Below are 288,358 nucleotides of genomic sequence, written 5' to 3'. Positions count from 1 at the left end.
GTGAATCTGATTGTGATTGGCTGTAGAGAAGTATAAACATATATCATTCCGACTCCCTATTGGTTTATACCCCCCCCCCACTTTAATATATTTACATTCTACTAAAATACATTCATTTACAATCAGCATATATGCAGCTAAAACAGGGAACTGCCTAGTACATCCCAAATTTATTAACATTAACATTTTAATATTTTAACATTATAGTCATTATGGCTTTTAGTAAAATGTGTTTTGGGGAGGGGGTGGGGGGTAGTCCACTATAGGACTCTGTTGCACTGCCTACGCTTTTGTTCTTATTGTCTTTATTTTTTTTCCCCTTACATTATTTTTACTTTAATACTTGAAGTAGTTTTGAATCCAGTACTTTTTAAAACAATTTTACTTAAAGAGTAAAAAGCTTGAGTTGATACTTCATCTTCTACAGAAGTATTTTAAATCCAAGTATCTATACTTCTACCTACAGAGTAATGAATGTGAAAAACTTAAAGGAGAACTCCGGTGTGAAATGGACTTTTGTTGTAGTAAAACATGATAAAAAGTACGTACCTTTTTAAGTTATTAATGCCTTGTTTTAAATGTTCTGGGCTCCCTGGATTCTAGAAAGGAGGTGTGGAGCTACTTTGAGCTGGATAACGGTGTAAAAAGTGACTTATCAGGGAAAAGTCCATTTTACATCAGAGTTCTCCTTTAAGACTGTTTCAAAATATGATTTTTCTCCAGTATCGTTCAGTCCTCCAGCCTACAGTTAATGCCTGTAAGTGCACACTCCACTTCCACCCAGCAGAAGGAAGGTCGCTGGCTCCTCTTTCCCTCCGTCTCGCTCTCCTTCCTCTCAGGCTTTTACACAGCAGCAGGCATGGCTGCACAGGCGCTGGAGTGGTGCTGGAACCCCTGCCAAGCTTTAAGCACCGGGGCCCAAACGAATTCCTCAAACCAAACAGCGCGGCGCTCTCCGGTTTCAGCTTCCAGACTGCCTCCCGACACGTGCAGGAGTGTAAGGGTCCTCAGAACAGTGTACCGCTCCATGTTCCAGACCAGGGCTTCTCAATACTGGTCCTGGAGGCACCCTACCCCGCACCCCTGAACATTTCAGTGATTTCCCTGCTTTAACATGCCCCCCTGCAGCTCTGTAAAGGGCCTATTAACCCTCTGGAGTGGATGGGGTGCACTTCCTCATCAAATGTAATGTTTTTTTTTTTTTTATCTTGTTGATTAGTCAAGACTTATTTGCTATCTGCTTCTTTACTTTATAGCAGAAGATGCTGGGCTAATGCAGCTAACAAACACTAGACACTATGAAACATTATGTCTGGGAATCTGGGAATGATGTCAGACTAGCGCTGTCAACGGTAACACGTGTGATTAATCAGTAAACTTATATAATAACTAAAATATATATTTTTACACAAATGAATAATTTTACCAGGTTTGGCACAAGTGTCCTCCCATAATTCACTCTTGGTGACATATTAGCGGTTTTATATATTATGGATAAAATCTCTTTAACTATGATAACTAACTCTCACTCACATCTCCCTTCTTTATGTCTCTCTCTCTCTCTCTCTCTCTTTCTCTCTCTTTCTCTCTCAAAGCATTACTGCCTCAGTCTGTCACCTAATATCCTGTTAAAATACCCATTTTTTTATAAAAAGGAGTCTATCTATCTATCTATCTATCTATCTATCTATCTATCTATCTATCTATCTATCTATCTATGCTTCGATCAATCAGTCCATTCATCATTCGCCTGTCATCCAAATCTATCTATCTATCTATCTATCTATCTATCTATCTATCTATCTATCTATCTATCTATGCTTTGATCAATCAGTCCATTTATCATTCGCCTGTCATCCACATCTATCTATCTATCTATCTATCTATCTATCTATCTATCTATCTATCTATCTATCTATCTATGCTTTGATCAATCAGTCCATTCATCATTTGCCTGTCATCCACATCTATCTATCTATCTATCTATCTATCTATCTATCTATCTATGCTTTGATCAATCAGTCCATTTATCATTCGCCTGTCATCCACATCTATCTATCTATCTATCTATCTATCTATCTATCTATCTATCTATCTATCTATCTATCTATCTATCTATGCTTTGATCAATCAGTCCATTTATCATTTGCCTGTCATCCACATCTATCTATCTATCTATCTATCTATCTATCTATCTATTTATCTATCTATCTATCTATCTATCTATCTATCTATCTATCTATCTATCTATCTATCTATCTATTTATCTATCTATCTATCTATCTATCTATCTATCTATCGGTCTCACTGTCTGTCTATGCTTTGATTGATCAGTACATTCATTATCTGCCTCTCACTCACGTCTATCTATCTACAGTATCTATTTATCTGTCTGTCTGTCTGTCTGTCTGTCTGTCTGTCTGTCCAAGATGACACTAAATGGACACGTTGGCCACAGTTTGGTAATTTTCACCTAGGGGTATTCTTAGTTTTTTTGGCAGTGGTTTAAACATTAATAGTTGTATGTTGGGTTATTTTGAGGGAACAGCAATAATTTAGTGTTATATAAGATGAACACTGACTACTTTACACTGTATCAAAGTGTCATATCATTAGTATTTACCAAAATGTATAAATATAAATATATACATATATATATATATATATGTATATATTTGCATCTATAACCAACTGCTGCTAAACCAGCTTGTCTGGATTTAACATGTCTGGCTGATGAAGTTAGGAAGATGAGATTAGTGACATTCTGTGCAAATTTATTGTTTATTCTCTTGTTATTAACTGAAGAAGAAAATGAACATATCGAGCATGTTTTGGCTGATCGACTACTTATAAAAAAAAAACTATTCCTTTAATTTGTTTTTTTGCTGCTGCCCCTCAGGAGGCCTTCAGTGGACGATAGCCTTCACCAGAACACATGTGAGCAAAGCCTTGGGAGGAACTCTGGCTTTCATCATCACATTTTTCTCTTCGTGTGAGCCTACCAGCACGTTCCTGCTGAAATGTCCCGTTTCATCGTGACCGAAGAACACGGCAGCAGTGCTTCCCTGGTGAAAAGAAGACATGGAACAGTAATGTTGGAATGCTGTAAACACTCCTCACACACCTGAGAACTCCACCTGGGGCCTGAAGTTCCCTCCACCCAGACCTCTCACCCCATACTGTACACACACTCGCCCTGCCTCCATCCTCCAGCAGGATAACAGCACGTTCAGACCACAGCATGAGGAGCTGCAGATGTGGAGTGGTGCAGCTGCCTGGAGCTCCTGATTACACCTCCTAACAGAATCTACGCCCCCCAGGCCCCTGAATCACATAGACTTACTGTATAACTATTAATCTGTCCATCCCATTATCTGTCTAACCATCCTTTAACTCATCAGTCTGTGTACCTGTTTATCTGTTCATCCATCCATCCCTCCATTGCCCGCCTGCCAATCCATTTATGTCTATCTGTCTGTCTGTCTTACCTGATACTGATCAATATATATGTCTACCCTTCCACCTATAAATCCGTTCATTAACATCCATCCTTTGATTAATCAGTCTGTAAACCTGTCTACCCATGCATCTGTTTATCCATCCATCCATCCATTCATCCATCCATTTATCCATCCATTCATCCATCACCTGCCCGGCATACTGTCTGTCTGTCTGTCTGTCCATTTATCTATCTGTGCCACCTTTCCATTCATGTTTTTTCCAAAAATATCTATCTATCTATCTATCTATCTATCTATCTATCTATCTATCTATCTATCTGTCTATCTATCTGTCTGTCTGTCTGTCTGTCTGTCTGTCTGTCTGTCTGTCTGTCTGTCTAACCTGTTACTGATACTGATCAGTCTATATGTCAACCTTCCCATCTATAAATCAGTTCATCCATATCTATTTTTTTAATTTATCAGTCTGTTTAGCTGTCTACACTTTCATCTTTTTTTTTTCAACCAGCCATACTTCCATCCATCCATCTGGCAATCTACACATGTCTTTCTGTCTGTCTATCTATCTATCTATCTATCTATCTATCTATCTATCTATCTATCTATCTGGGTCATCTGTTTATTTATAGTTTTTTTCCCCAAATATATATATAAAAGAGTTGATCCTGTCTCTGTTGTCCAGGGAAGGATTTTTACTACATTTTGGAGCATTGCTGTGAAGATTTCATTACAATCAGAGACAAGAATATTACTGAGGTCACCACCCCACCTCATCATCCCCAACTCATCCCAAAAGTATTGTATCTGTCCAGAGAACACCGTTCCACTGCTCCACAGCTGAATGCTGAGGGTCTTTAAACCCCTCTATCCCACGCCTTTTATTATAGACAGTCCTATTCTATTGGCAGTTCTTCTCTACATGGACTAGAAAAATTGTGAGTGTGCATTTGCACATCAGTGTTAGCAATGGGTGCAACATGAAATACATAGAGAAATAAATTTATCAATCAATCAATCTATATATCTATCTTTCTATCTGTCTGTCTGTCTGTCTGTCTGTCTGTCTGTCTGTCTGTCTGTCTGCCTGTCTGTGTGAATGTGTTTGGAGTTTCTATCACGACCAGAACGCTGCTCTCTGATTGGAGGGTTAAACTGAAGCACATGCAGAGAGCACCAACAGATGACTCTGATTCTGTCCAACACAGAGAGAGAGAGAGAGAGAGAGAGAGAGAGAGAGAGAGAGAGAGAGAGAGAAAGAGAAAGAGAGAGAGCATAATTGAAGGCCAGCAGGGACCGCATTAATACCGCTGGCCACTGACATGCTGGACATATTGAGATACTTAAGAAGTGGTTTAGAGGAGCAGAGACTGAGGAGCTGCCAAATGCCTTTCAGCCCTCCTCTCTACACTCCTCCTCCTCTTCTCTCTCTCCTTTCTCCTTCTACCTCTACTCTTGTTCTTCTTCCCTCTCTCCATCTGTCTCTCCTCCAGTGGAGATATGTAGGCCCACAATTCCAACACAGAAATAACAGATATTGCTTTGAAAAATGCTAAAATAAATATAATTTTATTTATTTTATTTTTTTTTTTACGTTTTTTTCAATTACTGACAGAATGAACTGTAGATAGTTCATGTTTTGTCTGCTTACCTTAATTTCATTTGTTAAAATACATCAATGCTTTTCCTGCTTTTCAGGCCTGCAACACATTCCCATAAATGTTAAATAGAAAACCTTTTTTTGGACATAAGAAATCGTTCAACATATAATTATATTCGTAGATAAATTGAGTCAATATAGAGTCTAAATTTCAGTTTCTGCAGTTCACGTTAGCATGTGTAGCATGACTGCGTTAGCTAGCATAGTCCAGATCACCTTAGCTAACCTTGCTAATGTAGCTAATGCTAGCTATCTCAAGTAACCTCTGCCTTGTTGTCTCAGCTGCACACAGACCACTGATATGCACGAGAACACTTAATTTGTTTTTAATGAATTAAAATGGCCATTCATATTAAGCTAGCCTTGTGGTTGTGATAATTTGCCTTTTTTAATAAATGACCCAACTAAAGTAGCTTAGCTGACTGTTCAGGAGAAAAGTAGCCAGCTCTGTGTCTGTCTTGTAGTCCTTCTGGACTCAAAGTCGTCAAGATCTGTCGAACTCACTGCCAAAGTTTACTCCAGTTTTATTCCGTCTTTGGTCATTGAGCTTTTTTAAAAGCTATGTAGGAGCTAATATTTGGGCTTAAGCTGCCTGCTCGCACTGCTGTTGTGTTTTTAAACCTGGCAACCTCAGGCGTGTCAGGAATGTGTGTTGGGGAATGAGCAGCAGGTGGAGTCAGAGGCTGGAGATTACACAAAGATTTCTGTGATGAACCACTCAGTTCTAATAATAAAATATTGGCCTTAGCTCTGCTGTCAAGAGATGACAGTGCTTGAACTTTCCATGTTTCCTTAATATCTAAAGACACACCCTGATCAATTTATTATTTAATACTGAACATATTATTCTTATTGGACCTTTAAATGAAGTTTTGGCACAGACGATGCCAATCAAATACAATTATTTTGTCATATTCTTACTGCAAACCAGTCTTAAGGTGTTCAGCAAGGTTAATGGTGGCTAGTCCTTTTTGTGTTTGGTCCTTGGTCTTTTCCAAAAAAAAAAAAATATTGAGTTATATGGCCAAAGTACTAGTTTTGCCTACTGCCTACAGCAGTTTAGACTCCCACTCATTCAGCCTACAGCAGTTTAGAGTCCCACCCATTCAGCCTTCAGCAGTTTAGAGCCCCATCCATTCATCCTACAGCAGTTTAGACTCCCACTCATTCAGCCTACAGCAGTTTAGAGTCCCACCCATTCAGCCTTCAGCAGTTTAGAGCCCCATCCATTCATCCTACAGCAGTTTAGACTCCCACCCATTCAGCCTACAACAGTTTAGAGCCCCACCCATTCATCCTACAGCAGTTTAGAGTGCCACCCATTCATCCTACAGCAGTTTAGACTCCCACCCATTCATCCTACAGCAGTTTAGACTCCCACCCATTCAGCCTACAGCAGTTTAGAGTCCCACCCATTCAGCCTACAGCTTCATTATTACTGATCAGGTTTCGAATAGAGTGCCATCTCTCAGTTTCCTCGTATGCTGAAGGCAGAGTGGTTGGAACCGAATGGCTGAGTGAAATCAGTCGGAGGAGAATGTGAAGTGGAGAACATGTGGGTGTTACCACAAGAGAAAAGCCCAGCGCTGGCTGAGTTTGCCCACGACGGCCACAAAGCTATCAGAAAGCCCTAGCAACACACACAAACACGGCGGCCAAGCTGAGCGGATGGAAGAAAAATACACACTCGTGCTGAGTTTGGCTGTACGGCTGGGGGGTGTTGGGGGGGATTAGGAACGCGGAGTACTGTATGTTTAAACATCCAGACACAGAGCCGAGCTAACTTCAGAAGAGTTGAAAGATGGACCACTGTGACATTCCTCCTGAAATCAGGGGTATTATCCTGGAGTTTATTCCTACTTGCTGGAGGATTTGATTGCATTCAGTCCCCGCAAGATTGGATGATTAAAACCCCAAATCAGAAAAAGTCTGGTCAACTCATGGACAAGAAATGACTAAAAAGTAAAAAAAACTACAATAACAATAATGATGTAATTACAAATGTCAACACGTGATACTGTAAAAAGCAATATCTATACAATGCTGAGCAACGATGGGCGGAGGATCTCCAGTTTATCAACAAATTTGGAACAAAATGATTGAAATGTTTAGAAATGATGATCCTCAAAGAAGGATTGGAGGGGATTTGCATAATTCTCCCTCTACAATGCATCATATTATTAAACCAATCAATAAATCAGGAGCAAAATCACTGTGTGTAGGGTAAGGGCACAAGCCTAAGCTGAACCCCATGATCTAAGACCTCTCAGAACAATTTAACTACCATTATTCAACAATACCTGATGGAACCACAGGAGATTACTTTTCAAACTTTATCATCAACAAGCTCTACTATACAGAGTTACAATATTCACCAATACAACTTACAACAAGCTAAAGTGCTAAAGGATAAACAGGCGGGGTTAACTGTCATAGAGTAAATGATTGTGGCTTAACTGCTGTAGGCTAAATGGGAGGAGCTAAGTTAACCTTTACCTGTGCAGCAGAATCTTCTCTCTATATTCACTTTCTTGCTCCCAAGCCAGACAGCTCTGACCAATCAGAGGAGACGAAGTGCTCGCGTGGTTTATCGGTGCACATTTTTGTGCGTTTAGGTGTTTTTATGCCTGTGTGAAAACAAACCAAACAGAAGGAGAAACGCTCCAAATAAACAAACTCGTCAACTGATCTGGATCATAGAAACTTTAGAACAACTACAGGTGTGAAAACACTCTTTTATATTCAGCAAATTAAGTTCTAAATCAGAAATCTTTATAACCAAGCTGAGATTTTTATGTATCATACATTCTTCATTCCAGTGCCCCACATTGGCTTTACTGTACATCCCCCGAAACATGCAAGTATTTACTAGTATTTTAATTGACACAACTAATATAAATATAATTGCATGGGACTTTGGGGAGCTTCAGGGGGCTCATTGACGTCATTAATGTTATGGTTGATTACCTCCTCCTATCTATGTTTTTTTTTTTCAAGAGGCATGAGTTCAGGTGATTTTCGGGTGATTTTTTTTTTGTTAAGACATTACCTGTTAAGGATTGCCTGATTTTCCAATATTTATTTCTGCTTTTTTATAGGGTCATCCATGGTACCTTTTTAATTAATTGTATGTGATGTTTCATGTTGTAAAATTAAAAAAAGGCTTCAAAACTTGTCGTACAGTGTAAAACCAACGTTAGTGATGGTGTTAGTAATTTTAACGTTCTAGTGTTCTAGGGTTTAGCCACATCCATTCAGTCTACTGTACAGTCTACTGTAGTTTCGCTGAGTCATTTAGATCTTATTTTACTGCCAAAATAGTTCTGAAATTAATTTAGTTAACCCTTGTGAGGTGTTCGTTTTTTTATTTTTCATCAAATGATACAAAAAAAAACATTTTTTTTTCTAACTCAAACTCATTGGCATTGGCTCATTTTTTGTGAAAAACATATATCAAAACACATTTTCCATAAACACACACTGTACACCCCCCCCCCCCCCCCCCCACCCTTTACACATTTATATTACATACAGTATGTTTGGCCAAGGGCTAATAAACACTGCTTCACTTGTAAATTTGAAACTAAACAAATTTTCTACTCATATCTTGAGTTTAATTCATTTTCTTTTACATTTTATTAAAAAACTAATAAAAAAAAGAGTAGCACTTTTTGAAAGAAATGTAACATAAGAAAGGTAAAGGGCAAATATTAACCATGTAAGCTGTTTATATTGCTTGCAATTTAGGTGAAGCAAGCATGTGTAAAGCATTTTAATGTAAAATTGCTTAATTTTGCTGAATTAAATACAAGTAACAAAGAAATCGAGTAACAGAAATATGAACACCACACAAGGGTTAATATCAGTTTCAGATGATTTTCAACATTAAAACATTCGGATCAGATCAGATCGTATCAGACTGCATCGGATCAGACAGTAATAAACCTGGAGCAGATTTTCAGCAGTACCTATTCTTAGTGGTCACACATCAGAGGGCAGTTATGCTGTGTTTGTTACTGAAGGGATTTGAGGCTCTGTGTTTTACTGGGAAGCCAGAATGTGGACACAAGGCCCAGCCAAGTGCCATTGTTCCAGTTTGCCTCATGATGTGTAAGTGTGTGTGTGTGTGTGTGTGTGTGTGTGTTAATGCTGGAAATCTCTAGCTGTTGACTTTTGCAGAGTGATAAGTGCAGTCTGTGTTTCAGTAACTCACTAGGAGATGTTCTCAGTCTTAAGGAAAACAGCAATCGATGTGTGTGTGTGTGTGTGTGTGTGTGCTTCTAAGGTGGTTATTACCACACACATGCACACACACATCAACACACACACACACACACACACAGTCCTCCACACTTCTTGGGTGCCGAGCTGCATTCCGAGCATTCCCTACCAAGACGACCTCCAGCGGATCCATTTGTATTTTCAAGAGCTGCACAAACACACACACACTCACACACACTCCAGAAACATGAACACACACACAAACACACACACAGTCCAGAAACACGCTTATACACACTCCACTCCACTCAGACCATTTTTTAAACCAGTGGTTTCCATGGCAAACTGAAAAACACAGCAGGGCAGGCTGGAGTGTGTAGGAAGCCAGAGTGTTATCTCCTGTACGTTTGTGTATGTGTGTGTGTGTGTGTACATGTGTGTGTGTGTGTGTGCATTAACCAGTGGGGTACATCAGTGCCGGGGGATTCTCCTCCGCCTTATCTCCTCCCCCGACCACACGGAGACCCTCACCGTTTATCCGTCTCCAGGCGACGGGAACACTCATAACTCCTCTTCTGCGAAAGCTGCCATTAATCATTGCGTGTTCGCGCTAAAGCGGCTGTGTAATTGTACGTTAGCCTTCCAGATCTTCAGGACGCGGAGGACTGGCGGGTCGGACCGCTATCACTCACAGCACGGACAGGCGGGCCAGAGAGATGATGATGATGAAAGGCCAGGCCTCAGTTCTGAGAACTCAGATAAACAGTATGCTGCAGTATGCTGTGTAATGTGCAGAGCACAGCGTATCACTGCTGCATACAGTGACTGTTATTCTACACTGACTTTCAGAATAACAATTACAAATATATTCTTTCAAATAACTGTCTTCTTATAAAAGATGCAAAATACAGAAAAAAAAACATATCTGGCTCTTGTTTAGAGAGAGTATGTAGACAAGATATACTGTACATAACAACTTGGAACCCTGTTTATTCAGAAAGAAACAAATACAAGCTCTCAAAACACCCAGCTGTACTTCCTTAGAGCTGCCAGCATGCTATCTACTCTATTTAGCCCACACTGAAAAAAAAATTGAGTAAAATTTACTTCAAAAAGAAAAGTTTACAACTTTCTGCATTTGCTTTTTTTTTTTAAGTAAATTTAATTTCAGGTAAATATAAGTAACTACAACTCGGCTTCAAGACTTCAATGTTACATAGAGTAAATAAGTGAACTGAACTTCAGCCAATCCTTTCTTTTAGTAAACTTTACTTAATTTCTGCATACAATATTACCTAATTACAATTACTTAATTTATACAATATTACTCATATGTTTTTTTTTTGTAAACAGACCAAGTCTTACTGTCTTAACACATGGATGGCATGTAATACATTCTTTTTTTCTTTTTAGTATACAAAAAAGAATGTATTATATGCCATCCATGTGTTGAGACAGTGTAATATGTGTGTTTTAGCTAAAATATTTAAATTTCAGGAAATATAATATTTTATGTATCATAAAAGATTTGAGTAGTATTGTAAAAATTAAGTAATTATAATTAGGTAATATTGTATGTAGAAATTAATTAAAGTTTACTAAAAGAAAGGATTGACTGAAGTTCAGTTCACTTATTTACTCTATGTAACATTTAAATCTTGAAACCGAGTTAAAGTTACTTAAATTTATCTGAAATTAAATTTACTTAAAAAAAGCAAATGCAGAAAGTTACTCAACTTTTTTTAAGTAAACACTGTGAGTGAGGGACGTCACAATAATCTGTTGGAGTCATGTTTCTGAATAGTTCTGGAAGCTGTTTTATTGGTGTCTCTTTATATGATGACAATACAGCTCTGGAAAAAAAATTAAGAGTTCACTTTAGTTTCTGAATCAGTTTCTCTGTTTTTGCTATTTATAGGTATATGTTTAAGAAAAATTTACTTATTTTATGTTATTTTATTCTTTAAACTACGGACAACTAAACCTTCTCCTAAATTCCAAATCAAAATATTGTCATTTAGAGCATTTGTTTGCAGAAAATGGGAAATGGCTGAAATAACAAAAAAAGATGCAGAACTTTTAGACTTTAAATAATGCAAAAGAAAACAAGTTCATAATTATAAGGTTTTAAGAGTTCAGAAATTAATATTTGGTGGAATAACCCTGGTTTTTAATCACAGTTTTCATGCATCTTAGCATGTTCTCCTCCACCAGTCTTACACACTGCTTTTGGATAACTTTATGCCTTTACTCCTGGTGAAAAAAATCAAGCAGTTCAGTTTGGTTTGATGGCTTTTGATCCATCTTCCTCTTGATTATATTCCAGAGGTTTTCAGTTTGGTAAAATCAAAGAAACTCATAATTTTTAAGTGGTCTCTTTTTTTTTTTTAGAGCTTTATGTCTGTATTAACTTGCTAATCTGAATGAGAGATGTAGTAAACCTTAATAAAAAACTTTGTGTGAATCTCTCTCTCTCTCTCTCTCTCTCTCTCTCTCTCTCTCTCTCTCTCTCTCTCTCTCTCTCTCTCTCTCTCTCACTGTGTCCTCTCCTTGTCCTCCAGAGAAAGCTGAAGAACTCTAATCGGTTTGGGTCAGTACTCCATGTCTCTCCAGGCTGAATGGTCTCCATAGAAACACAGGTTGCAGGTCTCCCAGCAAGGTGGAGAAATACCGTTACAGCGCCCGTTTCACTGGACGCAGTGTGATATGTGCTGGTCTTCCTAATTCCACTTCAGAACCAGCCCAGGATAAAGAGCGTGAATGTCGGAAAGCGGCGCTCCGGGTAAAGACCCATAGGCTTTGCGGTCTCTCACAGAGATCAAAGGCAAACTTAGCGATGAACAACAAACAGTTGTGTTTGGGAGAAAGAGGAGGAGGAGGAGAAGAAAGAGAGGAAAATCTTTTAGATATCTCTCCAGATTAATTCCTATGGCACTGAGGAGCGCCCTACTGTCAGGCTTAGGAACGCACTGCTGATGCTTTCTGGGAATTCAAAAGAGACGGTTAAGCAGGGTCACGGAGAGAGAGCCTGAGCCCACGCTTTCAATCATCCTCACACTCACATTCATTACACTCATATAACACTCTTATAACACTCTTATAACACTGTTTCTGGGGATGCGTGTAAAAACTGTAATGAACAGTGAAGAGTTGCATGAATAGAACTGGTCTATACATGAATTCCTATGTTGTGAAATTTGATACGTTGATTTTACTTATTAGAATCTGGGAAACATGTTAGGTCATCAGCAGCCAGAGCCCTGAGAGAGCACAATTGGGCCCAATCCCATTAGACCCCTTGGCCATACCCCTTACTCTGATTCTTGTTGGGCTGGAGTGGTAGGTTAGGGGAAGGGATAGGGCTTGTTTTTTTCAGAGGCACACTTCAAACCGAGGGTTACTAGAGAATCACTGATAAATTGGCAACACAAAGTGACGTTTAGCAATATTTTACCATATAGTTGAATGTGTAGTTTCAATATTTTATGGTCGAATTCTTTATAACAAGCATAAAAAAGATCACTAGTAGTTTGACTTAGTAGCTAGTTAGCTAGCCAACTGTACCCGTCCACCTTAAATGGTGCAACAGACGGCAGAAGCTGAAGCATTTAAGGCGGAAAAATAAAACAAAATAAAAGCTAATTAAAGCTAATTTCTCCACCACCTCCCCTCTTTCTGAAGACTATACAGTGCACTAAAGTTAACTAGTTAATCAGCAGCAGCAGCTAGGTTACTGAACTTTAGCACTCCTGATGACGTATCGGGTGCTTGAAGGGTTGCACCAATGCTTAGGGTGGAGGATGAGGCGTGTGCTAGTCTTCACTCTCCTTGAGTTGTGGCATTACCAGTGATGGTGATATACAGATGGGTAACAGCTGAATGTGTGGGACAGTTGGCCTAGCTAAATTGGGAGAAAATTGGGAGTCCAATTTCACTACTAACCACAACCAGACCTTAGCAGATAAAAGATCTCAAAAAGCAGCACATTATGCCATGATCCAAAGACATTAAAGATGAGAAAACATTATCACTGATTTCATCTATCAGTCTGGAAAAGGTTACAAAGTTATTTCTAAAGCTTTGGGACTCCAGAGAACCACAGTGATTCTATTATTCACTAATGGAGAAACATGAAACACTGATGAACTTTCCCAAGAGTAACCTCCCTAAAGAAATTACTCCAGAAGGGCATGAACAACTCATCCAGGAGGTCACAAAAGAACCCAGAACTACATTTAAAGAACTGCAGGTCTCACTTGCATCAGTTAGGGTCAGTGGTGTTAATGATTAAATAATAAGAAAGAGTGTGGGTAAAAATGATATCCATGTGAGAGTTCCAAGGCAAAAAACACTGCCTTGGTGTTTGATTCCTATTAATTTGGGAGAATATTTGGTGGACTGACAGGATAAAAGTAGAACTTTTCAGAAGATTTGTCTCCCATTACATCAGACATAAAACTTAATAAAACACATAACATGAATCCAAAAAAGGAAAGGCATTTTAACAAAAACTGCTCAGAACTCACCCAGAACAGAAACATGTTGTTTTGGAAGCTCTAAGAGTGACTCTACTGACTCTGAGGACCATAAGGCTCTCTGAGGTTTCTTCCTGACTCATGCCCTCACCTGCATCAACCAACCATAACTCATGCTGTACCACAAATCTGGGCTGATCTCTCTCACACACACATGAACACACACACACACACACACACACTAATTTCCAGTAAAACTCCAGTGGTTTGCCAGTAACTCAACATATCCTCGGTTGCTGTTCAGCATTTTCTGTTGTTTTAAAAAACGGCATCTTCTGGAAAGAGGTAACCTGAACTTTCTATAATAACATTTTTGCAGGAGAGTGAATTTCTAACACTGCCTCCGCCGCTTTACCTTACCGAGCTTTCTGCAGGGCGGCCCTACGTCACCCATCTTACTCAGTGCCTCTCTCGCGGTTTGTTTCCAATTGTATTATTTGGCCATATCGACCAAACCGATCTGTTAACACTGTATTACTATTTTTATTCTAATTCAGATAGTGGCATTAGCTCTTACCTATTCATGACATATTTCATTGTTTTGAATAAAAACACAACTCACACCTTCAAAACATTCATCCTGATGAATTTACAAAATGTACTGCTGTATTTAACTCAGCGTTCTTGTGCTCATACTGATGAAGGGGCTCAGAAACAAAAAGCACAGCACTGTGGAAACAAACTGGGCTACATGGCCCACCCAGATCCTGATTTTAGATACACTGTGGGCCCTATTTTATCACACAGCTGGATTGAGGGTGCGTCAGTGTGTCGTTGGTATCGCGAGGTTGCCAAAAAACATGCAAAAGGCATGTCCTAATTCTCTTAATTAATCATGGGTGTGGTTAGTTTTGGGTGTAACATGAAATAAACCAATCAGTGTGCCAGTTGTCATTCCCTTTAAGAGCCAGATGAGCTCTGACTTTGGCGCATTCGTATCTTAACAGCGTGGCACTTTGTGTTTTTTTCAGCAGAGGATACTGACCTGCGCATCCATGCTGTTAAGGTACAGCAGTAATTAATTTAAGGGAACAGCAATAATGTTTTTATCCTTTATTCTGTTTATTGTTAAGTTAAAAGTTAGGTTTGTGCTGGGCGCACCTATAGGAATAGACTCTGACTGTTGACTCTTGTCAGGGTTTTAATCAGTCAGTGGCGCACCTGTGTTTTTAGCAACCAAATTAGCAACACGACAGAAATGTACCTGAACACACCTCACTTCTAGACCACCACAGCAGACCATCAGAGTAGATTTATTCCTAAACTCTGACACTATTTTAACAGCGCGGATGCAAAGCATGTTGATAGGGTGTAAGATAGCAATGAGCATTATTATTATTCAACAATTCACTGTGTCACAAGTTTGGCCATTATGCAAATAAATGATGCCAGGAACCCATGGGGAATATGTATTGGTTAAGGCAGTGATGCTACTTGCGCTACACTGAAGGACCTGAAAGGGTGGAGTACAGTTTATTTAAATGTATTTACTTATAAAAAGGTTTCATACAAAATTACAACTTCACTAAAATTAAGTCAAATTATTATGGTATTACGAAATTAGTAAAACTAATGTTGTTTGAGTAAGGAGTGATGTTTCCTTGTCTTCCTACAACTTATCACACACTGTTTATATCCTCTACTGTGGTCCTCCGGTAATTTTAGTCCCGTCAGGATGCACATCTCTGAGTTTCGTCTCCTCGCGTTTAATAAAATAGCTATTTGTCCACTGCTGTGCACCGTAATTACACTTTGGGCACGCGTTTCCACGGAGATCCACATAAACACAACAGCGAGTGGAAATGGAGGAGCTACTGAACATGATGTCATGTGACAGAGAAACCCAAAACACTCACTGGTCCTCCTGTTTTTTTTTAATTGCAGTCTGGATGCAAGAGTTTTATCACTAAGTAGAAGTGTGAAACGAATCCCTTCCGTATAGGGCTTTACAACCCATTATGCAAATAAATTATTAACTTTTTTTAAATATACTAAGAAATGTTAGATATATATTTTTGGGTGTCTCAGCTGTTTAATTTAGGTACTATATACTTAAAATATGAGGTGCACAACAATAAGTAAAATATTTTACAGTATCCGGCAGCAACTTTTGCTTCTCGATGAAGCTCGCAAATAGAAAAAGCACAAAGAAGTAAGCTCTCATTTTTTTCTCCTTCTGTTTCTTCTCTGGTTTTGGGATGGAAGTAGGATAAAGGACAGTCTCCTCTTCGTCCGTCATCGCTTCATTTACAGGAATAGAGACAGATCCGTTATCTCTCAGCGGTTCTTTGCGAGAGATCCAAAGTAAACATGGCTCTGGCTCAGGTCACCGGTTTCTCTGAGGACGGAGCGCTGGAGGCACGTCCGCCCTGCAGACCCCGGCTTCCCCTTCATGCTGAACGCTGAACTAGTGTCACCTCCCTGCAAAATTTAACACTTCCCTTGTGTGCTCCTCAAAGCTACCCTCGCCTTTTCTCTACCCCTGCTTAAGTAGTTCCTCCTTAATCAGAGCCAAACACAAACTGGAAGACATCCCTAAAGGTGAGTCATGGAACCGCCTTCACCATCCCACTGTTAGAGCTATATTTATACATCAATAAACAAATATACACTCAAACATGTGTATCTTATACACTAAATACTATAATTTTAAATTTTGAAAGTTTATTTATTTATTAGAATTTGGGAAAATGATTGCCTTGATTGACAGTTCAGTCAATATAAGTACTATTTAATTGTACTTAAAATTGTTAAAACAGTTGTTTTTACTCAATCTATATAAGTTGTACTGACTTTGAATATCATAGTAACTCTAAATTTTGAGTTCTAAGTATTTGCAACTTATATTAATAACCTGCTTAACTCAACATCAGTGTGTACTAAATCCCACCCACAGATCTTCCTTTTTGGTTTAGTGAGCAAGGAACAAAGAAACACCAGTTACGATGTAAAGTCCATCTCAAGTACAAGGAGCAGAGGTGTTAAATAATGAAGTACAAATACTTCTTATGTTGGTTATTTATACTTTACAGGAGTAATTATTATTTTTAGGCAACTTTTTACTTGTATTCCTCACATTTTCACACAATTATCTGAATTTTCTACTTCCTAAATTTAAAAAATAGCCTCCTTATTCCTATTTCATTTTAGCTGTTTTAATTCCGGCTTCTCATCGTTCAATAAAACCCCTATCCAGATATAAATCTCTCCATCCAGATTGAGTGAATCTGATTGTGATAAACATGTACCATTCCGACTCCCTATTGGTTTATACTGTGATCCATCACATGTCCTGCACATGTCCCCCATCCACCCCCCCCCCCTCACACACACTCCAGCAAGAACATAGCAGACGTATGTAGCCTAGTATTAAGATGATCCGTGCAGAGACTCAAGAGAACTCCAGATAAACTCCATTAACATTTTAATATTTTAACATGGTACCACTTTAAAATAAGACTACATTTATAAAGGGGTTATTAATCAAAAAAATGTATTAAAAATCATTAATAATCAGTTATAACACATACATAGAAAAGGCAACATTATAGACGGCTGTGGGTTCACTATTTGACAAACAACAGGTCATTGTTGCCCTTTCTATGTATGTGTTATAACTTATTATTAATGATTTTTAAGGCATTTACAACCTAATAAGTAACCATCAACAAACTAATTGAAAACCATTTATAAACCCTTTATAAAGGTAGTCTTATTTTAAAGTGGTACCTTTAACATTATAGCCATTATGGCTTTTAGTAAAATTATTATAGTTTTTTTTTTTTTGGGAGGGGGGGGGGGGTGGGGGATGTAGTGCACTATAGGACTCTGTGTTTTGGCCTTAACTTTTGTCCGTAATGCCGTTTTTACCCTTAAATTACTTTTACTTTTATACTTTATGTAATTTTGAAACCAGTACTTTTTTGAAAACAATTTTACTTAAAGAGTAAAAAGCTTAAGTTGATGCTTCATCTTCTACAGAAGTATTTTAGACCCTAGTATCTATACTTCAACCTACAGAGTAATGAATGTGAAATACTTAATACTTACCATAAACACCAATCACTAAATACATTCACGCACAGTACTGCATACAGTATTGTATCTCCACTCTTCTTCAATGCAAAAGAACATTCAAGCAAAGCAGCCCAGCCAATCCTAACATTTTATGAGGAGTAAATGATATTATTTTGCATTCTTTCATTCCAAACAGCACAGTGATATTCCCCAAATATTGAGGAACTTGGCAGGTGTGTTTAGTTTTTACAGTTTTTCCTTTTAAACAAATTGTCATATTTGAATGTCCACAGTTAATAAAGGATATCCGATTAACCACAAGCTTTAGTAAGCGCCTGTAGTTTTGCTTTTAGGTGATAGTGCTGTTATTATAAAGCAAATTCATTCTGTAGCACAAACATTTTGCAGAAAATGGCAGAGGTTCTCAACTGGTCTCAGCCTCGGACCCACATTTACTTATGGTCGTTAAGTCATGACCCACTTTTATAGAATAAAAAACAAAGAAATTTATTTTTAAAAAATAGCCTTCAAAAACCTATTTAAACATCTACAGGGTTGGACAATAAAACACCTGGTTTTAGACCACAATAATTTATTGTCCTGACAAACAGTTCAGGTGGAAACAGGAGAGTTGAGGTGCACATTAAATTCTGCCGTGATTTGATCAGCCGTGGTTTTATGTTTTTAGGATACAATCCGGGTTAGCACCCGAACATCCCTTTCAGACAGCTTCCTCTTACAGCGTCCACAGTTAATCCTGTTGGATGTGGCTGGTCCTTCTTGGTGGTATGCTGACATTACCCTGGATACCGTGGCTCTTGATACGTCACAAAGACTTGCTGTCTCGGTCACAGATGCTCCAGCAAGACGTGCACCAACAATTTGTCCTCTTTTGAACTCTTATATGTCACCCATAATGTTGTGTGCATTGCAATATTTTGAGCAGAACTGTGCTATAACAATGGATGCACTGCACATTAACTAATGAAAGAAACGAAAAATCATGAAATATCTTGTGTTCATTCTGTCTGCAATGAAATAACCAAATTTTTTTCATTTTCTCTTTACTTTCCATTTGTCTCAACTTCTGTCTAATTTAGGGTTGTATATACTGTACGTGAAACCAATTTAATGAAGCCTTTTGAGTATTTGAATACTGCAATCTAAATTCATGAACAGCCTCTACAATCAAGGCCTTGCTGAGAAACTCATCACTTCGCTCAACAATTCTTGATTCACACTGGTGGAAGGAGGCTAATGAGACTCTAGACTTCCTTCCAGACCGGGCAATTGAAGTGGCCACAGGAATAAGCCTTAGAATTTGGACTTCAACCAGGCAGTGCTAGGATACAGCAGGCATCCCGAGCTCTTAGCGGATGTCCTTACGTTACCTTTTATGCTTATGCTACTTCATATGGTCCCAGCCAGAGATGGGGCTGGATGTTCCCTGTCCCAATTCTTTATTCCCCATTCCCCATTCCCCATTATTCTCTCTTCTCTCCACCCACTTCAATTGTTTATCACATTTTTCACTCACCAGCACTGATTGTACTCCATGGTTCTAATTAGCAAACAGAGGGGAGCAGGAGGTGGGAGGGGCTGCACTTCAAAGCAAATGAGAACCACGTTGTCCTCGAATTCTGATTCCCTCCACGAGGTCAGCGGAGCACCTGGAAGCGGGGAGCCGGAGCAAGACCGAAGAAACGGCGGCGGTTGCCAAAGGCGGGACGGTGGAGGAGATAGTTGAGAGGATGCGGATTTATTTTGGTCTGGTGCTGTTCCTGTGGAGCACCGGGAGAGCGGGGTTCGAGGGGTAAGATGAGGCGAGCGAGGGCGGGCTGTGCTCTGCCATGGTGGGAGATGGTGGGGGTTGAGGAAGGATAGTTCCTGAGAAGTGGGCGTCCACGGCTACTGTCCCACTGTGGATCGCTTCCTTTCCAGCTATTGATCCCGTCTCCCGTCAGGAAGGAACAGCAGGCAGACGAGCTGGATTCACTCTATACTCCGTTTGGGCCCACTTCAATATTCATTGGACAGTTTTGGCTACAAGTAGAGTAGAATTTGTTGGGGAGGTTCTGCATGCGAGAGGAGAATACCAACTCACAGTGAGAATAGACTATATTGTAGCTCTCTGTTAGCGCGGTTTTCCACTAAAAGAACTTCCTGGATCTTATACCAGTTCTACCAGTAACAGGCTTATAAGAATTGTGGTGCTTATAATATAAGCAAACCAGCACATTTCCACCAGTTTAGTGGAACCGCCAAAATGTCACATCATATGTCATCAACTGAGGGCGCTGCACAACGGCGGTTCTCCTGTACAAACAGACAGACATGCCCCCAGATGTTGTAACAGTTTGCTCAGAAAAACCTCGTGTTCTTTGATTCCCGCAAAAGTAGGTTCCAGAATCTACTTTTGTTGGTGGAAACACAACGAACCAGTTCAAAATGAGTTTTGCAAACCAGAACAGTGCTGGTTCAACGCCAGTGGAAAAGCGTTATGTCTTACAGTGAATCTAGCTCTCAGATATTTATGAATTATTATTAATACAGGTCTTTCAAGGAACCCAAAGACACTTTACAATCTATGCTCTATGCAGCCGAACTCACCTCACTCAAAACATACAGTATTCAACACTCAATTTATTGGGGTGCCAAGTGGTCCAGCGGTCTAAGGTGCTCCATAACACATTTTTGACACTTTTTGACAATTATCTTGTGGATCCACGTATGCAAAATTTTCTGATGCCGTCTGGCAGAAGATACAGGAGCATCCGAGCCTCCACTACTAGACTCTGCAATAGCTTCATTCACCGGGCAGTCAGACTTCTCAACACACAGAGACAGAACTGAACCCCACCCCACCCACCACATACCCAACACATTCACACAAAACTGAACTGAACATCCCAACCCCCCTTTACACACACAAAGACTGAACTTCACCACACACACACCCACTCAACATACAGAGACTGACATGACTTTATTCCTTTCAGCAATATTTGCTGCACTCTTAAAAGCTATAAACTATCTACCTCAGTAGTTGCTGTGATTATATATGTTCTATATGTTACAGTATGTTACACATCTCTGCACCTTATCCTCACTAAACACTCTATTATACTGTATCGGTACTGCACTGTCCTGTCTTTAAATTGTCTTGCTTTTGTATTTATTGTATTTATTGTTATTTAGTGTTACTCTCGTTACTCGTTACTCCTGCACTTTATGTTGTCTATTGCTTGTTGTTCTATGTTGCACCATGGTTCCGGAGGAACGTAATTTCATTACACTGTGTACCTGTACTCAGATGTAATGACAATAAAAGCCTCTTGACTCTAAATGAAATGTCTTATCCTCACTCAAAAGTAGTCAATAACACCATCTAAATTATACAGGTGTGGGCATTCTCACACCATCCCCTCATGGGACCCTTCATGATCAATTTACACGCCCCACGCCCTCATTAATTTCAGCCTTGATGATGTCACCAGTGTCGTAACTGTGTAATTAATCACTGCTGAACCTCAGAGAGCGGATCTCTCTGGTGCCAACTGGAACCCGAGCAGCAGATATCTGCTGTCCTGACACGACCCCCGCTAACGTCCTGAACGGCATGAAGAATCGGCGCAGCCTTTAACCCGCAGCCTTCCCTGCCCCGACATGCGTCCGCACCCGCTGCCAGGCACCTCCATCCAAAACATAAACACCGCTACATTATTTCTGTCAGACTAACCTGAAACATAAACAGCAATTTATCTCATCCAGGAGGGGGGATGAGAACATTCCTTTATCCCAAAAAATTCCCCCACTTTCTCTTTGCCCTGATGCTCTGCCATCAAAAGGCCATGACTTAAAAAGAAAATAGGATATTTCTGTCTTATATGTCGTCAGAGTGGGATCTTGTAGGGATTACTGACTCCATGCTTTTAGTGTACAAGATGAGGGTCATGAAAGGTCAATCAAGACTCTCTAAGGGCTCTATCCTACACCCTGCACAAGGTGTGACGTGATGCTCTTTGCCATCTTACACCCCGTCAACAGTCTAAAGTATTTTCACCCCTTGTGCCTGCGCTGTTAAAATAGCGTCAGAGTTTAGAAATGAATCTGCACTGATGGTCTGGCGTGGTGTGTTTCTATCTTGGTGGTGGAAAATACAGGAGCTCCACTGACTGATTAAAACCCTGACAACAGTCAACAGTCAATCATCAGAGTCCATTCCTATAGGTGCGGCCAGCACACGTACAACCCCGATCATTAAACAGACACACACGGACACACTGCACAGCACAAACCTGTGCTAAATTCTGTTTACCTCAACTATAAACAGAATATAGAATAAAATAACATTACTGTTCCCTTAAATGAGAAGCTGGTGTTCCTTCACAGCATAAACCTGCAGGTCAGTATCCTCTGCTGAAAGGCAAAAAAAAGCACCACACTGTTAAGATACGAAAGTGCCAAAGTCAGAGCACACCCGGCTCTTAAAGGGAATGACAACTAGCACACTGATTAATTAGTTCATGCCTTTTATGCATTTCGAGCAGTGCAAAGCGTATATTTTGCGTCCTCACGATACCAAAGACACACTGACACGCCCTAAATACAGCTCGATTGATACGCAATTGAATGGCACACTATAGGTTGTTAAAATGGGGCCTTCTATGTCTCTACAGTATGTTTGAGCTGCTCTGAGGGCAGCAGTTCAAGCATTAGATTAAGTCTAAAAATTGTGAGCACCATGTTTAAACTGCACTCAAAAAATAATTGGATTGGATTTACTTAATCCAGTTATGTCAACACTTTTTCCACTAACGGATTGAATGAAATCATATCATTAAGATAAAAATAACCATCTTTTATTAAAAACTAAACTGACCAACATAAGCTCAACAAAGTGCTTTTTCTTTTGCTTTACTTACATATGTTAATTCATGATAACAATCAATCTTGCATTACACTGACATATCTCACTGATGCAAACATTGCTAGCTTTTGTTGCAAGTTTTATCATGTCTTTAGATCCATTTATCATGGCATTAACAACTGCCAGATTCAAATTATGTAAAAATGAAAGACAATAAAAAATATTGTTGGAATGACCTACCAGTGAGCTACCTAATGCACTGCCATCAGTAGGACATTTTTATACCCTCTACCCCATGCTAGGGCCTGAGCACAATGACCTTAGGGTCATAAAATCACTGCTGCCCCATCTATTGGTCAGTGTTTTTTGGACCTATGGACATTATAGACAAAAAATTAATTTGAGTGGTATCAACAGTAATACAGTAATACGGCTTGCATACTGGGTGTCACCCCCACCTTTACTCACCATCTATGAGCTGTTATTCCCCCCAGGTTACCTTCTCCTTTGTGTTCCGCTTTAGTAGGAAAGGTTATATAGCTGCCTAGCTTCAGTGTTGAAGGCTGTAAGAGCAAGTTACGCTTTCTCTGCTGCAGAGAGTGACTTTTGTCTTATTGGCTGAATGCGACAGTGGTCAGTAGTGCAATATTACTCCATTAATACCTGTTACATGATAGATTTATATCTCATATCAATAAGCCTTGTTCACAATTCTGTTCAGATTTTACAATCAGAACCTTTAATTCCGGATCCAGTCCTGGATTTTGTTCTTGCTGTAAGTAATGTGTTTGATTGGACAGCTAACACTAAACCTACCAAATATTAATTCAGGACTGGATTCTGGATTCAGGGTCCAGATGTAAAGAATATTGTTTAATGTAAACACAAATTACTGAAATTACACATAAATTAAACCTACAGTTAACATAATTCACTTAACTGCTCTGCACTAAGTGTGGTGTGTTTAGGTATTTAAGATCAAATCATTTGAGTTATTCACATTTAAATTGTTTAAGTTGACTTGCTTTACATTTAGGTTCCATTAATGCAAACTGTTTATTTGAAAACAGTCAGATATTCAGATAAGTCAAGTCAAGTCAAGTAGTTTTATTGTCAATACTGCATATGTACACTACATAAAGAGAATTTAAATTATGCTATTCTCCTTCCCAAATTTTACAGCAAGTACAGATAATAGATATAATAAAAGAGAATGGGAGACACTATGTGTACAATACAGCAGGGACACAATAGACATACATGAGACAGAAACAAGGTGCAGTAGTGGTGAGGGAGAAATAGATATATAAATATAAATAAAAAGAAATAAGATATATAATATAAAAGAGTGGGAGACACTATATGTACAATACAACAAGACACAATAAACATACGGAAGACGGAAGACAATAGTGCAATATTGATGGTGATTGAGATGGAATGACAGTATAAATAGAACCCGTATAACAGTAGAGCATATATGGTATATAGCTTAAGGCTGGTAAAGTGAATGAGTGGGTAAGTTCTTAAAGTTCACAGTTCACAGTTCTTGGGGAATTAATTGAACTCTGTTCAATTAACTTGTTAACTTAATTTAGAAAAACCTAATTCAAGTACGTTTTACTGATTAAATTCATTTTTTGTTTTTTTTAATGTTTATCCAACAATACGTTTTTTTTACTGTAGCTGTGTGTGAATGCCTGTGTCAGCAACTGGGGCACCGTATAGTAGCTGTTCTCCCTAATAAGATAATGGGAACCGTACTGGGAAAACTGGTGACATTTGTGTTCCTCCCTCTTGTTTTTTGGTTTGCGTCATACGTCCCAAAGAAAAAATGTCTTCAAACGCCAGGAAGAGCCAAGCAGCAGGGGGTTCATGAGAAATATTCAACCAAACAATGTCGTGCTTTTGTTTGTTTGTGTGTACTGGTTGTACTGGCTTTGAATATTAAATGTGACGACATGTAAAAGAATGATAGCTGGCAGGCTTCCAACTGGAGCTGCCGTTTGATTGAGATTAATCAAAGTAAATCGTGTGAAGTTTGCTCTTTCCTTAAATTAGCGCAAGATACAAACCACGCCAAAGTCAGAGCACACCTGCCTCTTAAAGGGAATGACAACTGTCACACTGATTTTTTTTTACACCAAAAAAACCCCCATGATTAATTAATAGAATTAATACATTCATTTTGCACGTTTCGAGCTGCACAAATGACCGGTGCGCTATAGATTGCTAAAATAGGGCCAAATTATTCCAAAATGATTATTATTAATGTTACTATTATATAATAATAGTGTTAATCATTAACAGATTCTGTAGTGTAGTTTGGTCACAATAAAGTCCTTAAGACTGAAAGCATGACAGAGCAAATAGCTGTAGCTCTTTAATTAGCACTGTGCTGTTCAGTGGGATATTAGTTATGTGGATTAACAAAGCTAATTGGTTTAATCTGTACATTTCTTGAGTGCACTGGAAAGGCTGGCTGACCCTAATCCAGTCCACTCCGTCTCACAGCGGCAAAGCAAAAATAACACCAGAGCTGCCCTCTGAAAGTCCACAGGTCCAATCATCAGTTGAAGACCATTTTTTTAAGTAACGTTTCTTAAAATGTTTAGGTAATTAGACTTTAAATGTAAAACTGTTATTATGCCTGAACTATAAATTCATTTAACTAAACTAGTTTTTTTTAATAAGTCTTATTTTTGCTTTCTAGTAAAACATAGATTGGAAATACTTTTAGAAGGTACAAAATGTTCCTTAAAAAGTGCTGTAGAGTAAACATAAAATGATAATCTATAAGTTTACCTTGTGGCACATCCATATACAGTCCTGACACTCAAGACTCAGGAAGTGATCAAGTGTAAACAGGGTTTTACGCACCTGCTGTCATAATGAGAAATGGTGGCCAACATGGGCACCATGATAGTTTCACCAAATATATAATGATCTTTAGGGCCACATTCATAAAAACTAGTAACTGTAAAACTGATGTAGGTTGAATATGGGGGCTTAACTGCTGTAGGCTGAATGGGTGGGAGTCTAAACTGCTGTAAGCTGAATGGATGCGAGTCAAACTGCTGTAGACTGAATGGGTGGGACTCTAAACTGCTGTAGACTGAATGAGTTGAGGACTCTAAACTGCTGTAAGCTGAATGGGTGGAGCTAAACTATCAAAGGTTTAACTGTTTTTGAAACATTGAACAGATAAACAGTTTCCTAGCTGTCTCTTTTCACAGGACTATAGTACTATCTGGCAACCCTTCGAGTTCCCCTGCTGGAGATATGCAGTTATACAGAAGAGCAGTAAGGCTGGAGTGTTTATGGTTCAGACCGTTTGGCTGCTGTCGTAAATCTTTGTTATAACAACAAAAAAGATGATGATATTGAGGCGAAGTAAAGCCTCCAAATACCTCCTGCACGCTCGAACAAGAATCCAGTAAAGTGGGTAAAGTAGGGGAAGGGCGGGGGGGTTCAGTATTAAGCACGGGCTGAAGCCAGAGGGATAATTTGCATTGTTCTTCATGTGATACACATGCAGCGTGTGCTTTCTCACAGGAGAGCGAGGGCTGCCTGCACATTTAACACTTTACAGGCAGTCGGAGAGGAAACACAGAGCCAAACTAGAACCACAATCTCTACGGTGTAATTTTATATGGTGACCAGTTGCTAATATTTAGGACTGTCACTTATAGGAGAACTGCCCTGAATTCTTTGCATGATTAATTAAACACCTAATGCCTGGTTCACATCATATGACTTTTTGAGTCGTTGGTCGTTGTGTTGTTCACACTACAGGTGCATTTCAAAAAATAGAAAATCATTGAAAAGGTTACTTTATTTCAGTAATTCAGTTCAAAATGTGAAACTCATATATTATATAGATCACACAGAGTGATATATGTAAAGTGTTTATTTCTTTTATTGTCAATGATTATGGCTTTATGCTCCACTTGGTAGGATTGAGATTTTGTGCTCGTGGGCTCCCCCTACAGTTGTAGAGTGTAATAAATGTTTCAGGTGGATTAGTTTCTCTTTCTCGTTTTCTTTCTTTCACAGACATATTCGATCTCTTTCCAGCTTCTGCCAGAGTGTCTGTATGTTAGTTTGTAAAGAATGAACCAGTAGTCCTTGTAGAACTGTTAGAACTAAAGGTCGGAAAGCAGGTCGCAGTTCTCGCGAGCGTTGGTCGCGGCCGCCTCGGAAAACTTACAGAGTCTGGTTTGTACGTTTCATTTGGAACTCAAGGACACATAGGTATGTGTTATCATTGGCTGTAGGTAGTTCAGAAGTCTTTAATCACAGTGGCAAACCTGCTAGATATTTGCCATAATGACTATAGTCATAATGACTATAATATTACATGGGGATCACAGACAATGTGCTGTCATGGTTCAGATCGTACCTCACTGGGCGCTCGTTCAAGGTGTCGTGGCAAGGACAGCTGTCCTCAGCCCGCTCCTTATCCACTGGGGTTCCCCAAGGTTCGGTACTGGGACCCCTTCTCTTCTCCATATACACCACCTCTCTTGGTCAGGTTGTCCGCTCACACGGATTTTCCTACCATTGCTTTGCTGATGACACCCAGCTATACCTGTCGTTCTCACCTGAAGATCACTCAATCTCTGCACGGATATCGCAGTGTCTCTCTGACATATCCTCATGGATGAAGGAGCATCACCTTCAATTAAATCTCTCAAAGACTGAACTTCTGGTTATACCAGCAAAACCATCTTTTCAACACAACTTCTCTATAAGTATCGACTCTCTCTCTCTCTCTCTCTCTCTCACCGACAAAGGTTGCTAGGAACCTGGGTGTTCTGGTTGATGACCAACTCTCCTTCACGCACCATGTGGCCTCAGTTGCTCGGTCCTGCCACTTTGCGCTCTATAAAATCCGAAAAATTAGACCGTTCTTGACGCGACAGGCCACCCAACTCCTGGTGCAAGTGTGACAGGCAGAGCTGTTACTGGGCTCTGGGTTAACCATTTTGGGCTTGGATGGCCACCGTAGTGGAGGAGCAGCGGCTCCCCCTCCCCTCTGTGTTGTGCTAGAAATGCTAGTTAGCTCAGTATAAAAGCATGGATAGCATGCTGCTGTGTTGAGCTTGTGGTTTCCTTTGTTGCTGGGTCGTGTTACTGCAGGACTTGCTGCTGGGTGGTTTCCTAAGGGGTGGTCTGCCGGAAAACGGGTGTGAATGCGGTTAGCGGTTAGCCGTTAGCATCAGCTAACTCTGGGCATCGTCGCATAAAACTGCAGCTTGGTGTGGATGTGGAGCTGTATTGGATGCAAGGTGTATGCTCTGGCGTGCCGGAAAACGGGTGTGAACGCGGTTAGCGGTTAGCCGTTAGCATCAGCTAACTCTGGGCATCGTCGCATAAAACTGCAGCTTGGTGTGGATGTGGAGCTGTATTGGATGCAAGGTGTATGCTCTGGCGTGCCGGAAAACAGGTGTGTTTTGACCGTAACAATGTAAGGTAGGAGTTTTTTTTTAGTATTTTCCGGTTGGAGGGAATTTTAGGCTTTGTTTAAATATATTTGGGATTTCATTTGTAGATTGGAGCAGGAACCCTGGGTGTATTCTAGCCCAAGCAAGTGATAATTCAAGCCTACAGGTATTGTTTGCTTGATAGTTATAGAGCTAACTCTCCCAAGCTATCTGTCTAGTGCAATTATTTTAATTAATGTGTTTTTATCAGGTGTTCAGCTGAAGTGTCGCCATCGGAGAAGGCTGAGGTGGCACCAAGCCGAGCAGTCCCTAGTCTTCTGCTGTTTTGCCTATGCTGTTTTGTTGGGGTTGAATTAATTTAAGATTTATTCATTTATTTTGTTCTTTTTATTTCTGGGTGTTTATTATTTGTATTAAAAAGACTGTTTTGTTTTCTTTTCTTTTTTTCCTTTTTTTTTGTTTCTGTTGGAAATTGATTTTGTTATTTGTATTTTTGTTAACTTGACCCCACCTTGTGTCAATGGTGGCAGACCTCTTTGGGCCCTCCTATAGGAAGCTGGCTGTTTATTTGTTAGTGATACTGGCCGTAAACTAAATGGAAAATTAATAAGTATAACATTTATTGTTACTAATCTGTTTCTCTTTCTTGTAGAACAACTTGGTGCACGTGGTGTCCCCCTTGGGCCGACTGGTTACCTCCTCCTTGGGAAATCTTTCCTTTTGCACTTGGTTTGCTGTGTTGGACTCACCCTTGGTTTGAGGTGTTGCGACGTGTGTGGGTGTGTGTGAGTACTCTGTGTGTGCTTGCAGAGGTTGTATTTCTCCTTGGGAGAGAGGGCCCGGGCACAAGAATTGTCCAGCACCAGTTAGCTACAGAAAGATGATAATGCTATGTTAAGACTCTAAACAGCCAGTATCTCTAATATCCTTTTTTTTAAGCGCATTTTGTCCCAAGGCTCAGTGTATACTTTTAAAGTTGTTTTTTAAAAAAAAACTTTAATTGCTTAATAAAGTGTTCTTCTGTATTTCATGTATCTACTATTTCAAACTTGAATAAGTAAAGATTTTATGCTGAACCTCATCTCACGTCTCCTGAGTATCTCTGAATGCACCTGTGTGCTTTGGGTATTATTTATATTTATTTCCTGGGGTGAAACTCCCCAGGTGGCGTAGTCTACCTTCATTGAATCATAAGGGTCACACAAGCGGTCGTCATCTCATGCCTCGACTACTGCAATGCCCTGCTAACTGGCCTCCCGGCCTGTGTAGTAAAACCACTCCAGATGATCCAGAACGCAGCAGCACGTCTGGTCTTCAACCAGCCAAAACGGGCACATGTCACCCCGCTGCTCATTGAGCTCCATTGGCTACCAGTTGATGCTCGCATCAAATTCAAAGCTCTTACTATCGCCTACAAGGTGATGACAGAACAGGCTCCTTCCTACCTGCACTCGCTCCTGAAGGCTTACGCTACCTCCCGGCCGCTGCGCTCCTCCAATGAACGTCGCCTTGCTTTGCCAAACATTCACACAAAGCAATCCAGACTGTTCTCATACAGAGTTCCCCAATGGTGGAACAAACTACCTTCCACTACCAGATCAGGAGAATCTCTCGCGATCTTTAAGAAACTCCTGAAGACAGAGCTCTTCAAAGAGCACTTACTCTCTTAACACCTCTAACACACTAACTATTTCTAACCTCATTTCCTTCTTCCCCTCCTTCACTCCTCTATCCTATTATTCCCCTTTGACCTCCTTTTATCCCTATCCAAAGATGTTTTACCTTTAAACTTATTTTACATTGTACTTGACTATTGTAAGTCGCTTTGGACAAAAGCGTCTGCCAAATGTAATGTAATGTAATGTAATTATATTAAAATGTTAATGTTGATAAATGTGGATGCACAGTGACACCATCTGCAGCAAGATGATGCTGCAGCTCTTTGGAGGTGGTCTGTGGATTGTCCTTGACTGTTCTCACCATTCTTCTTCTCTGCCTTTCTGATATTTTTCTTGGCCTGCCACTTCTGGGCTTAACAAGAACTGTCCCTGTGGTCTTCCATTACCTTACTATGTTCCTCACAGTGGAAACTGACAGGAACAACTTGCAATTGACCACCTTAAATACCTTTTCTCATGATTGGATACACCTGGCTATGAAGTTTAAAGCTCAATGAGGTTACCAAACCAATTTTGTGCTTCAGTAAGTCAGTAAAAAGTAGTTAGGAGTATTCAAATAAATAAAATGATAAGGGTGCCCATACTTTTGCACCGGACAAATTCTGGTTTAATGCATGTTGCACATTTTCTGTTAGTACAATAAACCTCATTTCAATCCTGAAATATTACTGTGTCCATCAGTTCTTAGATATATCAAACTGAAATGGCTGTTGCAAACACCCAAATATTTAGAAATAAAAATGATTAAGATTAATAGGGGTGCCCAAACTTTTGTACATGACTGTAAACCAATAGGGTGTTGGAATGGTATATGTTTATACTTCTCTACATCCAACCACAATCAGATTCACTCTATCTGGATCTGGATGGAGAGATTTATGCTGAAATGAAATAGAAGAAACAAGGCTATTTTTAAAATGTAAGGAGTAGAAAGTTTAAACCTAACTAGGCATGAACACGTAAAAAGAGGTAAAGTGGTAGAGGCAATGGATGAAATGCGATTGGGCCTCACTTAATTACAAAGAAAACTTACATTTAGGTTCCCAAGAGCTTTAATTTTCCCCCAGACTGCTCATTTACACTCATTGTTTGAACGCTCCGGAGCCAAAAGTATATAACCAGCTCGGCTCTGTTTTCTTAACGATCGCACCAACATTTCTGCAGTGGAGGAAAAAAAAACTTGAGTGCTCCAATTAGCGGGTGTTTTGTTGAAGGCCGTGTTGTGAAGGGGGGTGGAGGGGTGATGGTGGGGAGATGGTGGGGGTGGCGGTCCCCGGGAGAAGCAGTCGTCATGGGCACTCGCGTGTCGCTGCGAGCCGCCTCTCTTTTTTCCTCTGTGATCTGTTCTCTCTTTCTGCCACCATGACGATTAGCCTCGAGTTGCAGAAGTGGAAAGAAAATTTCTGTTTCTTTTTATTGTTTGTTTTTCTAACACTCCTCACACCCTCACTCCACTCCATAACCCCCCCCAAACCCCACCCACCCCCATCTCGATTGATGCTTTTGGTCTTGGGTTACATAATGAGACGCTGATCCATCCCAATTAGGAGGTGTTGCTTCCTCGCCGGGGTGCCGGGGGTTCTCTTTCAGACGTGCCAACATTAAATCAGTTTCGGGTTCGGGGATCACTCTCGCTTTTATTTGTTCTTGATGAAGCTGAATAAAAGAATAACGCTTGTTATGAGCTTTACTCACAGCACTTGTGTGAGTTTATAAACTAAAAACAGGCATAATTCATCATTTTTACACCAACATCTTTTTTTTTATTTTACTTGTTAAACACACACTGTACCTCCAGAGTAGAGCTTAGATCGGGCCTAAAAAAATCCGACCCGACCCAGTCCGAGCCCGTGCATGTTCTGCCCGAGCCCGACCCAACCCGAACCATAAACTGTCAGTATGAGCCCGAGCCCAAACCGACCCACCCCATAAACTGGCTGTTTCGGGTTGTTTGAATGAGCGAAATATGATCAGAATTATGTTAATTAACACTGTAACATAGAAGCATAGAACTATTATTTAATCAAAATGATTTTAAGAGAGAGAGAGAGAGAGATGAGCTACTCACAGGTAAAGGTTCTCACATACTGTATCTCCTGTTTCTCTTTTATCTCCTCGTGCTCATATTGTAGTCCCATACATAATTCTGCAGCTCCCTCAGTGTTTTCTGTCGTATTTTGCGGCTAGCGTGAGTGCTTACAACTAACACCGCGGACCGCGAGGTGCCGCCGCTCTGCCGTTGTTGTGCCGAATCCAACTCCCTGCTGAATCCGACTCCCGCTTCGCGGACAGAATCGGCACAACACCCCCCGCTGTACAACTGCGGGAGTGAAAACAGCGCTTATAAATAAATTCGTTTTTTCACTTTCAGTTTTCGTTATTTGGTTCGTTTTCGTTACCAATAATAATTGGTTACTTAGCAACATTGTGATTATTACACCAGAGCTTTATTTAAAAATATAGATGCCTACATCTCAGACTATTTTCTGGAGCCCGACCCGACCCGGCCCGAGGAATGTGGTGGGAAATCTCGGCCCGAACCGACCCAATTTTGGGTCAGAACTCGGGTCAGGTCGGTTTCAGGCAGAAAATCTAAGCTTTACTCCAGAGATCCCACCTGTCACGGAAGTTCCGGCAGTCTCCCACATTTTACTATCGGCTCCCTAATAACCGGAGATTATATACAGTATCATATAATTTTTTTTAGACAGTTTGCCAAATAAAGCATCCTGATTGGCCTCTCTACTTTCTTTAGTTGACCAATGAGGTTTCTGTGTGGGTGGGAGAGTGCAGGAGGGAAAGGGTCAGACACATGGTGTGTCCATTCAACAGAAGTGTTACCCACCATTTGTGTGTAGTTTGACTCCCACAGTGTTCCCAGATCCAGAATCCAGTGATTAATAAATATTATTTATTTAGTATACTATTTAAAACTTGGAAATAAATAATCTAAAAAAAAAAACATAGTTGACATCCTTCTCTCCACCCTGAATTAGGGGTTGGACAAAATATTGATATTGCGATACATCGCATTGTTTCAGTCATATCGTAACATATTGATTTGTGGCGTCTAATATCAGTATTTTATTGTAACAGAGGTGCTCTATACTCCTTAAGACTCACCCCCCATCTGATTTACAAAAGTTACTCCTTTATTACTCCACGTGGTGGCTCTATAATCAAATGATTATGCTAAACCTGCGATGAAGAATATTGGTCGTAAAAATCTGTGAAACTGACACCAATATTTTGTTTTTTATTTGTTTATTTATTTATTTCTATCATTTTTATCCCATTTTCTCCCCAATTTACGTGGCAAATTATCTAAACCACTCATTAGGACTCCCCCTATCACTAGTGATGCCCCAACATCAGAAGGGTGAAGACTAGCACACGCCTCCTCCGACACATGTGAAGTCAGACTCCGCCTCTTTTCAAATTGCTGTTGATGTAGCATTGCCATAGAGTAGCATCACAGCGCTAACGCTCGGAGGAAAGTGCAGCGACTCAGTTCTAATACATCAGCTCACAGACGCCTTGTCCTGATTTAAATCAATCTAGGAATGATGAGGGGAAAGAGCGCCATCTGCTGTACCCCACCCAGAGAGAGCAAGGCCAGTCGTGCTCTCTCAGGGCTCTGGCAGCTGATGGCAAGCTGCATAAACGGGATTTGAACCGATTATAATCTCCTGATTACAGTAGCAGCTTTTTAGACTGCTGGATCACTTGGATCACCCTTGAATTTAGCAGTATTTTATCTTTTTAGGAACACAGATGCTGTGAAGTATATAGTAGAGAATTGTCTTGTGATATATTGAATATCACAGAATTGCAGTATTGTGACATTACTGTTATTGCAACCCTACCCTGAACACTGTGCCTGTTCTGATCAGTCTCCTGCTTCATGGCTAAGCCACACCACCGGCCATGTTTGAGTTAAGCCTACATTTAAAAAAAAAAAACCCGTTTACAGTTTAAGGCTCCAGGCCTTCAGCGACAGTGAGCATGCTCCTCTCCTGCTTCAGCCTTGGTGGTCCAAAGCTCACCTGGTAATCTGGAGGCAGCAGCGCTCCTGGCAGCCCTCCTGTCTGAATTTTAATCCTATTAAAGCTGGAGGGGCCATTACGGAGATTTAATACTGACCTGCCCTGTACAGCAAACAGAGAAGAAAGGATCGAAATCCCCAGCCACATGTAGAAGCATTCAGAGAACCATGAAGAACACACCGCAACTCTAAACAGCGTAGATCTGCCCAGAAGCACAGCAGAACTCTTACTCAGTTAGTCTAAGCATTATTCAGCCACAAGACCCACTTTAATCCAGGTCTCAGGACCCGCACTGGTGTCTCCATTTACACAGTTAAACACCAACACACCATACCCATACAGTGAACTCCTACATCATATGATCAATATTTCAACTGACACAAATTTTAAGGACAAAACATTGAGCTCATTTTTTTTTTTTTTTTTTGTACCGATAAATATAAAAAAAAATACCTAGCTATGGTTAACAAACCTTACTGAAGCACAGTGATTACCTGTTCAGGAGAAGAAGAAAAAAAAAACGAGCTTGCCCGTATCCATAGCTGTGGCACACCTCTTTACCTGGCAACCTGGGGTGTGGAATTGGGATTGGGGGAATCACAATAAGTTCTGCTTTAACCCTTGTGTGGTGTTCGGGTCTGTGGGACCCGTTTTCATTTTTCATCCAATGATACTAAAAAAATATTTTTTCTATCTCAAACTCATTGGCATTGGCTCATTTTTATGAAAAACATATATCAAAACACATTTTCGATAAACACACACTGTACACCCCCCCCCCCCCCACACACACACACACACATTTATATTACATACAGTATGCTTGGCCAAGGGCTAATAAACATTGCTTCATTTGTAAATTTGAAGCTAAACAAATTTTCTACTCATATTTTGAGTTAAATTCATTTTCTTTTACATTTCATTAAAAAAAAAAAAAAAGAGTTGCACTTTTTGAAAGAAATGTAACATAAGAAAGGTAAAGGGCAAATATTAACCATGTAAGCTGTTTATATTGTTTGCAATTTAGGTGAAGCAAGCATGTGTAAAGCATTTTAATGTAAAATTGCTTAATTTTGCTGAATTAAATACAAGTAACAAAGTAAACGAGTAACAAAAATATGAACACCACACAAGGGTTAAACTACACCCGCATTTCTAATTTAATTCAGAAATTAAATCAGATATTAACTAGCTAATTAACTCCCTACTTTTTTTTGTTTTGGAGTTCAGTATCAGAATAAAGACAAGCATTGTCATAAAATCCCCATTAATGTCAAAGTATCAGTATCAGTCAATAAATAATAAACGATATTCTGCTGAATGATAGATGTGGTTAAAGTTTATCTAAGGCAGCCCTGAGATAACTGTACCTCAGTGTCGGGATCAGGCAGGTTTTCCCTGTATGTATTCCAACCACCAAAGGCAAGAGAGGCATTGTTGACTTGTATCAACAGAGAACCCAAACAGCCTGCATTCATTCAGGAAACCCTGATCCGAGTGATTTACAGCTGGAACACATTTCCTGAACATCGTCCATGCCCTGCAACGCCTTCATTAAATGTCAGGTGTTGAATTAATAATGCTTTTATATATATTATACACAACACTGCACTATATAAACAACCCCATCTGTTCCAACACACACTGTAAACTACATACTGTACCACATGCTACCTGCTTAACGTACAGATTTACAGTTTTTTAGTGGTGGTGAATCGATCCCAGACACCTGAAGCTCTAAAAGCTCACTTACATAAAGTTATCAAATCAAAATCAAATAAAAATTATTTGTATAGTGCTTTTTACAACTAACTAATGGTTGTTGCAGTTGGTCAGACAAAAAAATTGCCTTAATTCTATTAATTAATCATGGGTGTGGTTAATTTTGCAGAGACGTTTCAGACGATATGCTGATCTCACCGATACGATTTACGGTTTTCGTAAAATTATCGTACGAACTTTCCCCATAGGAATGAATGGGCGGAATGTTGGCCATCTCACACACACCAGCCGATCCTGCGCACGGCCCCCCTCTCTGCCCTGCTCCTCAGTACTGTATCTGTATGGAGAAGATACTGCTGAACACAACCCACACCATTACCAATACCACACTACACACACACCACACACCACACAAACTCCACATACCACACACTCTACACACCCCACACACTCCACCACATACCCCACACCACACATACCCCACACCACACACCCCACACCACACATACCCCACACCACACACACCAAACCCCACACACACACACCACACACTCTACACACCCCACACAACACACAGTCCACTTCCCACACTACATACACTCCACACCACACACAATCCACATCACACACACCAGCCGATCCTGCGCACGGCCCCCCTCTCTGCCCTGCTCCTCAGTACTGTATCTGTATGGAGAAGATACTGCTGAACACAACCCACACCAGAACCAATACCACACTACACACAAACCACACACCACACACCACACATACCCCACACCCCACACAAACTCCACACACCACACACTCTACACACCCCACACACTCCACACCACACATACCCCACACCACACACACCAAACCCCACACACACACCACACACTCTACACACCCCACACAACACACAGTCCACTCCCCACACTACATACACTCCACACCACACACAATCCACATCACACACACTCCACATCACACACACTCCACACCACACACTCCACACTTCACACCCCACTCCACAGCCCACACCACACACACTCTACACACCACACACACCCCACACCACACACAGTCCACAGCCCACACTACACACACTCCACACCACACACTACACACACTCTACACACCACACACAGTCCACAGCCCACACTACACACACTCCACACCACACACTACACACATTCCACACCACACACACTCCACACCCCACCCCACACACAACCAACACCACACACTCTACACACCCCACACACTCCACACCCCACGCACTCCACACCACAAACACTTCAAACCACACATACCCCACACCACACACGCTTCAAACCACACATAACCCACACCACACACACACCCCACACCACACAAACCCCACACCACACACACTTTAAACCACACACACTCCACAGCTCACATAGCCCACACCACACACACTCCACCCCACACACACTTCATACCCCACACCACACACAATTTAAACCACACACAAACTCCACAGCTCACATACCCCACACCACACACACTCCACCCCACACATACCACACACACTTCACACCCCACACCACACACACTCCACAGCACACATACCCCACACCACACACACTTCAAACCACACATACCCACACCACACACACTCCACACCACACAAACCCCACACCACACACACTTCAAACCACACATACCCCACACCACACACACTTCAAACCACACATACCCCACACCACACACACTTCAAACCACACATACCCCACACCACACACACTTCAAACCACACATACCCCACACCACACACACTCCACACCACACAAACCCCACACCACACACACTTCAAACCACACATACCCCACACCACACACACTCCACACCACACAAACCCCACACCACACACACTTTAAACCACACACACTCCACAGCTCACATAGCCCACACCACACACACTCCACCTCACACACACTTCATACCCCACACCACACACACTTTAAATCACACACACACTCCACAGCTCACATACCCCACACCACACACACTCCACCACACACATACCACACACACTTCACACCCCACACCACACACACTCCACACCACACATACCCCACACCACACACACTTCAAACCACACATACCCCACACCACACACACTCCACACCACACAAACCTCACACCACACACACTTCAAACCACACATACCCCACACCACACACACTTCAAACCACACATACCCCACACCACACACACTTCAAACCACACATACCCCACACCACACACACTCCACACCACACAAACCCCACACCACACACACTTCAAACCACACAAACCCCACCACACACAATTCAAACCACACATACCCCACACCACACACACTTCAAACCACACATACCCCACACCGCACACACTCCACACCAAACAAACCCCACACCACACACACTTTAAACCACACACACACTCCACAGCTCATATACCCCACACCACACACACTCCACCACACACATACCACACACACTTCACACCCCATGCACTCCACACACACTTCACACACACACCACACTCTACACACCACACCACACACACTCCACACCACACCACACTCTCTACACACCACACCACACACACTCCACAACACACACACTCCACACCTAATACACACAACTCACCCCACACATACACCACACTCCACCCCACATTCCAAACACACCACACCAAACACACTCCACAACCCACTCCACACCCCACACACTCCACACCACACTACACAACTTAGTAACTATTTGACAAGCCAACTTAAAGTTCGTTCACGAACTTTGCCTTTTCTAGTTTTTGTATAATTTTTCCTAAGAACAATTCTATTTGAAAAAAGAAACAAAGAAAGAAAGGATTACAAAAGATGTCTAAAGAGGGGAGAAATTTTATTTTATTTTAGTATAGTGGCTGCTCCTTTTCTACCTTAAAAAATATAAATTTTCCTAATGTTAAGGCAAACTTTGTTTTGTTACTGTTCCATTGTATTTAAACAAAAATGTTGATTGTGATAAAGTATTTTGTTGTCACGTACAATGTTTGGCAAAATTTGATCCTTTTTGGTTCCTTTGGATCTATGAAGCTTAATTTTTTTAAATATTAAAAAGTATCAAGCACCGAGTGGTCCAGCGGTCTAAAGCGCTGCCACTATGAGTGGGAGGTTGCAGGTTTGAACCCCCCCCTCATGCAGCTTTGCCATCAAGCCACCGGCGCTCAGAGGGAGCAAAATTGACCCTGCTCCCTCCGGGTGGGTAGATGGCGCTCTCTCCCCACATCAGTCCTAGGGTGATGTCTGCAGCACAGGGCGTCTGTGAGCTGATGTATCTGAGCCGAGTCGCTGTGCTTTCCTCCGAGCGTTAGCGCTGTGATGCTGCTCAGCAATGCTGCATCAGCAGCAGTCGAAAAGAAGCGGTGGCTAGCTTCACATGTATCAGAGAAAGCATGTCTTCACCCTCCTGGTGTGTTGGGGCATTACTAGTGATAGGGGGAGTCCTAATGAGTGGGTTGGGTAATTGGCAGTGTAAATTGGGGAGAAAATGGCAAAAAAAAAAAAAAAATAGAAATAAAAAGTATCGGTATCGATATCGGCCATATTGGATCGATACCAATATTCCCAGTATCGCCCACCTCTAGTGTACGATAGAGCCCCAAATCTTAGAGGTTCATATATTTTGCCACTCACAAATATGTAATATCGGATCATTTTCCACAATAAATAAATAAATACCATTTTTGTCCCATTTTTTAAACTCTTTGTTTTCTCGAGTCAGACCCGAATCCAAATCATGTGACTTGAGTTCACACATGTGGGTCACAGATCAGATGAGGTGATCTGGTGAGGAGAGTGTGAGGTGTTGATGAAGAGGTTTAAGGTTGTGCTCCTCTGGGTGCTGAATGTTCTGTAGTGTGAGTGAAGCTCTTCCAGAGAGTTTCAGCATTAGTGCAGACCTGATGTGGCAGAACGTGTTCCTGCTGTGGATTATTACACAGCGAGAACTAGTTCTGTGTGTGTGTGTGTGTGTGTGTGTGTGTGTGTGTTAGAGATGGCTTTCATTAAAACATCAGCAGGACTGGGTGGGGTTTAATAATGCCTTAATCTTATTCTATTCTGATAAAATTACAAAACTTCACTACTAAACGTAAATCCAGAAAACACTCTAACACTGTTTTACTATTAAACACTGACACGTCAAAAGTTATGGCGGAAAAGTACATCTTTTGTGGCTCAAAATGCTCAGATTTAAACATTTTCTTAATTACCCTGGTTAAAATATATATATATATATATATATATATATATATATATATATATATATATATATATATATATATATATATATATATATATATACTTAATTGTACTTAAAACATATTGAGAAATATCTAAATATGCTATAAAATAGTACACTTTTAGTTTAACTTAATTCAACATACTTCTAAAATACTTATTTACAAATATACTTTTGTACATTTTTAGCAAAGTGTGTTAAAAAAAAAAAAAAACTTTTTTACAGTAGTTCACTTAAACTGCTCCTGTATAACATCTGAAGAATTTGATCGTTTCTCTCTCAGGAAGCCACTCAGGTGTTTGTGCAGTCTCTCTTTTCATCTCAAGACTGCAACACTCTACTGGCTGCTCTTCCACTGTGAGCCACCAGAACCCTGCAACTAGTTTAGAATCAGCAGCAGCTCGACTCTTTAGTCTTCAATCTTCCGAATTTTAGTCATGTGACTCCTTTGCTGAGTTCCCTCCACTGGCTGCCTGTTGCCACCTGCATAAAATTCAAAACCTTGACTCTGGCATACAAATCCAAAAACTGACCAACTCCTTCCAGGTTGATGGCAATCTGTACCAAGAACACTTAGAGCTTTCAGTACGGCTCAGCTCGAACCACCATCCCTCAAAACCCACAGAAAACAGACATCCCAACTCTCCTCTGTTTCAGAGGACCACGGTGGTGGAACAACTTCCACTGAGTGTCAGAACAGCTCTGAGAGTCACTTGTGGTCTTCAAACTCTGACTGAAGACTCATCTTTAACAAAAAAACATAATCAAGCTCTGTGTATCTTGATTCTAGTCTCTACAAACTAGCTATGGATATTTTAAAAAGTAAAAAATGAAGCACTGTTGTAAGTCTCTGGATAAGGGTGTCTGCTAAATGCCTTAAATGTACAGGGTTTGGACAATGAAAGTGAAACACCTGACATTTTAGTGTGGGAGGTTTCATGGCTAAATTGGAGCAGCCTGATGGCCAGTCTTCATTAATTGCACATTGCACCAGTAAGAGCAGAGTGTGAAGATTCAATTAGCAGGGTAAGAGCACAGTTCTACTCAAAATATTGCAATGCACACAACATTATGTGTGACATACCAGAGTTCAAAAGAGGACAAATTGTTGGTGCACGTCATGCTGGCGCATCTGTGACCTTTGTATCCATGGTAATGTCAGCAAACCACCAAGAAGGACCAACCACATCCAACAGGATTAACTGTGGACGCAGTAAGAGGAAGCTGTCTGAAAGGGATGTTCGGGTGCTAACCCGGATTGTATCCAATAAAAACATAAAACCACGGCTGATCAAATCACGGCAGAATTCAATGTGCACCTCAACTCTCCTGTTTCCACCAGAACTGTCCGTCACCACAATAAATTATTGTGGTCTAAAACCAGGTGTTTCAGTTTTATTGTCCAACCCCTTTTTTTAAGTCCAGTAAAATATAGATAACCAAAAGTTCTACTTAAGTAAGATAACAAAGTAGTTGTTCTTTGTTCTACGCTTCAGGTTATAGTGTAAACCATTATAATGTGCAGAACAGGGGTCCTCCAGGACCACGGTTGGAAACCACCGATCTAGATGATTTATTTATATCTACTGCACTTCTGCCCATAGAACTGCACAATTAACTAAAGCTGCTGGTAGAATCCCAGTAAAAACTCTTATTTTACCAGTAGAACACTTCTACCATCTCCTGGACATCATAGGGTACTGCTGTTTCAGAAAGCTACAGTTTAAACAGGCGTATTAACACAGGGGGATTCTACATATATTTGTATATATAGTAACACAGTTAGAGTCAGGCTTTGGGAATATATAATGTGAGAAATAATACATTATAATATGTAAATACTCAACATGCACTCAGAAATACTTTAAAAAACAAAACTGTAACCCTTAGGTACCTGCATTTAATACATGTTTAATCATAAACAAAAGGTTATATCAGACAAATATAGCTTGAGAAAAAATGATTCCATTTATTAGGGGAAAAAAAACTACCCAAACCAATCCAGCCCTTTGTGAAAAAGTGTTTGTTCTCTCTAAATTAAATTAAATGTAATTAATCCCACTTGTTGGAAAGAGCTCAATTTCACAACTATGCACTGCTATCCAATTTTATTACTGCCAGACCTGTAGAATCAAGAAATCACTTAAATAGAACCTGTCTGACAACATGAAGCAGATTAAAGATCTCAGAAATCAACATTGATCAAAAGTCATTGATCATCTATCAGCCTGGAAAAGGTTACAAAGTCATTTCTTTAGCTTTGGGACTCCATAGAACCACAGTAATTCACTATTATTCACTAACGAAGAAAACTTAGAACACTGGTGAACTATCCCAGGAGTGGCTGGTCAACTAAAACTATTCCAAAAGGGTATGAAAAACTCATCCAGGAGGTCACAAAAGAACCCAGAACACAATTTAAAGAACTGCAGGTCTTACTTGCCTCAGTTAAGGTCAGTGTTAATAATTCAATAATAAGAAGGAGACTGCATGAAAAGGGTCTCCATGGGAGAATTTCAAGCCAAAAAACACTGCTGACCAAAAACAACATGACCGCCCGTCTCACATTTACCAACAAACATCTTGATGATTCCCAAGGCTTTGGGTAAATATTCTTTGAAAGCTGTGTGTCCTGTTACATCTGATGTAAAACTAACACATAATTTCAGAAAAAGAACATCATACTGAATGTAAAATGTGGTGGTGGTAGTGTGATGGTCTGGGGCTGCTTTGATCATTTGTTCATGACCTCAAGCTCAGGCGTACTTGGATTCTGCAGCAGGACAATGACCCAAACCACACAAACAAGTTCACCTCAGAATGGATATAAAAAAAACTAAATGAAGATTTTGAAGTGGCCTAATCAAAGTCTGATTGAGCTGTGGATGATCTTGAACAGATCTTTCATGTTGGAAAATCCTCCAATGTGGCTGAATTACAAAAATTCTGTAAAGAAGAGTGGAACAAAATTCCTCCATAGAGATGTGAAAGACTCAATTCCAGTTATCACAAACACTGGATTGAAGTTTTTGCCTCCAAGGATGGCAACCAAGTTATTTTGGAGTTATTTTGACCGTTTCCCAAAACCGTGGGAGCCTGAACGATGTTGATTGGAACCACAGTAGCCTGAACTAAGATGTTTCCAGACGTGTTCAGTCAGACTTTGACAGCGGGAAACGAGCACAAATTCACAAATATTTGCAGCAATATGCCAAAAAACACAAGTTTTGTAAGTGTTGTGACCGAAACCATGCTATTATTGTGTTATTTAGGCTATTCGTAATATCAACACCAGCAGCCACAGTAATATAGCAGACAAAATTATTGACAACATTCTTAAAAAAACACATAAAAATTGAATAATAATAAAAAAACAATATTAGGAAAAGCTCTTTGACCTTGCAAAAATAGATCTGATACATGCATTCATCAAATAGTCCAGATATATTAAAAATGCATTTAAAAAATGGCCCAGTAGAGGACAGCAAAGCACACAACACAGCAGCCTTTAGAGGGGCAGAGCTGCAGTACCACAACTTACCGTTCCTATTCATTACTATGTAGATAGAAATACAGATACTAGGTTTTAAAATACTTTTGTAGAAGTTTAAGTATCAACTCAAGCTTTTTACTCTTTAAGTAAAAGTGTAAAAGTACTGCATTTGAAACTTAATACATACTTAAAGTATACCCTAGTGAAAAAAAAGATTAAAGTATACTAAGCATTATTATACTATACTGCACTAAAGTGTACTTGTAGCCACATTATGAGCAAAGTACTTGAACGAATTGTTTTTAACCAACTTCAGGAACATCTTTTATCGTGTAATCTTCTAGACCCTTTCCAATCCGGTTTTAAGAAGAACCACAGTACAGAAACGGCACTTGTCAGAGTCACCAATGACCTGCTTCTAAACGCTGACTCTGGATGCCTGAGCATTCTAATTTTGCTTGACCTAACAGCTGCATTTGATACTGTGCATCACCAAATTTTGCTGGAGCACTTGCACAGCCTCATTGGTGTAACTGGTCCAGCACGGTCATGGTTTCAGTCCTATCTGTGTAATAGACAACAGTATGTAAGAGTTAACGAGACACAGTCCACCTGTACCAGTCCTGTCTGGGGTGTTCCGCAAGGTTCTGTACTTGGACCACTTCTGTTTAGTACCTATTTGCTTCCACTTGGTTACATTATCTGCCAGCATGGTCTGAACTATCACCCAGACGACACCCAGATTTATATTTGCGCTAGTTCTGATATTCCATCCACTCTGATCTCCTTAAATCACTGTTTACAAGACATAAAAAATTGGATGCACAGCAATTTCCTGAAGCTTAACTCAGATAAAACAGAGGTACTGCTGGCAATATTACAGTTACGATTGATAGTTCAAATGTCTCTCCATCTGCACATGTAAAAAACCTTGGTGTTATCCTGGACACAACATTATCTTTTGAATCATATGTCAGTAAAATCAGGCAGTCTGCATTTTTTCACCTCAGAAACATTGCACGTATTCGGTCATATCTCTCATTCACTGATGCTGAGCGCCTTATACATACATTTATCACGTCACGTCTTGATTACTGTAACGCTCTTCTAAATGGTCTACCATCACGTACCCTAAACAAACTACAGACTGTGCAGAATGCAGCTGCCCGCTTACTAACATCAACTCGTCTGCACCAACGTATCACACCCGTCCTCAAAAACCTACACTGGCTGCCTGTGTCATATCGAATCACATATAAGGTACTACTACTCACATACAAAGCTCTACATAACACTGCAGCGGTTTACCTTTCTGAACTTTTAACCCCATACTGCCCGTCCCGCTGTCTGCGCTCAGCGAGCTCTGGTTTACTTACTGTACCAAAACCCAGCCTGCGGACTCTGGGTGATCGAGCTTTCTCCTCTGCTGCCCCACGATTGTGGAATCAGCTCCCCAGTAATATTCGTGCTGCAGACAGCCTAAACTCTTTTAAATCTTTACACAAAACGTATGTCTTCTGCTATTACTTTCACCTCTGGTTTCATTAGGTACTTCACGTGCCATCCCTTCTGTCCAATGAATCTTCTGACCAGAGACTTATAAATCTAAGTAAATTATAGGATACAGTGTTAAATAACACATTTAAATATTAAAAAAGTAAATTTGTAACACGCTAAAAATTGTATTTTATATTAGAAGTGTGCTACTTACAAAAGACAGGAACAAGAAACATATTTGTACTATAATGTAATTATATTTACCATCAATTCTTAGTACATTTCTAATATTCTCGGCACATAACAGTGATACAGTTGTGATACTCATTAATTGTAATATAATTTTACTGTAAGCATATTTAAATATGGGGTTGCATACATGAAGTAGTATGTTTAAATGTTTCTCAAGTATGTTTAAAATAGTTCCATTTTAGTACAGTTAAGTACACTTAGCACAATTAAATTACTATTTTCAAGGGCGTAGGAGCGGGTTTGATATTGGGGGGGACACATTTGCCAATATGAACCCAAGCCCACCCTGTAGTTTCCTAGAACAACATTTGTGGAAATTACTTTTAATTAAAAGTAAATTATTATTAAAAGGTGACTTTACAACCTAAACATGTTACTCCACGTTACAGTTACTGTTGTTAGAAAAGAATATGAATGCAATGTCTGAATTGTATGCATATAACAAAAATGATCAGTTATCACCTGATATTTAAAGTAATATAACACATTTGGTTATTATTATTATTATTATTATTATTATTATTATGTATTGGCATGTCAATTCTGTCATATCTTTACGTTTTCTCCTGCGCTTTATTTTTTCTACTGAGAGCTCTTCTTAAGATGGTGTCCTTTTATGTAAAAGAATGTAACTTTGCGTTTCATAGACATGTGGTCACTTTGAGCTACAAATGAACAGAAGTCAGGTTAGATCAGTGTTTCTCAACCCTGTTCTTACATGTTATACTGCATATTAACACTGTTCTCCATATTCTAGAGCTTCCTCTGCTTTAAAGGCATTTAATAGGGTAAGTGGTGGTATGATGTGTTTAATACACTGCTGGATATACATGATTAATTTAGGCTCCATAGGGGGCTAAAAGATTTTAACAGGTAAACTCGGTAAAGGACTGTTTATTAGCCGATCAGCTGGATCAGGTGGAAAACACAATTTTGGGGCAGTGATCAGGGTTAAGAAACTGCTTTAAACTAAAACATAAAGTACTGTACTATATTCTGGCTAACCACTACATCTGGCTTCTAGCTAACTAGTTAACTAAATGAATTTTCGTTCATTATAGCTCACAGTAAGTCCTGTATTCCTAAATTAATAAACACAGTTTGACAAAATGAAATAGCGATTAGCTAATCAGGTACAGGGCAAGTTGAACATTACATTTATTGTTTTTTTTCTTTAACCTTGACTCCCAATATAACTAATTCCAAAGTTAAGCTAACTCACTAACACAGCTGCATTTTATTAATCACAGTGGGATTAAACTTTTTGCTGATTCAGAGACGTGTATTTTTAACCAGCTATCAGAAACATATCATCACTGTTGACGTGGTTAGCCTATCGTTACCTTTTTTTTTTTTTTTAAATCTCCGTATATCCAGATCTGTTTTTAAATCAGCTGCTGCTGCAGCCCGATCCCGCTGCTAAATCTCACAGCGAGGGGGCGGGGCTTCCACCACCAGCACAACTGCCTCTCCTCCCCGCGTCGCAAAACCAGCTAATTGGCTGTTTCTACTGAGAGGCGGGAATTAATACATGAACTGGCTCCGTGATTGGTCCGGTCTGTCTCCTCATTAATAGTACAGCTGATCTGAGCGAAACGATATCATTTTTTTTATGGGGGGGGGGGGGGGGGGGGGGGTTCCTACGCCAATGATTTTATACATCAGCAGTGCAATTTTTGTCATCAGTTTTGCTCAGAAAGGCTCATCTTATTATAAATTCCTTTCAGCTCTGCCATTCTAATCATCACTACAGAACCAGATGAAACCCTCCTCCCAGTTGACTGATTTAATCAGCTAATTTGATGGAAATGGTAATAATGTACTAAGATACTGTGTGTGCTGTGCGTCAATATGCACAAACCATGACAATTCAGTTCCACCCTTATGAAACAATAATGTATGGCAATATATTGGAAATTTTTATTTAATTAATAATAAGAAATATTAATAAATAAATTAATAAATAATACATTAATTAATAATTATTAAATAATACAGTTAAAGAAAAACATACATATAAAGAAAAAAGTACAGATATTGTTTAATATAGGGCAATATATGCACAGACCAGGTATGTCTATATATTGTTAAATATAAAAATATATATTGCAATAAAATGCTTTTTTTTGTATTTATCAACATCTTTCTTAGTAAATAATTTCACAAAATAGACAAAAGAGTACCATGACTTAAAATATATCCTGAATGTGCCAATAAAGGTCCACAGTTACAGACCCAAGAAAAAAAAATACATTTACATGAAAGGACATTGTTTTCCACAACCACGTTTTAACATTTGTCATATTCATGTTTGCATATTAAAAATGTGAATGTGTATATTATCAATAATGTATTCAATTCTTTAATTCTAATTTTATTTTAATATAATTACAAGAAAAAGCATTTGCTATGGTCAGTGTCAGTGAATCACCACATACAATAGTTCATGTAAATGTGTTCTCTTTCAGTTGTAACCTGCTGAAAATACCCTGCCTCTCTTTAGATATTAAGTACAGTTTCATATTAAAAGAGTAAGCAAAAATATACCCGCGATTTTTCAGACAATACAAATTTGGCAGGATAGCCGCGAACCTGGCAACTCTGTGGAAAAGAGATCTGTGATTGGACTTCAAGTGCAGAAGATTTAGATAAACAAGTATCAGCCAGTCACAGCGCGGACAGGGCGGGACTATCTTTTGGATGATGTTGGGGGGAAAAGACGCTAAAAATTGTCTCTCAGTTTGAATGAACCAGTCTATGGAATTAACTGAATAAAATGTCCAGGTTTTGGCATGACCTCGTTTCTTGGACGGAGGAACCAGACTAAAAAGTGCAGTTAGCATTGTGCAAAACCTGCTGGATAACTGACTTTCAACCAACACAAATCTCCACGCAGCCATTCTACAGTTATCAGGTAAGTTGGGTCCTTAATTCAAACAGTAGTGATAATAAGGCTATTTTTAGCAATTAAAATGTTTAGTGAGGTGTAGGTTCTTGCTGAACAGCCTAGGCTACACACTTAAGTCAAGAGTTATAAGTTTTATATTATAACCAGCTAACCTACATTTAATTTAACAAGCTAACCTAGCTTTAATTTTACAAGCTAACTTCGCTTTAATTTAACTAACGTTACCTAAACTAGCTTTAATTTAATTAAGTTAGCTAACCTAGCTTTAATTTAACTAGCTTACCTAGCTTTAATTTAACAAGCTAACCTAGCTTTAATTTAACTAAGTTACCTAACCTAGCTTTAATTTAACTACAGTTAGCTAACTTAGCTTTAATTTAACTACGGTTAGCTAACCTAGCTTTAATTTAACTAAGGTTAGCTAACTTAGCTTTAATTTAACTAAAGTTACCTAACCTAGCTTTAATTTAACTAAGGTTAGCTAACCTAGCTTTTATTTAACTACTTAACCTAGCTTTAATTTAACTACTTAACCTGACTTCAATTTAATAAGCTAACTTAGCTTTAATTTAACTACTTAACCTGACTTTAATTTAATAAGCTAACCTAGCTTTAATTTAACTACTTAACCTGACTTTAATTTAATAAGCTAATCTAGCTTTAATTTAACGACTTAACCTGACTTTAATTTAAAAAGCTAACCTAGCTTTAATTTAACTGTTACTTAACCTAGCTTTAATTTAACTAAGGTTAGCTAACCTAGCTTTCTTTTAACAAGCTAATCTAGCTTTAATTTAACTGTTACTTAACCTAGCTTTAATTTAACTAAGGTTAGCTAACCTAGCTTTCTTTTAACAAGCTAATCTAGCTTTAATTTAACTGTTACTTAACCTAGCTTTAATTTAACTAGCTAACCTAGCTTTAATTTAACAAGCTAATCTATCTTTAATTTAACTGTTACTTAACCTAGCTTTAATTTAACTAGCTAACCTAGCTTTAATTTAACAAAGTTAGCTAGCCTAACATTAATTTAACTAGCTAACCTAGCTTTAATTTAACAAGCTAATCTAGCTTTAATTTAACAAGCTAATCTAGCTTTAATTTAACTGTTACTTAACCTAGCTTTAATTTAACTAGCTAACCTAGCTTTAATTTAACAAAGTTAGCTAGCCTAACATTAATTTAACTAGCTAACCTAGCTTTAATTTAACAAGCTAATCTAGCTTTAATTTAACTGTTACTTAACCTAGCTTTAATTTAACTAGCTAACCTAGCTTTAATTTAACAAAGTTAGCTAGCCTAACATTAATTTAACTAGCTAACCTAGCTTTAATTTAACAAGCTAATCTAGCTTTAATTTAACTGTTACTTAACCTAGCTTTAATTAAACTAGCTAACCTAGCTTTAATTTAACAAAGTTAGCTAGCCTAACATTAATTTAACTAGCTAATCTAGCTTTAATTTAACTGTTACTTAACCTAGCTTTAATTTAACTAGCTAACCTAGCTTTAATTTAACAAAGTTAGCTAGCCTAACATTAATTTAACTAGCTAACCTAGTTTTAATTTAGCTAGCTAACCTAGCTTTAATTTAACAAAGTTAGCTAGCCTAACATTGATTTAACTTGCTAATCTAGCTTTAATTTAACTGTTACTTAACCTAGCTTTAATTTAACTAGCTAACCTAGCTTTAATTTAACAAAGTTAGCTAGCCTAACATTGATTTAACTTGCTAATCTAGCTTTAATTTAACTGTTACTTAACCTAGCTTTAATTTAACAAGCTAATCTAGCTTTAATTTAACTGTTACTTAACCTAGCTTTAATTTAACTAGCTAACCTAGCTTTAATTTAACAAAGTTAGCTAGCCTAACATTAATTTAACTAGCTTACCTAGCTTTAATTTAACAAGCTAATCTAGCTTTAATTTAACTGTTACTTAACCTAGCTTTAATTAAACTAGCTAACCTAGCTTTAATTTAACGAAGTTAGCTAGCCTAACATTAATTTAACTAGCTAACCTAGTTTTAATTTAGCTAGCTAACCTAGCTTTAATTTAACAAAGTTAGCTAGCCTACCATTGATTTAACTAGCTAACCTACTTTTAATTTAACTAGGTAACCTTAACATAGCTTTAATTTAACAAAGTTAGCTTACCTAGCTTTAAGTTAACTAGCTAACCTAGCTGTAAGTTATGTTATAACTAGCTAACCTAGCTTTAAGTTAACTAGCAAACCTAGCTTTAAGTTATAACTAGCTAACCTAGCTTTAAGTTTTATGTTATGACTAACTAACCTAGCTTTAAGATATATTATGCTTAGCTAACCTAAATTTAAGTTATGTTATTATTAGCTAACCTAGCTTTAAGTTATATAAGATATATTGTAACTAGCTAACTTAGCTTTAAGTTGTAAGTTATAACAACCTAGCCTAGCACTAGCTTAGCTTTAAGTTAGCTTTAAGTTAGCTGACCTAGCTTCGAGATATGTTATAACTAGCTAACTTAGCTATCTAGCGTTATCCCATGAAATAGCTATGCTAATTTATTTTCAATTAATGACTATGCTGTAAATTGTTTAAATATCACAGTTTAACTTTAATAAAGCGTGTTACGAATGGTTTCCGAATACCTAAACTCTTTTTTTCAACTGAGAGTATTTAGACCTACTTGTAAGTAAGTAGCATTTTGTTGCTGGTGGTCATTGTTTGTTTTTTTCTTTTTTATAAGATGAAACTGGGGAAGGAAGGCACCACCACTGTCTCAGCCCATTGTTGGGAAACTGCAGAAGCAGAAGCTACAGCCAGTGGGATGGCACCAGTGTTACTGATGGAACTCTTTGAAGGTCTCATTCCATCAAAATCCATGAAACTGTTTATCAGCCTCCTTTGTCTGCAGTAGCCAAAGTAAACCCTCAAAAATATGAGCTGATCAGAGAGACCTTAAGGGTGCCTTTTTGCTCAAACAGCAAAAGTAAACAACCAAACGTGAGTAAAAAAACAAATCCCTACTAAATAGTATGTTCATATTCTCCACGTAAGCATTTTAGCATACAAGATACATTTATTTTTTGTTTACATTACTGTTTCACTTGATTACTTGCTGTTTACTTAATGTTTTGTGTGTCTTCCAGAGTTCACTCTTGAGCTAACTCTATTAAACGTAATGGGAACCTATGCTTAGCTAACACCTTTAAATGTAAATGGAGCAGAGGCTAAGATAACGCCATTGAATGTAATGGGAAACTAAGTAAACAAACACCATTGCGTTTTAAGGGAAATTATGCTAAGCTAACGGCATGTAATTTAACGGTACCGGAGGCTAAGCTAACTCTATTAAATGTAATTGGAACTTATGCTAACCTGCCCGCCCGGCCGCCCTTCCTACCTACCTATCAATCAATCAATCAATCAATCAATCAATCAATCAATCAATCAATCAATCAATCAATCAATCAATCAATCTCTCTAGTCGAGTCTAAGCTAACGCCATTGGATGGAATAGGAGCCGGCTCGGAACAGGCGTTCATAAAGTTTCTTGGCCACGGGGAGGGAGCGCCGAGAGGGTTAACTTCACTCAGTGCTATATCTTTAACTAAGGCTGTATCTCTGAAAAATTTTGTCCTTTTGAATTTTAGAGTTGTAAAATTGACTGTGGGGGGAGGCAGCAGGTCGTGTTCTCTGCTGCAGTGCTGTTAGCCAATCAGAGGCGATATATTTGCATGTATGAATATTCATCAAAACCTCTCTTTCTCCAGAGACAGGTAATTCAGTGATCTAAAGCAGGGCTAAATAAAATCTTTTTTCATTCATTCATATTAGAGACCACAACTAGACTGTTTAAAATAATTTTAAAAATAATTTAATGTTGATGTTCTCCTGGACTTTAAGCACACCTTTATCCGTTTTTGTATTATACATATAGTAGTATATGGTAGTATATATTATTGAATATATAGTGAAGCGTATTGTTAAATACATAATAAAATACATTGTGATACATGTGGTAATATATGGTATGTGTATTATAGATCACTCTTTCAGCACACAGAGACTGAAATGTCTATCCCTACCAGCAATATTTGCTGCTTCTCCCAATTAATCATAAACTCTCTACCTAAGTAAATGCTGTGATCATGTATGTTCTGTATGTTACAGTATCTTACATATCTCTGCACTTTATCCTCACTATGCACATTTCATTGTACTGTATCGGTACTGCACTGTCCTTGCTGTTAAATTGTCTTGTCTTTTGTATTTATTGTATTCCTTGTAGTGTTATAGTTAAACTTTTGCACTTTGTCCATATTGCACCATCACAATTTTTTTGTCTAGTATCTAATATTTTTTCAGTCACATATTAATCAGTAGCACACACTGTATCCAGTGATGTCAGTACTTAGTACTTAGTAACGCGTTACTCTAATCTGACGCTTTTTTTCAGTAACGAGTAATCTAACGCATTACTATTTCCAATCCAGTAATCAGATTAAAGTTACTTACCGTATTTTTCGGACTATAAGGCGCACCGTATTATAAGACGCACTATCAAAGAACGCCTATTTTCTGCTATTTTTCCATACATAGGGCGCATCGCATTATAAGGCGCGTTAAGTGACACTAGAAAGGGTGCCTATATCAAAGTGAACAGGGGTGGCGCCATGTTTCCCTTCCCCCACCGGGGGTGGTCGCTTGCCGGTGGAGCGTATCAGTATACAAATCTAGCTCTTTCAAAGTCAAACGAGTGCTGGATATTAATCTACACAGATTCCTCTCCTGAAAACTGTTTATTTGGGTGAGTAACGTGCTTCAGTTTATTTACAGTAAGCTTAGATTTCCAGATGTCCACTAAGGCTTGCTGCACCAGCGTTAGCATAGCTATCCGCTAGCACGCTAGCTAGTCACCTAAACTAGTAAAGTTAACCCAAACTTAAACGACAGCGTTACACTGAGTAATCCTGCGTGTTCTGGTAAGACAGTGAGATATTAGCTAGCGATTCGTCCCCCGTAGCTTGTTTTAACACGGTAAACAAGCAGATTACAGGCTGATAAAACTCACCTCTGAGAGAGTTAGCGCTTAGCATCTAGCTAATGCTAGCCAGGCAAAGCAGCACAGACTTACAGGCCGATAACTCACCTCTGAACGGTGAACGCTTAGCGATTACCATCTAACTCTAATAATACTGCTCCAGCAGTATTAAAAGTGCTAAATTTAGAAAATACTGATCTCTGAACAGTGAAAAAGCTAGCTAGCTAAGCGGTTAGCATCTAGCTAATGCTATTGCTGCTCCAGCCTCGGAGCGGCACGGCTCTGCACGGAGTGTGTGTTTACTGCTCCTTACACCTGACGGGTAAAATTTAGATAATACTGATCTCTGAACAGTGAATAAGCTAGCTAATGCTATTTGCTGCTCCAGCCTCGGAGCTGCACGGCTCTGGACTCTGTATAGCACTGAAACTCTGTATAACGCTGCACGGAGTGTGTGTTTACTGCTCCTTACAACCTGACGAGTAAAATCCATACAAAAGGCGCACCGTATTATAAGACGCACTGTCAATTTTTGTGAAAATTAAAAGTTTTTAAGTGCGCCTTATAGTCCGAAAAATACGGTATTTAAATCACTGTGCGTTACTGTCTCTCTCTCTCTCTCTCTCCACCTCATCTCCTCCACACACACACACACACACACACACACCGCTCCCTTACCCATTCCCCCTCCGCTCTTCCCCAATCAAACGCGTCTCCCTTTCTCCCTGTCTCTCTCTCGCGCGCTCGGCGTGTCTTTAGTTTCCGCCCGTTTTCGTTTTTCGGCCAGTTCTCGGGCTCCCTATCTCTTTATAAAGGCGTTTTTTGCGGCCGCGTCCCAATTCACTAGAGAGGGCAGAGCGCACATACCGTAAAGATAAGAAAAGTTCCGGTGCTTTAAATGAACACTGTCAGAATTAAATCCTTCTCAGTAGTTTACTGGTTTGGGTCCGTATTGGACAACGTCTGGGTCCGGACCCGGACCGCAGTCTGCATATATGTGATCCCTGGTCTAGACCATATACACGGTTCTGTTTTATAAAACCACTCCCTGCTGCCCTGCAGAGAACAAGAAGTTCAATGTTCAGTTTTACTGTGTTAAATATGTCAGGTCAAGAAAGACTTTCTTTATTTTATATATTTTTTATAAAAACAAGTATTTATGTTTAAAATCAAGAAAGACCATATTTTATTTTTTATAAAAAAAATATTTAAGTTAATTTTTTTATTTTTATAAAAAAAGAAATATTTTTTTAGGAAATAGTTCAACTTAGAGATAAATTGTTGCTGTTAAAAATGAATTTTCCAGTAAAGGGAGTATTGGCAAAACTGGTTATAATGTTTATGTTAAGGCGGCGGGAGGTGGTGTCTGCAGCTGCTGAAAGTAACTAATAAAGTTACTTGTAAAGTAACTTAGTTACTTTTAAAATCAAGTAATCCATAAAGTAACTAAGTTACTTTTTAAAGGAGTAATCAGTAATCGGATTACTTTTTCAAAGTAACTATACCATCACTGCTTAATTATAGGTCAGGTTTTTTGATCAGATGACCAATTTGGACCAATCCATTTGATGACGAGCCTCCCAGACCCTCACCTATAGGGTTTTCTACATTCTGTGGATGCCCTTTGAACTGAAACAGTGGTCGAATTGAGCTCTAGATATCAACCGGAACCGGTAAGAGGAACACTTACCTTTGCAAACTCTATAAACTAAAAATAGTTCTACACCTGTGAGACTAAAAGAGAAGGACACTAATACACACACACATTGTTATTTAACTGTGAGTTTGTTGTCTAATAGAGTAATTTATTTTGTACTAATCACATTGAAGAAGTTAAATATTAACTTAAATACTAGTTTTATTTATTTTTCTACCTGGGTTAGTAGTAGTTATATTCTAGTTTTTGTTTTGTTTACTTACCTGTTTTGTAGGTAAGTTGTCAGTGCACTTTTCGAATGTCCAACAGTGCCAAGTCTTTTCCTTGAGTAGCTGTTTTGATCCTGGTACCTAACTTGTCTTAATTTAAAGTATAAACACCCTGTCCACATATCCAAACACTAATCCGTTACATACTAAACTGTTACTATATTTCTACCACAGCCTTTATATATATATTTGTTTCGGATGTATGTTACACTGAGTGAACATAGAAGGAAAGAGAGGGTGGGTAACCTGTCAGAGACAAGTGGCAGTAGTTGATGGATAGTGTGTGAGTAAGACCCTGATGGTCAAACTTCAGGTGGGCAGTCTTTACCCAATAAAATGTGAAGAGATGGAATTAGATCAGATTGAATGTTAGGGCTGCAATGATAACATAATCGACAACATTGACTATAAAAATGTTATTGTCGGGGAAAAAAGGGGGAGAGAAAAAGACACATGCAGTGAATAGGTGCCAAATCCTGAGCATCCTGATTGGCCTCTCCTCATGCTTAGTTGGCCATGAGGTTTCAGTGTGGGTGGGAGAGAGAGCGGTAGACACGCATGTACAGTGTAATAGCAGCTCTGTCCATTAAACACAAACCAACACATACTCTACAATAGTTACGGTCTTTTTTTTTCAGCTCTGTACAGTTTAAACACTAACTTTTCTATAGTAGCCGTGGCAAATTACTAACATTAGAAAGACTAATGTTAGCTGGTTAAGTGTTAGGAAGTGCTAGCTGGCTAAGTGTTAAAATTAACTTATGTTATAACTACAGACGTGAATAAAATAAAAAAAAAAATCTTAGACAAACAATAATTAAAAAAAAAAGTACAAAATGCATACTAATATTTTAGTATCTCCTGAAAATAACATCCAGTCTGTGTGAATCTTTAAAATAGGTATATCAAACTATCAAAATGAACTGCAAAATTGGTCTTGGGGCCTAATGATTTAGTTTTTTAAGGGGAAAAAACATGCAAACCAATCTAGGACCAATCTAGCCCCAATTTCACTACTAACCACAACAGCAGCAGTAGGAGCAAAAACTGTCCCTGTCCTGTTGCTACTGTCACGCGACACTCACCTACTGTCACGCGACACTCACCTACTGTCACGCGACACTCACCTACTGTCACGCGACACTCACCTACTGTCACGCGACACTCACCTACTGTCACGCGACACTCACCTACTGTCACGCGACACTCACCTACTGTCACGCGACACTCACCTACTGTCACGCGACACTCACCTACTGTCACGCGACACTCACCTACTGTCACGCGACACTCACCTACTGTCACGCGACACTCACCTACTGTCACGCGACACTCACCTACTGTCACGCGACACTCACCTACTGTCACGCGACACTCACCTACTGTCACGCGACACTCACCTACTGTCACGCGACACTCACCTACTGTCACGCGACACTCACCTACTGTCACGCGACACTCACCTACTGTCACGCGACACTCACCTACTGTCACGCGACACTCACCTACTGTCACGCGACACTCACCTACTGTCACGCGACACTCACCTACTGTCACGCGACACTCACCTACTGTCACGCGACACTCACCTACTGTCACGCGACACTCACCTACTGTCACGCGACACTCACCTACTGTCACGCGACACTCACCTACTGTCACGCGACACTCACCTACTGTCACGCGACACTCACCTACTGTCACGCGACACTCACCTACTGTCACGCGACACTCACCTACTGTCACGCGACACTCACCTACTGTCACGCGACACTCACCTACTGTCACGCGACACTCACCTACTGTCACGCGACACTCACCTACTGTCACGCGACACTCACCTACTGTCACGCGACACTCACCTACTGTCACGCGACACTCACCTACTGTCACGCGACACTCACCTACTGTCACGCGACACTCACCTACTGTCACGCGACACTCACCTACTGTCACGCGACACTCACCTACTGTCACGCGACACTCACCTACTGTCACGCGACACTCACCTACTGTCACGCGACACTCACCTACTGTCACGCGACACTCACCTACTGTCACGCGACACTCACCTACTGTCACGCGACACTCACCTACTGTCACGCGACACTCACCTACTGTCACGCGACACTCACCTACTGTCACGCGACACTCACCTACTGTCACGCGACACTCACCTACTGTCACGCGACACTCACCTACTGTCACGCGACACTCACCTACTGTCACGCGACACTCACCTACTGTCACGCGACACTCACCTACTGTCACGCGACACTCACCTACTGTCACGCGACACTCACCTACTGTCACGCGACACTCACCTACTGTCACGCGACACTCACCTACTGTCACGCGACACTCACCTACTGTCACGCGACACTCACCTACTGTCACGCGACACTCACCTACTGTCACGCGACACTCACCTACTGTCACGCGACACTCACCTACTGTCACGCGACACTCACCTACTGTCACGCGACACTCACCTACTGTCACGCGACACTCACCTACTGTCACGCGACACTCACCTACTGTCACGCGACACTCACCTACTGTCACGCGACACTCACCTACTGTCACGCGACACTCACCTACTGTCACGCGACACTCACCTACTGTCACGCGACACTCACCTACTGTCACGCGACACTCACCTACTGTCACGCGACACTCACCTACTGTCACGCGACACTCACCTACTGTCACGCGACACTCACCTACTGTCACGCGACACTCACCTACTGTCACGCGACACTCACCTACTGTCACGCGACACTCACCTACTGTCACGCGACACTCACCTACTGTCACGCGACACTCACCTACTGTCACGCGACACTCACCTACTGTCACGCGACACTCACCTACTGTCACGCGACACTCACCTACTGTCACGCGACACTCACCTACTGTCACGCGACACTCACCTACTGTCACGCGACACTCACCTACTGTCACGCGACACTCACCTACTGTCACGCGACACTCACCTACTGTCACGCGACACTCACCTACTGTCACGCGACACTCACCTACTGTCACGCGACACTCACCTACTGTCACGCGACACTCACCTACTGTCACGCGACACTCACCTACTGTCACGCGACACTCACCTACTGTCACGCGACACTCACCTACTGTCACGCGACACTCACCTACTGTCACGCGACACTCACCTACTGTCACGCGACACTCACCTACTGTCACGCGACACTCACCTACTGTCACGCGACACTCACCTACTGTCACGCGACACTCACCTACTGTCACGCGACACTCACCTACTGTCACGCGACACTCACCTACTGTCACGCGACACTCACCTACTGTCACGCGACACTCACCTACTGTCACGCGACACTCACCTACTGTCACGCGACACTCACCTACTGTCACGCGACACTCACCTACTGTCACGCGACACTCACCTACTGTCACGCGACACTCACCTACTGTCACGCGACACTCACCTACTGTCACGCGACACTCACCTACTGTCACGCGACACTCACCTACTGTCACGCGACACTCACCTACTGTCACGCGACACTCACCTACTGTCACGCGACACTCACCTACTGTCACGCGACACTCACCTACTGTCACGCGACACTCACCTACTGTCACGCGACACTCACCTACTGTCACGCGACACTCACCTACTGTCACGCGACACTCACCTACTGTCACGCGACACTCACCTACTGTCACGCGACACTCACCTACTGTCACGCGACACTCACCTACTGTCACGCGACACTCACCTACTGTCACGCGACACTCACCTACTGTCACGCGACACTCACCTACTGTCACGCGACACTCACCTACTGTCACGCGACACTCACCTACTGTCACGCGACACTCACCTACTGTCACGCGACACTCACCTACTGTCACGCGACACTCACCTACTGTCACGCGACACTCACCTACTGTCACGCGACACTCACCTACTGTCACGCGACACTCACCTACTGTCACGCGACACTCACCTACTGTCACGCGACACTCACCTACTGTCACGCGACACTCACCTACTGTCACGCGACACTCACCTACTGTCACGCGACACTCACCTACTGTCACGCGACACTCACCTACTGTCACGCGACACTCACCTACTGTCACGCGACACTCACCTACTGTCACGCGACACTCACCTACTGTCACGCGACACTCACCTACTGTCACGCGACACTCACCTACTGTCACGCGACACTCACCTACTGTCACGCGACACTCACCTACTGTCACGCGACACTCACCTACTGTCACGCGACACTCACCTACTGTCACGCGACACTCACCTACTGTCACGCGACACTCACCTACTGTCACGCGACACTCACCTACTGTCACGCGACACTCACCTACTGTCACGCGACACTCACCTACTGTCACGCGACACTCACCTACTGTCACGCGACACTCACCTACTGTCACGCGACACTCACCTACTGTCACGCGACACTCACCTACTGTCACGCGACACTCACCTACTGTCCCGCGACACTCACCTACTGTCCCGCGACACTCTCCTACTGTCTCGCGACACTCTCCTACTGTCACGCGACACTCTCCTACTGTCACGCGACACTCTCCTACTGTCACGCGACACTCACCTACTGTCCTGCGGAGCTTTTTTCAGCTGTCTTGCGAAGCTCTTTAATTGTCCTGCGGAGCTTACCTATTCTGACTGTCTGCATGTACTTATGTGTGTCTGTATATAAGTTTCTGGAACAGTCTAATTAATAAATTATTTTTTTTTATGCCATATTCTCGTTTATTATTGTTTTAACTACATTCTATTTAAGTCTAAATTAAACTTGGAGTGTTTCTGTGTTTCTCTTTTTAGAGAAATTTTCTTAAAAATAATCAATAAAATCTATGTGTTTGCGTTACACTTAAATTCATAAATCAAGTGAACAGCCTTGATTTAAATTATTACATGTAGACAAAAGCATCATGGAAAAACGTATGTGCTTGTTTTGGGGTCTGAATTAGTTAAATCATTTAAAATATAATTTCACTTGATGATATTTTGCAGTGTAAGTATGAAACGATCTCAGTGACATCGTTTAATTTGTGGTCTTTTGGTAGAGCTTATTCTATTGCTTTCTCAATCCTGGTCTTTAAAGGCCACAGCCCTGCACATTTTATTATTTGTAATACTTTGACAGCCCCACATTAACACGATAATTGAGCTGATTAGCTGTCTGGTGTATTGGAAGCAGGGACAACTCCAAATAGTGCAGGACAGTGGGCCTCCTGCACTATATATATATATATATATATATATATATATATATATATATATATATATATATATATATATATATATATATATATATATATATTATATATTTGCTTTCCTTACTCTTTTTCACCTGACCCAGTGCTTCAGAAGTTTGTTAATTAGTTAATGAATTGAGTAAAGTGTGCTAGGTTCATATAGTTTGGTCCACAATTGGGATTGGGAAATTATTTAATGCAACATTCTTTAATCAAGCATAAGAATAAACAGGAAGGCAATTACAAATAAATTAGACTGTAGCAAATATTTTCTGGAAAATGTATATAAAGGTAAACACAAATCAAACTTTTTTTGTCTATAACAACGTTGGCTGGTCACCTGAGCAACTACTGTACTGCTAACGGCACTGATACAACAGCTACTGTGGTCTTCTTTTTAGCATGCTCTGTAAATGAAACAAACAATAAACTAAAATATTTTAATCCATTGATTATTAATAAAAAATGAAAAAAAAAAAAAAAGTACAAAAAACACAAAAACAAAGTACATTATCAACTTAACACAACCCCCTTACCAATAATCAGTCCAGTATTGGTCCTGAGGCAAGAAACATCTCAGCCATATACCTTGAGACCTGGTCATTTTTTTGAAGGATGTTTATAATGATCTAAAAAAATAATAATGAAACTGTTACTCAAAAATAACATGATTTCACATACAGTTGTATTTTAATGCCCGGGCACCCTTGACTAATTCAATGTTTAAATTTACTTTTTACATGTCTAAAGACATGCTGCTACTGTCTACTTAAAAATGATGGCATGTGCAAAGTCAGAGGCACTTTTTATGTACATGTTATATAGAGTCATGTAAAACCAAAAAAAGGAATTGAGATTTCTGAAATGGCCAACTCAAAACCAAATCAGATCTTTATTCTATTGGGATGCTGTTGAGTGATCTAAAACAGACTGTGCTCAGACATCACACAGCTGAAATAATTGCACATGAAGTGGAAAAAATGTTCTCCCAGACAATATCAGAGACTGATAGACTGCATAAACTCCATCTAATTGAGAATATTTCAAAGAGGAAGTATCAGCTTTTATGGTATACATTGTCCTAAACTTTCCTAGAAACTGGCATGAAATATGTTTTATGCAATGTGTGCAATCACATCACTTTTATCAATAGATATTGTTTGAAATATCTGTATTATTATTGTAAGTCGCTTTGAACAAAAGCGTCTGCCAAATGTAATGTAATAAAACAATACGTATAACTGGGATATTTCCTTACCTCTGGCATCATAACATCAAACATTAAATTCAGGTCCTGAATCTCACTTCCCAAGTTCAGAGCAGCTTTGATTTTTGCCGTCATTTTGATTGTCTATTAGTAAGCAAGGAAGAAAAACTGATTATAGAACAAATTATTTTCATATTTACTTCCACATATAAATGCTTGACACAGACAATGAACTAAAGTAATTCAATTCAATACAATTGTAAAGTGGAAAGAAAATGATGCATAATTCAAAACATTTTTTACAAATAAACAACTGAAAAGTGTTCAGGCCACCCTTAGTCAATACTTTGTGGTACCACCTTTTTATGCAATTACAGCTGCAAGTCTTTTGGGGTTTGTCTAAACCAGCTTTGTACATCTAGTGCCTGAAATCTTTGACCATTCTTCTTTGCAAAACAGCTCAAGCTCAGTCAGATTTGATGTAGAGTGTTTGGGAACAGCAGTTTTCAGATCTTGCCACAAGTTCTCGATTAGGTGTAGGTCTGGACTTTGACTGGACCATTCGAACACATGTAGCCCTGGTCTCATCTGACCAAAGCACCTTGTTCCACATGTTAGCTGTGTCCCCAACATGGCTTCTAGAAAACTGCAAATAGGACTTTTTATGGTTTTCTTTTAATAATGTTTTTTTTCTTGCCACTCTTCCAAAAAGACCACATTTGTCGGGTGCACAACTAATAGTTGTCCAGTGGACAGATTCCCCCACCCAAGCTGTGGATCTCTGCATTTTGTCCAGTTACCATGGGCCTCTTTGCTACATCTCTGATCAGTGCTTTCCTTGTTCGGCCTGTAAGTTTAGGTGGACGGCCTTGTCTTGATAGGTTTACAGTTCTGTCATACTGTTCCTCTCTCTGGATATTGGATTGAACATTGCTCTGTGAGGTGTTCTAGGCTTGGGAAATCTTTTTTATAGCCTTTAAACTCTTTAAACTTCTCCACATCCTTATTCCTGACCTGTCTGGTGTGCTCTTTGGACTTCATGATGCTTTTTACTCCCCAATATTCTCCTAACCAACCTCTGAGGCCCTTACGGAGCATCTGTATTTGTACTGAGATTAGATTACACACAGGTGGACTCTTTTTAGTCATTAGCAGTCATCAGGCAACTTCTGAATGCAGTTGGTTGCACTTCTGAACACTTTTGCACATCACACTTTTCAGTTTTTTATTTGTAAAAAAAAATTGCATAGTTTTCTTTCCACTTCACAATTGTTTACCACTTTGTGACATTAAATTCCAATTAAATGTATTTATGTTTGTGGCTGTAATGTAACAAAATATGGAAAAGTTAATAAAGTATAAATACTTTTGATAGCCACTGTACATATACACATGCTCTACCTCGAATGTACTTACATTCTCATCACTGAAATGGCAGAACTTCGGCTTTAACCGCTGCTTCAATCTCAGCGATGTAGCAGGATGCTTCCAGAGATACATTCGACTTGACTTCTGTTCATCAGCATGGAGGGCTTCGTAGATTTTCTAAGAGCAGATTATATATAGAGACAATTACACATGCAAACTTTGCCAGTATAGTGTATTTTTATGTGGCCCACACTTGCCTTTATTTCGTTGTTATCAATGAGACCGTCAATTCCCTCTTGATGCAGAATGTGCAAAGTTCTACCAAGATTGAGAAATTGTAAATCAGTAATCCAACAGAGTCTAAAATGAATATTGTGTACAGAGACACATAAACCTAAAAATTAAGAAATACCTGTCAACATTCAATGGCAATTTTCTTCGGCAACCACATGTGAAATGGCCTCTGGTGGCCTTGTCACTAACACCAGCACAGTCTGTGTGCAGCCATCCTTTGCAGGATTCACATTGTACCCAATGAAGGTTTTTAACCTCAGGATACAATGACCTATATATGGAGAAGACAGGTAATATCTAAAATCTACAATTTCCATATAAGGGTATATGCTTAATGAAATACTAACCCTCTTGTCCCCAGCTTTTGGAAGACACAGACATTTATATCAGCTGCCATACACTCTTGACGACTTTTCAGAACTTCCTACGAACACATGTTCACATGATATACCTTGATTAATTTTATTTACAGTGTTTACAACAGGGTTACTCTCTTCTGCATTGTGGCTCTTATTTTGATATGTGTCTGTTCCAGTAAATTATTAACTTACCTCCACCATAACATCACAAATTATGGAAGTTGCATGATAACGCCGGAGAAATTGTAGTTGAGGTCCACTTAAAGTGTCTTGGCCAAGTTTTATCCCACGGACTTCCATTTCAGCCATCTGTGGAAATGATTGAATGAAAATGAGTGACAAATTGGAGAACCAGGTTGAAAAAAAATGTTGCTCATTACTTACTGTGCACACAAAAACACCACAATTTTGTGAGTCCTTTTGATGCCACTGCTGTGGGTATTGAACATCCCATGCTGCTAGGTCCCATGTCTCCTGAAAGGCCTGTCTACATATGAAAAGAATCAGTGGAATTTTACAGATCATAAAATGTAAAACAAAATTAAAAATTGCAGAACATCCATTTGGAGAATAGTAACAATAAATTCATTTTTCCATTAATTAAAATAATAAAAAACAATCAACTGTGTCTGTAACTAATTTTGCAACAAAGCTGCAATTTCTTAAGGTTTAAATACCTTAGTATGTCCATCTCCCAGTCATTGGGTGAAGGATACAGTTGGAGAGAGTCATAAACTCTGATTTGTTTCAGGACTCCATCAATCACCTGAAATTTTGATTAAAACAGTAACACAATTAATACAACACAACAGCAGCATAAGAATACTAAGAAAATGACTAGCTATTTTGCCATTATTAACATAGTCTTGAAGTTGCTATTGCCTTGCTATATGGTAAGAACTTTTACCCAAAGAATGAAATGGTTTCCACTTTCAGGTGTTTTACCACCAACAATCCTGGGAAACAAAATGACTGTGTCTGGGTGCAGGTCCTGTGAATAAAATTTGAATTGCATATGTAAATGCACCTCTTTAAGCATTATGCTGTAAAACTTTATTTATGAATGCTTTACGTGCTACACAGCCTTGACTGACTTACTAAAGGTTCATAATCACTGAATTATCAATTCCCACAATGGAAAGCACTGCTTGCTCCTGTTAAAATGAAAAAGGAAATAAAAAATTACATGTAATAAAGGCATAATACCTGAAGAATCTTCTTGTTGCGAGAGGTAATTGATCCTGTGGTTTTAATGTCACGCCACCAGCAAACAAACTCAAATGTAGGGAGGACCTTGAACTAAAAACAGAGTAATGGGTAAAACAGTAATGTAAAACAATGTTTGAAAATGTAAAAAGAGTAAATATTATTTACACCTACCTTCTGTCCATCTACTAACTGAGAAATCCTGCAGTTCACAATCTGAGAAAATATAATGACATTGTATTACAGGTATTTTCCAACAACAATTAGGTTCCCCACTAAATGTACTTACATCATCAGTTAGCCATGGTAAAGCTGGCAGATCTTCCTTTTTTTGGTGTTCCAAATATTCAAGAGGTAGAAGAGTCTGAAGATCCGGTAATTTTGCGTGACAAAGCTCAAATTCTAACAGTGTCTGTTTTGTGTTTTTCACTCCCTTGTGTAACCTAAGAAGCTTCTCCTTTTAAAGAATACACATAATTAATGTTATAAAGTCATACAACAAAGTTTCATTGATCATTTACATAATTCTATTCCAAGTTCAGACTCTATTTCATGAAAAAAAAAAAATTGCACTTTCACTATTTCTATTTACTTGTTGAGACACACACAAACACACGAAGAACAAACCTAATTTTCAGCCACAATTGGGAAGAGAGTCACAGAGAACTGCTGGCCTGCCTGTGTTTTTGCACTGTGCTCATTGCCATCTTTTGCTTTTGCTACCTTGTCAGGGAATGGGTGGTCAGAATCACTCCCAGCATCATCAGACACTTCTGCTTGTATTTCTTCAGGCTTTTCTGAATTTGTAGGAAAATAATAAAATATATATTTAATTGTAATTCTGTACTGCATCAATTTAGCAGTTGCAAAGAAATTACAGACTTACCGTCACCAAACAGACATATTCTGCCATTTATTCCGATCGATGCTTTTCCCTTAGCTAACCGGCACATTTTCTCGAAAAAACTGTTGTTCACCCTCTGATTATGCAGATGAAACACCAGGCGCAGCATAAACATGTAGTGCATGTCTTTCAGCTGGCAGAGGAAATATCTTGAATTGGCAAGTTCTCTGTTTAGCTGCTCTGCCACAGAAGAATTGAGGATGCCTGTCATCTCAGGGAGAAGATCTAAACTTCTCAGTTTTTCCTCTGGTCTCTTCTGGTTTCCTTGGTGGAACCTGTCATACAGTGAAAATCTATGGGAAGTTCCTGTAACAGGATGTGGATACTTAAATCCAACATTCTCTGGTGCACTTTGAACTGGTCCACCAAGTTTCTGTATTTGCCTAATCCATGGAAAAGACAGATGGAGCTGCTTCTGCTCAGCCATCCTAATATTTTCCAAAGTGGCATCACACAGTCTGCCATCAGAGGGCTGAAAGAACTGTTGCTTTGTTCTGTTGTTTGTGTGCCGTGCCACACGCCCAGCAACATCGGAAATGTAAATAGTTGGGGGTATTTTCAGGCTCAGCAAAGCATCTGCATGATCTCGTGCTGACTCCTGCCACCACAATGGAGAGCAGTAGTACACGACTGAATGCATACAGCCGGCATGCAAGACTCCACCTAATGGAGATAAAGTATGAAACTAACTTATGAAAAGTTACTTAATGAAGTGTAGAATTTTATAAGTAATGAACAAACTGACAGTATTTTGTAAATATAAATACATTCTGAATTGGATGCCTACAGCACATTTAAATTTAATTTGTGACAAAGGAAAAATATATTTTTATAACGCAACAATGGGAAAAGTTTACTGCAAGGTGATGTTAAAAAAGTGGTATAAATGCCCCTTACAAACTATTGCTGCAATTAGGCGAAAGCATCAAGCTCTAAATTAGTTTCTCTTCACAAAATACAATTAAATTGGTCAGTAGAAAATAATTTATTTGTACTTTACCGTTATTAAAGATATATAAATTTCAATTTAGAAAAACTCATATAATATTATTACTGAGTAATATGATTTTTTTTTTGTATTTTCCACACTCATATCCTCACCGCCTGTCTTTTGGAGCTTCGTAAACATTTTGGGATAAATATCCTTATAAAGGAGCAACTCCTCCAGTCTGTTTAGGATGTCAGATTGTGATCCCTCTGCTGACACTCCCAATTCAGTACAGGCTGCAACCAGTTCAGCCTTTTGTGGCTATTAAAAACAAAGATAAATAATTACATAAATACAGCACATACATTTTGATCTTAGAATTGCCAGTTATCTGAAATACCTTTTTTGAATCCAGCACTCTGAAAAGGACATCCTCTAGCGGCAAAGATGGTGTAATCTTTCCTGGATTGTTAAAATGCTTAGACAGTCCTTTTAGTACCTCTGTCTTTGGCAGGACAGGACCAGCTCTGCAAGCTTCCCCGACCCATGCAGCAAATGCTGAATAGCCTAGTTCTTTGCAGAATGGGTTTTTTGATCTTGTGCCTATAAATATGGAAAAACATCACAGTACACCTTGAAATTAAATAAACACAAGGAAAAATATTTCCTTTGTTTCAATTTTACATTTTGAAAAAATTACAGTAGTGTACCATCACAGAACCCGGCAGCAATGAGCTGTTTTTCGAGTTGTTCCCATTGGTCTGTAATGTTCACTGAAAGATCGCTTGCTTGAATGTTTTCTGCAGATGGTCTTTTCAGGAGATTTACTACACAGTTAGAATAAAAAAAGTATTTTAATAAATATGCATTTAAATGTATTGTTAACACTGGAAATAAATAAGTAATACTACCAACCAGGTAAATCAAAGGCCACTTTCCAGTTTGCATCTGCGATCAGCACGGGAGGATTGTGGCCACATCGGTTACAGGAAAAGTTGTAACTGTAATTAGTCATTGCTGAGAAGTGAAAGAATGCTTTTCTAATGGTGTTGTGGTGGATGTTTGTTTCCATGTGGTCCTCCATCATTGATAAGAACCGTCCTATTGCTGTATTGTTCTAATTTAAGAAAGATGGCAATGATTATGCTTGATATTTAAAACGTAACATATTCTTTTGAACAACAATTTACGGAAATCACAACTTACACAGTAATATACAATAACTTTAAATGTTTAACTTGCCTTTATTGCTGTAGTAAGCATTGAACATAGCGGTATGCTTAGCAGGACTCTGTTGTTGAAATTGTGGTAACCCAAACTATATTCCTGGAACCTGACCTGACCTTGACAGACTGGACAATGTTTCACAGCTACCGTAACTCCTGATTAAAAAACCAAATCAGTTACATGTCTGAAAATAGCATAGATTTTAACTTAATATATTTACCTTTAACTACTGATATTTAACACAAAATGTACCTCTTTTGACACTGTACAATCCATACACAGTAGCATTTGTGGTTATGACAGTGGAACTTGACAAGTCAGGAGGTGTTGGACCTGGGCAGTATGGGCAAACTTTCTCCACTGGCTCAAACTTCTCTGGTATCTGTTTGAATTCTTGCTTCAGCTCTGGTGGCAAAACTTCGGGAATTCTTTTATGTTCCCAGAGATAATTTGTCATTGCCACAATCTGTTCTTTGGTGAAGTCTGAGCCCAGCCTATCCAAACTTTCAGTGATCACACTGTCACTCTCACTATCACTAGTGCTTCTTTCCTCAATTAGAAGCTCCTTTTTTGACTGGAAAAGCCACCACATAGCCAAATATATATGTGTGCAGCGGTGATCCTTTTTAGAGCAGCTACACTGACATGACCATTTTCCCATTATTTTGTCAAATGTAACTCTTGTTCTGCCAAAAAGACTCCAGGCATTCTTTTGTCCAGTAAAAACAGAAAAATAAACATGCCGGCCTGAATAACCATATTCCTCGTAGAAGACAGGGAACACTGTGCATGCTCCTTCTTTTGTGGCTTGTGCGTGTATGTCCATGCATTCTTTTTCTCTTTCCAAAGAAATAAGGCCTTTGTCCACCATAGACTTAACTGAATGGATTTGTAATGTAGCAGGTTCTTTGTAAGGAGAGGCAAATGCAACTCTGCTCAAGTGTTCACATTCAACACCTGGCTTTCCACTGATATTTGCCAATGCCATGAAATCTCTGCAGTCATCCACTTCACAGCCTATTACTTCCGATGTTGTGGATTTGCATAAGTGTATCGGAACTCTCTGTCCTCTTGTGTTTTTTGCAGTGAGAAAAATGCCTTTCTCTACATCCACACAAAAAATAGGCTCTGGGTTTACATTATGCCGCTGACGTTCATGCCTTCTCAGATTTGCACTACTTGCAAATGTACCTTTACAGTACTGGCAAATAAATTTTCCAGCAGTATCTTTGGATTCTGAAGCTTCTGGAATTACTTCAACTACAAAAGGGGTGACAAAGCATAATCCTGTTATTGCTAGCAAAGTACTATTTGCATTAACAATGCAAATAATTTCAATAGTATGTTTGATGTGAATTGCACATGTTCCACAACAATTTGTTTGGGTACGTTAAACAATAATTTAAAAGACAAAAAGGTAAAGCATATATATACCTTGATTAGCACCTTTTTCACCAACAACACACCCTGTAAATAAAAGCAACATTGGTACATTTTTACAAGCTAATATATAATAGAAATTTGTCAAGCTGAAATAATTTAGTGGGCCAATTACCATGCTTTTCCAGGTGGACTTTAAAGTTAGGTTGTCTGGCAATCAGTTTTCCACATTTTGGACAGTGCCAGTGACTTCGATTTCCATCTTTCCCTTCCTTACACAGACACGGTATTGTAAATTTCTCTGTTAAAAAAATACAATTTCAAGTAGTTAGGAGATAAATTAAACTGTTTTCTAAAAGATAATTTGCTTTTACTCGTGTTGGTTTTAATGTTAATCTGTATTTCATTATTTTGTTTGCAATGGACTGTTGTATTTTGAATGCTAATTATGCTTTAAGGCAAGACCAATTTATGTCATCTTGAGTATTTTAAACTATAAATTTAAATGAACCAGATATTTTTTTAAAAAGTGGTCTGCTTCTGTATATTACGGTATAATAAGCATTATGCTCATAATACTGGCCTAAAATAAACCTCACATGACTGCACAAGGTTACTTATTTAATAACCCATCAAAATGCAACCAAAAAAGTAAAAGAAAGCAAATTAATTGCTTACCTTTTCCATCTTCTTTGAAATAAATAGCATATCTAATATGCCGCTGTTTCAAATGTTTCAGTGAACCACTCGTAGTTGTGCGGCAATACCTGCACTCATCTCCAATCGGTATTTCGTCCACCGAGGTAAACTCGTACCCCTGAACTCCTAAAGTAAACGTCAAGCAACATGATACATCTACAACAATATTGTAATAACATAACTTTGTTTAATAAGTGTTGAATAACTAATTGCCACGTCTGCATTGTATAATTTGATACAATCTGCTTCATTAGGTCTACATAACTGGGCTAATCCGTACGCACTTAAAAAATTACATATTTTTAAACACGATACATGATTACAAATGTTTGCTCACCTGACATTTGTTACCGTGATACACTTAAAAAGCTCCGCAGGCCAACTAAAGAGCTCTGCATGCCAGTAGGTTAGTTCCACAGGCCACTGAAAAAGCTCTGCAGGCCAGTAGGTGGTTGTCGCGAGACAGTAGGTGTGTGTCGCGAGACAGTAGGTGGGTGTCGCGAGACAGTAGGTGGGTGTCGCGAGACAGTAGGGGAGTGTCGCGGAACAGTAGCAACAGGACAGGGACAGTTTTTGCTCCTACTGCCTCTCAACCACAACCAGGCCTGATTACTGTCAGACCTGTAGAATCAAGAAATGTAGCTCACTGTTGTCCTCTAGTGTCCAAAAAAGAGAATAACAAATAAAATAATAGCATAATAATGCAATGAAACCTTTTTAAAATAATGGACTGCTATATAGGAATTGACACTGGAATTAGAATAATTAGCAGAGTAATTAGCCAATGGGAGCCTCTCACCTAACTGTTTAGTTAAATCCAGATGGTAGTGCACATTGTACAATAGGGTGATAATGTAAATATAATAATAGGCACTAGAATTGCACACAGATTATGTTAAACCTAGAAAAAGACTGCAAATCCACTGTTTAGGAAGATTTGGTTTATTTTCTTAGATTAAACTGCAGAGTTAACCTGCAGTTTAAACACAATAATACATTCATACAGTAATTTTATTCAAGCAACACACACACACACACACACACACACACACACACACACTCAACCTATTGACCAACCTGCAGTTTACCCTCATAAACCCTAGCCCTGTTACTTTGGTAGTGTGAACTAGTTACCTTTTAATATTCGTTTAAATGTTACAAAGTGTTTTTGTAAAGAGACAGTCACACGTCAGATGTGGAGATCCTACACTACTCAAATATGTCTTCATTTGAGATGTAAATAACAACAGTATTGAAATATCTGTGTGAATCTACCTAACCATGGTTTGACGAAAAAAATTGCAGACCGACCAAGTGCCAGAAAACAGTTAAAAACTTAAAAAATGAAAAGAAAAATATATATTATCTAAAATGTCTTTGAGCTGTAAATAAAATATTTTAGATGACCTCTTTTTGTAAATTAATAGAATAGAAATTTTGATTCTTAAGTGGATAAATTAAGTCAGTCAGTCAGTAAACAGTGAGTAGTGGTTGATGGTGAGAATCATTTACAGCATACAAAATGCAGATAGACTCAGACTCAGTTTGTGCTTGTGACGGATGAAAGCAGTAACAGCCCTCTAATTGATACAGAATATAGTGTGTAATGTAGCATCAGGCTACATACAGTACACAGGCACTTCCTAACATAATTGTGTAAAAAGGAAATGTAATGTGTTGTGTGAGGGCACCTACATCTACACCTACACCTACTTATCATACCATCAATTATCTATTATTTGTTGCTCTGCTTAGTTTCAGTAAAACTAGTTTAATTTAGATTAAAGGAGAAATCCGGGCGGAAACCTGTATGTGACAATAGTACCTCAAAGAGAGATCCCAACATTAAAACATCACAAAAAGGTAGAAGAAGGTTTAGAAGGTTTAACAGTACAGTGTGTGTTTATCGAAAATGTGTTTTGATATATGTTTTTCACAAAAAATGAGCCAATGCCAATGAGTTTGAGTTAGAAAAAATATTTTTTTTGTATCATTTGATGAAAAATGAAAACGGGTCCCACAGACCCGAACACCACACAAGGGTTAAGTGGAGGAAATGAAAGAGAGCAGAAAGTCCAATGAACAAAGAAACCGAAAGAATGGACCTTTATTAGCTCCATTTAAAAAAAAAAATGTGTCCCAATCAATCAGAAGGTTTTTATCAATTTTTTTTACGCATGAAAAATATATAATCGGTGTGAAAGGGCCTTAAGAAGGAAAAAAAGGTTTTAAAAATACACAAAAATGTGGGACGGGGCATTGAAGTACATGGTACTTTATCCAGTTCAAATAGAATGGGAGTTACTGTCTTTATAACAAATCTGAGGGATATTATGTAAACTCTGAACTGTCAATAACACACACACACACTCACTCACACACTGATTATCCTCATTATAAAGTGTTAACTTCAAGTATTTGGTCATTCTTTAATAACTAATCACTCATTTTCTTGCTTGAAAAAAAAAACTATTAATAATTTCTAAATAAAAATATCAGTAAAAAAAACAGTCTTCTCCACTTCATCACCCTGATTTCTGAAAGTACAGTTATTTTGGTCCCGTTTACAGAGCTGCCAGTGCACAGGACATTCACAGAGGTCATTCAGAGCTCCAGCGGACGGACAGCTTCACCCCAGGCCAACGTCCAGTGACATCATCACAATGAAACCCATGATGGAGGTCCAGGATGCCAGCTTCCCGTTTCCACTAGAGAAGAAAACACATGTTAAATCAATATCTATGCTAAAGTAAACGTAAAAAGCTCTGACCAATAGAAGGCTCAGTACTGCAATACTACTGCTGTTGGGGTAGTATACAAAAAGTATCAAGTGTCAAGTAATGAAGTACAAGTACTTCAGATTAAAACTCTCCATCCAGATAGAGTGAGTCTGATTGTGATTGGATGTAAAGTATAAACATATACCATTCCGACTTCCTATTGGTTTATACCAGAGACTGTAAAAAAGATGGACGCCGTGTCGCCGTTCCCATTCATTCAATGAAAATGAAGCCAAAATATTTCTCCATGTTTGAGATCCTGATACCTGAGTCTGCGCAGTAGAGACCAGAGTAGGGAGAAAGACTGTGGAGAAACAGCCTACTCATTTAAATAACCCCGCCCCTGAGGGCAGCCTCGAGGTCACAGGCTGCAAAGCGGAGCTGACATCTGTTATTGTTCCCGCCCATAACCAGCCCTTTTACTATAACCACACCTGTTTTGAATAGAGCTGAATAACGTTTTAAAAAACAAATTTTGTGGGGATATAAAAATTTGACAATATTAGCAGAGGTTACACTAGCTGTTGCATTTAAATAATGGAGGTAGAATTACAGTATTTTAGAAAAAAACGTGATTGAAAGTTGTCTGTTTTGCCATTGAAACCTATAGGGATGGGTGGGGTTACACAGCTTTCTGCAACCTAACAGCAGGGGGTGGTGAGTATTTTTGACACCAATGCATCTACAGTAGTAATTTCAGAAGGACTTGCTCACCTGACTTGGGCTTCAGGTATGATGTCGTCAACCACTACATATACCATGGCCCCTGCTGCAAAGGCCAAAGCATAGGGTAGCAACGGCTCGGCCAGCACCACGGCAACGGCGCCTAGCAACCCCGCCAGCGGCTCCACCATCCCGCTGAGCTGCCCATACCTGTGAGAAACAAGGCTTTGTTAAATTACAAGGCAGAACACACACACACTGTTAAAATGACGTTACATAAGTATCTGTTTAGTTAGCATATGCTGATATGCCATATGTCATGGGACAGGACCTGTTTATAGTCTTGCGTGGCCAATGGAGGCTAAATAATGCTGCACTGGCCAGTGGGACGTGTGTGTTGGGTCTCCTTCATTAAATGTGGACATGATTAGTGCCAGAGTTGAATACAGCCAATTCTAGCCAGATGTTTCCAGTCATAATCATTACCACCCACTGTACTGTCCACTAGTGTTGGCAACTCCTCAGTAAGGAAAGTAGCTATTGGCTGTCCTAGAAGTCGCTAAATGACGTCATCGCCTAATTTGCATAATATCTGTTTTGGAAGCTGTAAAGGATTAACCTTGTGGGAGAGAAAAAAGTGAGTAAAAACATCCTATATATGGTAGAAATGTTACAAATTAGCTCTTAACAAATTAACAACTTCTGTTGCTTTTTAAATAGGCAGTCACGTCTCAAAATAACTTGAATCAGTTTTTTGCCCTTTTGTTAAATGTTATTATAAGAGCAGCAGTTAGCCGGAACTGTTATTCTACGTTTTTTTTTTTTTCAGGTTTTTTTTTTTTCGTTTTATTATTATTTTTTTTTTTAAGTTTTCTTTATTTTTAAACCTATTATATACAAATTGTTCAATGATGAGGTAGCTATCTAGATGTTTCACAAAGAGGCAGACACTGTGGATGAGGTGAGTGACAGGCTATGTTGTGAATGAGGTGAGTGACAGAGACTGTGTGAGTTAAATTCAGTGATTTCTTTTCGCGTCACACTAAAGACACAGTTATATTTATATTTTTGCTCTGTAAATTGGGGGCGGGATCAGTCAGCAGCCGTTTGGGCATGCGCAGTTGATTTACAGGGTGTTCGTGGAGCGGTGTGGGTGTGGTCTGACTGTGAGAGACTGCACTGTGAGTGTTGTGGGCGGGGCTCACGGCAGCACCCACTGCTCGCTGAGGACAGTGACTGAAGAGCGCGTATGTTTATCTCAGAGTCGCCAAAAGTCTCCAATAACTTTACAAAAACTCGCTAGATTTGTCGCTAGTCGCTTTTTTCCAAAAAAAGTCGCTAAAGGGTCTGAGTCGCTAAGTTGGCAACACTGCTGTCCACTGTGGGTGGTAAAATTAGCCTTTTATGAAATATTCCCACTACACACTGTTACACTGTGGATTGAGTAGTCCACACAACTTTAAAAATGGAATATCCCATTCATACGGTACCCACCTTAACTCACAAGATAACTCCTCACATTGTATATAATTGAGGCAGTTTCCACGCTTATATATATATACACACACACTTACACAAACCCTGCCTATAATTCGCACACTTTATTTTGCTATATAATATATAGCAAAATAAAGTGTGCGAATTATAGGCAGGGTTTGTGTAAGTGTGTGTGTGTGTGTGTGCTCCTATCCGGTGTACACTCACCAGAAGGATCGCCATGTGGACACTCCAGAGCCTCGCAACGGCAAACTCACCGCAAGGCCTTCTGGGAAGTTCTGGATGCCAATGCCTATAGCCAAATTCCTGAAACACACAAACACACTGATGTGAGATGTGTTTAACAGCTCAGTCAGATCATATCATGCAAGGCTCTCCTGCCACTTTATTAAAAACACCTTCCTTGAATAGCCACTTTATTAAAAAACACCTACTTATTGATTTTACACACCTTTGTAACATACATAAGAAATAAATAGGTCTACATCTATAATATATACTCAAAGACTATAGTAAAAATAGAGTAACAGGTAAGTAAATATTTAGTTTTTAGATATGCGGACAGGGTGTTCATACTATAAATTAGGTATACGCATGGGCCAATTGGAAGAATACCAGGGTCGCTATGGAACTCGGACAACCAGTATCTCAAGGAAACAACTTGGCACTGTTGGACATTTGAAAAGTTCATTTTTTTTATACAAAACAGGTAAGTAAACAAACAAAAAAAACATACAACCATAAACTAGAATGTTACTAGTTCTAACTCTGATTAAAAAAATAAAACATAAATCAGAGTAGTTGGTGACGTGCAGTGAATAACACCACCACAAGTCGCTCTGGATAAGAGCATCAGCTAAATGCTGTAAATGTAAAAATCAACTTCAATTACTCTTCCAAAAATATTTAAAAACTTCAATGTAGTTTAGAAGTATAATTAAACCAATAAACAGGTGATCTATTTTCAGTCAATGGAGTTTGTAAAGGTAAGTATTCCTCCCACCAGTTCAATCAAAGCTCAAGTCAAGGATTAGTTTCAGTCTAAAGGATGTCCACAGAACATTAAAAACCCTATAGGTTAGAATAGGGTTAACTCCCCTAACTCCTGTCAGAACTCTTACAAACTTTACGAAAATTATATATTCCGCAAAACTCATTCTTAATTCACAGAAACAGTATTAAATATATAAACTGACCATATAACACTGATATTGTCGCTATATCTAACTAATATCTAAGAATTACTAACTATGTAACTAATTAAACTATTTCTTAGTTTAATTAGTTATATATATATATATATATATATATATATATATATATATATATATATATATATATATATAAATTTAAATAACAGTTCTGAATTATGTTACTCTGGTTTAGAACCTGGGTTACACCTACCTAGTGCTTCAACTCACCTTCCACTTTATTAGAAACACCTACCTTGTATTGGCCACTTTATTAGAAACACCTACTTTGTATTGGCCACTTTATTAGAAACACCAACCTTATGCTGGCCACTTTATTAGAAACACCTACCTTGTGCTTTTACTCACCTTCCACTTTATTAGAAACACCTACCTTGTGCTGGACACTTTATTAGAAACACCTGCCTAGTGCTTCTACTCACTTTCTACACACACTGTACACAGTTTACCACCAGAGGGCAACATCACACAGCAGATGGGAACACAGCCAGGGTCAGATGATGCTGCACTGATTTATTATGTTCCTTTGAATTAAATCCTGATGATAAGACCATCTTTCTCAGGCACACATGAATACTTAAAAGAAGAATAATAATTTTTTTAAGACTTAAAATTCAGAGTGGGGGTGTGGTGTAAAATTTAAAACTGCTTAAAACTGCAATTTTTTTTTATTAAGGGATCTTTGCCTCGGTAGGTTTACTTTTGTAGCTGTTTTTAAAGAATTAATATAGTTTTGAGCTAAACAGTCTTTATTTTAGTACTAAATCAATCTTGCTCAATGCAGCTCCTCTTATTTAGAGGGGTGGTGGATATAAGTTTTATGGATCTCCACTTAAAAGTGTTTAAGAGCTAGTCACTTCTGCTCTAAATAACTTTAAAACGCCTTTTGGATTGTTGCGCTAGCATAGCTAAAAACTTTATAAATAGAGTCCACAGCAGTAGCTACTTCAGACTGCATTTACTTTAAATATATGATATGATAATGACCATTTGTAATTTGTAAAAATCATATATTCTAGCACAAAGGCAGAAGAAACTATGAGCCCTACATTACACCCTGCAAACAGTCTATTTTAATGTCTTTTAAATAGCAACGGTGCTAGGGAATATATCTATGCTTATGGGCCTGGTGGTCTGAAAGTGTGGTGTGTTCAAGTAAAAGAGTATTGCTATCTTGGCAACAGAAAACACTGGTATACGACCTAGACAGACATCAAGAGTCAGACGTGCACTGTGTAACCCGCTGCCGGTTACACACAGACGTAGATCAACAATAAACAGAATACAAAATAAAATAACATTGCTGTTCCTGTGTAATCAAGCAGCTCAGTTTCCTCTGCTGAGAAGCTCAGAAGCACTGCACTGTTAAAATACCAATCTGCCAAATCAGTCAGAGAGCACCTGGCTCTTAAAGGGAATAAAAAGTGATACTCTTTTTAAGAAAGAAAAAAAAAAAGATTAATTAAGACAATTAGTACATGCCTTTTGCATGTTTTGAACAGCGCAAGGTGTACTTTTCCTGTGGTTATGATAACAAAGACACACTGAAACGCCCTAAATCAATCTGCACGGTTGATGGCTTGTCTATAGATTGATAAAACATGGCTCAAACTCTTTAAAGTGGGAATGGTGGAATTTGGTAGATTTTTTTCAGTTAGGGTTAGGGCTGCATTAGTGTTCAGAGTTGTGTGTGTGTGAGGCAGACAGGTGTAAATGGGAACACGACTGTTGAGGACTTACCTGGCGCTCTCAAACGTGGCTGAGGACGTCTTCCCTGCAGCTCCGAATCCCACCCCCACTGCCAGACCCTCTGAAAGAGAACATACAGGGGTATAAATTTAGATAAAGGGGGTTATTTTATTTTATTTATTTTTTTTAATAGCTATATGAATAATAGTAATAATTTGTCCACAGTTTCAAACTTCAGTTTTAGAAGCTACTTCTCAAAATCGAACTTTCAGTGATGCTAAGGTCTGGACTCTCGGGGGTCACTCTATCAGTCTATCATTCTGAGAGCAGCAGAAGCGTGTTTTTTTTTTTTTTTTTTAATATGTCTGTTTGTTTTTCTCAGTAAGAGCTTCTCGATCATCTCTACACCCCTGTAGACCCAAAGTTTAGAGTGAGGGGGTGGTGTTGGTGGTCTACCAGGTCATAGATTATAAGAGTCATAGATTGAAACCTGTTTTCTCTTTATCTTTGAATAATTTATAGAATTTTCATTTCCTACCTAATTTCCGCAGAAGAATGAAAAAAAAATGTCAGCGACTGTTTTGTTGCTTAGCAACAGAGAGAATTTCCAGTCCTCCCCCTATATATGACCCCATCACATGATAGTACAAGTGCTGGGAACTAGCATGACCTTTTTCAGAGACACGTGAAGCCTCAACACACCTCCACACTGTTAATTAACAACACCACAGGCTCAACACGCTTGGAGGAGAACACTAACTGCACATCCTTTACAGTGAATATGTTGAGAAATGGGGTAGAAGGAGAAACATCCTGCCCACTCAGAGAATTAGAGAATAGAGAGAACACAGTTACGCTCTTTGGGACTCCTGGTCACTGACGGATGGCTGTGGCATCATCAGGGATTGGACCAATGCCAGAGCCAGTACTAAGAAAGATGCTTCAGTGAAAAAAAGTGAGAATTAAGCATTAATTGCTAAATCAAACCCTCAATAAACCCTGTTTCAACTTTGGAAAGTCAACCACAGTTCACCTGGTCCCTCCTCTCGCTCCGACTTCCATTGTAAATGTGTGTCAAATTTGATTCCACAGAATGTTTTCTCTTTTATCTCCAGAATGTTGACAGTTCCACTGTTTCACCGCACCTTTTAAACCCACCCTCACACAGGGGGAGCTCTGCTGTCCGACTGTCTGGCTCTGAGACTGCAGCCTCAGTAAACTGAATTATAATACCTCCACCGTCCCGCATCCGCTCATAAACCCGTACGCATGTTTGTTTCTGTTAGCGGGTTTTTTCTCTTTAATTAAAACTCATTATCCGGATTAACGAAGCACAGCTGAAAAGGGAAGAAACTCAGAGCTGGAGGAAATGAAAGCTGCATGAATTAATTTCAAATCAATTAAACGTAATGAAAAGAAAGTCTCGGCTCAACAGGAGGCTAAACAGGATTCCCTGTTTAAAAAAAAATATCTGCAGACCTAGGACTTTCAACCTATGACAGTTTTAGTATTTAAATTTGAGAAACAAAAGGAGTCTTAAGTAGAGAATAAACCTCTGAGAAGAACTTAACAAGATCATACCAAAAAAAAACAAACAAAAAAAAAAACACTGATAGCGCTTTTCCACTAAAAGAACTCTGGTTCTTGAACCAGTTCCATTCAGGCTTATAAGAACTACTTTTAGTGGAACCCTGTTGCACAGCAGCGCAACAGACACTCCCACAGGTGTTGACACAGTTCGCGCTAAAGAACCTAGTATTCTTCGTTTCCCGCTGCAAACAAACATTCCTCGTTCAGGAAGCTACTTTTGTTGGTGGCAATGCGGCAAACGGTTCCAAATTGGTTCGCAAACCAAAATGGTGCTGGTTCCATATTGGTGGAAAAACACTTATAAGAGGAACCAAGACTCAAAACTAAAGAAAAATCATCAACAATAGAGAGGAAACACTCAAGAGAAGAACGGACACAGTTAGCGAACCTAATTTTGAACCATTTGCTGCTTTTCCATCAAGAAAAATAGGTTCCTACACTACATAATTGCACAACTTATTATAATAACTATAATTAATGCCACAAAAGTGGGCACAAAAGTGCTTCCACTGCTGCCCTATAAAAATATGTAGGCTCTCTTTTTGCAACCTTTTGGTAGTGTACCTCTTGGTGAGAGACCAGTGACTACTAAACATGCCTTTATAATGCACTTAAAGAAAGTTTGCCCAGTTAACAGACTTTGAGATGGTGCGCATCATTGGTCGCCTGCCATCTATGCCATCCGTCAGCCAATGTATTTGTGTTTACCAATGTATCCAACCAATGTTGATCAGGTTCTTAATCAGGGTCTTGGTCAGGTTTGAATATGGACGCCTCATAATGTTCCAATCCTGCTGTGGAGTTCCCAGCATGCATCACAGTGCGTTCTGCTGACAATTCGATCCGATTCATTATTCTGGATTCACAGTTTGATTTTCTTCTTTTTCGTTCTCTTTCTCTTTTCAAACCTAATTTTGAACCATTTGCTGCTTTTCCATCAAGAAAAATAGGTTCCAAAATGAGGAACATTTGTTCACATTGGGAACCGAGGAATACTAGGTTCTTGTGGGTGAACCGTGACAACATCTGTGGGCGTGTCTGTTTGTACAGAAGCACCACCGCTGTTTAACACACTCTGTTGGTGACGTATAATGTGCTATTTTGACGATTTCACTAAATCTGTTGGAAATAAGGACAGGCTTGCTGAAAAGCACCACGTTTCTTATAAGTCTGAAAGGAACTGGTTCAAGATTCAGAGTTCTTTTGGTGATAAAGCGCTATGAGAGAGGACCCGAATCTCTAATAAAGAACCTTTCCATAAGTGTGAGGATCTCTGGAGATTGCAGACCTCAATTAAGATCACAGATTAAACATCTAGAGAGCAGGGTTGAAGTAGAAACAGCTCCTATAAGAGAGATGTGGTGATAGTGGGAAGAACGTGGCTGTCTTCTCACAGAAGATAAGATAATCTCCTGGAAGAATGACATTAATTACTTTCATTGAAGTGGAAAATGTAAAGGAGTGGGAAGTGTCCTCAGGGTGGGCTGTGTGAGATAAGCAGTGTTTCACTGGCTGACAAATACAACTCAATTTATTGACTGTCTCGTACTGTTTCAGACCATTTCTAACATTGCTGTGATAAAGGCACTTTTGTTCTCAGGTGAAGAGGTGCAGTGTTTTAATTAGGAGGGGAAGAGACCTCTTCTCTCGTCTCTGAGACAAAATACAGAAGAGGAAATTACTGCACTTCTCTCAGTCCATCAGAAATACTCTTCCGTTTGATGGCGTTTCAAACTATCTAATGGAGAAATGTCACAGTTCAATCATCACATCATATCTCCAATAGAACAAAGCAGCCCTTTCCACTACAGTCTACAATCTGAAACCCTTTATTTTCTAATAAGTGTCACCCACAATAATAAAGATCGACTGGAAACCACTGCCAGATGAATTGAAGAACACTGAAGATCTGATTTAAGTGGCACGTGTCAAAAGATTGATAGGAACTCACTAAAAATAAGAAATAACCCACACTTCATTATTCCAGAACTTATTATAATAATTACAATAAATGCCACAAAAGTGGGCACAAACGTGCTTCCACTGCTGCCCTATAAAAATATATAGGCTCTCTTTTTGCATCTTTTTGGTAGTGTACCTTTATGACGCACTTAAAGACAGTTTGCCCAGTTGACAGACTTTGAGGTGGGGCGCGTTGTTGGTCGCCTGCCATCTACGCCATCCGCCAGCCAGCTACGGTTGCCTTCATTTGCAGTAGTGTTGAAAACAATAACCTGGACTGCAATGGACTGGAACTGTGCAGTATTTACCAATGTATCCAGGTTCTTGATTAGGTTCTTAATCAGGTTCTTGGTCAGGTTTGAATATGGACGCCTCATAATGTTCCAATCCTGCTGTGGAGTTCCCAGCATGCATTACAGTGCACTCTGCTGATGATTCGTTTCGATTAATGATTCTGGATTCACAATTTGATTTTCTCTTCTTTTCTTTTTCTTTCTCTTGTATAAAAATATAAAAAATGCTCCCTGTATAAATATTAGTAAAAGTACTACTTGTTACATTAAATACAATACCGCCTTGAGCTTAAACAAATGACAAATGTGCTGTTTAATGTCACAATTAATTATTTGTTTTTTAAGTGATCTAGAGTGAGAGTATCATTGCCTGAGATGCAAAGGTGTGAAAATATTTCATATTCATTAGTCTATAAGTAGAAGTATAAATACTAGGGTTTAAAATATTTCTGTATTGAGTATTTTGTAAAGTATCAACTCAAGCTTTTTACTCTTTAAGTAAAAGTGTAAAAGTACTGGATTTAAAACTACTTAAAGCAGGGGTGTCAAACTCATTTTGGCCGAGGGCCACATTGGCATATTGGCTGTCCTCTGAGGGCCAGATGTAACTTATAAATGTAATAAAATGTAACCAAATGTAATATAAAATGAATGTAATTACTCCTTAATGTTAAATAACTCTCAATATATTATTTTTTTAATCAAACATTACAGTTGCATGGAAAAAATGTTTGCTTGTTGCTCTATTAACATAAATCCTTTTAATTTGTCTTGTTATGAAATCAAAAAACTCCATCAATCAAGAACCAAACTATTCAAGTGAATAGAAATGACATCAAATACAAGTTATATTAACTTTGATAAAAAAGTTTGATACTGAAAAGAGGCTTAATAAATATAAAATCAAAAATTGTGAGCTGCTAAGAACATGTGACAGATTTAGCATTTTGCAAAAAAAAAAAAAAAACTGACAGCAACCGCCTTGCATCAAACTAGATGCTTAATTACAAAAATCTGGACATTATGGGATAAACATTTGTATGTCTCAATTCCACCCACGAAGTTACGCCTTCCCTCCGGCAGGGTTTCCACATCAGTGACAACACTGCTGTGTAGTGGCAGTAAGCCGTAACTTCGTGGGTAATACAATCGACAAGCATTGTGGGAAATGTAGTTTTTGGTCAAAGAACGCTTCTGACCTATTTATTATAGACACTAAGATCTTACAAGCTCTCGGGCCTTGTGTTTGACACATGTGACTTAAAGTATAAAAGTAAAAGTAATGTAAGGGGAAAAAAAATTACTCCATTAAAAACAAAAGCTTAAACCGCACCACAGGATACTGTAGTTACTCCAATAATTACTTCAGTAAAGTATAGACAACCAACATTTCTACTTTAGTAAGGTAAGATAAGTATTTATACTTCATTACCTGACACCTCGGATAAGATGTCGGCTAAGGTAAACAGTGGTGGACAGTAATGTGAGGCATTGGTTTAACTACAGTTTTGTTGTGTATCTTTACTGAAATATTTAATTTTTGGTGACTTTCTACGTTGATTCGGCTGTGTTTCAAATTTAAATATCTTAATTTTCACACCACTACATTATTAGAAATCTGTTGTACCTTTTGGCTAGTGAAGACTGGGTAGCTGGTGTTTGAGACCTGAGTGGACGATGTGTTGTTTCTTTTTAGGCCACGAAAGCTAAACCCAAACCTGCAGAGCTAGAACATGCACCACATCTGCCCTACGTCTTATCACAATGCTTTATTACACCCTTAATATTGTACCTAGCAAAAGTTCTATAAAGAAGGACAACAGGTGAACCGGCGACAACATGGTCATGGGATTTTTTCCTCACAACTAAGTCCAGGACTTAAAAGATCTGCTGCTAATGTCTGCTAAGGAGCCCGATGACACAGAACATCACCTTCAGAGGTCCTGGGTAGTCCATGCACTGACGGATCAGAGCTCTTTTGAGGGCATGAGGGAGATTTTTTCTTTTTTTTTTTGTAATGACTGATTGGGGTACATGCAGTTCTTGATAGGAACATGTCTGGACTTTTCTCAGTGATTCTTTCACAAGCTCTCAGGGAGGATTCCACTTTCAGTCTGAGTTCATTTCAGACGTCCTCCTCCTCATGCTCTGGACAGACACCTTAGGAGAAATTCTGACAAAAAGAGCTTCAGACATCAAATTGAGCTGACCTCCTCGGGTCCTCCAGAGAAAAAGCTTTCTTCTGCAGATACTGTAATGAGTTTGGACGAGCCGTGAGGAAAATATATTTATTGATCAGTGTGTTTATTTATGTAAGTGTGTGTGTGTGTGTGTGTGTGCTATTATGCTCATACCCACCTGCACCTGCTTTGTAGAATCCCTCCACTAAATCCTTCACATACACTCAATCAATGAAGAACAATCAATCAAGCTAATTAACAAATAGATTTACAGAGAAAGGCATGAGCAGACCTGCAGACTGACAACCATCCAGACGCAGTCAATTACCCAAGAAGCTCTGAAGCAAGACGAGTACTACAATGGGTGGCTTGAACAGAGGCAATGTGCGACAGCGTGCCCTCACAATGAGTCTTAAATCAATGTGCAATTTGCTAATCACCCAAACTGCTCACGTGCAGGGTTTAAAACAAGACTGACATGCAGGAGAAGCTGAAGGTTCATTGGAGGAGAGACAGAGATGTTCATAAAAGTACTATATGTACATACTCCAGTGAGAAGCGCTCTACAAGAACTTTAAATTGCCTCTTTTACTTGTAACAGTAAGTGAGCTACTAGCAACTAGAAGCATTTCCCATGGCTGGAGTCAGCATGAACAATTCTAGCCAGAAGCCGCTAGTCACTTAATACCACCAACTGCACTATCCACTGTGGGTGATATTAGCTTTCTATGATTTATTTCATTTACACATGCAACACTTTGGAATCGAGGAATGTTGAATGTTTGAAATGGAACGCATCATCCATCTGGCACTCTCAGGCCTCAATCGTACTCCAAAATTTTAAATGGCCTTCCCAAGAGCACACTGCCCAGCTGGTAGTAACATTCCCCAAAAGACTTGCAGCTGCAATTGCAGCGAAAGGTGTTTGCACTGAGTACTGATATGGATTTAATAAGTACATGATGTGGGGTTGGTTGATGCTGCAATTGGTCTGCAGGTTTAGGTTCAGCAACAGTATGTGCTGAAAGAATGAGGTCAGCTGACCTCAATACCTGAATATACTGAATATAGAGCAGGTTATTCCATCAATGGATTTCTTCTTCTCTGATGAACACGGCCATATTCCAAGATGACAATGTCAGGATTCATGGTGCTGGAATTGTGAAAGAGTTCAGGGTTCAGGGAGCATGAGATGATCTTTTTCACACATGGATTGAGTCCAGATCTTAACCTCATTGAGAATCTTTGGGATGTGCTGGATGGAGAAGAGCTGCTTTGTGCAGTGGTCAGACTCTACCATCATCAATGCTGCTGCAAGATCTTGGTGAAAAATTAATCCAGCAACACTGGATTGAAATAAATCTTGACATTGCAGAAGCTTATAGAAACAATGACACAGTGAATGTGTGCTGCAATCAAAGCTATAGATGGTCCAACAAAATATTGCAGTGTATATGATGCTTTGTGTTGGTCTGTCACACATTCTTTTAAGACCCTGTACTTGATCCGCACATGTCTCATCCATTTCTAGACCTGACGCTACGTATCAAGAATTCTGAAAGGTCAGAATTGATGCTGCATTTGCTGCATCTCCAAAATTAGAGCACTTTACCAACCCAGTGTGTTTTCCCAATCGGCAGGCACTTCTGAAGACACTGACACTCATTTCCACACGTCAGCTCTTCAGCGGTTATAAATGTGCTCATTTCCAGCCATGCAGAGGGAAAGGAAAACCCAGAGGTAAAATCTGCTGTGATATCCCACTGACAGACTGTTCACAGAGTTCACTAATGAGTCCAGAAAAGTGCCTCCCGCCCATCTTTGCACACCCAAATCAGTCCAGCACAGCCCCTATCCTGACACAACCCACCAAGCTCAGGACAGTTATGGAGACGGAGCAGCAGGCAGCGGCTGTGGAGGAGAGGGTCCAAATTTACAGATGAGATAAACTGAGCAGCCAGTCAACCACATGATGCACAATCCCATTTCTCCCCTTGCCCCCAACACTTACCCCTACACATACATTTTTGAGGAATCTAGAGGAAGGGTCAAGGGTTAAAGGGTTCCATATAGGGTGCAGCACTTTTTATTTTTAAAATTATTGCAATTATTTTCCCATTTTCTTCAGGCCAAGTACCCAACCCACTCATTAGAGCTCCCCCTATCACTAGTGAGGAGGGCGAAGACTAGCACATGCCTCCTCTGATAGATGTGAAGTTAGAGACCGTCTCTTTTCCAACTGTTGCTGATGCATCATTGCCGAGTAGCATCACAACGCACTCGGAGGAAAGCGCAGCGACTCGGTTCTGATACATCAGCTCACAGACGCAGCCTTGTGCTGAGCCACATCACCCTTAGGAGTGATGAGGGGAAAGAGCGTCATCTACTGTACCCACCCAGAGAGAGCAAGGCCAAATGTGCACTCTCAGGGCTCTGGCAGCTGATGGCAAGCTGCATGAACAGGATTCGAATCAGTGATCTTTAGTTTCTAGTGGCAGTGTCTTAGTCAGCTAGACCACTCGGTGCTTGGTATTTCAAAACCTGCATGCATTCTGTTTATCTCCTCCAAGAGCACTAATTTCACAATTTTAAAGGAAGATACAATAGGAGGTCTGTAGATAATTGGTCATTCCAATGGCAAAACAATAATAATAATAATACTAATAATAATAATAATAGTAATAATGGTCCTAAATTCCCAACCTGGAGAACCACACACTTTAAAAACTGATGTGGAAGAGAACTGGTTGGCTATATTAATGTTAAAAAAAAAAAAAATAAAAATCAAATACTAAAATAAAACACAAACCAGTTCAATTTCACACCCTATATACCTGCACTTTATTCCAGCTGCTCAATTAAAATAGTGTGATCAACCATATCAAAAGCAGAGGATTAATCCAGCAAAACCAGTACACAGCATCTGTCATAGATCATTCATCAGTTGCATAAGTAACACAGTTTTTTATTTAATTGTCTCCAAAATATTCCAAGTACTTATGTCGGGTAGGTGTTGGATGCTGGAAGTCTACGAGGTATTGCGTGGTGGTTGCTATGGTGGTTCTCCGTTTTTCTGGGATTTTTTTTTATGACCGAAGAACAACATGGACAGTGTAATATCTCTTATACCATAGCAAACACCTAGCAACACCTTAGCAACACCATAGAAACCACTTAGAAACAACATAACAACTGCCATGTATACCATAGCAACACCTTAGCAAACAAGGAGAAACCACTTAGAAACAATATGGCAACCACCACGTATACACAGCAACGCCAACCACTAAGGATACCATAGCAAACACCTAGGAACCATTAGCAATATCTTAGCAACCACCACAGACACCATAGCAACCCCATAGCGAACAGTGGGACTGAATTAGCTGCGCAACGATCCTGCGTTTCCTTCAAGAAATGCCATTTTCTAGTTTTTACTCTTGTATTATTCACCTTGATTCTCTTGGATTATCTTAAATATCTGATCTCCTCAGAAAAAACATATGAACAAACATTTTGACTGAATATAAAAAGAATCAAGCATTCTTTCTGATGTTTTCTCATGTGCGAAAGCTGAGGCATCTTAGATAAGACCTGTTGGAGAAACCAGCTCCTGAAGACAGAACCTCCCTAAAAATCTGAATCTCCAGGAATATTTATTTATAATATTCAACATACACAGCTTTCAAATGCAGCAGAGCTCAGCATGAGAAGCTCAGGAGAGACCGCTCTCAAAACCACAAACCCTCACCTGCCCGTGAACTACAACTACTGAACCTTTCTTTCAGAACCCCGCCGCATGTCCTGCTCTCCTCCTCCCCGCGGAGCGTCCCGATATCGCTGGAGTTCTATTTTTAAACAGTGCGGGAGGATAAAAGGCTTATTTAATCAGGAGGACGGCTTGGTTTCTGTTATTCGCCGCACACGTTCTGCGTTCTGTAACCTTCAGAAAAAAAAAGAGCTGCTGGAATCCGGTTCAGTAAATGAGCCACTCTGAATTATTCATTCTGGGACAGTCGAGAAAAAGTCACACCTAGTTCGAGAAGAAAAAACAGTGGACGCCTTGTGAAGGTTTTTTTTTGTGAAGGTTTTTTTTTTGTGTGAAGTTGTAGATGCTTTGTGACCTTGCACTGGGAAGTTGCAAGGAAAAAATATTGCTTTGCACATACTCAGAATCTGGAACATTACCATCACCATTTCTCCCGTATTTTATTTTAACAAAACATTCACGTCCACTTTTCCCATTAAAGTGCTAGGATGGGATGTTCTGAGTTCCTTCTCTGCAATAAATTACCTTCACATTAATATATATATTAAAATATGTTAATTTATCTATACATCAACCACTTTATTATTATTAAAACGTCTTTTTTTATTATGTCTACACTTTTTTTTTTTTTTACACATTTTCCATCTTATCAGCTCCACTGAGCATATAGGAATGCTGTGTATAGTTCTATAATAATTATTACTGACTGTAGTCCTGTGTCTCTGTGTTTCTCTTCTATTTTTTTTATTACATTTTTACACAATTATCTGAACTTTCTAATCCATACATTATAGACATACACAGTAGACTTGTTACATCTATTTTATTTCAGCTTGATATTATTCTGGATTCTCACCAAGCACAAGTACAAGTATACTGTAACTTTTTGTAGTGTGGGCAGTTGACCAAGTCCTGCTGAAAAATGAAATCTGCATCTGCTTTAAAGTTGGACTTGATATAACACAGTGGATCAACACCAGCAGATGACATGTCTCTCCAAACCATCACTGATCATCAGTAAATTTTACATTTCATTTGTAAATCGAGGGATCAGAGTCTGGAGGAAGAGTGGAGAGACACACAGTCCAAACTGCTCGAGGTCTAGTGTGAAGTTTCCACCAATCAGTGATGGTTTGGAGAGACATGTCATCTGCTGGTGTTGATCCACTGTGTTTTATTATCAAGTCTAAAGTCAGTGCAGTTTTGTTTTCCCACAAAATCTTACAGCACTTCATGCTTCCCTCTGCTACTGACAACTTTTAAGATAAGGATTTCATTTTCCAGCAGGACTTGGCACACTGCCCACACTGACAAAAGAACAATTGGTCTTATATAATATTCACATTTTCTGAAACACTGATTTTTGGGTTTTGTTCATTGTCTGTAAGCCATAATCATCAACAATAAAAGAAATAAACACTTAAAATAGATACATCTATATACATAAGACATCTATATAATATATGATGTTTCTCATTTTGACTGAATTACTGAAATATAGTAACTTATTTTAATTCATTCTAATTTTCTGAGCTGCACTACTACAGCTCCAGAAAACAATAAGAGACCACTTCAGTTTTTAAATCAGTTTCTCTAATTTTGCTAATTATAGGTATATATTTAAATATATGTTAAAATGAACATTGTTGTTTTATTCTATAAACTATGGACACATTTTCTTTGAAATTCTAAATAATAATATTGTTATTTAGAGCATTTATTTGCAGAAATGAGAAATGGATGACATTGTTTTGTTCTCCTCCGCTAGTCTTACACATTGCTTTTGGATAACTTTATGCTGCTCACTCCTGGTGTAAAAATTCAAGCAGTTCAGCTTGGTTTGATGGCTTGTGATCATCCATCCGTATTTTATTTTTATTTCAGTGCTGTATATAGCACCAAAAAGAGTTCCTCTATCAATACAGATAAAAGAACCCCTTTTTTCAAAATGATCCAGTCTGCAATACAGAGAAAATATTAGTACAGATTAACAGCTCCTTCGGCAGAGCAGGCCCACGTATCAGCGAGCTCTAGGTGATTGTGGTGCTGCAGAGGCGGAGAGGCGAGGTGTGAAGTGGAGTTGAGTGGAGTGGAGTGTAGAGCGTCTTGGTGCTGGGCAGCTTCTCCAGCAGCCAGCAGTGTAGGAAGATCCTCAGCACTTTCTCACAGCAGCTTAATTTCAGATCTGCCTACTCTCCACACGACTCTCAGACCAGCTCTCACCACAACCTCCACAAGTTTAGCCTAGTAAAGGATTCTACTCCAATATACCCTTAAGAAGTGGTTCCTTAGTAAAGGATATGGTACTACATATAATCATAACTGAACAAATGTTGATTCAGATGATTTAAAGTAGAGATGGGACTGATTTGAATACTCCAATATCAGAACTGTAATTAATAAACAGTAATTAATGCATCTGATAAGGTCAATCCACTTACCGATATAGATTCCAGTCCGCAGCTTACATTGGACCATAAACTCACTTCATCAGATTCCAGTTCCACATCTTACACACCCACAGCAGCCCTATTCTCAAATAAGCTTCTGGTTTTTTTTTTTACTAAAAAGTTAGTAAAAGCATCTTCTTACAGCAGTTTTAAACAGTTTAGTATATTTTAGTACAGTTACATGGCTTGTCTTAACTACACTCTTTCACATTTTCACACCTGTATTTTTTTTTTGGTCCGGATCAGTTGATGAATTTGTTTACTTGGAGCGGTTCTCCCTCTGTTTGGTTTGGTTTCACACAGGCATAAACCTAAACGCACCAACATGTGCACCAATAAACCACACTGCACATATCACGCGTGTAAAGAGCATTGTGTTTACATAGATCTACATGGAAACGCACACCCAAAGTGTGCACGGCAGTTGACAAATGGCTATTTGGTTACACTTTACTTGGATGGTCCATTTGATGATGCTCAACTGACATTCAACTAACATTCAACTGCATGTCTAATAAATTCAATTAAACTGAAAGGTGAAAGTAAATGATTCTCTATTGAATGTAACCCTACATCCAACTCTTACCCAAACTCTAATCTTAACATTTTAGCATTGGGTTTTGAGTTTAGAGATTTAAAGTTTAGGTTAAGGTTAGGGTAAGGATTAAGTGTAGGGTTAGATTTTAAGGTTTATTAAGGGTTAAGGTTAGGGTTAGGTTTAGGGTTATGTTCTATTTTTAATCATTTACATTCAACATAGGGTTAAGTTGCAGTTAATAGACATTTAGTTGAATGTGAGTTGAGCATCAATGAGGCCAACAAATGGACCATCCAAGTAAAGTGCTACCGGTTATTTTATTAAACGTGAGGAGACAAAACTCAGAGATGTGGACCCGGATGGGACTAAAATTACCGGAGGACCACGAAAAAGAGTTCAGAGAAAAACAGTAGATACTTCAGCCTGTAATTTTTTTTTTTCAGAGGATGTCTGAGAAAAACACGTACATGGTCGTTCTGGACGGGCATAAAATCACAGAGGACCCCCAATGAAAGAGAAAATTACCCCAGGACCCCCTGAAAAACTTAGGCTTAGGAGTACAAACGAACCAGTCTGATTTAACCGCATCAAATCGTGCAGGGGTGAAAACGCTCTTTAATAAAGGTAATAGTTCTACACAGAAGCATGTTTAAAAGGTTTCTGATAGTGTTAAACTCCACTACTCCAGGGTTTAACTCTTTACAGAACCATGACTCAGACTTGGCATGTCCCAGTCTTGGTCTTGGTCTTAGTTTTGGTCTTGACTCGGCTCTAGTCAGCAGACTGTGTTCTGTAAGACACGGTCATTCTCCACTCTGAAACTAATCCGCTCACATTAGCACATAATTACACTCTCAGACACAAGACCATTAAAATGCATAGAAATTAGAGGGACTTCAATACGGAATCAATTACAGATGCAAAAAAAAAAAAAAAAAAAGACTGTTTTTCCCCAGTTGTCTCACGTTCTCATGAGGAGTTTCAGCTGAGAGAGTCACTCAACTGATCATTTCAGCAGATTTAATTTAATATAACCAGCTAGAGAACAAATCTGGTTCTGATCTGACACTTAAATGAAAAAAATGCACTTTAGGCATCACCCCTAAAACTCTAAAACAAAGATAATCCGAACTGTGATCCCCAGAGACCCCCAGACTGTCAAGATTTATACTCCAAGCAACAAGAATGGAGAAGCGATGTGGACTGTTAGAGGTCCTTGAGGATTCCAGTGGCAACCTGTGAAGCTCCAGTGAACTCCATGACTAAGAGGGTTTAGGCCGTGCTGGACTATAACTGTGGGCATAGAAAATATTGACACTTTGGGTATTTTAGGGCACAATTGGGGCATTTACTCACCCTTTTGCCAGCAGTTTAGACATTAATGGCTGTGTGTTGAGTTATTTTGAGGGCACATCACATTTACACTGTTATACTGTAAGCTGCACACTGAATACTTTACACTGTATCAAAGTGGCATAACTATAGTGTTGTTTCATGAAAAGATATAATAAAATACAGTATTTTTTTCAAAAATGTGAGGGGTGTTCTTACTGTGGTTGTACATGTACTAGTGCATCTCAAAACATTAGAATATCATTCAAAAGTTACTTCAATTCAGTAATTCAGTTTAAAATGTGAAAATCATATATTGTATCATGGATTACACACAGAGTGATATATTTTAAGAGTTTTTTTTTTCTTTTATTGTTGGTGATTATGGCTTACAGCCAATGAAAGCCCAAAAAATAGTATCTCAGAAAATCAGATTAAGTATTATATAAGAACAATTGGTACTTTTGGCAGTGTGGGCAGTGTGCCAAGTCCTGCTGGAAAATGAAATCCGCATCTCCATAAAAGTTGTCAGTGGCAGAGGGAAGCATGAAGTGCTGTAAGATTTTGTGGGAAAACAAAACTGCACTGACTTTAGACTAGATAATAAAACACAGTGGATCAACACCAGCAGATGACAGACATGTCTCTCCAAACCATCACTGATCATCAGTAAATTAAATACATTTCATTGGTAAATCTAGGGAGCAGAGTCTGGAGGAAGAGTGGAGAGACACACAGTCCAAACTGCTTGAGGTCTAGTGTGAAGTTTCCACCAATCAGTGATGGTTTGGAGAGACATGTCATCTGCTGGTGTCTGCTAGTAAATCTAAAATTCTTGTTTGAAATGTTTATGTTTAAGTGTGAGTGTTTTTAGGACCCTTCCTGAAGAAATGCAGCAGCTGCTAAGGTTCTGCTACGCTTCCGTCTCCAGGTGGAAAAGGCTGCAACTGGAATAATTGAAAATTTATGGAATGCGTTGATCTGCGGCTGCAGCGTGAAGCGGGGGGTAATGGTCCGGTCTGGAGTGAGACGACACACTCCTCAATTAGTGACCTTTTCCACACCCAAACTGTCAACTGCACTCAGATCATCAGAGAGGGACGGAGGACCCCACACTGCCCAGAGAAAAGGTCAACCAGAAACTTTAAACTCAACTTCTTTAAACACACACACACACACACAAACCACTGTCAGTCATCACACAGTGTGTAAACTTCACCTCGCAGCGGAAACCAGCGCTGACGTACGAACACCATCCGCCTTACTGACCCGCTGACCTCTCCCGGGGTCTTCTGACCAGTGAGACGTCAATTATCCACCCCTCATCCAGAGCAAAGTTGATGGTTAAGCAATTCAGATCATCCTTTCTTCAAATAAAATCTCTCCAAATATGATTTGATTACAACGCTTATCTATAGCCGCGTGAAATCAAATAAATCTGGCAGTTACTGTGAAATTACCTGACCTTAAACCCAATCTCCAGCCTTCAGCAGCCCACAGACCAGAGACCACTCTACATCCAGAGCAGTGGGAGTGAAAAGCTGACGTCCAAAACAAAACAAAATACTAGATCTGACTGGAAACAAACCCATAAACAAAGAATGTGGATGGAGTTCAAGGGTGGTGCTCTATTAAAGCTCTATAATGCTCTATAATTTACTTATGAGTCATATATGAGCATATTCTGAAAGACTTTTTAATACACTACAGGTAACATAGGTGGCACAATTTATTATTTATCTTCATACAGTTATATGATCCATACACTCATTCTGACAGACTGTAATACATTATAGAAAGCATAGGGGGTGCTGTATAATGCTCTATAATGTTCATCTGCTCCACACGCTTTTTCGGACAGACTGTAATACACCTCCGGAAGCATAGGGGGTACTGTATAATGCTCTATAATGTTGATCTGATCCACATTCTCATTCTGACAGAAAGTAATATACTATAGGAAGTTTAGAGTCTGCTCTATAATGCCCTATAATGTTCATATGATCTATACACTCATTATGACAGACTATAATGCACTATAGGAAGTTTAGGTGCACTCTACAACACGTATATTTGATCTATACACTTATTAGGACAGAATGTAACACACTATGGGAATGTAGAGGGTGCTCTATAATGCTCTATAATGCTCATATGATCTATACACTCATTACGACAAACTGTAATACACTATAGGAAGTTTAGGGAGCTGTCTATAAGGCTCTTTAATGTTCATATAATCTATACACTCATTATAACAGACTGTAATATACTACAGGAAGTTTAGGGGCACTCTATAATGCTCTATAACACTCATATGATCTATGCACTTATTAGGACAGACTGTAATACACTATAAGAAGTTTAGAGGCACTCTATAATGATCTATAATGCTCATATGATCTATACACTCATTATGACAAACTGTAATACACTATAGGAAGTTTAGGGGGCACTATATAATGCTCCATAATGTTCATATAATCTATACACTCATTATAACAGACTGTAATATACAGAACGTTTAGGGGCACTCTATAATGCTATATAACACTCATATGATCTACGCACTTATTAGGACAGACTGTAATACACTATACAAAGTTTAGAGGCACTCTATAATGCTCTATAAAGCTCATATGATCTATACACTCATTATGACAAACTTCTATACACTATAGAAAGTTAAGGGAGTGCTCTATAAACTGTAATACACTATAGGAAGTTTAGAGGGCGCTCAATAATGCCCTATAATGCTCACATAATCTTCACACTCATTATGACAGATTGTAATACACTTCAGGAAGCATAGAGGGTGCTCTTTAATGCTCTATAATGTTTATATAATCCATACATTGATTCTCACAGAATGTAATAAACTAAAGGAAGTTTAGAGGAGCTCTATAATGCTCTATAACGCTCATATGATCTGTACAATCATTATGACAACCTGTAATACACTATAGGAAGTTTAGAGGGTGCTCAATAATGCTCTATAATGCTCATATAGTCTTCACACTCATTATGACAGATTGTAATACACTTCAGGAAGCATAGATGGTGCTCTATAATGCTCTATAATGTTTATATAATCCATACATTGATTCTCACAGAATGAAATAAACTAAAGGAAGTTTAGAGGAGCTCTATAATGCTCTATAATGCTCATATGATCTATACACTCATTATGGCAAACTGTAATACACTATAAGAAATTTAGGGGCGCCTTATAACATGTATATATGATCTATACACTTATTAGGACAGAATGTAATACACTATAGGAAGTGTAGGGGGTACTCTGTAACTCTCTATAATGCTCATATGATCCACACACTCATTCTGACAGATTGTAATACACTACATGAAGCATAGAGGGTGCTCTTTAATGCTCTATAATGTTAATAAAATCCGCATTCTGATTCGGACAGACTGTAATGCACAACGTGAAGTGTAGGGGGTGCTCTATAATGCTCTATAATGTTTATGAAAAAGAGTTCTTACCGGGGATATTATGGATGGTGATGGCAAGAATCAGCAATACGATGCGTCTCCAGCTGCTTCCCGATGCTGCGCTGACTTCTGGCGGTCTGGTACCGACTTCCTGTTCTTCTGAATGGCCAGAGGGGGCGCCCTTTCTTCTCTGGTACGCTTCTCCATTCTCTGCTTTATCTGCAAGACCATCAGAAACCCAAAACTGAGACTGCTGGGAGGGGGAGCCCATTAATGACACGCATTTAAGACCTCCTGGTAGAGGTCAGTCACACACAAATGTCCTCTTTTGTGAGCAGTGAAGACCTTCACGCTTAAGACAAGATAATAACGCCTCTTCTTTTAACACATTCACTCTGACAGACATATGAACAAAGGGCTGAACAAGGGTCTTCCTGGAAGTCAAGTGTAATTACTGTAAAAGACAAACACAACAACCATTTGCTGCAGAGAACACAGAGATCAAATTCAGCGAATATGAACGTTTTAAAGTTGTTAAAAAGAACAGACAAGTTCAGATTAACACATATAGGTGCATCTAAAAAAAAAAAAAATACTATCGAATACTTAATTTACTTCAGTAATGCTGTTCAAAAGTAAAAATAATATCTATAGTATCAGTCAAAAGTTTGGACACACCTCATTTAGGTGCTCTTAGCTGGGGAACTGTTAACTTGTGGTTTGTGAGGCTGGTAACTCTAATGAACTTATCCTGTACAACAGAGGAAACTCTTGTTCTTCCAATCCTAGGGCGTTCCTGATGAGAGCCAGTTTTATCATAATGTTTTTAATGGTTTTGAGACTGCACTTACGGAGACAAACATCTTGATATTTTTTTCAGATGAAATGACTGACCTTCATTTCTTAAAATCATTTTTTTTTCCTTTTCTTGACTGATGCTCTCAAACACATTAAGAGGCAAGAAATTTAAGTAATTAACTCTTGATGAGTTCAGCACAGCTGTTAACTGAAAGTCTGAATTTCAAGTGATTCCAATGAAATATTTAGTAGATTAACAGAAATTTTAATAGATTATCAGTTTATTAGAAGTTGAAACCTCCTGTTTTTTAAACACTAGAAATCCTGAGATTTTACTCAGTACAGGAATGGCCATAGAGGCTCATTCTGACAGTCTGGAATCTGCACATCCTGTACAGCAGGAAGTGAGTGTAAATCACTCGCAGCTCAGTCTCAGTCGAGAGCTTCGCCTTCTTAAAATACTCCACAGATGGGTTTTTCATGCTTTGCTGGAGTTCTGATATGGGGTTCAGTGAACTTCTAAGAGCGAGTGTTATTATCTCGACAGCGTGAACTCTGAGATCTGACGGATGATGGATTAATGACAGTAATAATGGATGGCTTAACTCACTACAGAAAAAATGTCAGATCTTCTGACTTAATTTGAGCAGTTGTTACATGACTGGGGGAGTGGTGGTACAAGTGGTGAAAGTCGGTGCTGCTGGTTCATAAATTGAAGACATTTACCTTTAAAACACATTTAGGATCAGATATTTAATGTAGTCCTATCTGGACAAGATAAGTATCTCAGGGGGACGTCTGTGAAAAATATTTCACACTTCTGCTCAGTGATAAAACTCTTGCGTCTGGACTGCAATAAAAAAGAAAAAAAAACATAGTTCAGTAGCTCCTCCATTTCCACTCGCTGTTGTGTTTTTACGTGGATCTCCGTGGAAACGTCTAATTATGGAGCGGCAGTGGACAAATAGCTATTTTATTAAAGGCGAGGTGACGAAACTCAGAGATGTGCGTCCGGACGGGACTAAAATTACCGGAGGACGACAAAAAAAGTTCAGCAAAAAACAGTAGATGATTCAGAAGACGTCTGAGAAAAATACGCACATGGTCGTTCCGGATGATAATAAAATCAGAGGACCCCCATAAAAGAGAAAATTACCCCAGAACACCCTGATAAATAATCCTGTCTGGACAGGGCTTATTACCACTTTTCTTTTTTTTTATTATTATTTTTTTATCCCATTTTCTCCTCAATTTACAAGGCCAATTAACCAACTCACTCATTAGGATTCCCCTTAATTATAGTCCATGATTTGGTCACTTGTAGCATAAAATATAAACACTGTCTAAAAACGTGAAAAAAGTGAATGGTTGCTATGGTGTTCCAGACATTTGCTAGGATGTTTCAATGTGGTTGCTGTGGTGTTCCAGTTGGTTTCTAGAGCATTGCTCTATGATTGTTAGGATTTGTTAAACAGCTTCTATTGTATCTCTGTAGTATAGTGGTTGCTTGGGTGTTGTTAGGTGGCTGATATGGTGACCCACAACTTCTTGTATCTTCTTATCTCAGTGGATGTCATGAGAACATCGACAAACATATAAGTTGTGAGGTGTTATCTTATGCGTGAGGTTGAACGCACTGGCCAGTATGTTAATGGCAATAGCGATGTGAATTATCAGCATTTGAACGTTCGTGGGTGCCATTTTCCAAGTTGCGTGGACATTAAACTTTCCCTAATCCTCCTTAAATTCAGTATTTATTTATTATGTAAAAATATCTGCATTGTGGAAAAATAATAAAGTAAAAAAAAGTGGCATCTCTCGCTTAGTTAGCATCTCTCGCTCTGGAATGGCTTTCAGTTAACAGCTGTGCTGAACTCGTCAAGAGTTAATTACTTGAATTTCTTGTCTCTTAATGTGTTTGAGAGCATCAGTCGTTGAGTAAAGTAGTGAAGAGGTAGAGTTACAGGTATACAGTGACTAGTTCTATTTGAGTAATGTTCTAATCCAGATTATGAGAAGCAAGAAATCCTCAAATAAGTATAGAAAAAATACGTTAAGAACTGAAGGTCAGTCAGTTTGAAATTTTTCAAGAACCTTTAATGTATCCTCAAGTACAGTCACAGCAAAGATGATGAAACTGGCTCTCATCAGGACCACCCCATGAAAGGAAGTGCAATAGGGTGCCAGGTAGTACAGTGTTTGTGTAGTTTTTATGTTATCCAAGATGATTGCAAGGGTATCGCTTATGTTTGACAGTTAATGGTGTTGTTTGGTGCTTGGCAAGGTACTGAAGATGCAATGTGGTTGCTGTGGTGTCTCAACGTGGTTGATGAGATGTTGTTAGGTTGTTGCTTTAGGAATAAGGCACAGTTGCAGCAGATTTGCTGGTGTACTAGCATTATAAAAACATGTGCGAGGACATAAATCTTTGCCCAGCATTTATTCCTATGGGGAAAACATAAAAAAAAATCCCCTAAAAAATAAGAGTCGCTGTGTGGAAACTGTACGTCAAATCAAACAGCTGTACACAATCAGACTGAACTTTCTGGAGACAGTTCAGTGTTGATCTTGCCACAACTAAAAAAAAATAATAATAATAATAATAAAAAAACTGGCTTACAGTTGCTAATGAAGTGACTCTGTGACTGTGAAAGGTTCTCGATAAATAATAAACAGTGCGCTGCTCTTAACCCTCCTAAACGCTCCTTAATCGTCATCATGCGTGAACTTCGCTCCAGAGCTCCACTCATCCTGTGTGTCGTTCACTCTCGGCTTCAGATTGGGTCAAAAGGGTCAGCAATAGGGTTCACTGTCCCTGATCTCAGATCAGCACGCCCTCATCACACAGTCAAATAAACATAATACATGCCAAAGATTGATTTAGAAGGTCAGCGTTTACTGAACACAGCCAAGAAATACTGACTTATAGAGATACTGGAGTGAGTGATGAACTAACAACTGACAGTTCAAGTAGTGTATCAATCAATCACTCACTCACTAAAAGCAACAGTTGACTGAGAATCAAACATATCACAATATTCCGTCAATCAGTCCAAGGTAGCGCTTAGTGTTTCAGTTTAACACTGAATCTTTGAGACGCCTCTGTAAATAAAGCCTTGTGCAAATGTTTTCAGCACTTGCTGGAATTTCAGTAAAGAAAAAGCTTCTTATCTGTGCAGCAAGTGTTTATTAGCTCAGTAAAACACTAACACTACAATAAATACAAACAGAATTTTTTTTACAGCCCTGTTTTCCTTAAAACAGCTCCTAATCTTTCCTTATCTGAGTTTAATAGAGTTTAATTTCTAGTTCTCATCATATTAATCAACACCTGGTTTGGTAAATTACTGGTAAACGTGGTAAATCAGGTGAGCTGCTGACGGAACTGAACATAATAATATACACATGCTGGCTGAGGAGCATCCAGCAGAAATCTGGAACTAGACCTTGTTCTTTAGCTTGTCTCACAGGAAATAACATAGTTTTCTTAGTTAACAATTAGAATCCCTTATTGCGTTTTACTGTATTTATGTTTATTTGCATCTGCTTAAATCATATGTGGTGCTTTGTTCAGGTAAAAACATACAAAATATCTCATATTGCTGAGATAAATTGATTAGTGCCATTTGCTTTGGGGCCTAAAACTTTTGTACAGTACTTTTGTACTGTATGTTAGCATCTGAGCTTCAGTGTTAGTCATATTGGATAATGTACAATTATTTTTATTTTTTTAAAGCTGATGGTTGCTGTGGTGACCCAAGTACGAATATGCAAGGGCATTGTGAAGTGGTTGCTAGGTGTTGTTAACCAGTTGATGTGAGCTCTATGGTGGTTACTATGGTGTTTCTTGGTGGTTGCAGTAGAGCTAAGTAACAATATGTTGGATGAAACTGTCTTTTTCTCAAGTCTGTCCCTAGTGGTTGCTTGGGTGTTGCTATGTTGTTGTTACGGGCACTAAGGTGGTTGCTGGTCCTTTGCTAAGTGGTTGCTAGTTGTTAAACAGCCGTTGTGTGCTCTATGGTGGTTACTATGGTGTTGTTTGCTGGTTGCAATAGTATTCCAGGTGGTAGTGTGTTGCTATGTGGTTGCTATGCTTTCTCAGACATTGACATCTCAGGCCAATGAACCAATGACTTATTCACATGGCTGAAAATCATACGTAGCACAACATTCTGTCAATCAATCAGCCAAGACTAGAGCTTAGTTCTTCTCTAGTTCTGTTTTGTTGCGTTGACACATTTTATCTATGTTAGCCTCAGAAAACAAAACATCTGGAATGTAATCAAGAGGAATATGGATAGTGAATCAATTAAACAATCAAGCCATCAAACCAAGCTGAACTGCTTGAATTTTTGCACCAGGAGTAAAGGCCTAAAGTTATCCAAAAGCAGTGTGTAAGACTGGTGGAGGAGAACATGATGCCAAGATGCGTGAAAACTGTGATTTAAGAATTTGGGTTTTTCCACCAAATACTGATTTCTGAACTCTTAAAACAGTAGTATTGTTGTTTCTTAATGAATATGAACTTTATTTGTCTTTTATGTATTTTTAACCATTTTTCATTTTCTGCAATTCATTTCTCTAAATAACTATTTTTTTTATTTGGGAGAAATTATGTCAGTAGTTTATAGAATAAAGCAAAAATGTACATTTTACTCAAACAGAAACATGTTAAAAGAAAAATCATAGAAAGAAGTGGTCCCAAATGATTAGTTTCTGTACATTATTTTATCTCAACATGTTTTAAAGATGCAGAATAATGCACAAAAGAAAATCCACATCCATTCAGTCCACATAATGTCCAGTAAGCTGTGGTATTTTTCTCTTCTTTTGATATCCTGCTGCACTTTAGAAATGAAAAGAAGCTTGAGGACGCTGAAGCATCGAATCAAAGACTGCTCCTTTCCAGCAGGTAAAGTCCTTAGAGGAAATGGACACAACCTTAATGACATCACTTTAAACAGCCCTGGTTGTTGCTATAGCAACAGCAAAGAAAGGAAACTCATCCAGATGCTTGGATCTTTGAAGACTCTTGCAGAGAATGGTTCGCTTTAAACATCTAGGAAACTAAAGATAAACAGGTTCACGTCTCGCTGCTTGAGAAGCACTTGGCTTGCTGTGCTTATGAAGGACGTCCAACCAGAACGTCCCAGAGACTCTGAGCTGAGCAGGAGTGCGGAGCAGACTCCAGGCCAGGGTTCAATGATCTGGTTATGTTTGGTTTCACACTTTAGTTCAGTGAGCACATCAAGAACTTTGCTCCCTAAAGTCTCCCTAACTTTTACCATGACACTGATTGGTTTGTTGCATAGACTGTGTATAGCTGGAGAGAGCATCGTCTCTCAAAAGTGAAGCCACCACAGGTCGGGCGCCCCCTGCTGTTCGGTTTCAGAAAGCTGTGTAACCCCACCCATCCCCATAGGTTTCAATGGCAAAACAGACAACTTTCAATCACGTTTTCGTTTTTTAAAACGTTATTCAGCTCTATTCAAAAAAAGGTGTGGTTATTGTAAAAGGGCTGGTTATGGGCGGGACCAATAACAGAACGTCAGCTCCTCTCCGCTCCGCTCTGCAGCCTGTGACCTCGAGGCAGCCCTCAGGGGCGGGGTTATTTAAATGAGTAGGCTGTCTCTCCACAGTCTTTCTCTCTCCTCTGGTCTCTACTGCGCTCTACAGACTCGGGTTCCAGGATCGGCAACATGGCGGAAGATTTTGGCTTCATTTTCATTGAATGAAAGGGAACGGCGACGCGGCGTCCATCTTTTTTTACAGTCTCTGGTTTGTTGCATGTTGTCGGCATGCATCACCATCATGCAGCAGAATTAGTGCAACAGCCCTCTACCCTGGATTCCTTTTATTTCTGTATATAAATAAGGATTAATCTAGAGTTACAGTAGATACAGCAGTAGACACCTATGTATATGCAAAAAAGAGTCAGATTTTGGTACAAAACTGGCAGTTTTTCTCTTTTTTTGTTTTTGCTGATCATTTCTAGTTATCCAAGAAGAACATTTTTCAAATCATGTGCAACACACAATCGTTTACACAATCAAAACCAAGACATACCAGCACTCGCCCAACACACAATGAGAAATGGCAGCCAATCACACATAGGGTACTCTTAACCGGAAACAACTGTCCACTTGACTGAAGACTGAATCAGGCACTAAGACATTAACCCAGGACCAAAAGTGCCAATCCATATCTAGATATACAGCCATACACACATTCACACAAACACATGGATTCCTGGGCAGTTTATAGTATCAAATTTATAAATTAGAGCTTCATAAACTGTTTATCAAATATGTTCCGTGATAGTGACTGTTCCAGGACCCCAGAGACAGGAAGTGAACATGCTGGAAAAGTGCTTTCACACTGCAAATGCTTTCATGGACCATGGTTCAGCAGATCCAGACCAAGACCACCTCTTATGGACCAACCAAATTTGGATTTTTTTGCTCGAAGTATGGTTTTCAGCACCATTTTAGACCAAACTGACAAGTCCAGTAGTAAAATCCAAACAACATAGGTGTGAAAGCACCTTAACATAAAGTTTAAAGAGCCTTTAAAGGTCTCCTTGCAATAAAATCCACTTTTTCTTGTTCTTTATGAAATACTATAAGTCTCTCTGAGTTGTTAATGATGCTGCACAAGAAACTCTTCCTCAATATTCATTGTCCGCAGTAGCTAGTAAAAGAAAAAAATCAGAAAAACGAGTAGATTAGAAAAAAGCACCGTGTCTACATCAACTTGTGAATTAGTATTCAGGGCCCCGCCCACCTCGGCTCAAAAGCGCCCACAGGCAGAGCTGAAGCTGGGCAGCGATGCCGTCTCAGAGCTAAAAGCGCTAGGAACAGCACGGCAGTTTGTTCCTGTGTTATATGTGCGAATAACACATCAGTGTTATATACTTTACCCAGTAATTCAGAGCTAAAGAATAAATGGTTAGAATTTGTCTATGGAGAAGCACCACCAGCCAAGTACAATTGAGATGCCTTGGCAGCTCTGCTGCAGCTCAGCCACCAAACCCTGGTGGATTTTTACTTTTTTACTTTGACCTGGACTACCTATCTCCGTGTAAGTAACAACGTTTACATAGGATCTCCAGTGGATTTTGAGTTTTACAGAGACTCTAAGACTGGGTCAGTGACTGAACTGCACTTAGCAGGGCATTTCACATGTTGTAAAGTAACATATGACATTGGAAAGACATTGTTATTAGTGCGAGAAAGTCTTTTTTTTTACGTTTGTAACTGTCTAAACGTCTCGCTGCCTCACAGTGCTGTTAGCTAATCAGAGGCGATATGTTTGCATGTATAAATATTCATGAGCAAGAGCCGAAATCCTATCGTTTCTCATCGCCCACTCCTCCACTGGACTAAAGCAGTGTTATACCGGATCACCGTAACACTTTTTTTTTTTCACAAGAACCAGCTCACATGGCATTTATTCATACTAGAGACCACAACTAGACATTTTAAAATGAATAATAATAATAAAAAAACAATGGAATGGACTTTTGAGGACAAATCCCTTCAGGATTGGAGGAGATTATGTTCCCTTTGAGCAGCAGCATCCAAATCATCACAAGATCTCACCCAAACTTCTACTTAACTCAGTGTCAAAGCAAAGGAAACATAAATATCAGCTTCCGCTACATTAGCTTCTCTTTTAAAATGCCAACAACGGTGTCTCTTGAAGTGAAACAGAAGTTCATTATGACCGTCGCCACAGTCGCTATGCTGAATGTCAGCGTCTCGCCAAATCATTATTTGAAGGTCGCAATAACACCCTGCGGAATACCGAGGTAGTGTTTGTGTGGCTGAACATGCAGCTTAATTTACACCTTCTAGAGTAAAATACGGCAAAAAATTACAGGTTTCTATGAGTAAGGTTATAATTAAGACCGTGATTAGGATCACTGTCAAGGGGAGGAGTCTCAGAACAAAGACGGTCATGATTAGGGCCAATCATAGTCAGTTGGGGGGAGTCTCAGAGTGATATCACAAATGAAGTGCTAATTAGAACCAATCAGAGTCAAAAGGACTTAGAACAAATTAAGTGGCAATTAGAACAAAGCACAGCCAATGGGAGGAGTCTCAAAACACATCAGGTGATGATTAGGGCAATTTAAATTCAAGGAGGAGGAGTTTCAAAACAAATCAAGTGGTTATTAGGGCCAACTGCAGTTAGGGGAGGAGTCTCAGAACAAATGTAGACAAGCAGAGCTGCACTGGAACTAGAGTTGAAACGATTACTTGAGTAATTCGAGTTACTCGATTTAAAAAATGTACCAATTAATTTTCTGTGCTTCGAGGAATCATGTAATTTATAAAAAAAAAAACAAAAAAAAAAACAGAAAAACGGAATTTAGCCCAGACTTTTAATGTGAAACAGTGCGCTTAGCATTACGTCACCCACGCACAGGAAGCAGGAAGTGGAGGAGGCTTTTTGAAGCCGTGAGCAGGTAAATTTAACTTACAATAAATTATTTAGATTAACATTGATGTAGCTTAATTACATAACGACAGCGCTGTGCAGTGCTTATAACTAGGAATACTGTCTAATGTGTGTGATTAGTTTATTACAACGGAGACAAGTTCTAGACTTAATACAGGTTTTATGTAAACAGTAAACACAGCACTGTGGAGTTAAATATAAATAAATACATGATAAAGTTAGCTGGCCATGAACTTACTGTATTGTCATTTATGTTTATGCCTTTATTATTGATTAATGCCCTATATTTAATACTTACAAGAAATCCTAAGTTGAAATAATTTAACTTAATTTATTAAATTATTTATTATTAAATTATTACTTTTGGTATTCATGTCTATTTTGTGTTTTATTTATTTCTATTTGTGTTTGCAATGTGGAAATGTATGTTGTGAATAAAAAAAAAACAATTGGTCATTCATTATAAAGCAAAATTTTTTATTTTATTAAAATTTCTTATTTTATGTTTTATCTGATTACTCAATTAATCAAATTGTTTTTTTCAGCAGAGTCTCAGTAGAGACTCGATTAACTAAAATAATCGATAGTTGCAGCCCTAATTGGAACTATTTTAACTCGCGGAGTGTTTGTAACCAAACAGATCACATTTTCTCTTTAATTCAAAATCTTTTAATTAATAGAGATAATGGAACTGTGGTATAATCGCAATAATAAACTTGGGGTTTGATTCACAACACTGATCTACGACACTCTTGCCTACGACCACAGCACAGCAGTGCCAATATTTCATGTTATAGCACAAACCTCTCGTGTATTATTGCTTAATTCATTGCCTAGGAAAGAAATTAAAATTTTGCTTATTAAATTTATGCAAACCCATCAATAACACACAAACACAAACACACACACACACACACGCACACACACACGCACACACACACGCACTCCACAAAAACGGAGTTTAAATACAGTCTGTCACACTGTGTCAGGCAGGCAAAGGTCAAACGTCAGTCATTTTAACATCAGTCCATTGAACAGTGACCCATCGACATCCAATCTACTGACCATGAAATCTCTCTTTCATCCAGCCGTCCTCTCCTCACATACTGAACACACACATACATCACACTGCTCAATAAACTCACTGCATCAAGCATTTCTTCATCACCATCATCATCATCACACACCAGCCACACACTGACCACACTCTCAAACACGACCAGCAGAACAATGCAGAATCAATGCTCATTCTCTTAATAATATAATTACAATAAATCAGGCTACAGTATTTACTTAATCACTACTAATGACATTATTTTGTGTAGTTGATCATGATTAGTTATTATTATGTGATTATTTTAGCAATTAACTGATGATGATTTATTGTGTTATTTAATCAAATCAAATCAAATCAAATCAAATGTTATCACATTTAGCGGTGAAATGCTTTGACTTGTGTAGTAAATCACTTAATTATGATCATCTCAAAAGGTTTTTGGGAAGTTATTTCAAATAATTGGTTTGATTTAATGCTCATAACTGCTATCAGATGTGTTCAATTAACCTAAATTATTTTGTGCAGTAAATCACTGTGCATTGTTCTTTTACTTATTTATTTAATTCATTATTTAATAATGTCATAATTTTCTTGCTGTTATGCACGATTAATTGTGTTCTTTTTTGTGCAGTTTTAAACACAATTACCATAGTGTTTTTTTTGTGCTTTTACATAGTTTCCCTTAAACATATGTATTTTTATGCAGTTAATCAAGCTTTTACACAGATAATCATGATTAATCCTGTTTTTGTGTAATTAATCACAATTCATTTACATGGGTATGTGCCATTCATCACAGTTAATTATAGTTTTGTACGTTTAGACATGATAAATAATGCTTTTTGTGTAGTTAATAATGACAAATCTTCATGAGTACATGTGTAGTTAACCACAGTTACCACAGTGTTTTTTGCAAACAAACACACCTGATCATGGTTTTACACAATTAATTACAATTTTGTGCAGTTAATCCAACTTGATTGTGCTTTTACACAGATAACCATGATTAATCATGTTTTTGTGTAGTTAATAATAATGGATCAACATGGGTACATGAAGTCAAACACAATTAATCACAGTTTTGCACATTTGAAAATGTTTAAAAATGTTATAAACATTTCCTAACATTTAAAAAAGGCTTTTATTGTGGTAATTTCTGTCTCTGCAGTGCCCTCACAGATTAAACTGTGCTATAGGTGAGGACCTTGGGATGCAGACACATCACAATATGCAGATCAGACAATCAATAATAACACCCCCTCCCCCCACCCCCCCCCCCCTCCTGACGTCCAACTATTTGTGTCTCACCGCTATTAGAGGCACACTGCTGCTGCTGCAGCTTAGCCAATTAGCTCTACTTCCTGGCCTGCCTCTAAACCCATACATCACCCAGTACCCCTCACAAATTTCGCTAAGGTAACAAAGTATTTGTTCATCCTTACTTGACATTTCTGGAATCTGATATCAGTATATGTATTGTGATACAATTTTATCGTAGACAACGTATTGTGATAATATTGTATCGTGAGATGCCCTGTGATCCCAACCCATGGTGTAATGTGGCCGAGCTCAAAAAACGGATTTGTTCAGGACTGCCACTATTTTAACATCAACAGCATTTCATATATATGTTGGATTCTGATAAATAAATAAATTAAGTGGGTATATTTGTGTTTGAGTCCTCATGCAATTCATTCACCATTACTGTAAAGAAATTGAAGCATCTGAGAACACACTCACTCTCACACACACACACACACACTCACTCTCACACACACTCACACACACACTTACACACACACACACTCACTCTCAGAACATAAAGCAAGCAGATTAAATGCTCCTTCAATATAGACCGTCACGCTTTTTCAAATCAGCTGTCAATCACATACTTTCACAATTTCCTAACCAATATTCCTCTCTCCATGTTACCATGGAAACTACAAAAGCCCATATATCCTCAATATCCACTGACTTAAATAAATGTATAGTGAAGGGCATTGTGTCATCCGTCCTCCAGCACTTCCTCTTACACCAGAGAGTGGAAGCATGAGGAAGGTGTTTCTAATAAAGTGGCCAATAAGTGTAATCACAAGGTACCTAGGTGTTTCTAATAAAGTGGCCAGCGAATGGAAGCACAAGGTTCACAGGTGTTTCTGATCAAGTGGCCGGGGTGAAGTACAATAGGGTTTTTTCTCATAAAGTGAGTGAGGCCAGTGAGTGGAAGTACAAGTTACAAAAGGTGTTTTTTCTAATAAAGTGGCCAGTGAGTGAAAGCACAGAATACAATAGGTGTTTCTAATAAAGAGGCCAGTAAATAGAAGCACAAGATCCACAGGTGTTTCTAATAAAGTGTCCAGTGAATGAAAGTACAAGATACACTGGTGTTTCTAATACAGTAAGTGTTTCAAATAAAGTGGCCAGTGAGTGGAAGCACAAGGTACCTAGGTGCTTCTAATGAAGTGGCCAATTAGTGAAAGCACATAAACGTATGGTGTTTCTAATAAAGTGGTCAGCGAGTGGAAGCACAAGATACACAGACATTTCTAATAAAGTGGCCAGTGTAAGCACAGTGTAAGCACAAGATACAGTAGGTAGTTATAATAAATTGGCCAGTGAGTGAAATCACAATATACACAGGTGTTTCTAATAAAGTGGCCAGTGAGTGGAAACACAAGGTACCTAGGTGTTTCTAATTAAAAGTCAGTGGAAGCACATGGTAGACAAGTGTTTCTAATAAAGTGTCAAATGAGTTGAAGCACATGAGGGTAGGGTGTTTTTTTTAATAAAGTGGCCAGGTACTGGAAGCAAGATTGTGTTTCCAATAAAATGGCCAGTGAATGCACATCACACTCTCTCTCACTCACACACACACACTCTGATGCAACTGTGTGTGTATGGTAGTGTGTGTGCTGAATAATGGATCAGCATCACCCAGGCCTTCTGCTAGTGTTAACACTTGTTCCACGGCTGATAAAAAGCTAAAGCTGAGCCGTGTAAAAACAGAACAACCCCTGCAGGAGAGAAAGTGTAGCTGTGTAGCTCATGCTTTTACTGTGTTTACTCAGTCTGATCAAGCAAGAGATACAGTGCTGCTTAAAGGATTGCGATCCCTTTAGAACGGTGTATATTTCTGCATAAATATGATCTAAAATTGCAACAGATTTTCCAAATAATAGTGCTAAAAGTAGCTTAACCAGTAGTCATGTACCCAGTTAAAGGAATGAGACTAAAGTACTATACTTGGCCATTTATTTATAATAAAGTTCACAAAAGGACCCCAGTGTAACTTCTAAGCAACTGAAGGCCTCTCTCACATTGATTAATGTTAATGTTCATGAGTCCACCCACCATCAGGAAGACACTGAAAAACAATGGTGTGCATGTGCATCAGCAAGAGCGTGGAGGATGTCACTACCATCAAGACTGTGACTTGCTACCTGAACCAGAAGCCCTGGCTGGACGCAGAAGGGCTCAGGAGGGCTAGAAGACTACAAGGAGGGCATCACGGACTACAAATCCAACATTGCACATACGTAGCTGATGTTCCATGCCCGCGTTGAGAGCCCTGACACCCTCCCCCCAGCACCAGACTCGCATCTTCACCAGGAGAGGAGCCCCTCAACAAATGTCAATAATTTCGTCATCGTTTTTATTATTTTATGCTGTTTTTATTTAGTTATCATCTTGTTTTTGTCTTGAAAAAAAGGTTTGATGACTAAAACTGGCGAAAATTATTCATCAACGAATTTAACACTGGTGAACAGATCAATTTGGCCCTCAAAAATTCAAACATGTGACCAATATGTGCCTTTTCTTTGTTTTCCACATAAAATGATGGCATGTTTCTATTACAGCTGAACTAAAAACAACTACGACACGTAAAGGTTAAACTGGACTCAGACAGACCCCCGCGCTGACCTGTGGTGCTGTAGCTGATCTGGCTCTATGAGGATCAGCCACAGATCACGCTGCCCACGGGTCAAACTGCCTTTTGTTTAGCTAACTGGACAACACTGAGCCAGACAGCGACGGAGCTTCATCTGGCCGTCAGCCGCCCGGGGCAGAAGGTGGAGGCTGGAGACTGCCACGGTCTGCTGAGCTTAAATATTCAGGCACTTCTGACTTGTACAGGTCGATTACCTGTGACATCTAACTCTGATCCACACGACCGCCTACAATAACATACGCTAGGATTCCAGCATTTTTCTAAAGCACACAGATACTGATAGAGACTATTACCATTACCAATTTCCAAGCTATAAGCCACTACTTTTTTCACACACTTTGAACACTGCTGCTAATACACTGCCTGACCAAAAAAAAAAAAAGGGGTCACACTCTAATATTTGGTTGGAGCGCCTTTAGCTTTGATTGAGTCACGCATTCACTGTGGCATTGTTTCAAAAAAGCTTCTGCAACGTCTTCTGCAAAGATTTATATCAATCCAGTGTTGCATTAATTTACTGGTTTTTCACCAAGATCTTGCAGCAGCATTGATGATGGTAGAGTCTGACCACTGCACAAAGCAGCTCTTCTCCATCCAGCACATCCCAAAGATTCTCAATGAGGTTAAGATCTGGACTCTGTGGTGAACTCTCTCTCAATCCATGTGTGAAAATAATGATCTCATGCTCCCTGAACTTTGCACTCTTTCACAATTCCAGACCCATGAATCCTGACATTATCATCTTGGAATATGGCCATGATCATCAGGGAAGAAAAAATCCATATAATAACCTGGTCTATATTCAGTATATTCAGGTAGTCAGCTGACTTCATTCTTTCAGCACATACTGTTGCTGAACCTAAACCTGCAGACCAACTGCAGCATCAACCAACACCACATCATTTACTTACTAAAATCCAGATGCAGACTATTTATTTTTTTTGGCCAGGCAGTGTATAATGTTGCGGCTAATATATGTTGTTTTTTTTTTGTTTTTTTTTTACAGGCTAACGAGGTTCATGCCACCAAAACAGCCAGTTTAGTCAAAACATTGGGAATCTAAGCTTAATGTAAATAAACAAAAGTGCTTTACTCACCCAAACAAACTGTTTTCAATAAAACAAGCATGTAGATTAATCCAGGGCTCGTGAGGACAACAGTTTTAAGGGCACTCTGAGCAGAGTGAATGAAAAGCAACAAAAAATAATTTACCGGCTGCGTGCAAAGAGCAACTAAAGAGCTCAAGTTTGCCAGTGGATCCTGACAGCATGGAGCAGAATAAAAAAAATCCACTATCAGCAATGGGTTTTTGAAAGGCTGGACTGCTGCGTGATGCTTCGCTTGAAGGCGTCTCGCTGCAGGGGAGCCAAAGCTCAATATAGGCTAGGCGACCAGAAGCAGTGACATCACTACAAAACCTGGTCTACTTTTCCCTTTTAATATCATGACATTATTCTCGTAATATTACAATTTTACACTCAAAAATACTTTTCCTAGTAGACTGTATTTTAAAACCAGCAATGTCGCAGCACTGTTCACGATACGTAACAATACTTGTGTACGTAGCCTATTTGATTAATAGTGTCTGTAACATACAGATATGTACATATATCATTTTAAATAACAAACAACTGCAGCTTATAGTCAGGTTCCGACTGTATATGTACACTTTTCTTTTTCTTTTTAAAATTAGTAGGTAGGGCTTACATTAATGTGCGCTCAGTAGTCTGAAAATTACAGTATAACAGTGCATTTACAGGATACTCCATATGTAAACTTTACAACATGCAGCTGATTAACAAATGAACCATATTTAAAATATACAGAACCAGTCAAACATTTGGACACACCTACATTGTAGATTGTTGCTATAGTGGTTGCCGAGTGGTAGCTAATGTGTTGGTAGGCAGTCACAAAGCTATTATAGGTGGTTGCTAAGGTGTTGTTAAATGGTTGCAAGGTGGTTGCTAGCATATCTGTAGTGGTTGCTGATGTGTTGCTAGGCAGTTGCTAAGACATTCCAGGTGGTTGTATAGGAGTTGCTAGACAGTTGCTAAGGTATTACAAGGGATTGCTAAGGTGTTGTTAAATGGATGCTAGGCAGTTACTGTCATATGTTACTGTCTTAAGTCGCTGTTAAGCTGTTTAAGAGGTTGCTAGCACATGTGTGGTGGTTGTTAATGTGTCGCTTGGGAGTTTCTAACATATTACAGGTAGTTATTAAGGTGTTGTTAAATGGTTAATAGATGGTTGCTATCATATCAGTAGTGGTTGCTGATGTGTTGCTTGGTAGTTGCTAACATATTTCAGGTGGTTGCATAGGTGTTGCTAGACAGTTGCTTAGGTATTTCAAGTGGTTGCCAGGGTGTTGCTAGGCAGTTATTATCATATCTTAAAGTCGTTGTTAAGCTGTTTAAGTGGTTGCTAACATATTCCAAAAGGTTGCTTAGGTGTTGCTAGACAGTTGCTAAGGTATTTCAAGTGGTTGATGAGGTGTTGTTAATTTGCTACTAGGCAGTTACTAACATATCTTAAAGTTATTGTTAAGGTGGTTGCTAGCATATCCATGGTGGTTGCTAATGTGTTGCTGAGCAGTTTCTAACATATTACCGGTGGCTGCTAAGGTGTCATTAAGTGGTTGCGAAACTGTTGCTAAGAATTGCTGTTGCTACAATTTAAAGGTGGTTTCTAAGGTGGTTGCAAGTCATCTTAGCAACCACCAGGGATAACATGACAACTAACCAGCAACATCTCAGCAACCACCAGACATAACAGAGCAACTTAAAATTGGTCCCGTTTCTGATTAGCCTGTATTAAAAAAAGGTGGGTCAAAAGCACAGCAGCATTAGCCAGCAGACTTTGTTTGATGGAGGGATCTATGGCAAGTCAGCAGATGGGGGAGTTTTTTTATTTTAAATAAAAAAAAAATTGTGTTTCTATCGCAGTTAAACATGAACTAACTTGTTGGTGTTGATTAGTTTTAGCACAAGCTTACACAAAAATGTGATAAACACTCAGCATTTACATTTAATTGGCATAAAAGTGACAGAGCCCTTAAACGGCTTATAATGAAAGGGACTGACACTCTCTCTCTTCATGTGAGAATGATTTTGTGCAATGAACTTTATGAACGTAGTTACTTTTAAAATCAAGTAGCCCATAAACTTTTTTAAGCAGTAAACACAGAGTTCATACAGTCATGAAAAACCTGGAAAAGTCATGGATTTTGTTTTTTAAATAGCCATTTTCAGGCCTGGATAAGTTTTGGAAAAGTCATGGAAATTTGGTCTGCTTTGTGTTTCAGTTTATCGATGGAGAAAATCTATTTTGAGCTAATAAATACATCAGCTCAGATTTAATTCAGTAATTTAGCCTTCCACAATAAGGCTCTCAGGGTCTGACACAAATTTTATTATTAAAGATTGTGTTTCAGATTTATTTTAGGCCTACTTTAATCAATTTTAATTATAGTTTTAGTTGATTTTTTGTTTTAATTGTCCATGTTGGCACTGATGTTTTAAAAACTGTATGGTCATGAAAATTTGTCTTGAAGGCTTGGAAAAGTCATTAAAAAAATAATGGAAATTTATTGGTAAAAAGTTTACTTTTTCAAAGTAACTATGCCATCACTGTTATTGTGACAGGCCTAGGTGTAGGCTGGTTATACAGTGGGATTTGCAATAACTTGTGACAATGGTCTTGCATGCATCACACCTGCTGCCGGCAGCCAATAAGCATCGGAACAGAGGCTTTAGTGGATAAGCCGGTCAATAATGGGTTTAAACTTGTGTATAAATATGCAATTTTTGCAAACATCTGCTGATTAACATTCCGCAGCGTAAAACTGAATATAACATTCCTCAAAAGCAAAGCGGGATGAGCCTCAGAACGCTCAACAACCACTCCACAACATTCTATCAACCTTCTCAAATAATATAGCAACATCTAAGGAAATCCCCAGTAACACCCTATTGAGAAAACCACTGAGGAAACCACTGCAAAACCATATCAAGCATATCAAAAACTATATAGTAACCTCATACAGTAGTAATACCCTAGCATCCACCATTGATACTGTAGACAGTAAGGTCAATCATTGTACAATGCCTCCACACATAGACATGCCCTTCTACAACAAGACAAAAGCAGGACTCATCCATAAAAATGACCCACTGCCATTCTGACTCCCCTTATGACAGTCTGGCACAACATCATTGCAGTCATGGTGCTAAGAGAAGTCATCTTAATGGTCTATCTGCGTTGTGCAGCTGTCTGCCAATGGTGCGGACCAGTGGCGGCTTCTTCATTAGGGTGATCAGACGAAGCCCCACCAAAGGGCGAAAAGAAGGAGAAATATGTTTCCAGCACATTCAACCAGTGTTACACTAGCTGTGACTGTTCTGGACACTCAGTCCTGCCTCTGAGTATCTTACACCAATAAGCAGTGAGTTGTGTTCCCCACTAAGGGAATTCATTGCTAAGGGAAGATGTCTTCCTTTCCTAATGAGAGACAGTTTTATCATAATGATTCTGATGTTTTTTGCGACTGAACTTGAGGATACTTTCACATTTCTCGAAATAGTTCAGATTGACTGACCTTCAAGTCATTTGTTTCTTTATTTAGTTGAGTAGTTCTTGCTTCTCATAATCTGGATTAGAACATTACTCAAATATTCACTATTCACTGTATACCTGTAACTCTAACTCTTCACTACTTTACTTTTAACTGATGCTCTCAAACACTTTATTAAGAGACCAGAAATTCAAGTAATTAACTCTTGATGAGTTCAGCACAGCTGTTAACTGAAAGCCTGAATTCCAGGTGACGCTACCTCATAAAGCTGACTGAGAAATTCCAGCCAAGATGTGCGAAACTGTTTATCTAAGCAAGGTGCATTTGATTCTTTGAAGAATCTAAAATCTAAAACATATTCTGGTTTGTTTTAACAGTTTTTTGTTTACTAAATAATTCTGTATCTTTCTCTTCATCATTTGGATGATTTTAGTATTAATATACAATACAATACAATCTACAATATACAACTGCCAGTATACAATCCAGATATTAATCATGTATGGATAGCTTGTTCTAATTTCCTCTTTAGATCTCTGGTTTTCAGCATTCCCTTTCTCAGTACAGCTGCATCTCAAACCTGATGACCTGCAGGTGCGTCCACTTTCTTCATCACCTGACGATTCATTGGACCAGAGGATGTTCTCAAAGAACAGAACAGAAGCAGAACTGATGGAATCTGAAGAAGGGTAATCTGACACCGGGGAAAAGGTGGACAATGTGAGGAGGAAATCAGCAGGAAATGGCCCATCGTTCTTTTTTGTCATAGCAACTGTTGTCCGGCAACAGCCGCCTGGAAAGACGCACATCTGCTGAGCACACGTGTACCTTTACCAGGCAAGAGGAATGAACCCATTTAACCAACCTGCTGTAAAAATGATCAACATGTGCTGGTAAACCTGTTCAAGAACAGAGTCAGGGTTCTAACACTGCTTTAACTGTGCTAGATAACATTTCTGAAGCACAAAAGCCCCTATACTAAGTATTAAATACATGTACAGGGGTTGGACGATGAAACTGAAACACCTGTCATCATTTCAGTGTGGGAGGTTTCATGGATAAATTGGAGCAGCCTAGTAGCCAATCTTCATTAATTGCACATTGCACCAGTAAGAGCAGAGTGTGAAGGTTTAATTAGCAGGGTAAGGGCACAGTTCTGCTCAAAATAATGCAATGCACACAACATTATGGGTGACATACCAGAGTTCAAAAGAGGACAAATTGTTGGTGCACGTCTTGCTGGAGCATCTGTGACCAAGACAGCAAATTTTTGTGATGCATCAAGAGCCACGGTATCCAGGGTAATGTCAGCATACCACCAAGAAGGACCAGCCACATCCACAACCACATTAAGCTTGATTACAGTTGCTGATTTATTGATTAAAAAAAGCAAAAACAAAATAAATCTGTAAGGTGCTTTTTCACAGCATTGTACACACTCAAAATGAGTTGATTAAACTCACACAAAAGTTTATTCCAAAAGGCAGAATTTGCTGTGGATAAAGAGAGAAAGCCAAGATGATGAAGAGAAGAAAAAGAGAGAATAAAATGAAAGAAAGAGAGAATAAACAAGTATGGGATAAAAAAAGAAGAAAAAACAAAATTGGGAGACAGAATGAGAGAGTAAAAAACGGAAAGAGAGAGTAAAAGAGAGATGAAAGGGAAAGGGATACAGAGAGAGAGAGAGAGAGAGAGAGACAGCAGACAACAAATGGAAAAAGGAAAAAGACAGAATGAGAAAGAAAAGATAGAGAGAGAACAAAAGAAAGAACAGAAGAGAGAGAGAAAGCTGGCAGAAGCGCTGAGTCATACAAACTAAACGTGATAGTGAGACGTGAAAGCTCCATCTCCACCCCAAAATCCCCCGATTCTACAAACACCCCAAAATCCCCCGATTTTACAAACACCCCAAAATCACACGATTCTACAAACACCCCAAAATCACACGATTCTACAAACACCCCAAAATCACCCGATTTTACAAACACCCCAAAATCACACGATTCTACAAACACCCCAAAATCACACGATTCTACAAACACCCCAAAATCACCCGATTTTACAAACACCCCAAAATCCCCCGATTCTACAAACACCCCAAAATCACCCGATTTGACAAACACCCCAAAATCCCCCGATTCTACAAACACCCCAAAATCACACGATTCTACAAACACCCCAAAATCACATGATTCTACAAACACCCCAAAATCACCCGATTTTACAAACACCCCAAAATCCCCCGATTCTACAAACACCCCAAAATCTCCCGATTCTACAAACACCCCAAAATCACAAGATTCTACAAACACCCCAAAATCACCCGATTTTACAAACACCCCAAAATCCCCGATTCTACAAACACCCCGAAATCCCCCGATTTTACAAACACCCCGAAATCCCCCGATTCTACAAACACCCCAAAATCCCCTGATGCTACAAACACCCCAAAATCTCCCGATTCTACAAACACCCCAAAATCTCCCGATTCTACAAACACCCCAAAATCCCCCGATTCTACAAACACCCGAAAATCTCCCGATTCTACAAACACCCCAAAATCACACGATTCTACAAACACCCCAAAATCACACGACTCTACAAACACCCCAAAATCTCCAGATTCTACAAACACCCCAAAATCACACGATTATACAAACACCCTAAAATCACCCGATTATACAAACACCCCAAAATCTCCCGATTCTACAAACACCCCAAAATCTCCCGATTCTACAAACACCCCAAAATCCCCCGATTCTACAAACACCCCAAAATCACCCGATTCTACAAACACCCCAAAATCCCCCGATTCTACAAACACCCCAAAATCACACGATTATACAAACACCCCAAAATCATAAGATTCTACAAACACACCAAAATCACACTATTCTACAAACATCCCAAAATCCCCGGATTCTACAAACACCCCAAAATCCCCCGATTCTACAAACACCCCAAAATCTCCCGATTCTACAAACACCCCAAAATCACAAGATTCTACAAACACCCCAAAATCACAAGATTCTACAAACATCCCAAAATCCCCCGATTCTACAAACACCCCAAAATCCCCCGATTCTACAAACACCCGAAAATCACCCGATTCTACAAACACCCCAAAATCACAAGATTCTACAAACACCCCAAAATCACAAGATTCTACAAACATCCCAAAATCCCCCGATTCTACAAACACCCCAAAATCCCCCGATTCTACAAAATCCCCCGAGTCTACAAACACCCCAAAATCCCCCGATTCTACAAACACCCCAAAATCTCCCGATTCTACAAACACCCCAAAATCACACAATTCTACAAACACCCCAAAATCACACGATTATACAAACACCCCAAAATCTCCCGATTATACAAACACCCCAAAATCTCCCCATTCTACAAACACCCCAAAATCTCCCGATTCTACAAACACCCCAAAATCACAAGATTCTACAAACACCCCAAAATCACACGATTCTACAAACACCCCAAAATCCCCCGATTCTACAAACACGCCAAAATCTCCCGATTCTACAAACACCCCAAAATCCCCCGATTCTACAAACACCCCAAAATCCCCCGATTCTACAAACACCCCAAAATCCCCCCGATTCTACAAACACCCCAAAATCACACGATTCTACAAACACCCCGAAATCCCCCGATTTTACAAACACCCCAAAATCCCCCGATTCTACAAACACCCCAAAATCCCCTGATGCTACAAACACCCCAAAATCTCCCGATTCTACAAACACCCCAAAATCTCCCGATTCTACAAACACCCCAAAATCCCCCGATTCTACAAACACCCCAAAAATCTCCCGATTCTACAAACACCCCAAAATCTCCCGATTCTACAAACACCCCAAAATCACACAATTCTACAAACACCCCAAAATCACACGATTATACAAACACCCAAAAAAAATTCCCGATTATACAAACACCCCAAAATCTCCCCATTCTACAAACACCCCAAAATCTCCAGATTCTACAAACACCCCAAAATCACACGATTATACAAACACCCTAAAATCACCCGATTATACAAACACCCCAAAATCTCCCGATTCTACAAACACCCCAAAATCTCCCGATTCTACAAACACCCCAAAATCCCCCGATTCTACAAACACCCCAAAATCACCCGATTCTACAAACACTCCAAAATCCCCCGATTCTACAAACACCCCAAAATCACACGATTATACAAACACCCCAAAATCATAAGATTCTACAAACACACCAAAATCACACTATTCTACAAACATCCCAAAATCCCCGGATTCTACAAACACCCCAAAATCCCCCGATTCTACAAACACCCCAAAATCTCCCGATTCTACAAACACCCCAAAATCACAAGATTCTACAAACACCCCAAAATCACAAGATTCTACAAACATCCCAAAATCCCCCGATTCTACAAACACCCCAAAATCCCCCGATTCTACAAACACCCGAAAATCACCCGATTCTACAAACACCCCAAAATCACAAGATTCTACAAACACCCCAAAATCACAAGATTCTACAAACATCCCAAAATCCCCCGATTCTACAAACACCCCAAAATCCCCCGATTCTACAAAATCCCCCGAGTCTACAAACACCCCAAAATCCCCCGATTCTACAAACACCCCAAAATCTCCCGATTCTACAAACACCCCAAAATCACACAATTCTACAAACACCCCAAAATCACACGATTATACAAACACCCCAAAATCTCCCGATTATACAAACACCCCAAAATCTCCCCATTCTACAAACACCCCAAAATCTCCCGATTCTACAAACACCCCAAAATCACAAGATTCTACAAACACCCCAAAATCACACGATTCTACAAACACCCCAAAATCCCCCGATTCTACAAACACGCCAAAATCTCCCGATTCTACAAACACCCCAAAATCCCCCGATTCTACAAACACCCCAAAATCCCCCGATTCTACAAACACCCCAAAATCCCCCCGATTCTACAAACACCCCAAAATCACACGATTCTACAAACACCCCGAAATCCCCCGATTTTACAAACACCCCAAAATCCCCCGATTCTACAAACACCCCAAAATCCCCTGATGCTACAAACACCCCAAAATCTCCCGATTCTACAAACACCCCAAAATCTCCCGATTCTACAAACACCCCAAAATCCCCCGATTCTACAAACACCCCAAAAATCTCCCGATTCTACAAACACCCCAAAATCTCCCGATTCTACAAACACCCCAAAATCACACAATTCTACAAACACCCCAAAATCACACGATTATACAAACACCCAAAAAAAATTCCCGATTATACAAACACCCCAAAATCTCCCCATTCTACAAACACCCCAAAATCTCCCGATTCTACAAACACCCCAAAATCACAAGATTCTACAAACACCCCAAAATCACACGATTCTACAAACACCCCAAAATCCCCCGATTCTACAAACACGCCAAAATCTCCCGATTCTACAAACACCCCAAAATCCCCCGATTCTACAAACACCCCAAAATCCCCCGATTCTACAAACACCCCAAAATCCCCCGATTCTACAAACACCCCAAAATCACACGATTCTACAAACACCCCGAAATCCCCCGATTTTACAAACACCCCAAAATCCCCCGATTCTACAAACACCCCAAAATCCCCTGATGCTACAAACACCCCAAAATCTCCCGATTCTACAAACACCCCAAAATCTCCCGATTCTACAAACACCCCAAAATCCCCCGATTCTACAAACACCCCAAAATCTCCCGATTCTACAAACACCCCAAAATCACACGATTCTACAAACACCCCAAAATCACACGATTCTACAAACACCCCAAAATCTCCAGATTCTACAAACACCCCAAAATCACACGATTCTACAAACACCCCAAAATCCCCCGATTCTACAAACACCCCAAAATCACACGATTCTACAAACACCCCAAAATCACACGATTCTACAAACACCCCAAAATCATAAGATTCTACAAACACACCAAAATCACACTATTCTACAAACATCCCAAAATCCCCCGATTCTACAAACACCCCAAAATCCCCCGATTCTACAAACACCCCAAAATCTCCCGATTCTACAAACACCCCAAAATCACAAGATTCTACAAACACCCCAAAATCACAAGATTCTACAAACATCCCAAAATCCCCCGATTCTACAAACACCCCAAAATCCCCCGATTCTACAAACACCCCAAAATCACAAGATTCTACAAACACCCCAAAATCACAAGATTCTACAAACACCCCAAAATCACAAGATTCTACAAACATCCCAAAATCCCCCGATTCTACAAACACCCCAAAATCCCCCGATTCTACAAAATCCCCCGATTCTACAAACACCCCAAAATCCCCCGATTCTACAAACACCCCAAAATCTCCCGATTCTACAAACACCCCAAAATCATACGATTCTACAAACACCCCAAAATCACACGATTCTACAAACACCCCAAAATCTCCCGATTCTACAAACACCCCAAAATCTCCCCATTCTACAAACACCCCAAAATCTCCCGATTCTACAAACACCCCAAAATCACAAGATTCTACAAACACCCCAAAATCACACGATTCTACAAACACCCCAAAATCCCCCGATTCTACAAACACGCCAAAATCTCCCGATTCTACAAACACCCCAAAATCCCCCGATTCTACAAACACCCCAAAATCTCCCGATTCTACAAACACCCCAAAATCCCCCGATTCTACAAACACCCCAAAATCCCCCGATTCTACAAACACCCCAAAATCACACGATTCTACAAACACCCCAAAATCACACGATTCTACAAACACCCCAAAATCACAAGATTCTACAAACACCCCAAAATCCCCCGATTCTACAAACACCCCAAAATCACACGATTCTACAAACACCCCAAAATCATAAGATTCTACAAACACACCAAAATCACACTATTCTACAAACATCCCAAAATCCCCCGATTCTACAAACCCCCGAAAATCCCCCGATTCTACAAACACCCCAAAATCCCCCGATTCTACAAAAAAAACAAAATCCCCCGATTCTACAAAAAACAAAATCCCCCGATTCTACAAACACCCCAAAATCCCCCGATTCTACAAACACCCCAAAATCCCCCGATTCTACAAAAAAACAAAATCCCCCGATTCTACAAAAAACCCCAAAATCCCCCAATTCTACAAACACCCCAAAATCCCCCAATTCTACAAAAAACCCAAAATCCCCCCATTCTACAAACACCCCAAAATCTCCCGACTCTACAAACACCCCAAAATCCCCCGATTCTACAAAAAAACCAAAATCACCCGATTCTACAAACACCCCAAAATCCCCCGATTCTACAAACACCCCAAAATCACCCGATTCTACAAACACCCCAAAATCACCCGATTTTACAAACACCCCAAAATCACCCGATTCTACAAACACCCCAAAATCCCCCGATTCTACAAAAAAACAAAATCTCCCGATTCTACAAACACCCCAAAATCTCCCGATTCTACAAACACCCCAAAATCACAAGATTCTACAAACACCCCAAAATCACCCAATTATACAAACACCCCAAAATCTCCCGGTTCTACAAACACCCCAAAATCACCCGATTCTACAAACACCCCAAAATCACCCGATTCTACAAACACCCCAAAATCACCCGATTCTACAAACACCCCAAAATCACCCGATTCTACAAACACCCCAAAATCTCCCGATTCTACAAACACCCCAAAATCCCCCGATTCTACAAACACCCAAAAATCACACGATTCTACAAACACCCCAAAATCCCCCGATTCTACAAAAAACCCAAAATCCCCCGATTCTACAAACACCCCAAAATCCCCCGATTCTACAAACACCCCAAAATCTCCCGACTCTACAAACACCCCAAAATCCCCTGATTCTACAAAAAAACCAAAATCACCCGATTCTACAAACACCCCAAAATCCCCCGATTCTACAAACACCCCAAAATCACCCGATTCTACAAACACCCCAAAATCACCCGATTTTACAAACACCCCAAAATCACCCGATTCTACAAACACCCCAAAATCCCCCGATTCTACAAAAAAACAAAATCCCCCGATTCTACAAACACCCCAAAATCCCCAGATTCTACAAACACCCCAAAATCCCCCGATTCTACAAAAAAACAAAATCACCCGATTCTACAAACACCCCAAAATCACACGATTCTACAAACACCCCAAAATCACCCGATTATACAAACACCCCAAAATCTCCCGATTATACAAACACCCCAAAATCTCCCGATTCTACAAACACCCCAAAATCTCCCGGTTCTACAAACACCCCAAAATCCCCCGATTCTACAAAAAAACAAAATCCCCCGATTCTACAAAAAACCCAAAATCCCCCAATTCTACAAACACCCCAAAATCCCCCGATTCTACAAAAAACCCAAAATCCCCCGATTCTACAAACACCCCAAAATCCCCCGATTCTACAAACACCCCAAAATCTCCCGACTCTACAAACACCCCAAAATCCCCCGATTCTACAAAAAAACCAAAATCACCCGATTATACAAACACCCCAAAATCTCCCGATTATACAAACACCCCAAAATCTCCCGATTCTACAAACACCCCAAAATCTCCCGGTTCTACAAACACCCCAAAATCCCCCGATTCTACAAAAAAACAAAATCCCCCGATTCTACAAAAAACCCAAAATCCCCCAATTCTACAAACACCCCAAAATCCCCCGATTCTACAAAAAACCCAAAATCCCCCGATTCTACAAACACCCCAAAATCCCCCGATTCTACAAACACCCCAAAATCTCCCGACTCTACAAACACCCCAAAATCCCCCGATTCTACAAAAAAACCAAAATCACCCGATTCTACAAACACCCCAAAATCCCCCGATTCTACAAACACCCCAAAATCACCCGATTCTACAAACACCCCAAAATCCCCCGATTCTACAAACACCCCAAAATCCCCCGATTCTACAAACACCCCAAAATCCCCCGATTCTACAAAAAAACAAAATCCCCCGATTCTACAAAAAACCCAAAATCCCCCAATTCTACAAACACCCCAAAATCCCCCGATTCTACAAAAAACCAAAATCCCCCGATTCTACAAACACCCCAAAATCCCCCGATTCTACAAACACCCCAAAATCTCCCGACTCTACAAACACCCCAAAATCCCCCGATTCTACAAACACCCCAAAATCCCCCGATTCTACAAACACCCCAAAATCACCCGATTCTACAAACACCCCAAAATCACCCGATTTTACAAACACCCCAAAATCCCCCGATTCTACAAACACCCCAAAATCACCCGATTCTACAAACACCCCAAAATCACCCGATTTTACAAACACCCCAAAATCACCCGATTCTACAAACACCCCAAAATCTCCCGATTCTACAAACACCCCAAAATCCCCCGATTCTACAAACACCCCAAAATCCCCCGATTCTACAAACACCCCAAAATCACAAGATTCTACAAACACCCCAAAATCACCCAATTATACAAACACCCCAAAATCTCCCGGTTCTACAAACACCCCAAAATCCTCCGACTCTACAAACACCCCAAAATCACAAGATTCTACAAACACCCCAAAATCACACGATTCTACAAACACCCCAAAATCACAAGATTTTACAAACACCCCAAAATCACATGATTCTACAAACACCCCAAAATCACCCGATTATACAAACACCCCGAAATCTCCCGATTCTACAAACACCCCAAAATCCCCCGATTCTACAAACACCCCAAAATCACAAGATTCTACAAACACCCCAAAATCACATGATTCTACAAACACCCCAAAATCACAAGATTCTACAAACACCCCAAAATCACATGATTCTACAAACACCCCAAAATCCCCCGATTCTACAAACACCCCAAAATCACACGATTCTACAAACACCCCAAAATCATAAGATTCTACAAACACACCAAAATCACACTATTCTACAAACATCCCAAAATCCCCCGATTCTACAAACCCCCCAAAATCCCCCGATTCTACAAACACCCCAAAATCCCCCGATTTTACAAACACCCCAAAATCACCCGATTCTACAAACACCCCAAAATCACCCGATTCTACAAACACCCCAAAATCACCCGATTCTACAAACACCCCAATCACCCGATTCTACAAACACCCCAAAATCACCCGATTCTACAAACACCCCAAAATCACAAGATTCTACAAACACCCGAAAATCACACGATTCTACAGACACCCCAAAATCTTCCGGTTCTACAAACACCCCAAAATCCCTCGATTCTACAAACACCCCAAAATCCCCCGATTCTACAAACACCCCAAAATCACACGATTCTACAAACACCCCAAAATAACCCGATTATACAAACACCCCAAAATCTCCCGATTCTACAAACACCCCAAAATCACACGATTCTACAAACACCCCAAAATCACCCAATTCTACAAACACCCCAAAATCCCCTGATTATACAAACACCCCAAAATCTCCCGATTCTACAAACGCCCCAAAATCTCCCGATTCTATAAACACCCCAAAATCCCCCGATTCTACAAACACCCCAAAATCACAAGATTCTACAAACACCCCAAAATCACAAGATTCTACAAACACCCCAAAAAAGAAAAAAAGTTCATATTCATAAAGTTTTCAGAGTTCAGAAATCAATATTTGGTGGAATAACCCTGGTTTTTAATCACAGTTTTCATGCACCTTGGCATCATGTTCTCCTCCACCAGGTTGGTTTGATGGCTTGTGATCATCCATCTTTCTCTTGGTTATATTCCAGAGGTTTTCAATTTGGGAAAATCAAAGAAACTCAACATTTTAAGCGGTATTTTATTGTTTTTTTTTCCAGCACTGTATTTAACTGAAATTGCTGATCATGAAAACTATCAGGAGTGACCAAACTGTATATGGTGCTATTACACTCTTTGAGAAAAACAGCCCTTGTCTAAAATTTTATATAAACTCATTAAAGATTTAATTTTAAGCAGTTTAAACCAGAAAGCTTTACAGTGGAGGGTGGTGAGATCATCACATACAAACACAGTAACACCTCCAGACTGTAGAAGAGCACAGGAAGACTGGGTAAAGCAGGTCTGAGTGTTTATCTGAAGAACTAAAGAGCGTGTAGATGTCAAGTGCACGGCTCAGAGACCGGCGACTCTCAGAAGGGCTCTTCTGTAACTCTCCAGTCAAAACAGACTGGACGTACAGACGGTCACAGTCCGACAGCTGCCCTCTCCCTTCCTTTACGTCCAGGAGTGCGAGACGCTGTAAGAGCGGGAATCTGTTACTGGAGATAAGGAAAATAGCTCTTTCAGTTCAGAGCTGAACTGACCAGCGTCAGGAGCTCAGCAGTATTAATAGTATTCAGCTGATGTTAGCTCTGATGGATTATAATGGATTTACTCTAAAATGTGCCAAAAACGCTGCCAATACATTTCTCAAAAACAAGGACAGTCAGTGTGTTATTAATTATTGAGTTTGTTCCAAATGTGTACTAATTAAATTTACTGCTAAAGATAATAGGATGCACCTTATTCTTATTACAAGGGTACCTATATAAGGGTTTTATTCACAAATACATATTCATAAGCATTAGCATTAATAATGCAATGTATTAATATAAATCATGAAGGATTTAGCATGTACTGAAAGCTCAATGAAGGCAGTCTGAGTCTGAAATACATTTTTGCTTTCATTTCTATTCATTTCTATGAAAAGGGAATGGAACAGAACCACTGCATCCATGATTTACGCACTCAATGGGCTGAACACTAAGGTATTCATACTTTTATACTACAGTAGAATTAACACAATTAAAAGTACTTTTTCAGTGTTTTTCTGTTAATAAACAGAAAGTTTCAGGATATTTTGAGAGAACAGAACTGTTAGAAGTGTTCAAACAACTTTATACTCCATTTGGGAAGTTTTGAAATCATTAAAGGTCTGCTTCTGCTAAAATCCATTAGTTTTCTGTTCTTTGTGAAATCCTATAGGTCTCTCTGAGTTGTACAGTATAAGAATGCTGTATATGAAACTGTTCTTCTGTCTCCACTCTCTGCAGTAGCTAAGAAAAGAAAATCCTCAGAAATTCGAGTTGATCAGAGAGACGTTAGGGTGTCGACGTCAACCAGTGACTTCATGGCCTCGCCCACCTTGGCTCAGGACCGCCCACAGGCAGCACTAAGGCTGGGCTGCAGTAGCGCTGACACTCTCTTGCCAGCTTAAGAGCTTACACCTTCTGTTAACAGCTCTGTTTCTGTTTACAGCTAGTTAGCGCTAGCTATCTTGTGTAAGTAACTGTAGGTTTAAATCGGATCTCCGGTTGATTTCTCGTTTTACCGAGATCCTAAATATTCACAAGGGAAGCACGGTTTGACAAGGCAACTCATCTCGACAGAACACAAGACAAACCAGATTTTATGATATAGAGCGGACTCTGGGGCTTCAACATGGTGAAACTGCCCAATCACCAAAAAAACGCCCAAAAAACGTTATCAATGCAAAGAGAACGCCACCACTTGGTGTCATGGTGGGCAGTCTCGCTAAGAGTGTGACGTTAAGCGGCGTTTAAGGGTAAACTTTACCTAGCACTCAGTGTTGCATCTTTATAACTAAGGCTGAATCTCTGAACACATTTTATCCTTTGAGTTTTAGAGCTTCAAATCTGACTGTCAGAGGCGATACAGTATGTTTGCATGTATTAATATTCATGAGAAAGAGCCCAAAAGCTGTCTTTCTTCAGAAACCACTAATTCAGTGATCTAAAGCAGGGCTAAATAGAAACACCTGAGCACTTTTTTACCACAAAAAGAAAAATATTTTTTTGCTATTCTCAGATTCACACTGACGCAACATCGGATCCACACATAGCTGAGGAACCTCAAGGCGGATGTAATCAAGGCTGGGTCACCGCCGCGTGCCCGAGGTAAACCAACTGACATTTACAATAGCAGGCTGTCAGAGAGGCTAAAGCAATCCTGAACTGACCTCTACAGGTCCTCCACACTGCATCTGTCCTTCAGCACAACGCCGCTGCAGACCACCAGACACAATCACATGTTCAGAAAACCTGCACCTCCATCAGGATCCAAACACAGGGGCCGGTATTCCAACAAAACCGTACAGGTATTCATTACATCTCAGTGCAGGGAAAAGGTGACGGGATCCAGGGTTACAAGTGTCATCTGGCTAGAAAGCATTTAGTTATTGCTTTTTTTGAAATACAGTCAGTCACTCTGAGTTGTGTATGCATGCTGCACGTAAAATTGTTCCTCTACCCACATCACCTGCATTAGCCAATAAAAGAAAATAGACATAGCCTGTGGGCTGATGTCAACCCGTAAATTATGACTCATGGTCTCACCCATTTTGGCTTGTGGCTACCCATTGCAGAGCATTGCAGAGCCAATCAAAGACTAGGTTGTCGTCTAGGTTGTTTTCAGTCAGTGGCGCACCTGTGTTTTCTGTTGCCAAGATAGCAATACGCCATCACTTCCTGACCACCACGCCCATCAGTGCAGGTACTGTATATTCATACATATATACTTCATTGCTAAGGATGTGCTAAGGATGTGTTAAGGACATGTAATGGACATGTTAAGGACATGTAATGGACATATTAAGGATGTGTTCAGGATGTGTTTAGGGCATGTATTAAGGATGTGTTAAGGAAATGCAATGGACATATTAGGGATGCGTTAAGAACATGTTAAGGACATATTAAGGATGTATTAAGAACATATAATGAACATATTAAGGATGTATTAAGAACACGTAATGAACATATTAAGGATGTATTAAGAACATGTAATGAACATTGTAAGGATGTATTAAGAACATGCAATGGACATATTAGGGATGTATTAAGGACATGTAATGGACATATTAAGGACATGCTAAGGATGTGTTCAGAACATGTAATGGACATACTAAGGACATGTTAAAGAGATGTTGGTAAAGATATGTTTTTAGTAATCTGTTAAAGGATAACTAAATCCCCTGATTTTAGCTGGCCCTACTATCATCTCAAATTTAAAAAATGGGAGGGGTAGCTTGGAGGGGGGCATGGGTGATGTATGGGTTTAGAGGCGGGGCAGGAAAGAGAGCTGATTGGCTGAGCTGCAGCAGCGGCGTGCCTCCGATTGCGGTGAGGCGCAGATGGTTAAAAAACGTTTTTTAAAGGTTAGGAAATGTTTATAAAAAATATATGTTTTAGGGTTTAGTGCCTCTTCAAGGACTGGTGCAGGGTCTTTTAAATGGTGACAGTACTTCCTTTTTATGTTGTTGTTTTTTCTCTCTCTCTTCAAATAACTGAACATCTGTTCATTAACTCGTACAGACACTTAAACGCTGAAGTCACTCAGATGCATCACTAGTGTAAATTTGTCCAGTTTTCTGCGCAATTGTCTGGTCTTGTACCTTTCACAGCTGAGAGGTGTCTGTACCTGATTCAGCTCTATATATAACTCTGTTATGGTGTGAATTATAATGGGCTGCTGAGTCTCGATTGCCTGTGAACCACATTTCCATCTGGACCCAGAGCTGATCTGATCTCAGTTAACATGTGTGGCTGAGGAGAGACTGACGTTTTAAACACAGAGCTATAAAAGGCAACTCTTACCGTCCACGTTCACATACCACACCTCCACCATCTCTCATCCTTTAACCTGGAAAAGACGCCCAGTGCTCACGATGTGATGTTTTCTTTGATGGCTTTGAGAAGAAAAAACCCAAAATGGAATCACAATGAAAGGAAAAGGTTACCCACTGAGGTTCAATCACCAGCCCGAGTCGATTTCAGGGAGAAACAGGAAAAGGCCAATCAAGGCCCAGAGCAAGCAGCATGGAGGCTTCGAATGAAATCCTATTTTTAACTAATTCAGCTACAGTTCAACTCACTTCATTTAGTCCACCTGCTTAAGCTTGTGGCTGCACACACTGGCCATTTTATCAGAAACACCTACATACCGTGTTCATTTCATTAACAAAAAATATGGCGAAAAACATACGTTGACGACCTACTTATCACAGCGAAAACTAGAATTAAAGCTTGAAACTCATAAACATGTGCTCTGATGCTCACTTCCTCACTTCTGATCACTCATTCCTCAACCAATCACCAGATCTTACCTCTCTTTATAAGACCACCCCTTACACACCATTATCTGAATACGTAATACATACTTTTTAAAAAATACCCATTCAGCTGCTACTCAGCTGTATACCCCCCCATCACTAGTGATGCCTCAATACAAGGAGGATAAAAACTAGCACATGCCTCCTCCGACACGTGGGAAGCCAATCACCGCCTCTTTTCCAACTGCTGCTGATGCAGCATTGCCGAGTAGCATCACAGCGCTAACGCTCGAAGGAAAGCACAGCGACTCGGTTCTGATACATCAGCTCACAGACGCAGCCTTTTGCTGATCGACATCACCCTAGGAGTGATGAGGGGAAAGAGTGTCATCTTCTGTACCCACCCAGAGAAAGCAAGCCCAATTGTGCTCTCTCAAGGCTCTGGCAGCTGATGGCAAGCTGCATGACTGGGATTCGGTTTTCAGCATTCTCTCGATTATAGTCGCAGTGCCTTAGTCTGCTTGACCACTCAGAGCCCATACATACTTTTAATTTGACAAAAATTGACTAAAACTAGACTAAAACGCTAAAGAAACTATATAATATATAATATAATACATAGCCACTGACATCTCTTGACAGCAGTGTTTCATCCCACTCACTGACCCTTCCCCAGTCCTAGTTCCACACTCCATGTTGGTCCAGGTATGAAACACAATAGCAGTTGAACACAGGGTGCTGCAACCTCTGTATTCTTCCAAAAGAGTCAATAACCAATAACCAACTATAAGCAATACACTTGACAGCTTAGATCCCAGAAGTACTACAAGACGGCTGCAGAGTTGTTAATTTTCTCCTGAACAGGTAAGTACTGAGCTTCAGCTAAGGTAAGCTAGCTCAGCGCCATCATTTTTCACAACCATTAGAAGTGATGGGCATTTTAGTTTAAGTTTTTAAGCTTATCTTTATAATCTTGATGGCATAAAAGCTAGACTATATAACCTGGTAAACCGAGTCTGAGCTTCATATCTCTGAAGGAAGGGCGCAGGGCAAACAGCTCTCTCCAGTGTTTTGCTTGAAACCTGAATGAGATAGTAATTTAACACTCTTGCCGTCATTTAGTCCACATTGTTCCTTTAAGTACGTCCACCTGCTGCTCCAGTGTTCCTCCTGCAAACACGGCTAGTTTTTTCGGAAAATTGTCATCCTTACAACTGTAGAAACAGCCTCTACTTCTCAGGAATGCTACGCACTTGAAGGTGGAACACTGCTGTGAGGATGGTTTGATTGCATACAGCCCCCCACCAAGAGTAAGCACATAAGTGAGGTCAGTGATGTGTGATATGAGACAAAGCAAAGCCGTGCACGGCTTTCTCTTCTTACTCGCAGAATATGCTGTCCTGCAGGGAGGGAAAACTCTGCGCATACACACTGCCCCCTGTGGCATTACTTAGAAATATCACTCTAACTGTATTTTAAGCATTTTAAAATTCATTCTTAAATTCATTCTTTCACTCATTCTTAAAGTAGCAGTACTAATTAAATGGTGTATTGTACCAATTTTTAAGGAAGAAGGTTTGAGATACTAGATTCTAGTATTGGTATACCATGCATCACTATTGTGCATAATAAATTTGCTTTTAAATATTTTGTATATGTAATATTTTGGCCATATCACATAACCCAGACTTAATATGACTTAATATGACTGTTAAGAAGTATTATACATCACAGCAGCAATTATATTATATTGACTATCCACACTGATAAAGTGATCACAAATCATGTTGGTCACTTTACGGTGGGCTCCTGAAGGTGGGATTAGGCTAAATGCTAAAGACAGGCACAGTCTGCAGCTGTCAGCTCCCAAACGAGGAGACGAGGCCTAATGAAGGCATTTAAGTGCGATAAAGTGAGATAAAGTGGGCAAAGCACGGCCTTTTTCCACTCGTTTAGATCCGTTAATTAGCCAGACTCGAGTTTTCGCTTCTGGGGTTTTAGAGCTGCTGGTAATAATGGCCTAAGGGCCGGAGAGTTTCAACTGTAGCTGTCTCTCATAAAGATGTTCCAAAAAGTGGAGGGCGGCTGGAGATGCGCTCGTTTCCTTCTGGGTTTGAATGTTAGAGGAAGCACTTAATGCAGCGCAGCTGCTGAGCTCTGCTGCAGGACTGAGGAGGTGTCTGAGTTCAGGTAAGGTAGCGCTGTCAGGTTTATAGAAAACCACAGCTGGATATAAATCACCTACAGTCCCTCAGGAGCGTAGAGAAAGAGATGAAAAGCCTAAAAGTCCTGCAACAGGAGAAGAACTGCACTTAGAAATAAGTTAAAGAACTGATAAATAGATTCTCTGCGCTAATAAAGAGCTGCTCACTGGTGGAAAACGTTCTGTAGATGGTAGCCTGTAAAACCAAAAAGGGGTTCGACAATATACAGCTCTTGAAAAAAATGAAGAGACCACTTCAGTTTTTTTGTTGTTTTATTCTATAAACTATGGACAACACTTCTCCCAAATTCTAAATAAAAATATTCATGAAGTTTTAAGTTTTTTCAGAAATTAATATTTGGTTGAATAACCCAGTTTTTAATCACAGTTTTCATGCATCTTGGCATGTTCTCCTCCACCAGTCTTACACACTGCTTTTGGATAACTTTATTCCACTCCTGGTGCAAACATTCGAGCAGGTCAATTTGGTTTGATGGTTTGTGATCATCCATCTTTCTCTTGATTATATTCCAGAGGTTTTCAATTTAGTAAAATCTAAGAAACTCATTATTTTTAAGTGCTCTCTTATTTTTTTCCCCAGAGCAGTATATCTAATATATAGTGAATTTTGCATTGTATTTGTAAATCAAGGGAGCAGAGTCTGGAGGAAGAGTGGAGAGACACACAGTCCAAACTGCTTGAGGTCTAGTGTGAAGTTTCCACCAATCAGTGATGGTTTGGAGAGACATGTCATCTGCTGGTGTTGATCCACTGTGTTTTATTATCAAGTCTAAAGTCAGTGCAAATACTACAGCACTTCATGATTCCCTCTGCTGACAACCTTTATGAAGATGCGGATTTCATTTTCCAGCAGGACTTGGCACACTGCCCACACTGCCCAAAAGTACCAATTGGTCTTATATAATATTCTAATATTCTGAGACACTGATTTTTGGGTTTAAATTGGCTTTAAGCCATAATCATTGTGCAATACATCTATATAATACATGAATTTCACGTTTTTAACTGACTTTTAACTTACCAATGATATTCTAATTTTTTACAGCTGTACAACCGGTATCTCATAAACGTGAGGACATCCCTCACATTCTTTGTAAATATTTTATTGTATCTTTCCATTGGACACTTTGATACAGTGTAAAGTAATCAGTGTACTTTACTTATGTCACTTTTTTGATAGAGCACTTATAGAGCACTTTTACTCAAGTCTGGATTTCTAGTACTCAAATAAACATTTCTGCAACTAACAGACATCTGTATTGACCAGCATCTCTTACACTGGGAAAGTGGTGTGGAGGAGAAGAAGTGTCATCCAAATGACCTATAGAGTGCGAAAGGGCTGTTATGCTTTCTGGAACTCCTGGAAACTGACGGATGGCTGTGGCATCACTGAGGATCCAACCTGCGACCTCCTGATGACTGAACCAGCATTCAGACAGCTAAGCTGAATAAGTGATAAATATGCCAGAACTGGAGTCACCATAGTTACCACGGGAGCAGGAAAAGGTCCTAATGAAGACCTTGGCTGAGTTCTGACCTTTTATACATTAAGTGCAGAGCACGGCAGAGCAGAGTGTGAACAGCACAGCACTTTACTGCAGTCTGTTTTTTAGGCAGTGTAGGCAGTGTTAAAGAGAGCATGCACAGGAGTTCAGGTCCAGGAGAGAACACAGAGAACGTTCAACCAGCACAGATCATTCAGAATTATGATATATATTTTTTGTTTGTTTTTGAGACATTATAATCGATTAGGCACCATTAACAGACCTAAAACAGTAGAGAAGATCTTGATTAGTGTATGTCAGTAAGTAAAGGCATTTTCACACTAGCATTATTTGGTCCGGTTAAAGCAGATTCTGGTTTATTTGTACCCTTAGTGTGGTTCGATTAAGCAGGTGTGACTGATACCAGCTGTTGGATGTGGTTCGCTTGTGGTGAGAACATGATATGGTCTTGATCCGAGCCAGCTATCAAATACACTCCTTTTTATTTGAGCTAAACTGCTGACAAGGCGCAGTTAAATCTGATATATTAGCCAGAGAACGCTAATTGCTAAGGTGTGATGAGAACATGACAATATTTCTCATCAAGCTTAAATCTGTCTCGCGAGAAGAAACAAAAAATAGTTTAGTATGGCATTTTTAAGAGGGATCTGGCAACACAGTAGCAAAGGCGGCAAGTGCGGTGGCTGAGCAGTCAGAGCAGTTCTCAGCAGAAGATTTGCAAAATTTGCATAGAAGACACTCCCGCTACTTTAGTTACAAGAAATAAAACAGAAAGCATAGCCTTAATATGATTGGTTGTGGTTTGCACTTATTGTTTGCACTATAAAGGACCTAGAATTTTTTTTTTATTATTGTTTAAAATTTTCTATTTTTTTCTAGAATCAATTTGTGAGAGAAACCATTCTTAATTTTTTCAAGTTTTCTTTAAAATATTTTAAAATATTGTCTCATCTCTTTCTCGTGAACCCAGTATCGTGTCTTATCTCGTGAGATGAGTGTCTCATCACACCCTTACTAATTATCACAGATATGAACAATCGTAGTCTCTGCTCCATGCTGTTTACATACGCAGTATGTGCTGCATTCACTGCTCGCAAGTGTTAAACTTAGTTTACTATGTGTACATCTGCGCTGCACGTCCCATTGAAAACACTGCATTTGAAAGCACAGCAGTAATTATTCTGCATTCTATGTTAAAGCAGAAAAGCTTCAAACTGCACACAGAATATTATCGCTATATTTACTTTCTTGCTCTCGCGCCTGACCGCTATGACCAATCAGAGAAGACAATGTGCTCGTTTATTGGTACATGTTTTGGTGCGTTTAGGTTTGTGCCTGCATGAAACCAAACCAAACAGAGGGAGAAAACGCTCAAAAATAAACAAATTCATCTACTGATCCCGAGAGGTGTGAAAACGCCCTTAGAAAGAGAGAGAGGGAGAGAGAGAGAGAGAGAGAGAAACAGGATGTTATGACTGATTTAAACCTTTTTAAAAATTTATTTAGAAATTTAGAAAGTTATTGAGAGTTAGTTATTGAGAAGGACAGATGAACAGTGTGTAGATCAGTGAGTGTGTTAAAGTGTAAGAAACATGGTCCACCCCCATAGAGAGCCATCAGAGAACAAACATTTTAAAACACGGCTTTCCTGCTACAGTATATCTATTAAAGTGATAGTTTAAAGAATCCATCAACTTAGATGCACTCGATCAGCCAAGACATGTTTGGTGCTTCTTTAAGTTTACAAGGTTAATGTAGACAACACGCACTAACTGGCCACTGTATGAAACAATATTATTTTAGTTTAGGTTATTTTAATTACATTAAAAGATGTAATGCAACTGTTCTTGGCAGTCAGGGTAGTTATCAATTTTCACGATTTTTCTAATAAGTGTATGTTGTCCCACCTTCACATTCAAATAAAAGGACACGCTGTACACATGCATTTCTGGACAAGCTGAGAGATACAGAAGCTTCACTGAAAGTCATGTAATAATAAAAACTTAAAAATCAATGTTTTTTTCAATATCTTTATATACATGAGTTTCAGTTAAAATCTCCAGCAGTACTAGCATTAGCCGCTAACCGCGCTACATTCAAGCTCTTTGGCCATGCACAGGTGAGTTTTATCGACTTGTAGCCTGCTGCCTACCCCAGGTAGCACTGCTGGAGCAGCATTAACATTACCGCTAGTGGTAAGCAGTTAATGCTAATGCAAATGCTCCAGCTTTAGAGTAAATCTGGTTATCAAAGCTTACTGTAAATAAGCGGAAGCGCTTAACTCACCCAAAGAGAAATCTGTGTAGATTAACATCCAGCGCTTATCTGATTGTCTGAATTATCTGAAATGTTATTTTTTTATTATTATTTAAGAATTACAGTTTTCTTTATTTAGCTTAGCTTTACAGGTTTTGTCACCCAGCGGAAAACTGCTGAAAACTGCTGAAAAAGGAAAACATGGCGACACCCCTGTTCCTTACTAGTGTTGCATAATGCACCTTATAATCTAGTGCACATCATAGTGAGAACAATATGGTTAAGAGTTTCAGACTTCTTATTTAATTTACCATTATTGTGAACAATTCTCTAACAGAAAGTTTCATACAGTTTATATCTTAACTGATTCATTTTGTAGAAAATGAAAAGCAAAACGGTACAGAAACACAAACTCTGTCCTGGCTGACTGAGTGGAGTCAGTGTTTAAACAAATATCGCTTTAAAGATGATAAATCTAGGGTTAGGATGGCAGAGGGTAGAAGGTGGGTATATGAAGGGAGGCTTGCCTGAGTGAATTCCAGCTCTACCTATCCTGATGGACATCTCCTCTGCTTCTGTGGGCGGAGCTACAGGATCTTCCATCTTCTCTTTCAGCGGTTTGGCATCGGCGGGGAGGGCAAGCGACGTATGTGGGTCTGCACCAACACCCTGTAAACACAAGCCAACAATACAGACTTTAAAGGAGCATTCAGCAGGAAATGAGAGCGAGCGTGTGAAATAGCTACAGCAGACCATTTTCAAAACATCACAGAGTTTTCTGCAGGCGCAAAGCTCACTCGGGTTGCCAAGTTGTGGAGGCTGAATCTACATAATCCAGTGAAAGATGAGTTCAGTAAAATCTACCATGGAAAGCAAAGACGACTCATAATCTTTAAGTTAATCAGCTAATAAATACATTTGGAGAGTTTTTTTTGGACATTATAAACTCATATAAGGCTCATGTGTACTTTATTAGTAGTTAGCTAACCTAGCTTCATGCACCGCTAGCTGTGTTAGCCTAAGCCAAGCTTGTTATACCAGAACAATCCCACTGCTCCATACATACACACCCTAGAGTTGGAGCTTACAGTTTACTACTTTACAGGTGAGTAACGTCCGAGTAGCCTACCGTTTTATCTTGTTGCAGCCTGATCTGGGCAGATGCCGCTAGTAGGAGAGGCTTTTTAGGAGAAACTTTCAAACTCACTGTCAATATTTACTCTTGTTTATTTTTTTCTTTGGTTACTGAGCTTTTTTGAAACATGCCAAGGCTTTTTAGGCTGTGTAGAAGCTAAGGTTTCAGCCTGCTTGCTAGCTTCCATGCTGCATGAGCGTACTGGCTGAAGCACTGCTGACAAGAGCAGCTAGTGCTTTAACTCAGCATGTTTCTTTAATATCTTTTAAAAAGTCATTTAAATGTTTGATTAAAAAGTCATTTAAATGCCTGATTAAAGGGCCGATTACTGTTGTTTTGCTGTTTTCCTCAGGTTTTTGAGTAATCGACACTAACTCGGTCCAGATGCAAAAGAGCGCGTGGGTGGGTTCGGGGCTGGTGACGTCATGGGCCCGGCATTGTTTAATACTGCGATATAGATCATCGAAAAAGGAACATTTGCAATGTAAAATTTCTCCAAGAAAAATCTCTAATCTCTCAGTCCTAGAAATATCTCTAAAAAAAAAAATCACTGATTTTTTTGCCTTAAATTTGGACACAAGAATCAGAATAACTTGATTGCTCTGCTTATTTTGAGGTCAAATTACTCAAATAAGGTGAAAATTCTAAGCAAGACTGAAAGATAATCATTCCTAAAATAAGCAAAATAATCTAACACTTACAAAAAAGTCTGAACAGAGCAGAAAATAAAAATTCAAATTTATTGCCTTAAAATGATAAAATTTCACTTGCATAGATGTTTTTTTTTTTTTTTTTTGCAGTTTGAAGGTTCATTCCTTCCTGCTCCACGACCGCAGAGTGCTCTCAGCCGCTATGAGTATTAAAACGCTCTATAATTAACACTGACGCTGCTGCTGTTGTTGTTGTTGTTGTTGTTATGTAAACACATATATAGTCCAAATCAAATTCCTCACGTCATCTTCAAAGGAAATATGCATGATAATTCTGTCTTTGATCAGCGCTCTTCATGCGGACAGCAGGCAGACTGATCTGGAGGGGAAATCAAACCAGGGAATAATGCTGAATGCTAAACCAGCATGAACACGGATGCTTCGGTTTGAATAAAGTAGAGCTTCTCTTCATTACGTTCCATTACTACAGATCTACAGACATCTGAAGCTCTTATTTAAAACTGTGCCAGCTGCTGAACCTCTGGAACAACTACAACAACAACAACTGGCACGAGGGCAGTGGATTTACTGCATATTTAAATAGTAGAAATTATACATGCTCAGACAAATTAGTTGGAATCGAATGTGAGAATGCACTGATTATATGATTACATTTATTAGACTACATTCATTAAGGAAAACTAGTTTGGTACAAGATCAGATAGGGTTGGGTATGGAGGTGTACAGGTTCCGTAATGCCTCCTGCAGAACATTTCCCCACCCCCAGATGTTGCAGCTGGGCCTGTAGGTCCTGCGCTACACTTATGAGTTGTTGAAACTGACGTCCAAGCTGGTATTTTAAATGCTTAATTGGTAATAGATTTAGACATTGGAAAGACCAAAGACGTATTGCAATCTGACAGAGATATTCCTGGGTAGGTAGAGAGAGAGAGAGAGAAAGAGAGAGGGAGAGAGAGAGAGAGACAGCGTGAGATGGCGGAAACAGCACGAGTGAGAGAAAGACGGCACAAGTTGGCGAGAAACAGCGCGAGTGAGAAAGAGGAGAGCGAGTGAGAGACAGACAGCGTGAGTAAGCAAGAAACAGCACGAGTGAGCGAAAGAGAGAGCGAGTGAGAGAAAGACAGCACGAGGGAGAGAGAGGGAGAGCAAGTGAGAGAAAGACAGCATGAGTTAGCGAGAAACAGCACAAGTGAGCGAAAGAGAGAGCGAGTGAGAGAAAGAGAGAGCAAGTGACAGAAAGACAGTGCGAGTGAGAGAAAGACAGCATGACTTAGCAAGAAACAGCACAGGTGAGCGAAAGAAAGAGCGAGTGAGAGAAAGACAGCGAGAGTGAGAGAGAGAGGGAGAGTGAGTAAGAGGAAGACAGCACGAGTGAGAGAGAGGGAGAGCGAGAAAGAGAAAGACAGCGCAAGTAAGACAGAGGGAGAGCGAGTGAGAAAGACAGCGTGAGTAAGAGAGAGGGAGAGCGAGTGAGAGAAAGACAGCGCGAGCGAGAGAGAGGCAGAGTGAGTGAGAGAAAGACAGCGAGAGTGAGAGAGAGGGAGAGTGAGTGAGAGAAAAACAGTGTGAGGGAGAGAGAGGGAGAGCAAGTGAGAGAAAGACAGCGTGACTTAGCGAGAAACAGCATGAGTGAGCGAATGAAAGAGCGAGTGAGAGAAAGACAGCGCGAGTGAGTGAAAGAGAGAGCGAGTGAGAGGAAGACAGCTCAAGTGAGAGAGAGGGAGAGCAAGTGAGAGGAAGAGAGCGTGAGGGAGAGAGAGAGAGAGCGAGTGAGAGAAAGACAGCGTGAGGAAGAGAGAGAGAGCGAGTGAGAGAAAGACAGCGTGAGTTAGCCAGAGACAGCACAAGTAAGCAAGAGACAAAGCGAGTGAGAGAAAGACAGCGCGAGTGAGAGAGAGGGAAAGTAAGTGAGAGGAAGACAGTGTGAGTGAGAGAGAGGGAGAGCGAGTGAGAGAAAGACAGCGTGAGGGAGAGAGAGGGAGAGCGAGTGAGAGAAAGAGCGAGAGTGAGAGAGAGGGAGAGCGAGTGAGAGAAAGACAGCGTGAGTTAGCATGAAACAGCACGAGTGAGAGAAAGACAGTGCGAGTGAAAGAAAGACAGCGTGAGGGAGAGAGAGGGAGAGCGAGTGAGAGAAAGACAGCGTGAGGGAGAGAGAGGGAGAGAGAGTGAGAGAAAGACAGTGTGAGGGAGAGAGGGAGAGCGAGTGAGAGAAAGACAGTGAGAGTGAGAGAGAGGGAGAGCGAGTGAGAGAAAGACAGCGTGAGTGAGAGAGAGGGAAAGCAAGTGAGAGGAAGACAGCGTGAGGGAGAGAGAGAGAGAGAGCGAGTGAGAGAAAGACAGCGCGAGTGAGAGAGAATGAACGCGAATGAGAGAAAGACAGCGCGAGTTGGCGAGAAACAGCATGAGTGAGCGAAAGAGAGAGCTAGTGAGAGAAAGACATAGCGAGTGAGAGAGAGGGAGAGCGAGTGAAAGCAAAAGTTGCGCTTCACAGCAAAAGTTGGAACTCAAACAGAACCTGGAAGCATCACTAAAAGAAAAGATGATTTCTCACCAAGAGGTACACTACCCAAAAATAGCCAATAAGAACCTTTTTTAGGGCAGTGGGGGAAGCAGATTTATGCCCTTTTATGGCAAGACCTGGTTGTTTAACACCTCTTTTTTTTGTTTACGAAATAATTATATATGTTTTTCTTCATAATCTGGATTACTTTAATACTAGTTTACAATGCTGACATTATTAAAATAAGAAAAAAAACACTGATTTTATGCTGCGTCTAAACTTTTAACAGGTGTTGACAGTTGGTGCTGTTAGTTAGAAGTGTCCTTGTTGGAGTTTCGTCATTAATTGCACTAAAAGTCAGAATCTAATTAAATTTCTCTGCTCCACAGAAATCACAGCTCATATCTGCACCGTGTTTAGCTCTGCTGATGAACCGCGTAACACGATTAGTAAGTGACCTGAGCGCCGCCTTTCCAAAAGCCAGTCGCTCACATCAAGTGCTTAAGTGTGTGAGTGGGAGGTGGATGGACCTGGTTAATAAAGCAATAATAATTATGCTAAACAAATAAATAAATTAATATGCTCAGTAATGATCGCTTATTTTTCACTGCTTTTGTTTGTTTTGTTAATTTGTTTGTTTTTCTTATTGTCTATAATCACAGAGATTATTTGGCATAAATGATGTTTTCTAAATGTAATCATCTTTTATTCACATCAAATTAAATCCAATTGCTTTCATAGCGTAATAAGAATAATCTATTAAATGACATTAAATACTGTTAAATAAACAGATTGGGGTTCCGAATGGTTCAGCCATCTAAGGCGCTGCCACTATCATCAGGAGATCGCTGGCTCGAATCCTGGTTATGCAGCTTGCCATCAGCTGCTGGAGCCTCGAGAGAGCACAATTGGCCTTGCCCTCTCTGGGTGGGTGCAGCAGATGGCGCTCTTTCTTTCTCCTCATCACTCCTTGGGTGATGTGGATCAGCACAAGGTTGCGTCTGTGAGCTGATGTATCAGAACCGAGTCGCTGCGCTTTCCTCCAAGCATTAGTGCTGTGATGCTACTTAGCAATGCTGCATCAACAGCAGTTAAAAAAGAGGCGGAGTCTGACTTTACATGTGTCGGAGGAGGCATTTGTGTTTGCAAGTTTTTACCTTCCATGTGTTGTGGCATCACTATTGATAGGGGATATACAGCTGAATTTCAGTCAGTGGAAAGAAATTTAATTAAAAAAAAAGTTAAATATATTAAAAGTTATATCAACTCCAGTCAGAAGGTGTTGCAGTGTAATATTCAACTTAATATTCACGCTTATTTATGGTTTAAATGCACACTCTGAGCATTTGCACGCTCCTGATCACAGGGAGTGTGAAACGAAGCACAGCCTGTTTATCAGCTTTTTCATTTAGCCGAAATAAAACTACTGCATGTTTAATTAATAATCTATTAAATTGTTTTGGTATATAAACAGATTGGGGCGCCGAATGGTTCAGCCATCTAAGGCGCTGCCACTATCATCAGGAGATCGCTGGCTCGAAACCTGGTTATGCAGCTTGCCATCAGCTGCTGGAGCCTCGAGAGAGCACAATTGGCCTTGCCCTCTCTGGGTGGGTGCAGTAGATGGCGCTCTTTCTTTCTCCTCATCACTCCTTGGGTGATGTGGATCAGCACAAGGTTGCGTCTGTGAGCTGATGTATCAGAACCGAGTCGCTGCGCTTTCCTCCAAGCGTTAGCGCTGTGATGCTACTTAGCAATGCTGCATCAACAGCAGTTAAAAAAGAGGCGGAGTCTGACTTTACATGTGTCGGAGGAGGCGTTTGTGTTTGCAAGTTTTTACCTTCCATGTGTTGTGGCATCACAACTGATAGGGGATATACAGCTGAATTTCAGTCAGTGAAAAGAAATTTAATTAAAAAAAAAGTTAAATATATTAAATGGATTAAATGCACACTCTGAGCATTTGCATGCTCCTGATCACAGGGAGTGTGAAACGAGGCACAGCCTGTTTATCAGCTTTTTCATTTAGCCAGAATAAAACTACTGCATGTTTAATTGATCACTGGGAGTGAACCCCATCCTCAAGTTTAAATAAACAATATCAGTAAATAAGAGTTTGAAGGCTGAGAGCTGCCGACGCTCCGTCATACTGCATGTTAAATAGGGGTAACCAGCCGTCATTATATAACACCTCATTAACATGCTAATTTTTCCATCAAACTGTTTAGGAGGTGCCGGGAGGGGCGAGAGGAAGGGGGGGGTTGGATGGGAGAGAAAAAAAAGAGAGAGAGAGAGAGACAGATGATGAGAATGTCTAAGCCGGTGCTGATCCACACAGAAATACAGAATAACTGACATCCACAATAATAATAATAATAATAATAATAATAATTAAATATTAATAAAAAGAAAAAATCTGCAGTCAAAGAGAAAACTTCACAATAGGAGTAACTGTAACTTTTGTAGAGCAAGTTGTGAATGTTTTACACAAATGAAACAATAAATAAATGAATAAATAAATAACAGACAAGGGCAAGATTACATTATTGAAAGTTTCTAAAGGTCAGTTCTGAATAATTTTAAGCTTTATGATTTATTGCCTAACCATACTAAGAATAAGTGAAAAAATATTTTGTCTATAGATCATAAAGAATATACAGTATAATTCAAACGTTTGATCCTACCTTCTCATTCAATGTTTTTCTTTATTTCTTTCTTTAATTTATTTTCTACATTGTAGATTATTATTAAAGACATGGAAAAAATTAAGGGACACATATGGAATTCTGTACGGCCCAAAGCTGATGAACTGAGATGGTGATTTGAGGTGATTTAATAGGGAGGAGCTGGAGCTTCACAGCGTGAAGGAAAAGCAGAAACTGTTGTTCAGCACCTCCAGGAACTCCTTCCTTCAAGACGCTGAGAAAACTATTCCAGGTGACTCTCCCTCATGAAGACACTGAGATTAAAATCTCACCAAGAGTGTGCAGATCTGTCCTCAAAGATAAATGTGATACTTTAAAAGAATCTAAAGAATAAAACATATTCTGGTTTTTGATTACAGAATAATTCTGCATGTGTTCCTGTAGAGCTTTAATATAGTCTTCAATATTAAATTTACTAAGTAAAAAAACACAAAAAGAAAGAAAACAGTGAATGAGAAACCTTTGACACTAGTGAAGACATTAGGCATCCTATATTAGCGATCTGCAGGCAAGCAGTCTCTGCCTTTCTGATATTTTTCTTGGCCTGACACTTCTGGGCTTAACAAGTCCCTGTGCTCTTCCATTTCCTTACTATGTTCCTCACAGTGGAAACTGACAGGTTAAATCTCTGAAACATTTTTTTGTATCCTTCCCCTGAACAACTATGTTGAACAATCTTTGTTTTTAGATCATTTGAGAGTTGTTTTGATGAGTTGTTTGGAGAACAACTTGCAATTGGTCACCTTAAATACCTTTTCACATGATTGGATACACCTGGCTATGAAGTTCAAAGCTCAATGAGGTTACCAAACCAATTTTGTGCTTCAGTAAGTCAGTAAAAAGTAGTTAGGAGTATTCAAATCAATAAAATGATAAGGGTGCCCATACTTTTGCACCGGTCAAATTTTGGTTTAATGCATATTGCACATTTTCTGTTAGTACAATAAACCTCATTTCAATCCTGAAATATTACTGTGTCCATCAGTTATTAGATATATCAAACTGAAATGGCTGTTGAAAACACCCAAATATTTAGAACTAAAAATGATTAAGATTAATAGGGGTGCCCAAACTTTTTCATATGACTGTATATTCACAAGCACTGTTGCTATTTAAATGACACATCTACAAGATGTGAAAACAGACTTTTGATGGATATAAGTTTGCAATAAGCATTGTACAAGAAAGGGTCTCTTGAATCATTACAACATTTTTTTACAACCTCTTTAAGCATAAAATATAAAAAATATATTTATATTTAACAACCTATTAAGTAGTGACAATTAATAATTATTTGAGACATTGTTTAACCATTTAACAATGTTTATTTCTGCCAAAAATACTGTTATTTGTGACTCTTATTGTACAGTGTCACCCAAGTATAGCCTGTGGAGAGATGATATTGTGTCTCGGCCAATCAGATTAAACTCAGACATAGTAGACGGATAAGAGAGATGGTTCTGCTGCTCCGTCAGGATTAAAGTCAACAAGCAGCTCCAGAGTAATCGCTCCCAAGAGAACCCACCAGTGACTGCTGTGGAATTAGTCAGTTCATTACAAATTCAAGGCATGTCTGAAAACCTTTGCATCTATTATAAATAAGGTCAGCGTAAAACATCACCAATCATTTGTTCTCTGCTGGCTTTATAATAGCAACACAACGTCTTACAAACTTTCCTTAAGAAGAGCATTGAAGGTTGGTCATGGCTGGGTCTTTCAGCATGACAATGACCCGAAATACACAGCCAGGGCCACTAAGGAACATCTTTGTAAGACATGTTTCAAGGTCCTGGAGTGGTCTAGTTATTATTGTTTGTCATGTCCTCCATTTGTGCCAATTCTCCTCCACTTAGGGCTTTTAGATTTTGTCTCTCATAGTTGAATTGTACCTACAATAAAAAAATATACTGTATTTTTTGCAGTATAAATAAGGCGCACCAGATTATAAGGCGCATTATGCTACACAAGTAAAGAACAGGGGTGTTGCCATGTTTTTCTTCTAATTCAATTCATGGCAAGACCTATAAAGCTAAGCTAAGTTAAGTAAACAAAACTACAATTAAAAAAATATATATATATATATATTTTATATATTTATATATTAGCAGCTACTGCTAACCAAAGCGGCTAATGCCACCTGACGGCGCTGCAGGAGTAACCATGAGTGTTTCGCTAGGCCAGGGTGATATTAGCTTGTGGTTCGTCCCACGTAGCTTGTTTTAACAGGGTAAACACTCAAGCTACAGTCCGATCTACTCACCTCTAAACGGTGAAAGAGATGGTGGTTAGCACGATTTGCGGCTAATGCTAGTGCAGCTCCAGCAGTGCTAGCTGGGGTCTAGCGGCTAATGCTGAAGAGCTGAACTGAAATGAAGTGTAATGAGATGAAGTGCTACAGACCATAGACTGTGTATAGCTGGACAGAGCATTGTCTTTTAAAAGTGAAGCCACCACAGGTCGGGCGCCCCCTGCTGTTCGGTTTCAGAAAGCTGTGCAACCCAACCCATCCCGATAGGTTTCAATGGCAAAACAGACAACTTTCAATCACGTTTTTATCTAATATACTGTAATTCTACCTCCATTATTTAAATGCAACAGCTAGTATAACCTCTGCTTATATTGTTAAATTTTTATATCCCCACAGAATTCATTTTTTAAAATGTTATTCAGCTCTATTCAAAAAAGGTGTGGTTAGGTTGTTGAACCCAATTGCAGAACAGCTGATCTCAAAGCAGGTAAACCCGGGAGAAAAGGAAAAAATAAATAAGGAGATAGGTAGCCCAAGAACGGGTGGAAAAACAAAAATGGGCGGAAACTAAAGTCTAGCCAAGCACATAGGGGAGAAATGTAAACAAAAGCTCTCCAGAGAAACTTTTTTCACTATCATTCATTATAGTTAAAACAACCTCATAGGCCAGATGTTTCATGCTATTGCCGAGCCCTGTTGTATACAGAAATCCTACTCACCCAGACAAACAGGAAGAGGACACTGACAGATGGCTAGGGCATCACTGGGAATTGAACACCTGTCTCTTCTAATCAGACGTGAATTAACATATATTGGTGTGTTTATATGAGCGATATGTTTGCCAAGGTTATTAAAAATATCAATATCCATGAAAAATCAGCTCATTCTCACACAAAACACCGCTGCCACTGTTCTATCGGCGTCTCTGCAGCATATCAATGTGATCCACGTCCAGGAATATTCCATTTTCTTTTTCCTATTAAAAACCCAGTCATCTAATTACACCACAATATTGACAAACAAAGACTACAACAAAAACACCACAGCACTCGTATGGAGAGCCAATCTACACCCCCTGTACCTCCTCGCCCCAGGAATATGTAATCACAGCTCTATTGAAGTAGCAGCAGGACGCCTGCCTGCATGAGCAACAGCTTGCTATAGATTGAATAATGAATATATGTGTGTGTGTGTGTCTCTGTGTGTGTGTGTGTCTCTGTGTGTGTATATGTGTGTTTACCTGTGGGCAGGTTACATTCATCATGTGTGTGTGTGTGAACACATTCATACTCTGAGTTACTGCCACCGACACCCCTTAATCAATCCCAGGGGCCCAGCTGTAAACAGGATTTACGGTGTGAAAACAGAGGGGTGATATATCACTCCACGCCTTCTTATCAGCCCCATCCAGCCCAACCAGCACTAAACAGGCCTCTGGGGAGGATCACTCATTTCTATGGGAATCAGGACCCGACTGACCATCGCTGACCATCGCTGACGACCTCCACTGCTCTGTCTAAACAGAAGATACCCCCAACACTCGATGCCATTGTCAGAATTAAATAGCTTTATAAAACACACAGTTCCGGATTTCGCACCTGATTGGCTGAGCCATGTTTAAAGCACTCCATATACACACAAACACACATGACTGCGTGCATCAAGTGAATTGTGCTATAAGGTTGCTTGGCAACCACGGCTTCCCATCCATTAAAAAAACATGTGCAATTATTGTGGCCTGGAGGAAAAGGGAGGCAGCAGGTGGGAGATGTATTGAGGCACATGACATTTATTTATTTATTTATTTATATTGGAAGCACCACATCAACCACTTAGGGCACTATCTAACACCCTGCTCAAGGTGCATTACAATGGCCTTCGACTGCATTGTTGAAATAGCAAAGGTGCTTGTGAATATATCTACACAGATATCTAGACAGATTTGCGCACTGGTCTCAAAATGTGTCAAAAAAAATGGTTCAGGTAAATTTCTGGCATATTGCTATCTTGGCACTGGAAAACACAGGTGCGCCACTGACTGAATACAAGTTAGACAACAGTCATCAGTCAGCTGTTCATTCTGTTCATTATTCTGGGAGACAAAATCAATTGGCAATCAACTGGAAAGCAAGAAACCACTCAAAGAACTGGAACTTTCAACTTCGTAACATCTACTCGAGGTACCACAGCAACCACTTGGGACAGCATGTTAACCACTTAGAAAGAATAGCAACAAAGAGCAATCTATTAGGTTGCTTGGCAACCACAGCTTCCTATCCATTAAAAAACAGGTGCAATTATTGTGGCCTGGCCATGTGACCTAAAAGAAAAGGGAGGCAGCAGTGGGAGATGTATTGAGGCACATAACATAATAATTATTTTGGAAGCACCACATCACTATCTTTCCCACCTCTGCGAAGGTGCGTTACAATGCTCATTGCTATCTTACACCCTGCAGTCTATTTGCATGACCTCCACCTGCATTGTTTAAATAGCAACGATGCCTGTGAATATAAATTCAAATTCAAATTCAAAGTTGCTTTATTAGCATGACAAATATTCACATTTGTATTGCCAAAGCTGTGATTAACAAATATATATATTTTTCCTGACAAAATATAACATAAGATAACTGAATATATCTATCCAGATTTGCGCATTGGTCTCAAAATGCAGTGTGTACAGGTACATTTCTGGTGTATTGCTATCTTGGCAACGGTAAACACAGGTGCACCACTGACTGAATACAACCTAGACAACAGTCATCAGTCAGCTGTTCATTCTGTTCATTTTTCTGGGAGACAAAATCAATTGGCAATCAACTGGAAAGCAAGAAACCACTCAAGGAACTGGAACTTTCAATTTCATAACATCTACTTGAGGTACCACAGCAACCACTTGGGACAGCATATTACCCATTAGGAAAATATAGCAACAAAATAAATTAATCTACCAACCACCAAGCACAACACTAGCAACCTCCTGACACACAAAATGCCAAACAATATAAAAAATCACCCTTGTAACCACCCAGAAACATCATAGCAACCACCTGGGGAACCACAAAACCATGAAGGCAACAAGCTTCCGAAACAGCATAACATCTACCACAAAAACTGCAACTACACAGCAATACTGCCGCAATCTCTTCGGACAGCACAACAACTTCCTAACAACCCCACAGAAACCACCTAGAAACAGCACCCTAGAAGCCACCTGAGAACTAACTTAGCTGCACAATCATGGTAGTGTAATTTTTTTCTCCAAAAATGTGGTACAACGCTGGTGGTCTAGACCCACTGTGCCCAATTATAGTGTCTCCACTGATCTCTCACACTTTCTTATCCAAGTTTTGGAGGGAAAGCAGACAGCAGGGAAGCTGCAGGGTGAGGAGTGGAGATGAGTGGAGAGATACAGAGGAAGAACGAGCGCTGAGGACTGGGGTGAGAGCTCAGGGCGGAGATAAGATACGGATTTAGTTCAGAAAATGCTTCCCTCTCAGCAGGTTTCCGCTATCGCAGAGGTGAATGTCTGCATGTAGAGGCGTTCCACGAGGGGATCCTCTCTGAAAACCACTTCCTGAAGGCACTAAGGCGAGGCCAGAACATCTCTGAAGGGCCAGACCTGACTGTCGATCAAGTTTCCTCAGAGGATCTCGAACAGGGTTACTTGCCCATCTACTGGACTGGGATTAAGGAAAAATTTAAAAAGATGACCTCAGTGTACACATTCTCATTCAGTGTTTTTATTTTTATTTTTTCCTACATTGTAAATGATTACTGCAGTCATTCATACTATGAAGGAACACATAACAGGGTTCATACATGTTTTAACCAATACATTTCCATGATTTTTTAAAGGAACATTTTATATAAATATACTGTACTTTCATTTCTTTCAAGCATTTTTTTCTTCACTTCAGTTGAGTAGTTGTTGCTTCTCATAATATGAATTAGAACATTACTCAAATATTCACTATTCACTGTATACCTGTAACTCTACCTCTTCACTTCTTTACTTTAACTGATGCTCTCAAACACTTTATTAAGAGACAAGAAATTCAAGTAATTAACTCTTGATGAGTTCAGCACAGCTGTTAACTGAAAGCCTGAATTCCAGCTGACTCTACCTCATAAAGCTGACTTTGTTCAAAGCACAGTTTCTAAGCTTACTACATGATTTGTCATTCATAGTCATAGTCATCCAGATTATGTTCATTCATAGTCTGGATGACTTCATTATTCTTTTACAATGTAGAAAAAAAAAAAAAAACATTGCATAAGAAGGTGTGTCCAAATAAGGTGATGCCACTTTGATTTGAGAATCGCCTGTTCGTGTCCCAGATCATGCTGCTTCACCATCAGCAGCTGGAGCCTTAGAGAGAGCACAATTGGCTTGCACTTTCCTCCAAATAAACTGTATACACACCCTGATGCTGCATCACCGGCAGGTGGAAAAGAGGCTGGGTCTGACTTCACATGTGTCGGAGGAGGCATGTTTTACTCTTCACCCTCCTGGTGTTGGGGGCATTACTACTGCTAATGAGTGGGTTCTGTAGTAAGCCTTTCAAATTAGTGAGAACATGGGATAAAATTAGAAATAAAATAAAAAAACTCTTTAAAAGGATGGTGTTGGTAGGCTACAAACATCTGCTACGTTCTTGCTGGAGTGTGTGTGTGGGGGGGGGGGTGACGTGTGCAGGTGTGATGGACCACAGTATAAACCAATAAGGTGTCAGAATGATATATGTTTATACTTCTCTACAAGTTCTAATGCGTAAAGTACTAAAGACAAAATAATATAATGATGGAAAAAAATTACAAGTGGAAACTTTAGAGATTTCCGTTCTTAACATGTTCTTAAATGTTAAATGTAGCAAAATGTAAATATATTAAAAAAGATTTACTAGTCTACATACATCTGCTATGTTCCTGCTGGAGTGTGGGGGGGGGGGGGGGGGTGCAGGTGTGATGGATCACAGTATAAACCAATAGGGTGTCGGAATGGTATAGGTTTATGCTTCTCTACGTCCAATCACAATCAGATTCACTCTATCTGGATGGAGAGATTTATCTGGATAGGGGTTTTACTGAACGATGAGAAGCCGGAATGAAAACGAGCTGAAATGAAATAGGAGTAACAAGGCTGTTTTTAAAATGTAAGTAAGTAGAAAGTTCAGATAATTGTGAAAAATGTAAGAAGTCACTCCAATAAAGTATAGAAAACCAAAATTTCTACTTTAATAGTGAAGTAATGAAGTATTTGTACTTCGTCTGGTTCCGGTCAATGTTATTAAGGACTGCTGAATATAGATGATATATCTAAATGCCGTCATGACAGCATTACCAACTTCATTCTCCAAAAACTTCAGCTCATCTCAAAGTGCCACCAGCTACAGCATTCACGCTGCGCCACCTCCGGCTAACTGGGTCACATCGCTCCATGTCACCAGGCTGGTCTGTGGCCGATGCTGCAGGAACCATGCTGGAACCGGAGAGCTCGGTGTCCCACTTTAAAAAATCATCAAAGTCTGAAACTGAGTGAAGGAGGAACGAGGCTGTCACGGTGTGTGGTGTTAAGGAGTGAGATATGGGCATGAGCTGGACTGAAGGCCTGTGGTTTTAAATGTCATCTGGCACTGTGGGTGAAATACTGGTGAGACATTGGAGGCTGGTGTGGTCCACTTGGGAGATAGCCGCCTAAATTATCACTCTTTGAAGATACCTCAGACAATGGGAAGGACTTCAAATGAGCAAGAACCTCGGCAGACATCATAACATCCAGTGTCCACGTGAAAAGTTCCTTATATTCTTTAAAAGGCTCTGTTCTTACAGACTGAATCTGAATTGAACACTACCTGTAATTATTTTTTTATTTTTTCAGATTAATTTTAACTTCCACTTTCTACATTTTCACACAATTATCTGAACTTTATCCTCCTTACATTTTAAAAACAGCCTCGACACTCCTATTTCATTTTAGTTTTTTTTTTTCATTTCAGCTTCTCATCGTTCAATAAAACCCTTATCCAGATAAATCTCTCCATCCAGACCCATAGAGTGAATCTGATTGTGATTGGATGTAGAGAAGTATAAACATATACCGTTCTGACACCCTATTGGTTTATACTGTGGTCCATCACACCTGCACAGGTTACATAGCAGATGTATGTAGACTAGTATGAAGATGATCCGTGCAGAGACTCAAGAGAACTCCAGTCCAACTAAGCTTGAACTTTAATATATTTACATTCTACAAAAATACATTCATTTACAACCAGCATATATGCAGCTGAAACAGGGAGGAGCCTAGTGCATTCCAAATTTATCAACATTAACATTTTAATATAACATTATAGTCATTATGGCTTTTAGAAAAATGTGTTTTAGGGAGGTGCACCATAGCACTGAGGTGCACTGTGGTGGGGCCTAAGCTTTTGTAATTAATAGCTGTATTTTTTCCTTTTATATCACTTTTACTTTTATACTTTAAGTAGTTTTGAAAACAGTACTTTTACACTTTTACTCAAATAATAAAAAGCTTGAGTTGATACTTCAAATTCTACAGAAGTATTTTAAACCATAATCAAAGGTGATAAACTAGATGACTTCGGAAAAAAAAATCTGCTCGTATTAAAATATTAAGGAATGAAATTTATAAAGTGTCCACCTGTAATTTTCCTTTAGTTTTAATTTTGTCTTTAGTACTTCATCCACTAGAACTTGTATCTAAGCTACACTTCAGGTCTTTACTCTGAGAACTGTAGTAAAACCAAGGGGAATGCCACAAGTTATGCTAACATATCAACCAACAGTCACCAACCGTTTACTTCAGTTTTTGCATTATAATTAGAATTAATAGATAAATAAGGTGGTAAACACTGTAGTTCACTGCTTGGTACTCTTGTTGTTTTCCTCTGCTTCAATCTTTCTCAGATTCTCAGTAGGAAAACTGTATTAACCAGAAACAATCTAACTAAAAATCTTACCTAAACATACTAACTTACAGACTGCAAACGACAGGTGAGGAACAATTGGTAAAAGATATGACAAGTGCTGTATATCTGTGTATTACACCTCTAGCCTACTGTCTAAGTCCATTTTTTGTTAGCATCGTTAGCCTAGCATCTCCCTTTGTTAACAAAAGAAAGAGATTCTTAGAAACCAACATTTTCATTGCTACTCTGCCTTATGCCATAACACAAGGAGTGTGAGGACTAGAACATGCCTCCTCCGATACATGTAAAGTCAGACTCCACCTCTTTTTGAACTGCTGCTGATGCAGCATTGGCGAGTAGCATCACAGTGTGCTCGGAGGAAAGCGCAGCGACTCGGTTCTGATACATCAGCTCACAGATAGACGCCCAGTGCTGATCGTCAAGAAAGAGGGAAATAGTGCCATCTACCTACTTAGAGAGAGCAAGGCCAGTTGTGCTCTCTCAGGGCTCCAGCAGCTGATGGCAAGCTGAATGACCGGGATTTAAACCACTCTGATATCCTGATCACATAGTGGCAGCGCTTTAGACTGGTGGATCACTTGGTGCCCAGAAACCATACATATCTTAACTAATTGACTAAATCTGAGGTCAGAGATCAATACTAATCCGAATATTATAATTTGTAATATTTAATATATTCATACAGGCCTCTTGTTGACTCTCTGAGCTCCTTATTGACTCTGTTCTGATAGAATCTGATCTAAAGCTCATTGCATTGCTGTGATCTCGGGCTGATGGAGGGACTGTGGCAGGCGAGCGAAGAGGCAAAATGACTGAGTGACAATGACGGACAGGCAGATGAACAGGGGGCGACATACTCACTTCTTATTGGCTGAACGTCTTCCATATAGATCCACTGTTATTGTGGTTGCAGTGTTTTCTGGCGCTTGGTTCTAGACAGTGACATGATGGCCAGTGAAACATTTAGAGTACAATCCACTCTGCCAGGCTCTCAGAGCATGTCAATACTACACACACACACACACACACACACACACACACACACACACACACACACTCTCACTGTTGCACATATGCCAGACTGGAGAGGACTCAGCTGCAGCCTCCCAAACCAATTAAGCTCTGCTCATTAATGGACACAAATGGACGGGGCAGTAGGTGGACATCTTAATTACAGCTCAACACTGAGGCAAGCTTTCATTCCAGCCCATGAAAGCCCCCAGAAGCCCCCTGAAGCCCCATTCAAACCCATAAAACCTATTCTAATATGTACTGTGTCTTCATCTATCTCAGTTCACTCAGGTAGAGCCACAGTCTCTCCTTAGGGGGAATATTAATAACACTCTAAATACAGTGGCATGAGCATCCCTGATCATTTTCATAATTTCCATTGGTTGTTTGGGTAAGTAACTTTAGATAAATACATATAGCAAACATATAGCAGACCAGCACAGTGATATATGAGAAGTGAAATGAAGTTTATAGGATTTACAGAATGTGTGCAATAGTTCTTTAAACAAAATTAGGCAGGTGCATAAATTTGAGCACCCCAACAGAAAAAAATACATTAATATAACAATTAGTAGATCCTCCTTTTTATCAGAAATAGCATCCTCTAAACTCTTCCTATAGCTTCCAATGAGAGTCTGGCTTCAGCTTTGGATTATTCTTCTTTATAAATCATCTCCAGTTCAGTCAGGTTTGATGATTTCCAAGCATAAACAGCCCACTTTAAATCACACCACAGATTTACAATAATATTCAGGTCTGGATTAAGACTGAGATGATCTGAGATGATCATTCCAGAACGTTGTACTTGTTCCTCTGCATAAAAGCTTTAGTAGATTTTGAGCAGAGTTTAGTGTTTAGTGTTTAGGGTCGTTGTCTTGTTGAAGTATCCAGCCCTGGCGCTTCAACTTCAACTTTCTCACTGATTCTTAAACATTCTTCTAAAGAATCTGCAGATATTGGCTGGAATCCATGTGACCCTCAACTTTAACCATACTCCCAGTACCTGCACTGATCACACAGCCCCACAGCATGATGAACACCACCAAATTTTAATTTAATAATGCATTATATGACATGCATAATACCTTATAATAACTGAAATAAGCTTGTATAATTGCTCATAAGTACTTACAGCAACGTTCATAACACATTAAAAACTACAAGTATAAGGGTTTATAAAGAAACGGTGTATACTGCCTTATAACATCTGTTCATAAGAACATTGTACAATGTAGTGTTGTAATGCACTATAACACAGATTTGGTATATTTCGGTATAATGCATTAGTGTTGTCATATGCTTTTTAAACGTGAAGTAAATTTTATTATGCCTCACTGTAATGTCTTATAGAGCATTATGAGTGCTCTTTATTGGTCAAATTGGATCAAATTTACTTCACATTTAAAAAGCATATGAAAATTCACTTCACTTAAAGTCAGTAATGACTGTATATAAGGCGTATATAAGGCTTTATAATGTGTAACACACATTTATAAAAGCCTAATTTAAGAAATCATAGCTGCATATTATAACGCATTATACCTGTAATGGGGTGGAGTGCTACAGGTAGGTGGCACTCCAGCCCAGAGAGTTGTAGAACCCAATGGCAGAACAGTAGATCTCAAAGCAGGTAAACCCAAGAGAAAGGAAAATAATAATAATAATAATAATAATAATAATAATAATAATAATAATAACAATATATTGTTAATATATATTATTGTTAATATATATTAATAGGATATATAGTAATATTATAAATATATGAATCTTATTATTAAACCCCGTTCCACGCGGGGATTGAACTCAGGCTGTCACGGTCGCAGCCCAATGCTCTAACCGCTGCACCAGCGAGCGGATTGGGATGCGGCCGCTTTATTCGCCCTTAAAGAGCTTCCGCCGAAGGGGCGGAGCAACGAAAACGGGCGGAGAGTAAAAACGTGTGGAAAACAAAAGCCACGCCTAGCGTGCGTGAAAGTGAGGGGGAGAAAACGTAAACAAGGATTGCCGGAAGCGGAGCTACCTCTTCTGTGACGAGGTGAAGGATTAACTAAACAAAAGGGCTTCCAAGGAAAACAAAACTGAACTAAGGTGCTTATGGATTAAATGCTGTTTCACCAGAGAGGGGAGAAACAGCGAGGGAAAGAGAGAAGGTGAGCATACCGCGTGCCTCGTCTCTGCTACACCCACACACAGACACACACAAAGACTCAGAGAGAGGGACGGCGGAGGAGAGCACACTGCTCTGCTCCACCAGACTAGAGAGAGGGAGATGGCGGCTGGGGAGCTCACTACTCTACACAGCTACACCAAACTCGAAGGGAAACAACGAAGGGAAGAGATAAAGAGCCGGGGCTCGCTCGGAAAACCGGCATAGATTCGCTCTCACGAGCTTCAAAGATCCAGCGCCGAGTGGCTGATTGGCGCTGCTTATAAGGTGTTCAAAGCAGGTGTTGGTAATTAGCCAATCAACCCTCGGCGCTGGCCTGGCACCAGCCCTTACAATACCAAAATATACCAAATCTATGTTATAGTGCATTACAACACTACATTGTACAATGTTTTTATGTTATAAGGCATTATACACTGTTTATTTATAAACCCTTATACTTGTAGTTTAAAATGTGTTATAAATGTCGCTGCAAGTACTTTTGAGCAATTATACAGGCTTATTTATTACAGTCATTATAAGGTATTATGCTTGTCATATAATGCATTATGAATGCATTTATAATGCATTATGAATACAGGGTTCATAGGAAGTGTTACCAAAAAATCTCCTATAAAAAAAAAAATCCCACACTAATCTGAATGACCCTTCAGCAACATGACCTTTCAACATCTGGGAAACACCAGCAGATGTCTGGGATAGTTCTACCATCACTGGAGAACAAATCCGTAGAAACAGGATACAAAGAACAGAAACGCAAGTTTTATTCTGAACAAGCTTTAAAAAGCAACACCGTGTTCACATTACAAAAGTGGCATGTGAACCACAGCTGGCTCATACACTTCCCACATTAATAATCGCCAGTGGAAGGTACAGCGACCCCAAAATAGGCCGAGAGGGGTTTTAAAAGCAATGAGAGAAAAAGAAGAAAAAAAAAATCTCAAGTGTTCCTCCATCAAGCCACGAACATCAAGTTATGAATTTGGCTTATTTCAGTCCAACTGAATCAAAAATAACAGTGAACACTTAAAAACATCCGCTGAACATGCTTCTCCATGGGACTCTGATATAGGCCAGAGTTAAGAGTATAAAAAAAGAAAAACACTCTGACTTTAACCCTTTAATCCCCCACAATCCCATCTGAACACTTTCCTTCCCTTTCCATTCCTTCAGGCTTACATTCAGTTAAACATCTTATTGGTACAGCTCACATTTTACAACGTCAAACACGTACAAAGTACAGCTACATAATCAGCCTAACCACCAGGGATTGATGGGAAAAACCATCCTAAAAACATAAACAACAAAAAAATAAACTGGGCTCAAACAAAAAAAGAACCTGCTTAAGACCAGAACAAGGAAGAACCTCTTTAAGGAACTTATACTTAAAAAGGGAACCTCACTAATAGCACTTTTTTCACTGATGTGGAACCAGAACTATTTTGGTTTGCAAACCTAATTTTAAAACGGTTCGCCGTGTTTCAGTAAGATCATAAAGAAGAATCATTAATTGACAGAAATCCAAAGAGAGAATAACTACAAAGACAATGACTACAAAGATTAAGGAGTTTTTGGTGCAGGACCACCAGGTTCTATAACAGTTTCTTCCCCAATGCCATTAGACTGTTGAACTACTAACACCATATATGCCATCTGTGCACTAGTTATCTACCCTTTTTAACTCTGCAAGTTTTATAACTTTATTTATATGTTATTCCTGCTGCTACCATATAGGTATGTATATTAATGCAGATGTTTATTTATGTATTTATATCATATACCTATATTTAATATTTATGCTGCTACATTTTTACGTTTCTATATATTTAGATACCTTTTACTTACATGTTTAAATCCTGCGATGTCACCTGTGATCACATTCTTCAAATTTAAATCTGTGCTGCTATATAACTCGTTGATATCTTTTTTATATCTAATTCTGTGATATTATGTATCAATAATTTTGTACTTTTTTATTCATCTCTGTATATTTCAGGCAAGCCAAAATGCAACGAAATTTCATTCTGCGTACACTTTAGAGATGGGACCATTCCGATACAATATCAGTATCATAAAACCACAGGATCTACAAACACTAACTAGCACAAACACACCCATCTGTTGGTTAAAAATGCAATTAAATTAGTTTGGAAATACAGTTAGCATCGCTAGTTAGCCGCTAGCCATCTCTATTAAGATCTGCAGTATGTTAGCCTTGCTAGCATTGGGCCGTCAGCTGCAATTCAGTGTTGAGAAGGTATAAAGTAACTTAACTAACTTAACTCAAGTGAACTAAAGCCATAATCCACATCGAGCATCCAACCACAGATCCTAACCACACGAACAAGCATTAGGAAATCAATTTGTTATTAAAAAACAGTGATTAATTCAGCTCGGAAATACAGTTAGCATCGCCGGTTAGCCATTAGCTATTGGAGCTAATACGCTATGCTACGTGTCAAAATTAAAGTCTCCTGCCCAATCAGTGCAAAACATAGTCTAGAGCCCTTTATTTAATATTTAACATTTTTAATATTTAACTTTTTAAAAAAAATATTTAATAAAAATAAAAAAATAATAATTTGAAAGAAAACTATTGTGTGTTTGTATATAAAGTTTGCATGTAAAGACTTTGGAATGCATTTACATGTTCTACCAGAGGAACTGAGAGCTGAATAGGGTTTTTTTTTATAGCTTGTCCATCAGCAGCTATAGAAGCTATAAAACAAGTGAGAATTAAGGTACAAGAGCGAAAAAAATAGAGAGGTTATCATTGCTTTGTTTAAAGTCATGATTTATGATGATTATGCTGATTTATGCAAACCCCCAGTGGTGGTCGCTTAACCATCAGGAAGGCCTGTGGCGCTTCATTTAGAGCGCTAAAGGGCTGCCAAGCTAAAGCTGTGTGATTTAACACACAAAACGACAGTCCTACCGCAGTTAGGAGGAATGCATATAATGTGTCACGGCCACGCCCCTTCAGTAACCTCTCGAGTGGTGCAGCTTTCTGGCAATCACATTAACATGCAAATTATGGGATGGTGGGCAGGGAGCTTTTTCAGTGTGTCTAAAGGCCAGATTCAACTAAAGCAGGTTTAATAAGGTCTGTCTGAAGAGCGCCAGGTCAACAGCTGGACGTATAAACTGGGACAGCAGAGGGCGGAGTCAATTCAACACCAAAAAATGACAAAAGAAGCTGCAAATGCATGAACATACAATGACTTTGCTGGCAACAGTGTGGTAATACCATTATATTAATTGGCAGTAATATAGGATATATGGAGCTCCGCGCAAGATCTCAACTCATGGGTTAAGGATGATACTGAGGAAGATGGCACAAGCTTGTTAATGATATCAAGGGAGCTGGGAGCACAGTTGCCAAGTAAACTATTAGTAACACACTTTATATCATAATAGATTTGAATCCTGCAATACTTACAAAGTTCCTCTGCTAAAGAAGGCTCATGTACAGCCCATCTAAAGGTTGCAAATGAACACCTGAGTGAATCAATGATTCAGAAAAGGCTTGGGAGAATGTGATGTGGTCAGATGAAACCCAAATTGAAAAAATTTGAGCTCTTTGGCATCAACTCGACTGGACATGTTTTGAGGCATGCTGGATATGACTCCACTTGAATGAGAACCTCCTGGTCTCAGCCATAAAACTAAATATTGGTTGTGGATGGGTCTTCCAGCATGACAATGACCCAAAACAGAAGAGTATTAAGAACCTGGCATGAAGAGGAGTGGAAAAAATTCCCCCCGAGACATGTGCAAACCTGGAGGCCAACTACAAGAAACCTCTGACCTCTGACCTGTGCTTGTCAACAAGGATTTCTCCACCAAGTACTAAGTTACATTTTCACCTCATCAAATACAATTATGTAATATTTTTCTTTTCTGATTTTTTTTTTGTTGATATTCTGTGTCTCTTTTTGTTAAAATAAAAAAAAACTAAAAAATAAACCTAAAATGATGAGTGTCTTTGATTTGACCAAATTGAAAACCTCTGGAATATAATCAAGAGTAAGATGGATGATCACAAGCCATTAAACCAAACTGAACTGCTTGAATTTTTGCACCAGGAGTAAAGCAGCATAAAGTTATCCAAAAGCAGTGTGTAATACTGGCGGAGGAGAACATGCCAACATGCATGAATACTGTGATCAAAAAACAGGGTTGTTCCATTAAATATTGATTTCTGAACTTTTAAAACTTTATGAATATGAACTTGTTTTCTTTGCATTATTTGAGGTCTGAAAGCTCTGCATCTTTTTTGTTATTTCAGCCGTTTCTATATATATTGCATCAGACATTAATCAGCCCTAGAAAATAGGTTCTTTCTTTTCTGAGTTCTGAGCACTACAGCTATGATGGTAATGTAGCTTAACCTAGAAAGGTATGTTCACCAATTAGCATGATGCTCATGATGCTACTACATGGCTGCATCATCACACACTCTCCTGAAAGACTATAGAGCTGTAAATGTGTTCAGTAGTCTCTAAAAGGCTTCTAAAATTGTACGTAAATTAATTTTGGTTGAATAAAGTATCTATCTGTCTGTCTGTCTGTTTGTCTGTCTGTATGGCTATTTAGAATACACACTAAAGTACGAAGCAAATCTGAAAACAGCAGTAGGTCATCTCAAAGCAAGGAGAAGCTACTGACACAAACACACTGTCTGCAAGATGACCTATAGAGGCTATTTGTGACCCGATGTGCTCCATTAAGTTGGTGTCCAGCCCAACGTCCAAATATTAGTGTGTCAGCCATCGGAAGATGATGAGGAAGGACAACAGAAGAGGAGAGATGTTATTACAGCTGAGAAAGCCATTAATCATCAACGTCAATGTTTCAATTTCCTAGAACGGACCTGTAAACGGACTCGGATACAACAAATATAAAGAGTAAAACACAAGCACTGTCCTCTAACAACCCAGACTATATCACCATCCCGCTCCAGTCATCCAGTCATCTACTGGCCTTCTACATCTTTATATGCACAACAATTGGCACCAAAACGAAGACCAGCCAGAAGAGAGTTGCAGTAGTCAAGTCTTATGTTGCATTTATACTGGCCCAGCTCTGTCAGATTAAATTAATTTGCCCAACGTGATGCATCTATCCAATCAGAGAGCAGTGTTTGCCTAATACATGTCCTCAGCACAGTGTATGAAAACATTTCAGTTCTACTTTCAAGCATTCCAGAGAAACAATGAAAGTTCACCTTTTAGTTTTTATTTCCTTTTTTATTTGTTTTCTTATTTTTTTATTATTATTATTATTATTTGTATTATTTTTAACAGTTTTGTATTTTCTTGCATTTTAACTTATTTAGATTTTCTTTTATTATTATTATTATTATTATTATTATTGCTTTTATTTTTTTAGTTCATGTATTCATTTGTATTTTTATTGTATTATGTAAAAGTTAGTTTGAGCTCATTTTAACTCATTTTTGTTGTATTAGTCTTATTTTCTTTTGATCTTAATTTTTTATCAATTAAACCATACTTTATTATAATCATTAATTTTATTTTGTCTATTTTATTCTAATTCTATTTCATTTTTTTTTTCTATTTTTCTATTTTATTTACTGCTATTTTATAATAATTAAATTTAGCTATTATTTTCTCTGTCATGTCAATCCCTGTTTTTTAAATGCTCAGCTACACTGAAAGTGAGGGTTGCCCTCAATATACATCCGAGTCAAACTAAAGGTTGATTGATTGATTGATTGATTGATTGATTGATTGATTGATTGATTGATTGATTGATTGATTGAAAGAAAAGCTAATCATTACGGTTTCAGGCTTCCCTGTCCTTTATGATCAATACCTGCTGATTTAAAGGGACTCAGCATAAATACAGTGTGGAGAAAGGTTCCCAAGATTGTTTGGGTCCCTGGTAGGTTTTATTAAAAGTATTAACATATCATTTAATTGGAAATGTTTGCTTTTGTTGTTAGCCTATATTCTGCTCACTAGACAGTGTTATGAAACTCAATTGAATATTTATATTTATAAATATACATTTATATGTAGTAGTATAAAAATATTTCCCATTTATTTAAAGTAAAATGCTCCCAGTGCATTCATAAGCGTTGAAGTGTCGGAGCAGTGTAAATGCAGCGTTAAGGTGACGAGAATCTGCACAAGCACTTGAGTGGCTTTCTTTAGAGAGAAACGGGAATTATCTGGATCTTATAAAGGAGAAATCTAAAAAGCCCAAGTCAGATTTGCAACATGGTCCAAGAATGTTAAACGGTCATCTATAACTACTCCAAAGTTCCAGGGGTTGAGTTTTTAGGTGTTGACCCCATATAAACATATAAACGGTCTAAATCAGGGGTCGGCATTAGGCATTAAACATCTGGCCCGTAAGGTTGTAAAAAAAAAAAAAAAAAATGCTTCTCTAAAGAGCTTTTGTTTACATCCCTCCCCTGTCTCTCTGTCGCACTCTGCCTTACTTTACTTTCTGCCCATTCTCGTTTTTTCTGCCCGTTCTTGGGCTCCTTATCTCCTTATAAGGGTGTTTTTTTCCCCATTTTCATGTCCCAATTCACTAGCCGGGGCAGTGATAGTGAATTGTACCTTGACCCTGACGGCACGGGTTTGATCCCACGTTTATTTTTTTTTTTTTCTTTCTTCTTGGGTTTATCTGCCTTGAGATCAACTGTTCTGCAATTGGATTCAACAACCCTCTGGGCTGGAGAGCTCCTAGTCTGTAGCACTCCATCTCTTTACACTTTTTTCACATTTTACAAATCAGAATTAATTTTTTTGTGGCCCGCCATGTAATGGCTTGGTCTAGATGGTGGGCATGCCAATTCTTGCACCAATCAAATGAGTAATTAATTTATTTTTGTCAATTAGTATATATTGAGCATATTGGCCAATGTCTAAACATTACCGCAGGTAGCTTCTTAAATAAACAACCAAACAAACCAGCATAACCTTCATAAACCCTGTACCCTACAAACAGGTAAAGCATAAGCCATCAACACCAGGAGAGAACCTCATTAATGCAAATGCACTGGGTCTCGTCCCAAATGCAAAGCAGAGACAGGAGAGCTGTTAAAACCGGCCCACTTCAAGGAAGCACAGCGTCGGCCCGGTTCTCCACCGGCCTCCAGTGGACTGGACGTGCGCTGTGCCTGGAATAGTAATAGCTCTGGTGCTATCTCTGTGGGAATGTACACATTATTAAATATTAATGTCATATTTTCCAGATATGAGAGAACAACTCGTACGCTGCTGGCACGTTTAAAGACATGTCTGCTTCCTTGTCTGCTTTCCATGTTAGCATAAGCTGGGTTTTCCTTAACCTTCTTTGACCTTACATGAGGCCAGTTACAAACCATGTACATACAGAGTCATACAGACAGACTGGCAACATTCTCAACTGACTGATGCATTACTCAAGAACTCGTTCCATAAAAATGGATTCTACACTTGACTCTGAGAATGTCTGGTCGGTACTAAAAAACATTTAAAAATAAGATATACATCAATTTTTGTGTTTTTACTACAAACATTGAAGAACCCATTCTTTAAGACTCTTCTATAATCTCATATACAGGGGTTGGACAATAAAACTGAAACACCTGTCATTTTAGTGTGGGAGGTTTCATGGATAAATTGGACCAGCCTGGTGTTCAATCTTCATTAATTGCATATTATTGCACCAGTAAGAGCAGAGTGTGAAGGTTTAATTATCAGGGTAAGAGCACAGTTCTGCTCAAAATATTGCAATGCACACAACATTATGGGTGACATACCAGAGTTCAAAAGAGGACATATTGTTGGTGCACGTCTTGCTGGAGCATCTGTGACCAAGACAGCAAGTCTTTGTGATGCATCAAGAGCCACGGTATCCAGGGTAATGTCAACATACCACCAAGAAGGACCAACCACATCCAACAGGATTAACTGTGGACGCTGTAAGAGGAAGCTGTCTGAAAGGGATGTTCCGGTGCTAGCCCAGATTGTATCCAAAAAACATAAATTAAGATGTTGAATCAGATTGGTAGTGTTGGGTAACGTTCTTCATACTCAGATTTACTACAGTGATGTAAGTTTATTGTTAACACTTTGTTAACCATAGGATTTTCTCATTTTAGTGAGCTATGGTTTATTAAAGGTTGAACGTATGACATTGAAACACTTTTCAAAATCAACAGGTGATCCAACATTGAATAAACGTTGAATAAACGTTTAATCAACGTTGACCAACGTAGATGTTGTGGTTGCATCAACATTGCTTAAACGTTTATTCAACGTTGAAATGCCAGCTGGGACAATAATTATTTTTGTAAGAACTAAATACAGGGGTTGGACAATAAAATTGAAACACCTGGTTTTATGTTTTTTGGATACAATCCGGGTTAGCACCCGAACATCCCTTTCAGACAGCTTCCTCTTACAGCGTCCACAGTTAATCCTGTTGGATGTGGTTCGTCCTTATTGGTGGTATGCTGACATTACCCTGGATACTGTGGCTCTTGATACATCACAAAGACTTGCTGTCTTGGTCACAGATGCGCCAGCAAGACGTGCACCAACAATTTGTCCTCTTTTGAACTCTGGTATGTCACCCATAATGTTGTGTGCATTGCAATATTCTGAGTAAAACTGTGCTCTTACCCTGCTAATTGAACTTTCACACTCTGTTCTTACTGGTGCAATGTGCAATTAATGAAGATTGGCCACCAGGCTGCTTCAATTTAGCCATGAAACCTCCCGCACTAAAATGAACGGTGTTTCAGTTTCATTGTCCAGTGTGAACCGTCTTCACTGTCCCTGTGCAACGTAGTCCTCTCTTGATGACATGATATAATGGTTCCACTAAAACTGGTTTGCTGAAAGCACCATGGTTCTTATGACCCCAAACAGAACTGGTTCAAGAACCAGAGTTCTTTTTCTTTTGGTGGAAAAGCGCTATCAGCACTGGCGATGGGCTGGATTGTAGAAGTAACACAGGTGCAGCTCGTTTCCCGAACAAGTTCCTCATTTCGGATCCGTCGCCCACGGAAACGGACCTCCTTTTCATCAGAGCTCGAAGCAGCTGATTCACACACACTGAAAACAACAAAGCCACCCATCAGCGGCCAAGCGAGCGCCTCAATCAGCCTGCCAAACGAGCGGCGCTGATGCACACCCAGGTGTGAGCTCATCCTGGCCCTGAGCGATCGACCTTCACAACTACAGGGACAGTTCAGGAGAGAGAGAGAGAGAGGCAGAGCTGGCAGCTACAAACGCTCACTGTTAACATCAGTGAATGAGGACCTGAACTGTGCGAGTCCGCAGATTTGTGTGAAGATCGACTTCACAACCAGAGAACGCTTCTACCAGCGGTCAGGAAAAGCCACTATGGGTTCTTCACTTGAGTAGCGGGTTTGGAGAGTTTTAAAATTTAAAACAAGCACTAGAACTTAACCTTTACACACTAAAACTTGCTTGACCTTTGAGCACTAAAGTGAGGGTGTTTTTGTGGTTCAACAACAAATCGTCTATTGGACAGGATATTGGACAAGATAGCACCACAGCATCATCCTCATCACAATCTGTGTACATGTATACAGTGGTATGAAAACGTTTGGGCACTTCAAATAAAATGTGTGATTTTCCTTTATAAATCATTGTTTTTTTCAGATCAGCAATTTCAGTTAAATATGTATCATATAGCAGATGAACACAGTGATATTTGAGATGTGAAATGAAGTTTATAGGATTTACAGAAAGTGTGCAATAATTCTTTGAAGTAAATTAGGCAGGTGAATCAATTTGGGCACCCTTGTCGTTTTATAGATTTGTCTTGTGCTCATGATGTGCATACAAACCCCTTGTTTTTCGAGTGTAACCCTTTCACTTGGAACACAGGAGAAATCCTCCCTCTAAAACTGTGACAATACAGGGATAAATCACCCTCCATGTCCCTTCAACTGTCTGTACAAAATACTGAAAATGTCAAAAGTTAAAGCACTTACAATCAAAATTAATCCAAAAGGGCATGGACAACTCATCCAGGAGGTCTCATTTGCCTCAGGTAAGGTCAGTGATAATGATTCAATAATAAGACAGAGACTGAAAATGCATTAAATGCAGTGTATCAGTGTATATATGTTTTGCGTCTCTTCAAGTTGAAATGCCCATGTTTCTAATTGTTGTCTCTGTAAAACAGGTTCATCATGAGTTCTCGAACATTTTACATGCTTTCCAAAAGTGCTGAACAAAACAATCAAACAAGAGTTCCATCTGGAGGTGAAGCTGTTAGAGATTAACAGAGTTCTACTGACTCTACTCCAGATGGTCGGTGTTCTGCAGTCAGCAGGCTGAGATATGATTGGCTTTACGGACACTGCGCTGCTGCAGACGTGCTGCAGGACATTTTCTCCTGCAGGACAGGTCTGACTGCAGTGCCTATAGGAAAGTGTCTGGCGGGACGTGAAAGGACATTGTAATCTGGGACCCTGGAGGCAGCAGGTGTGCTGCAGAGCCGCCACATAATTAACAATCTGCCTCCTCTGTGTTTTCTGATTTTAACTTTCAGCCACATTCAGTCAAAATCAAAACACGAACAATAAGTCCCGGTCCAGCAGTGCCCCGAGGTCCTGCGGCCGGCCTGAGCTCTGTTATCTGGAGCAGGCAGGCTGTGTTTCTGCTGGGCGTGTGATTCTGCCCTCAGTACTGAGAGAAAATATGAATAAAATATTAATCTTACACTTCTGCAGTGTTATATCAGTACTGCTCTCATATTTAACATGGTATACAGGAATACAGTAAAGTACCAGAAGATCAAAGGTGATACAGTTACAACAAGAATGCCTTGATATCAGTTATCAGGTGTACAGTAACTGCATAACCCCAAATTGTGTGTATAATTGAGGGTGGGTAATTAGAAAAAAAATAGGACAGTGTGTAAAAAAGCAAATAAAAAAAATAATTCAGTGTTTCTTAGATTCACCCTCAAATTTAACACCTAATTTAATTTTGGTCAGCACAGGCATCTGTTAGATAATGTATCAGAGCTGGAAATCTGGCACTTTCCTCCCAGTGCATCAGTGTCAGTTCAAAAAGAGGCAGAGTCTGACTTAACATGTGTTTTTAAAAGACATGTTCCTGGTCAATTTCCAGGAATGACCAGCCTTTCGAAGTTACCTCAAAAAAGGGCATGGACAACTCATCCAGGAGGTCCCAAAAGAACACAGAGCAACATCTAAAGAACCACAGGCCTTACTTGCCTCAGTTAAGGTCAGTCGTAATGATTCAATAATAGGAAAGAGACTGAGAATGCATTAAACTCTGTGCATCTTAAAAATGATGAGTTTCTTTGATTTCTTTTGATTTTACCAAATTAAAAACCTCTGGAATATGATCAAGAGGAAGATGGACGATCACAAGCCATCAAACCTTTAAGCTGAACTGCTTGATTTTTTTGCACCAGGAGTAAAGCAGCATAAAGTTATCCAAAAGCAGTGTGTAAGACTGGTGGAGGAGAACATGATGCCAAGATACATGGAAACTAAAAAAAACTAAAAACCAGAGTTATTTCACCAAATATTGATTTCTGAACTTTTAAAACTTTATGAATATGAACACAAACTGGAATCAACTTTACATGCAAACTTCGTTTTAGAAAAGATTTCTTTATTTTGTGTTTGCTGGCATTTGTTTAAGAGCTAGTACACTATTTTGTTTCTATATTTGAAAATCAAGTGTTTACTGGCTATCAATCCCTATATTATTTCTCATAAGAGCTATAAAACTTTTTTTTTTTTAAATGTAGAGTGAATTGACTAATGGAACTTCATATATAAATATTAACCAAATTCCAAATGCACTGCTTCTGATGGCTCCTTTGAATTTGTGCATCCTTTATGCTCTCTTGCATTCGATGGTAGCAATAACTGTACAGTCATTGGTTGGTAGACATGTGTACTTAGGTTCATCACAGCCCATCTCTACAAGTGGTGTCATCATACTTATTCAGATTCTGAATTATGGCAATACCTTTTAAAGAAATGATGGTGAAAGTGCTTTAAAAAAAGCTTGTGTATAATTTTCTTGTAGAAATGAAGATCATGATGTAGGAGAGAAGGCACAAAAGCACTTCTAGCTCTAAAAGCACTCTAGTTGGACAGTGCAGCTCTTGAGAGTGAGGACTTCAGTGAAAAGAGAAGCTGAAGAAGGTAATTAGCAGTATGATGTTCTGATCCTCTGATTCTCTGAACATGATTACAGCGCTAACCTCTACAACATAAGGACACAACACACAGAACTACAGGCAGCTTTACACACTATTGGGTAACACTTTACATCAGGGGTGTCCAAACTACGGCCCGCGGGCCATTTGCGGCCCGTTTCCTTTTTTGGAGCGGCCTGCGAGGTAGTTTAGAAATAGAATGAAAGTTGGCCCGCTGTTAAGCAGGTTTTTATAATATGAGATTCAAAGTTTGAATGCTAGGTGTCAGAAACGGTCCAAAGAGTCTAAAAGCGGAGAAGCTGCGCATTTCCAGCGCAGAAAAATGGGCCAAAGAGTCTAAAAGCGGAGAGGCTGTGCATTTCCAGCGCAGAAAAACGGGGTAAAAGAGTCTAAAAGCGGAGAGGGTGCGCATTTCTAGCGCAGAAAAACGGGGTAAAAGAGTCTAAAAGCGGAGAGAGTGCGCATTTCTAGCGGAGAGAATGGGCCAAAAAGTCTAAAAGCGGAGAGAGTGCGCATTTCCAGCGCAGAAAAACGGGGTAAAAGAGTCTTAAAGCGGAGAGGCTGTGCATTTCTAGCGCAGAAAAACGGGGTAAAAGAGTCTAAAAGCGGAGAGTGCGCATTTCTAGCGGAGAAAAACGGGGTAAAAGAGTCTAAAAGTTGCCGTAATTAAGGAGTTTAATATTAAGATACATTGTGAAATTAAACATCAATTTGAAAAATCTTAGTTTACACAACAATGTCAAAGATAAAGATAGTAAGTCAAGTAAAATGGTGTGTAAATTAAATAATCCGGAAAAATGTATTATTTAAAGTGGTATATTTCATTATTTGTTTTATTACTGAGTGTGTGGCCCGAGACTTCAAATATATTTCTCCTTCTGGCCCCCAACTAAAAAGTTTGGACACCCCTGCTTTACATTAAGCGTCGACTAGCTACCATGAATAAGAAAATAGGTAATACATTAACAATGCTTAGATAATGTTAATTAAACACAGAACTACAGCTTTAATCAATGTTACTTTTACATTAAAAGTGTAGATGAACTAATATTAGAAGTAAAGCATTTGTTAAGATGAACAATAAATCATACACTTCATTAATAATGTTAACTAATGTTAGGTAAACAAGTAACAACTGCATTAGTTCATCTTCTTATAATTTGCTTATATGCTGCAGCTACGCATACAGTAATAGTTAAATATTTATTAAATAGATATTAGTTATAAATATAATTGGCTGTGATAAAAAAATATTATATTTTTTACATGTGTACAACTATTGGAAATACTGTACATCTCTACATGGATTACAATCATTTCAGTTCATTTCATTTTACATCAGGTATATATTTACTTTACTGAACAGAGCTGTCTGTATAAGTGCTTAGTAATGTTTAACAGGTGTTAATAATGCTTAACAAAGGCATTATTGGTTAATCATGGATTATATTTACATATCTACATGTAAGTTGAATTCCAACAAAAATGTCAGCGCACACTTACACACATATATATGTGTGTATGTGTGAGTGTGCGCTGACATTTTATATATATATATATATATATATATATATATATATATATATATATATATATATATATATATATATATATATATATATATATATATATAAGCACACATATGGTGCTTATGAAATGAAGAATAAGCACCATCCTGTCACGTCTGGTGCTGTTAGCTCCTCTGTCCCTTCCACACCCAGCTCTAATGGAGGTTCTCAGGTCAACAACTACATTACCCAGAATGCACCACCCGCTGACATCACGCACTCACCTGATCACGTGACACCTCACCTGCTTCTTCCAGGAAGTCCCGAATACTGATTACTGGCACTATAAAAGAGCACTCCACACAAACACCCACGCCGCGTATTGTCGGTTCTCCTCATTACAAAGCGTTCTATATCTCTTGTCTCAGTTTATCTTGTGTATGACCTTGCCTTTGTTTTCTCTACGCCGATTATTGCCTTTGCCTCTGATATTGGATTGCTTGTGTATTACCTGGACTGTGTTTTCACTACTGCCTCTTGGATTACCTCTCACATGATCTCTCGTGTATGAACTCTGGACTGTCTCTCGTTTATGGTATGGTTTTGTCTACATTGCTCTGGTTTCTGGTGATTAACTGTTTTCTGTATCAACCACGTATTACATCTGTTTATTTTTATAATAAACATATATTTTTATCAGTATCTGCACGTGTCTGCAATTCTGTGCTCATCATGACACATCCACACTAACATTTACTTAAATATAAATATTTAACGATTACCGTATATGCCTTACTGCAGTACATAAGCAAATGAAAAGAAGATTAACAAACGCAGTTATTACTTGTTTACCTAACATTAGTAAAGTATATTATAATAAAGTATACGATTTATTGATCATCTTAACAAATGAGTCTCTTGTAATGTGAAAGTAACATCAATTCATGCTGTAGTTCCGTGTTTAACTAACATTACCTAAGCATTATTAATGTATTACCTCATGTCTTATTCATGGTAACTAACGCATTAATTCATGTTAGTTAGTCAACACTTAATATAAAGGGTTACCCACGATTGTTACTATTGTAACTTGCTGATGGAACATGCTGGAGTATATTCAGAGATCTACCTGCTGCTTCCCATCATGCTCACATCCAGGAATGTATACAAGTTTTTGTTTTTGTTTTTGTTTATGCAGAATAAAGGCTAAATCAGACGCAGCAGGAGCATTAAACACTAAAACAACAGCATCTACTGTTCCCAGAGTCCAGATCATTCGCTGGCAGATTTACGAGGCACGCATTCACTCGACGAAAACGCACAAACTCTCCAACTCTCACTTCTGGCTGCGAAAGCATTAGTCATGCTTTAGCTATGCCCCGCATAAACACAAACGCAAAACCCTGCAAATAAGTTTCATTAAAACAGACTGACACAGATCCAAGTCTTTGAGAAGGTCACATCAGAAGCACGACGTGAATAAAAACAATACTAAAGAGTCTGAAATTTTTCCACTGTTTAAAACCAGAGAAAACTTTCACTTCTGCAGTAATGAAACAAGCAATAAAAAAGCAGACCTAGCAGCAAATGAAGTTCTCCTCTTTCATCAGTGTAAGAACATTGTAAAAAAAACTATAGATTTTGGCCTATATAGGCCTATTCATGCTCTACTGGCTTCACTAATTGGTGAATCTCAGGAAAGCTGTAATAGTCAGTCAATGTGTCAATTGATTACGTAATCAGTGCAGTCAAACCTGTTATAGATATAGATATATATATAGATATAGATATATATATATATAGCACATGATCCAAAAAGACAAGAGATAATATACAGAGAATGCAAAATAAAACAAGAACTTCACAGTTTTCCTGACATTTACTGTCTTTTGACTTTTATTTCACTTCGGATAATATTGCGATGTTCCATTGAAAACTCGGATGCCAGAATTTACAAGTTCTTCCAAGTAGGAAATTTCCAATTCCAACATTTCCTAATTTGACAGTTCTAACCCCGAATTTAAAAGCCAAAAAGCTGCAATAATAAAGCAGGAAATGTTTGCTAAACCAGTTATGGTGATTTCCAGCTCTGATGATTTGTTGCCTCAGTTGATCAGTTGCTGCCGCTTTGCGCTTTACAACATCAGACAGATTTGACTATTTCTAATGCAACAGGCCACCCAACTCCTGGTCTAAGCAGTGGTCATCTCACGCTTCGGCTACTGCAATTCAATGCTAACGGGCCACCTGGCCTGTGCTGTAAAATCACTTCAGATGGTCCAGAACGCAGCAGATCTCCTGGTCTTCAACAAGCCAAAACCAATGGGCATATATCACCCCACTGCTCATTGAGCTCCACTGGCTACTGAACGCTCCTCGTATTAAATTCCAATTGCCTACAAGGTGATGATGGAACGTTTGGTTGGTTGGTTGGTTGGTTGGTTGGTTGGTTGGTTGGTTGGTTGGTTGGTTGGTTGGTTGGTTGGTTGGTAGGCTGGTAGGTTGGTTGGTAGGTTGGTTGGTAGGTTGGTTGGTTGGTAGGCTGGTTGGTAGGAAATTCTGAGATTTACACTACATTACATTTGGCAGACGCTTTTGTCCAAAGCGATTTACCATAATGATGTACATTTAGCAATGGAGGACAAAGGGGACAGTGGCACTCCTAAAGGTCTATGTTACCTCCCGGCCGCTACTCTCCTCCAGTGAACGTCGCCTCTCTTTAACAAACATTCACACAAAGCAATCCAGACTGTTTTCATACAGAGTTCTACCCCAATGGTGAAACAAATTTCCTTACACTACCAGATCAGAAGAATCTCTCACTATCTTTAAAAAAACTCCTGAAGACTGAGCTCTTCAAAGAGCACTTACTCTCCTAACACTTCTAACTAACTACCTTCTACTAACAGATCAGGAGAATCTCTCACTATCTTTAATAAACTCCTGAAGACTGAGCTCTTCAAAGAGCACTTACTCTCCTAACACCTCTAACTAACTACCTTCTACTATCAGATCAGGAGAATCACTCACTATCTTTAATAAACTCCTGAAGACTGAGCTCTTCAAAGAGCTCTTACTCTCCTAACACCTCTAACTAACTACCTTCTACTACCAGATCAGGAGAATCTCTCACTATCTTTAATAAACTCCTGAAGACAGAGCTCTTCAAAGAGCTCTTACTCTCTTAACACCTCTAACTAACTACCTTCTACTATCAGATCAGGAGAATCACTCACTATCTTTAATAAACTCCTGAAGACTGAGCTCTTCAAAGAGCTCTTACTCTCCTAACACCTCTAACACACTAACTACTTCTAACCTCATTATTTGGCTGGTTGAAAAAAAAGCTTTTTTTGACTCTGGAATGGACTTCTTGTCGAACGTTAATGCAAAACATTCTACGTTACCTTCATATCTTCATATATATTCATAAATTAACTGCCTAACCAAAACAGATAGCTTGACCTGTCAGTCAAGTGGCATGGCAGGCTGTAAGATTAATTAATTAATCAGCTGAAACTGTAATGGAAAGCCATTTACACATCATCTACGTGAGCCATAATGCAACACACACACACACACGCCCTATGCAGAAAGGTTTAATTAGCGAAATGCCGGCGCAGCAGTTCCTGATTAACCACAACAATCTCTCAGAGTGCGGCCGCCACGCCCTCAGCCAGCCACCCTGCCGTTCCCCAGGCTTTAATATGGCTAGTGTGGTCATTAGTTAATGAATGCTCTCTCTCACTAAAACAAACACACACACACACACACACACAGAGACACACACACACATCTGATGATCTGCAGCATCATCCGTGATCAACTCTCCCATACATTCTTCAGGCAGTAGCTCAGCAGTGGAGGTGTTATGATGTGCTGGTTTTAGAGGTAATTTTGTGGGTCAGTGAACAGGGATCCCCCTCCAATCCTGAGGAAATGAACATCTCTGTTCCATCACCTGTGAAGATCACCAAACCCTCCACACTCCAGCCTTCAAAAGTTTAGAATCACCTCTTATACCAGTCCTGCAGCTCCACAGTGTGCTTCATGTTATTAAAACCACACATAAGCTCAGAAAGAGCCGTTTCTGAGAGTCTGGAGGACACTACTATCCACACACTGATCTACGACCAGTTCCATCAGCAGCTCATCTGATTCAGAATTTATACTACATGCACTACATGGCCACTTTATTAGAAACACCTATGCTCAGCTTTACCTTACTGACCACTTTATTAGAAACACCTAAATTGTGTTTTCATTAACTGGCCTTTTTATTAGAAACACCTAAACTGAGCTATTCCTCACTGGCCACTTTATTAGAAACACCTACACTCAGCTTACCGTCACTGTCCACTTTATCAGAAACACTTACTCTGAGCTATCCCTCTCTGGCCACTTTATTAGAAACACCTAAATTGAGCAATCCCTCACTGGCCACTTAATTTAAAACGCCTAAACTGAGCTATTCCTCAATGGCCACTTAATTAGAAACACCAACCTTGAGCTTCCACTTGTTAGCCGCTTAATTAGGAACACCTAAATTGTGTCTTCATTAACTGGCCTTTTTATTAGAAACACCTACACTGAGCTATTAGTCACTGGCCACTTTATTAGAAACACCTAAACTGAGCTATCCCTCACTGGCCACTTTATTAGAAACACCTACTCTGCGCTATCCCTCTCTGGCTACTTTATTAGAAACACCTACACAAAGCTATCCCTCTCTGGCCACTTTATTAGAAACACCTAAACTGAGCTAACCCTCACTGGCCACTTTATTAGAAACACCTACACAAACCTATCCCTCTCTGGCCACTTTATTAGAAACACCTACACAAAGGTATCCCTCTCTGGCCACTTTATTAGAAACACCAACCTTGAGCTTCCACTTGTTAGCCGCTTAATTAGGAACACCTAAATTGTGTCTTCATTAACTGGCCTTTTTATTAGAAACACCTACACTGAGCTATTAGTCACTGGCCACTTTATTAGAAACACCTAAACTGAGCTAACCCTCACTGGCCACTTTATTAGAAACACCTACACAAACCTATCCCTCTCTGGCCACTTTATTAGAAACACCTACACAAAGGTATCCCTCTCTGGCCACTTTATTAGAAACACCTACTCTGAGCTATCCCTCTCTGGCCACTTTATTAGAAACACCAACCTTGAGCATCCACTTGTTAGCCGCTGAATTAGAAACACCTAAATTGTTGTTTCATTAACTGGCCTTTTTATTAGAAACACCTAAACTGAGCTAACCCTCATTGGCCACTTTATTAAAAACACCAACACTGAGCTATCCCTCATTGGCCATTTTATTAGAAACACCTACATTAATCTATCCCTTACTGGCCACTTTATTGGAAACACCCACCCTGTGAATCACTTTAAATTTGACCTTGTTCACTAAAGCTGGACACGTTTTCTCCAGTTCAGTTTCCCTCGTCCACAAAGCTGCAGCTCATCCACATTCATGCGAATGCAGCGCGAGAGCTGATATCACTGCAGAAATGCGTCCCATGGAAAAGCTGACCACTGAAACACTAGAATCATCTCTGACCATCTGCTGGAGAGGGAGGCGGTTGTCATGGCACTTGTTGCTGCAAGCCTGTTGTCAAGTGCAAGTCGCATGAGCTGCGCATGGCTGAGCACAGCCGGAGTCGAAAATGAATCAGGACACACGGAAATATGAACATAATGGCTGTGAAATTGCCAGCCGTTTTCAGGCACAGTGGATAACCACAGTGTTTAAAAAAATACATTTTTAAAGAAACACTTTAAATAGTAAAAATTCAAAGTGTCCTCAATCACAGTAAATCAGCCAATCGTTTGATGTAACACAGTGGATCAACACCAGCAGATGACATGTCTCTCCAAACCATCACTGATCATCAGTAAATTTTACATTTCATTTAGAAATCAAGGGATCAGAGTCTGGAGGAAGAGTGGAGAGACACACAGTCCAAACTGCTCGAGGTCTAGTGTGAAGTTTCCACCAATCAGTGATGGTTTGGAGAGACATGTCATCTGCTGGTGTTGATCCACTGTGTTTTATTATCAAGTCTAAAGTCAGTGCAGTTTTGTTTTCCCACAAAATCTTACAGCATTTCATGCTTCCATCTGCTACTGACAACTTTCATGGAGATGCGGATTTTATTTTCCAGCAGGACTTGGCACACTGCCTAAAATACAAATTGGTCTTATATAATATATAAAAAAATTCTGAGACACTGATTTTTTTTTTTGTTTTCATTGGCTGTAAGCCATAATCATTAACAATAAAAGAAATAAACAATACATCTATATCATTTTTGAGTTTCAAATTTTGAACTGAAATAAAGTAATAAACTTTTCAATGATATTGAATTATTTTTTTATTTTTTTTAGATGCATCTGTATGTTAAGATTAAAGCTCCATAGATCTCAGCAGACATCTGTCAAACACTTCGTTCAGGCAGGTCTAGACAGTGGGGTTAATGTGTCTGCACTGAGGTTCTCTAAACAAACCACCCAACAAATGAACCTGAGGACTCAGCAGCCTCTCACTTCTCCATCTTTCATGAGCCGAGCTGCTCCGGGAGCCCGAGGATGCAACAAGGCTTTAGCACTGCAGATACCAGCAGATCCGCTCTGATCCACAGCAGCGATGATTCCTCCTCCCAGACTGAGGGAGGAAATGCGGTGGCAGATGTGTTAAATGACTGCAGCCTTTAGGACTCGTTTACCTGCGGCAGACATTGCTCACGATGACTCCAGAGAGAATTACTGCTCCTACGTCCTTAGACTTCAGCAGCAAGTGATGCACAATGTCCAGCAGAGGACAGAAATTACATGGGAGTGCTCCATCCGCACATACATTTTATTATTGTATGTGATATGATACAGCACGCCCCTAACTGAGATATAAAAAAATGCAAGAATTTGATCAGATTTCTAACAGAAGTCAATGATCCAGAATGTCATGATACTAAAAATAATAATGCACTCCAAATATCTCCAGATATCCAGGATTAAAGTAAAATAAATGATACTGGACAAATATAATCTGTCTCTAGTAGATACATAATTGTAAATGAGAAATCACCTCTAATGTGAATTTTTACTTTTGCTTAAACAGCAAAAAAGTAGGACCCATAATTAGGGGTGAGTGTTATGGCACGACACCCTAACATCTCTCTGATCAACTTGTATTTCTGAGGATTTTCTTTTACTAGTTACTGCAGACAGTGGAGGCTGAAAAACAGGTTCATATGCAGCAGCATATACAACTCAGAGAGACCTATAGTATTATACAAAGAACAAGAAAAGTGGATGGAAGGTTTGGACCTATTATAAATTGTCAGAATCAAATATGATGGGCACCGAGTGGTCCAGCGGTCTAAAGCGCTGCCACTATGAGCGGGAGGTCGCAGGTTTGAACCCTCGCTCATGCAGCTTTGCCATCAAGCTGCCGGCACTCATAGGGAGCAAAATTGGCCCTGCTCTCTCCGGGTGGGTACAGTAAATGGCGCTCTTTCCCCACATCACTCCTAGGGTGATGTCTGCAGCACAGGGCGTCTGTGAGCCGAGCCGCTGCGCATTCCTCCAAGCGTTAGCGCTGTGATGCTACTTAGCAATGCTGCATCTGCAGCAGCTCGAAAAGAAGCGGTGGCTGACTTCACATGTATCAGAGGAAGCATGTGCTAGTCTTCACCCTCCTGGTGTGTTGGGGCATCACTAGTGATAGGGGGAGTCCTAATGAGTGGGATGGATAATTGGCCGTGTAGTTAATAATTAGGGAGAGAAAATGGGAAAAATTATTATAAAAAAAAATAAATAAATAAAAAAAAAAAGAATCAATTATGATGATTGTCCAAATTGTCCTGAATTCCCAGTGTAAGTATGTAAAGTCCACTAGGAGAATTGGACTTATTTTGCCTAGATCTGAAGTCAGAACTCTATACTGGTTATAACCAGTACATTACCGTTGAGACAAAAAGGCAAAAAAAAATCACCGACACGATGCGATGCATTTCCAGCATAATGACACAACATCCTCAGGCAAAGCCTAGAGCGAAACCCACAGCTCTCCTCCAATCAGCGTCTCCGAAACTCAATGTCACGCGCCCACATTAGCAATGACAGGAGATTTAGCGATGTGTTCGGAGTCGTTTCAGTTTCACGTCCACCTTCAGAAGACGATCGTCGATACCATCAATACTTTCACTCTAACCAGCCGGCTAACTAAAAGCCATATCATTTACTGTATTTACTGCTCACCTTCAGTGACCCATCAGGACCACCCATCAATCCCAATCCCAATCCCACCCCTCCTTCTCCGACAGGCTGCTCAAACCTCACACGCCCTCTCACTGCTGGTCAATTAGCAGCCGAGAGGTGAACAGATCGATACAGAGCAGAGTGACCACTGATACCCCCAATATGTTCCTGTTCAGAGAGCAGATAGAAAAAGAGAATGGGGGGGGGGGGGGGGGGGGGAGAAGGATGGACGAGAGCCATTCAGCCTGAAGGAGAGCCTTCATCAGGAGGTCAGATATAAAGAGAAGCTGAGGTTCTGATGATGCAGGTGTTATTTCTGTGGTAGCGGTGGGGTGTGAGGGTATATGTGTCTGTAAATGTGTGATAAAAACAGATTTAATGAGCAAAAAGGACAAAACAGAACTACTGCTCTCAGCTAACAGCTAACAGCAAGCTGAGTTTTAAGCTCTGATTCCATCGTTTTTAAAATCATTTTAAATTCATATCTAGTCGTGGTCTCTAACTGTGGTCTCTATGAATAGATTTAATTGAATTAGTGGTCTCTGAAGAAAAACAGGTTTCGGCTCTTGCTCATGAATATTCATACATTCAAACATATCACCTCTGATTGGCTAACAGCACTGCAGCAGAGAATGCAACCTCTTGCTTCGTCCCACAGTCAATTTTACAGCTCTAAAACTTAAACAATAAAATGTTTGGTAACACTTTACTTGGATGGTCCATTTTATGGCCTTTTTGATGCTCAACTGACATTCAACTAACACTCAATTGAATGTCCATTCAATTTAACTTAACCCTATGTTGAATGTAAATAATTCAAAATAGAACCTAAACCTATACCTAACCCAAATTTTAACCCTTAATCAACCGTAAAATCGAACCCTAACCTTAACCTAAGCGTAAAATCTAACCCTAAACCCAATTCTAAAATATTAATAAGCGTTTGGGTTAGAGTTGAATGTAGGGTTATATTCAATAGAGAATCATTTACTTTCACCTACTTTTCACATGTAGTTGAATGTTAGTTGAATGTCAGTTGAGCATCAAAGAGGCCATCAAATGGACCATTCAAGTAAAGTGTTACCAAATGTTTTTAGAGATACAGCCTTAGTTATAAAGATACAGCACTGAGTGATAGGTAAAGTTTACCAACTTTACTTAACTCTTACCTCAGATTTGGTGATTCGGTGCTATATCATAAAATCTGGTTCGGTGTTCTGTCGAGTTGAGCTGCCTTGTCAAATCGTGCTTCCCTAGTGTATATTTAAGGTCTCGGTAAACCGCAAAATCGACTGGAGATCCGATTTAAACCTACAGTTACTTACACAAGATAGCTAACACTAACTAGCTGCAAGCTCATCCTTAGTTATAGCTCCTAATGCTGTAGCCCGGGTTTAGCCACGCCTGTGGGCGGTACTGAGCCGAGGTGGGGGAGGTCATGAACTCACTAGTTGACGTAGGCACCCTAACATCTCTCTGATCAACTCGTATTTCTGAGGATTTTCTTTTACTAGCTACTGCGGAGAATGGAGCCTCAGGAACAGTTTCATATACTGCATGCATATACAACTCAGCATACTTATGCCTATAGTATTATACAAATAACAAGAAAAAGTGGATTTTAGCAGAATGAGAACTTTTACCTTTTCTCCAACCAGTTACACTTTTAATCAATTACAAAAACTCTTTGATTTATATTCGCCCTTTCGTTTTCATCGTCCGAAAGCAAAAAAAGACATAACAGACCTCCTGCCAGATTTACAGCACAACACTGACATAATGGAATTATACAATCTCTGCAAGTCCATCGCTACGAGTGTGTTGTGTTGTTTGGCTCCAGTGTTTCGCAACAGTCATTCCCAAACCTCTCGAGTGACTCTGTTCAAGTACACAAGTCAACTCTGTGCATTCATTATTTCACTGTCATTCTGCAAACAAATAAACATATTTCCTTTCACACTGCCAGATTCATTTCTCTGAATTTGTAATGCTTAGAGATTCACAGAAATGTTTTTTTTTTTTTTTACTAAAAAAGTGAAGTAGGACACTAGTAGGATACTGGTAGCCTGTATATGAGACAAGGCCTGTTAAGATTTGTAATGTGATGTTACACTTCCCTATTAAACAGGAAGTTGATATTGTCGCTGTCCAATGAAAAACATGTATCTTCAAAAAAAGCAACTTTACAGTAGAGAGAAAAAGTTAATGTAAAAAGAGTTTATTCCAGTTCATTTTGAAGAGTTTCTATTGGTCCGTTCATCAAGAAATGTTGGCACAGTGTAAGAAACAGTTTATCTGTTCAAATTATGTAGCAAAAGTAAAAAAAATCGACAAAAATAGAGTTGTGTTTTTCATTAGACAGCGATGATATGCTATATGCAATGATGCTATTTTAGCAGTGGAAAACACAGGAGCTCCACTGACTGAAATGAACCTAGACAACAGTCAATCATCAGAGTCCATTCCTAGAGGTGCTCCCAGTGCGCTGTGTACACCCCTGCTCGTTAAACCCACATACGGACATGCTGCAGAGCACAAACCCGACTTTTAACTCAACAATAAACAGAATAAAGAATAAAATAACATTAAATGAGCTGCTGGTTTATCTTCACAGCATGAACGTGCAGGTCAGTATGCTCTGCTGAGACGCAAAAAAGCGCCGCACTGTTAAGATACGAATGTGCCAAAGTCAGAGCTCATCTGGCTCTTAAAGAGAATGACAACTGACACGCTGATTGATTTATATTATATTTACTTTATATTACACCCAAAATTAACCACACCCATGATTAATTAAGAGAATTAGTACATGCCTTTTGCGTGTTTCGAGCTGTGCAAAGGCATATTTTTGGTGCCCTCATAATATTAAAAACACATCGACACGCCCTAGATTCAGCTGCGTGATACACAATTGAATTGCTTCTTTATCATTAGATTATCAGACAGTGAATCAGGGCATTTTCACACCAGCACTATTTGGTCCGGTTAATTCAATTAAGCCGTTTAATAATGAAGGTGTGAAAACAGTAATCACACTCGGGTTCGGATCACAAGTCCCAAACAAATTTTGGAGCGGTTTGATTGTGGTGAGAGCGTAATCCGCTCTCGATCCGACCCAGATATTAAATATAGTCAATTTATTTGAGCGAAACTGTTGATAAGGCGCAATTTAATCTGATATATTAACCAGATAATTACCTAATTACCACAGCTATGAACAAACACTGTGTTCATGCATGCACGGACTGTGCTGCGTTCACTGCTCGCAGCCGAGTGACTCGGTTTACTACGCTCACATCTGCGCTGCACTGTGTCCAAACACTGTGTTTTAAAGCACAGTGTTTTAGCGTTCAGTGTTAAGATGCTGGAAAACGTATATTTTTATTAACTCCCACGCCAGACAGCTCTGTCCAATCAGAGGACACAGCCTGCTCGTGGGTTTATTGATAAGCATTTGAGCATTTTGGTGCGTTTAGGTTTATACCTATGTGAAACCAAACCAAACAAAGGGGGAAACGCTTCAATTAAATGAACTTATCAACTGATTCAGATCATAGACACTTTCACAACTACAGGTGTGAAAACCCCCTTAAACTCCTAATGCTTCAGTATAACAAGAGATTTTGGATCATTTTATGCTCCCAACTTTGCGGGAACATTTTGGGAATATCCTAAATGAGTTTCTAATGAAGCTCCATCAAGATCCATCCACTTCTCCTTCACCAACCGTCTTCTCCTTCCCTCTGTGCACACTGGTGAACAGGCTGCACCACACAGTGCTCCCTGACAGGCAGATGTGTGTGTGCTTGCAGGTGTGTGTGTGTGTGTGTGTGTGTGTGTGAGTGCACATGTCTGTCAGGCTTAAGGTAGACGCTGACATTTCAGCAGGAGATGACTATTCAAGAGGAAAAAACACATCAGGTGCCCTTTCCCTCGCCCAGCCGCGCTCTCTGATGCCGTATGCAGCGTTCGGAATCAGCTCCGTACACCAGCATGAATAAACGAGCCCCGCGCTGTGTCTCACTCTGAATTATCACTCACTCTCCGGACCCTCGGCTGACCCCTTACACTCTTCAAATCATGGGAATGACGCAACATTTACTCTGGGTTCGTGCTGGGATCAAAGCGCTATTTTTTTTTTCTCTACAATGTAAATGAATACTGAACTCATCCAGACTATAAAGGAACACATAAGGAATCATGTAGTAACTTAAAAGTGTTAAACAAACCAAAATACTTATCTGGGGAGCTGTTAACTTGCAGATACTGAGGCTGGTAACTGGCAACAGAGGAACTCTTGCTCTTCCTTTTTCTGAGGCAGTGCCTCCTGATGAGAGCCAGTTTCATCATAATAACATTTTTGATGGTCTTTGCGACTGCACTTGAGGACACTTTCAAAGTTCTTGTAATTTTTTAGATTGACTGGTCTTCATTTCTTAAAGTATATATTATATTTATTTAGTTGAGTGGTTCTTGCTTCTCATAATCTGGATTAGAGCATTACTCAAATAGAGCTATTCACTGTACACCTGTAACTTCACTACTTTACAAAAAAAAAAAACTAAACTAAACTAAAAAAAACTTTAAGAGACAAGAAATTCAAGTAATTAACTCTTGACAAGTTCAGCACAGCTGTTAACTGAAATTCCAGGTGACTCTACCTCATAAAGCTGACTGAGAAAATCCAGCCAAGATGTGCAAAACTGTTCATCTAAACAAGAGGTGCTACTTTATAGAATCTAAAATATAAAACATATTTTGTTTTGTTTTTTGTTTACTAAATAATTTGTAATATGTTTTTTTTTTATAGTTCTGATGACTTTGGTATTCATCTACAATGCAGAACATTGTAAAATGATGAAAACCCACAGAATTTGAGGTGTGTCTAACCTTCGACTGGACTGTAGAATTATTTTTAAATAGTGTTATGATTAAGCATATATTTCTACATTTTATAACAGATAGCTATATAGATCACAGTGACATGCCAAAAGGCAAGGGGACGTATTGACAACACCCTCAACTGTATAAATTGTGAGGTGTTATCTTGTGAATGAGGTTGAACAATGGCCAGAGTGCTCATGGCAAGGCAAGATGAATTATCAGAGTTTGAGTAAGGCCTGATATTGGGTGCCAGATTATAGAAGGTGGTTGGTGTGGTGCAGTGGATAACACCACCGTCTTCCAGTTAGCTACAATGTGGGAGATTGGGGTTCAATTCCAGGTCTGGGTGACCGGGTGCTGTGCTACACCAATAGGCAAGACTCTAATGCCATAAATGTAAACTGTGCCAGCTAAATACCATAAATGTTAATATAGAAGGCTTTACCACCCTCAGTGGACAGCGCAGTGGGGTAATAACGGCCGTGACTGTCCATGCAAACAGATCAGCAGTTTAACCTTTTAACGCTGAAGCTCCAAATGCAATTATTGCATGGCAAAAGTCATGGGACTTGATGCTAATCCCTGTCCCTGTATACCATGTGACATGATATCGATCTGTTTTATCTCAATATTTGAACATTTCTATATTATCAAATACCTGCTGACCTAACGTGCTCCTGCAGGCATCTCTAGAGAGGAGCATGGAGGGTATGGACAGGATACGGCAGTCTGCAATCCTGACACAACAGTGGCATTAATGCAAACTGAAGCACCATTAGCAATTCCAGCAAACCGGGCCACAGCCAGGCTGACCTACCCTCAAACAACCGGCAGTCAATATCAATACCCCCAGCCTCCGGGGCCAATTAATGCCGGCCCTTACCAACAGTCAGCCGGACTGATCTCTTCTCAGAACTTTACTTTCCACTGCCCAAAACTTTCTCTTCTCAAACTGTCCACTATTCTACTGAGGTCACACTACACTGGTAGCTGTGTGTGTTGGTATTGTGGCGTTTTTTGATGTTTTTGTGGAGGCATGTGTGTTTATGTGGCTGTATGGCACGTTTTTGTGGTTGTAGGGGTGTTTGAAGCTGTGTGTAAAGTTGAAACTTTAATATGGTATTTTTGCAAATGTATGTGGTGTTTTTAAGTTGTGTATGTGATGATTTGTGGCTGTACGTGGTGTTCTTGTGGCGATTATTGGTGTTTTGTGGCTGCATGTGGTGTTTTTGTGGCGGTTTTTGGTGTTTATGTGGCTGCATGTAGTGTTTACTTGGCTGTATGCCATGTTTTTGTGGTTGTAAGGTGTGTTTACAGCTGTGTGCAAACATTAACTTATGTGGTGTTTTTGTGGCTGTATGTGGTGTTTTCGTGGCTATATGTTGCATTATGTGGCTCTGTGTGGTGTTTTCATGGCTCTGTGTGGTGTCTCATGGCTCTGTGTGATGTTTTCGTAGCTGTGTGTGGTGTTTTTGTGGCTGTGTGTGGTGTTTTTGTGGCTGTGTGTGGTGTTTTCGTAGCTGTGTGTGGTGTTTTTAGGCTGTATGTGATGTTTTCCAGCTGTATGTAGTGTTTTTGTGTCTGTGTCTGGAGTTTTTGTGGCTGTATGTGGTGTTTTCGTGGCTATATGTTGCATTATGTGGCTCTGTGTGGTGTTTTCATGGCTCTGTGTGGTGTCTCATGGCTCTGTGTGATGTTTTCGTAGCTGTGTGTGGTGTTTTTGTGGCTGTGTGTGATGTTTTCGTAGCTGTGTGTGGTGTTTTTGTGGCTGTGTGTGGTGTTTTTGTGGCTGTGTGTGGTGTTTTCGTAGCTGTGTGTGGTGTTTTTAGGCTGTATGTGATGTTTTCCAGCTGTATGTAGTGTTTTTGTGGCTGTGTCTGGAGTTTTTGTGGCTGTGTCTGGAGTTTTTGTGCCCGTATGTGGTGGTTTTGTGGCTGTATGTGGTGTTTCTCGGCTGTGTTTGGTGTTTTTCAGACTGTGTGTGGTGTTTTTCAGACTGTGTGTGGTATTTTTGTGGTTGTAAGGTGTGTTTACAGCTGTGTGTAACCATTAACTTATGTGGTGTTTTAGTGGCTGTATGTGGTATTATGTGGCTCTGTGTGATGTTTTCGTAGCTGTGTGTGGTGTTTTTGTGGCATTGTGTGGTGTTTCTAGGCTGTATGTGGTGTTTCTCGGCTGTGTGTGGTGTTTTTCAGGCTGTGCATGGTGTTGTTTTGGCTGTATGTAGTGTTTTGTGGCTGTGTGTGGTGTTTTCATAGCTGTGTGTGGTGTTTTTAGGCTGTATGTGATGTTTTCCAGCTGTATGTAGTGTTATTGTGGCTGTATGTGGTGTTTTTGTGGCTGTATGTAGTGTTATTGTGGCTGTATGTGGTGTTTTTGTGGCTGTATGTGGTGTTTTTGTGGCTGTATGTGGTGTTTTTGTGGCTGTGTGTGGTGTTTTTGTGGCTGTGTGTGGTGTTTCTCTGGTTGTATGTGGTGTTTTTCTGGCTGTATGTTGGTGGTTTCTTCACTGAATGTTTGTTTTTTGGTTCTGTTTGGAGTAATTGGATTTATTTTCTGTGTTCTGTCTCTGATGTGTAGTTAAGGAAGATGCAGAGGCACATTCTGAAAGATTTAACACTCAGACGTGTCCTGATTAAGTCTTTTAGCCCAGTAACTCAGTCAGAGCGCCCTTATAAGCTGATGCATTTGCTAATAGCTTTAAGAAAGCTTTAAAAAATGCCATTTTAATTCTATAAATACAAGAGTGAGCGTAAAAGGTAACTAGTAGAGAGTGTGGATACCAGTCTGGGAAAGCTCCACCACACCATGTGCCATCAGAACGGCAGGGCTTTGTGTTCTGTACACAGTCATGAAATATAGATCAGTGCATTTGCTGAGGGCACAGCAGTGTCTTTAATTCAAACCCTGTGTGAAAAGCATCACTAAAACGTGAATGATCACAGCTTTAGCCCAAAACTGCATGCTCTACAGTACAGTACACCACACCAGTGCCTCCCAGTAGTCCAAAGGTCTGCCCAATGCTCTTTCCCAACACAACTAGAAATGTGGACCATCTCAAGTTCCCTGAAAAAAAGGTTTGGTTACACTCTCTATGAAGCCTGCATTATTAAGCTATTATAAATGCAGTTGTAACTCATTGCAACTTAATAATACGAAGCAAAACTTATTCCTTATTAAGAATCTGCAGTAAAGTTTGTGTCTTTAGCCCTGGATCTGGATGGGATTAGTTTTTCAGTGGAGCATCTGTGAAAAATATTTTACACTTCTACTTAGTGATAAAACTCTTGCATGCGGACTGCAATTGAAAAAACAGGAGGACCAGTGAGTTTCAGTAGCTCCTCCATTTCCACTATCTCCGTGGAAATATGCACCTAAAGTGTAATTACGGTGCATAGCAGTGGACAAATAGCTATTTTATTAAATGCGAGAAGATGAAACTCAGAGATGTGGATCCGGATGGGACTAAAATTAATGGAGGACCACGGAGTTCAGCGAAAACAGTAGATAATTCAGCCTGTAATTTTCTCAGAGGACACCTGAGAAAAACACGTACATGGTCGTTCCAGACGGAAATAAAATCCCAGAGGACCCCCCCCCCCATCTCCAGTTTAGTGAGCAGAATAAAGAACTTTACTACATCCTACTATACATAACTTTTTATAGAGAGGAAATTTGGGAAAATTTAGAATTTTAAACACTTTGGTTTGGATTTGGTTTTCAAACAAATGTTACAGACGTCTTTGATGCATCCAATTATCAACCTTAAACACAACTGTTTAGAGGCGCCGAGTGGTCCAGCGGTCTAAAGTGCTCCCACTGTGATCGTGAGATCGCTGGTTCAAATCCTGGTCATGCAGCTTGCCATCAGCTACCAGAGCCCTGAGAGAGCACAACTGGCCTTGCTCTTCCTGGGTGTGTAGATGTTAGATACAGGCTTCAGACAAAGTATTACCGAAGGTTCACAAACACAAATCCACAGCAGCAGTCTACAATCAGGTCTGCTTCAGAATCTAATAAAGCAGTAAGGAATGTAATTTTAAAAGTGATTTTATCACAGGTAAGAGCGTTTCTTAATCATGACACCAAGCATGAAAGTTCACACCCCCCGCCCCTTTGCAAATGATAAAATCACTGTAACATGGCAACCATATAATAATAATAATAATAATATAGATAAAGATACAATCAGTAAAGCTGCTCTAGTTAAAGTTATTATTAGAAGGAAACACAATAATCTAAAATCTATTTTTTCGCAAAATATGAATAATACATGGTTTACATGGTTATGGTCATGTGAATAAAGTAGATTTGTGTTTAGATTTTTTTTCTTTGATTTAATTAAAATTAAATACAGATTTTATTTTAATAAAATACATAGATAAAATATTCACTGCACACTGATGATAAGTGTCCCAAACTAGGGGAAACAACGAGTATGCAAATAGACTCAACTCATGCTAAAATATCCAGTTTTACATAAAACAGACTTAACTCTCCTGATAGTTCCGGGTCAGTTTGACCCGTTTAAAAGTTTGAAGATCTAGGACAAATAGTAAAATATATATATATATATTTCAGTATAAAACTTCTTCTGCTTGCCTTAATAAGTGTAATCAACATATAATATAAAAAGGGTTCATCTCATGTATTTGCAACCACCCATGCAAAAACAAAAATTAAACAAAACTGCCATTTTATGTAAAACTATTGTTTTATAATATGTTTGTATTTCGAAAGTAATGAAGTAACGAAAAAATATAAAAAATGTTTGAACATGTATTTTTTTTAATAAAAAAAACAAGTGAATTATCCTAATTGAAGCATAACCTGTCAGAGGTAAGGAACACCATTGCGCTACATATTGATATAATAATTAGCAATAGAGTAAGTAATGATATATTTACACTGCTTGTAAGAATTATTTTGGGGTTTCAGATAATATTTTGTATAATAATTCAATTAAACATGCACTGGTTCAAATTAACACTGGAACACCATTTTTGTTCCTGACAAATGGACATAATAAAAGGGTTAATTTGTTTGGTTTTAAACTAATGGTGGGTTTACAGAGTAGAGTCTAACAGGGTTTACAGGTCAGATAAAGAGGGAGAAAAGTCAGGAACAGGATGGAGATCTCAGCGGGACGATGATGCAGCTCCAGCGCTGTTTAATGCAGGCAGATAAAAAGGCTCTAATTGAGTAAGAGCAGAGTAAAAATAGCGAGCACTAAACATTCAGGTCAGCTCACAGAGGTCAGACTGCTGAACTAAGTGACTTATTTACAGGACAGACGGGACTGTCCTGAGGGGGAATCCATCCAGCACTCTCAGGATAGGTGTATTCAGGCCTGTGAAGCACATCCTGATATTCAGATACAGTTTGTCTTTTATTAACAGGTTTAAAAGTTAAAAGTTCAAACGGGGAGACTTTTCTTCAGTGACTTTCAGTAACACTGCGGAGTAAACTCAGAATGCTGCTGTGTAGATTCTGCTCCGAGGAGAGAACTGCAGGAAATACCCCACCAAATTCAGAGGGTCATGCATTCTATATTTACAGCTCTAGAAAAAAAGTAAGAGACCACTTAAAAATGATGAGTTTATTTTATTTCACCAAATTTAAAAACCTCTGGAATATAATCAAGAGGAAGATGGATGATCACAAGCCATCAAACCACCAAGCTGAACTGCTTAAATTTCTGCACCAGGAGTAAAGCAGCATAAATTTATCCAAAAGCAGTGTGTAAGACTGGTGGAGGAGAACATGATGCCAAGATGCATGGAAACTAAAAAAACTAAAAACCAGAGTTATTTCACCAAATATTGATTTCTGAATCTTATAAAACTTTATGAATATGAACTTGTTTTCTTTGAATTATTTGAGGTCTGAAAGCTCTGCATCTTTTTTTGTTATTTCAGCCATTTCTCATTTTCTGCAAATAAATGCTCTAAATGAGAATATATTTCTATTTGGAATTTGGGAGAAATTTTGTCTGTAGTTTATAGAATAAAACAACAATGTTCATTTTACTCAAACATAAACCTATAAATAGCAAAATCAGAGAAACTAATTCAGAAACTGAAGAGGTCTCTTAATTTTGATGATAATTTGACTGTACTAAAATGTAATTATTATGACATGCTTATGAGTTACAGTCAAAGTCACAGTCCAAATGTTTGCAGTATGAGCAGAAATGTATGACATCAGACAGAGCGTGGGCTGTGGATCCATCTTGGTATAAAAAAAAAATAAACAGCTTTAGTGGTTCAATGGCATGAAAATATTATTCTTTTCCTCAGAGTTTCCAAATCAGTCCGACACAATCTGACAAAACACTGAGAAGGAGGACAAACAGTGTGTCCAAACCATCACAAACCAGCTACAAATTATAACCTGCCGAGAGACACAACGTCCAAAATCCAAACAGCTTATTCAAAACAAAGCAAAACGTCCAGCGAAGGACGAGCAGCGGCTGACAAAACTGACGGGACGGGTGGACAGAGAGAGACACGGTTCCTAAAACTGAGAAACACACGGTGATCAGGTTTCAGAGTGCGCCTGTCAAATGCAGCAAGTGGACCATCAGTTGTTGAAGTTGATGTGCTGAAAAAAGGGAAACATATTTACATAAAAGGGGCAGAGCCTTCAAATGGCTCATTCTGAAAGAGACTGAAACTGGTAAGAATAGAGCTGGTGAGATCTCTTTATTTGAGAGTGAACCTCATGAACATGTTTTTTTTTTTTAAAGCACACAGATCCGTTCATAAAAGAGCTACATTATGTGTACAACTACAACTGCAGCTATTCAAAAAAGTGAAAAAGTGTTCGCCCTCCATAAATGAACTGTGATTAATCACACTTTTTGGAAAGCTGAGATCAATTTCACAACAAACCACAACCAGGCCTGATTACTGCCAGACCTGTAGAATCAAGAAAACACTTAAACAGATTCTTTCTGACAACATGAAGCAGATAAAAGATCTCAAAAAACAACACATGATGCCCCAATTTGAAAATATTCAAAAACAGATGAGAAAACAAAGTCTGGAAAAGTCTTTTCTAAAGTTGTGGGACTCCAGAGAACCACAGTGAGAGCTATTATTCAGAAATGGAGAAAACACTGAACACTGGTGAACCTTCCCAGGAGTGGCTGTCCAGTGGAAATTATTCCAAAAGGGCATGGACAACTTATCCAGAAGGTCACAAAAAATCCAGAACAACATTTAAAGAACTGCAGGTCTCACTCGCCTCAGTTAAGGTCAGTGTTAATGATTCAATAATAAGAAAGAGACTGGGTGAAAATGGTCTCCATTGGAGAGTTCCAAGATAAAAACACTGCTGACCAAAAACAACACGACCACCTGTCTCACATTTACCAACAAACATCTCGATGATCTTCAGAACTTTGGGTAAATATTATTTGGACTGACAAGAGAAAGGATGAATGTAAAACACAACACATAATTTCAGAAAAAAAAAAACAATCAAACTGAACGTAAAACATGGTGATGGTAGTAGTGTAATGGCCTGGACAACTTGCTGTAAAAGTTGGAACCAGGAATCCTGAAGGAAAATATATGGCCTTTTGTTTACGACCTCAAGCTCTGGCGTACTTGGGTTCTGCAGCAGGACAATGACCCAAAGCAAAAAAAAACAAGGCCACCTCTAAATGGCTTAACTGTTTTGGAGTGGTTTAGTCAAAGTCTGATTGAGAGGCTGTGGATGATCTTAAACAGGCTGATCATGCTGGAAAACCAAAAATCCTCTACAGAGATGTGAAAGACTTGTTACCAGTTATCGGTAAAGCTTGATTGCAGTTTTTGCCGCCAAGAGTGGCACAACCAGGTTATTAAGTTTAGGGGGCAAACACATTTTCACACAGGACTACATTGGTTTGAATAGTTTTTTTTTTTCTTTTAATAATTAAATTATTATTTCAAAATGGCTTTTTATATTTACTCACATTTTATCTGTCTGATATTGAAGTTTGTTTGAATCTGAAAAATATCAGTATGACAAATAAGCAAAAACAAAATAAATCATGCCACTGTATCTATAACGCTCAAATAATTTTTAACTAAATATATTCAAGTTAATATATTTTAAATTCTAAACTCTAATAATCTTTTCATGAGATTTTAAGTTATTCATTAGAACTGGGAGTTCTCACATCCGAGTTTTATCTAAGCTATGCTGAGGTAAATTACCCTACACTTGAGATACCCATGACTGCCTGTAACTAAATTTACAACCCTGTAAACCATGTAGGATCAAACAAGGTCAATGGATATTAATTAGCTACTGAAGCATTGTTTACAAGGAACACAGCTATAAATCCTGAAATCTTTTGACATATTCATTCACCCCGAGGGTAAGCAGCGATTTCCATCATATTCTGGCCACCCAGCAACTTAAGAACATGCTAAAAATACCACTGCAGAGCTGAGGGACTCTCAGCCAATCAGTTGAAAACAATATCCATAACCTTTTATGCTCGGTGCATTCGCACGTAAGAGAATTACTCAGGTACCGACAATAGAGTGCTTCATTTTTTAGTGCTTATAAAAAAAAAATAAATAAATAAAATAAATGGACCCCCAGAGGCAATAAGACCAGAGTCAGCGCAGCGGGCGAGCAGCAAACCAAGCAGAAAAATAATACAGCAGTTTACATTAGAAGACCCGCAGGGAGGATGAGAGAAATTAGCCTATCAGATGCTAATGAAAGCTGATGAAAGCAGGTTAACACACTGAGTAATGCGCCGCAGCGCATCCTTGAATCCGGCTCCATCTCAATGCGGACGTGCTCGCGGCTTCAAATGGAGCTTGAACAGGGAGGTAGGAGGTACTTCAAATACTTTTAGAGCAGCAAATCAGTTCGGTAAGTGTGTTACGATCATTATGAGCTCGCAGAACTGGAAAAAAATGTCATATAATTACGTCTAAATATACTACTCTTAAAGGCTTCGTTTCAGAGTGCCGTAGAAGAACCCATCTAAGTTCAATCAAAACTATTTCAATGGGTGATTTTTTTTTTTTTTTATTATAAAAAAAGCCATCTAGTGATGCTGGTAAGACCAGGAAGATGTATAGGCACTGATGATATCAAGTGATAAAAAGTGTTTCAGGTGTTATTTTGTCTCATTGTTTTTGTCAATGTCACTCCACAGCTATCTTTGAATTGTGGTTCTGCCATTTATACACTAACATTCATCAATTATATAAATACAATTATATTATACAGAAGTTTGGAAGAAATTGGAACTCCTTTGCTGATTTTGCAACATAAGACTCAGTCCTGATGGATAATGCTTAAAGGGGCACCAACGCCCATGATTTTTGCTGACTCCTTACTCAGCTTTAGTTTGGAAGGGGCACTGGGTGATGTATGGGTTTAGGAGTGGGGCAGGAGGGAGAGCTAATTGGCTGCAGTGTGCCTCTGAAAGTGGTGAGACGCAGATGGTTGGATGTCAGCTTGGGGGTGTGGGGGATTTGGTCCTGATGAGAGCCAGTTTCATCATAACTCATAATGTTTTGCACTGACTGACCTTCATTTCTTAAAGTATTTTTTTCTTTACTTAGTCGAGAAGTTTTCAATTGCTTCTCATAATATGGATTAGAGCATTAATCAAATATTCACTATTCACTGTATACCTGTAACTCTACCTCTTCACTTCTTTACAACTAATGCTCTCAAACACTTTATTAAGAGACAGGAAATTCAAGTAATTAACTCTTGATGAGTTCAGCACAGCTGTTAACTGAAAGCGGTTAATTCCAGGTGACTCTACCTCATAAAGCTGACTGAGAAAATGGTAAGAAAGAAGTGTCTACTTTGAAGAATTTAAAATATAAAGCATATTCTGCTTTGTTTAACACTTTAACGTCTTTTATACGTCTTTGATCATAGTTTGGATGAGTTTAGGATTAATTTACAATGTAGCAAAATTTGGAAAACTTTTTTAATCATGGAAATTATTGTGTCGTCTTGAAGGCACTAGGATCTCAGTGTACTGTTTTTGCATTATTGCATCACAGAAGTGTACTGATACATCCCCATACCATGATTGACCCTGGATTTTGTTGTCCAGAGCACACACTATCCATGTCTTCCAAAAAAGATTTAGAATACTGATTAACCTGACCACGATTTACATTTTCACCGCATGATGTGATGGTCCACCTCAAATGCCTCAGAGTCCAGAGATTATATTATTTAATCATATTATATTCGATTTTTTGATCCAAATTTTAGATCCTCTGCACATAAGGCTTGATGGATCTTGATGGATACAGCTTAAGTGGTTCCTTAGGTTACAAAAAGTGGTCCTACTACGGCATTAAACAAATAACCCACCGCCCCCTTCTTTGGGACAGTAGTATTCTACTGACAGAGAAGCAGATCTACCCAGATAAATTACCCTGATTCATGGAAGATGACCTCATATTTGCTTTGAGAAGGTTACCTTAGCCAGATTAAGACATGTTTCCCTGAAATGCCACCGAAAACGTTGTTAATGAACAAGAAAAACAAGACCCGCAGATGTGCTGGTGTTACGTCCAGGCAACATCTTTCAACTGGTTAAACAAGACCCCAAGAGACGGTACACAGTATAGGCTTCGAGTGCGGGCGCTTCCACACAGTTCCACGGTAATTTAGTCCTGTTGCCACCACAGAGACAAGACAGATGCCATCTTTGCCCCATAACAAGCCCGCTTCTCAAAGCCAGTCAGCCATTATGCTCCACTGATTAGTAATCCATTTACAGTTGGCCAAGAAGTAGCGAGATCTATCTTTGCAACAAAGCCCACTCAGGGTGTGTTTGCCTGACGCTCAATCCTGCGACAGCTTGCGCTTGCATTACTGGGATGCCTGAGACACCGCTGTGCTGCCTTATCCCGGCGACCCAGCGCTGACAAAGGGGTGAGCGGGGAACGGGGACAGGCCCAATGTGTGCTTTCTTAACGCATGGCCACAGTAATTGCTCTGCTGGGGGTTGCTGGGCTGGCAGGGCTCGTCCCTTCCCCTTTCTTGCTGCACTCTTGTTTGCCTTGATGCCAGTAAAAGACCCCAGCAGCTGTCCAAACACCAAGGGGGGACCATTGAGTCACCAATAAGCAGTAATTCACACTGGTTCCAATTTAGCTTCACAATTACATAGATCAGTGGCTCCCAAGCCTTTTACAATCCTGCTCTCCGCTGGATATTAAACTAGGACACAAAGCACACAAACACACCAACACACCTTGTATTCCAGCGTAGACTTGTAATATCAACACCAAACTCCACATTATTTCCACACAAACATTGACTGTGAATGACAAACTTATAGGGGTTGGACAATGAAACTGAAACACCTGGTTTAAGACCACAATAATTTATTGTCCTGACGGACAGTTCTGGTGGAAACAGGAGAGTTGAGGTGCACATTGAATTCTGCCGTGATTTCCTCTTACAGCGTCCACAGTTAATCCTGTTGGATGTGGTTGGTCCTTCTTGGTGGTATGCTGACATTACCCTGGATACCGTGGCTCTTGATACATCACAAAGACTTGCTGTCTTGGTCACAGATGCTTCAGCAAGACGTGCACCAACAATTTGTCCTCTTTTGAACTCTGGTATGTCATCCATAATGTTGTGTGCATTGCAATACTTAGAGCAAAACTGTGCTCTTACCCTGCTAATTGAACCTTCACACTCTGCTCTTACTGGTGTAATGTGCAATTAATGAAGATTGGACACCAGGCTGCTCCAATTTAGCCATGAAACCTCCCACACTAAAATGACAGGTGTTTCAGTTTAATTGTTCAACTCCTGTATGTTCATATGTTGTTGAAGGACATTTAAACAGCATTGATCTGAAATTAATAAGTAAAGTAAATAAAGCTGTGGATTTCCAGTTACTGCATCTTGGTCGTTGATTCCTAACAAACATCTACATTTACTTCGTCACTGCATATTACCTAGATTAGAGCTGGGCAATATTTGACTTCGTCAACTATATTGAGGATAACATTAACACTTCAAGAACACTCAAGAAGTCAAAAGCGCTGCCACTATGATCGAGAGATCACTGGTTCAAATCCCGGTCATGCAGCCTACCATCAGCTGCCAGAGCTCAGAAAGAGCACAATTAGCCTTGCTCTCTCTGGGTGGGTAGATGGTGCTCTTTCCCCTCATAACTTCTAGGGTGATGTCAATCAGCACAAGGCTGCGTCTGTGAGCTGATGTATCTGAACAGAGTCGCTTGCACTTGTGCGCTGTGATGTGACTCAGCAAAGTTGCATCAGCAGCAGTTGGAAAATAGGCGGAGTCTGACTTCACATGTATCGGAGGAAGCATGTGCTAGTCCTCACCCTCCTGGTGTTGTGGCATCACTACTGATGGGGGATATACAACCCCCCCCCCCCCCCCCCAAAGAATTGAGAAACCCTTAAAGCTCCCAATACAGATATAGCTAGAGCAGAGGAGCACTAAAATTCAGCAACCTTCAGAAAAGGGGCAGGTGGTGCAGCAATTGATTATTAGCTGAAATTACCCTTTAATTTTCTGTTGCATCATTTAAAGTGGAAAGGGGAAATTGGTTAAACTGAGGTAACACAATAGTTAGCATATTTGTAACAAGGAAAATACTCAAACTTTTTTGTTTCTTTGGTCGTCTGTGCCGCCATCTTGCCTGTGATTTTCATAGCACAAATCTCAATTTGAAGACACATACCCCCAACACTTTCCTCTAAACCTCAAGTCTAACAAGAATCAGGGCTAAGTGGTAAAGCATGGGATTAGATTGAAATTGGATTGGGTCTGGGGGAAAAATAAATTGCTTTATTTTATTTTATTCTTTTGTTCCGCCCTTGCCATCTGTTGCACCATTTAAGGTGGAACGGGAAAGTTAGCAAGCTATCTAACTCCTGAGACGAACTACTAACGATTTATTATTTTTTATGCTTGTTTTGAAGAATTTGACCATAAAACATTGAAACTACACATTAAACTGTGGTCAAATGGTGCTAAGAATCACTTTGTGTCGCCATCTTACCAGTGGTTCTCATAACCCATGGTTTGAAGTGTGCCTCTGAAAAATCTCTGTTTGATGGGCTGACAAGCCCTATCCCTTCCCTTAACCTACCCCTCCAGCCTGACAAGAATCTGGTAAGGGGTAGGGCCAAGGGTTGAAATGGGATTGGGCCAAAGTTAACTAGTTAACCAGCAGCTAGCCACTGGAATTCCATTAGCACAACACAGTATCAGGTGCTTGAAGGGTTGTCCCAATTCTTAGGGGAGGATTTCAACCCTTCCACCACCTTCCAGTGGTAGAGCCAAGGGGTGAAATGGGATTAGGTCTAAGTAAAAACTTGTGTAGAGTTTGTAAAGGACAAATTTATAGAGACCATCACTTTTCATTCATAATTTCTTTGTTAAGTCCAAGACTGGACTCTAGCACTACATCATAAGCTGCAGACAAAACTTTACCTGAGTATCAGCCGAGGACATTCAGCACTAACTCATACTAAGGAGCTGCGACACTCAATACCTGTGATTTATTTGCAGCAGTTATATACAGCTCTGGTATCTCAACACCAACAAATTTAGGCCTGAGTTCTGGAAAGTAGGCCAGCAGACTGGATAAGAGGCGGACGGTGGAGAAAGCGCCGGACGGTAATGAGCATTTCAATAGCAGATGCGATGCAAACGTCACTGACGGGGTCTGGCATTCCTAGAAGATGGTGAGCAGATAAGGAACAGGAGCATGAGGGCTGAGTTAATATGTATGGTATGGTGGTGGATGTGGGTTTCAGTGCAGTGTGTGTGTGTGTGTGTGTGTGTGTGTGTGTATGAGAATAATAAATGATAAATGAGAGAGAAAGAGAGAGAAAGAGAGAGAGAGAGACAGCTTGCCTAACAGTGACTCATCATTAGCCTCTGCTTCAGCTGTGTGGCATTAACTCACACACGTCTCCCTCGCCCTCCTACATATGTCCTCCATCCGGCACCTCCTCTGGCGTGTCCTCAACCGACTGCATCCTAGAAAATCTTCTTCTCACCTCCTCACACCCTTCACCACGGCCACCCGGCTATATATATATATATATACAGTGGTGTGAAAAAGTATTTGCCCCCTTTCAGATACCTTTTGTTATTGTATTTTTGTCCTACTTACATTTTTCAGATCAAACTAACTTTAATAGCAGAGAAATAAAAGCTAAATATAAAAAGCACTTTTTAAATGATTATTTCATTTATTAAGGGAAAAATCTATCCAAACCAATCAAGCCCTTTGTGAAAAGTTAATTAAATCACATTTTTTGGAAAGCTAAAACCTGTAGAATCAAGAAATCACTTCAATAGAACCTGTCTGACAACATTAAGCAGATACAAGATCTCAAAAAGCTACACATTATGCTGTAATCTGAAGAAATTCAAAAACAGATAAGAAAACAAATGTCATTGACATCTATCTATGTCTGGAAAAGGTTCAAAAGTCATTTATAAAGCTTTGGGACTCCAGAGAACCACAGTGAGAGCTTCTCCATTAATTCACAAATGGAGAAAACATGTAACACTGGTGAACCTTCCCAGGAGTGACCGGCCCACCGAAATTACTCCAAAAGGGCATGAACAACTCATCCAGGAGGTCACAAAAGAACCCAGAACAACATTTAAAGAACTGCAGCTCTCACTTTTCTCAGTTAAGTGTTCTCATTGTTAATGATTTAATAATAAGAAAGAGACTGGGTGAAAATGGTGTCCATGAGTTCCAAGATAAAAAACACTGCTGACAAAAAAAGAACACAACGACCCGTCTCACATTTACCAACAATCATCAGGATGATCCCCATGGCTTTAATATTAAAAGTTTGTTTGATAAAACAAACAAGCAAAAACAAAATAAAATCTACAAGGGGGACAAAAAAATACAAATAAAAAATAAAGAGAGCACTTCAGTTTCTGAATCAGTTTATCTGTTTTTGCTATTTATATGTTTATGTTTGAGCAAAAAAATGATAAATGTTGTTTAATTCTATGAACTATAAACATTTCTCCCAAATTCCAAATAAAAATATTGTAATTTAGAGCATTTATTTGCAGAAAATGAGAAATAACTGAAATAACAAAAAATATGCAGAGCTTTCAGACCTTAAATAATGCAAAGAAAACAAGTTTTACAATAAATATTTGTTGGAAAAACCCTGGTTTTTAATTACAGTTTTCTTGCGTCTTTTTATTTATATACTCCTCCACCAGTCTTACACACTGCTTTTGGATAACTTTATGCTGCTTTACTCCTGATGCAAAAATTCAAACAGTTTAGCTTGGTTTGATGGCTTGTGATCATCCATCTTCCTCTTGATTATATTCCAGAGGATTTTAATTTGGTAAAATAAAAAAACTCATAATTGTTAAGTGGTCTCTTATTTTTTTTTTTTTTTTGCTGTATATATTTTTAAAATCTAGGGCTGTGTCAAGTGTTGATCAAGTGTCGTAAAAATCGAACTGAATTTTGCTGTGCTAAAAAATGTCCTTATTTAATCAGTTCCTGAAGTGTTACTTCAGTCTGATGTTCACTCTAAACTACTAATACTAATTGTCTGTGCAGGCTTTGGAATGAAGCTCCTGAAAGACAAAAAATCCTGAATATTCCAAACTTCCTCCAAAATAAAGAAATACTGCTACTTACCAGGTACGGCATCATCAGGTCGGCAAAGTAAACAAACGCTGCTCCCAGTGCAAAACCCACAGCAACCGGGAAGAAGGCAAAAGCCCCGTATTTCCCAGATTCCTCAGCCATCTCGATTGCAGGGGCCAACAGGGACCAGTACGAGGCTGCCAACATCACCTGCAGAGAGGGAAAGGAGAGTTAAACAAGATAGATAAGTAAAGTACATAAAGAAACACCACAAAACAGTTAGTGTGTACCTTAACCCTCCAAAGCCAAGTTCTTTAGACTAGTGTGAGCATTTAAATCTCTTGGAAGTGGCGAGCCTGTGGTGGGCCCTATCGTACACCCTGCGCAAGGTTGTGTCGTGATGCTCATTGCTATCTTACACCCCGGCAACAGTCTATTTTCACACCTTGCACCTGCACAATTGAAATAGCAACAGAGCTTAGGAATATATCTGCAGCGATGGGCGTGTGATGGTCTGGAAATGAGGTGTGTTCAGGATATTTTTTTGAGTATTGCTATCTTGGCACTGGAAAATCCAGGTTTGCCACTGACAGAAAAAAGCCTAGACAGGCATCAACAGTCAGACGTTCATTGCTATTTTGACAACAATAAACAGAACACACAATAAAATAACATTCTTGTTCCCATAAATGACCTAATTGCATACAGCACCTTTACAGCGTGAACAAGCAGGTCAGTTTCCTCTGCTGAAAAGTCTGCTACAAAAGCAGCGCTGTTAAAATAGCAATCCGCAAAAGTCAGAGCACACCTGGCTCTTAAAGGGAATGGCAAGTAACATGCTGTCAATTACGCATCATGCAGCTGGATTTAGGGCGTGTCGAGGTGTCTTTGGTATCATGAGGGCGCATAAAATATGCCTTGTGCATCTCAAAACACGTGAAAGGCATGAACTAATTCTGTTAATTAATCAAGGGTGTGTCCAAACCCTCATTGATTGTGGAAACTTCACACTAGACCTCAAGCAGCTTGGACTGTGTGTCTCTCCACTCTTCCTCCAGACTCTGCTCCCTTGATTTACTAATGAAATGTAAAATTTACTGATGATCAGTGATGGTTTGGAGAGACATTTCATCTGCTGGTGTTGATCCACTGTGTTTTATTATCAAGTCTAAAGTCTAAAGCAGGATTTGGCACACTGTCCACACTGCCAAAAGTACCAATTGGTCTTTTATAATATTCTAATATTCTATAAGAGACATTGATTTCTGGGTTTTCATTGGCTGTAAGCCATAATCATTAACAATAAAATAAATAAATGTTTAAAAAAAAGGAGAGTCTGGCACACCGCCTGCTCCTGCTCCTTTTTTTTATACACTGTTTGGACACACAGCTGAACTTTACTCAAGAGTGTGAGATGAACTGGCGCTTCTGGGTGTTCTGATGCTGCTCTTTAGCCCAGCTGTGAACTACAGGTCCTTCATTAGGGAGTGGAGGTCTGCATCCCCACTGAGCTTCCAGAGATGGTCTAGGGATTTTTATTTTTTTGGAAGGCTAAAGGAGATTCAATCCAGCAGATCTGGAGTATAGGGCAGATGGGAGAGTTGAGGACTCTCAGAGGATTTAAACAGAAAATACGAGTACGGTTTTAGTTAAAAAAAAAAAAAAAACATACAGCAACAAGTAAACAACTGGAAAAACGAGGAGGATATTATCAGTACAGTATCACACATGGTAAAAAAACAGGACCCTAATCATCATATTATTTGAGAGAACGTATCAACAAAGCAAAATGTAAAATAGCAGACCATCTACAACCCTAAAAGAAGAAGGGATATATAAGAAGGGAAATAAGCAGTGTCAAAACATTGCACATTTGAGACCACTTGAAAATGACGAGTTTCATTGATTTTACCAAATTGAAAACCTCTGGAATATAATCAAGAGGAAGATGGATGATCACAAGCCATCAAACCAAACTGAACTGCTTAAATTTCTGCACCAGGATTAAAGCAGCATAAAGTTATCCAAAAGCTGTGTGTAAGACTGGTGGAGGAGAACATGCAAAGATGCAAGAAAACTGTGAGTCATTCCAGTCATTCCACCAAATATTGATTGATGCAAATAAGCTGTTGCTGGTCACCACATGAAAGTGTTTGCTTGTGCTAAATGGCAAAACATGAAAAAAGCTAGTTCATGCTCAACTGTCAAAGAAGTAAAAAACTCATTAGAGTTGAAAGTACTCCCATCTCCATTATCTGTTGACTTGCTATGGACTGTAGGTACAGATCCCTCCCTCAGAAGAGGTCTGCTCTCTAATCCTGCTGCGTACTGTCTGAGGTTCTCAACCAGCAGAACAAAATGGTGTTTCTTTAACTGTTTGCCATGTTTCCTCTTCAGTCTGTTTAATTCATCCGTTTATCTCCTTAGGGAGAATTTTTCCTTCTTCCTTTTTCATATTTCATATTCATATTATTTTTTTATTCAAGGGGTAATTAATCATAGTTTACAATCTAGAACAATCTGTGTTCAAAGTTAAATCAGATACAAATATACTAAACACATTTAAATTTTAGATGAATATTTGTATTTTACATCTACATATCCATTACTAAAAGTCACCGTGTTAAGAAGGAAAATTATGATTAATCACATTAATACCACAGTTAGTTCTGACCCTGCAGTGTAATTGGCTGAGTGGCATTATATGAGTACTGTTATCAGCCGGTAATGCACTGTAAACGAAGCTCTGCATGTATTACTCCACCACATACAGGTAACCTAGCAACAATGCAGCGCTTACAAGCCAAACAGCGCGTTCATGCTTTAACGTAATATTGCCTACGTTCGCAGCACAACAGTGCCAATGTTAAACGTTATAGAACTCCCTCTCGTGTATTATTGCTTAATTAATCACAGAAAATTTTCAATAATTTATTCTTTTTATTAAAAAAAATTAAAACCCTAATATTAATACATGAAATGAAGCTGACCAGTTGTCCAAAACATAAAACATCTTGGGTTTCTACTATTTGCAATAAAATAAAGTAAAAATAAATGTAAGAAAGAAAAACTAAGGTTTGATTTTGGGTTGTGTTAAGCACACTCCCACCCTTAAGCATACTCTCAGGCTTTGGCGGACGACCCCTTTAATCACCGGTCTACATCCGGCAGAACCTTGATCTTCTCTAGGGTTCTCTAATGGCCTGGGTGTTTCAGTTCAAGGAGGAGCGGAACAAACACAACATTAGCTCCATTCACTTTCAAAACCAGACACCTCTTCTACATAATGAAGAGGAGACGCGACACGCTCCGGACGCCTTTGATGTGGAGCTCATTCTCAGTAGTGCTCAGCGGTGAGGAGGACACTTTATGATGAAGGTTGATGGACTTTTTAAAAGCCTTTAAAACGAGGTGTAAATAAAGTTGTCTGGGTGGGCTGCAGAGCTACCAACAACCACTTTATATACTAGTTCCTGTCCCATGACTTTTGCCATGTCCTATGGAAGCTAAAGAACGAAGCACTAAACTGTGGGATATGTGTACAATTATACTACTTTGTACTACTAAACCCTCCAAGTTGTGAGGTGGGCGAGGTATCGGTACTGGTATCGGTATCGGAAATTTTAAAACAATACCCAGTCCTAATTATTCTTGACATAATGATGCTGAGGAGAAGTTAAAACCGGTATGTATTTTTCATATAGCCCAATACCACTAGAGGCGCTGCAAAGCGCAGTTTAGAGCAGCACCACCAAGAAACAGATACAGCTTGCTAGCTAATGCTAGCCATTTAGCATAACAAGCTAATACACTGGAGTAATTCTAGCTCTAGCTCTAGCTCGGTGGAGTCAAACACTAATCTCGCTCTGCCTTGCCTGAAGAGAAATTAGAGCAGCACTTTATCTGAGAAGCTCCTGCTGCTGTTCCTCACCATATGAGTATTTTCTTTTATCAGAGTAAAATAGAAAAACAAACAGCAAACAGCAAATATCTATTCATTTATTCAGCACAAGTGATAAAACTCCCTAAATCTCTGGATACAAGGTGCAAATAAACTTCAAGAGCGGTAACTTCAGACTTTTTAAATATAATAATACTGTAGCTTGGAGGATAATTTTAATGCACAGTGCATTGAATTTATTTGTAAGCTAGAGAAAGAAGGGAACTGTGCTGCTTTTAATATTGTAATGCCTCTAATAGCTTCAATAATTACATAATGTAAATTGATATTGAAAAACCTCTTTAAATATTTTAAAGAGGGTCCATTTTAGGTATTTTAGGTCCATTTTTAGTGTTTATGGAACTTTTTATAATATTTAGTTTTGTAAAGGAAGCCGTGTTAAAGTACTGTAGTTGTTGGTGTATTTCTTTTTTTTAAGGCCTGTTGTTTACATTCTTTCTTGTCTGTTTTTCTGCTTATGAAGTTAGATTTCTTCATATATAGTGTAGTTTTTTGGGGGAAAAGTAAACCCAATAGTAATCAAAGCCTTAGTGGTTTATGTTATAGGTACTACTAACAGTAGAGCAAGTCACCAACCTATATTAAAGCTAGTCAATAAAATAAAATAATAAAAATACAGTGAAACCGTCAGAATCTTGAACAATACCATAATATACATTTGAGGTCTTACTGCCCAGCACTAGTTACATATACAGTACAGGCCAAAAGTTTGGACACACCTTCTCATTCAATGCGTTTTTTTTTTTCATGAGTATTTACATTGTAGATTCTCACTGAAGGCATCAAAACTATGAATGAACACATGTGGAGTTTATTTTGTTCTTAACAAAAAAAGAGCTGTCCTCCACAGTCACCGGACCTGAACCCAATCCAGATTTGAGGTTTGGGGTGAGCTGGACCACAGAGTGAAGAAGGCAAAGGAGCAACAAGTGCTAATAAACACCTCTGGGAACTCCTTTCTTCATTTCACGTGGCCACCTCTTGAAGCTCATTGAGAGAATGATGCCAAGAGTGTGCAAAGCAGTAATCAGAGCAAAGGGGGGCTATTTGAATTTTTTTTAAGTTATTTCACTTTTTTTATTAAGTACATAAAACTCCACATGTGTTCATTCATAGTTTTGATTTCTTCAGTGAGAATCTAAAATGTAAATAGTCATGAAAATAAAGAAAACGCACTGAAAAAGGGAAGGTGTGTCCAAACTTTTGGCCTGTACTGTATGTATGTGTATAGCTCCCACAGTCAGGTGTGCACAGCCGGGTGCTGGTGGATGTACTGCACATTTGTGTGTGTGTGTGTGTTTTTAGGGGTTGGGTTTTGAATCATTTATACACCACTGCTACGAACACCACGTCGCGGAGAGCAACGCCGTGCCACAGAACACACTCGGCGAGTCTGACACACTCGGGCGAAGCCTGATCAAAGACATATTCATTTATCCTCCGGCTCTGCAGTAACATTTCACTCTGAGCCGTGACATTTTCTCCCACAGACCATCTAAAAAAAAAAACCGCAAAGAATCTCCGAACAAACAAAGCAGCCTGGCTGGATATCTGAGCGCCGCACTGTTTCTGAGCATTAATATTCAGACGGGAGCTTCGTGACGGACGTCTGCTGATGTTCATTTAGCGGGTTCCATCAGCCAGGGCCAAAGCAGAAACGCAGGGTTTCAGTTCTGTTCACTTCAGAGCTTATGGCTCTCTCTGAATCAAAGATCGTAAACAAAAATCTAACCAGGTCAAAGGTCACAACTGACTGGTCAGATTTAATGAAGCATATATGGTGATGATAACCGCAACATTATCTACTCAACTTTGTTATCTACCCCATGTATTGCAGTCTAACTGAGCTATGTGGGCTCTACACTCCCAGCAGTAAGGGTGATTTTAGACTGCATGCAGCAGCTGCACAGATGTACGTTAAACCCCACTGGGAACAATTGTTTCCACAGTGCCAAAGCAGTTTGCTGCTGATCAGTGAACAGTGAAATGCTGCTTGATTGAGTTGAGATCTAGTGATTGACTCGGCCACTGCAGAAAATTCCACTTCTTTGCCTTAAAAAAAAAAACTCATGGGTTCCTTTTGCAGTATGTTTTGGTCGTTGTCCATCTGTACTGTTAAGCACCATCCAATCATCCTTGCTGCATTTGGTTGAAGCTGAGCAGAAAGGAAATCCCTGTACACTACAGAATTTATCCTTCTGCATTTGTCTTTGGTCACATCTTTAATAAACACTAGTGACCCAACCCCGCTTGAAGCCATGCACACCCATACTTCCACCACCATGTTTAACAGAGGATGTGGAGAGCTTTGTGTCGAGCTTTTTTTAGAAATGCGCTATGTAAGTATTACTTCATTCATCATTAATTCAGTGTTTGGTCACTTTACATATCATGTAAAACACACTTTCTACATTTTCTAGAGGTGTAGATCCATGTTTTAGCCATGTTTTATAGACAACAGTACTATAAATATCAATCTAGAGCTCCTAAAGATCAGCTTTTGCTTGTAGCCAAACAGGTATGTGGATTGGACATGGTACTATTTTTATATTTGGTCCCAACTGTGTTCACATTTCAAATGCACCAGCTGTTTTAGAAAGAGATAAAGTGTTTAAAAATGTCTGCTTGGCTGGTGGTAGAATTTTCATTTGTTTTAATGATCTCCATTATCAGTGTGCAACTGCGCTGAGGTTTGCTTCAACATGCCACATCTAAACACATCCCATAATCTCATTACTTACAGCCAGCCTGGGACAGATTAACATCCCAACATGAAGCTGTGCAGCATCCAGAGCTGGAGGCAGCAGTCCTCATCACGACCGAACTGAATTGATTCACCAGGATGCGGAGGACCGCCCTCACCCCAATTAAACTCCTTATTAAAAAACATGCGCCGTCAGCAAACGCGCAAACACGCAAACGCAGAGCTGACGATTCGTCTGAGGCCTTGTAATATTCCCACCTGGACCAGCCCAGAATATGTTGGTGAGTCAGCGTATTTGTATTTAAAATACGTGTTTATTATGCCATGCTTTAGGTGGTGTGCTTAATTACGGCAGATTTCTGAACAGTTTGCTCTGTTAAATCTGGATCCTGTTGGAGGCAATTACAGAGATCAGACATCTGGTTAAACAACAACAACAAAAACAACAGTGCACGCTCACTAGCTAATCCGCCAAGAGATTTTGCCCAGGATTACAACAAAAAGTAAAGGGCTAATTCGATGGAAAACAACCTGAATCCATTGGACTGCGAAGCTCTTTTCAAAACATCCCAATTTCCTGTCTGCATTCAGAGTTAATAACCCTTGCATTACCTGCAGCAATTCCATTAGCACATTCAGCTCACACCATAACGGGATTAATTAGATTTAAGCAGAGGCGTTAGCTGAGATTGGCAGTGTTGGTTTAGCGCGAGCATAATTAGCCAATTACAGCAACACTTCTCCAGATGGAACTTCCCGAGTTGCAGAAACTGTCAGACGGTTGTTAGTTTCTCTCAAAAAAAATATGAAAATCTTCTTTCTTTCTATTTCCTTCAACAGCAGTAGAGACGGGAGTGATCCGATCCAATATTGGGATTGATTGGGGTTCGATACTAACACACTTAAAGTATCGGGTTCCAGGTGAACAAGGCTGAACCAGATTCTAGTCTATAGTTTATAGCTGGACTATAAATGCACTGTGACATAACCAAACGACACATCAATACATTGGCGTAGGAACCAGGGGGAAATATCAGAATATCAGAAACAGGTGGATTGATTTGTCCATTCCAAAAAATGATACTGCAGAAAAAGCAGAAATTGTTTTAAAATAAACTTTTATTTTGAAAGCGCAACGAAATCTTCACCCCTGCCATGAAAAGCACCTCCTCTCAAGAGCGTGATTCTAATTAAAAGTTAGCTAAAGCAATTATCTCCGCTTTTATTAATAAGACGTGCGTACGTGCTGCCGAGAGAGGGTGCTTTTTCTGGCGGGGGTGCTGAATTCAGAACACCAGCTTTAAATGCAAGGTCAGTTATGAGAGCAATGAATCGCAACACAAAATGGAAAATTGTGCTGGGCCATCTTTAATAAGGAGCATTAAAGCGACACTAGTAAGGATGCCTAAGTAAACAAAACTGTAATTCATAAAAATGTCAAAGTCAAACGAGCGCTAAATATTATTCTTTACAGATTTCTCTTCTGAAAACTGTTTATTTGTGTCACGCCCTCCTCTGTTTCCCTGTGTTTTCTGTGTTTCCCAGTGTGTTTCCCCAGTTATTTTCCATCACGTGTCTGTAATTTGTAGCTCCGCCCCTTGTTACCTGTCTCCCCAGGTGTTCATTGTTTCCTGTTAGTATAAATAGTACCCTTTTGTCTATGTTTATTCGTCGGCCTTTGCACCTTCCTCTGTCGTTTGTCTTGCCACGTTTATAGTAGTTTTTTCCACGCTCCTTAGTTCTTTGTTTATCAGTTACTCTCTGTTTATTCCGTGTTTCTTTCTCTAGTTTGTTTCCTTGTTTATTTCTTGTATATATTTATGTTTATTTCCTTGTTTATTTTCCTTAGTCCTGTTTAGTTAAGCTCCTTGTTGTTTCCCTAGTTTGTTTTATTAGCCTCCCTGTCTGTTTATGTTATTATTATCTCTGGTTTGTTTTGGTTTGTTTCTTGTTTATTTGTTTATTTACATATTAAAGTCTGTCTTACTCATTTTTACGTCCGCCTCCCGTCTGCTCTACCGTTACAATTTGGGTGAGTAAAGCGCTTCCTTTTTATTTACCATAAGCTTAGATTTTTCAAAATTTTGTCTAAAGGTGAGTTTTCAGTGAAGTTTCTACAGCACTAAGGCTGGGTGCAGCAGCATTAGCATTAGAATATGCCTGCCAATAGCGCTAGACTGAGAAACCCTGAGTTTTCCGGTAACCCAGGGTGCAATCAGCTATCAGTTTGTCTCAAGTAGCTTGTTTTAACACTGTAAACGCACAGACTACAGTCCAACATACTCGCCTCTCAACGAGTAGCGAGAAGAGCAAGTGCTGTGGTTAGAGGCTAATGCTAATGCAGCTGCACCTAGCCTTAGTGCTGGAGAAACTTGACTGAAAACTCACCCTTATAACGCTGCACTTCAGCAGAAAGGCTTTATACTGCTCCTTAATACCTGACTGGTAGAATTTTTACATAAGGAGCACCAGATTTTAAAAAAAGGTAAGAAAAATACAGTAGTGAATGAGACGTATAGCATATTTTAGACCTAAAAAAAAAAGGTTTTTCAGGAAATTTTTGGGTCGTGAGCATATCTGGGAAGGCCTTATAAGTCCGAGAAACATCCACACCACACTTTTAATGCAAAATAGGACAAGTAAACTGCTATTACAGCCACTGAGGGGGGAGGGGGACATCTCTTCTGCAATCATGAGCTTTCTTGTCTCCCTCTGATTGCTAAGAGAGAAATAATGAAGCTGGGCCTAGTGGTGCATTCCAGGTCAATTAAGCCACGACACCTGTCAGAGAGGTGTTGCGTAAAAATAGATTACTTCATTTTCTCAAGCCCCCGTTCCTTCCGCAGGAAGTGCTTGGAGTACGCATGCAGCTGTATAATCACATGCTCCCCAGAGTGCTGGCAGAACCCGCCGCCAAGGAAAAACATCCACGTCCTCCAGCGATTTCAGCAGTCCGCTTAATAGCTAATTACAGCCGAGACGGCAGTCTGCAGAGCATGGGAGTCTACTGCCTTGCCGACCAGCCCAGACAAAACCGGCCCTGGCAGAAACGCAATCTCAAAAACACGGGGCAAAAGCACAGGGAAGCGTTCGAGACCTTGAGAAGTGAAGGACCACTGTGCCTCTGTGCTCAGCAGAGCAAAAAGCAACTCAACCTCCTGTGTTTCTAATCACGTAATTAATCTATCACGAAGCGTAACCCAACATAAACCAGGGCAAACTGGGTGAAACAACACTGAGTCAAAGTCAAAGACGTTTCTCGACTTTCCAGGCTGGGGAATGCAGAGATGCAGTGCATGCATCACCAAAAATGCTGGTGCAGTATTAGTTTGAAATGCTGTTCAGAAGGAACATGAAGGTTGCCAGAAAAATAATAACAATTCATTCTTAAACATTTTTAGACTGATATAAGCAATATTTTTTGATCTACATAGTCCTACTTTATAATAGGTCTCTAATAACTGTGCAGTTACACATTAACAATCATGTAATAACAGTGCAATTACTGGTGATGTTCACACTGATACAGATTTACTACAGTAGTACACATTAGGTAATTACACATGTATTACACTGGAGAACCTCAGACACAGACTCTGGAATATACTTCAGAAAAAAAAAATAAAGCAGTAAACAAGTCACAGAAAGTTACCGTTAAAGAAACTTTGAAGGAGAGTTTATTATTGAGCGTTTTCAACAATGGATTAATTAATTACAGATACTCACTGGAGAGCGATGATGATGTAGTTTTTAGAAACTGTAGGACTTCTTTTTAGAAAAATAAGCTTTATGCTGATATGTTGAGTCATTCTATTCTTTTTTCTTTTCTCATTTTTTCTGCCTATTTTCTCCCCAATTTACACAGCCAATTACCACAGCCAATTACCCACTCATTAGGACTCCCCCTATCACTAGTGATGCCCCAACACACCAGGAGGGTGAAGACTAGCACATGCCTCCTCCGATACATGTGAAGTCAGACTCCGCCTCTTTTTGAACTGCAGCTGTTGCAGCATTGCAGAGTAGCATCACAGCGCATACATCAGCTCACAGACGCCTTGTGCTGATCTACATCACCCTTTGGAGTGATGTGGGGAGAAAGCGCTATCTGCCCACCCAGAGAGAGCTAGGCTAGAACCAGCTAGAAGCAGTTCATGCTGATTAAAATATGACTAGGATTTTTCCTAATGCTTACAGATGATATTCTGCCCTTTAACATACAGCCAATCAGTTCGCTGGTAACTCAATGAGAGGAGGAGGGTTAACATGGTGCTGGAGGGGAAAGTTCCTATAGGACATAATTAACCTCTCAGTGAAAGTAAAATTGGAGCTAATATTTGCCCTCAGCATCAGGGATATACTTGCCCCATCAAGCAGCCGGGTCATTTAATGCTGAACGCTGGTTCTGAGAGACTCGCCTTCAGGATATTACTCTATACAACAGAGTCCTCCCCCTGTCAAATAACATTCCCTGCAACATATTTGGTCTTCTGTTTCCTTCAGTTGGAGATGAAAAATATTAGACTTCATTTTGCTGTTTATATGTAAGCTTATATATGTTTTTATACATACATATCATCTTAATTCCCTGAAATACTCAATCATTACATACACACTGAGAGGGGCAAACTTAGATGTAGGTCATTAGCACATACAGCTATATATTTGGAAAAAAATAAGTTCACTTCAGTTTCTGAATAAGTTTTTTTGATTCTGAGTAAAATGAACATTGTTGTTTAATTCTATAAACTACAGACAACATTTCTACCAAATTCCAAAGAGAAATATTGTCATTTAGAGCATTTATTTGCAGAAAATGAGAAATGGCTGAAATAAAAAAAAAAGATGCAGAGCTTTCAGACCTCAAATAATGCAAAGAAACCAAGTTCATATTCATAAAATTTTAAGATTTTAGAAATCAATATTTGGTGGAATAACCCTGGTTTTTGTTTTCATGTTCTCCTCCTCCACCAGTCTTACACACTGCTTTTGGATAACTTTATGCTTCACACTCCTGGTGCAAAAATTCAAGCAGTTCAGTTTGGTGGTTTGATGGTTTGCGATCATCCATCTTCCTCTTGATTATATTCCAGAGGTTTTCTATTTGGTAAAATCAAAGAATATATACCACAAAAAATATTCTTAAAACCTTAATATTGTAACTAGCCAACTTCGTCAGTTAATAAGGCTATGCACTGCATACTCATTAAACCGAAATAGACCAAGAACAATAATATAATTTACAATTACTTTAGTCTGCTTTAAAATAATTAACAATGTTTAAGAATATAAAACACCTTCTAAACTCTTAGGCATTTAGCCTAAGCCCAATAAGCACTGTCTGACATGCACTGCAGCTCAGCATATGCCTTTAAGTAGAGCTGGGCGATTAATCGATTTTATCAATTAATTCGAATTTACAGTTAAGGACGATGTGTTTTTATGAAAATCGATTTTCTCTAAGTTTTAATTTTCACCACTGACGCTCCCCTGAGCTTAGCCCCGCCCCTCTCTCCCACGCGCAGCCACGCGCCTCTTTGTCCCTCTGCCAAACCACACCCACCCCCCGCTCTTATAAAAAAATTTAACAACATGGCAAAAAAGTGATTTATGTAATTTACATTAAAAAATAAAATTATTTTGAGACTATTTATTTGCCTATTTAAAAAAGCAACAGAAGTTGTTTCATTTGTTGGAGTTCATTTGTAACATTTCTAACATATTTAGAGTGTTTTTTACTAACAATGTTAATCCTTTACAGCTTCAAAAACATGTATTTTGTAAATTAGGCGATGACGTCATTTAGCGACTTCGAGCGACTTTTATGAGATTTTAGTAGATGAAAAAAAATCGATTTAAATCGAAGATTTTTTTTTTCGGGCCATAACGCCCAGCTCTACCTATAAGTACCTCAAACTGCATTATTTTCTCCATACAGCACCTTCAGCAGAGCAGAGGAGACATGTCCTTTAGAAGCCTTGGAGCGAAACAGAGACCTGCTCAATTAAGTTTCCGAGTGCTCTGTCAGTGTTGGTTGTGCAGCTTCCACCCTAAAAAGTGCCTTTCCGTCCCCAGAGCTGAGACCGTCGCTACTCTGAGAGGTTTTAGGAAGCGAGGCACAACGCGGCACTCTGGGCGAAATCCATGATTAGAAACAAACATGGGCACTTGACAAAGAGCGAAAGTGAAATGGCAAATGGGGGAAAGAGAACATAATAGGAAAGAATGTAGAGGAAACGACTGGAGAGCGGCCCTGCAGTTCAGAATTGATTTGGTAAGGTGAGACCAGAGGCTTATCGAGCACAGAGGCACTTGACTTGAATGCCAGTTAGCCCAACAGTGTCTTTAAGACAAGAAGTACAGTGATCTGCTCAGTGATCTGACAAGACCTTTTATAGACTTATATATATATACTTATATATATCTCCACGGGCACCAGAGGAACTACTGCAGGAGTGGATGATCTAGCAGCTAGTGATGATCTGCAGCAAATCCAGCTTTAAACCCCATCCCGGCGTGTTGGTGTTAGGGCCGTACAATAAATCTGATTTTTAGATTTTTAGAGCTGTGATAACTCCTTAAATAACAGTAAACTTAATTTGCATTACACAATTCCAGCAACAGATACAGTACATTAACTTTAACTATTTACCTTCTGCTCTGTTTTGAAAAACACATTTGAGGAACTATATCTTATTCAATAAGTTGTTAAACTCAACTCAACCTGATGGTGCCATCTCTACCCATCAATCAACAGACAATCCACAAGATGCTGCTCTGTCTTTCAGTAATATTCCTTTTCAGTTCTCATTGGGGTAGAGTGAGGTACAGTGAGATAAAGTGAGGTAGAGTGAGGTAGAACATGGAAAACTGAGGGAGACTGAAGCAGCACAAGGTAAAGGGAGGTATGGCGAGGCAGAGTGAAGTTGAGTTTGGTAGAGGGAGACAAAAGGATGCAGAGCAAGGTCAAATGACGTAGAGAGAGGTAGAGGGAGGTAGAGTAAGAGTAGGGTACAGCAGGGCAAAGTGAGGTACAATGAGTTAGAGCAAGGTAAAGTGTGGTAGACGGAAGTACAGCAAGATAAAGTGAAGGCGAGTGAGGTAGAATGCGGCAGAACAAGGTAAAATAAAGGAGAGTGAGATAGACTGAGGTACAGTGAGGTAAAGTGAGGACGAGGGAGGTAGAGCAAGGTAAAGTAAAGAGTGAGGGAGAGTAAGGAAAAGTGAAGGACAGTTAGATAGAGTAAGGTAGAGTGAGGTAGAGTGAGGCAGAGTAAGGTAAAGTGAAGGACAGATAGATAGAGTAAGGTAGAGTGAGGTAGAGTGAGGCAAAACAAGTAAAATAAAGGAGAATGAGCTAAAGTGTGGCCAAATAAGGTAAAGAGAGGAAGAGTGAGGCAGAGCGTAGTAAAGTGAGGCAGAGTGAAGCAGCATGAGGTAAAGTGAGGTATAGCAAAAGGCAGAGTAAAGTTGAGCAAAGTTGAGTGCAGTAGGGTAAATAGGGCAAAGTGAGGCAGAGTGGGGTAGAGTGGGGTAATGTGAAGCAGAGTGAGGTACTGTGTGGTAGAGGGAGGTTGAGTGCGGTAGAGGAAGGTACAGTAAGGTACAGCAAAGTAAAGTGAGGAAAAGTAAAGAAAAGTGAGGCTGAGTGAGGTAGAATGAGGCAGTGTGACTCAGAGTGAGGTAGCATGTGGTAGGGCACAGTACAGGGAGATGCGTAGAGGTAGATGATGAAGTAGAAGGAGGTAGTGTGAGGTACAGCAAGGCAGAGTGTGGTAAACTAACAAACAATATACAGCTCTGGAAAAAATAAGAGACCACTTACAAATGATGAGTTCCTTTGATTTACCAAATTGAAAACCTCTGGAATATAATCAAGAGGAAGATGGATGATCGCAAACCATCAACCCAAGCTCAACTGCTCCAGGAGTGGCATAAAGTTATCCAAAAGCAGTGTGTAAGACTGGTGGAGGAGAACATGCCAAGTTGCATAAAAAACTGTGATTAAAAAACAGGGTCATTCCACAAAATATTGATTTCTGAACTCGAATATGAATATAAATTTTTGAAAATGAATATGAATATAAACTATAAACATCTTTTTTTTTTTTTTTCCAGCCATTTCTCATTTTCTGCAAACAAATGCTCTAAATGACAATATTTTTATTTGGGATTTGGGAGAAATGTTGTCCATAGTTTATAGAATAAAACAACAATGTTTATTTTATTCAAACGTATACCTATAAATAGCCAAATTAGAGAAACTGATTCAGAAACTAAAGTGGTCTCTTAATATTTAACAGAGTTGTATATATGGATATTTTAAAAAAATGCCAGATACGCATGGACAGGGCCTAACTTCACCTTAAAACAGGTCAGATCTTTCATCAGTATCACTGCAACAAGCACAGTCTAAAGGGAATCTTCTCAGTCTTATTCAACCTGTGGTGTTGAGCTGTGGAAGATCTGCAGGGACTTCAGAGGGAAGTGGTGACTGACAGTAGAATACAGGCCACCTTCATCAGCAGTCTACACACGAGCCGCAGAGCAAACTCTGAAACTCTTTGTACCAGACTGACGAGGGAAGGAGAACACTAGTGGCCCAGGTGAAAAGGTAAGCTCTGAGTCCGGTGCCTCTGGTTCCGTTTCCTTTTTCTCTCTCTATCTCTATCTCTAAGATCAGCACTGGCTGTGGTTGGGGTAAATATTTTAGCCTTGTTCTCCTGCTTTCAACACACTCTTCTCAGTGATGAGTGATGTTTGCAGAGGTGGGTGAAAACATGCCCAACTTTTCAGAGTAAAATTTTGAGTAAAATTGTGATAAATATTAGTAGAATATCATTCATAGAGATGTAATGATTACTGGACCAACATTATTGCAGACACTTATTAATAGCCTGTGTTTTACTCCTCACTGTGCATGAAAGCTCAGCTCAGATGTTACATGTGAGAATAATGCACCTTGTGAAGGAAAGAGGATAAAGATTTCGAACAGCACTAACTGGATACCCCTGTCAAGAGATATGCATCCTTCAGTCCATATAGTGAGTAGCTATTATCACAGCGACACAGCCAAGCTAACAAACATCACTATCCACACAAAACAGCAAACAATGCAGACCAAATTTAACCACCACCGAACATACAATAGCAACAGTCAGACAGGTAAAGAAATCTTTACATTATAATAATAGTGTTTTTAGTGCTAAATAAGCAGCACTTTTCGTTTGGGTTTCCACTTTTGAGGTCCATAATGCAGTTCTGTAAAGGAATTAACAGCATTATTATTATTACTATACAATTTTTCTGCCAGATTTCCAAAACAACAGATTTTTGAGTATTACTTCCCACTAGGAATTCAATACAAAACTGCTGGCATCCTGCAAATTTAACAATGATACTATGGAACCCCATACAAATGACCTTGAATACCACAGCAACCTCCTAACAACCACCAGCCTCGCAAACACTAAGCAACATCATAGCAACCGCCAGGGATATCACATAAAAACCTTACCACACTATAGGACCAATCTAGCATCCCCTTAACAATACCACAAGACATCGCCTAGGATACCATAGCAACCAGCTAATGAGCACTTCATAGCAACAACCTCAGATATCATAGCAAGCACTTATAACAACCACCTGGCAACACCAAAGCAAACAAATGGGAAACCATAATAACCACATACCAACCAGTTAACAACAGCCTAGTAGCCACCTGGAATACCACAGGGACCACCTAACATCACCACAGCAACACCATAGCAACCAACAACCAAGCAAGACCATAAATAGTACCTGAAATACCTTAGAAAAATGAAAGCAACTGCCTGGAACTAGGATCTTTTCCAATATTTTTTAGCATATTTTATTGGTCATTTATTACAGTTAATATTATTATTATTATTGAGTATAATCATGATTATCCTTATTATTATTATTATTATTATTATTATTATTTTTATGAACAGTAGTAGTTTCAGGTGTTTAGTATAATTCAGGTCCGGTTCCACCTAAACTTGGCTCTGTTTAATGTATAAAACAGTGGATGATGCCGTCACCCCCACCGTCGCTGCTTGCTCACAGTTAAAAGAGTATTATGGGCTGTGAAATTGAGCTGAAGGGGAAAAACCGCACTGTGTGAGCTCACACTGACGACAGCAGGTCGAGCTGTGTTTTGAATCCAAACGTTATTCTAAACCTGTTTCAGCACTAATGAGCCGCACTGAGGGCTTGTTAAGAACTGAATCCACAGCTGGATCCACATCGACCTGAACATCACATTCCAAAACCAGTTAAGAGACAAATGAAGAACTGGTGCACGCTGGTGCATGAACTGTCCGTATAACTGTGCATCTTCATATTCGCTTCTTTGAATACGTCAAGGTGAGTCCAGACATTTCCTAGAATTACTGGCCTCAAGACAGGTATCCATCAGCCAGAGTATCGCAGGGTACCACAGGTACATTTATTAGCACACTCACACGTAACAGGCAATTACCTTAGTCTGCACAGAGCAACAAGCAACCAATCATTCCTTATAGAAGGATGCAATTTGTACGATTTAGTAACAAGGGGAACAGTTTTGCAGAAAGCAGAGATTTTCTCAACTTTATGCAAAATGAATGACTAGTGGTGTCAATCGATTCAAAAATGTAATCCAATTAATCACAACAATATTCTGTGATTAACTGCGGTTGTTCTTCTAAAGATGCAAGTTTTTATTGTGAATATTTAAATGTGAATAAAAGAATGAATGTAAGAAATGTAAAATGCAATTTTATATATATATATATATATATATATGTGTGTGTGTGTATATATATATATATTATTCGTGTTAATTAAAATACTAGTATATAAGTATATTTATATGTTTGAGGGGAGATAAAGCCAGCGTGTGGCGCTGGAATACAGAATGCATGATAAATTCTAGAGAGGAAACTTTTTATTTTTTATTTTATTATAAACATCTCAGCTTGTTTGTATGGATTTCTGAATTAGAACTTAATTTGCTGAGTATAAAAGAGCGTTTGACTTCTAAAGTAGCTGCACCTTTGAAATAGCAATCCACCAAAGTCAGAGCGCACCTGGCTCTTAAAAGGAATGGCAAGTGACACTCAAATTGATTTATTGCATGTTACGGCCAAAACACACCAATGATTAATTAAGAGACTTAGTACATGCCTTTTGCATGTTTTGAGCTGCACAAGGTGTGCTTTTCCTGTCGTTACGATAGCAAAGACACACAGACACGCCCTAAATCAAAGCGCACAATGCATGGTTTACGACTCGCCTAAAGATCCCAAGAATTCTTTAGATCCCAAGAATTCCTTAGTGTAAATAATGATCCCTGACTGTTTTGTTTTTTGTCTGTAACTTCCAGTTGACTTTTAATGGTTGAGGAAAATCGAGGCAGCATCGGCTCATAAAAATCCAACACATTTTAATGGATTTCAGTTTGCAGTCAGAAACAGGTCCTACTGCATCCAAATCTGAATGTAGTCCTTGACAAACACTTCCAACTCCAGCACACACACACACACACACACACACATTTTGTTCCAGTTATTAAGCCAGGCAGCAAAAGGAGCAGCTCGATTTCAGCCCTGATCATTTCAAGCCGTGCTAATTCACTATTACACCTCCATTCTTAAACTACGAAAAACAACTTCTACAAGTAAATAAACTTTACTCTGAGTCTTTAAACTGTACTCTGTGACCACATAACCTACAGTGAGAGAGCAGACACAATGTTTTCATTAACAGAAACTACTGCGCACACACTCACAGTTGAGTCCTGCAGTGCAGGCTGCATCCTGCTGAACCGCTATCATTCATTAAAAAACATTCAGCACCTTAAAAGTCAAGGGTCACGATATACTGCCTGCATTAGACCTCCTACCTCCAGCCCTGCTGCCCTCAAAACACCCTATACATATAAAACACAACCTTCATTGTCTGTTGTAGCTTATTTAACTCTCTTTTATTAAGATTTTGGATGGTATTGATCCATATCTGCAACAGCAGACCAGCAGTGTTTCAATGATCTCATCGATGTCTTAAAGGTGTCCTTCCGCTAAAACCCACTTTTTCTTGTTCTTTGTGAAATACAGTAGGTCTCTTTGAGTTGTATATGCATACCACACATGAAACTCTTCCTTAAACTCAAAGTTCCTCATCCTCCATTGTCTGCAGTAGCTGGTAACAGAAAATGTTAAGAAAAACGAGTCGATCAGGAAAACACTTAGTATTCATGGCCCCGCCCACCTTGGCTCGCGACCGCCCACAGGCAGAGCTGAAGCCGGGCAGACATGTCTTGTCAGATAGGAGCTAACATCTCTAGAAACAACATGGCAGTTCATTCCTGTGTTATTTGTGCAAATAGCACATCAGTGTTATAGACGCTTTACCCAGTAATTCAGAGCTAAGGAACAAATAGTTAGAATTTGTCTATAGAGGAACACCACCAGCAAAGTACTATTGAGATAGGTAGGTGTGTATTTTTTAAACAGTTTTGTTTACACTAGTTAAAAGTAAAAATTCACCTCAGGGGTTTGTTCCAACTGCCTGGGTGGCTCTGCTGCGGCTCATCCAACAAAACCCCGGTGTGGATTTTTACTTTCTGGATCTGGACCACCCACCTCTGTGTGTAACTATAGGTTTACATAGGATCTCCAGTGGATTTTGTGTTTTACAGAGACTCTAAGACTAGGTCAGAAGCTGAACTGCACTTAGCAGGGCATAATTACACATGTTGTAAAGTAACGTATGACATTGCAAAGACTGTTTTTAGTGTAAAATGTCTTTAAGTTAAAATGTCTGTAACTGCTGTCCATCTCACTGGTGTCACAATGCTGTTAGCCAATCAGAGCCACTCCACTGCATCACTATCCATCACTAAAGTAGCGTTATAACGGCTTTTTTTTTTTTTTTTTTTACAAAAACCAAATCACATAGCATTTATTCATACTAGAGACCACAACTAAAAATTAATTCAAATGAATAAAAAAAACAATGGAATGAGACATTTAAGGACCCCTAAAAGTCCAATTTACTGTTCATTAGGGTTGTGACCTAACGAACGGAAAACTTACAAGAGAGTTTTCCTGACCTTGATAACAAAGCAAGACCCAGACGATTCATTTGCAGTCTTCAGACCAGACCAGAGGATTGAACTTTTAAACTTAAGTCAAAATCTGTGGTTTTAATAAGGGTTTAAAAAAGAAAACTGTCCAACTGATTTTTAGGCAGAACCTGCTCTCCACACTGAGGAAGACAATCTGAGCAAAGCTTTACACTAACCTGACCTCTGCAGGGATGCTTTCTCACTTCATCTATACTGCAGCTCTCTGTCTAACATCAAGCATTCTTTCAGCCTGATCATAAATCCATCAGATAGGCCGTCTGGGCTACTGTAGCGATCTATAGAGCACCGGTCGATTGTGGATCACGCAGCTGGATCTGGTTTCGTGAGGGCGCAAAAAAAACACACCTTGTGCAGTTAAAAACACGCAATGAACAAGGTAGGAACTAATTTTCTTAATTAATCATTACAAGTCTGTTTTGGGTGTAACTTGAAATAAGTTACCATACCCTTTAAGAGCCAGGTGAGCTCTCAGGTGACTTTGGCACGTTCGTATCTTAACAGTGCTGCGCTTTTCACGTCTCAGAAGAGGATACTGACCTGCTCACAGAGAGAGCTAGCCATTCCAATGTACAGCTTCTACACATGGTGGAGGTAGTTTTACAACTGTAATAGGGCTGGGTATCGAAATTCAATACCAAAAAGCATCGACTGTAATGACTCAAGGTCTAAAAAAAATAAAAAATAATCATACTTTGCATGAAACACGCATTAACACAGTAAACGCAAAGAGAATGCGCAGCGACGCAAAAACTACTGCAATCACACCCTGGATCACATAAGCGCAGAGCATGTGCAGAAATAGGGTAGCATGTTCACGATGATCATTCAATTTGTAAAAACGTGCTGTCTCTTCCTCTCTCACTCGTGCTGTCTCTTCCTCTCTCACTCGTGCTGTCTCTCGCTAACTCGCATTGTCTCTCACACTATGTCTCTCACACTCTCACACTATCTCTTCCTCTCTCGCTAACTCACGCTGTCTCTCGCTAACTCACGCTGTCTCTCACTAACTCACGCTGTCTCTCGCTAACTCAAGCTGTCTCTCGTTAACTCATGCTGTCTCCCTTACTCTCACTCGTGATGTCTCTCACTAACTCACACTGTCTTTTAATCACTCGCTTTGTCTCTCCTATCTCTCACTTGTGCTGTCTCTCCCTCTCTCTCGCACTTACGCTGTCTCTTGCTAACTCTCACTCTCTCTCTCACTCATGATGTCTTTTACTAATTGGCTCTGTCTCTGTCTCTCTCTCTCTCTCTCTCTCTCTCTCACTAACTCAGTCTCTCATGGTGACTATTGTTTTTTAGTATTTATTCAGTTACAATTTTTTTTAAGTATTATATGGGTACTGGTATCAAAAATTAAAAAATAATACTCAGTACTGTCACAGTTTTGTGTTTGTAGAGTCTGGCTGGACAATATAGTTCTATTCTTTTCTGTTCTATGTTTGATGTAATGATTAAAAACGCTTCTCCAGGATCAGTAAAGAGCAACAGGCAAGAGGAAACCATCCATATCACACTCTCACACACACACTCACACTCACACCCACACACACACACACTCACACAGTAATTAATGGTACCTTGCTGCTGTTGAAAAGGGCAGGGTAGTGATGAATGAATGCAGCAGATAAAAGTGAATCCTTTGCTATCTCATATCCCAATAGCGCTTTAGGTTTAATCAACCCTCCTAAGGCTTCCCAGAGTGACAGAAGCAATATTTAATACCAACACAGACAGACCCAACTGCTCACACATCAGGAACATCAGCAGGTCCCAGCGGTGAGTTAGAGCTGGGAAAGATAGCTGCTGACAGACAGATCATCAGACCCTCACTGGAAGCATCGCTCAAGAGCTCGGGCTGTGTATCACATGAACAGACTCAGGCTGTGTATCAAAATCACTCACTGCGCATTCCAGAGAGCTTTTACAAGCCTAGAATTTTTATGAACTGAAAACTGTTAAACAGTTTTAGCTGCTCAATAGGGAGGAGGGGTGGGACAATATATTGATAGCGCAATATATCATAACATTTTCATTTGTGATACATTATCAGTATGTGGTGTGATATTTTATTGAAACATTTTGAGTTGCTTTCAATTCGCTGCTCTAAAAATGGTGTTCCAAGACTTTGGGAAAATATTCCATAGATTGATGAGTCAAAAATTAAACTTTTTGAGAGGTTTGTGTCCCTTTACATCTGGCGTAAAACTAACACATCATTTCAGAAAAAGAACATCATACATCACATTTAAACATGGGGGTGGTAGTGTGATGGTCTGGGGCTGCTTTGCTGCTTCATGACCTGAACAACTCTTTTTTTTTTTTAGATTTATATTAACAATTTTTCCCATTTTCCTCCCCAATTTAGCCATCCAGCTAGTAAGCTGTATATCCCCCCCCCCATCACTAGTGATGTCACAACACAAGGAGGATGAAGACTAGAACATGCCTCCTCCGACACATGTGAAGCCAATCACCACCTCTTTTTAAACTGATGCTGATGTAGCATTGCTGAGTAATATCACAGCGAGTTCGGAGGAAAGTGCAGCGACTTGGTTCTGATACATCAGCTCACAGACGCAGCCTTGTGCTGATCCACATCACCCTAGGAGTGATGAGGGGAAAAAGCGACATCTACCCATCCAGAGAGAGCAAGGTCAATTGTGCTTTCTCATGTCTCTAGCAGCTGATGGCAAGCTGCATGACCGGGATTCAAACCAGCGATCTCCTGATCATAGTGGCAGCACTCTAAACCACTGGATCACTCGGCACCCCGGAACCATGAATTCTGCTCTTTACCAGAAAATGCTGAAGAATAATGTCTAGCTATCATTTAGTACAAGCTGTGAGTAGGTGAAGGGTGTGATTGGAGATAAACACTCTTATTCTTAAATGTTTTATACATTTATATATACAGTTATTATTTTTACTGTTCACGTTATAATTCACTTAATAACCTTATGAACATTGCTCTCTTTTTAACTGTCACTATGACAAGGCTTTGGAGGTTGTTTTTACTTTTTCAGGAATCAGGAAGGTCAGAGTGTTTTCATCAACAATGAGAGCTGTGAGGAGAACGTGACCCTGAGTGGCAGAGAAGCTTCACTGCTGTTCTGGGACCAGTGCATATGAACTAGGAGACAACAAGCTCTCTGAGTGAAGTGCTAGGAACCTCTCCTCAGATAGCCAGCGCATGCCTGTTCTACACGGCGTAAAGTCGCACACAGGCCAGAAGATCTTTGCATCCACTCTTTTCCTCTGTTTCCTCTGCTCACAGACTTTAGGACACTTAAGGACTGTCTGCTGTGTTCATGAAGGACACAGTGCTGAACAACATCATGATAAGAACCTGTTGCTCAGACAGGCTGGAGCGGATCACTTCATTAAAACTGGACAACAAACTGTTTACTGGACTCTGCTGACGTAATCATATGATAAGTTCTGTCCAATCACATGTCATTTGCAAAATGTATAACTGCTTGGATGAAGTCTGAGGAGTTCTCTCTGTCCCTCGACTGGCTTTAGTTTCTTTCTCTTTCTTCTCTCTCTCTCTCTCTCTCTCTCTCTCTCTCTCTCTCTCTCTCTCTCTCTCTCTTTCTCTCTCTCTCTCTCTCTTTCTCTCTATCTCTTTCTTTCTCTCTCTCTCTTTCTCTCTCTCTCTCTCTCTCTCTCTCTGGGTTGCGAATGTGTTGATCTATCGAGATTGTATTCGTTGATGTACTTTTACTCTTTTCTAATATATATCTTTTAATTTTTGTTCCTTTTATATATCTGTAATGCTGAAACTATTTTTCAAGTAAACTTTAATATATTTTAAATTCTAAGCTCTGACTCATTGGTCATCATTTCATGTTCTGAGATTTCTCACATCCGAGTTTTATCTAAGTCATGCTGCGGTAAATTACCCTACATAGGCCTGTCACAATAATTACATTATCAATTTATCGTACAATAAATTAGCATGAACTCAATAATATTTGATAATCGTGTTATCGTCTGTTGTGTTTATTTGTATGTTTGTTCACATATATAACAGTGAACAGTATTTTAGCCAAACCTGCTTCAAAAACCGACCAATGCTTTAATAACTGTGACTCCATACACACAGTGTGAAATGCAGTAAGTAAAGAAATAAGTATATCGTTCCCAAACTATGATTGATTCAAATTTTGTTGTCGTTTAAGGGTTAATTGTTGGCATTTAATGGTCCTAAAGTGACCAATATCGTGTATCGCAATAATTTCTGGGACAATATATCGTCCACAAAAAATTATAATCGTGACAGGCCTCGCTGTGGGCTCAAGTGATTTACAGCTCAAGCGTACTTGGGTTCTGCTACAGGACAATGATCCAAAACACACCTTCAAGTCCACTTCTGAATGGCTCAGTTTTGGAGCCAAAGTCTTACTGAGATGCTGTGGATGATCTTAAACAGAGGGTTCATGCTGGAAAATCCTTCAGTGTTTTCGGAGAGGGGGGGGGGGGGGGAGCAGGATGTGTGAAGGTATACACCAATAGGGTGTCAGAATGGTATATGTTTATACTTCTCTACATCCAATCACAATCAGATTCACTCTATCTGGATGGAGAGATTTATCTGGATAGGGGTTTTATTGAACGATGAGAAGCCGAGATGAAAACAAGCTGAAATTAAATAGGAGTGACGAGGCTGTTTTTAAAATGTAAGGAGTAAACATTTTAGATAATTGTGTTTAAATGTGAGAAGTAGAAGTAAAAAGTTCTCTTAAAAATAATTACTTTAGTAAAGTACAGATAACCAACTTTTCAACGTGGTGTAGGATAGCAATAAGCAATAAGTGATGTTGCTTGTGCAGGGTGTAATATAGCCTCAATTGACTTCTTAAATCAGATTAATGATCCAATTTGATCCAAATTTGAAAAGAGAGCTAGATTTTATTATTTATTTATTTTTTTACATTTTGAAATGCTCTAAACTGCTTGCTCAAAGGCTCACACCCCAAATCTGACTTATTAGTTGGACAAAAATCATATCTATTGGAGAGTTCCAAGGTAAAAACCAACACAAAGACCTGTCTCACATTTACCAACAAACATTATGATGATCTCCAGGACTTTGGGAAAATATTCCAGGGACTGATGAGTCAAAAGTGAGTCAAAAGTGAAACTTTTTGAAAGGTGTGTTCTGTTACATTTGGTGTACAATTAATGCATAATTTCAGAAAAAAAAGATCATACAGAACGTAAAGCATGGTGGTGGTAGTGTGATGGTCTGAGACTCTTGTACTGCTTCAGGACCTGAACAATTTGAAAAGAGAGCTAGATTTTGTCTCAGTACATTCTGGGAACGAAACTAGAGCAAAAGTATAATAATAGCTGTATAAAGTAAGAGTGATCTGTGAGTAAGTTGTTTTTTTTTGGAGAGAGTGAGAAAATGACCATGTTGGTTGCGTAACTCTGAGGATGTGCTGCTAATGTTTTGTAATGTGTCATTTTGAATGTAATTTTATACATTGAAAATCTGCATACAAGTGAAAGAGCAGCATGAATCTGAAACACAGCCGTCTAATAAATATTTGAACACCACCATGTTCTGCTATTTGAAGCCTACCAGAAGGCATCTGCACGGATTCAGAGAAGAACTATTGCATTCTTAATGCAGAGAATTCAGAATTAGCTCTTGTTTAAAGTTAACGCAGTATTTTGCACTTCTGTGCACAGAAACAATGGAACCTGCCTGCTGGAACGGTTGTTCCACGCTTGAGCGGACCAGAACAATCTGATTCTTTAATACAGGATGAAGAAGACATGTGGCACAGGGATTCATTCATCCCGTAAAAAAGAAAGATAAACGCACATACACACACACACACACACATACAGACATGAATTGGAAAACTTCTACTGGAACTTTTCTCAACATTCATATAAACCAGTTAAACACACAGCAGATTCTATGATTACCGACTGTAGTCATGCATCTCCTGTTTCTCTGTATACTTTATTCTTATCCTGCTTTTTTCCATTTTTGTTCTTCATTACTCAGGACACCACAGGAGAGAACACCACCACAGAGCAGGTATGATTTGGCATTGATTAGCATGGTGGTGGTGTATGAGGTGTTAGTGTGTGTTGAGATGGTACACTGAGTGGCTCAGATACAGCAGTGCTGCTGGAGTTTTTAAACACTATCCTTTAAACACTATCCTCCACTCTATTACACACTCCTACCTACAGCTGAAACACCTTGTAGATAAATTACCGTATTTTTTGCACTATAAGGCGCACTGGATTATAAGGCGCACTATGAATGAGTGTCTTTTTTCAGACGACAGGGCCTGAAAAAAGACGCTCATTGATAGTGCGCTTTTACTGCATGTAATACTTTTTTAGTACAATAGAAAAACAAAACTTAACTGGTATAGAAACCTTTCTTTGCAATTATAGACGTTTCCTTATAGTTCTTGACCAAGTTTGCACACAATGCAGCAGGGATTTTGGCCCACTGCTCCATAGAGGTCTTCTCAATATCTTATAGGTTTTCCCATCACTGGGCAACATTGAGTTTTAGCTCCCTCCAATAATTTTCTATTGAGTTCAGGTCTGATGAATTGCTTTTTACAGAGCCACTCCTTAGTTGCCCTGACTGTGTGTTTCAGGTCATTGTCATGCTGGAAGACCGAGCCAAGACCCATATTTAATGCTCTTACTGAGGGAAGAAGATTCATGCAATAAAATGCATTTTTGGATTTTTTTAGATTCTGTGTTTGTACAATAAAAATTACAGACCTTTCCATTCTTTGTAAGTGGAAAAACTTTTAAAATTGGTAGTGTATTAAATACTTATTTTTCTCCCACTGTATCTGGTGACACTGAAGTGTTTAAAAACTCCAGCAGCACTGCTGTGCCTGATCCATTCATATCAGCACAACACACACTAATACAACACCTCCATCCTACTGTCAGAGCAGTGCTGGGAATGACCTACCACCAAACAGATAGGCAGATTATGACAGGCCTGTTACAACTGTTATAAATCAATAATGACCTTTCATAGGTCTTCAGTGATCACATAGCACCACTAATCAAAAGCAGATGATTACAGATTTTATACAAGGGGTCATATTTTTTATTGACTGGGGGGGGGGGGGCATCCCTGTTCATTATCCCTTTAATTGAGACCCAATTATCAGTTCTTGATAGTTCATGTACATCACTAACACTGTCTGAAGTTTTCCCTGCAGACTGTGATCAGAGGCATGAAGGTCAGAGAGATCCTCCATCAATATGCAGAGAGAAACAGATGCAAAGATAGAGAGAGAGAAAAAGAGAAAGAGAGAGAGAGAGAGAGAGAGAGAGAGAGAGAGAGAGAGAGAATGAGAGAAGCCTTTACACATATACTGATGCTCTCTTACCCCTGCTGCAAAGCCCAGACTTCCATCCAGGATGCGCTTCTGAAAGGAGATACAGAGAGAGAGGAGAGTCATGACATGCTTCAGAACAGACCTGAAGATCCCATCAGACGTGTCTCTCTTCAAACAGCTCTTGATCACACAGGACACACAGCCGACACTGCAGACCTCTGACAGCACGTCTCTGTCCCAGATCTGAGAACATCTCCTGCTACTGTGTCTATCTAGAACACGTTCCTAGATCTATAATCCCACAGTCCTCACAAACACTCAACCTATCGCTACAAACACACCGGCCACTTTATTAGAAACACCAGCCTTGTGCTTACACTCACTGGCCACTTTATTAGAAACACCTACGTGCTTTGTGATTCCACTCACTGGCCACTTTATTAGAAACACCTACGTGCTTTGTGATTCCACTCACTGGCCACTTTATTAGAAACACCTACATGCTTTGTGCTTACACTCACTGGCCACTTTATTAGAAACACCTACGTGCTTTGTGATTCCACTCACTGGCCACTTTATTAGAAACACCAAAGTGCTTTGTGCTTACACTCACTGGCCACTTTATTAGAAACACCTACGTGCTTTGTGATTCCACTCACTGGCCACTTTTTTAGAAACACCTACGTGCTTTGTGCTTACACTCACTGGCCACTTTTTTAGAAACACCTTTATTCTGCTTCCACTTTATTGGAATACCACTGGAAGCTTTATTGAAAACATCCACCTTGTGGTATTTAGGGCTGCAGCTATCGATTATTTTAGTAATCGAGTACTCTACTGAAAAATCGATTCGATTAATCGAGTAATCGGATAAAACATATTTGTCTGCTTAAAGAGTAATTAAAAATACACAAAAAAACAAGACATTATATTTCACAACATACATTTCCAAACTGCAAACACAAATAGAAATAAAGGAATATTTTATAAAAAACTTTAATAAATTAAGTTAAATTATTTTCAAAACTATAGGGAATTAATCAATAAAAAAAGGCATTAACATTTGCATTATGTTGTGCATCTCAGTTTCTGAACAGCAGAGATGTCGCCAGTTCCTCTCACCAAGCCGGTGACATGTATTCGTTTATAAACTCCTCAGCGCTGTGTTCATTTACATAAAGCCTGTATTAAGTCCAGAATTGTCTGTTTTTATAAACTAACCACACACATTAGACAGTATTAATAATAGTCAGCGCTTCACAGCGCTGTCGTTATGTTATTAAGGTACATAAATGTTAATCTCCTTGATTTGTTATGAGTTATATTAACCTTCTCTCGGCTCCACCGCTAACGTGTCCTCTGCTGAGACGCAGCATTAAAACGTGCTGTTGTCGGAGGCAGGAGCGAATACACGCTGTCCAGCCTAAAATGCTCCATTATTATTGTCCTTTTTCCACGTAAGTTGTCACTCTTTTCCCACGCCGCATCAAAATTCTCTCTTCTCAACTAAAACCCTCACCGCCTGCTCCTTCTTCCTGCGCGCGGGTGACGTAACGCTGAGCGCGTTGTCACAGTAAAAGCGCGAATTACTGCACTCTGCGTTTTTTAATTAAATAAACGATTACTTGAGGCACAGAATATTACTCGATCAATTTTTTAAATCGAGTAACTCGAATAACTCGAGTAATCGTTTCACCCCTAGTGGTATTAATCTCTGGCCACTTTACTGGAAACACCTGTCCTGTGTTTCCACTCACTGGCCACTTTATTAGAAACACCAGCCTTGCGCTTCCACTCACTGGTCAATTTATTAGAAACACTTAATATAATGTAGTATTTTGTAGTATCCACATTTAGTAATAAAGTGTTTATGATAAAGTGGCCAGAGATTTAAACCACAAGGTGGGGGTTTCCAATAAAGTGGTCAGTGATAAAAAAAAAAACACAAGGTGGGCGTTTCCAATAAAATGGCCAGTGAGTGGAAGCACAAGGTAGATGTTTCCAATAAAATGGCCAGTGAGTGGAAGCACAAGGTGGGTGTTTCCAATAAAATGGCCAGTGAGAGGAAGCACAAGGTAGATGTTTCCAATAAAATGGCCAGTGAGTGGAAGCACAAGGTGGGTGTTTCTGATAAAGTGGCCAGTGAGTGAAAGCACAGGACAGGTGTTACCAATAAAGTGGTCATTGATTAAAAAAAACACAAGGTGGGTGTTTCCAATAAAATGGCCAGTGAGTGGAAGCACAAGGTGGGTGTTTCCAATAAAATTACCTATAAGTAAAATAAAAAAAAACACAAGGTGAGTGTTTCTGATAAAGTGGCCAGTGAGTGGAAGCACAAGGTATGTGTTTCTAATAAAATGGCCAATGATTAAAAGCACAAGATGGGTGTTTCCAATAAAGTGGCCAATGAGTTAAAACACAAGGTGATTGTTTCTGATAAAGTAGCCAGTGAGTGGAAGCACAAGGTGAGGGTTTCTGATAAAGTGGCCAATGAGTGGAAACACAAAGTAGGTGTTTTTAATTTCTAATTAATAATATTTATATTATTATTTCTAAAGTGGCCACTGAATCGAAGTGTTTCTAGTGCTTCCTGATTGGTGTTTCCAATAAAGTGGCCAGTGAATGTTAAATTCACACTCTTAGTGTTACTCTAACAGTACTATGTTTAACACCATAAGTGTTGATTTAAAACAGGCTAAATTGTAGGCATTGCTAATAAAGGAGTCAGTTAATGGATGAACAAAGAATGTGTTTCTAATAAAGTGGCCAGTAGGTGTATAGTATGTGGGTCAATATGAGAACTGCTGCTGAAGTTTAAATAGAGAACCCTGCTGAGTCCCCAGTTCCTCTCTTTAATAAACCTGCAGGCAGAGGGCAGTGAGGGCTGAGTGAGATGTTTAGGTCTCTGTCAATTTCTCTGTCAACCTGTCTGACAATCTGTCATGCTGTCTGTCCATCTCTTTGTCTGCTTATTCTACCTGTCTATCCATCAGCCTGTCTGTTTATCAGATTCTATTTGGTTATGTTAATGCACTTCTCTACACAATATTGCATCATTACAATAATACACATTATTGGTCAAAAGTTTTAAAGCATGTCTATTGATCAATAGTCCAGTAGCAGTTCTGTATAACCCAGACAAGCTGCTTTTTTATTCTTTCATTTTATCAATGACTTTATTACTGCAGTTCTTCACCTGTCAGACCTCTAATTCTTCTCTTCACTGCTGAAATTGAGACTTTAGTCTTTTGTTAAGCAAAAGAGCTAAAGGCTAAAGATGTTGCCATGTGGGTCAGCCAGGCGTCTTCCTGTAGCAGTTTTCTCCAGGTTCCAAGAGTCTTTAAAAGGTGTAAGAAGAAGTACTCACTGCTCTCTGGCTTTATCTGTAATTTCTCTAAAGAAAAGACTGCTACTTTTAATAATTACAGAGTTTTCTGTGTTTATGTGTCTTTTTCTAGTTATTATGATGAAAGTGTGAATGTGCTGTGTGTAAATGCTGCGGTACAGAAGGCAGTACACCATCTGTTACAGAACAAAGACTTAATTTAACATTTTTTAAATATCCAAATAATTAATAATAAATAAATTCCAAAGCTCAGTTCATTTCCATTACTATAATGGATAAGGTGTTAACCAAGCACCGCCTTTTTATTACAAGATACTATTTTTATTTTACAATATACATTTTTTATCATACTTATTATTTTTTTATATTTTTTTCAGTTTTTATTTTATTTTAAGTTTTTCTTTTTTCTTTTTTCTTTTTTTTTTTACATTCAACATTTGCATCATTCACGGGATTTTGTACCATTTCAGGTTATTCACTGGACCAAAAAGATCTAAAGATTTTGACCATGAGTGTATAATACAAATGTTTTATTATCTTTAAAGTAAATATGAACGTATTTCTGCTTTCTTAGTATTATATTTTATAATACAATTTTAGTACAATGTGGCAATTGAAAATAACCCCTCCTGTAGTCAAATCAGCTCAGGAAAAACCTAAACACACTGGGACAGTTTCACAGACAGAGATTATGCCTACTCTTGGACTATGCAGCAGTTTAACTTGAAATTTTCTATTGAAAGGAAAATACAGTCTATGAAAAGGCTTAATAGTCCCTGACTTGACAACCTCTGCAGTCGCCTTCCCTCCAGACCTACCTGTCTGCTGGAGAAAACAAAGACCAGAGCAGCCCCTGCAGCAGTCAGTCCCCAGGTGAACAGAGTTCCCAGCAGGGCCTGAACCACGGGACTGTGGTCAGGAAGCATGGTGCCCAGCCTGGCAACACAGACAAGAACTAGAGATGAAGTGGAGCAGGATGTGAAGTTTACTCAGGTATTTATACAAACGACGCGAGGGCGTGTTCCCAACCCTGCTTACACAGCACCTCAGGACTCAAAGCTCTCTGTTAGCACAAATACGCCCATCCCAAATGTACTGCATCAGTGTGTTTTCACTGTGTTTTAATGACTAAGATGTCTGTAAAAGTCAAAAAGTTCACTCCTATATTATGGGAATCTCTTATTTGTGGCATAAAAGAACACTGTTTTAAAGATAAACAACTTATAATGAGATAGCTTGGTTAATGGACAGCTTCCAAACATGGTGGTGGTAGTTTAACACACTGTAGTAACTACCGTATTTTTCAGACTATAAGATGCACCATACTATGAGAAACACTATAAATAAACGTCTATGTTCTGGTCTATTTCCTTAAATAAGGCACACAAGTTTAAAAGGTGCATTAAGCGACACTATTAAGGATGCCTACATCTAAGTAAGCAAGGGTGTTGCCAAGTTTCCCTTCTAATGGGAAAGCTGGGGGAAGTGCCTACGTAAAAAAAAAATGTGATATAAAAAATCCATATCGTGATAATAGAGATGTTCTGTCTTAAAAGTAGTCTATTATTTACTGTGAAGCTTTAGGTGTATTTATTGTATATTTGTTTTAGTTTGCAGTTTATATGCATGCACTAAATATTCTGCAATATTATTTGCTGCATTATATTATTTTATGCTATATTATTTATTTTGCCACATTATTATTATTCTGTTATACTATTATACTATATTCCTGAAATGAATAATTTATTTTAGTTTTCCCATATCACCAATTATATCGTTATCAAAAAAATACCCTGAAGTATCGTGATATTATTTTAGAGCCATATCACCCACCCCTAGTATACATATATATTTCAAAGTCAAACAAGCGAAGGATGTTAATCTACACAGATTTCTCCCTTGACAACTGTTAATTTGGGTGAGTAAAGCACTTCTCTTTGTTTACAGTAAGCTTAGATTTACAATATTTTGCCAATATTAAGAGTGAGTTTTCAGTGAAGTTCCTTCAGCAATAAGGCTGGGTGCAGCAGCATTAGCATTAGTCGCTAACTGCAGAGCTAGCAGGCTGTAAATGCCAGAGGAACCCTGAGTGTTCCGGTAACCCAGGGCGCTATCAGCTAGCGATTTGTCCCACATAGCTTGTTTTAACATGATAAACATCCAATATGCTTGCCTCTAAACAGTAAAAGAGCTAGAGCTGCGGTTAGCGGTTTATGCTAATGCTGCTGCACCCAGCCTTCACTAAAACTTCACTGAAAACTCATCATAACTCATCACCAGCAGATGACATAACTCTTTAAACCATCACTGATTACACTGGGTTATTATTGGCTGTTAGCCATAATTAAAGAACAACAATTAAAGAAATAAACGCTTAAAACAAATCGCTCTGTGTGTAATACATCTATATAATATATAGAGTTTCACATTTTGAACTGAATTACTGAAATAAAGTAACTTTTTTATTTTTTTAAGATGCGCTAGTACGTGCTGGTCAACGAATTAGAATAATTTGAAATAGTGCAATTATGAAATTCTTTGAATGCATTTTTTGTGCAGAAAGCAAATCAGGTGTTCACCGCACCTGTCCTACTCGTTAGACTAATCACAGAACTCGTTACTTGGAAAAAAAATATTATTTTTATTATTATTATTATTATTATTATTATTATTATTATTATTGAATTAGAATAATGGAGAAACCGTTTCATTGAATTAGAATAATTTTTATTATAATTACAATCATCACTTTCTCAGTATTTTGTGGCTGCCCCCTTGGCTTGTAAGACTGCCTGAAGTCTCCGCGGCATCGATTTGACCAGCTTGTCGCAAGTTTCCGCACTCACAGCTTCCCAGGCAGTGGCGATGTTCTGCTTCAGTTGGTCCAGTGTAGTAGGCTTTCTGTCGCGAATTTTCCGCTTGACGATGGCCCAAAGGTTTTCAATGACATTGAGGTCAGGCGAGTTGGCCGGCCATGCCAAAACTTCAAGCTGTTTTTTAGTGAACCAATCTTTGGTCGACTTGAGCATGAGCCGGTGCAAGATCCTGTTGAAATATGAAGTCTTCTTCGCCGAACTGTTCCTCAACAGTCGGAATCAGGAACGTTTCCAGAACATCTTGATATACGGCAGCATTGACAGTCTTCTTGAGGAAGCAGAGTTTCCCTACACCTCGAGCGGACATGCATCCCCAGACCATAACGCTCTGGGGAAACTTGACGGAGCGTGATTCGTCACTGAAGACCACTTTCTGCCAGTCTTCAGCAGTCCACTCGCCGTGTTCTTTGGCCCACTTCAGCCGTTTCTCCATTTGTTTCTTGTTCAGCATCGGTTTTACTGCTGGAACGCGAGATTTGAAGCCGAGTTCGCGCAGACGACAGTAAGTGGTTGATCTGGAGACGTCAGCGCCGGTCTGCTTGTTCCACAAGTCGGTGAGCTCGGAAGTGGACTTGAACCGGTTGCTGACTGCGATCTTTCTCAGCTGCTTGTATTGTATTTCTCAGGGCTTGAATTTGAGCCACTATTCCGGTTGAGAGGTCGCGCTGCTTACCCATGATTGATTTTACAACTTAGAAATTCTACTCAACCCTGACTTTATACTGCACAGTGAACACTCTTCACAGAAAACAAAAATTCGAGCATTTATTCTAATTCAATGAAACGGTTTCTCCATAATTCTAATTCAATAAAACAACAGTGTCACAGTTAAATGGCCTAAATGGGCCTTTTGGAAAGCTCAGCTGAGCAAATTTTTTTCCAGGTAACGAGTTCTGTGATTAGTCTAACGAGTAGGACAGGTGCGGTGAACACCTGATTTGCTTTCTGCACAAAAAATGCATTCAAAGAATTTCATGATTGCACTTTATTCAAATTATTCTAATTCGTTGACCAGCACCTGTATATATTTTTGATCTTTCTAGTGAATACTGAGAATACCCGACAGATTCAGCAGAATACCCAAAGCCAAAACTGCATAAATTAATAAAATAATAGTCTATACACGTTTTATATGGGCTGCATGAGATTGCATACGATTAGTGGGTCAGGTCATATATTTATAATGCAGCTGTACGTGCAGATTCATTATTGTCATTACTTTAACACTAACTGAGCTTGAATTTAAGGTGGCACTAACTTATAGAGACACTATACAGAGGGCTGAATGTGGCTAGCGTGCTTAAAATAAGCTGTATTGTTCAGAAGAGCCTGCTGGATTGTTTCAAGCTGGCTTGTTTTTATAATTGTCCGTTCCACCTTAAATGGAGCATCAGTTACGCAGCAGTTACACAGCAGGTATCGCAGAATCAGCGTGTAACTGCTACTACATTTAAGGTGGACCGGACAGTTAGAAAAATAAGCAAAATTCAGCTTCTAAAGCAGCTCGTTTGCGCAAAATAAGACTCTATACTGCACAGAAACGCAGCAGAGAGTGACAAAACTGCTTAACTCATTTTAATTCATTATAAAAATATGTACTTACTGAAAACACAGGCACCAACTGAGAAAAGTCCACCGTATTTACTTCCTCCTTCCCTGTACACGTGTCTACGAGCGGCAGCAAGTCCCGCCCCTCTCCGCATCCCATTGGTTGTGGATCTAATCTAAAAGCGGATTGGCTGATTCGGGGTCAGTTTTACACAACCTGAATATTCACTGTAACTCTTATTTTGACAAATATTTCTTGAGGCCTTAAAAGTGCTGTACTTTAAAAAAAAAAAAAAAAAAAAAAAAAAAAAAATATATATATATATATATATATATATATATATATATATATATATATATATATATATATATATTATTTGCTAAAGAAGAGGACTTTATTGTAAACATACAGTTATATTTATTATTATATTTATTTTTATTTATTTATTTTAAAATCTGTATCATTAACAATCATCGACTATTATATTGTTTTGTTATTATTGTACCTACATTTGTTTTAAAGAAGAATTCCAGTGTGAAATGGTCTTGTGATGTAGTGAAACATGATAATGAGTACAAACTTTTTGTTGAATTTTGACCATTTCTCATTTTCTGCAAATAAATGCTCTAAATTATTTAAAAACATTTTTTAACTTAGGAGACAAATATATTTAGAGCATTATACAGGCTGTGTTTGTAAGTTGGCAGCATTTTATTCATAATGTATAAAATCTGAATGAAGTCTGGGACTGAGTTTCTTGGTATTTACGTGTATAAATGTATAAACTTGTTATAAATGTAGCTATTATTGCATTATGATCATAATTCATGATGCATAATAAACATGGCTATGATGGGTCATACTATGCATGAAAACTGTGATTAAAAACCAGGGTTATTCCGCCAAATATTGATTTCTGAACTCTTAAAACATAAAGAATATGAACTTGTTGTCTTTGCATTAATTGAGGTCTGAAAGCTCTGCACCATTTCTTATTTCAAAATAAATAAATGCTCTAAATGAGAATATTTTTATTTGGAATTTGGGAGAAATGTTGTCTGTAGTTTCTAGAATAAAACCACAATGATAATTTTACTCAAACATAAACCTATAAATAGCAAAATCAGAGAAACTGATTCTGAAACTGAAGTGGTCTCTTAATTTTTTTCCAGACCTGTATATGATGCCTTATGAATGCGTTCTCAGCTGAAAGCATCCTCCTGCTTGTGGAAGGCTGTATGGTCTATGAGCTCTGCATTGTTAAATTGTCTACAGATGGGGAAACACAAAGTAAAAAGTTCAGTGTGTTTCCAGAGTCTCAGCCGTAACAGAACATCTAGAACTGATGGATGGAATTTAACCCCTTTAACCTCTGAGGGTCCCCCGACCCCCGCCCACCCCCCTCAACAACAGCACAACACCACATCAACCCTCCACTAATCTCAATTACCTCTCCCACCACTGAGATACCTCTCTCATCACCGACCGTCACTCACCACTTCTAGCTTTAACTCTTTAAACAGGGTCCTAAAGAGTTCTGAAGAGTGATGATAAAGAAGAAACTCCTCTAGAGTTTCCTCTACATTGTATGTGGTGCAGTTTAATCCAGAAGGAGGATTTTATTTGTGCACTCTTATAAAAATACACTCTAATAAAAAATTTCTTTAATTCTCTTTATACCTAAAACAATACAAATAGCCATTTGGATGCTTGAATTTTCTGGTTAATTTAAAGTTTTGCTTTTGTTTTGCTTTTTGTTTCTTACTAGACAACAATTTACAGTCAATTAACAATACTTACATCAGAAAACAACACTGTTAAATAATGTTTAAATAATGTATTAATTAATTATTAGCTGTCACTAGTTAACCTTTATTACAATTTATTGCTTACAAATGTTCAAAATAATAATGAATCGGGACATTAGTTTAAACATTTGTAATGAGTAAAAGTGTGTTAACTGGTGTCAATTATTAATTAGTTGAGACATTCTGTTGTTAGTATTGTAAATTAATCTACCCTTATTGTAAAGTGTTCCAGTGAATTTATATACTTTAACACCAAATATGCCTCGAACAGTAATTGCATTATTGATTTATCATACAATATATGGATACGACTTTAATAATTGCCTTTTGTTTATTATTATTTTTTATCATATTTTTACCATTTTTATATTCCTGTTCCAATATCCAATATAATCGTATTTATTAAAAGTGCATTGCTCTTTAAAAGTAATATGTAATTTAATTATTATTCTAAAACAGTGACATAAAATGGCCTTAAAATGACAATGATATTATTTATTGCAGTTATTAAGTAAATAAAGTATAGATACTAAGGTTTAAAATACTTCTGTAGAAGGTGAAGTATCAAATCAAACGTTTTACTCTAGTAAAAGTGTAAAAGGACTGGTTTCAAAACTTCTTAATATAGAAAATAAATTAAACTCACAAATAAATGAAGTCTTTATGTAAATTTGAATATTTCTAAATAGTTTTCACATTTACTGTAAATTCAAACAGAATCTTTGAATAAGTTTAATTATAATAATTGAGTTTAGTCTGTTGCCATTGTTTTTACCGGGCTTCTGGCACAATCTACTTGCAAACAGGATGTCTCTTAGTATCTGACAAAAACCATTAGTGAGTAGTCATTCCCTCCAGGCTAGTTTAGGTAAACCTGTGGATCACATATGATGATTAACTGCCTGGTTTTAGTGTTGTAGGCTGTAAGAGCAAGCTTCATTTTCTAAGATGATAGGTGTAATTGATATCCCAAAGATTTTATTTAATTGAATTAACTTAAAATTTGGGCATAATAACTAATTAACTCTATTTTTTTTGAGGCAACCGATTTCCTCAAACTATTGAAGTAAATTTAACATATCATACAGTGAAATTAAAAAAGCACACGTGATTTTTTTTATTTTAATTTAGTATGACTAAAAATCCAGAGATCACTTGTAGCCACACTATACACATTTATTTGAACATTAATAAATCACAAATAGAAACATATAATGGAATTATCACAAGACAAATACATGTCATGAACAGTTTGGTTTTTAAGATTAAAATCTTACAGAAAAAAGGGGCTTATAATACAAATACCCCGATTCTAAAGCCACCCGACCCCCCAGACACACATACTCACACACCTCATACCCCCGTCTGTTCAGTCCAGTGTAATTCTAAAGCGTAATAATGTTACTAAGTATGATGTGTAATTGAAAGTGAAAAGCACTGGACATGCTGATCACATGACCAACAAAACCATCCAGCACATCTGCACACGGATCATCTCAGTCATCTCATAATTCACTCGACTTAAAAGCTTATTATTATATACATCTATATACAGAAATAAGATTGCTTAACAATATTTTTATGTATAATATTATTCTAGAAATATTATTGTTATTAATTATCATATTGAACAATAACATTGACAGATCCCATGTCTGGTTATCATTTGCAGGAGACTATAAAAATACACAGCAAATATATTGGATTTTGGGGTTTATAATTAGACTCTGGCATGCTGAGAAGGAACATCTGTGTCCAATCAGTGTCTAAAAAAAAAACCAAATTACTGATCAACCCCAGTGGTCCACTAATGACACATTATGTTCTACCACTGACTAGTAAAACCCTAGGTGGTCTACCAATAACACATAGGTTCTCACAAGTAACTGGCCCAACACACAGTGGTCTACCAATGACTCACCTAACTCAAAGAGGGTCTATTGGTAACCAATAGGGTCCTAACAGTGTTTTTTAAACCCGAAGTGGTCTACCAATAACCTGCCGTGACCAACTAGTTACAAACCAATACCATAACTTTCTACCAATGACTCGTTAGACCTAAAGTGGTCCACCAATAACCCACCTGGTCCAACAGTGACTAGACAATAACATAGCTGTCTACCAATGACTTATCAAACCCAAAGTGTGAAGTGCCTGTCCCCTGATTGGGTGTTAGGGGGTGGGGCTACAGACCTAATCAATATATGCACCTGTGTAGGTGTGCTGCGGGAGGCCTTTCTTTTGTTCTGTTTGCTGCAGGCAGCTCAGTTTTCTGGGCCTGCTTGGTTTGGTTCTGTTTGACATTATGCTTTAGTTGTTTTTTGTTGATACGTAGGTTTTCTTTGGGCCGCCTTTTTGTTTATAAATGTCTGGACATGAACCTTTTTCTAATTTCTTCATTAAATTAATATTTTTTGCCATTTAAACACTGTGTGTCTTCCATTCATTTGTCACGGCCTAGAGCCAGTCGTCACAAAAGTGATCTACGAATAACATGCCGTGACCAACTAGTGACTAACCAATACCATAGCTGTCTACCAATGACTCATTAGACCTAAGATGATCCATAAATAATGCACTAGGTCCAACCAATGACTGACCAATACCATAGCTGTCTACCAATAACTCATTAAATTCAATGTGGTCTACCAATAACCCACCTAGTTCATCCAGTGACTGACCAATTCCATAGTGGTCTACCAATGATTCATTAAATTCAAAGTAGTCTACCAATAGCCCACCTGGTTCATCCAGTGACTGACCAATTCTATAGCTGTCTACCAATGACTTATTAAATTCAAAGTGGTCTACCAATAACCCACTAGGTCCATCCAGTGACTGACCAATACCGTAGCTGTCTACCATTGACTCATTAAACCCAAAGTGGTCTACCAAAAACCCACTAGGTCCAACCAGTGACTTATCAATATCATAGCTGTCTACCAATGACTCAATAAATTTAAAGTATTCTACCAAAAACCTATAGGCTCCTCACAGCAACTAAACAAATCCATAGTAGTCAAACACTGATTGACCAAACATAACAGGTCCAACTAGTGACTTACCAATACTATGGTGGTCTACCAATGAATCGTCAAACCCAAAGTAGTCCACCAATAACCTGATGTGTCCAACTAGTAATTAATCAATACCATAGCTGTCTAGAAATGACTCATCAAACCAAAAGTGGTCTACCAAAAACTTATAGGGTCCTCACAGCAACTGAACAAATTCATAAAAGTCAAACTCACAGCGGTCTATAAACTTATAACTTGACTCATCTACCCCAAAGGGGTCTATTAGTACCTGTTTTTTTTGTGACTGATAAAGCCCTTAGGGGTCTACCAAATAACCACAGGGCCCAACCAAAAGTTGTTCACCAGTGACTCATCAAAATCAAAGTGTGGAGAAAAGTGGAGTAATCTACAATGATCCCATAGGGTCATATCAGTGATCAGTGACTCATCAAACCAAGAACTCACCAATCCTAAAGTGGTCTAGCAACAACCCACAGGGTCCAACCAGAGAGTAATAAAACCCGAAGTTGTCTACCAATAATTCATAGGGTCCTACCAATGACTGACCAAACTCACAGTGATCTACCAATAACAGACCAAATTCAGTGGAGTCTACTAATAACACACAGGGTTCTACCAGTGACTGACAGAATCCTTAGTGGTCAACCAATAACCAATCAAACCCAAAGTGGTCTAACAATAACCAGTGACTGACTAAATTCATATTTGGCCACCAACGATGGATCAAACCCATTAAGTCCAATCAAACCCATTAAGTCCACACCTAACCAATTACTGATGCTGAAATATGGTACATTTTCCTTCACACAGTTAAACTTCACTGGCAAAAGATTAAACAAGGCTTCAGCCCATTCCAATAAAACCAACTGCATCGTTTGTAGATTTATTGGAGAGGAGCGAGGAGGTACCTGTAAAAATGAGGCATTTGGGACTTGTTAACATTGCAGCTTTAGCGTGAACCAAGACTACAAAGGCATTTCCAAGTTTACTGTGATTGAAATACCGAGTGGAGAACGTCTACAGTGCACAACACTTCTTCTTTCACAAGATCACCCCCTCAATGGTCTTACCATGCCTCACAGGCACAGAGGGAAAATTGTTCTTTGAAGTTGCCTGGAGAAATGAGAAATATTAAAACCTCGAATCTGAAAAGGCTGGGACACTATGGAAAGTACTGATGTTCTGTTCTGAAAATTGTCTGGTCAATTTAAATGTTTTAAAATAATTTTAGAAAATAGTTTGAAAGCATTTCAATGTTCCTCAGGAACATATTGCCAAAATATTTGCATATTTCTCCCTCTACAGTTCATAATGTCATTAATTGATTTCAGAATTTCAGTGTGTAAAGAACAATATTGCAAGCTTAAGCTGAATCCCATTCAGATGGAGCCACATGGACAAGGAATTACTTTGGCAAACTTTGTCAAGGACTACTTTATATACCAAAAGCTTTTATCACTTTTTTGAACTAAAGTGTCTGCCAAATATAATGTAACGTAATGTAATCTTCCAAGTCAAAATGTCCCCAAGTGCACAACAGAGACTTATGAGTAAATCAAAGAAACAAACCTGACAAAGACTAACATCTGTTTTTATGAGTCTGCAGTCCATAAAACCTTAAACAAGCAGGGAGTCTATGGAGAAATCAAACAGGACACCACAATTAAAGCTGCTGCTTATTAAAAGAACATTCCTGCATACCTGAAGTTTGTGAAACTCCACAATGATACTGTCAAATATACATCAGCTGAAACTCTGTAGAAGTTGGGTGATGCAACAGGACAATGACCCAAAACACCAGAGCAAATCCACGATACAATTGCTTAAGAAAAAAAAAAGAAAAGCCACCTTTGGAGTGGCGAAGTCAAAGCCCAGATCTCAAACTTATAGAGATGCTATGGATTAACTTGAAAAGAGACGTAAACTTGAGGCATCCAAGGAATTTGAGGGTTACAACAGCAGCTCTGCCGAAGAAGAATGGGCTAAAATCCCTCCTGGATGATTTACAGGCCTGATCTACAGCTGTACAAAATGCCTGGTTGAGGTTCTTGCTGCCAGTGAGGCTGAATGAGTGTGTTCAATAAAGCATTTGTTAATATTTGTCAATGCCCTGTACTTGAATGAAGATAAGATCACATTTTATGACAAATTTAATATACTTTTTTTGCCACTGTATAAAAAGAGGAATATACTGTGTTCATAATGTCATGCATTGAAATAAAAGTCAAAGAAAATGTCAGAAACACTGAATTTCCTAGAATGCTATTTTTTCTACAGTCATTTCCAGTCTTATAATAAACAGTAGCCATAGCGTTTTTTTTTTTTTTTTTCATGTTTAATTTTCAGAGTTCATGTACGAGAATTTATTCAGCAATATTACAGAGCAGAGTGCTACATGCGCAGTCTAAATGCCATGGCAACTCCAGTCCCCATAATCATCACAATCATTGGCGGACTGGAGGTCGTCTGGGCAATTTTCTGCCTGCTGTCAGGTGTAAAATGTTAAACATGGGTTATTTTCACAAATGGAGATTCCAACTTTATATCTGCTCAATTTGGCCCATTCACAGCGTTCAGACGGTCAATAAGTCAGACTCAACCTTCTGTCTTCTTGCTTTGGGTCTTCATGTTCTGGTTCCTTCTGTTTATATACATTATCCCTTTATAGGTAAACCAGAGCAGTGTGAGGACACCAAAGTCCAGACCTGAGTTGTTGTGAAGCTTTTTCGTGCCTCTCCAGTCATGAGGTTCTGTGTGGTAATAAAGCAATATGCTGATAAAGCAGTAGAATACAATACACTCTGAACAGTAATTACATAATAGTCTTTATTCTGTTTATTGTTGAGTTAAAAGTCAGTTGTGCTCTGCAGTGCATCTGTGTATGTGTGTTTAACGAGTAGGGATGTACGCAGGGCTAGGTGCACCTATAGGAATGGACTCTGACGATTGACTGTTGTCTTGGTTCATTTCAGTCAGTGGAGCTCCTGTGTTTTCCGCCGCCAAAATAGCAATACGCCAGAAATGTACCTGAACACACCTCACTTTCAGACCACCATGCCCATCAGTGTAGATTTATTCCTAAACTCTGGCGCTAATTTAATGGCGCAGGCGCAAGGTGTGAAAATAAATGGTTGACAAGGTGTAAGATAGCAATGAGCATCACAACACACCTTGCGCAGGGTGTACGAGAGAGCCCAAAGTATTATTATGCACTCGTGTTCAACCAAAATGACGGAAATGGACACCAAACTCTTTCAACTGATGCAAAGAAAATGGATGGATGGATTTTTAGTGTTTATAGGGTTAATATGTCTTCTTTAAAATAAATGTACTAATATCTAATCCTATTGAAAACTATCAACTGATGTACAGTGTAGGTATAAAATACTAAAATACATTATTAATTTGAAAATGTGATGGTAAATACAACAATAAATCAAAACATTTCTGTTTCCTAAATGAAAATTCAGTTCTTGTAGCAAAAGTTGTGGAGTTGTGATGTGGAGAGATAAGTAGTGTAAAGCCATGAGTCACTTTGACGAGGGCCAAATCGTTATGTTCAGATGACTTAAGATAGGATAGGATCTTCCAAACGGCTCCAAGGTTTGCAGAGAGGCTCCTGGTCAGCAGTGGTGTGTACCTACTGACAGTGTTCCCTGGAGAGACAGGCCACCAATCTGTGACAGGATGTCTGCGTCTGAGAGTCATGGTTGGATGGTTATGGTCTGGGTGGAACTGATAGAAGGGCTACTCTGACGCAGGTCTCAGACTTCCTGACTGGACCTTAGAGCGGTGTAAGAAGGTTGCCTGGTCTGATGAGTCCTGTCATGTTTTACCATTATCATTGGGATTAGCTGTGGGCTACATACGCTACATGTCCAAATGTTTGTGGACACTCCATGGACTGAATGCATTCAGATATTTTAAATTGCTGACTAGTGCTGGGACAATATATATAAATGACCCAATTTCATTGTATCATATCGCTTTAATAGTCGGCCCCCAATTTGACTTAGAATAAAATTACTGCTTCATTACTCCACATGGTGACGCTCCACACAGCTTATCTAGTCCATTTTGAAATAGAAGTATTGCCAGTAGAATTGGACTCTCTGGAGTGTATAAAGAAACATACACCTCTTGGCACCATGCCTAATGCCAATGGCATTGGCTACAGGGGTATAAACATATTCCCCATCATTCAGCTGCGGAGTACAACTGTGTTCTCTGGAATGATGGACCTCCATCCAATAAAAAGCCTCTTTTGGAATCTGTTGGTGTTTTGAAGATGAGATCCGATTGGGTTGATTCTTTATAAAAACAGAGATAATAATAATAAAAAAAAAACGTTTGGTAACACTTTCTATGAATGTCATGTCTATTAGACTCATGACATATTATAAGGCATTCATAAGGCATTATAAAATGCCTATAAATATTCATAAAAATATGTAATATTTTATGTTGTTATATGATACATTAAAGTGTTACCTAAATGTCTATAAAGTAATATAAAATCTGAAAACAGCCATATAACCTCATTCACATATGGTCCCATTTACCAGTATCTTTCTAGTAATTCTTCTTAAGGTCTTACTGAAAGTCTACGTCAGATTCCCGCAATGCTTTGACGTGTACAACACATTATCTTCTGCACAGACATAGTTCTAGCATTCCTTGGCCAGAACCAGACTTAGACTACTTGTTCCAGCTTTGCTTTGTGTTGGAGGGTGGGAGGACGGCGGCGTGGGCCGTGGTGTTTAAGCAGTGCCAGCCTGCAACTCCTGCTGGAGGTACTACTAGGGTATTCCAGCAATGCGTGTCTGAGGAGGAACAGCACTTAAGTAACGACTCGCCTCCTCTCCACACACCACACTGCCCTCCGGGTTGATAAACGACCCCCCCCCCCCCCCTCAGTCTGCCACACTAAGACAATCAGAAAGAGCTTTATCAACATAAAAAGACAGGATATGAAACGAACAAGACAAGGGTGAAAGCACTCCAGCGTCTCCACCGTCAGGAGTCATCCTCTGGAGACACGTCTGGGCGGTGGGTGGCCCGAGAGGAAGTTGGGGGTTGATCGTCTCATATTGACCCCCTGCTGAACTGGGAGGAAAGAGGAGGAATGGTAGGGGTGGAGGGAGGGTGAGAGAAAAAACTAAGGGAAGGAGAGGGAGGGAGGGTGTGAGGGAGTGTGGACAAGAAGAGCCTGGAGAACACTTTTGGGGAGAAAATGTTTAGTTATGAAAACAAAAAGTAGTGTAACAGACGCCACCTTGGAAACCTCAAGAGAGCGGATTGGAGGGAGAGCGATCAGATAAACAGTGCAAATGGACTGAGGCTGTCCCTGCCTCACTAACTCACTTTCTCACTCACACAGATGCATGAGCACCCCGTGAGCACCGCCGCTGGACAGCTATATAAGACTTCCTCAAGAGGGTCCAACACCCACTGCGCCTCTTGAAGCACTCTCTGTGGGACTTTGGACTTTTTTCTTCAGACACTGCAGTCGCGTCTAGTCTAGACTTGATTTTTCACGTCGTGTCACGTCTAGATGGTTTGCAAAACCTTTCAATAAGAAACAGGTGAGCGGCAAGACTCCACAAAAGCTTTTTTAAACTTTTTCAAGCCTCCAGTTTCTTCAGAACACACAGCAAGAAGGATGAAGTGCACACCAAACCAGCTGTTTCCCCTCCGGAAAGAGCTGACTTTCAGAATGTAAACTTGTTAATTGCAGATAGCAGACTTTACAAGATACTTTCACCTTGTCACCTTGGGACAATTTCGCTTTCAAGGCTTGTTCCTGTTCCCATTAACACATCTGAACTCAACTCAAGACAGATGGAGACTACTGAGACTCTTCAAACACTTTGGAGCAACCATTCAACTCCGGACCACGTTCACAGTTTGGAGTTTCTGCACACCGCTAATGGCTTCAGCATCACCATGGCGGTCCTCCACCTTGTTGTGTGCATCATGGGACTGGTGGGGAATTCCTTGGTCATTGTCGCCATTCTCAAGCTGGATAAAATGTCCTCCGCCACGACTGTGTACATCTTCAACCTGGCTCTGGCTGACGGTCTTTTTATGGTGGGACTTCCGTTCGTGGCCTTCCAGAACTTTCAGAACGAGTGGATCTTTGGCGACCTGGCCTGCAAGCTCGTCATGGTCCTAGACGGCATCAATCAGTTCACCAGCGTTTTCTGTCTCACGGTGATGAGCGTGGACCGCTACATGGCGCTGGTGGATCCCCTTCGCTTTGCCCGCTGGAGGACGCCGAAACGGGCGAAGATCATCTCTGCTTTTCTGTGGCTCTTCTCGCTTCTCCCAGTCCTGCCCATGGCGTTCCACTTCTCGGTGAAGTATGACCTGTGCATGGCTGACACGTTCATGATGAACTGGTGGATGACCTTCCTCTCCATCACCTTCGTGGTTGGCTTTGCCCTGCCCTTTCTGGTGATGATCATCTTCTACACAGCTCTGGTGATGACCCTGCGGTGCGCCAGACAGCGAGACGGGGGCTCCTCCACGCCGGAGAGCCAGAGGTTAGAGAAGCAGGTGACGAAGATGGTGGTCGCTGTGGTGGTGGTGTTTGGCGTGTGCTGGCTGCCGTTCTACGTCTTCAACTTTTACTCACTTCACAACAAAAATGTGCAGCTCGTCTTCGCACGAGGTTTTGAGGTTGCGGTGCTCTTGTCCTATTCGTGGAGCTGCGCCAACCCCATCCTGTACGCCTGCCTGTCGGAGACTTTCAGCAGACACTTCCGCAGTCTGCTGTGTCCCCACAAGAATGTCACCAGCACGCACTGCAACAGGGACACAGAGGGATATGACTTGCGTGACACTAATGGACAGGACATAACCGTGCTAGCTTAGCACTTTCACAAATAATGGGACTAAGAATGGACATTGTTGTGACAAAAAACTCTTATCTCCGCAATGAGAGAAGGAATATCTTTTCACTTTGAATGGACGTTGAGACTTTCACTATAGACTACTCATCTGTGCCTCATAAAACCTTCACACACCGTAAATACATGCTGACTTCATACGACTGAAATGTAGATAATCTGATCTCTCCTGAAGGATATGCTGTATTCCTGTGATTGATATTGTTAACATGTTCTACTGTTTAAAAGTTTGGAACTACATGCTATTATAGTGTATATTAATAATAACTTATGTAATGTACAATACTATACAGAAACCAACATTTTATTTGTCTTATTCATGTATATATGTTGAATTTTGCAGAAAAAAAGTAAATGTTACTATTAAAACATAAATCACACACTATATATTTGTCTGTTTATAGTTATTTCTAATGTCACATTGTCTGCCTTTTACTTTGATCATCACCTTAAACGAAATATTAATGTAATTAGAACTTCATTCTGGATTTTAATGTTGTCCATTCTTTAATGTTATTGAAAATTCAAACTGGATATTATTGTTATTAAAAATTCCTTCTGGATATTAATGTTATTAGAACTTTGAGAACTTAATTCTGCATATTAATGTTATTGGAAATTCATTCTGGATATTAATGTTACTAAAACTTCAGGCTGGATATTTATGTTATTAGAAATCTGTATTGGATATTATTGGTATTAGAACTTCATGCTGGATATTAATATCATTAGAACTTCATATTGTGTTTTAATGTTATTAGAACTTCATACTGGATTTTGATGTCATTAGAACTTCATACTGGATATTAATGTTATTAAAGATTCATTCTGGATATTAATATTTTCAGAAATGGATTCTGGATATTAAAATTACAAAAATATTATTATTATTAAAAAACTACATAATGGATATTTATATAATTAGATCTTCATACTGGATGCTAATATTATTAGAACTTAATTCTGGATATTATTGTTAATAGAGCTTCTAAATATTTATTACGGTTATAAAGACTTAATTCTGGATATTAATGTTAGTAGAACTTCATACTGGATATTAATGTTTTTAGAACTTTATAATGAATACAAATGTTTTTAGAACTTCAGACTGGATAATAATGTTGTTATAACTTCATACTGGATATTAATGTTATAAGAACTTTATACAGGATATTAATGTTAGTAGATCTTCATACTGGATATTAATGTTATTAGAACTTTATAATGAATATACATGTTATTAGAACTTCAGACTGGATATTATTATAATAACATTAATCCTGGATGTTAATGTTATATGAATTTTATTCTGGATATTAATGTTATTAGCTTAATCTACACCTTTTTTTATCTATTAGAACTGTAGATTGCAGTGTCTTGCAGTAGATTGTTTATTGTTGGGGGGGGGTCTGTCACTGTGTTCACTCTGGGAGTGAAAAGTCACGATTATGTTAGATTATGTAACTCATCTACCCTGTTAATGTGTCCTGACCCTCCCAGCCACCCCATCCCCCCCCCCCCCCTACAAACAACAATAGCACACTGCAGCCCACAGTGAAAATTAGGATGATGTCACTGTTACCATGGCAATAAACTGGGAACGGGTTCCACAAGGTGGGATTCTCGTCCCACTGTTGCAAAACATCTCGGCTGAGGAACTCGAGCCAGGCTTAAAAGCACATCATGGATCAGGAGTTCTGAGAAGCTCTGGCAGGTCAACTCCTCCACATGTTCTACATCACCACACATCATCTATACAGGAGTTTTTATAAAATACTGTTCCAGTCAAACGTTTAAATCTTCTCATTCAAGTCTTCCAGACTATGAAGGAACACATAAGGAATCATGTAGTGACTTAAAAGTGTTAAACAAACCAAAATACTCTGTGAAGATGCATTTAGATGCTCTTATCTGGGGAACTGTTAATTAACTTGCCGTTTCAGAGGCTGATAACACTGATGAACTTATCCTGTGCAACAGAGGAACTCTTGCTCTTCCTTTCTGGGGTGGTCCTGATGAGTGCCAGTTTCATCATAACGTTTTTGATGGTCCTTGGAGCAGAACTTGAGGATACTTTCAAAGTTCTTGAAATGTTTCAGATTGACTTACCTTCATTTATTAAAGTCATAATTTTTTTCTTTACTTGGTAGTATAGTTGAGTAGTTCTTGCCATAATAAGAATTAGAGCATTAATCAAATATTCACTATTCACTGTATACCTGTAACTCTACCTCTTCACTACTTTACAACTGATGCTCTCAAACACATTAAGAGGCAAGAAATTCAAGTAATTAACTCTTGATGAGTTCAGCACAGCTGTTAACTGAAAGCCTGAATTCCAGGAGACTCTACCTCATAAAGCTGACTGAGAAAATCCAGCCAAGATGTGCAAAAGCGTCATTTAAGCGAGAGGTGCTTTAGGGAGTGCTGCTTTAAACTACTTTAAAAGTACTGTTTTGAATGAGTTTGATGGTTCAGATGGTCCTCATAATTAAAATGAAATGCAGCATACTCTGTGCTCCTCAAGAGCAAGTAAACCAGCAGTTGCTCACTCCATGTTACCATGGGTTAATGCACCAATGATGGCAACTGTGCTCATCCAACGTCAACCAAGTCCATGTTAGCAATGCTGGAGACAGGGTTCATTCAACATTGCTAACACAGCATTAACAATAAAGCAGACCAAACTCCTCCAATGCCATTAACTTCAAGTTAGCAATGTTTTTATGCCCTTCTACTGAACGATTCTGTGGCCCCAAATATGGTTAACTAACTGTGCATATAAAATTTGTCAACATTCAGTGCCAAACCGTGTCTATGTGGAAAAGCCACCAGGATGGTTACCTTCCATAATCAGAGCTAATCAGTCTGGAAGCATTCATCCTCCTTTCTCACTTTTCAGTCAGATGTTCAGACGTCACAGTGGGGTAAACTCATTAATGTTAATCTGACATTTAGTGGCACATTAAACATAAGCTCAGCGCCAGGAACCTGCAGAACACTGAAGCTGTTTGTTCAGCAGCTGATCCAGCAGCTCAGCTCAGATCAGTTACAGTAAAACCCTACAGCAGGGGTATTTAATTAGAATTCAGTGTGGTCCAGTTAGAGAAAATTTCGACAGGCCAAGGTCTGGACCGATTGTTAACTTGTGTTATGATTAAGTGCTTTATCCTGTAAGGTTGTTTGAACTGAATGATGAAAAAAAATATATAATAATAATAATAATAATAGTAATAATAAAATAATAAAAAATGCCTCTCTGGCCAGATTTTGTTTACATTCCTCCCCTGTCTCTCTCTGTCGCGCTCGGCGTGACTTTAGTTTCCGCCCGTTTTCAAGCTTTCTATTTCCTTATAAAGGCGTTTTTTCACGGCCGCGAGCAGCGAGACCGCGACCCTGACAACATGGGTTCGATCCCGTGTGAGGAGCTGTGTGTTTATTTATTTATTATTTATTATTACCGCGTCTGCACAGATCTGATTGACTGAAGAGAGCGTTTGATGATCTTACCCCACACGTGATTGGCCGGTGAGTTTCCTGCGCCGCAATAAAGCACATATACAATTTAATCCTTCTCAGCAGGTTTGGGTCCGCATTGGACAACGTTTGGGTCCGGACCCGGACTGCGGTCTGCCCATTAGTGACCTCTGCACTACACGTATACAGGATGAGCTCTACATTAATTAAGATTAACTGTAATCATGAGAATTAGCCACATGTTGTCCCTCTTTATTGCATTAATAGTCTTTACTCTTCTATTAAGGCTAGTTCTAGTATACAAAAAGACCTAGTCTGAATATTGCTGCTGTGAGGAGGATTTGTTTGCAATCATTGAGATCAGGTTCTGATGTTGGATGATTAGTTCTGCCACTCCGGCTCATCCCCTGATTTGTATACTAGACACTGTTGCTGTCGGAACAAAGCCTTGTAAATGGGAACATTACAGGAGAACACTGGCGCCTGTAAATGGATGAAGAGTAGGCAGCAAGCGAACAGTCAGTTTTTTAAGCTTTTAGATTTTTTAGAAGGAAGAATAAATAGGAAAAATCAAGAATCTGAGACACTTCATCAAGAATCAAATTTTGATGGCTAGAAAACTGGGTGAGGACATCTCCCAAATTTTCTTATACAAGTCTTAAACTGGCTAACAGGTTATTAGCATTGGCGCCAAGGATTAGTGGTGCTCAGGAAAACTCCAAATCTCCAATCCATCAATTCACCGCTGTCAGATTCCACCACAGCTACATCTCTACCTCCTAATTCTCCACAAATCAGGTCCAAGACCACATCCATGTTGATTGTTTGTTCTTTTTTTCTTATACTTATCCGCTTTCTCATCCTTTTTTCTTTTTTCTCATCCCTTTCCTCTCTGTTTCAAAAAAAATGTGAAGATTATCCTCAAGAATACAACTGGGTTTGGGTAACTGATACTTGAGTGTGGTGTTTGCAGTAAAGCTTAGATTGGGCACAAAAAAGTCCAGCCCAACTCGGCCGAGAAGAAAAACGGGGCCAAAGAGACTAAAAGTTGCCCTAATTAAGGAGTTTAATATTAAGAGACATCATGAAATTAAACATCAATTTGAAAAATCTTAGTTTACACAACACTGTCAAAGATAAAGATAGTAAGTCAAGTAAAATGGTGTGTAAATGAAAGTAATCAGGAAAATGAATTATTTAAAGTGGTATATTTCATTATTTGTTTTATTATAGAGTCTGTGGCCCGTGACTTCAAATATATTTCTCCTTCTGGCCCCCAACAAAAAAAGTTTGGACACCCCTGGTATAGACCTATTATTTAATAAAAATGTTTATTAAGAACCGATCTCCCTGTCTACTCTAATATAATTAACAATGTTTAAAAAAAAAACACTTAAGAACAAACAATTTCTGAACAAACAATTTTTTAAACATATAGCAAAACACCAAAAACAACAATATGCTATGCACTGCACACTCATTAAACCGAAATAGACCAAGAACAATAACTTAATTTACAGTTACTTTCATCTGCTCTAGTTCAATAACCAATGTTTAAGAATATAAAATACTTTCTGAACAATATATATATTTTTTATTTTAAGCATACAGCCTAAGTGCAGAACACAAGAACAGTAATAAGGCTTGCCCGTCTTTTTGCTGAATTAACATACTCTAAGAAGCTGACACATGTGTTGTTACTGTCAATAACTAACTTAAAGTAGCTTCATACCTCTCACTTTCCTTCGCATTGGGCCAAAGATAGCTGATCTGATGTAATTATTCTCCTCACTTGAGAAGGCTCTACTTTGTTGAACAGCATTGCACACAGCGCTGCAAATCCAGTGCGTCATCTGCTGACCTGCCATGGACAGTAGATACAGATCCCTCCCTCAGAAGATGTCTGCTGGCTAATCCTGCTGTGTCAGCCCATTGGGTCATAGGAGCATATTCCGAGCATATTCTGTCTCCAAACCCAAGTGAAAAACATACATTCATAATATGCTTAGATATATGTCCCGTTTAAGTGATTTATTCTGCTTAAAATGTCTAGCGCAGAAAAACGGGCCAAAGGGTCTAAAAGCGGAGAGAGTGCGCATTTCTAGCGCAGAAAAACAGGGCAAAGAGTCTAAAAGCGGAGAGGGTGCGCATTTCTAGCACAGAAAAACGGGGCAAAAGAGTCTAAAAGCGGAGAGAGTGCGCATTTCTAGCTCAGAAAATTGGGCCAAAGAGTCTAAAAGCGGAGCGAGTGTGCATTTCTAGCACAGAAAAACAGGCCAAAGATTCTAAAAGCGGAGAGGGTGCGCATTTCTAGCGCAGAAAAACGGGGCAAAGAGTCTAAAAGCGGAGAGGGTGCGCATTTCTAGCTCAGAAAAATTGTTAAAAATTGTTTGCTTGGTCCAACCCATTAAATTTGACTCACTCATAAACTCAAACATAAGGGAAGGCTTATGTTTTAACTAGGCTATGACCACGACTGCTTTCTGTACTGGAGAAGATCTCACGTCCATCAAATCTAACATCTGCACAGCTGGAATAGCTTTCACACAGAACACACAGGTTCCTGACTGCAAATAGATTGAGAACCCCTGCAGCAGAGGGTTTAAATAAATGAATGGAAAGTTTAAAGCAGGTTATGGAAAATGATAAAGCTGGACAGCAAATTAGTCCCGACTCTAAACCCTCTCCCAGCATTAGGAGAAGCTCTCACACTGATAACTTATCTCAGACTCTTCTCCACTTAAAACTTCTTCTCTCACGAGAACGGGTAACCATCTCTCTCTGTCAGCGTAAGACCCCTACGTTCTCATGGGACACGGTGGGACAATTACCCCTCATCTCTGAACATAAACAAATTCAGAGAGAGAGAAGCTACAGGATAAACAAGTGCAGCTAAACCATCAATCACTCAGACCTTCATGCTGTCAGTCCTCGTGATCCTACACACATACAGTACACTGAAAAAAATGGTGAGTAAAATTTACTGTAAAAAGTTTCGACACTGCCGTTTTTAGAAATGGTAGGACATTTTTCTAGTCTTTCCTACCCAAAATATACAGCTCTGGAAAAATTAAGAGACCACTTTAAAAGATGAGTTTCTTTGATTTTACCAAGTTAAAAACCTCTGGAATATAATCAAGAGGAAGATGGATGATCACAAGCCATCAAACCAAACTGAACTGCTTGAATTGTTGCACCAGGAGTAAAGCAGCATAAAGTTATCTAAAATCAGTGTGTAAGACTGGTGGAGGAGAACATGATGCCAAGATGCATGAAAACTGTAAAAACCAGGTTTATTCAACTAAATATTGATTTCTGATGTTAAACTTTATGAATATCAACTTCATTTCTTTGCATTATTTGAGGTCTGAAAGCTCTGCATCTTTTTTGTTATTTCAGCCAGTTCTCGTTTTCTGTATATAAATGCTCTAATTGACAATATTTAAATTTGGAACTTGGGAGAAATGTTGCCTGCAGTTTATAGAATAAAACAACAATTTTAATTTGACTCAAACATAAACCTATAAATAGCAAAATCAGAGAAACTGATTCAGAAACTGAAGTGCTCTCTTATCTTTTGTATATGTATATGCTGTATATGTATGGTTTACGCTAATGTGTTGAGGCATTCTAGAGTTATTAAGCTGAAAAGACGACAAGAAGTGTTTTTTGTGTCAAACCTGGTGCCTAGCCCCAATTGGGTTAATGTACCAGTACTAAATAAATAAGGTACTGGACTACCTTTAATGACAACCCTCTAATTCTACAGTAATGCATTTGTACTGTGTGCAGCATGTGGTTTTGCATTGTCTTGTTGAAAAATGCACAGACATCCCTTGAGAAGATGTCATCACTTTCATCATGTACACTGTATTGTCAAAAATGTCCAATTGGCTGCATTGCATTTGGTGATGTTAGGTTTGGATGGAGCTGTTTGGTCATGGAAACCCATTCCATGAATCTTTCAATGCTCTAATGTTCTTAAGCTAATCTGAAGAATTGAAGTTTGGAGGTCTGAATTATTGACTCTACTGATGCAGAAAGTTGGAGAACTCTGTGCACTATGCTCCTCAGCATCCTCAGACCCCACTCTGTTATTTTACACTGACAGAGCACAGAGTCGCTGTCATTTCCAGTCTCTTCCACTGCGTTATAATACCACTGACAGTTGGCTGTGGAATATTTAGTAGTGAGGAAATTTCACAGATAGGGGCTGCGTCCTTTCAGAGTACCACGCTGGAGTTCACTGAGCTCCTGAGGGCGACCCATTCTTTCACTAATGTTTGTAGAAGCAGTTCAATGATTTGGATTTGTTTGAGTGAATACTTACATGCTGGCAATATACAGCTAAGGAAAACAATAAGAGCCCACTTCAGTTAAGCAAAGGTTTCTCAGATTTTTGCTATTTATAGATATATGTTTGAGTAAAATTAACATTGTTGTTTTATTCTATAAACTATGGACAACATTTCTCCCAAATTCCAAATAAAAATATTGTCATTTAGAGCATTTATTTACAGAAAATGAGAAATGGCTGAAAAACAATATGTAGAGCTTTCAGACCTCAAATAATGCAAAGAAAGGAAAGAAGTTCATATTCATAAAGATTTAAGAGTTCAGAAATCAATATTTGGTGGAATTAACATGATTTTAAATCACAGTTTGCATGCATCTTGGCATCATGTTCTCCTCCACCAGTCTTACACACTGCTTTTAGATAACTTTATGCCTTTACTCCTGGTGCAAAAATTCAAGCAGTTCAGTTTGGTTTGATGGCTTGGTAATCATCCATTTTCCTTTTGATTATATTCCAGAGGTTTTCAATTTGATAAAATCAAATAAACTCATCATTTTTAAGTGGTCTCTTTTTTTCCAGAGCTGTAGATCCAAGATAACTTTGTTCTTTTCTGCATTAATGCAGCAGAAGTGTACTGACTCAACCCCATACTATTACACACCCTGGTTATTGGACTTGTTGCTGATTTTTTTTTAAACATTTCAAACATTTCAGTCCAATCAATTCCATGTAGTGTCTGTGGGTGTTGCTAGGCAGTTGCTATGGTATGCTAGGTAGGTGGTTGCTGTGGAGGTGCTAGTACGTACACCAGGATCTCGTTTTTCCTGGTGCCTCACTGAACTGAACTATAACAGCGCTCGCTGCCCGCAGAACCAGCAGCCGCCAACAGGATTAATCACGGATCATACAGACTTGTTACGCCGTCGCCTCCAGCACCATCTCCACGTTCATTACAACCTGCCACTCTTCATTTTCCTGGTCAAACTGAATTCCCATGTTTCAAACCATACTATTTTCTATTGGCTTCTCGAACAGATCAGTGCTCAGAACAGCGTGTTCACACTGGCAGGTAAATCTGATTTAAAACTGACCTAATTTGGTCTACACAGTCAAAACTCTAATGGCATATTCACACTTCTCACATATTTACACTGGTGGCCTTAGTAACTGTGCATATGTGAGTACATGATCTAGCAATGGCTAAAGTTAGCTTACCACTCATGTTTATTCCCTTGGGCTGCCATTGTAGAGGCTCAGTTTTTTTTTAGAATGGATTACACAATTCAAAAACAACCTATAAGTTTACAGAGGTTATTGGCACTCACTTTATTTGGGTAAATAAGAGAAAATATGCATCCCTTCTGCCAGCCTATTATCATATTACATGGGAAAATAAATCCAACCCAGAGTTACTTCAGCGCAGTTCTCAGCAAGCATGAAGTCACACTTTACAACAGGGGTTGGCAATTAAGTTTGGCAGTGGGCCAGATATTTGGAAAGTGTAATGGGATAATGGGACACACACAAAACCAACAGGACAGTTTCCTCTGCTGAGAAATGCAGAAGTGTGCGCCGTTAAATTACCAATCCACCGAAGTCAGAGCGCAACTGGCTCTTAAAGGGAATGGCAAGTCACACATTGATTGGTTTATTTTATGTTACAAAACGAGATTTAGTACATGCCTTTTGCCCGTTTCGAGCCACTCTGACAATCACATCCTTAATCAAGTTGCAAGGTGTGCAGTTGATGGCTCGCCTATATATCGCTAAAATATGGCCCATAGACAGGTCAAAACAGGGACAAAAGTGTGACAGTGGAAAAAAAATCTGACCAAATACATTTTACTTGGGAACTATTTTTTGCCACTTAATTCCATTCTCATTGTAGATCCTAAATCATCTCAAACCTAGAACAGTGTGACGGCGATCAGAAAGTGTATTCATTAACATTTGGTGCACTAACTTTCTATGAGGAAACTTTCAGAGGTTCAGATGTCTGGATCAGGCTGACTGATTATATTTCTCTAGAATGAAACATTTCTCACTCAACCCCAATCCTTAATTTTCTGTAACAAACATAAGCTCACAAAAAGCTGCTAGCCGGTGTTACAGAAAGTGTACACAAACTTTCGACCTGAGATGTGTTTGTTTATGTTTTACTACGGTTTACCTTCTATCAAGGCTGTTGAAAGCTATCAGACATTGGCCTTGAACCCCATAAACCGTCCCTCTCTGCTCTGGGCAGGTTGACTAATAGCTTTACAGTTAAAGGCGAAGGCCCATGTGAGATCCGGCTTATGTTCCGGTAATGAACATGGCAAGATAGGGGGAATCATATCAACCACCTGACCACACCTGCAAAAACAAACAAATCTGCAAGGGGGCAAAAACATTTTCATGGCTCTGTACATCAACACAGATTTAAAAATAATAAACAATAAAGAATAAAGGAGGATAGTGATTGTCTGGTTTGTGTTGCGTAGTCATGCCAGAGTTTCATTCCCATCATCTCTCTCTCTCTCTCTCTCTCTCTCTCTCTCTCTCTCTCTCTCTCTCTCCTAGTCTCTCTATTTCTCTCCCTCTCTCTTTCTCTCAATTTCTCTCTCTTTTTTTGTCTGTTCTCTTCTATCTATTTATCTCTCCCTTCTTTCTTTCTTTCTTTCTTTCTTTCTTTTTTCTCCCCCTCTTTCTCTCTCACATTCTCTTTCTCACTCCCTCTCTGACACACATACTCTCTCTTCTACTCTATATCTATTTCTCTCTCCCTCTTCCTCTCTCTCTTTAGCTCCCCCTCCCCCGTGTTATCAGTGCTCCTGATCAGGGGCTCGAGCCCGCACTGGGCGGGGATAAATACAGGTGCGGAGGACCCGGATGACGCGCTGCTGTGCTCCGTATGGATGAGGCAGTTTCTCACCGTCACTCTTCACAGTCGCGCGCTCAGAGCCGGCAAGCTCGAGCTCCATCTGCACGCGGAGCCTGGAACCTACAGCGCGCGCCCACGTTGCGCAAGCGGAGCGCCCTGAGCAGAGCGAGCGCGCGGAGACCTGAGAGAGCGGGTGGAGTGAGGAGTCTAGAACCCCGGACTGGGTTCTCCACTGATGGGGTGAACTGAACCCGCGCGCTCCCGAGACAGCTGCTGGAATACAGAGGCGAGCGCGCGCAGAGCGCAGTGAGGATGGCAGCGCGCGAGGGATTACACTGAGACTGTGGGGAACAGCGCTGCCCGACAGGTGAGCGCGCGCGCACCGCACCTCGCTGAAGATTTATACTAACTAATATTTATACTACAACAACAACACGCGCTATAACCCAGCCATACAGAACAAATTACAGTAAAAAAAAATCTGCTGGATCAGCTCCTATAAAGGGGTTATACAGCCTTATAAACACTGTTATAATAATAATAATAATAATAATAATAATAATAATAATAATAATAATAATAATAATAATAATAATACCTTTATTTTTGAGGATTCTTAATAGACGTTGTGTTGTTAATAAAACATGGTGAAAACACTTGGTTTGTCTAGAAAACATATATTATTTTATATTATTTTATTTCATACTATATTGTGTTGTGATAGCAACATTACTATTTGTCTTGTGTAGAATTCTACAAAATAGTGTTGTTAATAAAATATTATATGATTTTATTGTTACAATACTAATAATTCCCTTGTCTTTTCTAGAATACTTATACATATACCTATAATAATAATAATAATAATAATAATAATAATAATAATAATAATAATAATAATAATAATAATAATAATAGGTGTTATTGTTATTATTATTATTATTATTATCATCATCATCATCATCATTGTCATTATTATTATTATTATTATTATTATTATTATTATTCCTTATAATACTAATAAAAATTCTACTAATAATAACAATAAAGATAATAATACTTGTCTTGTTCTCTTATCAGGAATATTTATTATTATTGGTGTATTATTACTGTAATATTATTATAAAATGTAATAGAATTAATCTCCTAAATGTTGTTTAAATGTTGTATCCGGTAATATGTCTGATAATGCAGCAGTGGTGTGTGAATGTAAGAAGCTCGTGCTGAACAGATTATTTATGTGTTTTTTAATGTTGTGTGAATAGAATTGTGTGGAATCAGAGAGATGCTGCTGAAGCTGTTATTTTGTTTTCCGCCCGTTTTTGTTTCCCGACACAGCCTGCGCTGCGATTGGCTGCTGGTTCGCTTTTACAAGGTCCGCACGAGCTAGCAGCCAATCATAGTGCAGGGGGCGGAGCTTGCACGAAAACGGGTGGGTCAGTGATTCGTGAACAGGTGTAGCATCAGCGACTGGCTTAATATACAAAAAATAATGTTCTAATACTTTAAGAAATAAAGTTCAGTCAATCTGAAACTTTTCAAGAACTTGTGTGTAAGACTGGTGGAGGAGAACATGCCAAGATGCATGACAAATGTGATTAAAACCAGGTTTATTCCACCAAATATTGATTTCTGAACTCTTAAAACTTTATAGAATAAAACAACAACGTTTATTTTAAACATAAACAATGTTTATTATCAAACATATACCTATAAAAAGCAAAATCAGATAAACTGATTCAGAAACTGAAGTGCTCTCTTATTTTTTTCCAGAGCTGTATATATTGTCTCTTATTGTGGCAATAGTTTTTGAAGGAACTCAGGGTGTTCAGACACAGCCCTGATACAGTCATCCTCCATCTGTATATACTGCGCACTGCAGGCAGCAGAAAGGAACCGTAAGAAAGTGGAAAGCTTTTTTCTCAGGCCAATCAGAGCGTCCGGCGAGGGCAGCGCGGTCGTTTACTCAACACAGATCAATTAAACCAACATTCGGAGAGGCTGGAGCTCAGCTGGAGAGAGGAGACCGCCTGGGCAAAGTCCTGCAGGGGTCAAAGTGTCAAATCACAAAAAACCTTCCAGAACATGTATACACCGACCAGCCATAACATTAACACCAATGCAACACCAAGCATCTGAGGGATCCAGCAGAGTAAAGCGCTAACACTTATATACAAGAATTTCTGGTTCAAATCTCAGTCATGCTGATTTGCCATCAGCAGCAGGAGTCAGAGAGAGCACAATTGGCCATGCTCTTTCTGAGTGGGTAGGTGGCGCTGTCTCCCCACATCCGTCCTAGTGTGATGTTGGTCAGCGTAAGCATCTGTTAACTGATGTATCAGCAGGCATGTGACTTAAATGATATTAGGCAGGTGGTTTTAATGTTATGTCTGATTGTAATACACACTACCTATCATAAAGGTCTGGATTTTGCTGATCACGTATTACAGTTTAAAGCTGGTTTGATGATTTAACACTTATGCTGCTAAGCAATTAATGCCATTGTATTAAAAAAAACAACAAAACAACACTTTAAAGGGGACATGAAACACTTCAAGTATTTAGTTTAATTCACAAGATGTATTTTCACTCTAACAAATTTTATAAGTTTAACAGTTGTCAGTGAAGCGGAATTAAAATAATAAGCAATCTAAATGTCATTTTTTAAAGTAAGGGCAGCGCCATCTTGTCCCAGCGTTGAAAGTGACGTCACGAGGTTGGTTCTCGCACGCCTCACTACTATAATCTATGAGAATACCGTAATTTAGCTCCTCAATAGATCATAAAATCCAAACCAAAACTCAATGCAGAGCGGGGGGGCACTTTTGTATTGTCCCTGTGTGTAGTAATACTGGGAGTAGTGAAATTTAATAAGGTGAGGAATGAGAAATATTTACTTTCACTTTCATACCTTCAGCGGGAGCTCGCAGCACTGAAGCGTGAGAATCCTCCGGTTAGCTGCAACGCTAGGGGTTAGTGGCCAGCACTTTCTAGACCAGGACTATGTGAAGGAGAGGGGTTTGAGTCAGGAGCATTAGCGCCGGATAAATAAGCTGCAGTCCAAGGCTTTTTTCCTCCGTTTTTTATTTTTCCTCTGATCAGCTGGAATGTACAGACCGTCTGACTGATGGTAATGTTACTATGAGAGCAGCAGCTGTGAGCCGCACCAGCCAAACAACACGCCCACCCAGCAGAGCAGCGAGAGGTACCGTTACCGAAAATCTAGATAAATTAGATAATTTAAAGATAACATAGCTAGCGTTAGCTACTTAGCTAGCTATCTTATTCTAGCTAGCCAACGCTAGCTAACTAGCTAACACTAACTAGATGAAGCTAAGTACCCAGTAAGCATTCTAACTTCTAAACTGAACGGTTTATCAACCAAACAGCGCCTGGATGTTTCAATATCCACTTAAATCATGTTCGTTTCATTCAGTCTTAATGAACTCTGGGCTTTGCATGTTAAATAGCTAAATGTATATAAAATAGCTGGTTAACTGGATGGCAGTACCTGCTGTGGACGCGCTGCAGGGTTCTGCACGGCTCCACGTAGAGAGAGAGAATAAACACTCCCCAAACCCCTCGCTCTCAGAAAAGCATCTAAAAAGTTCTGCTCAGGTTTATATAGGAAAGATCTCTGAGTAAATGCTCCATGTTAGCCTAGTTCAGCTTCGTCTTCATCCATAATCTCGACAAACAATACGCTCTTTTCCTCTAGCTATATGCCTGGGATCTTAAACCAACCAACCTCGTGACGTCACCAGTGCTGCACGGGCAACATGGCGGCGCCCTAGCTCAAACGTAACAAACATAAATATATTATAATTTAGTGTGTAAACATTTTATATAAAAAAATCCCCCCCAAATAAATGCCATTATATTTAATACCTTAGAAAACTTGTACAAACTGAAATGTTTCATGTCCCCTTTAAACAATATATTCAAAAGAATCTTTCATTTAGGAAAAACTTTGGATCATAAAATCACCCTAATTATTGTGTTTCTCATTAAGCTAATTAATGAACTGTTTAGCCTTGATAAAACGTGAGCGTATTTCTAATTGCTAATTATGTTGTGATGAGAATTGCTGAGGATGGTAATGGTAGGCAACACGACTTCATGAGCAATTTATATCCAATATGCAATGCCTTCTGGCAGTGTATGTCACTGTATACAAATATTTTTTTTGCATTTTTGTGTGCAGCTGGGTTCTTAAGTAAAGACAATGGTTCCATAGATAACTATCTTAACTTTAAAAAAACATCTATTTGTTGGCTTGTTAAAGGATCTCGAGAAAAATCCCTTTTCAGATCTTATAGTTCCACTAATGGTTGATATAAATATTTATATCAAATTGGAAATAACTGGCCATAAGTCGTTTAAATCTGGCTCACTCTTCTTTACAGAATTGTTTAAACCCTTGTGTGGTGTTCGGGTCTGTGGGATCCGTTTTCATTTTCCATCAAATGATACTAAAAAAATATTTTTTTTAACTCAAACTCATTGGCATTGGCTCATTTGAACAACATATATCAAAACACATTTTCGATAAACACACACTGTACAACTGTGCAATTTAGGTGAAGCAAGCATGTGTAAAGCATTTTAATGTAAAATTGCTTAATTTTGCTGAATTAAATACAAGTAACAAAGTAAACGAGTAACAAAAATATGAACACCACACAAGGGTTAATTCAGCCACACTGGAGGGTGGCCAAATAATCTTAATCAGACTATAACTAGGCCACTCCAAAACCTTTATTTATTTATTTATATAATTATTTATTTTTTATCATTCAGAGGTGGTGTCCTTTGAATCATTTTCTTTCTACAGAACTGAGGGCAAGTCTTTCTGTTAGAGAGCAAAATTCATTGTTTCAATAATAACAGCAAGTTGTCTAAGTTCTGAAACAGCAAAGCAGCCTCAGACCATCACACTACCACCACCATGTTTAACATTCAGTATGATGTCCTTTTTCTGAAATCACGTGTTTGTTATTTTTACACCATATGTAACGAGACACAAACCTTCCGAAAATGTTTCACTTTTTTCTCATCAGTCCACAGAATATTTTTTTTCCTGGGGATCATCAAGGATTTTTTTTGACAAATGTGAAATTGGCATTTGTGTTTGTTTTGGTCAGCAGGGGTTTTTGCTTTGTAACTCTCCCACTGATAACATTTTTGCCCAGACTTTTTCTTATTATTGAATTATTAACACTAACCTGAGTTCTATTTTGGGTTATTTTGGGATCTCTTAGATGAGTTATCCATGCCCTTTTGGAGTAATTTTGGTAGGCCAGTCAATCCTGGGAAGATTTACCAGTGTTCCATGTTTTTAGACAGGTTCTATATAAGTTCTATATAAGGCGGGTTGTGTATAGTGAAATTTAATTCATGGAAGTGCAGTTACTTTTTCACATATGGCCAGGTTGATTTGGATCTCTTTTTCTTTAATAAATGAAATAATAATTAAAAAATGGCTTTTTATATGTACACAGGTTATCTTTGTTTGTTTGAAAATTATGCTGTTAGGAGAAATCATTACCAAGCTTATTTTGGCTTTTATTGTGTTATTTACTCATTTTCTTTTCTCCCAGGTCTGACAGAATGGCGTAGTCTCCTGCTTCACGAAGAAAAGAGCTGATCTGAACTGACGCATGGTCAAAATGGAGTCCTGGACTTTACTCCCACCTCCCCTGCCGGAGCACCTCCTCTATGACAGCTTCTTCCCTGTAAACGAGTCTGACTTTGAACCGGAGGACTACTCCCACAACGACACCCACCCGGCTTTCGACCGGACCAGCTCGGTGGTCATCACCTTTATGTACTTTGTGGTGTGTGCCGTTGGCCTCTGCGGCAACGCTCTGGTCATGTACGTGATCCTTCGCTACGCCAAGATGAAGACCGTCACGAACATCTACATCCTCAACCTGGCTGTGGCCGACATCCTCTGCATGCTCAGCCTGCCCTTCATCGCCATTCAGTTGGCGCTACTGCACTGGCCTTTTGGTGCGGCCATCTGCCGCATCGTCCTGACCATGGACTCACTGAACCAGTTCACCAGCATCTTTTTCCTGACCGTGATGAGCATCGACCGGTACCTTGCCGTGGTGCATCCAATCAAGTCCACCAAATGGCGGAAGCCGCGGGTGGCCAAAACAATCAGTCTGGCCATGTGGGTAGTGTCTCTGCTGGTGAACCTTCCCATCATGATTTTCAGTGGCCTGAACACCAACAAAAATGAGGCACAGACGTGCACCATGCTGTGGCCCAAGCCTCAGAACACCTACTACACTGCCTTCATCTTCTACACCTTCTTCTTGGGCTTCTTCCTGCCGCTGATTGTCATCTGCTTGTGCTACCTGCTCATCGTCATCAAGGTGAAGACCTCGGGCATGAGGGTGTGCTCCAGCAAACGCAAGCGCTCCGAGCGCAAGGTGACTCGCATGGTGTCCATCGTGGTGGTGGTGTTCGTGCTCTGCTGGCTGCCTTTCTACATGTTCAACGTGGCGGCGGTGACCGGCACGCTTTACCCCACGCCGGTGCTGAAGAGCACCTTCGACTTTGTGGTGGTGCTGGGCTACGCCAACAGCTGCGCCAACCCCATTCTCTATGCCTTCTTGTCTGATAACTTCAAGAAGAGTTTCCAGAATGTTCTTTGCCTCAAGAGGGTGGGCGGCCTGGACGAGATCGAGCGGAGCGACAGCCGCCAGGACAGAACGCGGATGGTTAACGATGTCATGACTGAGACTCATAATGCTGCCCTGCTGAATGGGGATTTGCAGACCAGCATCTAAGCATGGTTCAAAGCGCTGATCTTCAAATTGCTAATGGTTACGTTTTAGACGTTTCCAAGCATGTAGCAAGAGGCGGAAGGTCACAGAATTGATGGACGCAGTGAAAACCATTGAAAATGAACTTTGCAGAACTTCATAGAGCTTCTCCGGCTTGAGGAACAACAACATCTCTGAAGTAATTTAATGGAGAGAGATAGAGACAAAGAGAGATAGAGAAAGAGGGAGAAATTGCTTCATTGCTTCATTTCGTGCCCAAAGTCCATTCTCTTCTTTATTGACAAAGCAGGGGGATGGTACTCACTCAGACTGGGACTACTATCTTTTTCTGTGGACGGATTTCAACAGTCAGCAACTGTTAAGCTGTTAAGGACAGTCAATAACAAACCTCAGACAAGCTTTTAAGCCAGACTGCGAGAGACTTTCTTCTGCTTTTCCTCTAGAGATATCGATATTTAAGCAGGACCAATGTGATCAACATCACTGAGAATGTGACTTGACTGTAGATAACCACGTTTGTTTGCTTTACGTATTTGTGTGCAGTTGCCAAAACTCTTGCATTTTATCCGTGTTCACTGCTGACAAAACAAGGTCACTGTCCTCACAAGGTAAACACAAGGTCATTTGCTCTCTCTTTGAGACAGATCACCACAACGTTGTCTGAGAACAGGCCTTCATGACGTTAATGAGCCAGTGTTTCGTCATTACGAATTAGAGCGAGAACGGTAGGGTCTCATCAGGAGTAGTATAATCCAATGTAATCCAACAAGCTACAGCAGACCCAACAACGCGTTCATAAGATGTGCATAAGATGAATAAAAACAAGATTTACACATCAAAGGACATTATATAAAACTAGACACATGGTGATATAATAAAATTAACATCACAATATCGACCAAAGCTTTTATCAAGGCCAATCACAAATGTTGTATTAGAAAAATAAACACTACAAATACAAAATACTATATATACATACATCAATCTGTGTGGTTGCTTTATGAATTTCCTTTGTATGAATTTTACCTCATGAATCTTAACTAAAAGTATATTACGGCACCAAATTTTAAACTGTTTCTTCCACCTTGGTGTTAAAATTTCTGCTTATTTCATATCAAATATTTATGGTTTATGGTTGTATCGTATTGAAAGTGAATGCAGCCTGAAGTAGTTACTGCTGTGGACTTTGAGGCTATGGTATCCTAACTTTCCAAGAGACTATATAAACAAAAGGTTTTCTTGGAATGTTAAGGGCACAGAACAGTCCAGCAGTCTAAACTGCCACTATGATCAGCAGATCGCTGGTTTGAATCCCTGTCATGCAGCTTGCCATCAGCTGCCGGAGCCCCAAGAGTGCACTAACAGCGAAATTGGTTTATGGTTGTACCCTACTTAAAGTGAATGCAGTCTGAAGTAGCTACTGCTGTAGACTTTGAGGCTATGGTATTCCAACTGTACATTACAAGAGACTACAAAAATAATTCTATTAGGAAAAAACTTAGCTTAGCATAGCTAACTAGCTTTTGAACACAAAACTAGAAGATGGTAGCGTTTTGGGGCGCCATACTGTTAACTTATATCCACCACCATCCGAAGAAGAGGACAAACATCCACCCAAACCTCCATAAGACTGCTTTAACTGTGGGGAAACTCAGTTATGAGGCACTAGTGAAGCACAAGCATCACAGGTTTTTGAGGTTGACGTCAAGTAAGACGTTAGCATAAAAGCTCATTTACAAAGATTTACTCGAGCTTTTTTTATAACCAAGTCATTTATCTAGGTTTGCATGTTCCGGTGTTGCTTTCCCCTCCACAACAGACCTATGGACTTTTGCGTGGATCACGGCTAACATTTATTTATTATTATTGGTTACAGGTAACATTCTTGAAATATTAGGAGTGCTGAGCGGTCCAGCGCTCTAAACTGCCACTATGATTGGGAGATAGCTGGTTTGAATCCTGGTCATGCAGCTTGCCATCAGCGGCCAGAGCCCTGAGAGAGCACAACTGGCCTTGCTTTCACTGGGTGGGCTGATGGTGCTCTTCATCACTCCTAAGTTGACCTTAATCAGCACAAGGTGTCTGTGAGCTGATGTATCTTCACCTGTGTCGGAGGAGGCACATGTTAGTCCTTACACGTCTTGCTAAATGGGTGGGACAATTGGCCTAGCTAAATTGGGAGAAAATGGTAAAAAAAATTGAAATAACATTATTAAAAAATATATTCTCTATATATTGAAACGTTAAGATTTCTGGATGTGCTTAGAATGTTTTATTTAAGGTTTTTAAATGCTTTGATAATGTCACTGCAATATCTCTTGTGTCACTGTTTTAATTTTTGGTTTTGGGAATGATACTTTTAACCTTTCCAAAATGTTAGTATTCATCTAGCTGGGAAGGTTATGTTAGAAACATTCTAATACCTTTGTGATGCGAACTATTATTATGTCACATTTTTTGCAGGATGTATCATCAGGTTACAATTTCCAAAATTTCAACACCCTGGGTTGCCAGGTATAGAGAGCCCCACACAAACGAGGTAAACACTGAGCCTCAGTAAGGTTGCTAACCATAGCTGGGTATTTGATTGCAACCACTAGTGTAGAAGAGAAGGACATTTTGGGCATTGAAACGTGTATATATGTCCTGTATCAAGATAATTAAAGACGTTTAGAAAAATAAGCACATAGACAAAATGTATCAACAATTTTCTGTAATCAGTGGGCGTGGCATATACTTGGAATTTACAGTGAATCTTCAACTGTATTGACATTTAGCCTCTAACAGCCCATTCAGCCTATAGCAGTTTAGCCCCACCCATTCATCCTACAGCAGGTTACCTCCAACCATTTATCCTACAGCAGTTCATTAACAGGCAAGCTGGCTATTTTATTGCTGAACAGGTAATCACTGAGCTTCAGCAATGTTGCTTACCTTAGCTGAGTAATTTAACATCGCCATTAGTGTAGCAGAGACGTACATTTTGGACATTAAAACTTAAATATTTACTGATCAGCTACAGAGTTAGACTCGACATCACTTGCCACTGTTTGTCAATCTGGAAAAACCACCTGAGCTTGGTGTCTTGGGAGGAAACTATATCCAGTGTTTGGAAATTGGACTCCTGTAGCCATTTCACACACTCGGTCGCATTTATTACTGATTGTTCCTTTAAAGAATCTGCAAATTACTGACTATTGCTACTATATGTCTAAAACCTTAGCGTTAGGGATGCCACTGGGAAACTTCCCAATTTTATATGTCATGCAACAGCAAAACAGCTTTAGGAAAGTATAATTAACCTACTTTTATCAACCGCTACACGGGTAATCGTTTTAACAGCCCCATGTCCATTATTTGATTTTTCTTCCGAGCGTCCGTCCCCCTCAGCTGTTAGCATCTGTTTTCCCGCTGTGGTGTTTTTTGGTTCTTGGGTTGATGACACAGATAATTAGAGCAAAGATGAGAAAAAAGCTTAACACTGACCTGCAGAAAGATTCATTAGATCTTTAAGAATACATCACCGCTTTCATTTAGTGAGTCACTTGATACCCACCGGCCATGCTATACTCAGCCTAACCACCTCTGGCAAGTGGAAGATTCCCCCTGACTCCCTGTAGATGTCCTCATGAGCTCGGTCACCCATGTGAGTCATACTTAAAAGACGCTGGGGGGCGAGGCAGTGGTCGGTACGTTTGTAATAAGATGGCCTAGTCCATCCTCATTTTGAATTACCATTAGATGCGTGCCTTCTTAAATCATCTTTTAGTCTCAATATCTGTCATACAAGGACAGGATGAGGGGGATCGGGGGGAGGCAGAAGCCAAGTGCAGGAGGCAGAAGGCAAAGTACACAATGCAAAAGGGTAAATCCAAAAAAACGACGGTCAAATCATTCAGATTTGGGTTGAAAAACACTATAAGGCAAAATACTAATGGTTTGTTTAATGGTAACTAGACTTAAACAGGCCTTAAGATATATCCAACATGTCTGATGTCTCAAGAATGTCTGAAAAAAGAATCCTGAAGAAACCAAAAAGTGCCTTCAAGCCATCCCAAGCTCTTAATTAACGTCATCACAGAGAACGTTGGTGTCCTTATATGTGTTCTGTCATCGACTCATCCAAAAGTGGGGGTCCTGATCTCAGTCCTTGGAGGCACAATTTAAGTTGTGCTAAATCGCTTTCCATCAACTCAAGTTGGCCGGCTGCTCACAACTTAACATGATCCTAACAGACTTACAGCAACACCCAACAGCAGCTCACACTTAATTTAGCAAAGTTTCTTCTGGTCTAATCACGAGGACATGCATGCTACACGCTATTCTAAGGTTGCATGAGTTGAAACCCTAGTGGAATCCTTTTTAGTGCCACAGAACCGCGCATACGATTATACAAATTATATTGGTAAATGTAGCAAATAAGCAAAGTTTAGATGAGTATGAAGTTGAAAAATGTGATGCCATTCTCTCCTGGAGTTAAAACAAGTATTAAGTATTAGAGCTGGTGATCGCTCTGATAATCATACCAATGTGGGGCTGTATATGGGAAGCACATTCCTTTTCTTACACTACCAGACTAACCAGTTGAGGTCTACATAGTAGCTGAGTTTTTTAAACCTAGGTTGCAGCGAAGGTTTGATGCAAATGCAATGCAGTTTCGAGGACGCAGCTGATGTATCCTTCCAGGTTCTCGGTTACTCACAGTTCTCTGTAAGCATTCATCATGAACGGGGAAGAGGGAAAAAAATAGCAACAAAATGTGGGCAAACAAAGGCTTTGAGGCCATATGTGTGACCAATAGGCTACTAAGAATCTTACTTAAGAGTCTTAATATTACTGCTGAAGGTTGATTTATACTTTTGTTGGGTCAAAACCTTGTCTATGGCATAGTCTGTGTAAGTGGCATACACAGTTGTGAGCATTTATATTTATATTTTCTGTGTTGCTTTTGCAGTTTAAACCATAAAGGCAGGAATTGTGTGTGTGGAAACATATTGCTTGAAGGGCCAATCACAGCTGCTGCTGTTGGCTTGCATGATATGTAGTTACATTTCTGGAGAGATGTGCATCAGGCGATACCATCGAGACTGTGATTATGCTTAGGGTATATGCAGGATATGCAATAAACCTAAAATTGGCCTTGAGGGTCCACGCTACCTAGGCTGCCATCTAGGCTTAGGAAAGTAAATTTTGGTTCAACATACCTGAATTGACTTGTTGGTAACCAAGTGCGGTGTATTAAAAAATGGGAAAGCATGGACTGCATGACTAATTTTAGGAAAACATCTTAAAGAATGTCCCTCCTTTTACAATTTTTACAGTACTTTTTCTCTCAGTTTGTCCCTGGTTATTCATCCACAGTCCTGTTACTGCCTAGACTAATCCCACAATAACAGGCTCGTATGATGTTCCTCTGAAACACATTAAGCTCATCCACCTCTTTCTTTAAACTGCTGCTAATGCAACACCACTGAAGCGCAACACGCTTGCAGGAGAATGCTAAATACCCACGCTCTCCAGTTTTTGATGGGGCAGGGAGGACCATCTTACAGAGAAGACTCCCAGACAATGATGGATCATTGTGGAATAATTGGGAATTGAACCGAAGACCTTCTGATGACAGAGCAGCAATCAGACTGATGCTCCACTTAGGAGCCCCAGAGAATGTACGCTCATAATTAATACTTCTACATATTTATGTACAAAGACATACATATATTATATATGTACACACAGACGATTTGTATATATTTTCTACATTTTCCTGAACCTCATACTGCACATTTTAGCATGTAAATAAAAATATTTTAACCAATTTGCCTTCACACAAGGGCAGGGTTTAATCACTTGTGCATTTGATAAGGGCTAGAACAAAACATGTTCATATTATATTCTTTATTTTTTTGTTTGGCTCAGGTCTAATCTTTTCATGGCTGTGTGAACGTGCCAAATCAAATTTAAGTCACTTTCATATGTGGTCCTAAATCGGATACGTATCCGAACCATGAATATGCGACATGACTGTTAATGGTCAAGTCTGAATTTTTTCTCATTAACAAAAATGAGTAAAATGCTTTTACTCATTAACATTAGCGCTATGTGCTTCTCTCTCATACCAACACATCTCTTGGTGCAGCTGTGCAGCTATAGCTGCAAAAACAGCAAAAGCAAACCAACCTGGTCTTTTTCTTTTTTCACCTCCTCCACTTGAACATGTACTTCAGACCAGCTGTTTCCTGTTTCTCCACTCCAGCAAAAGATGCTCCACATATGAGCTGCTAATGCATCCATTTCACCTTTATAAAGCTACAAGTCGCCTCTCAAATATGACCTGTTTGGTTGTTGGTGAAGAAGGTGGCATTTTTACACGTATCAATGTGCGCATGTGAGGCGTTTTAGTATATACATAAAACCCTGGTTTTTAATTACAGTTTTCATGCATCTTGGCATGTTCTCCTCCACCAGTCTTACACACTGCTTTTGGATAACTTTATGCTGCTTTACTCCTGGTGCAAAAATTCAAGCAGTTCAGCTTGGTTTAATGGCTCCTGATCATATATCTTCCCTCTGATTATATTCCAGATGTTTTTTTTTTTTATTTGGTTAAATCAAAGAAACTCCAGAGCTGTATGTATGTATTTTCAAGACTTTCCTTTATAAATCATTGGTTGTTCAGATCAGCAATTTCAGTTAAATCTATCATATAGCAGATGAACACAGTGATATTTAAGAAATGGAATGAAGTTTATAGGATTTACAGAAAGTGTGCAATAATTCTTTAAACTAAATTAGGCAGGTGCATAAATTTGGGCTCCCTTGCAGTTTTATTGATTCGAATAATTTTAGCACTTATTGGAATACAAAATTAGTTTGGTAAGATCACTGACCCTTGACCTACATACACAGATAAATCCAGTTATGAGAAAGGGTTAAGAAGCCAATTGCAATTTTTTTCTCCTCTTTGCATCTTCTCTGAAGAGTGGCAACATGGGAGCAGGTGTGTAAACATTGTAAATTGACCAGAAAAATTGGCTGAGTGTGAGTGGTTGTGTGTACAATGCGATTGTAAAGCATTCTTGGGTGTTTAGAAAGGCGCTATATAGATATAACTTAATTCATTCATTCATTCATGAGTGAGTGAGTGACACCTATGTACTGGAATACGCATAGAAGCCATTACCACCTACAGTGGACAGCACAGTGCAGTAGATGGTAATGATAATAATGAGTATCATCTTTCTATAGAATTATCTGAGAGAGTAGATCACACACACACACACACACATTTCTCACAGGTCAGTTCAATGTTCTTTAGCTTCTAATGAACATGGCAAAGGTCATGGCTTCCTGTCCCATGACTTATGGCATGTCAAGTGCATTTTCTGGAGCATCATGTGCAGTAACAGTGCAGCTGTATTGGCACTATTGACGTGCATTAATAAAGATTACTACCAAACGAAAGAAACAACTACAAGACAACAAGGCGACACAGCAAATACATTTCCAGATCAGGAAAATAATCTTTTCACATTATTTCTCACAGATCAGAAGAAACTTTGTTTAAAATTGCATCAATTTGTGTGTATAAGACAATTAAATTAGGTGGGATATGTATGTAAATCTATATAAAAAAAATTGAAAATCAAAGATATGAAAGATGTTCTGATTTATACCTTTGTGAAATAAAGCAAGACACTGCATTTTAACAGAAATAATTCTTCTGTAAATATGAAGTATAGCTGTGTCTCCCCCTACTGGCTGCTTTGAGGTACTGCTTGTTACATGTCCTAAAAGTAAAGGTTAATTAGACCAATCGGTACCACTTTAAAATAAGACTACCTTTATAAAGGGTTTATAACTGGTTTACAATTAGTTTATTAATGGTTACTAATTAGGTTGTAAATGCCTTAAAAATCATTAATAATCAGTTATAACACATACGTAGAAAGGGCAACAATATAGATGGCTGTGGGTTCACTATATGGCAATCAACAGGTCATTGTTGCCCTTTCTACGTATGTGTTATAACTGATAATTAATGATTTTTAAGGCATTTACAACGTAATTAGTAAACATTATTGAACTAACTGTAAACCATTTATAAACCCTTTATAAAGGTAGTCTTATTTTAAAGTGGTACTGACAATCCTTAAAAAATGTTGAGTTGTGGTAAAGTTTAGTTAAGCTAGTTTAGGATCTCAGATCAGACTCATGGATTCTGTTATGGCTGTAAATATCATTAATCCTGTTAGATCAAGAATTATAAGCTTGATTTTTTCCAGTATTGATGACAACCAACATTTATTTTTACATTATCTATAAATAAAGCATAACACAAGACTGAATGTGTATAATAATGCTCATAGTGTATAATAATGTATAGTAGCACATACTGTGAAATACTGTTCCTGTACCCATGTTCAGTGTAAAACCTGACCTTACTGTTTCATAATAATGTTGTTTTAATCTTCATAATCACACCATCAAACCATTTTTAATTAAAAGTGCTTTTGTTGACATTTTATCTTCACTTTTATTTCATTATGTTATAATACTTATTAGAATAATACTTACTAGAATTTGGCATAACAGCTGGAAAAACAACTCACTGAAATGACAAAATTCTACAAACCAATTAATAGGTATGAGGTATATGTAGACACAGCACATCATACAGAGGTATAAAAAAAGTTTAGGCACTCCTGATTATTTATTTACATAATGTTGCTTTATAAATCACTGGTTGTTCAGATCAGCAATTTTAGTTAAATATTTAATATTGCCAATAAAGTGATATTTAAGAAGTGAAATGAAGTTGAATATGAGCACCGTAACAGAAAAAATCATTCAATATTTAGTAGATCCTCCTTTTGCAGAAATAACAGCCTCTAAACTCTTCCTTTAGCTTCCTAAGAGAGTCTGGTTGAAGCTTCTGGTTGAAGGTATTTTGGATCATTCTGTTTAGTGTTTAGTGTTTAGGGTCGTTGTCTTGTTGAAGTATCCAGCCCCGGCACAGCTTTAACTTCAACTTTCTCACTGATTCTTCAACATTGTTCTCAAGAATCTGCAGATATTGTCTAAAATCCATGAGTCCCTCAACCTTAACAAGTTTCCCAGTACCTGCACTGATCACACAGCCCCACAGCATGATGATGAACCACCACCACATTTAACTGTGGGGAGCTGTAAAGTCAGTGTTTGTGTTGGAATGCTGTGTTCTTTTTCCTCCATGCATAAATAATCTCCCTCCAAATAACTCCTGAATTTTAGTTTCATCAGTTCACACACAGAACCTTATTCCAAAATGAAGCTGGCTTGTCTAAATGCGCTTTAGCTTTAGCATACCTCAAGCGACTCTGTTTTTGGCGTGTGCTCAGAAAAAGTTTCTTCTGCATTAATTTCTCTCCCATACAGCCTCTCCTTGCGTAAACTGCGCTGAGTAGTGAATAGTCGAACGATGCACAGTGATGCCATCTGCAGCAAGATGATGTTGTAGATCTTTGGAGCTCTGGAGGTCTGTAGGTTGACTATGACTCTATGACTGTTCTCACCATCCTTCTCCTCTGCTTATCTGAGATTTTTCTTGTTCTGCCACTTATTTAATATTATTTAATATTTAGTAGTGAGTAGTGAAATTTCACGCTGGACTTCACTGGAGTTCACTGAGCTCCTGAGAGCCTGAGACCCATTCTTTCACTAATGTTTCTAGAAGCAGTCTGCATGACTAGCTGCTGCTTTTATTATACACCTGTGACCATGGAAGAGATTGCAAACCTGAATTCAATTATTTGGATGAGGGAATTTATCATTTTGGCAATATAGTGTACTGAATGTCTGGCAGAAAACGAGATGAAAAACAATAGAAATTATTTACTTTATATACTGCACAAATAAGACATCACACCTACATTTAATGTACGTGAGCTCTGACATTGCTGGAAATTAGTCATGTTATGCGTAATAAACACAATTTACAGCAATACACAGTTCTTAGAACCTGCCTGTAGAGATGACTAAACTACCCTATCATTCAGTCATTCAGCTTTCTTCTCTACAGCATTCAGAGAATTAAGCCCTTCTGCTCTGAAGAGTTCACCAGGTGCTCGTTCAGTCGCTCATCATTTCTCTTCAGATTTGACTAATGCAGCTCCCGTCTGGCTGCTCTGTCTCGGGTTCAAACAGGACCTTTAGCTCTTCCTACTGTGTTTTTACTGGTTTCCTCTAGCTGTTCCATACCCTACATTACTCATATATTATATAGATGTATTACATACAGAGTGATCTGTTTTAAGCATTTATTTATTTTGTTTATTTCTTTTATCATGATGATTATGGCTTATAACCATTGAAAACCCAAAAGTCAGTATCTCAGAAAATTAGAATATTATACAGCTCTGGAAAAAAATTAAGAGACTACTTCAGTCTCTGAATCAGAAACCTCAAATAACCTCAAATAATTTAAAGAAAACAAGTGTATATTCATAAAGTTTTAAATTCATAAATTTCAGAAATTAATATTTGGTGGAATAACCCTGGATTTTAATCACAGTTTTTATGCATCTTGACATCATGTTCTCCTCCACCAGTCTTACACACTGCTTTTGGATAACTTTATGCTGCTTTACTCCTGGTTCAAAAATTCAAGCAGTTCAGCTTGCTTTGATGGTTTGTGATCATACATCTTTCTTTTGATTATATTCCAGAGGTTTTTAATTTAGTAAAATCAAAGAAACTCATCATTTTTAAGTGCTCTCTTATTTTTTTTTTTGGGGTGTTTGAAAACATCTAATGGGCTGCCACTTTATAAGCGAACCAATGCTCATTATGGTTATTTCTGTCTCTCTTTAAAGAGTAACTAAACCCACTGATTTTAACTAAATCCCCCCTCAGCTCAAATTTTAAAAAAGGCTAAAAAATGGGAGGGTAGTTTGGGAGGGGCACTGGGTGATGTATGGGTTTAGAGGCGGGGCAGCTGGAGAGCTGATTGGCTGAGCTGCAGAAGCAGCAGTATACCTCTGATAGCGTTGAGATGCAGATGATTGGATGTCAGCAGGGGGGCGGTGGTACTATTGATTAACTGATCTGCATATTGTGATGTGTCTGCGTACCAAAGTACATAGAAACATCATCCTCGCCTATAGCACAGTTGAACCTGAGAGGGCGCTGCAGAGGCAGAAATTACCACAATAAAGTTTCATTTCCACGTCCAACCAAATATTACAGTGTGTGTTTTTTTTGGTGGTGACTTTTTCTTTAGCCAGGCAGTGTATTATATATATTGCCGAGATCTGTTTTAACGGTAAAAGCTCAGTCCATACCAAGAGCCCTTCCAGCTTTTAGAAAAACATAATCACTCGGTATCTTCAAACGTCAGCAGAAGACCCTCCTCTTTAGAGAGCACTGAATAGAGCACTTATATCAAACAGATTAAAGCTTTTACTGCATTTACACCAATTATCCACTTCCTTCACTTCCTGTATTTACTGTTCTTGTGTGTTCTTGTTTTTCTCCGCAGGTTCATGCATGGACTATATCCTCCAGAGACCTACAAATAAAAAAGATCTTAAAGGCACACTACATAACATATTTTTAAAGCGAATGAAGGTTTTCTCTGCTGCCCTTTTGGTCTTTAGGGAGCCATGCTTGCAAATGCAGTATTTCTCTCTTTCTGAGATATTAAAGGGGACATATTATACCTCTTTTTTACACAAGTTAGAATACAGTAGGTCTATGGGATACACAAAACTTATCCTTGAAGGTTTTTGCGCAAAATCACTCATAAATCACACAAAGAGATCTGACCAGCTCTATTCTTGTCCGATTCAGCCAGTTTCGGAACGAGCCATTTAAGGGCTCTTTCACTTTTATGCAAATAAGCTGTTGCTGACCACGCCTCTTGAATATGTTGAGTGTTTATCACACATTCATGTTAGCTTGTGCTAAATGGCAACGCAAACAAGCTAGTTCATGTATAATTGCGATAGAAGCACACAACAGTAGGTACAGATCCCTACTTCAGAAGATGTCTGCTAGCTAAACCTGCTGTGTACTGTCTGAGGTTCTCAACTAAAATGACCAAAGTGTCTGATCTAGTGGGTGGGGCTCTGGTGGGGTTGACGGGTGAGGTGTGGTGCCAGGGTGGATCTATACAACATGCAAAAGCACACAAGTGTACATATGCATGCATAGATATGGATTGATACTCTGCTCTAAATGAGTCCCTCTTGTGCTGGATGCAGTGTGTGATTGGCTGCTTCTTCTATCCAGTGTGTGTGTTTGTTGAGTGCTGATTATGTAGAGTGTTGATTGTAGAGTGTTATATAAATGCAAATGTAACATTTTTCTTCATAAAGAGTACTCTAAGACTGTTTTTGTTATTCACAATCAGTAAAACTCAAATTTATTTAGTACAAGGAATGAATGAATTAATGAAGCAATTAAATCAACAATGATTAAACATTTTACACCTTGTCAGAGTATTTATAACTCATAGTTTGTTTAATATCATGTGCCAGAGATTTCCGTAAGGCTTCAGCTGACACTCTAGGATTCTTCCTCACCTCATTTATCTTTTTGCGCTGTGCTCTTACAGTCATCTTTACAGGACGACCCGCCTATGGAGAGTTGCAACAGTGCTGAACTTTCTCCATTTGTAGACTCTGTCTTAGCGTGGACACATAAACATCAAGGCTTTTAGAGACACTTTTGTAACCCTTTCCAGCTTCATGCAAGTCAACAATTTTTAAACATAGGACGTCTGAAAGCTCTTTTCTTTTGTGTGAGGCATGATTCAGATTTAAAGAACAGCAAACTTAAAACTAGGTGTGTGTGTGTTTTATAGGGTAGGGCAGCTTTAACCAGCACATCAAACATTGATTGGACTCCAGGTTGTCTGACTCCTGGCTCAAATTAGCTCTTTAGCCTCAAAAGTCTTTAGCCTATAGGGGTTCACATACTTTTTTTCACCCTCACTGTGAATGTTAACATGTTGTGTTCAATAAAACCACATACTTTTTTCTTGCAACTGTATTTGCATTTTTAATATACAGAGCTTAGACAATGAAACTGAAACACCGGTCATTTTAGTGTGGGAGGTTTCTTGGCTAAATTGGAGCAGCCTGGTGGCCAAACTTCATTAATTGCACATTGCACCAGTAAGAGCTGTAAGAGTGTGAAGGTTCAATTAGCAGGGTAAGAGCACAGTTCTGCTCAAAATATTGCAATGCACACAACATTATGGGTGACATACCAGAGTTCAAAAGAGGACAAATTGTTGGTGCACGTCTTGCTGGAGCATCTGTGACCAAGACAGCAAGTCTTTGTGATGCATCAAGAGCCACGGTATCCAGGCTAATGTCAGCATACCACCAAGAAGGACCAAAGAACCACATCCAACAGGATTAACTGTGGACGCTGTAAGAGGAAGCTGTCTGAAAGGGATGTTCGGGTGCTAACCCGGATTGTAAACAAAAAACATAAAACCACGGCTGATCAAATCACGGCAGAATTCAATGTGCACCTCAACTCTCCTGTTTCCACCAGAACTGTCCGTCACCACAATAAATTATTGTGGTCTAAAACCAGGTGTTTCAGTTTCATTGTCCAACCCCTGTTGATTCTGTATTCTGTATTATAATGCTGTGTATTCATAGTTTGACAGCATTTGGCTTGTTTAAAAATGGAAAACATGATGGTATTGCCATCTGCAGGGGATTAACTGCCACTGCAGCATCATTTAAGGTGGAATTAATCAGTATAAAAGTTTCAGATACTGAAATAAATCATAGTTCAGCTGTATTATAGGCAGTGAGTCGGTGCAGGCCGTGAGCAGGTGGTGGTGTGAGTCAGTCTGTGAGGGGTTTGTTTTGAGCGAGTGTTTCCTGCCCTTGGGGAACCATCTGTGTGTGTGGTTCAGGTTTGCTGCTCCTCGGCCCACCGCACTCGTTCTCAGCCGTGTTCCCCTCGCTCCTTCCTGTCCTCTCTATTCTGGGCGTCTGTAGGTTTCTGTAGTCAGACTGTGAAACGCTGAGGCCCCCCCGGCCTACAGCAGGCCTACAGAGGACCTACAGCGGGCGGGTGGGCTGCAGGTGCAGGGTGGTGAGGGACTGAGTGTCAGCTTCAGTTTCGGGTTTAAAACCAACATGACTCGACTGAGTGTTACACACGTCTACACGCTGCCTTCTAGGATTTGCATGTGCGGGTAGAGCAGCTTTAAACCACGCTCAAATAAAATAATGACTTCACATTCATTCCTGTAGCTCTGTAACTCTTTGTGAGTTGGAGATTTAGAGATAAACTCATTCCAAGTGGGGGTTTGATGAGAAATTGTCCTCCATTGTTGAGAAACTGACTCAGATTTCTGTGCAAAGGTGGCGAATTGAACCAGGTGTCAGTCGATCTTATCAATCTTATCAAAACCAGACAGTGAACCCATTACTTGTGTCTCCTGAGCTTTATATGGAATGATAATAATAGTAAAATAGTGCAATTCTGAGTAAGTAAGTAAAATTTTGTTGGCCTTTTTGTCGTTTGCACACATTTTTAAATTCAGTGTTTTTTCATCATTTAAAAATATTCTGCATTGTAGATTAATACTAAAAAAAGTCATTCAAAATATGAAAAGAAAAAACATTAAATTATTTAGCAAACAAAAAAGTATCAAAATTTTAATGCGCAACATATGCATATCCCCTCTGATGCACAACACAGCTCACAAAAGACCCGCATTAATTCCCCATGTTATTAATTTTTTTTATTAATTCATTTTAAATGAATATATGAAAATATTCATATTTTATATGAATATTTCAAGTATTCTTGAAATATCTTGTTTTTGATTACTACTGATTATTCTTTTCATTTCTACTTTAATACTTTTTCAAAAATGTACAGTTGTGGTCAAAAGTTTACATACACTTGTAAAAAAACATAATGTTATGGCTGTCTTGAGTTTTCAATAAGTTCTACAACTCTTATTTTTCTGTGATAGAGTGATCGGAACACATACATGTTTGTCACAAAAAACAGTCATAAAATTTGGTTCTTTCATAAATTTATTATGGGTCTGCTGAAAATGTCACCAAATCTGCTGGGTCAAAAATATACATACAGCAACAAAATTTGTCAATTTTGGTGATGTAGCGAGTTGTGTCAATCAAATTAGCTTCATGTCATGGCCTCTTCACTTCTTGTAAGTGATTCTGATTGACTACAGCTGTTGACTTCTCATGAGCCCATTTAAATAGGGCTCATTTGACCCAGTGATTAGACTCAGCTACAAAAGCTACAATGGGAAAGTCAAAGGAACTCAGTGTAGATCTGAAAAAGCGAATTATTGACTTGAACAAGTCAGGGAAGTCACTTGGAGCCATTTCAAAGCAGCTACAGGTCCCAAGAGCAACTGTGCAGACAATTATACGCAAGTATAAAGTGCATGGAACAGTTGTGTCACTGCCACGATCAGGAAGAAAACGCAAGCTATCACATGCTGCCGAGAGGAGATTGGTCAGGATGGTCAAGAGTCAACCAAGAATCACCAAGAAGCAGGTCTGCAAGGATTTGGAAGCTGATGGAACACAGGTGTCAGTCTCCACAGTCAAGCGTGTTTTACATCGCCATGGACTGAGAGGCTGCCGTGCAAGAAAGAAGCCCTTGCTCCAGAAAAGGCACCTTAAGACTCGGCTGAAGTTTGCTGCTGATCACATGGACAAAGATAAAACCTTCTGGAGGAAAGTTCTCTGGTCAGACGAAACAAAAATTGAGCTGTTTGGCCACAACACCCAGCAATATGTTTGGAGGAGAAAAGGTGAGGCCTTTAATCCCAGGAACACCATGCCTACTGTCAAGCATGGTGGTGGTAGTATTATGCTCTGGGGATGTTTTGCTGCCAGTGGAACTGGTTCTTTGCAGAAAGTAAATGGGATAATGAAGAAGGAGGATTACCTCCAAATTCTGCAGGAAAACTTAAAACCATCAGCCCGAAGGTTGGGTCTTGGGCGCAGTTGGGTGTTCCAACAAGACAATGACCCAAAACACACATCAAAAGTGGTAAAGGAATGGCTAAACCAGGCTAGAATTAAGGTTTTAGAATGGCCTTCCCAAAGTCCTGACTTAAACCCCATTGAGAACATGTGGACAGTGCTAAAGAAACGGGTTCATGCAAGAAAACCATCACATTTAGCTGAACTGCACCAATTCTGTCAAGAAGAGTGGTCAAACATTCGACCTGAAGCTTGCCAGGAGCTTGTGGATGGCTACCAAAAGCGCCTAGTTGCCGTGAAAATGGCCAAGGGACATGTAACCAAATACTAATGTTGCTGTATGTATATTTTTGACCCAGCAGATTTGGTGACATTTTCAGCAGACCCATAATAAATTTATGAAAGAACCAAATTTTATGACTGTTTTTTGTGACAAACATGTATGTGTTCCGATCACTCTATCACAGAAAAATAAGAGTTGTAGAACTTATTGAAAACTCAAGACAGCCATAACATTATGTTTTTTTACAAGTGTATGTAAACTTTTGACCACAACTGTATATATTGTTTTCACTATATCAAATTTATACACATGGGTCAAAAATGACCCACATTTATTTTCTATGTTAATTCATGTATGTACTCTTGAGCCCCCACCTGACATCATACCAAATCATACTAAAATGCTGTATCTGTATATATCAGAGTATTATTTTTACTTCACCACTGTACTTAAGTACTAAACTAAAAAAGTTATATCTTATCTAATTATTAATTGACACTAGTTATGACATTAAACATTGCTAAACTTTAATTAATTAGAATGCTGTAAATAATAATTAATTAAGACAACAGATAACAAAAGTTAAAGGTTAATGGTGTCTTAACTTATATTCTGAACTTGGTATACATACTGTTAATTAATGAATCCTTAGGGTAAAGTGTTACTCCATAACTTATGACTTATGGCAGTGTATTTATCAAGGGTCAGGATCAAAGTGCATCTGTGTAACTATAATATCATGATATTGTGATTCTACGATACTCTGTGTACCGTAATTATCACAATACTTTATGATACTTCACAGCAACTGTGTTACAGAAGAGAATAAAACACTCCTAAACAAATAATAGGAATTATAGATTTATTGGTGTCAGTTTCACAGTATTTCATAACACATATTTCTTTTTTACCACAGGTTTACTATTCCTTTGATTAGCGCCACCATGTGAAGTAATGAGGCAGGAACTTTAGTAAGTCAAATTGGGGGCGAGTAATAGGGAGTTTAGAGCACCTCGGTTTCAAATACGAATATGAGACAAAAGAGCAACATTTCAGCTTTTATTTTCAGGTATTTACTGGATCTTGATCTGATACACAGTTCAGAAGATTAAGCACCTTCTGTCTGAATCCACCCATAAGTATTGGAACAGACAAACCTAAAGTAAATTAAAGTGAAAAAAAAACAAACTTCATATTTAGTTGCAAATCCCTTACTTGCAATAACTGCATCAAGCCTGTGACCCACTGATGTCACTAACCTTATGGAAAATAGCTTTTTTTTCTGCTGTAGGTTTAAAATATTTGGGTTTGACATTAAAAAATTATGAGACAAAAAAAGCATCTGTACTTTTGTTCATAAAGTCTTCTGTGAACAGTATATTGATCTGCAGTCCTGCTCTCTGGGGGTTGTTGCTGATTTGACTAAAAGTTGTTACATTACATTACATTACATTTGGCAGACGCTTTTGTCCAAAGTGACTTACAATAGTGAAGTACAAAAGTAATAGAAGTTAAAGGTAAAACATCTTTAGATAGGGCTTAAAGGAGGTCGAAGGGAAATAAGGGGATAGAGAAGTGAAGGAGGGGAAGAAGGAAATGAGGTTAGAAAAGGTAGTGTATTAGAGGTGTTAAGAGAGTTGTTTTAGGTTTCCATTTCATTTTGTAAAATTGCTGAATCAGGATCAGTTACGATTTACTGAATTCTATGGAGAGGTGATATTAGATACCTACAGTACTTTTACTCCAAAATGCTTTTATAAATGAGGCCCAGTGTTTCTGTCATCAACTGCTGTGTTATTTCTTGGTCTTCTCAACATCTGTTACTTAGTACACCAGTGACGACTTTCTTCTTCAGGACATTCCAAACTGTTGTACTGGCTATGCCGAATATTTACAAATTGGCTCTGAATGATTTTCCATCTTCCCTCAGCTTCACAGTTGCTTGATTTTTACCCAGATGCTCAGTCTGCACAGATAAAACCCAAATCTGAAACTGAATGTAGACATTCAGCACTATTTATTGTTTGAATAATCAATGTATCAGGACACACCTGGTCAACAAAACACACCTAACACATCTGACTTACTCACAAGTTCCAATACTTTTGCTCATAAGGAAAATAGCAGGGTTTAGACAGAAGGTGCTATCTTCTGAACTGTGCATCAGATTCAGATGTAAATACCTGGAACTAAAAGCTGAAATATTGATATTTGTCTCATTTCCATCGTTTAATGTCTACATTAGAAATAGGAGATTGGTCTCGCTGTTTTAATACTTTTGTAGGGTATTGTTTTTGGGATGTATTGAAGTGGAATCAGTACCTGAGCTTACTCATGCATACTCTCTGGGTCAAATGCAATCAATTCCTGCTTACAGCAATGTTCTTAGTGTAAATATTTCCCAGTCAATTAGAGGCTGTTACTGCAGCAAAGTGGAAATATCACTTCATTTCAGGAGGAACAGATGAATGCTGGAGGATCTGGGCGTCCGGATACTTTTGGACAGGTAGTGAACAGCACTGAAAAGTGTTTAGTCAAACTGGAGCTTTGTTACATCTCACAAGTCATGAGAGTGTAAACTCACAAGGAGTGTCCCAGGAGACCCCAGACTGCGGCTTTAGGCAAATGAACAGGGTTCTGAAAACACACCCGAAGCTCTGCAGCACACTCACTCTGCTCACTCCGCTCACTCCTCTCACTTCTATGGCTACTTAAGGTAGGTGTTTACCTGTACGCTCTCCCAGGCCGACAGACGTGCACTCTCCTGTGCATTCACTATCCTCTACAGGTGGATACACAGGTGGTGTTACTCTCAAGGCCTTGTCTTTTTAAAATTCTTCTTTATTATTATTATTTTTATTACTAATAACATTGCTGTTACCAATTGTGCAGAATGACCTTCCAGGCAAATATCACTCAAACATCATTACAACGTGTTTCTGTATATTTTTTATGAACTGCTGTTAGACTATAACTACTGAATACTCAGTACTAAATACTAAATAGTTGACTACTGTCTAATAAATACTGAAAACTAAATACTGATTACTGACTACTGACAATTGTATACTGACTACAGACTAATGAATACTGACTACTGAATACTGGTTATTGACAACAGACTAATGAATACTTACTACTGAATACTAAATGCTTATTATTGCCCACTACTAAATACCGATTATTAAACACTGCAGAATGAATATTGAATACAAAATACTGGCTAATATATACTTACTACAGACTAATGAATACTGGCAATACTAAATACTGATTATTGACCACTTTCTAATGAATACTGACTACTGAATACTGGTTATTGACAACAGACTAATGAATACTTACTACTAAATACAAAATACTGGCTAATATATACTGACTACAGACTAATGAATACTTACTACTAAATAATAAATACTTATTATTGACCACTACTAAATACCGATTATTGACCACTGCCGAATGAATATTGAATACAAAATACTGGCTAATATATACTGACTACAGACTAATAAATACTGGCAATACTAAATACTGATTAGTGACTGCTTTCTAATGAATACTGACTACTGAATGCTAAATACTGATTACTGACTACTGCCTAATGAATACTGAATACTAATTACTGACTGTTGATGATTATATGCTGACTACAGGCTAATGAACACTGACTACTGAATACTAAATACTGATAATCGACCACTGCCTAATGAATACTTACAACTAAATACTAAATACTGATTATTGACTACAGGCTGATGAATATTTACTACTGAATGCTAAATACTGATTATTTACCACTGGCAAATGGATACTGAATACTAAGCACTATTTCTGACTCCTGGCTAATATATTACTGACTACAGACTAATGAATATTGACAATACCAAATACTGATTATTGACTACAGCCGGATGTATACTAACTACTGACTAGTGAATACTGATTATTGACAGCAAACTAATGAATAATGAATAATAAATACTGATTATTGACTACTGAGGATTATATACAGACTACAGACTAATGAATACTGACTACTGAATACTAAATACTGATTATTGACTACATACTGATTAATACTGACTACAGACCAATAAATACTGACAACAGCATACTATATACTGATTATACAGTACTGACTAATGAATATTTACTTAAATATAATAATATACAAAATAAAAACTGGTTATTGACTACTGAATACTGACTACAGAATACAGACTAATACATACTGATGGCTGAATACTAAATACTGATTATAAACTACTGACTAATTAATGAAAACTGTCTACTGATTAACGTAATCATAGTGCAATAAATACTTAAGGATAACTATTGAATATTGATTTTGAAAACTGACAACTGACTAATACATTTTGACTACTGAAAACTGATTATTGCCTACTGACTAATTCTTATGGTATACTAATTAATGTAATAATAGCTTAATGAATGCTGACTGATGACTCATGAATATTGACTTGTAAAAAGTGACAACTGACTTATAAAATACTGAGAATTGGCTAGTATTAACTACTGACCACTGATTTCAATACTAACACTCTAACACTGATTACTTGCCAATATTTTACTGGCTGCAGAATACTGCTTACTGGCTGAATAACAACTAGGGCATCATTCATCAGTATTTTGTTGTAGAGAATTGATTATCAGCAGTTTTAGTCAGTAATCAATTAATTGATCAATTAATCAATACTGAATAACTACTATTTACTGACTATGGACAACAGACTCCGATTCAGTTTTCAGTGTGTTCTGAAGTGGTTAAGCGTTGTGTAAGTGTGTCAGTAGTGTGTTTAGTAAAGATTAAAGGTATGTGTGCAGGTGTGAGTATGGTGAGGAGCGATGGCAGGAACCTGTGCTGGAGGACAGTACTTGGACCGCCTGCTAAAACAGTGCATGCCCTGTCAGCTGGTGTGTGATAACCCTGACCCCCCCACTCGCTGCCTAGACTTCTGTGGTGAGTAACACACTGCTAACAACTCAGAGGCAGAACCAATCAGAATCTTTATTTCAGCTGGGGGTGAGACAACAAGAGCCAAACTCAGAGACATAACCAATCAGAATCTCTATTTCAGTTGGGGGTGAGACAACAGAGAGTCAAACTTAAAGGCAGAACCAATCAAAATCTGTATTTCAGTTGGGGGTGAGACAATAGAGAGCCAAACTCAGAGGCAGAACCAATTTAGAATCTCTATTTCAGTTGGAGGTGGGACAACAAGAGCCAAACTCAGAGACATAACCAATCAGAATCTCTATTTCAGTTGGGGGTGAGACAATAGAGAGTCAAACTCAAAGGCAGAACCAATCAGAATCTTTATTTCAGTTTGGGGTGAGACAAAAGAGAGCCAAACTTAAAGGCAGAACCAATCAGAATCTTTATTTCAGTTTGGGGTGAGACAAAAGAGTGCCAAACTTAAAGGCAGAACCAATCAGAATCTCTATTTCAGTTGGGGGTGAGACAACAGAGAGTCAAACTTAAAGGCAGAACCAATCAAAATCTGTATTTCAGTTGGGGGTGAGACAATAGAGAGCCAAACTCAGAGGCAGAACCAATTTAGAATCTCTATTTCAGTTGGAGGTGGGACAACAAGAGCCAAACTCAGAGACATAACCAATCAGAATCTCTATTTCAGTTGGGGGTGAGACAATAGAGAGTCAAACTCAAAGGCAGAACCAATCAGAATCTTTATTTCAGTTTGGGGTGAGACAAAAGAGAGCCAAACTCAGAGGCAGAACCAATTTAGAATCTCTATTTCAGTTGGAGGTGGGACAACAAGAGCCAAACTCAGAGACATAACCAATCAGAATCTCTATTTCAGCTGGGGGTGGAAGAAAAGAGAGCCAAACTTAAAGGCAGACCCAATCAAAATCTCTATTTCAGTTGGGGATTAGACAATAAAGAGTCAAACTCAGAGGCAGAAACAATCAGAATCTCTATTTTAGTTGTGGGTGAGACAATAGAGAGTCAAACTCAGTGGCAGGACCAATCAGAATCTTTATGTTAGCTGAGGGTGGTACAAAAAAGATCTCAACTCAAAAGCAGAACCAATTAGAATCTCTATTTTCAGCTGGCAGTGGGACAACAGAGAGTCAAACCCAGAGGCAGAAGCAATTAGAATCTCTATTTTCAGCTGGCAGTGGGACAACAGAGAGTCAAACCCAGAGGCAGAACCAATCAGAATCTCTATTTTCGCTAAGGGCGGGACAACAAAGAGTCAAACCCAGAGGCAGAACCAATCAGAGTCTCTATTTCTGCTAGGGGTGAGACAATAAAGAGTCAAACACAGAGGCAGAACCAATCAGAATCTCTATTTTCGCTAAGGGCGGGACAACAAAGAGTCAAACCCAGAGGCAGAACCAATCAGAATCTCTATTTTCGCTAAGGGCGGGACAACAAAGAGTCAAACCCAGAGGCAGAACCAATCAGTATCTTTATTTCCACTAGGAGTGGGACAAAACAAAGAGTCAAACTAAGAGGCAGATCCAATCAGAATCTCTATTTCAGCTGGGGTTGGGACAACAGAGAGTCAAACTTAGAGGCAGAGGTAGAACAATGTTGTTCCCTTCTATTCAGTACTTGGATTAAACTGGTGATGTAGATCATTTGTAATTAAACTGATGAAGATCTGATTTTGTGATCAGTCTCATTACAGCTCTTCTGACTGTCTGTTTACAGTGGCCTTCAGCTGTAAGGCTGTATCTGGGCAGTTCTACGACCAGCTGCTGAAGAAATGCTTGAAATGTTCGGAGCTGTGTGGCCACCACCCCTCAGAGTGCTCACAAGAGTGTCCGAGTAAGTACACAGCGGCCGTGTCCCAAATTCACTCTATGGGCCCTCATCAAGTCAAGTCAAGTAGTTTTAAAGTCAGAAAAAATGAATATTGAATACAAAATACTGGCCTGTATTTACTGACCAATAAATACTGGCAATACTAAATACTGATTATTGACCACTTTTAAATGAATACTGACTACTGAATGCTAAATACTGATTACTGACTAATAAATACTGAATACTAATTACTGACTACTGACGATTATATGCTGACTACAGGCTAATGAACACTGACTGCTGAATATTAAATACTGATTATTGACCACTGCCTAATGAATACTTACCACTAAATACTAAATACTGATTATTGACTACTGCCTAATGAATACTGAATACTAATTACTCACTGTTGATGATTATATGCTAACTACAGACTAATGAACACTGAATACTGAATATTAAATACTGATTATTGACCACTGCCTAATGAATACTTACAACTAAATACTAAATACTGATTATTGACTACTGCCTAACGAATACTGAATACTAATTACTGACTATTGACGATTATTTGCTGACTACAGGCTAATGAACACTGACTACTGAATATTAAATACTGATTACTGACCACTGCCTAATAAATACTTACAACTAAATCCTAAATACTGATTATTGACTACTGACTAATAAATACAGACTACTGAATATTAAATAGTGATTATTGACTACAGACTGATGAATATTTGCTACTGAATGCTAAATACTGATTATTTACCACTGCCAAACTAAACTAAACTAAAAATGGACAAAAATGCAGATACTTGTTTTTTATTGGACAGTGACGATATGTACAGGACATACAGAGGATTGAAATCATGTTACTCTTCTTCCCAAAAGTTACAACAAGTACAGCAAGATAAAATATAAATATAAAAGAACACAATACACTAAATGTACAATACAACAAGGCCACAGATATATACATACTTAAGACAAGAGACACAAGATAATAGTGCAATAGTGAGGGGGATCATTGTAAATGGGACCAATATAAACATTAGTGCAAAAATATAGAGGTATAAAAGCTTAAGGCTTAAGGGTAAAGTGAATGAATGCATACAGTTCTTTAAATGTCACAGTTGTAAAAGGAAAAAAAAGTTTGCACCTGCATTGTTTAAATAGCAACAGTGCTTGTGAATATATCGAAGACACACTGACACGCCACAAATCAAGCTGTGTGTTGCACTAAAGTGACTGGAGATTGCAAAAATAGGTCCCTATATGTTTTACATAATTGAGGCAGTAGTGATTACTGCTAATAAGTCCATGAAACATTGTTAACAACTCAAAATTTTCACCTTTTAAAGCGTTCTTCATCACAGTTTCCAATATCTCACACTCAATTCTCTCTGTCTACAGCTCGTGCTCCCACACCTGGAATCACAAGGCCTGGCAGCATCACTGCACTGCAGCCACGTGACCCCAGGGGGAGCCACAGGCCCAGAGAAGTGCCCCACTCAGAGGTGCTGGTGTACGCTCTGCTGGGCCTGTGTCTGGCCATGCTGCTGGGGACTGTGCTGGTGGCCCTGCTGGTGCTGCTGAGGAGAGCCAGGGGGCAGAAGGAGGACCAGGGGGAGAAGGTCCAGCAGCCAGACGGACACAGCCAGACATCTAAAGGTACCCTGTCGGCTCTGAAAAAACGAGAATGTTGTCTGTTATGTTTTATGGTAGAACATCAGCCTCCGCTGCAGAATCATACAAATATATATATATATATATATATATATATATATATATATATATATATATATATATATATATATATATATATATATATAAATAATATCTCAAAAAAGTTACTTTATTTCAGTGTTTCATTTCAAAACACAGATACACAGAGTGATCTATTTTAAGCATTTATTTATTTTTTTGTTGATGATTATGGTTTACAGGCAATGACATTCTCAGAAAATGTGAATATTATATAAGACCAATTGGCACTTTTGGCAGTGTGGGCAGTGTGCCAAGTCCTGCTGGAAAATGAAATCTGCTACTCCATAAAAGTTGTAAGATTTGTAAGGGAAAACACTGCGCTGACTTTGGATGAACACAGTGGATCAACACCAGCAGATGACATGACTCTCCAAACCATCACTGATTGGTGGAAACTTCACACTAGACCTCGATCAGCTTGGACTGTGTGTCTCTCCACTCTTCCTCCAGACTCTGCTCGGTCAGAAGCCACGTAAAATCGAACAAGCCTATTAACATCACAGTTTTTACAACATACAAAACAACCAATGAGAACACTTCAAGTACTGAAGACTCAATTCCACACGTCCTTTAAAATTTATAAACACAGCCAGTCATCAATTTTAACAAGAAAAGACATTTAGGCAAAAACACATGCAGAGGAAAAAACAACACCATCAACACCAAAATCATTTCCATAATTTTCCCCAAAAAACTCTTTTTGTATAAAAATACACTCAGGAAATACACTTTTAAGATCTTTTAAGAAAATATTTTTTCTTTTTTGCTTTGTATTTTCCTCTCTTTGTGTATTTTGTATTGTTCAATACCCTCCAAAAAAAAAAAAAAAAACAAGAAATAGAATTTTTTTCTGCAGTAAAATTACTTTCTAAAAAAAATGAGGGTTTTAAAATCTCCTACAGGTCACTCGGAGAAGCTGCCTGTTTTCTCTCTGCCCCACTTCATAATATAAGATCAGTAACAGGAATCAACCCAAATTCTACAGGCTTGAAAATATATGTTAAAACTAGAATGGCCTTTTTTCTTTACAATTTCTTGTCACAAGGTTAGTTAAGTAATTTTTTCTCAATCAAGTCTCTACTGTATGTTCTGTAGTTCTGTCTTTTAATTATGTTAGTTCTAACACTATAATAAAAAATACATGGTTTTCTTCACAGACTGCCTCATGGCGGACGCTGCGACTCAGGAAGGCGGCGCAGAGGCCCCTGACAGACCCCTGGCGACAGAAACCTGCGTGCATTGCTTCGCTGAGCAGACGGGAACTATGTACCAGCAGGCCATTCCACGATTCCTCAACGGAGACCCCCACCACCATCACCACCACAACTACTGCTCTAACGGCCTGGTCCACGGCCATGCTGTCAGGAACACGTGCGAGCGGGACGGCACGCTCAGGATCATTTGCTCGCCCACGCAGACCAGCATGTGAGAGCGGGACCCAGAAACAGCAGCTGGTTTTAGACTGGGAGCCGTCTGAGCTCGCTCAGAACACAGGAACTGAAGAACATTAGACCTTGGGTGGTGTGCATCATAGAGTGTTGGCAAGTTTTGGCATTGTGTGATCATTTAGGCCTTCAAAAAACATACACTACCGGTCAGAAGTTTTAGAACAACCCCAATTGTTTAGTAGTCCAGTAGCAAAAAGTGCAGTATGACCCAAACAACCTGCTTTCTTTCTAATTATTCTCTTCACTTCTGAAACTGAGACTTAGTACAATCATGTTAATCTGTGCTAAAGGCTAAAGCTGTTTCCATGTGGGTCAGTCAGACGTCCAAGAGTCTTTTGAAGGTGTAGGAAACAGTACTCACCTCTCTCTGTCTTTATCTGTAATTTCTCTTCTAAAGAAAACACTTTTACTTTTAATAGATTCAGAGGTATGTGTTTCTGTGTCTTTTGTGTGAATGTGTGTAAGTGCTGCAGTAACAGCAGTAACAACACCTGTCCCAATACTGCTTTGACAATTTGACATACTGTTTTATAATTTCTAAAACTATTTTTATTGCCAATCAATTAATTGTATCCTGTTTCTTTTTTTTTATTTTATTTTTGTTTGTTTGTTTTTTACACAATATACTTTACATCATATTAATATTTTTCTTTTTTCACAATTCACATTTTTGTTTTAGTTTTTAGCTAAAGTTTAACTGTAGTTTTAACTGCTAGCAGTTAATGCTCCAGCCTTAGTGCTGGAGAAATTTAGGAGTCTAAGCTT

General features: G+C 39.2%; 5 protein-coding genes and 1 long non-coding RNA gene across 7 annotated transcripts; 4 read left to right on the top strand and 2 right to left on the bottom strand.

The window, feature by feature from the left end:
- The first annotated feature begins 27,711 nt into the window (after positions 1 to 27,711).
- On the top strand, positions 27,712 to 29,289 carry LOC125781259 (uncharacterized). The gene is made up of 2 exons (XR_007424478.1): positions 27,712 to 28,210; positions 28,316 to 29,289. It is a non-coding gene; the product is annotated as an uncharacterized LOC125781259 (long non-coding RNA).
- A 31,146-nt stretch (positions 29,290 to 60,435) lies between these two features.
- On the bottom strand, positions 60,436 to 65,379 carry LOC125781258 (uncharacterized). Its single transcript, XM_049464817.1, has 14 exons — positions 65,078 to 65,379; positions 64,963 to 65,004; positions 64,789 to 64,881; positions 64,490 to 64,573; positions 64,260 to 64,348; positions 63,967 to 64,069; positions 63,775 to 63,891; positions 63,571 to 63,647; positions 63,342 to 63,494; positions 63,187 to 63,247; positions 62,978 to 63,106; positions 61,613 to 61,705; positions 60,891 to 60,983; positions 60,436 to 60,761 (listed from the first exon to the last, which is right to left on the bottom strand). Exons 5-13 carry the CDS (start codon positions 64,271 to 64,273, stop codon positions 60,897 to 60,899), a joined length of 834 nt encoding a protein of 277 aa, XP_049320774.1. The 5' UTR covers positions 64,274 to 64,348; positions 64,490 to 64,573; positions 64,789 to 64,881; positions 64,963 to 65,004; positions 65,078 to 65,379; the 3' UTR covers positions 60,436 to 60,761; positions 60,891 to 60,896.
- A 6,519-nt stretch (positions 65,380 to 71,898) lies between these two features.
- LOC111192387 (zinc transporter ZIP11) lies at positions 71,899 to 232,255 on the bottom strand. Of its 2 annotated transcripts, XM_022669325.2 has the most exons (10): positions 232,168 to 232,255; positions 228,504 to 228,621; positions 224,391 to 224,429; positions 197,227 to 197,385; positions 135,810 to 135,951; positions 95,385 to 95,552; positions 77,818 to 77,887; positions 75,074 to 75,172; positions 73,421 to 73,579; positions 71,899 to 72,634 (listed from the first exon to the last, which is right to left on the bottom strand). In XM_022669325.2, exons 2-10 carry the CDS (start codon positions 228,609 to 228,611, stop codon positions 72,556 to 72,558), a joined length of 1,023 nt encoding a protein of 340 aa, XP_022525046.1. In that variant the 5' UTR covers positions 228,612 to 228,621; positions 232,168 to 232,255; the 3' UTR covers positions 71,899 to 72,555. The 2 variants fall into 2 exon arrangements, with proteins under 2 accessions (XP_022525046.1, XP_049320773.1); XM_049464816.1 differs by lacking the exon at positions 232,168 to 232,255 and having other exon boundaries at positions 135,831 to 135,951.
- A 9,917-nt stretch (positions 232,256 to 242,172) lies between these two features.
- LOC103030679 (somatostatin receptor type 5) lies at positions 242,173 to 244,237 on the top strand. Its single transcript, XM_007232849.4, has one exon. The coding sequence runs from the start codon at positions 242,801 to 242,803 to the stop codon at positions 243,833 to 243,835; it is 1,035 nt and encodes a 344-aa protein (XP_007232911.3). The 5' UTR covers positions 242,173 to 242,800; the 3' UTR covers positions 243,836 to 244,237.
- Positions 244,238 to 254,520: 10,283 nt separating this feature from the next.
- sstr2a (somatostatin receptor 2a) lies at positions 254,521 to 262,288 on the top strand. Its single transcript, XM_007232850.4, has 2 exons — positions 254,521 to 254,874; positions 260,108 to 262,288. Exon 2 carries the CDS (start codon positions 260,168 to 260,170, stop codon positions 261,305 to 261,307), a length of 1,140 nt encoding a protein of 379 aa, XP_007232912.1. The 5' UTR covers positions 254,521 to 254,874; positions 260,108 to 260,167; the 3' UTR covers positions 261,308 to 262,288.
- A 20,131-nt stretch (positions 262,289 to 282,419) lies between these two features.
- LOC111192411 (tumor necrosis factor receptor superfamily member 13B) lies at positions 282,420 to 287,574 on the top strand. The gene is made up of 4 exons (XM_022669423.2): positions 282,420 to 282,551; positions 284,271 to 284,387; positions 285,792 to 286,049; positions 287,303 to 287,574. The coding sequence occupies exons 1-4, from the start codon at positions 282,437 to 282,439 to the stop codon at positions 287,572 to 287,574; spliced, it is 762 nt and encodes a 253-aa protein (XP_022525144.1). The 5' UTR covers positions 282,420 to 282,436.
- The last annotated feature ends 784 nt before the right edge of the window (positions 287,575 to 288,358 follow it).

This window comes from Astyanax mexicanus, chromosome 15, assembly GCF_023375975.1.
Source record: "Astyanax mexicanus isolate ESR-SI-001 chromosome 15, AstMex3_surface, whole genome shotgun sequence".
NCBI lineage: Eukaryota > Metazoa > Chordata > Actinopteri > Characiformes > Acestrorhamphidae > Astyanax > Astyanax mexicanus.
Note: the sequence above shows the minus strand (reverse complement) of the source record. Positions and strands in the feature narration are given on the sequence as shown.

Bases quoted from the DNA above. Each gene is read 5' to 3' on its own strand.
- LOC111192411 (XM_022669423.2), top strand. From the start codon at position 282,437: ATGGCAGGAACCTGTGCTGGAGGACAGTACTTGGACCGCCTGCTAAAA. The intron at 284,388-285,791 runs GTAAGTACACAG...CTCTGTCTACAG, and splicing joins GTGCTCACAAGAGTGTCCGA to CTCGTGCTCCCACACCTGGA. The intron at 286,050-287,302 runs GTACCCTGTCGG...TTTTCTTCACAG, and splicing joins ACACAGCCAGACATCTAAAG to ACTGCCTCATGGCGGACGCT.
- LOC103030679 (XM_007232849.4), top strand. From the start codon at position 242,801: ATGGAGACTACTGAGACTCTTCAAACACTTTGGAGCAACCATTCAACT.
- LOC125781258 (XM_049464817.1), bottom strand. The intron at 63,495-63,570 runs GTTAGTATTTCA...CTCCATATATAG, and splicing joins CAAAAGCTGGGGACAAGAGG to GTCATTGTATCCTGAGGTTA. The intron at 63,248-63,341 runs GTATTTCTTAAT...CAATCTTGGTAG, and splicing joins TTGCCATTGAATGTTGACAG to AACTTTGCACATTCTGCATC.
- sstr2a (XM_007232850.4), top strand. From the start codon at position 260,168: ATGGTCAAAATGGAGTCCTGGACTTTACTCCCACCTCCCCTGCCGGAG.
- LOC111192387 (XM_022669325.2), bottom strand. From the start codon at position 228,611: ATGCTTCCTGACCACAGTCCCGTGGTTCAGGCCCTGCTGGGAACTCTG. The intron at 73,580-75,073 runs GTGAGTGTACAC...TGTTTCTCACAG, and splicing joins TCCACATGGCGATCCTTCTG to GTATGGGCAGCTCAGCGGGA. The intron at 72,635-73,420 runs GTGAGCAAGTCC...TTTCTTCTCTAG, and splicing joins ATACCTGAAGCCCAAGTCAG to TGGAAACGGGAAGCTGGCAT.